The sequence below is a fragment of the Phoca vitulina genome, unplaced genomic scaffold (genome assembly GCF_004348235.1).
Source record: "Phoca vitulina isolate PV1807 unplaced genomic scaffold, GSC_HSeal_1.0 scaffold9, whole genome shotgun sequence".
NCBI classification, from domain to species: domain Eukaryota; kingdom Metazoa; phylum Chordata; class Mammalia; order Carnivora; family Phocidae; genus Phoca; species Phoca vitulina.
Genome location: NW_022589712.1, coordinates 26332739 through 26621096, shown reverse-complemented (window position 1 = coordinate 26621096; position 288358 = coordinate 26332739). Strand labels below are relative to the sequence as shown.

At 41.3% G+C, this 288358-nt stretch overlaps 2 protein-coding genes and 1 pseudogene across 2 annotated transcripts; 1 reads left to right on the top strand and 2 right to left on the bottom strand.

Moving 5' to 3' along the window:
* Positions 1-45806: 45806 nt before the first annotated feature.
* On the bottom strand, positions 45807-59680 carry PERP (p53 apoptosis effector related to PMP22). The gene is made up of 3 exons (XM_032408300.1): positions 59336-59680; positions 48862-49002; positions 45807-47277 (listed from the first exon to the last, which is right to left on the bottom strand). The coding sequence occupies exons 1-3, from the start codon at positions 59547-59549 to the stop codon at positions 47051-47053; spliced, it is 582 nt and encodes a 193-aa protein (XP_032264191.1). The 5' UTR covers positions 59550-59680; the 3' UTR covers positions 45807-47050.
* Positions 59681-101286: 41606 nt separating this feature from the next.
* On the top strand, positions 101287-266848 carry ARFGEF3 (ARFGEF family member 3). Its single transcript, XM_032407797.1, has 34 exons — positions 101287-101512; positions 109456-109507; positions 145816-145897; positions 148878-149009; positions 166405-166473; positions 175632-175754; positions 179161-179203; positions 181451-181529; positions 190014-190118; positions 191005-191338; positions 200824-200936; positions 201710-202620; positions 215305-215471; positions 216482-216647; positions 218366-218473; positions 218821-219036; positions 219174-219284; positions 220801-220951; positions 222292-222612; positions 224943-225076; positions 227128-227273; positions 228851-229030; positions 235191-235335; positions 236871-236993; positions 241355-241458; positions 243167-243311; positions 247635-247763; positions 249971-250147; positions 251479-251593; positions 252385-252487; positions 252716-252847; positions 254990-255111; positions 259164-260382; positions 265205-266848. Exons 1-34 carry the CDS (start codon positions 101428-101430, stop codon positions 265394-265396), a joined length of 6534 nt encoding a protein of 2177 aa, XP_032263688.1. The 5' UTR covers positions 101287-101427; the 3' UTR covers positions 265397-266848.
* On the bottom strand, positions 197933-198553 carry LOC116634469 (annotated as a pseudogene).
* Positions 266849-288358: the final 21510 nt, after the last annotated feature.

Genomic DNA, 288358 nt, shown 5'->3' with positions numbered 1-288358 from the left:
TCGAATTGGGAAGTACAGAGAGAACCAAACGTAGCTAAAGCCAAGAGGTAAGGCTGTGGTCATGATACATCATGAGAAAGCGGACACTATGAGTGGGCAGACTCAATGATGTAAGGAAAAATGTATGCAGAGTAAAGGTGAAAAGTGAGTTGTAGTGAGAGGTGAACAAAGCAAACCCCCCAAAAATAACCAACCCACATAAACAGAAAGGATTCCAAGTGAAGGGTCTGACACCCCAGCTGTTGAAGTTCATAAACATTGTTGCCTTAACAGATGCTCGCTCATCTACTGCTGCTTATTTTTTTATTTTGGTTCATCTCCCTACGTTCCATGGGTTTCCTTATAATAATAAACCTGCTGCCCCACCTTCCTTTGTACTTTATTTGACTTATGTTGTGAAGGTTTCTGTTTCTTGAAATCAGAAGGGCTAAACTTGAATTGTGGTGCTCCATTTACTTATTTATTGAATTATTTCTTCACTTATAAATTCTTTCATATATTCCACATAATCTATTAAAATAGTGCCAGTACTCTATGCACTAGGGACAAGAAGATAAGCAATACAATACTTGCCTTTAATGATTATTCAGTATTCGCCCTCACAACGATAATAGAACCTAAACATGAGAGGTAAGTAGAAGGATGGAATAGATACGGTTGAATATGGGATGTGGGTAAGAGAAGACCTAAGGAAAATGAAGGAGGAGAAATTTTAAATTACGTTTCAAGCTTCTGCCTGGGTCATTGAGAGGGTGACAGTACCATTCACCAAAATAAGGAATTCTGGAATAAGGAATGTTGAATTTAAAGACATCCAGGTCTGAAAAAATTAAAAATGAAAATAAAAATAAAGACATCCAGGTCTGGGTATCCAGTAAGCAGCTGTGGAAAGCAATCATAACTTAAGATTGGGATAGATTAGCATTGATTTAGGAAAAAATAAATATTACCAATATTTGGATCTATGGCTTTTACAATGAGAGGAAAGCTAAAAACAGAATTCTAGGCAATAGTCAAGGGGAGGCCAGAGAAAGAGGTTTCCTGGAAGACAAAAGTAGGAATCATCCAAGTAATAGAACAGGAGAGAAATCTATTGTGGATACCAAGGAGCAGATTACTTCAAACAAGAGGATGTAATCAACAGTGCAAACACCTCAGAGATGGTGAGAAAGACATAAATAGAAAAATGCTCACTATATTTGTAATACAGAAGTTACCGGTGCCCTAAATGAGAGGACTTATGAGAGAAAATCATTAAGATGGTATCACTAAGATGGCAATGAGCTGAGGATCAAGCAATAAGTGTGAGTTTATTCATTCGGTAAGGTAGACCCTAACAGGTAGGAGAGAGACAGACTCTACCCAAGGGTGTAGAGTCAGGAGTTATTGGAACCCGTATGGGGGAAAGTTTAACTCAGATTCCAACTGAGTGCCCACACAGAATTGCTCCTCTGTCTTCTGGACTCTTCCCCCTTTCTCCCAAGTCCATTGTGAGGCCCTGCATGAGCTCCTGGATGCAGTCTCTCTGCCTCTGCTCTTTCTGCAACACTAGAAGAGAACCAACCACTCTTCCAACATACACCCTATCTCTTAGGTCTTCCCAGCCATTCCACACCTGACTATGGGGACATGTATGACCTTCTCTTCTAAAGGACTAGAGAAATAAAGTGGGAGTTATATAAGAAGAAATTAAAAGCTGTGCTCAAAAGTATGGTTTGGAAGAGGAGAGCAGGTCTGGCCAAGATCAGGTATGGGCCTTTCAAGTCAGAACCCCTCTGGGGTTCCCCACATCTGTTGGCCCATATCCGCACACCTCTCATGACAAACATTCTCAAAGGACCAACTTACACAGGAGAATGAAATATATTGTTAACTCATAATTTTTAAGATTCCTCTCTGCATCAACAAGACACAAAATCACAATCCCTCCCTTATATTAGAGAAATTTTGAGATAAGATATTTCAAAATAATTCAAACTTTGGTGAGAGTCTTCTTACTTTCCATATAGGGGGAGGGAAGGGAGTGCTTAAGGCCTACCTTGGCTGCCCTGCCATGAGCGTCAGAAATGGATGATTATCTGAACCAAGTTCCTGAGTAAATAGAAGGGGTGGGGCTCCAGGGCACAGGAGGGAAGAGCTCACCTTATGGAGGAGAATGAAAGGATTGAGAGCAGGTGCAGACACATTTGTAGATGTGGGGCAGGGTAAGACAGAATTCTAGTTGATGGTTTTGATTTCTCGGTGTATTATAAGCAAAAGCTTCTAGCAAGAAGAGTTGAGGAAATGGGTACTACCACTACTACTAATAACAGATCCATTTATTGGGTATTAAAGGTGGGCCAGGTCCTTTTTTATACACTGTCATATTGAGCCCCCATCTCCACCTTCTAAAGTATGACTAATCCTTAAATATAAGTTTGCTAAAAGAGGGCTTGTTCGGTATTTTATTTCTCAGCATTGCTAGGAAAATGGAAAATGCTATATTGCAGTTTTCCACTGAATACCTATGCAAGTTACATGAAAAGCTATACAAATAGATATGCTACTCTACATTTGAAATAATCTATCCATAGGCAAAATTTACTACTCTGTCATTTCCCAGCATTCCGCAGAGACCCTGGCTTCTTGAATTACGTTAATATCTGAGAAGCAATTATAAAAATAATCTTTAAATGATATAACTTAAAAGGATCTTAATAGTTTGGTCTTCTTGATCCTGATCATGAGACCAGCTGGGGAAGAACTTTTGAAAGGACTTCAGGATTACTGAATTATTAGGATTTATCAGATGTTTGGGAGAGGGAGAAACATAAAGCCCCACCTAATTAGGGTCATATCTCCGGACTACCACATCAGAAGACCTGGAATTCTGTTCAACTTAACACATACTAATGAGTACCAGCAACGTATGAGCATTGTGCCAGGCTCCAGGGCTTTCATACAAAGATGATTCAAACATACTCAGTGCCCATAAGGAGCTTGCAGCCAGTCAGAAAAACAAGAAAAACACACACAGAGATAATGTTGCATAGACTTTATGATGAAGGCAGCCTGGGGATGGGCCTTGAAGGATGAGTAGGATTTCACAAGGTAAAGAGAGAAGGAAAGCACTTCAGACCAAGTGACCAACAAGGCACAGATGTCAAAGACTCAGGGTGTTTGAGGGAAGACTTAGTAGTCCAGTTCGGGTAGAGCAGTGGTTTTCAAAATGTGATTCCTGGACCATCAACCTCAGCATCACCTAGGAACTTGTTAGAAATGCAAATTCTCAGAGTCTCGCATCTCAATTATTGAGTCACCATATGACCCCACAATTCCACACCCAGGTATATATTCCAGAATAATTAAAAACACAAAACTTGTGCATGAATATTTATAGCAGCATTACTCATAATAGGCAAAAAAGTGGAAAGAACCCAAATGTCCATCAGTCAGATGTGGATAAATAGAATGTGTTTCCATGCAGCAAAATGTTATTCTGCCATAAAAAAGAATGAAATACTGAAACATATTACAACATGGACAAATCTTGAAAATATTGTGTTAAGTGAAAGAAGCCATTCAGAAAGGACCACATATGATTCCATTTCTATGAAATGTCCAGAAGAGGCAAATTCATAGAGACAGAAATTAGATTAGTGATTTCTAGAGACTGAGGTGAAGGGGGAATGAGAAGTGGCTGCTAATTGGTTTCTTTTAAGGTAGTGAAAATGTTCTAGAAGTAGTAGTAATGGTTGTGAAACCTTGTGAATACACTGAAAACCACTGAATTGTGTACTTTAAAAGGATTTCTATTGTATGTGGATTATATTTCAAAGGTAAAAAAAAAGAAAAAGAAAAAATTCTCAGGTCTCACTCCAGTCCTGCTGAATCTGAAACCCTTGGGCTGGGACCCAGTAACCTGTGTTTTAACCAGCCTTCTGGGTGATTCTGATGTACACCCATGTTTGAGAACCACCTTAGGGCAGTGGATCTTAGTCTGGACAGGACGTTATTATCACCTGGAGAGCTTTAAAAGGTATCTATTTCCTGGACCCCACCCCTAGAGATTCTGGTTCATGGGCTAGGGAATCCGTGTTTTTTGACAGCTACTCATGTGACTCCTGTGCATCACAGTTGAGAGACATTGGCCTGGAACCTAACGCAGGTGAAGGTGGATTAATGAGGGATGTGTGGGAGGACACTAGAGAGGCCGGGACCTCACTGTAGAGGGCCTTGGAAAACAACCTTGAGGAAAGGAGATTGTTAGATAGGCATGTGAAGATTATTCTGGCAACAGTGGGTGGAAGAATGGGTGCACATAGGCACTGAAGGCCATGAGAGCACTTAGGAAATTTGGATAGGCATGAGGAGTCAAGGGCAGAAAGCAGAAATATTATGGTAGGAACGAAAAGGAAGGAGTAAGGAAGAGACACATGGGGATAGATCTACCGACTATGAAAACTAAAAAGATGGAGGGTGGGGAAGGAGAGAAAAGAGTCAAAGCTGTCTTCAGAGTTTGAAATGTAGATGATTGGATAAAGGTAATGCCACTAAAACAAATAAGGAGATCAAGCATTTTCACTGGTGTTTTTTGGTGCAGAGGAACAGACAGGGCAGGATGAGGGGGAAAGGTTGAAGAGCAAAGTTGAAGATAGAGAAAAGGAGCAGAGATAATCCATGATGCACTGATGTTTAAAAAAAAAAATACAATAATTCCAGGAGCAAATTGGTTTCTGCCATATTTTTGAAAATTAGCATTGCAAATGTATTCAATCATTTGGATTTATATTAGTTTCATATTGCTGCCCTAACAAATTACCTAAAATTTAGCTATTTAGAAACAACACAACTGTATTGTCGTACAGTTCTGTAGGTCAGATGTCTGCCATGGGTCTCACTGGGCTAAAATGAAGGTGTTGGCAAGACTGCATTCCTATCTGGAGAGTCTAGGGGAGAATCCATTTCCTTGCCTTTTCCTGCTGCTAGAGGCCACCTATATTTCTTGGCTGGTGGGTCCTTCCTCCATTTTCAAAGCCAGCAGTGGTGAGTTGAGTTTCTTCACACTGCATCACTTTGATTCCTCCTTTGCCTCCCTCTTTCACTTTCAAGGGCCCTTGTGATTACATTGGACCTACCCAGATAATCTAGGATAATCTCCCTGGTTAAGGTCAGCTGGTTAGCAACCTAATTCTATACTTAATGCCTAATTCTGTACCTAGCAACCTAATTCTATACCTAATACAATACATTCTCATTTGCCATGTAATGTGATATATTCACAGGTTCTGGGGATGAGGATATGGACATCTTTGGAGGACATTATTACTATATTATATATTATTACTATACAGCCATTTGATACTTCTAGACTCCTCATGATACAAATTCAATTTAGGACTTCCAAGTATGTTCTAGTATTTGATAATATACATAAGATTTTGTTCCTTTTTACAGAGTCCTTACTCTATAATACTGGAACCAACAACCACAAACCAGATAAGAGTGGGGGGCATCAATAGCTCATAGTTCAACATACAGGAATAATATTAACTTAAGAGTGTGAGTATTAGCAAATTGCTAAGAGTCCTTTCTATTGTCATGAAAGTCAAGAAGTTTCTTAATCACTCCCACCATATCACTTCTATTTTGTTCTATTTATGAGACTGGTATTAGTTTGCAAGGACCGCAGTAACAAAGTGACACAGACGGGGTGTCTTAAACAACAGAATTGTATTTTCTCACAGTTCTGGAGGCTGGAAGTCTGAGATCAAGGTGTCTGTGGAGTTGGTTTCTTAGGAGATCATCAGGGAAGGCTCTGTGCCAGGCTTCGCTCCTTTGCTGGAAGATATCGGTCTTATCTCTGTGTTTTCACATCATCTTCCCTCTGTACAATTTTGTATCCAAATTTCATGTTGGATTAGGGCACACCCCAATAGCCTCATTTTAATTTAATTACCTCTTTAAAGAATCTCTCTCCAAATACAGTTATATTCTGAGGTATGGGGGGTTAGGACTTCAACATATGAATTTTTGAGGGAAACAGAATTCAACCCCTAATGTAATAAGATACTTCTGTTATCCCCTTATAAGATAGGCATATTAGCAAATGAATCTCATGTGCCTCCTCTGATTGTTGGTGGCTGCCTCAGGGCATCTTTTGGGAAGGATGCTGAGGGCATATCTGGGCTCAGTTGGAAAGAGAAGTAGGATCAAGTAGCAAACTAGCAATGACTGCCACGGACACTGGCAAGTAGCATGCCAGGGATGTGCAAACCTTGTTATTGATTCAATTACCACATAGGATAAGAGATTCTTCTGCTAAGTACAGAGTAGACTACCATCCAGGAAGAATAATTAACGTTGGATACTGATGGACTGAGCCAGCAGTTACCTTATAACTTGGAATTGGTTGTCCCGCCTCCTCTAGAAGTTTTGAATATTGGGGCACCTGGGTGGCTCAGTCGTTCGTTAAGCATTTGCCTTCGGCTCAGGTCATGATCCCCGGGTCCTGGGATCGAGCCCCACATCGGGCTCCCGCTCAGCGGGGAGTCTGCTTCTCCCTCTCCCACTCCCCCTGTTTGTGTTCCCTCTCTCGCTATCTCTCTGTGTTTGTCAAATAAATAAATTTTAAAAAAATCTTTAGAAGTTTTGAATATCATTATTCACACTCTATGGTCCCAGACTGACCAGTGTCTAAGTATGTGAGTAATAATTAGAGAAACTGCCTGAGGAATCCAAGTCATTGACAAGCCATAAATATGAATTACCCATTCGTAAAGTATGCCTTTTGTAGGAAAATGAGTCCTTAGAGAAGGTAGCCATTACATTATTTTGACTCTACTACATGTAGCATGAATTCATTTAACAATAATACATTTAGATGTTGTTCACAAAAAAAGAGTTGGTTAGAAAACTATGGGAACCTGAGTTGTTACCCCAGTATGCCATACAAATATTATTTTCCATGCTCATATTTGGAAGTGATAAAGGTTGAGAATTGCTACCCTAAGGTAATGACTTTTTTAAGTCCCTTGAGAATGTGCCGCTCATTCTTGATCAACTATCTCAGGGATTTAAGAAATATTAGCAATATTTTGCTCCCCATTGCTGCTCACAGTTCCTTATTCCTAGCCCATCATATTTTTCCCAACTCCTTTGATTAAGAAAAATTTCAAACATACAGAAAGATTGAAAGCTTGGGGTAGGGGGATGGGTGACATAGGTGATGGAGATTAAGGAGGGCACTTGTGATGAGCGCCGGGTGATGTATAGAAGTGTTAAATCACTATACTGTACATCTGAAACTAATATAACACTATATGTTAACTAACTGGAATTAAAATAAAAACTTAAAAAAAGAAAACTATGGGAACCTGATATTGTTTTCATTGAAAGTGACAAAACATCATTATTCAAGGATTAATATGACTTTTATAAGATTAGCCCTGTGAAAAAAATTTGTTGGTTAGAGGTCCTTAGAATGTTTTAACTTGCTTCTAGATTATCAAAACTCTGCCGTAAACCAAGGTTTGGGGCAGCCATTGACAAGGCACACTGCCTGGAACTAGCATTTCTTGAGGCGAGTCTATAACTGAATTTAAGAAAATTTGCATTAGAGCCTTATCCAAATGATCCCAGTCATGTGTCTTTATTCTTATGCAACCAGTCAGCCTGAAAATGTGGTGCAGGTAGATAAAACTGTTCCAAAAAGGACAACCAAGGGCAAGTGGCTGAGACTTGGCATTATTCAATAACAGGGGTCACTTCTGTCGGGATTACTGATGTTTCGAGACTTGCGTCAATAGACACCCAGAGATTTTACAAGATAAACCAGGATGTATGCTGAATGTACTGTACACCTTGTTTATTTTTACCACAAAAGTTAGTCTTTGCTGAGAAGGATGGAGTGACACCGAGCTGGCTTCTTGCCACTCTACTTAAGATCACGGGCACAGTGTCATGTGAGAGGCTGGGGCACAAGAGAATCAGTGTGACATTGCCAGGTTGACAGACATCAAAGCCTCCCTCTCAGGCTGACCTGACAACAGTGGACCAGGACTTACTGGAGTTACTGAGAAACAACACAAGTCATCACTCCTCTCTGCGTGCGAGCAATGAGAAGTCAGCTGCTAGTTCTCTTTGCCATTTTAAGCTTGCAATTAATATATGAACAAGAATAATTATAAAAAATATATAAATCATTTAAACAATATAAGTACAGTACACAAACTGAAAAATATGCAAATATTAAAAATAGCCTCTTGTTCAACTTTACTAATCCTTTGCTCCTTCACATGTTTAACCATTATTTTCAATGGCGTGAGTATTCTTCCAAACCTGTATTTCTATACATTTATAGCCACTCTATGTACACAGATATCTGTAGATAATAGAGATGCAGATACAGATGTCTATATAGACATATATCTCAAACATTTTACCTATTATTCAGCAACTTACTTACTTTTCACTTAACATTTTATCTTGGAGATTTGCCATCTTCATCCATAATTGTACCTCTTCCTTTAAATTATGATAGTGTATGATAATGTCATATTTAATCATTAATTCTATTGCTTGCCATGTAGACAGTTCCCAATTCTCTGGTACTGAAAGTGTGGTTCTATATAAACTTCCTTTTCTATGTCTTATTCTGATAAGTGGTAGAGTCAAAAAAGCAAATGTTGGAGAAAGTGTATTTTATTTTGATTTTGATAAATACAGACAAATTAGCCCTCCCAAATCATGTTTCTATTATATTACTACTAGCAGTATGAGGGAGCCTTTTCCCCACATGCTTTCCCAACATTTCATATTGCCAATCTGTTCAATATTTTTCATGCATGGCCCCCCAAATGATATGTCACTGTGGTTTTAATTTGTATTTCTTTCATCTAGTGTTTACACACCTGCTAATATAGAACAGAAACATCTGTGTGTGTGTGTGTGTGTGCGTGTGAGAGAGAGAGAGAGAGGGAGGGTGGGGGGAAGAAAGAAGGGAAGGGAGCATGTGAGGTTTAGAGGCTAGATTTGAAAGTAGCAACTCACATTTGTTCATCTACATTTCTTTTTTTTAAGATTTTATTTATTTATTTGAGAGAGAGAGCTCAAGCAGGGTGAGGGGCAGAGGAAGAAGCAGACTCCCTGCTGAGCAGGGAGCCTGATGCGGGGCTCAATCCCAGGTCTCTGTGATCATGACCTGAGTCAAGATCATGACCCAAGCCGAAGGCAGACGCTCAACCGACTGAGCCACCCAGGCGCCCTGTTCATCTACATTTCTTGGCCAGAAGTCAGTTGCAAAGCCCATTAACTAGATGGGGGCTGGGAAAGATAGTCTTTCAGGGTATCCAGAAACACAAATAATGGTGAGCAACAACTTTCTATGGCAAGATCACTGTCAAGACATGAAAAACTCCTCAAGCTTTCCTGGAATGCTTAGCAGTGCTAAATCCACAGAGAAAAGATGCACAGAGGTGCAATTTAGTTTACTACCACCACCCTACAATTTTAGATATGAAAGAAAGGAAGAGAGAGAGAAAGAAAGAGAAGGAAAGAAAGACAAACAGACAAAAAGACATCAAGGCAAGGATATTGAGATAAAAGGTTGGTTAGTGATCGAGTTGCAGCAGGAACCCAAGTCTCTTGATTGTTAGTTCGGTGTTCTTTCCATCACACCAAGTCTTCACAAAAGTTACAATATTGACAGGTGGTATAGAGATGATATCTATGATATCTATGATCTATAACATAAAGTTGGTCCAAGAGGGAAATGGCCTGCCTAGTGAAATAATGAATTTACCATTAATGGAGTATTAAGTGGAAGCTCCATGGTGAGTTCTTGGGATGTTGCTGAAGCAAAGGTTTATATCAGGCAAACTCAACAGTTCTTTTCAACTGCAAAAACTGTAACAAAACATGTCTATTCTCATTTTTTTGTGAGGTCAGAAATGTAAAAATTTTATGGTGGTCTCCATAGGAAAATTGTTCAACCTAACTGATAAAATATAATGCTTCCAAAAGACAAAAATATCCTGAAATGTTTAAATGCAGTAAAAGAATGTTAAGGAGCGAGCAGTATCTCAACTTTTTAAAGCATGTTTCATCAAAAAAAGGGGGAAACGGTATTGTCTTCCACACAAGGTTGTAAGAAAGGAAAAGCTGTAAGAAAGGTTGCAAGAAATGATAAAGTATTTAATCAAGTATTTAATCAAGTGTTTAATAAAATAAAATTATCTATTATGTTGTAACTTTTGAGTTATTGCAGTTTTATACATTTTTTACTGAGAACACAATGAAACAAAATCAATTTTTATTCCAGTAGACAACTATAATCTGTTATTGTCTTCTTATTAATATACAAACAAATAGCAAAGCTAGCTGTGATATGATAGCTTGACCTTTGAGAGTGACTAGAAGAAATTTTTATTAGAAAACATGATTGAGCCTTATGCTTGGAAATAATAAAACAGAAAAAAGTTATCTAGCAACTACTCACATTAGTTATGAAAACCTAGAAAATGGAGTTTCAGGAATATGACCCTTTAGACCCTTTAGTGGGCTAAAGAGCATAGCAGTGTACTGGGCATCTCCATTGGGTCAATCAGTGTACTTGGTGTTAGGGGCATAAAGATAGGAGAAACAGTCCTGAAACAGGAGAAAGATACACAATCCTAAAATAATATGCTTTGTCCCAGACTGTGTGCAGATATACCAATACCATTCCTATTCCTTCTAGGTTCTCCCTATATCCCAGGATCTGGAAGCCTGAAGACTAACTTTGCAGTCTCTCTCTTTGGCAAGGTTCTGCCTTAGGTTCTGCCATTGAGAGGCACCGCCATTGAGAGGCACCACATAAGATCAGGAGATAAAGAGGCCATTATCGCTCCAGAAGCAGTGGTGAAGCATGTTTTTGACAGATGGCAGATAGGAAGTTTCGCAGCTTCTCCAAGAATCCTCCTGCAAATCACCCACTCTGGTGCTGCAGGTGCCTGAGATGATCCATGGTGATCGCCCAGAGCTCCTGGAATGCCTGGTTTCCTAAAAGATAGCTGTAGTTGGGCTCCTCCAACCCTTCACAATCTTTTCTTGGAATTGAATTTCCTGTATTGTATCCCTTTGTACTTGAAATAACCTTGAGTGACTTTCGTTTTCTTGAATGATACATGTTGTAGATGGCAAGACAGAAATATATAGTTGCTATGAGATTATAGATTTTGGTTATCAAAAGTGGCTTTAAGTAAGCATAAGCTTGAACTCGTGGATAGTGGGGAAATAGCTGGACTTGGAAGGTGTCTGGAGCTCAGTTGCTAGGAGAAAGAGCTGAGCTGCCAGGTATGGGAGTAACCAAGTAAAGCAACAAGCCACAGAGAGTCAAGAGAAGCATGAAATATTTAAGCCTTTAATCACTTATTTTAATAGTAAAGGAAAAGTCTAAAACTGAAGAAAGTGCCAATTCCCCCATCCCATTTTTCCCCCATGGATTGGTGGGCTGGTCAAGAATCAGATGGATCAGCACAGATGTGGGGGTCCACTCTCTATTGAGGGAGACCTGCTGGGTAAAGGCTTTGTAACTGCCTGTGGTTGGGCCTGAAAAGATTGGAAGTTTGGTCCATCTTTATGTGTACCTTTTTGCCAATGTGAATGGGTACAGATCACAAGGATCTTTGCATCTCACATTAGTGCCCAACAGGGAGTATCCACCGAACAGTGGCATTTAACCACCAAGCAGAGAAGATGACTTGTCATCTTCTTTCTCCATTGTGGTTGCAAAACAGGCCCATGAATGGAGACTCAGCATTACCCAATACTTGTGCTCCTTCTCACAGAGCTTGATCTAGCTACTGCTATGGATGAATGCCTAACCTGGCAGCAGTGATGGATGCTGAGCCCTCAATATGGACCCATTCCTTAAGGAGGCCATAAAGCTACTTGGTGGCAATTTGATCACACTGGTCCCCTCTGCCTTGAAGGAAGCATCTATTTGTCCCTGTTAGGGCAGGACATGTTCCATAGACCCTGAGCATTTCTGCGCATTCTATCTGGGTATGCCAAAAATCCAAGGCCCTCATAGCTCTTACCCAGGTCATTTCTCAGGGTTGTGTTTGCAGCAATCAACCTTGAGGGACAAGGTGATGTCTCCCTCCAGGACAAACAGAAGGCTTGTTTATTGCTTCCTTTAAAATAACAGGTTCCCAAGCTGAGTATTCCTAAATTGTGATGCAAATCTACTGCATCTATCTGGGCTTTCCCTCACACCCCTGTGAGCCTTGGAGTCCAGAGGAACTGACCTACATCATGCTACTTGTTGTGCTGCGAGTAAAAAGTCTTTGTCTCTAATCTCAGAGTCTTCTGTTCTGCTAGCATCCATAAAATAGTAACAGGTTAACTTATTAACTTAAAAGTAGGGTAAAATCACGGGGCACCTGGGTGGCTCAGTTGGTTAAGCATCTACCTTTGGCTCAGGTCATGATCCTAGGGTTCTGGGATCAAGCCCCGTATCAGGCTCCCTGAGCAAAGAATCTACTTCTCCCTCTCCCTCTGCTGCTCCCCCTGCTCGTGCTCTCTCTCCTTCTCTCTGTCAAATAAGTAAATAAGATATTTTTTTAAAAGTAGGGTAAAATCAACTCCCATACCTGACAATTTTTATCAGAATTGATACCAATTCCAGGTATGTATTTGCCTTCTCTGTTTTTAGTACCCCAACCAACATCATAAACCAAGAGCTTAGAGAATATTGAATTGTCCACTTGGAACCCTGTATAATATTGCCTTAGATCAAAGAACCTTTAACAGTAAGGGAAATACAAAGATACAGGCACATGAACACAGTATCCCCTATTCTTATCATGTGTCCCATTCATCATTCTGAGGCATTTGACTTAACAAAATGGTAATCTGCTAAAGATTCAGGTAAGGGACAAGCTTAGGGTCAAAACCCTATGGTTTTAGGATACCTATCTCTAGAATATCATAGACACACTCAACCAAAAATTGATATAGACTGCTATATCTCCAATAGCCAAAATACATGAGTCCTGAAATCTGGTAGTACAAGTAGAATTGGGCCTTCTCACCATTTCTCCCAGTATCCCACTTGTTGAATCTAGGCTTCCCTTCCTACAGCCTTTGGCTCTGCTAGGTTAGAAGCCTTAGTTCTTTGGGAGAAACCATCAGCCAGAGGATATAATACAACTTGGAGTGATAACTATCACCAGATCATCTAGCAGTGGACTACCAGACATATAAAGGAGTTATATTACCATGGAAACAATTAACCATGATTAAGATAAAGTTCTAGGGTTTTTTCTACACAGTGGGTCAGGGAAGAGTATGTTTAGGATCCAAGAGATATGTGGGGCAGCTCTTGGTGATTCCATGCCCAGTGAGAATGACAAACGGACAATTGCAGGCTTCATAATCCAGATAAAAGCCAGGCAACCTAAGGCTCACATCTCTTGAGGATAAGGATCTGGGTCAACCATCAGGCAGATCATCCAGGTCAATTCAGTAATGGCCGAGTAAAGGGGAACTCAAGAATGGATGGTGAAGCAAGAAGATGATGAAAATCAGTTAGGGCCATAGGACCAGCTACAGCTTTAGGGATTGTAGTCTGTTTCCCTAAGCCTCTTGCTTTTGGTCTTCTCAGAGCTGTAACTGGCTTCCACCTTGAAAAAGACCCTCTGACTGATTGAACTTAGACTTCCTCTTGAGGAATAAATGAGAAAATCCTGTTCCCACAAAAATGGAGGCTTCAAGTCTTAATTACAGGTGTGGGAGAGCACAGCTGAGTCCAAGCAGCACAAGACATGGACTGTATCAGACACTTCGTAGGCATCATGTCGGATCCTTTTGTCCCCACTCATGTCTCAGGTCTTTGGCCACATTTTCCATGTCTCTGCTTGTGCCCCAAACAACTACAAGCAGCCACTACCCAAAAACATTTGTCTCATGCCAGTGCTAATTTTTGGTCCCCTGCCCTGGCTTACCTGTTGATGAGGCATGAAGCACCAAGAGAACTTCTCAGGGGACTCACAAAAGCACAATCCAAAAATTCAGGAGAGTTCATATACCTTGGGGCCAATATGTAACTGATGGGAAAGGGAACTGAGTGAATGAATTCTTCATCTGTCTCCATTCCCACCACTCCAGCAAGTGATACTGACAATGCTGCTCACCTGAGGGGAAATCCTAGATCACCTCCCCACCACCACCACCACCACTACCACCATCACCACCCTACACAGCCTCAGTGGTTTGTCTCAGTCTCTGAGACCCAGATAATTATAGCAGTTACAGCAGAACACAATGGTACTTAACATCCACTGATATTCTCCACCCACCAAAGCCCCCCAGGCAAGGCAGGATCAAGCAAAAGAATTTAGTGTTCAAGGCCTTTCCAGTGGCAGAAAGTGTTTCAATAGACTCTCCCCACAAAAGTCAATCTAAATCTTCCCTGAGACTCCTACACTACGGGTAGCAAATCAGTATCCTTTTTCTTCCAGCTGTGGCTTTGCTTGATCTTATTTTGGGTTTTCTCATGGTAGACTTGGTGCTGATAGACGCAGAGCCTCAGCGAGTGCCCCAGGCTCCCTGAGCCACCAGACAGGTAAAGCCTGTGTAGCCCAGCTACAGGTGCTTCCCAGCACTGGGGCAGGTGGCCCAATCCCGCCAGTGGGTCCCACCCATCAAATGACGCTGCTGCAGGTCCCACTCCCTAGGGGCCACTCCTTGTTCCATCTGGAATGAGTGCCAGGCACTTTTACTCCTCATGATTTATTTCACATGCACCATATGAGTGCAATTCTGGACTCCACACTGCTGGAATGGTGACTTGGTCTCCACATTTCTCATCAGCTTAACTTCCTTCATGAGCCCTGGGGGGGCCCTATCCTCCTCTTCCCATCCTCTCCCCCCACCTCTTTGTTTCCAAGAATGAAAAACACTGCAAAATGCAGTTATGTGAAAATAATGTTTTAGGGGAAGGTGAGACATGAAATTACCTTTTTTTTTTTTTTTTAAACAACAGGAAGCATCAGAAGAGCTTGCGAAGGTGTCAGTTACCGGCTAGGCCCAGGGGCCAATAGAATGGTGAACTTTAAGACTTGCTCCTCAAAAGTCTGGTTGGCAACTGCCTCTATGGTAGTGATTCCCATGCTAGTGAAGTTTCAAAGCCAAAACAAAACTTTAGGGAATAACAGGGTTTTATTTTATCAATTTTGGTAATTAATTAATTATTAATTTGTAATAAAAATTATATATAATAATTAAACAAATACACAGAAGACCCTGCCATTTATTCTCATCATTGCTTCTTAAATGAAAAGACATTTTAACACATACAGATGAAGAGAGCAGAATTGGAATAAAGGAGACCCTTTAAACTAACAAAATGAATTCCAAGAAAAAAAAGTCACTGTTTTATCTTTTTCCTCATTTTACTCCAACTGTAGTTGTTGGATCAGATCTGCAGGAGTCCCCCGGTGGGCCTTGGGAAGCACTCCCCTACAGCATAACTCAACAGAGAACTTGCCGAGAGCTTCTCGTGTAGCTAGGAACCACCATGGTGGATATCAGGATACCCTCTACTAGCTTCTCCAAGGACTTTACTAGAGGCCTGCTCCAACCCGCTGATGAGGGGCAGCGAGAAGTCATCCATCACTCAGGATGGAGACTGCATCCATGTGCAATCCAAACACTGTTGTGCTGTGTAATCGAAGCCATCAGCTGGGGAAAGAGCGAAATTTCTGTTGCTAGTCCAGGTAAAATGGATCCTTTTTTATTCTCCCTTAAGCAATCCGTATTTTAAATATATTGTTTAAAATCCTGAAGACAGTGTTGTAAGAAGAAAAACAAATATAATGGAAGTATTACCTTATGGGAATGTGTTTTTAATAACATCAACTACGGAAAGTGCCGCACCAGGGGAGCCTATCAGAATTGGAAGCATCCAGTTCTAAAAGCCATCATGCCCAACTCTCTAGTCAGATCAGGGGTCCCTGCTACACTGGATTCTATGTATTCCGTAAAGGATCTCCAGTAGCTACCTCCATGGGAAAATTAATTTCAAAGTATGAAATAAATAGAAAAAAAGCAATGAAGACCCAAGTTAGGGGGTTCTGGGAGCAAAACTTGTAGACGTTGCAATAGGAAATTTACGGCGACTGACCGGTCTTGCCCTCATGCAGAGTTATTTGGAAACCTGACACCTTTCTAAAATGCCTGCAATCATTAGCCAGTAGTATACTTATTCCAGAGGACAATTCTGAGACCATTTGTCTGTTTTTTTCCGTAATATCATGAAGCAGTGTTTCTCTTAGAAAGAACTGTTCATTTCCTCCTGAATGTAGTGGGTCCTTTTTATACCTGGTGGTTCTGCCATGTATTCACTCACCAATGCCTAACCCAGAAGTCCGAACAAATGGATTTTTAAAATAGTCCTTACTGTGAATTTCATATAAAGGGAGGGAAATCAAGCTGGAAAGTACCTCCTAAAACCCAACTCTGTATTTGGTCTGATATTTGTGAAACTATTAGAATGTAAGCCTTGCTCACAGTGCACTAATTTTGAATTCCTGAGTGATGCAGACAGATACTGCAGAGCAAGATCGGGCAGGTTCATACACACCACTTACCAGGAGGAACAGAAAGTTCCCAGGAGAAGGAAGACACTATTGTGAAAGCAGCGCTAAGAACAGTGCTATTTAAGAAAGGAGAGAAAACATTTTCTGAACAACTGTCTAAATTTTCACAGTCCCTAAGCCATTTAGGCTTTGGGCTGTGCTAACACCAGAGAACACATGAGGTAACCAGCACATTCTATAAGAATGGGAAAAAAAAATCTGCTTGATCCTCTGTCAGGTGTACCAAGGGCTAGAGAAAGGACTTCGCAAAGCTGTCGTAGGACTTGAGACCACATTCAGGTGACTTGAAGAGGGACAATTTCCAGGATAGAAACTTCTCATGTATTTTGAGACACTGATTTGGGTAACCTTCAACAAACCACATCCTCAGTGTTTCTTCACGTTTCTACTAACCGAGCTGTATGAGTTGGAGTGAACTAAAACGAGAAATGACTGAATGAAATTTTCAAGAGGAAACGAGTTTCCGTCTACTGTTCCTCTGAGGCTTATCTGGCTCTGAGGAAGTCAGGTGAGACGGCCAGCACCACGCAGCAGGCCACACCCTGGCTTCCCAGCAGGCCCTGGCTTCCACACCCACATCATTTCAAAAATTCTCCACGGTCTCTCTTCTTCACTGTGTCTTTTCAATATGGCTTCCTCTGCTTCACTCACCCTTTTCCTGCCATAATGTTGGAACCGTTTATTTAGAAAGAGCCTACAATAATGCTTTTATCATGGATCCCTCTAAAGAGGCTGAGCTCGTTAAAGACCAGAAGCATCAGGAACAGGGTCAAGAATCCTGATAGCAAGGCCAGCACTAGAGCAAGATACAGCTGAGGTGGAAAATCATTTTATAAACTTGCAAAAAGGACAAACTACAAAGAAATAAGACTTGATTTTAAAAAAAGAATAGGACAGGTAAGCCCTCAAAATCAACATCTTAAATACCAGATCCAATCTCTGACTCTAACATGATTCAGTCATGTGGCAGTCACATCAGGAGAGTAGACACCATTCCAGAAATGCACACGGAGCTAGGCACTTGTATAAGGCACCAGCAACTATTGTTGGGGCTGTGCTGCTGAACGCAGGGCACCCAGAGCCTTCCAGTTTGTCTCAGAGCCAGCGGCTGTCATTGATGAGCCATGCCTTGGGGGTGAGTCCTCTCTGCAAATGTTTTTAGGAACTTCAAAACTGACTATAAAGTCCCTCAGAAAACACCCAGGTAAATTGAGGCCAGCTTAGGCAATATTATAATGTGGAGGAGAAAGAACATAAAGAAAAAAAAAATGTGTCACCAATCAGAACTATCTCTTTGCCCAAGTGTGATGAACTCAGGATCTATGTGGGAAGGAGCTAGATGCTACTCTTGTGAGGCCTGCCCTCTGTAAATACGGTCTGAGACCCATAAAGACACAAAGGGATGAAGAGCTTCCTTTCCCTCATTCTATCCTTCCATCCACAAACCCGCCCTCATGTCATGAGTGAACCAGGGTCAGAGGGTTACTGGGGTTGCCCATTTGTGTGATAAGGTTGTAGAAACCACAAACAGACAACACAGGAGAGGCGCTCAGACTCTGGGTGCCAGAGGAATTCTGCCGATGACAGACTCGAACAGAGTGGTCACTGAGGCTGCGTGAAGACTTGTCAACTGCAGAATTGGTCAGCAGGGGCTCTCAACCAGGGATGGTTTCACCTCCAGAGGGCATTTGGCAATGTCTGGAGACATTTTTGGTTGTCACAACTGAGAGGATGGTCCTGGCATCCGGTGCGTAGAGGCCAGGAATGATGTTAAACATCCCGCAAACACAGGCCAGCCCCCCTCAACAAAGAAATGTCGATGATGCTAAGGTGGAGAAACCCTGCTCGGGAGCATGTCACCAGCCCTACCCTGAGTAGAAAGTAGGGAGAGAAGATTCACAGAGTTATCACTGGTTCTCAAGTAAGCAGAGCACTGTCCTGGGTTTGCAGTCAGCTCCAGGGAGGTCTGTCAGGGGTATCAGTGCCTCCCCAAAGCAGGGAACTAGTCATGATGTGAGTAGGTCTGTCCTGATTGAGGTCTTTGGTTTAGACGTAGTATTTGCTACTCCAGTCCCTGTCAACGTTATACAGGAAAAAACGATGAAGTGGAATTCTTGCAGCTCCCTTAGAGAACTGTTCTAAAAATCCCACTTTTTGTTTTAGTCAACAGGAAAAGATGCTGCCGAAGAGCAGGGGTTTTTGTCTGTCTTGTCAGCTGATACACCCCAAATTCCTCACACAAAACCTGGCACGTGGTAGGCACTCAAAATATATTCACTGAGGCCTCAGGTCCACCCAGAAGCTTCCTCAGGCCTCCTCCTCACTGGAAAAATAATAGTTAATAGCTGACATTTCTTGATTATTAAGTGCCAAGAACTGTGCTAAATGCTTATCATATCTAAATTAATTGAATCAATCCTCAGAACCTCTTTATGAAGTGGGCACAATTATGACCCCCATTTTACAGAGGAGGACAATGAGGCAAAGAAAAAGCCACATAACTTGTCCAAAATCACACAATCACTAAGTGGTAGAGCCAGGATGCAAACCTAAGCAGTCTGGCTCCAGAGCCTGGGCGCTGACATGTAGGCAGCGCCATTTTCCCCAGGGAAGACCAGATGCAAGGGTGGAACGCTGCCGTGTCTGACTCAGCAACAGTGAGAAATATCCATAAAGGCAGAAAATAAGAAAGTACTTCTTAGCCTAGAATAAAGCCCTGAAATTATGATGAAGGTGTAAGTTCAGAAAAGGAAAGAGTTGAAACACCCCAAGTTCTGAAAGAACCAGAGGGGTCTTTGACGCTGAGAAGTGACAGATGGGTGTCTGGCCCTCTCCCCAGGTTCCTACACCTTCATCCTTCACCGTGGGCCAAAATCTCCATCCCATGGCGCCCACCCCCCCACCCCTGTCTTAGTTGTGCCTCAACTTCATCAGGCAAAACTGGAGGCCCTGCTCAAGCGACTCTGCTTCACTTAGATATTAAGCTTAAGGTCCGAATAACCCCGACCCGCATCCCAGTTCCTCCTGTAAGCCAATAACCTCAGCTTCTGCCAGTCCTTTCTCTCCTTCCCAAGACAAGAGCTTTACACTTGAAACCCCATTTTTGGTTTTATTCTCTTAGCTTCTGCAAGATCATCTGCTTGACCAAATCTTAAACAAATTCCCTTCGCTCAGCTGCTCTATGCCCACATGCTGCTGCCCTGCCAGTACTCTAACCTGCCTGGTTAGACCTCCCTGATGCTGTCATCTGCCTGGACTGCCACCTGGCAGTAGTCCCCACCTTTTCATAAACCATGTCCCACCTTCCCAGACCTCCCACTCACTGCTTACAGTTGTGTTCGCCCGGAGCCTCCGCCCTGTTCGCCCGGAGCCTCTGCCCTGCCCCGCCCCACCAGCACGGGTGTGCCCGGTCTCCACATTCTCTCTTCTGGTCTGTCTGGGGAACTACCTCCTGGGAGTTGACACTTCGGCTCTGACGCTCCTTGGAATGAAAGCTGGACCAAAGCTTGAGGTCAGCAGAACTGCACGTCTGCCCTCCGCCCCACATAGAGCTGTATCACCGCCTCATAGCTGTGAAGGTTTTCCTAAATCCCCCGGGACAAGTCGACCATTCATCCTTGGTGAACCCAAGCACAGTGGGTAGATCTCTAGGAGGATACCAATCACTGTAATGACATTTATTTTTAATATATGTAATCGGGTAGACGAATATTCTCTCCCTTAGTAGCAGTCATTAGATTTCTCTTAGGGCAAGAACCACTTTTGTTGGGAAATATTTTCTTAACATCACTTGGATTTTGTGAATTTCTGGCAAGAAATATCATCTGGTGTTAAGGCCTCAGAGAAAAGGTCAAAATTACATCAGACAAGGAGAGGAATTCATTTGATCCTCAGAGCAAATGGGAAGAATAAAGGAAGGAGAAATACGGACAGGGAGAGAAAGAGTACAGCCAACAAGATACAAAAGGCCACACACTTCATGATGAGATCCTTTCCCCTGCAAAAGCCAACCAACTTTATAATAAGTAGATTGTTGTTAGCAGCAATGAGTTTAGGTTTGGCATCTAGGTGTATCTGAAAGCAATCAAAAGTGGAGCACCTGGGTGGTCCAGTCGGTTGAGCATTGGACTTGGTTTCAGCTCAGGTCATGATCTCATGGGTTGGGGATGGAGTCCTGCATCAGGCTCTGTGCTCAGCCGGGCGTCTACTTAAAGATTCTCTCTCTCTGCCTCTCCCTGCCCCATCTCTCTCTCTCAAATAAATAAATCTTAAACAACAAAAAGGGATTTAGAAGTAACATGTGTAGACATGGACCCAGAGACAGGAATAATGAGATTGCAATGAAACTTTTGGAATTAGTTGTGTATATATATTTATCTTCTTATATCTATAGGTCGGTAGATAGATAGATAGATAGGAAAATATCTTGGGGAGACTTAAGGTTTCCCAGCCATGAATTGGAGGTCAAGGCACTCCCACCAGACGTCAGAGATGTATGGAAAGTAGGCGGCTGACATCTGAGTAGCATGTGCCTCCTCTGTGAAGCATAGAACTCTTTGGCAGCGAAGACTGCATCTTAGTCATCTTTGTTCAGCCTTTATTTACCACAGTGCTGGTCTTACACACAGAACGTGCTCAGCAAATATGTTGTGAATTGGTAAATTACTACCTCTATTCTGAAAGTAGGCCCACCTTGCAAAGTTTCTGCAAGATGCCCTTGTATTTTTTCCTACCCCAAAGGGACTGCAAAATGCCACCTGAATAATGTCCATCACAGCTTGTGAGAAATCACTTCAAGAGAGTTACCAAGCCAGTGAGTTATGTTTTGCTGCCTTGCTTGTTGGGGCAGAGGGCACAGAGCCCTGGGCAGAGGGGCCGCCATCCTCCCTAGCCTCCAGAGAGTGCTGAAGCCAGCTTTCCTGAGTCACTCCAAGGGTGTGACCCATGTGGAGGGCCCCAGGTGAAGGGTGGGAATACTGTCAAAACCTGGGTGGGGAAGGGCGAGGTAGGGCGGGGAGGACCCTTGCAGCTTCAGTATGTGCCTGTTCACTCAGTTCTCACAAGTACTGTCCTACACTGGAGGCAGCTGTGGGAGCTAGGCACTGTATGAGAAACAGAGGGGACTCCAGAGGGGGCCACAGAGCTAGAGTGCTTCAGGATTACCAACCCAACCTAAAAACTTGCGCCTGGCCCTCTCTTATGTATCCCATTCCTTTACCTGACATCTGAGGCCCTCCTCAGTTGGGCCCAATTTACTTAGCCAACTGATTTCCCAACTTCAAAGAGAGGCCTTCAGAAGTTTACCTCGCTTGCTAATTTGGAGGCTATGTAGGTAGGTTGCAGGTAATAAAATCCCCACAGAAATCCTAAGAGCAGGGACTCTGAGAGATAAAAACCTTGATCTTATAAATGAATGGGCCACCCATTTATTGCTGGGGTTGTTAGTCACTCACTCTGTGTTCTAACCAAAAGATGAGGTAGCTTCTATTTAAAGAACCAGTTCATCTGATTTCTCATCGGCTAATTTCTGTGTGCAGTTCACACAAATGAGTATTCATATACTTTCTGGATTATATCACTGCCACGTAAGAAACTGAAGCAATGCTTATGTGTTAAGTCCCAAAACAGATTATTTTCTTGGAAACAATTACAATAAATGCTACTTACTCCCTCTAATGAAAACATGCCAGCCTATGTATCATTCAAGAAGGATGACAAGGAGGTCTTAAAATGCCCTGAAGGAGGCTCTAGGACTCTGGCCACATTGCCTCTTCATAGTTAACTGAGTTTTAAGGAAGAGTAAATAGTCACTCACTTTGGGTTTTGCCTTAAAGGCTGATGTCATGGCTGCTCAGGCTGCAGAGAGTAATATTCAAGTAATAATAACTAGAGTCATATAAGGAATATTTATACTCTATAGTCTGAGGAAAATACTTATGTTAATGAAGCACTTAGGTGTCTCACAGTTCTGCTGTAGGTCTCTCAAGATTGAGCACTGCCTTGCCACCCAGCACCCCCTACCACCACTAGTTATGAATAACTTAGATCTTTTGAGCATTTGCTCTTTATAGGTGCTGCCTTTAGGGGCCCCCAGCTAATGACTCAGTTAATCCTCTCAACCTAATGATATAGGTATCCTTACAACTTTTGCCAAACAAGGAAACTGAGGCTTGTACAAATTAAGTACTTTGTCCAAGAGTATAGTTGATACATTATAGAACCTGGATTTGAACTTGGGAAGCCTGACTCCAAGATCTACGGGCCTAAATGATATGCTACTCCAAAATCAGAGAACAAGGAAACGGAAGGGGAAGGATGGTATGTAAATGGAATATAGAACCAACATGAGTAAAACCATCTGAACTGGAAAAACAGAACTAAAAAAAAGGCAGAGAAGAAAATTTGTCCTTTCATTAGCTCTGTACTTCTGTCTATATTGGTCTGACTGCACTACCATAGAGATGTGGAGGCCAAGTTAAAATATAAGGGGAAACCAAAGTTTGCTTTTTGGATAGTGTTAAGAATTTTCATGAATAATTAGATTATCCAGTGTTTTTCCTTACCTATTGAGTTGAGACCCCCAACTCCCTAAAAAATCTGACTCCACTTAGTTGATGTGACTGATTTTGAGCAAATCTTGAAACATTTCTCTCATCACTGAATCATAGTCAAGAAGCATCATGAGAAACGCCAACTTTGTGCTAGGCTGGCATTCAGAGCCACACCTTCTTTCTGTAAGGCTAGCAAGGGTCCTCCTCGTACACAAATCACTGGGCCAAGTAGGCACTAATATTAGAGCTCACAAAATAATAGCAACTAAATAAAAACACAGATCTGCAGTCATACATTGGTCAAAACTCCACTGAGCATTTCTCCATCATACATAAATCACCCATTAATAAGATCTGCTTCATATGGAGCCTATTAGTATTTTCATTCAACTACACAACAAAACATCTGCCCACAAGTACCCAATACTAATTGCTCTTCCACGTTGAAAGCTATTTCACTAGGCAATGTCCCTAGTGTCATTTGATGAAGGCATTTTGCCAAAAGTATGTTGGGTCCTCTTTCTGAGCATAATATTAGTCATTATCTTTGCCTCTGGTTTTAGAAGCTTCTCATAAGTAGTATAACTCAAACTGGCTTTGCTCTAAAAAGTTCATTTGGTATCAGTCTTCAGATAGAGAGCCCCAGAGGGGAAACTGAAACTAAGAACACCATGTTCAGAAGCCAAGGAAGAAGGGTCAGTCTTTTGGTTTAGGCCAATAGTTAATTACCATACTTCAGAATTACCTGAAGAACTAAATAATAATAATAGGAGGAGGAGGAGGAGGAGGAGTAGTAGTAGTAATAATAATAATTCCTGAACCCCACTCTTAAAGTTCTGATTCTCTAAGTCAGGGACATAGATACCTGGGAACATTTAAAAAGTTTTACAGGTAATTCTGATAATCGGCAGAGACCAAAGCTCTATTGAAAAAAATTATATGTTCCAGAAAGCACTTTATACTACAGTTCCTTTCTATTAGTTTTAGAATTATCATCAAAATGTAATTCTTTTAAGGTCTAATGCTTATAAAAGATGAACAACTATTATTTAGCATCTATTCATGAGAATTTGAGGTTATAAAATTAGCTTTTTAACACATCTGTGTTCTCTTTCAAAATCAAAAGAAGAGTACAATTGGAGAAATTCTACATATTGATCATACCCTTGTGGCAATCACCTTCCTGGTTATCCCTAGCAAGAAAGGGACTAATAAAATGTTCCATAAATAAGAAAGGAAGATGAAGGCACCTTAAGTGCTCTCACTGGCTTAATAATACTGCTCCCCTCATTCACTGCTTTCCTTCGGAAGGTCAGTAGTTATCTGGAGAATGGCAAAGTAGAATACACTACAAACAAGCAAATGTCAAATGTAGAAGTTGTTCTTCTATTTTCTTTATCTTATTATTTTCTCAGTGGTGGTGACTATAAACATGCTGGTTTCACATCAGATGCAGGAGACATGGGACAGTGCCTAATATGTTCAGAAAACATTTGACGAAATTGTGAATTCCCTTACTCTATGGGGAGACATTAAATCAATAAATGTATTTCATTAGTTGATTTGACTGTTGAATTTTAGTAATAGTTTGGGTTTCATTAATCCAGTTACTGGTATCCACTTAAAAATTTGGTTCTGGTTAGTTTAATTATGAAAAAGGGGTTTCTAGAACAATGTTTCTTCGTTATCCCTCCAACCCACACCAGGAAGCTAATCTTGTTGTGGACAAGCTCGTAACTGAATCTAAATATCAAGGACTGAATTCCTGAGAGATTGGATAGCAAAATGGCGTCTGCCATATGCACTCAAATTAGGAGCTGGAAAGCAAAGCCACGATCCAGGATCTGTCTTTCCTCCTCATTCCACAAAAAAGGGCATATTTTCAAACCTGAGATAGGTTTATTTTATAACCAGCTTATTTTGGCCCATAGATTCATCTGTGTTTATTTCCCACATGTCACCCCTTAGTATTAGTAAAACCTTACTTGAATGTTCTGCTTGCCTCAGCAATGCTTCAGGAACTCTAGGGGAGAGTCATATGTCCACATTAACCTGATGGGTCAGAGAGGAAGTACTGCTTTAAAGGCAAGGGCTGTGGTAAGTTGAAACCTGGGGGGTGGGGGCTGGGGAGAAAGTAAATCTCAGGATACATAACAGAGTTATGTATACATACATAACAGAGTTACCTCCCCATCGGGAAATTCTTCTTTTCAAGGAAACCAGCCAATGTAGAGGTTTATTTTTTTTTCCTTATTAGGTAAAGTTGTATATTGTAGGGAAATAATATCCCCATCTTACGGAAGAAATAACTGAGGCCAAAGTCTGTTAAGTTTCTTTCCCCAAAACAACACAGCTGCAAATGGTGGTATAAGAAGTGAGAATTGTACCACTTAGCGTTTCACATCACTGGTTTGCAAACTTCAGAAGATTATAGCACACTTCTATAAGTCTTTTTTGAAAATGTAGAGAAATACATAAGTATACATAAATATACAGTTCAGTATAGTGTTAAGTATATTCACATTGTTGTGCAAGGGACCTCCAGAACTTTATCATCCTGTAAAAGTAAAACTCTATACCCATGAAATAACTCCCTATTTCCCGCATCCCCTCATCCCTTGGCAACCACCATTCTATTTCTGTTTCTATACATTTGCCTACGTTAGATACCTCACGTAAGTGGAATTATACAGTATATGTGTTTATTTCACTTAGCATAATATCCTTAAGGCTCATTCATGTTGTAGCATGTGACAGGATTTTCTTTCTTTTTAAGGTATAGGTCCAATTTCATTCTTTTGCATGTGGATATCCATTTTTTTCCAAATCATTTGTTGAAGAGACTGTCTTTTCCCCAGTGAGTGGTCTTGGCACCCTTGCTGAAAGCACTCACTGTCCCAATTGAGCTACCTTAAAAGCATGATTAAAGCTCATGCATGTTTTAGTAAATTTGAGCTCTTTCTCTAACATTTGACTGGTTTGTTTCTCTTAGCATAATGTTATTAAGGTTCATTCATGTTGTAGCATGTCATAGGATTTCCTTTCTTTTTAAGGCTGGATAATATTCCAGAGTTTGTTATTCCTTTACCTCTTGGGTGTGCATTTCAACATCATTAATTAGGGCAAAAACAATAACAACTAGTACACTGATCAAAATTTGGTTGCAAGCCAACGATAAGATTGTGATTGACCAGTGTGTCTCAGTGTGCCTACACCACCGTGCTGTAGTCTTGTCTTTCATGGAAGATATTGCTTGGAACCCAGGGGCACCTGGGTGGCTCAGTTGGTTAAGCCACTGCCTTCAGCTGAGGTCATGATCCCGGAGTCCTGGGATCAAGTCCCATGTCAGGCTCCCCACTCAGCAGGGAGTCTGCTTCTCCCTCTGACCCTCTCCCCTCTCATGCTCTCTCTCACTCTCTCTCTCTCTCTCAAATCCTCAAATGGGTAAATAAAATCTTTTTTAAAAAAGAAGGTATTTCTTGAAACCCTAAGAATATTTTGCCCATCCTTACGAAGCTGAATAATTACATGAATTTAATAGAAAAGATAAAATTTTCCGACTTCTGAGGAAGACATTACCATTTTAAAGCAAAGTACATAAATAAAACCAAACAATGGCTACCATTTGATTCATGATGGAGTAGGAAGAATGTTGCACAGATTATCTTAACAGATTTAGCTGTAGCCTGGGCCACTTCATCTTGGGTCCTGTGCTCCTCAGGAGAATTAATTGTGTCATAAGTAATTGAGAATTAAGAAGCTTGGTGTCATGATATTCTGGTCCAGGATGTATTACAGATAAAAGAGAATCATCAGCAGTATCTCCAAGTCTTCTCCTATAGTACACTCTGCTGCTGTTTTTGTGCCTGTCCAAAGGCAGCCCGAAGGATAATAGCAACTCTCCATTTATCTGCCAATCATTAGCTCATACACATAAGCCGCAGAGTATATTTTCTTCAGTTTTGCAGAGAAGTAAATTTTATGTCCAAGAGATGAAATACCTGGCCAGAGGATGCAGAATAAATGATAAATCATGGCATTCAAATTCAGATTCCTAGACTAGTGACTCGCTTTCACTACTTTGTTGTTTCCTTGATTTTAAAAGTTATCGAAAAATTCTGCATTAGCATTTGCTACATAGCCTTTAAACATATTAAGTGCAAACATTATTTAGGTACTTTTTTTCACATATTCATTTAAAAAAATCACCTATCAGGAGCCGCTCACCTAATTTTTCTCCTTCCTCACTGGTTGCCCCTTCTCAACCTCCTTTACACCTCTAGGTGTTGGTAGGCTTCAGAGTCTTGTCCTTGCCCTTCCTTTTTCTATGGAATCTAATCCAGACCCATGGCTTTCAATAAAATCTTGTGCTGATGAGATCTGTCTTCTCTTTTGAACTTCAGGTAGATATACCCAATTGCGTACTCAACTTCTTTACTTGGATGTCTAGTGGACTTCAAATGGAATATGTCCAAAGAGAATTTTTGGTTTTCTTCCCCAAATCTGCTTCTGTCTTAGGCTTTCCACCTCACCTATGTCCAACTGCTCAGACCAAGAATGGAGGCATCATCTTTTATTATCTAGTTTCCCTCCTTACTCACCACCCCCACCAATCATAACCATACCCAAGCAAGTACTGTCAATTCCACTTCTGAAATATATCTGGATTCCAGCCACTGCTCTTCACCTCCACCACTACTGCCTCAGTCCACACCTCCATCTTCTCTGTCCTGGACTACTGAAACAGTCTCTTAACTGGTCCCTCTGCTTCCAATTTATCCCTAGCACACTCCTCTGGTCACAGTCCATTCTCCAGGTAGCAGACAGATGATAATCTAAAAGTATAAATTAGATAATGTCATTCCCCAGCCTCCTCCGATGCTCCCCAATGCAAGTAGAATAAAATCTAAAATCTACATGATCTGGTTTTTGGTTATCTTGTTAAACTCATATCCTACCACTTTCTCCTTATTCATTATATCCTAGCTATACTGGCATTCTTTCTATTCCTTGTACATGCCAAGTTCATTCCCATCTTGCTGTTCCCTCTGCCAGGAACACCTTGCCCTGAAATTTTTTCTTGGCTTCCTACTCCTCAACATTTTTTTCTCACCTTTTCAGAGAAGCCTTCCCAGGCCCGCTAGAAGAAATCACCACAGTCCCACCACCCTCTCTCCCATTACTCAAATTGGTTTTAATATCATTTATCCTTATCTAAAATCATCATGTTTGATTTGTTTGCTGACTGTCTCCACCCATCAGAATGCCAGTCTTTTTTTTTTCCTTTTTTTCATGGAAGACACAGCTTTTTAATGAAAGTGAATCAGTGTACATGCCCCTATGGGCCAGAATGCAATCTTATGAGGGTAGGAACTTGACCTATCTTGTTTACCTCTGAATCTCCAGTACCTGGAATAGTATCCATCACAAAGTATGTGTGCAATAAATGAGAGAGTGAATGGCAAAATGAACAAATATGGAAAACTTATAAAACATGGAAGATCATTAAAAAATATTTTTAAGCTCATTATCCAGAAGTAGCCACTCTTCATACATTGTCAGGATTGTTCTTTTAACCTCTCTCCGTTCTCTTTCTCACCCTCTCCTCTCTCCTTCTCTAGTTGTGTGTGTGTATGTATATAATAAAATATATATATGTATTGTACCTACTATTTTACAGCCTGCTTTTATCACCTGGAAATAACTATTAAACCTATATCCATAACAATAATAATTATTATAACATTTAAATGTGCCTGTTTAAAAAATAAAGGATTACACCTCACACCAGTCAGAATGGCTAAAATTAAGAAGTCAGGAAACGACAGATGTTGGTGAGGATGTGGAGAAAGGGGAACCCTCCTACACTGTTGGTGGGAATGCAAGCTGGTGCAGCCACTTTGGAAAACAGTATGGAGGTTCCTCAAAAAGTTGAAAATAGAGCTACCCTATGACCCAGCAATTGCACTACTGGGTATTTACCCCAAAGATACAAATGTAGTGATCCAAAGGGGCACGTACACCCCAATGTTTATAGCAGCAATGTCCACAATAGCCAAACGATGGAAAGAGCCTAGATGTCCAACAGATGAATGGATAAAGAAGATGTGGTGTGTATACACACACACACACACACACACACACACACACACACACAATGGAATATTATGCAGCCATCAAAAAATGAAATCTCAGCCATTTGTAATGGCGTGGATGGAACTAGAGGGTATTATGCTAAGCGAAATAAGTCAATCAGAGCAAGACAATTATCATATGATCTCACTGATATGTGGAATTTGAGAAACAAGGCAGAGGATCATAGGGGAAGGGTGGGAAAAATGAAATAAGACGAAACCAGAGATGGAGACAAACCATAAGAGACTCTTAATCTCAGGAAACAAACTGAGGGTTGCTGGAGGGGAGAGGGGTGGGAGGGATGGGGTGGCTGGGTAATGGACACTGGGGAGGGTATGTGCTATGGTGAGCACTGTAAATTGTATAAGACTGATGAACCACAGACCTGTACCCCTGAAACAAATAATACATTATATGTTAATAAAAAATAAATAAAATAAAAGATTAAAAAATAAATAATGAAAGTCATACCCCACTCAATCCAGTTCTCAGAATTAACAACTGTTAAGATTGGTATGTATTGGGATGCCTGGGTGGCTCTGTCAGTTAAGCATCTGCCTTCAGCTCAGGTCATGATCCTGGTGTCCTGGGATTGAGTCCGGCATCAGGCTCCTTGCTCAGCAGGGAGCCTGCTTCTCCCTCTGCTACTCCCTCTGCTTGTGCTCTCTCTCTCGCTCTCTCTCTCTCTCACACACACACACACACACAAATAAATAAGTAAAATCTTTTTAAGAAAAGGATTGGTATGTATTATTCCATGGTTCTTTCTTTGTCTATTAAACATACATACAAATACACACATTATACATATATGTTATATAACATATCATATATATGTATATATGAATGTGCAACTATATATGTATATATATTTATATATGGAGAAATAAGATCACAAAAATCAAATTTGCCTTTTGTATTTCAAAATATATTGAGATCTTCCCTTGTCAGCACATGTTGAAATTTTTAAGGGCTTTTTGATCTTTAAAATGGCTGCAGGGTAGGCAGAGAGGTAAGCCAACAAGAGGCAAGCTGATTCCTGCTTCAGAGAGATTCAGGAATGAAAGACAAACCCTATCTCTGAAGGCAAGGACTCAGCATGTGGTTGAACACAGGAGGATAGATTCAATGTTTTACAAGAAGCATATTGAAGCCCAGTTTCCCTTCTCGACTACACAGCTAAAATCCTCAGCCTTGGCAGGAGACTAGAAATGTACCCAGAGAGTATTGAGAACAAAGCACAGCTGAGAGCAAAGTAAGGCACATGCTGAAAATAGGTGGATTAAAGTCTACATATTCAGTGGTGAAAGTTCCAGCTCATCCTCCCACTGACTCCTCAAATAATACCAACCAGGCTCTGTCTTCCAGGCAAGAGATAGGAAAATTCTGCTCTAGGAAAACTGACCTGCCCAAGAAATAAGACTTACATATATTGGCAATTAGGAGTCTTTCAAACCAGATTCACGCCTTTAACCAATGGTGAGTCCCAGCAGTTGAGCCCAATCAACATACAAGGAGCTTTCAAACTAAAATGTTTTGTGTCTTACTCTGAAATATAAATGAATAACCAAGGATCATCAAACATCCAAGAAAACCCTCAAAATTGAAAAATAGAGACCAAAACATATGCATAAGCAATCAAAAAGTGGAATTCAAAGGAAAAAGAGACACGGATGGGACCAGAAAAAAACTTTAAAAACTTATTAATATGGGAAATGAGAGATTTTGCTTCCACAAAATAAGTCAGAATAATTATTTTTAAAATAAGAGAAATAATTAAAGAATAAGAAAAAGCTCTTGGAAGTTAGATATACGTTAGAAGAAAATTTTTTAGATTTCAGGAAGATTGAAAGATTAATATTGAGAAAATCCCTGCAAAAGAAGCATAAAAAAAAGATTGGAAGAGAAAGCAAAGTGAAAAGAAAAGAGATGGAACAATGAAAAGAAAATGAGAGAAAATTAGAAGATGTAACAAAGAGGTCCAACAAATGACTAATAGGAGTTACAGAAAGTGAGAACAGAGACATGAAGCATGACAAGTGGATACAAACCAACACTAAGGGACATCATAGATTTCAGAACATGGAAATAAAAAGAAAATGCTAAAATCTGCCAGAGATGAAAAAATGAGTTACAAGCAAAGGAAATCAGAATGGCATCTGACTTCTCAAGAACAATATGGAATCTAGAAGGAACGCCTTCAAATCCTGAGAGAAATTATTTCCAACTTAAAATTCGTAGCAAATGAAAAATGAGTCAAGAATTCATTACAAGAAAAACAAAAAGTTGTAGGAGGAAATGAAATCATTTACTATGAGACTTGGCTGAGAACTACACTTACATAACCATAGTAATATAAAATATGAACATTGATATAACCAAAAATAGTGACATAACATCACCAGGAACTTGGGAAGAAAAAGGTCTGTATGTGTGCATACATGCCTCTGTGTGTGTGTGTGTGTGTGTGTGTGTGTGTGTGTGTGTGCGTGCACGTGTAGGGGTGAGTGAGATGGATATAAAATATGGTTGGATATATCCTTATCTTCCATGGTAAGATGTCAATATAAAATTAAAAACTCAAGGAAAAAGGCACATTATTTGAAAGATGGAGGGAAATATCAGAAGAAACAACTAAAACAGTTTTCTGTGGTTATTGCTTTAGGAGTCTGGACATGAAGGGCAAGGAGAGAATGGGTAGGGACCGCTGTTTTTAGAAGTTTTTTGAGTTGTATGACTTTTAGACTCAGCATAGGTGTCATTTTGACTTGTCTTTTTAAAGGGCACAAAAACTTGGGAAAATATTTGCAGTGTTTCTGGATAGGATAAATGTTTCTTAATAGGCGTTAAGTTTCAAAAATAAATGATACTGATATGTTTGCCCTTACAACGCTGTCATGGAAAGGCTTTCACAATTTTTGAAAAGTGAGAATGTTTGCAAACTGTAACAAAATTTCAATTTTGTCTATTATAAAACCCATTTTTGTTTTTGTTTGGGTTTTTTTTTAGCTTTTTTAAGATTTTATTTGTTTGAGAGAGAGAGAAAGAGAGCGAGCACGAGTGGGGGGAGGGGCTGTGAGGGAGGGGGAGGGAGAGAATCTTCAGCAGACTCTGTGCCTTTTGTATTTCAGAAGGGGCAAGGCTCCATCTCACAATCCTGAGATCAGGATCTGAGCTGAAACCAAGAATCAGACATTTAACCAACTGAGCCACCCAGGTGCCCCTGTGACTGCCTTTTCTACATAAAACTCCTTAAATTTGTCTATGTTGATACACACAGATTTAGGTCACTAGTTTTAACTGCTAGATAGTATTCCATTGCTCAAGATTCATTTATCTAAAATGTACTTATCCATTCCCCTATTTACAGACATTTAGGTTGTTTTCAGTCTTTCAATATCACAAAGATTTTTTCAGTGAGTTTCTAGATGTGTCTGGTATGCACAGCTGAGAGTTTTTCTGGGGTTAAACCCAGAAGTTGATTTTCTGGCTACAGAATATTCACATCTTCAGCTTTTCTCAATATTACAAAATTGTGCTTCCAAATCACTGAGGCCATGTGCACTTGTACCAGCAGTTTACGAGCAGTCTAAGTAACACCAGGGAGTTATTTAAGCATTGCCAAGGTTTCTGATCTTGCCAGTCCAGTGGGGGTGAAATAGTATATCATTGATTTGATTGTCATTTATCTGAAAATGAGGGAAGTTAACCATCTTATGTTTCTTGGCCATCCAGTTTCTCAATTTCTGAATTACCTATTCATTCTTTGCCGTTTTTCCCTTGGGTTATTTTCTTATTCTAATTCATTTGTAGACATTTTTTAAAGTATATTCTGGATAATACTAATAATATTTATGTACATTCATATAATACCTTGGTTTTTTAATGACTGTATGACAAAGAGGAAATTTGAATAATACCTAGAACTGGTAGTACCAGAAGGCCTTGGAAAGCAATATGGCAGTATATTTCAGAAATGATAAGCACTTACTGAGTATTTATTACATGGTAGGTACTGGAATATCTTAATCATTTTAGCAAACCTATGACATGGGCATATCTTTCCATCTTGCACGTACACAAACTAAAGGTCAGTAAGTCAAACCAGTTGCTTGGGCCATGCCAATAACTAGTGGAAGAGGTAGGATTCTATTTGATAACAAAGTCTGTATGTTTTCACAGCACTACCCTAGCTCTCATTAAAACACAATCCACTCCTAACAGCCTATTCCCAAAGAAATAAATCTAGCAGATAAAAGCAAATACACAAAAACGTTTATTGCAGCGTTTATTGATAGTGACAAAATATTATAAAAACCTAGGCTCCAATATAAGGGAATAATTTCCTAAGCCCTTCCCCATAACGCAAGCGACTCTGAAAAATGAACAACTATGTCCTCTCAAGGAGATTCCCCGGTAAAGCTGTTGCCGAGTAACAAGAAACTAGTTCTTTAGTGAATGAAGACAATCTACGGTAATGGTGGATGACTAAGAAGTTGCTTAGAGTAAACTTTTTGTGGATGGAAGAGGCAAATGCTGTAAGGGATTCATTTGTTAATTCATCTGTTCATTCATTCATTTGTTCAAGAGGCACGAGTGAGGCCCTTTGTGCACCAGACATTATGTTCTGTGTCAGTAATGAAACCAAGGCATGCTCTCTGCATTTAGGGGGCTGGGAGTTTAGCAATGATGAAATGGAAGCATAGAGACAGAGGAGTCAACGTTTACACGCTGCAAGCGACACAGGTGTGCCACACAAATAAAACTTAGCTCTTGTGCTTTCCGTAACTGATCTCGCTTTGCCCCTTGGTGATGGGAGGAGATGGGAGGAGGGAGAAGTGGACTTAAAGTTGCCCGGGAAAGGTAACTTCCCTTATTCTGGTTTAAAGTCTGTCTTAGGTGACCTTCATTCCTTTAGAGTAAACACTTAGTTATCCAAAGTTCACACTTCTTTGTTTCAGCCTATCCTCGAACATCTTTCATCCATCCATCTCCCCTTTCATAGGAAGACAACAGGGAGCATTTACCTCTTTGTGGGGAGGTGTGGACTTCACAATGAATTAATCCTAATCTTCCCCACTGAGTCCAACTTGCCTCCATCTCCCCTGGCAAAGGCTCATCCCTGGAGTGATGAACTGTCTGTTTCTTTGGTTCTAGCAAGGCACAGAGGTAATTTCTCAGGGACAGCAGCCATCAGCTGCTGCTGACAGGGTCCCTTCTTGGCTTCAGCAGGTGTTGTGGATACCTGGAGCCCTTACATGGCCATGTGACAGACAGCCTAAAAGCATAGGCTCTCTTGCCAGATGGCCTGAGGTTGAGTCCCAGTCCGGCCAATTACTAGCTTTGTGATTTTAGGCAAGCTACTTCACTTCACTATGCCTTGGTTTCTTCATCTGTAACATGGGGCTAAGAAAAAAGATCATCTATCTTGTTAGGTGGTCAGGAAGATGAAATGAAGTAATGCATTTAGAGGCACCTAGAACAGTGTCTGGGGTTCTGGGACTGTTCCAGCCCTACTGTCTGTTGGCAGGATCGTGCATCAGCTCTCCTCAGCAGTCAGAGCCTGGAAACTCTGGATCTGGGCCAGAATATCTTGGGGCGGAGTGAAATGATGATGTTCTCTGAGGCTTTAAAACAAAATAATGACTCCTTAAAGACATTCGGGTTGAAGACAGATAAATCTAGTGTGGAAATCCAGAAGCTGTTAAAGGATGTGAAAGACGGCAATCCAAAACTGACAGCTGAATGCAAAGATGCGGGAAGAGCTAGATCCTCATGTTGTCACTTCCGTTTCCCGGACATGCTGAGCTCATTTTCTAGTAATTACAAGTCTCGAAGAGGGTGCCCTGATATCTCTAAGACACCTCATTAATGAAGACCAGATGGTCAAATGTTAATTACTGGTCAAAATGTAGAATTTAGACCTGGCTTTCACTCTCTGGTTTCTAGTAAATTCTGTACAAGTCACATGCCCACTTTATGTCAAAATGTTCGTTATCTCTCACAAGGATACGAGGATAATAAAAGGCAAGCACTTTGTTTGAAAAACAAATGTTCAATAAATGTGAGCCATTTTTCTAGACTCTGACCTCACCAGATCATCAGATGGCCCTTTTATCCCCCCCCACCTTGGCACTGCCCAGTACAGGGTGGGAATGGGGGGGGGGGAGGATTTGGATGACTTCCATACCTGGCAAGTTGAGAGAGAGGGCTTCCTTCTAAAGTTTTCCTTGGGAAGCTGGGCACGTGATCCTACACACACACACACCCATGTGTGTTAGCTTTCCTCTCTACTTCTCTGTGACTTCTATTCCTCTTTGATTCCTCTTTTCAACCCAGAGTTTTATCCTAAGAGGAGAAGTAGGATGTTTAAGCTACTCTCTTCTTCTACCCATCATTCCTCTTTTGTAGCAAGAGGCTCTCTTGTTCTTTCTGTTTAGTGGGAACATGACATGAATCACATCCTGAGTTCTCTCTACCTAAGGCTTAGAGTAAGACTTTGTAATCAGGCCTCCGCACTTTGCTCCTCATATGTAGGGGAACTTTTAGTATAGAGAAATTCCTTTTCTCTTTCAAGTAGGCTGATTTCACAACTAGGGGAGACTCAAGAAACTCAGCCTGGAGATTCAAAGCTGGCCAACTACTTCCATATTTTGTGTTTCTTATCCTCTCTCTAAAGGGGTGAATACCGCATCCACCCCTACACATTATTAGCTTCCCTATTTTTCTCTGATTTCTACCCCTCCTTGATTCCTATTCTCAACCCAAGGAAGAGCCCCCATAAAACAAGGTGGATGGGGGGAAAGCAATGTTAGAAAGTGTTCCCCAAAATCATCCCCAATATATATATATACAAATAACAGTAGCTCCAATCTCTTAAATACTTAGTATGTGTCAAGCATTGTGCTGGGCTCTTTTCATATAGTCTTTCAATTCATTCTCACAGCAACTATAATTAGCCCCCTTTTAACAGATAAATAAACAGAATCTTAAAGATATTAACTATTTGCTGAATGTCACACAGCTAGTAATGAGCAAAGACGTCTGACGCCAGAGTCTACTCACAATCACTGTGCTCTTTTGCTCCATAAATATGCAATGATGTGGCATAAGAATGATTTGGTGAGCCTAGAGGCGCCAGAGCCTGGTGGCTAGTTAGTGTCAGGGCTTCAGAGAAAGGGAGAAACAATTCTAGATAATATGAAAGAAGAATTCAGATCTTTGGGGAGAATCCAAAAGGGAGAGGATGAGGAAAGATAAAGACAGTGGTTAACAGAGGAATTTCTTTCAAGATAGAAAAGCAGACAGAGCCAGAGTATGGAGGGTTTTGTAAACCATGATACTTAGTTGCAACGTAATCTTATGGGCTATGAGAAGCAATGGAAGTGATTGGGGTAAATAATCCAGAGATGTATTTCCCAGCCAGACTTCTGCTAAATGATGATAGGGCTGTGTAGCAGATGCTGTTGATGCCCACCTTGAAAGCCCGTTGACCCGCTGCTGAGTTCACCCCGCAGCTGTGGTGGACCGTTCCCAGGCACATCGCAAGCAACGGTGTCTCTCTCCCTCTTTGCCTGAGGGATTTGACCAGCTTGTTAGCTCCAGCAGAGGACTCCTCTGAAGTGCTGAGGACTTAATCCTCTACCATTCAGGGACAGAGGTCAGTTGATAAAAACTCCAGCTTCTGCATCTGTCAGGGGACCGTCCTGTGTGGTTGCTCAGAGGGTCTGTAGCAGGATCAAGCCCCAGCTGCCTACAGCAATAACCAGGAGTAGTAACACTAACACACACTTTATAGGCTTTTCTCCCTTCTCTATATTACTTTCCTCACTTCCTCGCTTGAGATTCCTGGGATCACCTCCCAAATACTACGTATATACCTCAATTCTTGTCTCATGTTCTACTTTGGGGAAAAACCAGTCTAAGACAAGTGGTTCTGGGAGTGGCCTCAAGATGGAGCCTGCCATTGGCTCGCTCCAGTCAGTGGGCTGACAGCATGGCCGGGCTGGTGGTATGTGCCTCTGCAGTGACTCCTGACAGCCTGGAGCGTCACAATTACTAAGACACTGTCTGTGATGGTTGGGTGGAAGAGCATGTGCTGCCTTCTATGCTCTCTGAAGCCCTTGAAAGAGATGGGGGCAATAGTAATGACAAGGATGGTGGGATTGTTAACTGGAGAGAGGGAATAAAAGGCTCAGGTCAACCAAGCATCAACTCACTGTGGCACCATGTGAAAGCCAGAGATCCTCCTGGAAAACATTTAAAGAGGTCCTGTGGAAAGAGCCGAGATGCCCTTCAACAGACGAATGGATAAAGAAGATGTGGTCCATATATACAATGAATATTACTCAGCCATCAGAAAGGATGAATACCCAACTTTTGCATCAACATGGGTGGGACTGGAGGAGATTATGCTAAGTGAAGTAAGTCAAGCAGAGAAAGTCAATTATATGGTTTCACTTATTTGTGGAACATAAGGAATAGCATGGAGGACAATAGGAGAAGGAAGGGAAAAATGAAGGGAGGGAAATCTGAGGGAGAGATGAACCATGAGAGACTATGGATTCTGAGAAACAAACAGGGTTTTAGAGGGGAGGGGGTGGGGGGATGGGTTAGACCAGTGATGGGTATTAAGGAGGGCACGTACTGCATGGAGCACTGGGTGTTACACGAAAACAATGGATCGTGGATCACCACTTCAAAAACTAATGATGTATTGTATGGTGACTAACATAGCATAATAAAATAAAATTAAAAAAATAAAAATAAAATAAATCTTTGGTAGAATTCCCCTATGAGGGGAAAAAAAATAAAAAAGAGGTCTTTATCTCCTATATCTGTAGGGCAAGCTGTGTTGAAAATCCAGCCTAGGATTTGATATAAGGATGACAGACATACAAAGAAGACTGAAAGCACAGTCCTAGGTCTTCCGTGTTAAAAATCGGGCTCTGATAGGGAATGAGTTCGACTCTTAAGACCTGGGGTGGGGGCATTGGATGGAAAGCTCCACACTAACAGAAAAGCTACCTCCCGCTGCCTGGAACCACACAAAGTTCCTACCTAACGCAGATGCCTCACGAGGTAATAGTGTCCTTATCGTGTTCCTTCCCTCATTGCTTCTAGACCAAGAGCTAGGACGAGGTCTTAGGATATCCTCAATGGGAGAGTAAAGTTCATGCCACAGAAAGAGATGGCCTATCCCACCAAAAGAACTGCAAGACCTGATTGATCTATCCAGTCAGTACTGAGGGAATGCACATGGGAATGGATGTTAGATTGAGAGACAGGTTGGTGGAATGAACCACCCCTCAAAAAAATCAACCACCCACTTAGAGACTCAGACCTTTCCAACCTGGAGGGGGCAGTAATTCATCCTACCAGCGTTGATGTCTACTTCTGTTTCCCTTCCTTGCCTACCAGCCCCATTATCCAAGGACTTATGGAGTTGTTGAGTTATTGACATGAGATCCTGTATCACATTTCCTTAAACTGAGGGAGCCAAAGGGACCAAGAGGTCCACTGGTCTTTCCATACACTATCTCTCCCAGAAGCTGCCAGACTGATAAAATATTAAAACAGCCTTTTACAGTCTCAGCTAAGATACCAGCTCACAGACCTTTCAGGGCTGGGATCAGCCCCTTGAACTTTTACTCCCAGTGTCTTATTTGGGGGAATTTGTGACCCCCTCTAATAGAAAATTTGGGCTCTGCAGAATTAGAGGACTAGGTCTCTAAGAGGGGATGAGTCTCAACCAGGGGACATAATAAGGATTCCACTGAACCTAAAGCTACTGCCACTGGTCACTTGGGGTTCCTCATGCAGGTAGACCAAGAGGGCAATAAGCCAAGTTAATATACTGGTGTTAATTGAACTTCATCATCACAAGGGGAAATAGTTGCTGTTATGAAATATGAGTGAAAGCCTCAGCCAGAGTTGCAATTATGGGGACTATAATTGATTTTACTAATCCTCCCATTTTAAATTCTGCTTAGAGCCCATGGCCCACAACTACCCTGAAGCGTTAATACCAGAGTCTACCCAATGCAGGGCAGGGATGATCTAAACAAAGCCAGGAGTGAGGGACTATAGCAGACAAAGCAGACGTCCACCTGCATCTCCTTGACTCCTCTCCTCTCTGATTTAGCCTTACACAGTTACCTTACACACTGACATCTTCCCACCCACCCCAGCGTCCGTCTTTCTGTCTGTTGGCCCGAGCACTTTACCTGGCACCTTGAGAGCTTGCTCAGCCTGCACATAGGGCCAGCCCAGACATGCCAGGATGTAAATCCCAGGAGCGAATCTCAACAATGAAAGACAGAGTCATGAGATAAATAGCCTGGGCGGCTTGACCTTCAGTACAACTATTTTGAGGGGCATTCTACAGGCTCCTCGGCAATATTGAGCCCTAGTTGCAGTGATCTGATTACACACACACTTGTCTTTTTTCCTAAGCTGTTTCTCCTCATCCCTTCATTTGTGCTTCCTGGGATCACTTCCTAAATAAACTCTGTATCCCCAAGACCTTGTCTCAGGAATCCAAATTGAGGCCATGTGCCATGAAAAAAAAGGAAGTGTTCTGATTTCAAAACCTCTTGATGACTTATAATTCATTTTAGCACATTAATAGTTCCGAAATTTACATGATAATAAAAAACAAAAAGCAAAAAAAAATTACTTTTTTAATTTTTTAATTTTTTTAAAGATTTTATTTATTTATTTGACAGAGAAAGAAAGAGCACAAGTAGGCAGAGCGGCAGGGAGAGGGAGAGGGAGAAGCAGGCTCCCTGCCAAGCAAGGAGCCCGATATGGGGCGCAATGTGGGGCTCGATCCCAGGACCTGAGCCGAAGGCAGACGCTTAACTAACTGAGACACCCAGGCGCCCCTAAAACATAATTCTTTAAACCTTATTTACCTCTGTATTTCCCAAATATATTTGTGTATGGTTAAGAGAATGGGCTTTGGAATCAAATGCACCTGGCTTGAATGATGGCTCCATTATTTCCTTTAGAAGGCACTAACCTCCCTAAATCTCAGTATCCCAAACTCTGACATGGATGTGATCACGTGTCTACCTAATGGGATTGCTGCTATGGTCAAATAAGAGCCTGGCACACAGTAAGGAAGTGATACAAGGTAGATATTGTTGCAATTACTTGACTGTAGAATCCTTTTTAGTAACATCTGCTAATATCCAGAACAGGAATAGTTTTTGGAACTTTCTATATGCATTTCTCTTGTGAAAATCTGATCTCTCATCTTATGCAGAGAATATTAGGTCAATTCTATATGGGGACTTCTCTTTCATATAGAATTGACCTAATATTCTCTGCATAAGATGAGAGTCTTAAATGCATTTGTAAAACTCAAAAGAAAAAAAGCATTCTTACTAGTTAATTCCTGCAATTGAGAAACCTGTGTTTAACATGCCAGCTTGGCACAGAATATAAGCCCGCCAATGCTGCTTTGAGGATTCTCATTTTGCCTGTTTTTTTTTTTTCCAAACTTCTTTGTTCAGTGGAAAAGGTGTTTCAAGAGAAAGCTATGTTTTATTTTTTTTTTTAAGATTTTATTTATTTATTTGACAGAGAGAGACACAGCGAGAGAGGGGACACAAGCAGGGGCAGAGGGAGAGGGAGAACCGGACTCCCCGCGGAGCAGGGAACCAGATGCGGGGCTCGATCCCAGGACCCTGGGATCATGACCTGAGCCGAAGGCAGACGCTTAACGACTGAGCCACCCAGGCGCCCTGAAAGCTATGTTTTAGAATGTAGAAGTTGTCTACACTTTCCCACCAGTCCTAACTCATGCTGTGATGACTTGAGGGACAGGTTGAGGGACAGATTGGGCTGCTCTGTTACCAGAACAAACATAGGTCCCCAAACGGTGCCTTCCTCATCAAGGACCGGCTAAGAGAAAGACCACAGCAACAGGCTGCTTCATGGTTAATAGTCTGCCACTCATCGTGTAGTTCCCATAGTGGCCTTAGGATTGCACAGCCATCAGTTCTGAACACTTTTCTTACCTCTTCTTAGAACAAAAATCTGTTGTGTAAAAGCATGTGAACAGCTAGGCATGTTTTATACAGAAGCCGCTGAGGACCAGACCAGCTACACTGAGGTGACTCAGGTGGAAGGTTAGCAGCAGACTCTGTTTGAAATGGCTTTTCCTTCAACAAGTCGGCTCTCCCAAGGTCCCAGGACAGCACCCCTTTATGCATGCGTGACAGACAGCTCATGCAGGGGTTCCCAGAGAGCCCCACTACGACAATTAGGCTAAAAATCAGCCAGTTGTCGCTGGAAGCTTCTTGTTAGCCTGCTCAATCAGGAAGTGTACAGGTGGGGTTCTGAGCTGAGGAACTTCACTGGGGTATTTCTTACTTTTTAACATAGAGTTCAACGTGTAGTTTCCCTTAAGGTCTGTGTATTTGCAGCAAGTGTGAATACAAAATGACAAACATCACTTGACTCAGCTTCGACTTTAATTGGTGATGTTTCTGAATGTTACATTTACCCTTTGAAGACATAAATTGGAGGACGGGGAGTGTGTTCACGCTGGTAGTAAGTCCTTGATGTCGATGGTGAGAGCAGTCTCTGTTTCTGAGCCTCCCAGAAGAAAATCTGGGGAGGTAAGTGGGGTTGGGGTGTGCAGGGAGAGATGGAAGAAGGCTTGACTAACTTCTCAAAACAATCCTGGTAGCAATTTTCATTCCTACTGGGTCTTTCAGTCCTCCTCCTTGAAGTGAGGACTGTTCCACTGTGGTATCTGGATGCCCTGATCCCACAGCCAGGGCTGCCCAGGGGGACTCCTCCTAAGGGGTGGCGCGCCCCCCACCCAGAGAACCACCCCAGAGGGCAGGCTGGGAGGCGTCCTATGTGGTCAATATCCTGCTCTGAGCCAAAGGCACTTGTATTTGTTTGGAGCCTGCCGAAAATTCATTTTTTTCATGGTGATGTCTCTAGTCTTGCATCCAACTTCTGACCACCTAGACATCTTCAGAAGAGGTGATTATTGTAATGGTAAATTCTATCAACATGAAAGTCATCATGGCCAATGCCAGCCTCCTATATGTACTTCAGTTTTTCAATCTTCTCTGTCTGGACTGAAATCAGTTTTTCTTTTTGTTGTGTTTGGTTTTTTTGTTTTTTTTTTTTTCCAAGGAAAAAACATTTAGGCATTGTGGTGTTACTTAACTAGAAATTGGGTGGGGTGGCATTTGGAAATATGCCTTGTCAATGAAGCATTTCGACTGAAGAAGATCCACTGAGTCACCTGAACAGAAAGCACAGAACAAACAGAGGATTCACCTATGGAACTTGCTTTCAAAGTCTCACTAAATTGACTTGCACTGATTTAGTTCAGTTTCTGTTTCAAATCTAAGTGTTCCCTCTTAAAAGTAACTAATCCAAAAACAGTTGACAGTCACAGGCTAATTACCTTGAATCTTTGTACTGGAAAAACTGGCTGAGCAAACCATTATACAACTATCATGATTATTTGGTGACTCATTATCACTAAGACAGCCTTATTCCAGTTAAATCAACCAGGATCCTTTCTTCGCCAGAGAGCTATGTTTACACACCACACACACAGACACACACAACTTTGGAGTTTTCCTTTATCTCCACAGCTAAGGAGACTACATTCCTAGATCAACAGTGAAGTGCAGAGGAATACAAGTGGAACATCTTTAATATGGCAGGGTCTGAACCTCTTCTAACTTTCCTTTTCGGCTGTCTTTGCCCACACCTGAGGTTTGTTATCCTCCCGCTGCCACACCCAGAAAATACACCCAGCCACTTAGCAGACTTGTGGAATCCAGGAACAATGAGCTGTGCGAGCAACAAGGCAAGCCCAGCTCCCGAAGAATGATCTCAAACAACAAAAGACTCTGAACATCGACTGACGGGTCCCAATCTCAGTCTGTCCTCAGGAGTTTTAAAACCTGAAACCATATCCACAGGGGTGAGATAAAGCAATCTTTTGACCTCAGTAGATCTGTTGTTAACACTCCGTTGCAAAACAAAACAAAACAAACAAACAAACAAACTAAAACAGTTGTAAAAGGAGTGAAGAAATGGGGGAATTCAAAAGAAGGAGCAGGTCAGTCTCTTTATCCCAAGTTCCCTGAGCAATGTGTTCTTGCCCCTGGCGGAGGCGTGGGCATCCTTACTGCATGAGTGTATGAAATATTCTTGTTCAGAGTCATCCCTCTTTCACGGCAATTTAGATTTCAAAGTTGCTCGAATTTCTGTTACAGTTTTCCTGGTAATATTGTGAATTTCTTTCTATAGAAATCCATTTGTTATGGATTTAATCCCTCTAGTAGTTGTTTATTTTTCTACATTTTCTACATTTTTTCCCATATTGGTCAGAAATGTGGATTTAACGGAGTCCGCTCCACCATCTTGCATCAGAAGCTCCCTGGAATACACATAAAGCTTTTCTTCTAAGCTTTAGGGTTACTTAAGCTCATGATAGAGTTCACATTTACTTATTTAGTGGTTCTTTCAACTATAGGAATCTTCTTTCATTTTCAAATAAAGAAAAAATTCCATCACGGTATTAAGATTTTGGTCATTGTCTCTAGCTGTGAAAGTCAGTTTGAAAAAAGCCACATTAAAAAAAATAGCATCACTTTACCCTATTTCCTTTTTCCCAAGAATATTTAAGTAAATTAACAAATGAGCAGATACACATACAAACACACCGAATCAAAGAATTTTGAAGGAAAAAAAGGATCATTTGCAATCATTTTATGAATGAGGTTATAAGGCGGGGGGGGGAGGGGGGTAGGGGGGGGGGTGGAATAAACTGCCCCAAGCGTGCACAGCCTGCAAGAGCTGAAGTTGGATGAGATTCAAGTATGGCTTTTTCGGGTATGCCTAGAAACACAAGCTGATTCAGCACTCGTGTTTATTATATGAATAGGACTGTCTTTCATCAGGAGTTTGTAGCAAAAATGAAGATATTAGGACTATATTCTCCCACTGTTTTCATTTCCTTAGAAAAGGAAAGCCTATCAAACTTTATTGTCAGTCCTACAGTATATGCTTTTGAAGCTAAAAGTAATTACAATCCATAGTTACCTTGTATGACAACTGAAAGACCTTGACATATTACTTCTTTGTTACATTCAACAGTAAACGGCACCGAGCATATCTGACTACTTATAGTGTGAGCGTGAGGTAATTGTTCGGGAACCTACAACTGCTTATTTAAAGGGTGGGGACTCTTAATATAATTACAGAGCCAAAAGCCACCCAGCTTTACTAGGGGAAATATCACGCAATGGCCATTGTCAGTCTGCAGATGGTTTCTTAGTCAAATTCTTCATTACTTTCCAGAATGCTCGGGAATTCTCCAGCTCCGTTTATGACATAAAGGTATCTGTCCTGGTGAATATGAATCAACAAGGAATGGAGGATCTCTATGCCTAAACAAGGCTGAAAGAAGTAGAACATTTTAGCCAAAGTAACAATGCTCAGTGTGTCTTTGTCACAAACATTTCAAATTGAAATGCTTCTGTTAATATAGACCATTGGCCCCAGGAAGCCATATTTTTTCTAAATGTGCATCATTAGAATATAGTGTGTAACTTATTAAGGAGGGGAAGAAGAAAGTCGGACAGGGAAAAATCCGAAGACAGGAGTCCTTGCTTTAGAGAAACTTATATCTGAGAATTGTTTTCAGGTATGATGGGAGCTCTAGTTTTTTAATGTCTAGCTACTCATTACCTTTGTGAGTTACCTGTGCTATTATTTTCGAAGGTGACATTTTTAGCATGGTTAATTATCACTTTGAGTCCTCTACCTGTCACAAAATTTTAAAAAATTTTTGGTGTAATCACCCAGGTTACATTCTTCTAAATTTATGATGAAAAACATTCACCTCATATTTTGAAAAACACAGAAAAAAAATTGACTGCCAAGAGCCAACTGGTCAAAAGAAGCACTAAGAAGTATCTCCAATCTCCCACCATGCCACTCGACAACCCGTCTTCACATTTCCACACATACCAGGGGAGAATTAACCTACAACCCATGCTGGAAAACCATGATCAGACGGGAATGTGGACAAGGGGAAAAGAAGAAACCTGAGTGGAAGAAGATCCCATCTCAGGCAGGAAGATGAGAGAAGAATGAACCTTCAGCTAAACCACACAAATATTCCCTGGCATCTGGACCTATGAGAAGCCTCTTAGTCCATTTCCCTCTGGATAGAGGCTGAATGGGATCTGTGTGCCGGGTAGTGGTCATTGAGGAAGAAGTCCAGGGAGCAGACTACTAGAATCCATGAAAGTCCCTTCAAACATTGTTATTAGCAATGTAAAATAAGCAAGACCCTTCAAACTAAGAAAAAGCTACTTTTCATTTTATCCGATGTTCTTATTATTTTGCCCGACTCAAAACATCCTTTAAAAATTCCCTTCCCCAGAGTTGAAAAAGGAAAAAAAGCAAGACCAAAAACTACAAACTAGAAACAAGATTAGAACACCTGGTTTATTGGGGAAAATTCATAATGAAAACTGCAATTGCTTATTCTGCAACTTACAAAATAATAATTTGATATATAAAATGAATTGGTTTTCATTATGTAAGTACAAATGGTAAAAAAAATAATAATCATAGTCAATGCAATATATCCTCTATTTGCTATTCAGAGAAATCTCACATCCCTGAATTCTCCTGTTGTATGTCTTATATCAGATATTTTATATCTCTTTTTCCAAGGAAGACCAGGTTTGTAACTACATTTAAGGTGTTGTTTACAATTGCAATGTACCAGAAGCTGTGTCTATATGATTAGAGCCCAGTCAAACCCGAGATGAACAATTCAAGCCAATTCCTCTCCTTCGGCTGTTTTAGTGTCACTTTCTGAGAGGAATGGAGCTTCTGACGCTTTACTCAACCACTGATTCATGCCTATCGGTCGGGACGAATTAGACCCAGCCCATCTTTCAATCCATCTACTGTGTTCCTGATCATATAGACACAAAAGAGTACAGATTTATTAATATAGCATTTTCCCACACCCCAACCCTGTAAACCACTTTAAAAGAAAAAAAGTTCATCTTAACCTTTCACTACATAAGGAGGCATTATACCTGTAGCAGGCTTTGGCTATGAAAGAATACTTTCCTAGATGCCATATCAAGTAGACGTGAAGCCTCGCAAAAGAAAATCAGGATATTAGTGAGAAATTCTCACAAACGATATGCATTTAGGACACTATTTCACTTCTTTAAATAGGTGAAGGCTTGGAAAATATTTATTTTTTGCATTTCTTTTAGGATATTGGGTCACGGACAATTTTTACTAATATCTCTCTCTTCTTGTCGGCTCTTAATAGACCCAGTCCATTCCATCTGGGAAAACCAGAAACTTGACCAGGTCAGTCCAATCTTTGAAGCCTTCTCATTTTTGCCTTATACAGTGGTTAAGCTTCATATTCATATTCTTTTACAAATATCATATAAATGGTATGAATGGATATAAGGGGTATTGGCATATTAGAGGTCATTAGTTAAAAGAAGTAAGTTTTGTTTACAAAACATATATAAAAGATGAATATGAAACTGTAACACCATTTAAGAAATATTTTCTCCCAAATTATTTTAGCATTGACTAGTGTAATGACAGGAACACTGCCCACAAAATGGGTTCAACGGATGCTGGAGAAGACAGTTTCTTGCTCTGGGATCCATCTTGGCAGCAGCGATCTTCTGCTCACTCCCCACCTTAGGCAGATGTGTAGAAGTACCTGGGCTTGGCATTGCCCAAAAGGTCATCTTCATAGTTGGGAAGGCAACAGAAGAAGAAGGCACAGCCGATCAGGATAATCGTGGCCGCCCACCCGAAACCATAGGCCCAGTTATAGATGTAAGTGACAGCGGGGTTGGCATGAAGGTTGAAGGTCTGCGTGTACTTCACAGGGTAAATTACCAGGGAGATGATCTGGAATACAGCTAAAGGGAAGAAAAACATCCCAAAGTGAATATAGGACACATGAATGAATGCACGGGGACAACAGATTAACTCCCTCTTCCACAGCTGGTTTTTGCCGTTAAATAAGTGTTAAATCTACTTCCTGCTAATGAAAGAGACTGGCGGGGGATCTATTCATCATGAGCCAAAACAAGTTATTGACTCCTGAATGTCAGAGAGACCTGGCACTGAGAAGAATGCTGAATATACGAAACACGGACAGAAAGCAATTAGAGAACCCCTCTTTAGGACCTGGGTGAGCATTGTATTTACTTAAGTACAGAGTGCAAAACGGTGGTGTACAGCCAAAAGCACGGTGGTACAAAAGAGTATCTTTTCATCTTGGTATTTCCTGTGCCAAACACAGTTAATATTTTCGGGGCTAGCAAAAATAATATATACACCTACACATGTGTGCATGCACACATGTACATATATTTGGCAATATTGATATTTAACAGCACACCACTGGAATATTCATTTAATAAATGAGTAACTAAATGAAACAACAAGCCAGTGATGTGAATGATCAACGTAGAGAAACACCAGAAAAGCCTGAAGAGGAGGTGGGAATCTGAGGAATAAATAGAAATGGAGAGATGGAGGTCAGAGGGAACAGCATTCCAGGCTGGGGGAACAGAAACAGGAGGGGAATAGTCCTACTGCCATGGGGAAGTGTAAGGCGGAGATGAGAAAGAAAACACAGGTCGAGAAGACTTCTAAACTCTTTGGCGTAAGAGTCATCTTCTTACAATTACTATTAATCATATTAACATTTTAAGCAACTTAAAAAAATAAGAACTTGATTAAATCGACTTCTATATTCTTTTTCAATGAACATGCGTAACTCCATGAAGCTATAATGAGCATACACATGCTGTGTTATGTTCCGCATTCTTTTGCCATGTCATAGGGTAGGAACACATTTTCACTCTGTAACATTAAGACACTAGTCTACACCAAGCGGTGCCTTGCCGGCTGTGCTCCTAGATCCCTAGTTCTTGCATTCCATTAATAAATGTTCACTCTGACCACACCCACCTGCATCACTAAATCCCCTGTCCCGCAGAATCAGCTCTATGATACAAAAAGGCAGTTCCGGACCTGGCCCCTCCTAGGGTCTCCTGTCGCACTGCAGAAAACCTTTCTATGACCCGCCACATCATAAGACTGTAACACTCCTTCCATAAGTAAAATGGCTCAGGGACATTGCAGCCCCCTCAGCAAGGGGGCTCTCAGGAGGCCAGCACTGGGGCCACTATGGAAACAGTGCACTGAGTCAGCCCTGTCTCAGCCCTGGTCCCTCAAAGTAGGGGTGTCGCTGGATGTGGGGTCACCTATAAGAGACAGCAGCATGCAGCATGGATGGGAAACATGAGGTACCATCTGAGACACAGGAGGGAAGGGACCTAGACCTCAAAGCACATGTCTCTGTTACTTCTGCCCATGGTGACGCATTTTCTGACAACAGATCCGGAAGTGTAATTATCAAGGATTGTAGGTTGGACAGTGCTATTGTGATGTCTACTGAAGGTACAAATGAAGAACCGCTGACTTAGTCTTACCAGCCAGGGCCAGGAGGCCTCCAATCACTCTCAGAAAGACGAGCATCTGGGGTCCGCAGAGGGCAAAGAAGGACAGGATGAAACAGATCACCAGGATGATAAAGCCACAGAAGAGCATGGCGGCCGCTGCCCTTCCCCACGCTGTAAGAGAAAAGAAATTAATAAGACACACAGGCCAAATTTTAAAATCACCTATCAAAGTATCAATAGGAGGTTTTTTTTTATTGTCTACTACTTTATTTGGGTGGAAGGACAGTCTTTTTGACAGTACTTCAGCATCTCCATATCTCAAGGAATAGGCAATTCATATGGAGGGCACGATATATTCCTTGCAGTAATGCCCTCTCCCCTCAGACTTGGGGCAAATGTTTCTATCTCTGAAATGAAAGTTAAAATTCATTCAACTGTTCCTCATGTAATAAAGAAGCCATACAAACAGGTATATTTAAAAGGTTCTCTCCCTCTGCCCCTCCCCCTGCTCATGCTCTCTCTTGCTCTCGCACGCGCTCTCTCAAATAAATAAATAAAATCTTTTAAAAAATAAACAAAATAAAATAGAAGGTTCACTCAAGTTCTGACATAACACAACCATGACAAACAACACTTTTGGTATTGAACAATTAAGTTATAATCCCTTTAGGAAATGGTTCAAATACCTTTAAAAAGAGCTTTGTTTCGTATTAATGTTTGGTTCTGTGCCAAAATAATCTTTGAAAATGTACTTATGACTAAGCAGAGAGGTGCACTAAAACGATTTAATTATAAAGAAACTGTGATTTTTATAACAAGTTTAGGTACAAACATATCCCATTGTTTGTCTAAATTTTCACTTCTGAAGTATTCAGAATTGACAGCACAAGACTTCTTAATAATGGGTATGGGCCTTAAAAGCAATCAGGATGAAGTGAAAACTGAGTTCTGGGCTTGAAAATCCGCATGGGCGCCTCCAGCCCTGTGTTGTTCTACCTTGAGCCTGTGGACATAGGGAGAGCCAGGATACCCAGGCTAACAATTCTAGTCAGTAATTCCCGATGTGCAACCTGCACTGATTTCAAAAATCTCTTCCAATATAACCTGCTTTCTAGAGGGCGTAACTAACATTGATGATGGAATTGCTCGTCAGGCACTGCGCTAAGCACTTGACATGCATCAGTTCATTAAATCTTCACAATAACTTTTAATGTTCTCTTCTTTTTTTTTTTTTTAAGAGAGGGAGGTGGGGGAGGAGCAGATGGAGGAGGGGAGAGAGACTCTTAAGCAGGTTCCAGGCCCACTGCGGAGCCTGAAGCAGGGCTCCATCTCACAACCCTGAGATCATGACCTGAGCCTAAATCAGGGTCAGATGCTTAACCAGCTGAGTCAGCCAGATGCCCCACAATACATTTTAAAGGTTCATACTATCATCATTTCTTTAGTTGGGCACCCGGCTGGTTCAGTCGGTGGAGCGTGGGACTTTTGATCTCAGGGTTGTAAGTTCGAGCCCCACGTTGGGTGTAGAGATAACTTAAAAATAAAAAACTTTATCATCATTTCTTTAGAAATAAGGATATACTAAGGCTTTGAAAGTTCAGATGACCTGCCCATAGCCACACAGTTGGCAGGTGGTTCAGGCAGAGTTTGATTTCCAGCCTGGCTAAACCCAAAACAGGATTCTTTTCAGATATATAATTTACATAAAATTCACTCTTTCAAAGTGTACAATTCAGGGGTCTCTACTATATCCACAGGGTGGTGCAACCATCACCACTTACAATTCCAAAATTTTCATCACCCCCAGAAGAAGCCCCACGTCCATTAGCGGTCACTTGCCATTCTCCCTTTCCTCCAGCTTCCGGCAACCATTAATCTAGTTTCTGTCTCTACCCATTTGCTTATTCTGGACATTTCCAATAAATGGGATCCATACTGTGTGGCCTTTTGTGACTGTCTCCTCTCACCTAGCATAATGGCTTCGAGGCTCACCCATATGTGCAGGTACCAGTACTCCATCCCTTTTTATAACCAAAAAATATTCTGTTGTACAGATCTTCCACATTTTATTTATCCATTCATTCATTCATCGATGGACGAACACACGCTCTTGACCTATTCCTCTGTATTGCACTCGAAAAAAGTAAAAGGAAACCGCCCTGGTTTTACTCCTTCTCAAACACAGCTTGGCTGACACCCGCACCCTCCTTCCGGATGGGTCATTTGGCTGGTCCAAGTAAAAGGTGTCAGAGAGCAGAGGAAGCCCGGGCTCTGAAGCCAGCCGGACCTCATTTCTACCCTGCCACTGTCATCTGCACAGCTGCTAACTGGGGCAAAAAATGCCTTCTTTCAAGACAAGTGTGAGGATGACAGCCCTTGTGTGAAAAGTCAGGGAGCTAGGAATTCTCCAGCCTTCACCGTTCAAGAAGTTACTTGTGTATGCCTATGAACTTTTCTCTGGGATCTCGAGGTTTTCCGTTTTCTTCCTATATTTGCAAAGTTCTGCACTATCGCATCCTTGTTCCTCAGTTACCCACCACATGTTTACATCATCTGTTATAGACAAACCTGAACTAAGTTCCCCTGTTGCTTTCTCCAATCCCCAAGCTCCTCCCAGATCTTCCTCTAGGTTAATGAATGACTAGGGCATGATAGGTTATTAAGGAGAAGACACATTTTTTATATGCCTCAGAAATACCATGTTTCCCCACAAATTATGCCTTAGTATCCCTGCAGGACAAGGCTGAGAGTGCATGAGTGGGTCTGATTTGATATTTATAATTTTCATTACTTCCCTCCAGATCTTTTTGTGCTTTCTGGAGATCAATAAGAGACCTTAGGGGCAAGATAAAATAGAAATGTTTTATTTTAAAATAGAAATGAATAAAGCCAGAATGTGAAACATTCTCACTTTTGCCTTGTCCTTCAAGTAAGGGAACTTGCAAGAGAAGCAGGACCATGCTTTGGAAAGAACATTAATCAGATCATCTCAAAGCCTAGCCCAAAGACCATGGTGTCAAAATCATCAGTGGTGCTTATCAAAAATATAGATTCCTGTGGTTCCCTCCTGACCCACTGAATCAGAACTCAAGAGGTAGTACCCAGGAATCTGCACCTTACTGACATTTCTTACGTCCATGCTAAGGTTTGAGAACTAAGAGAGATGATTAATCTCCTTATAAAAACAGATGCAGCACTGCCAAAAACAAGAGCATATAATTTTCTGGATGTGACCCACTGTCAATTACAGTCACATTTCTATAGATGTTTATGGTTACTGCCAATGATTATATTCAATTAAATCCAATTATTAATTCAAAGAAGCAGATACTGATTTTTCCTTTTGAGTTCATAGGTTCAAAACTGCATGCAGAGGAATGCAAACGTAGGGGAAAACTGCATGGCCGAATGTGAATTTTCGATAATAAAACTTCCTAACAAAGAACATATTTTGATAACCAAATTTTGACAGTCACAGATTAAGGTTTTATAAGTAGAGCTAAATAAGTCATGTATGATGTAGCTATGAAGAGTAACATTATTCCTATTTATCTGGGGAAGATGAATACAGATTATTGCTATTACTACTTCCTCTAACATAATAGCTGAGGTGTAATTTACACTGAGTTTCAAGTACTTGAAAGGAATTAAGAAAACGGCAACCCGGTTCACCTAACCTGAAACCAACCGGTGAGCACAAATATAAACACAGCCCATTTTAAGCACTTGGCCTATGCTATGTGAAATAATTCACTCACGGTTTGTTTACTTAAAATGCTGAGTCTAAAGAAAATCAAAATGGCAAATTAAGTGTCATCTTTTCCAGAGAAAAGCTTCTCTGGAAGTAGAACATGTGTAACCTGCTCCTACAGCATGGAAACGCCCACACTGAATCACTTAACTACCACTGAAGACCCAAATCTTGGCACGGTTTTGAAGATCTGGCTGATGAATAACGAGTAAGACAACCTGCCTTCTCATATCAATGACTATGTTGCTATAAAATGATGAGAGGGACTCTCCCGGGTCTTAGCAGGGTCAGCCCAGCCCTATATTCTGTCCGAGAAGGGGACTGAAAGCCGTGTAGACTTATAAGATGGCAAATCTCCATGACATACATTTTGAAAAGTTAAGGTAAATCTGTAGCCCAAGTACCTTTGGTCTCACCTAATTACCCAGAATGAGCCTAATACCTACAAATTTACCCAACCCTTTGGGGAACTATTTATATTTTTATACTATACCATGGTCTAAATTATACCATATCTACCAACCCCAACGGAAAAACACCAATTTTTTTTTTTTTTTTAAGATTTTATTTATTTATTTGAGAGAGAGAATGAGAGACAGAGAGCATGAGAGGGGGGAGGGTCAGAGGGAGAAGCAGACTCCCTGCTGAGCAGGGAGCCCGATGCGGGACTCGATCCCGGGACTCCAGGATCATGACCTGAGCCGAAGGCAGTCGCTTAACCAACTGAGCCACCCAGGCGCCCGGAAAAACACCAATTTTTAAAAAACTTATCCTACTACTTCTTCCATGATTGAACAGATAGATGGTCCTTGGCACTTCACATGTCTGTCCTCCATTGTTATTTTATACGCAAAATTGTATTGCCTTTTCTAATTGTGGTTTGTGATAGCAGGGAGGATTCTCGCGCTGTCAGTTAGCACTCTCTGAACCGAGAACACAAATCATGCACTACTCCAGGTAAACAGACGCCGTGTTTCTGAGCAGGAATGGTTTCTGTTTGTTCTGTCTCCTTAAGGGAAGATGAATTTGGTGTTATATATGATCTATTATGTCCTAAATTTATTTTCTAAGTGCCACTTGGAGAAGTTCCTATTATCAAAGAAACCAGCAGCCTTATAAATCCACTTGTAAATAAGATTCATTAAAGATCCATTTGGATGAAGAATAGCTTACCTAATTTTGCCATCACTTGCAAAGATGCAACATTAAATCAACACGAATGGTCACTAATGAAATTCTGAGTTTTTCCTAGGAAACGCTTTTAAGTTTTTTTGTATGAGAAAAATGCTGTATCTTTTTTCCAGTGACGACATGTGAAAATAGAATGTTACAAGGCAAATACAGCTAGGAAAAGACCAGTGAGGTCAACTGATAAGAAAGGAGCAAAATAGATAGATGATAGATAGATAGATAGATAGATAGATAGATAGATAGATAGATAGCAGAAATAAATAAATACCTTGAATGCCAAGAGAGAAACCATAAAGCAAACTGAAGCTTGTGGGGAAAAAAAAAAAACATCTTTGTAAGACGAGAGCACTACTAATATTTTTAGTATTGTGGGTAATGTTTTGCAGACTGTCACTAACTATTCCTCTAAAGTTAGTTTTTCTTTTACTGGATATGCTGCATTCTTCAGTAGTTTTACATGTGGGCCCCAAATACTGACCAAAACAGGCTGGCCTACCCCCTTACTCAGCACCCTGCAGACACCAACCTGCCACCCAATTCGAGTAGGGTCCCTTTCCAGAACAACAGATTCATCTATTAATAGTACGAAGGCCTTAGCTAGTAAATCTGAGATTTTGTCAGATCTCATACTGTTTGTATAGTGTTCTTTATGTCAGACAGACTCTTTATGTAATAGAACTGAAATCTGGATAAAATCATGGCTGAAAAAATTTAAAAAATCGTATCTACAAATAAAGATACACATGGGTGGAATATATATTCGAAAAGACTGGGGCGTGTCCAATGAGGAGGTGATCTGCAGGAACGTAGGCCAACGCCTCTGAAACCAGAAAGTGCTTACAAATCACCTGGCGATCTCGTGAAAATGCAGATTCTGCTTCAGCAGGTGGGGCCTGAGACACCGAGTGTCCAATAACCTCCCAGACAATGCGGATGCCGCTGGTCTGGACACGTTGAGTAGCAAAAATGTAGAGGACAACTCGTCACAGGCCTCCAAAAAACTCTACGTTGGAAGAAGCGATTTTGCAGAAGCTTTAGAAGGCAGTAAAGCAAGGTCAGTGTCACATGGGATGGCATCCAGTCGGTGTGAGATTCTTTACATACTCCACATTTTCTCCTGAAACTGAGCCTGATGGTAACTACTCACCGCTGGGTTTTTATAGAACCCTGATATGTTACCTCTTTCCAGTCTTGTTTTAAAGTCTCAGTGGGGAAACCATCCCACCCAGGAAGATGTGGACATGGGTATTTGTACCCTGAACTTAGATAACTAGCAGGGAATCGGGGAGCTATCCTCACAGACTTGAAAGTCTGTCAGATGAAAAAGGCAGGGAAGTCAAATTTACATGGAAGCATACTTGCTCTCCATCAGTATAAGACAAGTACTTTTAGACAAATAGCAGCATCCAGGGAACCGAATTAAGATGCAGAACAAAGGGAAGAGGCTTAGCTCGTCACGGGGGGTGTTGATGAGCACAGGCTTTGGTGAAAGCCCTTCTATTATAGCCTGGGAGTCTGTGTCCGCTAGCAGGGAGAAAACAAGTTAGGTCACTTAAAAGGGAGTGAGGCTCCCGGGCAGTTCCTGCTAAGTCCAGCAAGTGGGCCAATCACTGGTTCTCACGCATCTGGATTTTAAAAATCAATACACACATATATATATTTTTAGCTATGACCAATTGAGTGGCCAACTTTTTATTTTGCTGTGTAAAACCATGAACACCCACCCACAAAGAATAATCTATCCATGAATGCCTAATTCCATAAAACAATGACATTGCAATACCTCCCCCCGCCTCCCCCCTCAAGAGCCTCAAGAGCCAATCTCAACATGAAGTCCTTTGAGTTGAATTTAGCCTGATGTAAACCTATTCACTTGGTACTTATCTTTCTCATTTCTTGTACAGTTAAGAACCATAGGGCTATCGGAGGGATAGACGAACCATGAGAGAGGATGGACTCTGAAAAACAAACTGAGGGTTCTAGAGGGGAGGGGGGTGGAAGGATGGGTTAGCCTGGTGATGGGTATTGAGGAGGGCACGTTCTGCATGGAGCACTGGGTGTTATGCACAAACAATGAATCATGGAACACTACATCTAAAACTAATGATCTAATGTATGGGGATTAACATAACAATAAAAAAATTAAAAAAAAAACCCATAGGGCTAAATGATCTAAAAATATTTCATATAATACTCTGATTCCTGGACTTACCCGAGACTGATTTCATGTAAAAACAAAACAAAACAAAAAAACAAAAAAACCCCAAAACAACACATTCAATGCACTGTGCAGTATTCAAAGGCATCTGGTAAAAAGGAAGCTCTGTACTTCTGAGTTCAGAGCTGAAGCAGGCACTCTGATTTGGCTGCACTGGGTCCCCACTGCCATTCACTCATCACAATTAGTTTCCACCCTGACAAGTAGGCACCTGCTTGGGATTTGAAATCTCTATCATTGATATTTAAAATATCCTTCTGATGTACTTTTTTCCTAAAACTGGGGAAGAAAGGGTGCCGGCAGAACAAACAGTATACGTGAACATGCATGCAAATGCAATTTTGCGTTTTATTTGTAGGTGAAATTTGACCGATCATTTCAATGTTCTCTTCCTGCTTGGACAAATATAAATGTGAGATTCTCTCCATGCTCTACATGCTCATGATTTTGTTTAAAAATTAAATGAGTATTTGTGAAGCTGGGTATTTCTTTAGTTGTTAATATCATGTAAAAGCAAATATTCAGTGTATAATTTAGTTCATTTATGAGGAAAAATGAGGTGATGTAGCAATCTGAAGTTCTTTAAAAAACCATCAATAACCATGGGGAATATAATATTCTGCATTTTACATAGTTCTAATGGGTAGTATAATCTGCATTTTACATAGTTCTAAGGAAATATTTCCCTTTATAAAAACGTCTCTCTTATTAGCATTATTGCCAAGACTTGCCAGGAATAATCTGTTTTTAATATCAAAACGAACATACTAATGTTATGAGTACTAATTAATAGAAAGAGATGGTCAAGCACTTTGTAATAAGAAGGTATACTTTCTTAATAGTTACAATGTAAATCACAACGTTTACACTCTAGAACATAGCAAGAAGTTTTTTAAGAGGGATATACACTCTCAATCCCCTATATTAAGATATCATTTTAATTAGAGTCATCCACCTTACCCCTTGTTGGGTTTATACATATGTGGGAGTGTGTGTAAACTGTAAACCCTTTAGAGAGACCTCCTGTAAACATATTGTTTTCCACAAAGCCTTACTGAGGTTATCTGAAAATCTCCAGAGTTAGAGATGCCTAGAAAATCACCCTACATTGTAGGAATCCACAATTTTGATATTTGTGAAGCAAAACTAGCCAACAGTCCATGGCACAAAATGAAGTGAAAGTATAATAAACACTCCAACTCATCTCTGACCACAGGAGCCTGAGATGGACCTCTCTTCGGGGAGCTCACATCTATATTCTTCTTCCCATGGACACCTAATGACAGTGGATCCTGGATTCATGATTTGATTCTAGGTCTTGCGCAAAAGCTGCGTCTAACACATTTTTGGCGCTTACTTATCTTTGCAAAGGTCATAGGAATAACTTAACTGGGATGTTAAAGCCACCACCCACTTATGAAAATCAGTCTTGCTGCATCATAAAGGTAGTAATAGATTTTTTTTTTTTACTTGGAAAACTGAACTTTGCCAAAGACCAATTTCTACATCAACTTGAAACATAGTTTATACACCGGATCAGTGGTGTCTTTACAATTAAAAGAGTTTATGCTTTAGACTTCTAATTAAAAAATTAAACCAACAAAACCTGCTTATTCCCTTCCATATACAAAGCACTGTATCATTGTGAGGCTGGAGGCACCACACCCTACGAAGGTGAGCTCACCTTGCAAGTCAAGAAAAATAAAAACTGCATTGTGTGAGTTTCCCCAGAGGGTTGTAGTCACAGCCAGAGTCTTGCAGGCCAGATCACGTCCCAGGGATAGTGCTGCTGCTGGGGGTTCACCAGCACCTCTCCTCCCGTGCTGCACTAACCTGACTGCACATGAGGGGGACTGCAGACTGCTCTTTGGGTCTGTACTAGCCTTTGTTCTGAGTATGATTATCAAGTCGGTTTAAAGACACACCTGTTTAAGTAGTCCTATTAAGTTCCCCTACAAGAGACTGAGCTCCAGTACATTTTAACTAAAAGATACAGATACATTATTTCAAAGAAATTAATTCCCTTTTAAAACCTAAAAGATCTGAGATAATTGAAATGCTGGCAGGCGCTCTGTTTGTTTTAAGAAAGGAAAAACACAGACTTTAAGGAAAGCAGGAATTCCATGCAGTCTTTACATTTTATTAGCTGCTAATGAGGACCATGCCTCCCTTTGCGGGGAAAGCTCATGGTGGGAATTTCCAAACAGTTCCATAGTAGATAAGATACAGCACCAAGCTCCGGATAGGGGCCCCCAGAACCACAAATAAACAGTGTGCTCGGAAGCCGTGGGCCACTTCGGTGCACTTCAGTGTAAAGAATCAAGCCAATGGTCCTAGCAGGGAATGAAAAAAAGGCAGGATAGCCTTCTTTCTGAGTTTAAAACTATTAAACTCAGTTGCTAAAGCCTCATTCAGCAGCATTTAGCTTTAAGTTTCGGATTATGCTCATACTTAACCCCTCCTCTCCCGCACCCCAGGCACACACTGCTAATCACAATAGATCCCCGCTATTCTTCAGGACTACCCTAAGCAGGAGTGGCCCCCGACAGGACGGGGCTCCTCTCCAGTCCCGCGTATTAAGTAAAACACCCACCCGGGCTGCCTCCATGCTGGAAAAAATAAAATATTCCATCTGCAATATATTAAATTTGTCAACTCTGCTTCATTTTGCTGGCGTAGAAGATGAGTTTGCCGCGTAGATTTCAAATCAGATTAGAATAAGTAAGTTTTCTAAACAATGCCGGGTTTAAGTCAAAAAGACAGCCCCTAAAACAAAAGCTAACAAAACTAGCCTGCTGCTTAAAAAATACTGCCGTCCCTATTGAAATCATAACTGCTAAAACTTTGACGGAAAGGGCTTTTTCAATGGAAGAAGAGTTGCTTTCACTTAGTCCCAGTTAAACGAATACACCGACCTTGGGGAAGGCACATATTTTAATATTTATATTTTAATCTTACCAAGAATCACAGGAGGAGGGGCAATTATAAGAGATTTCAGTAGGTCTCCAAGAAAATACACTTTGTTCATTATATTTCCTCATCTAAACCTTTTCAGTGGCTGAAAATCGCCTTTTGCATGTAATCGACAAACGCTACACGAAACATAGTTTAAACTAGGTCCGTTTTCGTCCAGCGTTGGGCCTGGTTCTGGCCACTCAAAGCCGCTACTGCTTTCTTTTGTTCAGGTCGGATGCCTAAACCTAAGCTCTAAACAGACCCCCCCCACCCCCACCCCATCACTCACTACCTCTGCCCCAGTTCAGTCCCTTCACTTAGGGCGGTTTCCGAAGGCCGCGCACACCCAGCCACAGCCCGGAGGTCTTCCCGGAGGCGGCGGCACTCACCATACTCCATGAGGCTCTGGCAGCCCTCCTCGTGGGACCCGCTGCCGCCGCCCTCACTGAAGCATCGCCACCACAGCGAGGACGTCTGGATGTGGTCGTTCGACTGCAGCCAGCCGCGGCCGGCCAGCGCGATAATGTCGAAGGCGATGGCGCTGAGCAGCAGCAGGGGCAGGATCCACCTGCAGCGCTCGCAGGCCAGGCCGCAGCGCAGCATCTCGACGGTGGCGGCGCGGAGGAGAGGAGCGCGCGGGGCTCGGACGCCGCGGAGAGTGGCCCGCGAGCGCGGGCAGCGCGACAAAAGGGAAGAGGCCGCGGGGAGGCGGCTCCCGGGAGGACGTGGCTCGGGGCGCCCGGGCCCCACCTAGATTCCGGTGACTCATGGCGCGCCGCCCCGACCTGCCCGGCCGGCCCCGGGGTGCGCGCGGGGAGAGGCGGGGCCGGGCTCGGGTTACACGGGGCGTGGGCGAGCCTAACCCGCCTGGCCCGGGCCTGGAGCCGCGGGGGGCCGGCGCCCGGCCTGGGAAGAGGGCCTGGGGGCCCGGGGGCCCGGCTGCAGCCACGCGCGCCTCCTCGCCTCGCCACTGCCTCATTTCCCGCGTCCTGGAGCCTCTCACGCTGCGTGTGGTTCTCAGTGCCTCACCGGGTGCACGTTTTAATCCGCGCAGACCTGCTAAATATTTAATCCCTGCTGTCCGATAATGGTCTGACTTTCAACAATCCCATATTTGAGTTTCAAGCAGTTTGGGGTAGGTGTTCATGTTGTACCTGTGGGTCAATGTTGCACTGCGTTTGAACGTGTGTGCGCAACCCAGGAGCCCGTCCCTGACCCTCCTAGGCAGAGGTGGCCACTTCCTGGGCTCCATCTTTGTACCTTGTACGGTGGCTTACTTCATACTCTTATCTGCTTAAGTACCCGCCTATCCTGCTGGGTCTGGAGCTCTTTGCCGGCAGAGGCCATGTTTTATTTATCTGTGTATCCCTAGTGTCTAGCACTGTGTCTGGGTCTTGGGGGGAGCTCAATACACATTTAATGCATGAACACACTGAATTTAGCAGATGCTCACTTCGGTCTTGGGAGAGCTTCATCTGGCTTCCCGGATACCTTCAGGTCCCGTGTGCGGCAGTCCACTCCCTGTCACAAATCTGTCCCAATTTAAGCCCAGTAATCTACTCTTTTCATTTACTATTTTGAGGTTTCTCCAAATAAAAACCGTATGTCAACATGCAACCAGCACCTAAAATCCCACCTCCAGTGTCCTGGCCCTGCTTCTGTCACCACCATGACTCAAGTGAGGGGGTGGGGTGGCAGCTGGGAGTGGCACTGAGGAGAAACAAATTCTCAGCATCAGGCTCCAGGGTGGCCTTGGGCAAATCATGAAAAACAGTCAATGAGGGTCACATCCTTTTTTTTTTTTTTTTAATGGGGGAGTCACATCTTACCTTGTACCTTCACAGATCTCCTTTGAATCCCTTGCTTTTCCCACCAATTTAATATAAAAGAAGGGGGGAATATTTAGCAATGTTTAAAATTTAGTTCTCTGTAATTCCGTTTGGTACTCTCAATAGAAAAAGAATACTATTTTGTGTTATGCAATTCTCTGGCAATTTTGGGGAACTAATACAATAAAAGTGCTGAGAAAGTTAATGTTTGAAGCCACATGAAAAAATATCTCCAGCCTTAATTTTGCATAAACCATGTTCACATATTTTCCTTAGAGGCAAATATTTTCACTTTGAAAGAATAGAATGGGGGGGGGGGGCTTCTGCCAAGAGTTAACTGCATACGGTGTAGAGTGTGTAAAGAAAATATGCGCTCAGGGTTTTCAAAAGTAATGTAAATACTTGTTTAATTAGCTGTGTCCATAATATATTTGTGAGAGAAAAAAATCACATTCTTACAGATAAATAGAGTACTGATCAGGAGCAAAGTGGTTTCAGACAAAAATCAGAGTTTCATGGGTCTTAATATCTCTAAAGGATTTTGGACTAGATATACCTTCTTTTTCTTGTTCCAATAGATTTGAGGAAAAGAGCTCATTCATATTGAGGTGAAAGCAAGGAAAGTAGCTCTTCAGAATTTCTGGAAGAGACTAAACCCACCCTGGTTGGGTTCTAACGAGAATGTGCCTAATACATATCTCACAGACTGTAGAACCAGATAGCTCAGGTTCAGATCCTTTCTCATACCAGCTGTGTAACATTGGGACGCTTAGCTTCTTTGTGCCTCGGTTTCCTTATCTCTAAAATGGGTAGTGCTCACCCTTTAGTGTTGTAATGAGTATTAAAAGAGCTAATATACGTAAAGCATGCAGAATAGCGCTGGCACATAGTAAACCACAATAAAAGGGGTGATAGTGACAATTTTCACACGAGTTTCCCACTTTACTAAGATTAGAAAGGGGGATTTGCATGTTTATAACGAACAGATTCTTTCAAGAATACCAACTGTAGATCATTAAGTTTTCTCAAACAATGCAATCATTCCTCCTCGCCCTATTAGTGAAGTGATGGATTAGAGTGGCGAGTAGGCAACTCAGTAGTTCCTCCTGCTGGATAATCTAGGGATCACAAGAGTGCCTGACAATATAAAGTGTATCGGAAAAAGGTTTTTATTTTTATAAATTTGGATTTTTATGGTTATAAAAGCAATAAATATCACAAATGAGGTATATACTATTATCATCTTCATATAGATGAGAAGACTGGGGCATAAAGTTCAGTAACTTGCTCAAAACCACACGGTCCCTGAGTGGCAAACCCACACACATCACACAAAAGCCTGGGCCGTTTGTCTCCAGAGCCGGTGCTAGTCATCGTAGTAACCATTTGTAAGACTTTGGAAAATATTCCTCCAAAAGTTTCCTTCTTTCTCCCCTTTTCTCTGCCTTTGTAAACATCCAACCCACTACCAATTCTCTCCAGAGCTGTAATGAAATGGTCCCATTTAGGCTGCCATGCTCTCACTAGTAAACCAAAGCAATCACTGTGCAGGTAGAATGAGCACGGGACAGGAAATCAGGCAGTCAGAAGTCGACTTCTCACCGACCCTGTGTTTCACCGCTAATTCTTATGGCATCTCTCTCCTCCCCTGTCCCTGCAAACTTCTAATTGCCTCTACTCTCTCCCCTCCTATTCCTTCCTGTCTGGTCTACCCAGCGGTGTAATGGTAAATGTTTACCAACTTTCTGACCCTCCAAAATCCTTGATTTGTAGCATTTGCCAATTTCTATTGTGTAAAACTCTCCCAAGGCTGATTTCCAGCTACCACCTGACGTCACTGAACGCGGAATTGGAAAGAAATATACATAATTATCTCTCTCAAGCTAGTAAAAGCACACCCCTGCATCTACCCCCAGTATCCTACCAAAGCTATTCTCACAAAAGTCTAAGCTCATATTTGCCAAATTCAATGGACATCATTGGCCTCTTCATTCCACTAGATACTGTGATGTCTTCCTCCATAAAACTTTCTACTCTTTTGGCTTCTATAAAGTTGTTAAAGCCCAGTGCTCAAAAATCACCAGAAACACACCTATACTGGGGCAACTGGGTAGCTCAGTCAGTTAAGAGGCTGCCTTCGGCTCAAGTCATGATCTCAGGGTCCTGGGATCGAGCCCCGTGTGGGGCTCCCTGCTCTGCAGGGGGCCTGCTTCTCCCTTTCCCTCTGTCTGCAGCTCCCCCTGCTTGTGCTCTCTCTCTGTCAAATAAATAAATAAAATGTTTTTTTAAAAAAGAAACACACCTATAGTCAAATAAAGTTAGACTTATTCACTCTGCAGCATAGCACACGGCACACCCCGGGGAACTCTGGGGATTTCCTAGAGAGAGGATGTTAGGAGAGCCTAGTCACAAGATTAGGGTTATGTCAGGTGATTTTAGAAAGGGTTCAGGGATGTGGGTGTTTTGTTCTGAGTTATGTCAGGAAGAGTGATATCTTATTTTGTAGTTACATGGTGGTTTTTTTTTTTTCTTTCTGTGTTCAGATATGATTATGGAGTGGTCTTGTTTTTGTTCTGTTCTATCACAATGACACAGTAACCTTGTCTGATGTTAATATTCTGTGAAGTTACTCATGCTCAGCATTGGATTATCACGGCCTAGCTATTGGCTGCCAAAACAGTAACCAACTGCAAGGGACTGGCTTTTTCTTTCTCTTTCACTGGGTCTCCATGAACCTCTGCACCCATCCCTTCCCGCTCTCCATAACATGCTCGCCCTCCTCTGACCCCCGCCCTCACCCAGTGGTGGATTCTCTGGGATTCTTTCCCATATCACTCTTCTGTTCATTTTTTTGTTGTTGTTGCATCATCCACTTTGATGATTTCAACCCCTATCCATATATTCATGACTTACAAATATACACACTTTTCCTCTGTGCTTCAGAATGTTGTATCCAACTGCCAAAGGTGGCCCCGCCTGGATTCTCCCCCAACCACTTTAGCATCAACCCGGACAGAGTTCCAACTGCTCTCTCTTCTACACCATTATCTTCTTCCCGTAGCCCCCATACCACCTCCATCATCTTGGTCACCAAAATTAAAACTTCAAGATCATCCTTCTTATCCAATTTAAATCCAGCAATTTAAAGTTTTGCCAGCTACCTTAGCTCCCAGGTATTTCTGCTGTGCACACTCTGCCCCTCCTCTGCCTGCCCCAGGTCATTGGCCTTCACTGCCACAGCTGCCCCTCACTGCTCTCCCCCCTCCAGTCTGAACACTCCCCTCTCCCTAATCCATCTTCCACAAGACCACTAAAATGATCCAGCTAGATGCGGATCTGAATCTGACACTCTCCATGATGCACCCTTACTGATTCTTCATTGCCTCTACTGTCAAGAATGAGATTTCTAAAAGTGACACACAAATTCTTCTGTGGCCTGGCCCATTTGCCTCTCCAACCTCATCTATCCCCTCTGCTTTCCTTCTCATCTTTTAGGTTCTCCCCAACCTATCACAGTCTGATTCTGCTCCTGCCACTACATTAAAACAGCTCTTAATAAAAATATCAGAGTACTCAACATTGCTGATGACTTCCTCCTGGAAACCCACACCTCCCTCTGCCATGGTGCTCGCTCTTCTTACCTTTGTGACTGTCCTTCTCATTCTCTTCTACTGTTCACATTCTCCCTGGATGATTTAGTCCAGTCTTTTTCTTTCTCACATTCATGATACCATATTTGCCTTTATTCCTGATGTTATTTCTGGAATATCTTTCTTCCTAGCCCCCTCCCCATTCCCCTAGTTATTTCCTACTGATCTTTAAAGATCTGCTTCAGACCCCATGGCCTCCCTGAATCTTGGCATATTCCCTCTAGCCCCACCTCCAATCTAAGGTAACTATGTGCTCTTTCTCTGCTCCCAGAACACGGGAACCATGTGTAGTAATCACTTCATTTTATAGTAATCTTTTTTGTGCTTCCATTAGACAGTAAGATCCTTGAAGAAAGTAACCATGCCTTATCTGTCTTTGTATCCCCAGCACCTTTTCTAATGCAGGTGTTAATTAATTGACAAATATATGAATGGATGAATGGATGGATGGAGGGAGGGATGGTTTTGTCAGTAGCTATGAGACTCGGCTCCTCTGAACTTTAGTATATTCATTTATTTGTTAAAGTGGCTAAAAAATAAACTTCAAGGAAACCTGTAGCTCTAAAATATTATGAAAGTATAGATCAATGAAAAAACTCGAAGACTCAAAATTGAAAAATATATACTTATTTGGAACAGTAGATGGCAGTAAAATACTGTTTTTCGCATAAGCATGTGCAAAACTTAAAATTGATCAAATATCCATAGAAAAACTAATAGCCATATAGTATGATTTTTTAAAATGTTTCTATACTTTAGACATAATAACATAATAACAACGTGTCCATATCGGTTTCCTAACTACAGAAATGTACTCTACTAGTGTAAGATGTCAATAATAGGCAACACTAGGTACAGGGGTTTAAGGGAACTCTGTACTATCACAAGTTTTCCATAAATCTGAAACCTTTCTAAAAAATAATTTTTAAATGCCTCTATATTGTTTAGTATATCATTTTTCTCATACAAAAAAATAAATATGAAACCCCAATATCAGTCGATTCCTCATATAAAATTAAATGCAAAAACCCCATAATCAATCATTAATCTTTAAGTTTTAAAAATAAGTGTTTGATATTCAGAAATAAAGCCAATTTATTTATTTAAAATGTTATTGTTCTGTTGTGATTATAAATGTATTATTTTAGAAAATCTGAGGGAGACAGAAAGTATAAAGAGTACATCACCCATAGACAATTGCTTCTTTCTTTTCAACCAGAGTCAATTGCTGCTAACATTTTGACCTTTTGTTTTAGACTTTTTCCCTGTGTGCTCCAATAGCTGAGATCCTCCCTTGGCTCCTAGCAGTGTATATTCTTCTGGTTTCTTCCCACCCTGTCACAGGCTTCTTCCCTAGCACCTGTGGTTGAACCAATGGGGTTCATCAGGATTTGGTCCCGGCCACCTTCTTCTCCCTCTGCATTCTCTCTTTAGATGACCTCAGCTACTTCTAGCTTAGATACTATGCTGGAAACTTCCAAGTTTATTTCTGGGCCAGACTTCTCTTCTGAACTTCAAGTTGAATGTCTCACAGATAATATCAAACATAAAACAGCCCAAACTGAGCTCTTTCATCCCCAGTGTCTTCTACCTCCTTCTTTGTCTTACCCATATTAATAAATGGTACCAGCATCTTCTAGCTTCTTAGAAGCCATCCTCTACCCACTTGCTCCACATCCAACCCATCAGAAAATCTTCAGCTGCCACCTGCAAAAATGTACCTCAAATCCATGCGGCTTTTGCAAGTTCATTATCACTACCCTACTCCAAGCCACCACCTTTTCTCACCTGGACTACTGTAATAGCTTCCTCATTGATTTTCTGATGTCCATTCTTATCCTCTTAGAGCAGCCAGAGAGATGTTGAAAGATACAGATCACTTTCCTCCGTAAGGTTTTAACAAAACAGCGATGCCCATGGCACTTGGAATGAAACGTGCCCTGCTTGCTGGGGCCTTCAGCAGCTGGTTGGCCCCTGCCTACACCTGTTAGAAGAATTGGAGTGCCTCCCTCTTCTGATCAAACTCTGATACAATTTTTAATTATTGAAAATGAAAGAAAGAAAATGTTAAATCCTCCTAGCGCTGTCACCTACTCAGAGAGAAACACAGTTAATATTTTTATACATTTCTTTCTACTTCTACTCTTTTTTTCTACATGGACACACCCCTACATATACATGCATATACAGTATATTATATATACATATGTTTTTAGAAGATTAGGATTCCACACTATAACTTTCTATCCTGGCTTTTTTTTTTTTTTTTTTTTCCACTCGATAGGTAAAATATGAGTATTCTGCTAACACACATTGCCATTTACACTGGCCACTAACAAGCACTTAATACCTGACCTGTCTTCCCTTTGCTACTTTTGATTATTTCCCCATTTGGATTTTTATATTCCTGCGTTGCACTGCTTATCACATTCGTTTCTCCAGGAAGCATTTATTGAGTTTCTCTCATGCACAAAGCACCGTGCCGGGAAATAGTGTAGGAATACGGAGGACAGGCCCCATAGCTCAGTGCTCAGTGCTCAGGGTTTGGGGAAGATGCCACCAGCAAGTGATGCTGATGCCCGCGCAGACTGCCCGGCTAATGGAGGGCTGTGCCCAGGGCTGTGGGAGCAGAGAGGGGAGGCAGCACTCTCGGCCCTGGAGCGGTTGCCGCATTTATTAAGAGTGGGAGACAGGGGGCGCCTGGGTGGCTCGGTTGGTTAAGCGGCTGCCTTCGGCTCAGGTCATGATCCTGGAGTCCGCGGATCGAGTCCTGCATCGGGCTCCCTGCTCGGCAGGGAGTCTGCTTCTCCCTCTGACCCTCCCCCCTCTCATGTGCTCTCTCTCTCCTCTCATCCTCTCTCTCAAATAAATAAATAAAATCTTTAAAAAAAAAAAAAAAAGAAGAGTGGGAGACAGGGCTGGTTTCAGGCCCAGGTGCTCTCTGTCACCTAATTCTACCTAAATTCCAATGCCACACCACTCCCTAGGGCCAATGTGGCAACTTCCCAAAAGGGACTCATTGATAGCCTTCCAGTGGGTAGGAGCAACTAACATTTGTTCAAAATTGCTGTGACCCAAGGATTCGCCTAAGTTACATGTGATATCTCTTTGAATTCTCCTATCTGCAAGTTAAATACTGTTATGCCCATTGCAGAGGTGAAAAAAACTAAAACTGAGCTAGTAAGTAAATCGTCTTAGCCACTATTCTCATGGCTTAGATACTACGCTGGAAATTTCCAAATTTGTTTCTGGTCCAGACTTCTTTAGTAAATAAGGAGACTCAAGCCCCAGTCTACTTGCACCACGTCTGTGCTATGTCCCTTCCAGCAATCAGTGGTTTCTTAGGTAAGCACAGCATTTGGAACAAACAAGGAAATAGAGTTAATGAAGGGTTAGCCTAAACATACACTCTTTATAGAAAGTGGTTACATCTCAACATCACTTCCAAGCTTTGAACGTCATTGAATAAGTAGAGAATGAAATACTGAGCTCAAATCATGTCATCTGGAGCCCAAGACTCAATTAGAGATAATAAACCCTAACATTTATTGAGTACTCCAAGGTGTGTGGCGCTGTTCTTTGTACATGATACATATGAATTACTTTATTCTCAGAACAATCCTATGAGGTGGATACAATGATTACATCTACGTAGCAAATACAGATATTGAAACAGAGAGTTTGAATTGTTTAAGATCACCCAGCAAGTTGGGTTAGCTGGGATCAAAGCCCAGGCCAACTCTCTTGACCTAAGGTCTCAGCACCTAACCACCGTGCAAATAATAATAATGGCAACTAACCGTGCGAGTAATAATAACAGCAAGCAAACCTTACCATGTACCAGTGCCCGCCTCAAGCCCCCATGAATTTCTCATATCCTCACAGTCCCGTGAGCAATGGAGAACTATAGCTGCTGTATCACAGATGAAGAAACTGAGGCACAGAGGAGTTAAATGACTTTTCCTGGACAACTCAGCTGGGAAGAACCGGCCTCAAACCCGGACACTGGGCTGCAGAGTCTGCCCAATTAACACCTAAAACTCACATTTAGTGTGCACATTCTTTAATCTATTGGGGTACATTTGAAATTTGTAGAGCATATCCCATCGCTGGTCTATATTTGAAGACTACTTATCTTTCCAAACCAACCGCAGAGTAGGCTCCGTCTCTCCCTCTCCCCGCCCGCGCTCCAGTACAAAGACGCTTATTGTGCCCCTGGGACGATCACTAAAATGCACATTGTATATTCTAGGGTTATTTCAGCCTGGAAAATTTCCAATAAATCTTCAGCAAAGACCTCAATGTGTCAGATGTGCTCTTAAAATACACTTTTTAAAAATACACTCGCAAGATAGGAAAAGGGATAAAAAGCCTGAACCCGGGCTGCACAGAATTGTATTAAAAATCACACAGACTTCTTTCTTTAACAAATTGAAGGAACCATCAATGTTTGGGAGAGATTTTTTTAGTATTTAAAATTCACACATTTCAATCTGTTGCTGATGTGGACATTTTGTCTTATTTGGAGATTTCTGTGAGTTCTTTCCTTTTTATGACTGAGCCACTGTGTGAGACCACCTCAGCCCAGCCCCTACTAGCTTCTCAGAGACCACTTGGTCTTGTCTCTGGCCTCCATACAGGTCCCTGTGTTATCTCTCCAACTGACCTGCAAAACCTCCAGGGGAAGGATTGTACTTCTCTTTATTCCTACAGCATCCACTTAACCTGCTAGACTCCGTAGCTCTTGATTTCTGGAAATATAACTGCCAAATAATAAATTGGATTGCCATAAGGATAGAGATTAGAAAGAAAAATATATTCTTAAATATATAAATATTAGGTAATATTTAGTATCTCTATTGAGGACGAAACAGTCATTCTTCAGCTCAGGGAATCAGCACCTGACTCAGCTCTCTCTGTGGTGCAGAGAGAGACGGCGTGGAGCAGCAGTCCAAGGTTATTCATTTACTCATTGATTATTTAATTATTAATTAATTATTATTTATTATTAATTTATTAGCATTGAATTAGAGAGTGTTGAGAGAAGCCTGTTGGCTCTTAGAACTCACATAGAATATTAAATAGAATACAAGGGTAACTTCAAATTGTTCTGACAAATTTGCAGATTGATTTTTCTGGGGATGAGCTTAGCAAAATGACTTTTCTTGTCCATTATTATATTGTTGTCGCTGTTTCCATTCACTGGACTCATGTGAAGATGTCTCTTCTCTCATTCTTTCTCTCATCCTGTTGCCCTGATTTCACCTTGGGAGACCCTAAGTAGAGAAAAGTCTGAATATTAATGTGAGCCCTCCAGGACTTCAGAACTTCGGATTTGTTGTTTAAAATCACTAAGTTTGTGGTAATTTGTTATACAGCAATAGAAAACTCATATACCTGCTTACCCATAATTCTCTTTCCAGCTCTTCTCTGAATGCCTACTCAATAGATCTCCACTGAGCTATACGAAATAGAAATGCTTTGTTTTAGTAAGCCAGTGACAGATTTCTGGTTTGAGAAATTTAATAAATTAGTGATTATGTCATTTGCAAAACTTATAGAAATATATCACATATCCTATATGATCTTGGCATATAGCTGGAGAATCCTAGGGGACTTAAAAAATCATTGAGATCTCAAATGGTAAAAATTAATTATGGGTTCTTCTGGATTTGTTTGGTGTTTCCAAACTACTTTATGAGTTACAAAATAGTTTACAAATGATGCAGCAATTTGCAGTTCAATCTCTTTTAAGAGGGTTGCTTTTTTACTTTTCCAAAGATGTAAAGCAGTGTTTCTTTTAAAATAGCTATGAGTTGGTCAAGCACTTTATCAGTTGGATTTGTGGCAACTAGAAAGAAATATAGACCCCCACCTCTGTTTCCTTTGAGTTTACAATTTAATTTGGAGGACAGCGCATACTGGAATATACGTGAAAACAAGTAGCATTAAAAAGTATTTATGACTAAGTGCTCAGTGGAGAGAAGAGCTGGAAAGAGAATTAAGGAGATGATTTCTGAGATTCTTCTAGATAATTACATAAATTTACCTCCTTATCTTACATGTTTATATACAGTCAACATACAGTAAAATTTTTGTTGATGGAAAAAATAAACGTGACACGCAACAGACCTATACCTGAATATTTGGGGAGCCTGTGATGAAACTACGCATGGAGGCCAAATAACACATTCTAAATATATAAAAGTTATAAATCAAGGCAACAAACTGAAATAATATCTTTTCTATCCTATCTCGACAAATATAGCTTCCTAACAATCTGGAAGGACAGGTTTGAATTTAGAAACCGTGGAATGTTGATTCCCAACCCACCCCCATTCTTTCCCACCTCTGGCTCCTTCCTGTGTTGCCAACACCTTGGGCGACCCCGTGTGCACACCCCATCCCACACACCAAGCTCTGGCCTGAGCCCCGGCAAACAGCTGGCCCTGACTACCACGTAGGCCTAAGGGTACACACTGGGATCTTGGAAGGATGTACCCAAGCTCAGGCTGATTGGACAGGGAATTTATGGGACATGGTGGTCCAGAGAAGGCGCAATGGGTAGTCATGTGCCCTTGGCCTTGTGGATTCTTTACCCCAGGTGGAAGGCACAGTCAGGCCCTTGAAAGCCAGGCCAGGGCAGGTACCTCAGGTGCCCTACGTCAAGGCTTTGCAACAGACCCGACACATCTGTCTTAAAGACTGACATCTAAGCACCTCTTTCTCCTGTGGACCTGGTGAGAGCTTCCGGCCACACTCTATAAAGCCCCACTGCACTCAAGAGGAACATCATCTGAGAGGCTGATGACCCCTGAGGCTTGCATGCATCTCTCCATCTTCTCTGACCAAGACTGGGGAGGGGTGGCGTTACCCACCTGTCCCTTCCCTGCTTCAGGAAGTCTGTTCTGCCACCATTACCTAATTGTAGCTTTTTTTTTTTAAGATTTATTTATTTATTTCAGAGAGAGAGAGAGTGCAAGCGACAGGGAGGGGCAGAGGGAGAGGGAGAGAGAGTATCTCAAGCAGACTCCCCTCTAAGCGCAGAGCCTGACATGGGGCTCAATCTCATGACACTGAGATCATGACCTTAGCCGAATTCAAGAGTCCGACACCCAACCAACTGAGCCACCCACGGACCCTCTATTGTATCTTTTAATTGAGTCTGGTGAAGTTTTCTGAATTTTGTTTTAAAATTTATTTTTTTAAAAGATTTATTCATTTATTTTAGAGAGGTGGAGGGGAGGGGCAGAGGTAGATGGAGAGAGAGAGAATCCCAAGCAGACTTCACGCTGAGCTTGGAGCCCAACCCCAGGCTCAATCCCAGGACCCTGAGATCATGACCTGAACCAAAAATCAAGAGTTAGATGCTCAACCAACTAAGCCACCCAGGCACACCTTGTTTTAAGATTTAAAGCAGTATCTTTATATGCCTGAGAAAGGACTGGAAGGATATAAGATATATGTTAACAATGGTTATTTATGAGTGGTAAATTATAGGTATCAAGAAATTTCTTAATTTTTAAAATGGTTTTTATTTTCCACTTTTAAATTTATCTCTATTTTCTGCAGTGAAAGAAGAAGAGAAAGAAGTACAAGTTATATGATTCCTTCTGCAGATCATTTAGGCACATAGAAGTATATGACACACAAATGGTGTGATATGGTACATAAGGCTCAGCTTTTGTGACTTAATTTTTTTTGATACTTGTAGACATAGTTCTCATTCTCTTTTCATTGTGCACCAGAATTCCATGATATAAAATAGCCATAATTAAGGCAACCATTCTTCTATTGATGGATATTTAGGTTGTTAGCAGCTGCTTGCTTATTATAGGCCACAAGAAACGTCCTCTTGTGTATTTCTGCAAGTATTCCCTTGGGATGAATCTCTAGCAATGGAAAAAACAGATTAAAGATGATATGCCAACTGATTGATATTAACAAATTGCCCTTCAAAAGGTGGCACCCATTTCCATTTCTACTAAGACGTATGAAAGTTCTGACAAGTGTATTTTATAATGCATATAAACATTTTATAAATGTTAATCATTTTTGCAAGTCCGGTAAGTAAAAAAAATATATGGCGTCTCCTTGATTTGATTTTCAGCTCATTTTGAGTAAGGTGGAATGTAGGTATGGGGCATTTGTATTTCTTAATAATTTAAAATTGAGATTCTGCCCAGCACTGAGCTTAGGGTAACCACTACTCAGAGTAGAAAATATGGGGAAAGAATAATGTCTGCCTTCTCTGAATGCATATTCAGTGCCCAAGGACTCACTTTATTTGGTGATTATTTCTTGTAAGATTTGCATGCCTCTGCAACAGGACTGTGAGGCCCTTGGTAAAAATGACTTCACGTATCTGAAGTTTATGTGTAGTAAAATGTAGCAGAAACAGAACTGGGTGTAACCTCACCAGGCAAGATTCATTTGCTTATAATAAAACCTAAACTCTTTTCTGAGACCTAAAAGCCTCTTCTGACCTGGCCCTTGCTAATCCTGCCAACCCCATCCTGTGCCACATTTCTTCCCCTCAGCAGGCTCCTTCCTGGCCTCCTACTGTCCCTCCAACCCACCGACTACTTCGCTGTCCCCAAGTCTTCGTAGTTACTATTCCCTCCGCCTGGAACACACCTCCCTATGCTCTTCACATGCTCAGCACACTCATCCCTCAGGCTCCAATCCATTCCCCATCTTAACGAGGCACCTTCCCTCAGTTAGTCTAACACATCACCCTGTTTATTTCAGCAAATATGGTCACGGTCAGACCCAGCGATTTGCTGGAAGGAATCATGGGGCTCAAGGAGTTGTTTTATTCATGGTTGTAGTTTATTACAGTGAAAGGATACAGATCAAAATCGGCAAAGGGAGAAGGTGGATGGACAAAGTCAAAGAGAAACCAGGGGCATGCTTGCAGGTGCGTGTCCCAGTGGAGACGCATGGAAATGCCCTTAATTCTCCCAGCAACAGTGTATGCCAGCCAACATGTGTGGGTATTGCCAACCAGGGAAGTGCACTGAGCCCTGCTGTCCAGGGTTTTTACTACAGATCAGTGATGTAGGCTTGTAGTACCCATGTGACTGACCTTATTACTCAGTCTTCCAGTCGCACAGAGATCAAACGGACATAGCATGGCCCAACTAAAAACACTGTTATCAGGCAGGATATTCTAAGGGCTCAGGGGTTATCTCCCAGGAGCCTGTCAAGGGTCAGTCTCCCTGAAGACAGGCGTTTTTTTATGGGGGAGGGGGGTGCGGGGAATGTGCAGGGTTTGAACAACCTGGGCCTGCTGAGCTGGGCCTTTACTGCCCAGCCTGAAATGTCTTGTTTATTCATTCATTGTTTGAGGATTGAGCATTTCCCTCCCTAGAAGATGGTTCCCTGAGGGCAGAAAGACCATGTCAATATGCTCCAATGCTGCTCACCTGGAAATTAGCCCAGTGCCAGACACTCAGATATTTGGTGAAGGAATAAATGAATGAGTAAATGAAACACTTAAGTATTTACAATAAGTTCCTCTTATCTCTGCTTCTTAGAAGAATTTTGTCACACTTGTACACCTTGAGAGCTTAGAAGAAATTTATAAAACATAACATTTTCACAGAAAAAAAAAACTCTCCTCTAAAGCAAAGTCTTTATTATTTATTTATTATATTTATATTTAATATAAAATTCCAAGCATTCCTTCAAGCAATTTTTAATTTCATAATTATTTGACTTGGCATGAGATTCTATCTAAATATTTAGCTTTGTAATGAATCTCACTTTATTACAGAGCCTGCCCTCTCTCAAATGATAGTAATAATTCTACTATAATGTTTTCTGAAACATTTATGAATTCCTTTAACTTACACTTCAGTACCATCTTAATCTTTTGAACTTCCTGATGTGGAAATATCTTTTTATCTAATGTCATAACTTCTTGCAATGTATTCCAGTGGAATAAAAAAAATCCTTCAATAAGTGAAATAAGTTTTCAATATAGAACACTTCTACTTTTTTGAGGGCTGGGGAGAGTGTTTTATGATGACATTACCTGATGCTTAGTTCTTGCCATCTGCTCTGCCCACAAATTATAAATGACGGGAGAATAACTCACAAACATATAAGAGATAAAAATGATTTAAAATCCCTGTATCTGTTTCTTTCATTAAAAAATGCTGCTAAGAAGACATTATTATTCATGATTATTCATGATTCAGGCACAAATTATAAAGTGAACTGGTCATACACGACAGACCAATTTATTTCCTGGACTAAAGATTTCTCCATGCTCACGGGATGCTGGAGAATGACTGCACTGAACATTCATAGCATCTTCTGCATTAAGGCACAACAGAAAGTGAATTATTTAAGAGCTGTTGCTTATGGCAGAGTTGATGACACAGAGACAGTTTCGGCTGCATTCACTTTTGGGAATCTGTGTTTTGAGATGAAAGAGAGTATTTAAAAAAAAAAAAGGAGAATGGGAAGTGAGGATGTATATAAGGAGATTTGCATAATCAGAATAATAATAAATCCTGCTGTAGTAAAATAAATCCTCCGGTGGCAATGACTTTAAGCCCTAACTAATAAAGCCAAGTCTCATGATATCCACACTGCTCTTGTTTAGGCAGGTGTAGGCTTTTGGAAAAATCATTGCTCTACCCTGGTAGGTCAAATATGGATAGAATAGGCTCTATGCTAACACTATACTTTGGTAATAACAAGAATCACCTGGGTGCTTATTAAAATTGTGACTTCCTAGGCTCCATGCCTATAGAATATATTTCTGTAGTAAGGGAGGAGTGTGTAAAATTTATCTTCCAAATGGTATGCTGAGCCAACAGGAAATATCTGGACAAACCAGGCCATATGGTCATTAACAGTAGGTCTAGGTGTATATTTACCAAGAACTCCATGTGATTCATGTGAAGAGGGAATGGGAATCCTCCTGAGGGAATAAATCTCCCTCTGTCTCTCAGGACCCATAGCACTTCTAGGAAGCCCTTCTGCCTGGAGGGAACCATCTGCTATGTAACAAGGAAGGGCTTTTTGGATAGAGTCACCAAATGTCCCACTTTGCCTGGGACCAAAAGGATTCCTGGGACACAGGACTTTTAGTGCTAAAACCACGTCCTGGGCAAACGGGGATGTGTTGGTCACCCTATCACAGGGAACCAGGCAAAGTAGCAAAGGAGCTTTTCCAGAGCCTAGGAACAAGAGACATCAATGAGAGAAAAAGTCAGAGAACTGAGAACACTCACAGGAGTGGACTATCATTTCTCTCCAAAGGGAGAAAGGTACACGAGGATCCCTTCCTTCCTGACTGTTTATATTAATTTCCTGGGGCTATCATAACAAAGTACCACAAAACTGGGTGGCTTAAAATAACAGAAATCCCCTTGCAGTTCTGGAAGCTGAAAATCTGAAATCAAGGCGTTGGCAGGGCCATCAAAAGTCTCCAGGGAAGCACTGGGTGTTACACAAAAACAATGAATTGTGGATCACTACTTCAAAAACTAATGATGTATTGTATGGTGACTAACATAACATAATAAAATTTAAAAAAATAAATAAATAAAGGCTTCAGTGGGGAAAAAACATTCTTCTTTGCCTCTTCCCAGCTTCTGGTGGCCACAAAATGTCTAGGATTGCAGATAGCCATGAGAAGCTAGGAACTCTGCACTCATTATCACATGACCATCTCCCTTGTGGAGTGTGTGCGTGTCTCCAAATCTCCCTCTCTTTTCTCTTATAAAGGCACCAATCCTTAGATTTAGGACCCGCTGGAATCCAGTATGACCTCACCTTAACTGCAAAGACCCTATTTTCAACTAAGCTCATTCTGGTTTCTAGTGAATGTGAATGGTGGGGCAGGGGGTGGGGAAACGATTTAACTCAGTCTAGCATGTAAGCTACATTAATGAGAAAAGAACTAATGATTTTCAAAGATGGTTCCTGCAGTCCTTTTTGTTTGGAGACCCCACTACATAGGGTTCCTACTTGAAGAGATTTCCGTACCTACCCAGAGGTCCACACTTAACATCCCCGTTGCACAAGCTCAAAACCCTGAAAAGACAAACACCAGTCCCAACACACAAAGAATGGAGGCAACTTGGTAGCAGTGTCACCATCTGAAACACTGAATTATGTTTCTCGGCAACACTGCCCTTACAGAGTTTTGCCGCTGGGTCCTCAAACATGAACTAAGAAGTGCATACTGAACAAGAAGGCAACTGGGTTTTTTCACATATACTTTTGGAGTTTGAGAGGGAAAAATAGAATGGAACTAACATTTATTACGCATTCAACTCTGCTAAGTACTTCTCATCTCTTATTTCATTTATCTTCACAGTAACTGTGTGACAGGCATTATTAGATCTGTGTTCTTTCCTCAAGGTTGTTTAACAGTTCTTATGAACTCATTTATTCCCAAGACCTCTTCGGAGGTCAGCAGGGATTGGTTACTACCTGCTCAGAAGCTTAGAGAACAAAGCTTAGTAAAACACAGAAGTTCAGGTATTTGTTAGACTTGCTTTCCTAAGTAGTAACAAAGCTGTCGTCCCTTCATTATTCAAAACACTATACTCCTACTGCAAGCCTCAGTGAGTCTGTTAGCTCTCCTCTCGCTTTGGGCCATCAGTTGTCTGTGAACAAATCTGTCCCCAGAGAGGGGCGAAAGCGGGGTGTAGAGACTAAGGAGGGGAGGGGTCAGCGGAGAGAGAATTGGGAGGGAAAGCAGAAGTAGACCTGCGCAAGCTTAACGAGTCCTGCGGGGCGGGCGGCAGGCCTGTGCGCATGCGCCTGAGAAAAGCGCTGTGGACTTGCCGGACTCGGAGGAAGGAGCCGCCCGGCTGTGGTTAGAGCCCCTTCGCCCGGGGCTCCAGGTGCGGTGGCCTCGCTCAGCCGCTGCGGACTGCAGAAGCTGGGCTTTCAGCTCCCGCCTGCCTCCCAGGTGGCAAGAGCAGTCGCCATCGGCGTTCGCAATGGTGGTACGTGAGTGATGGCAACAGCGGGGCGTCTTCACAGAATGTGGCACTTCACAAAGCTTACTGAACGAAGTAGTGCATACTTTCTTTTAAACTTTCAAACAGTTTTTCTGTATTTTTTCCAAGATTTCAAAAGATACTTTCTTTAATGTATGGAATGAGAATGTTCACTAAATCACAGCCGATTTAACTTCTTCCAAGGCCATCGTAATACCTCATTCTGACATATCTTTATGTGACCGACAGGAAAAATAGATCAAGTCTGAGGAAATTGTAATCATTTTTTAATATATATGTGAACCAAGTCATGGTTTTTTTCAGGATTCAGTTTAAGATAGTTTAAGTTGAAGGTAAGAGAGTTTCAAATATACCTAAGAAATAGGCATGTAATGTCATAAGGAATTTTCTGTTTTCTTATATGTGGCAATAACTTCCCTCCGAAAATATTTTTTTGGAGGAAGGACAAGTGCACACCGGTGAATGTTATGAACTTTGGCTCCCATGTACAGTGTGTTAACTATTTGAGAAATGACAGGTCAAGAGCACTGGTTCAAAAAGTCAAGATTTCTGGGTTCTCACTCAAAGTCTCTTGGAACTAACCATGTAAACTCAAACTTCTCTAATATCTTTATGCCTTACAAATCTTTTCTGTAAAATAAATATATTCAGCGAAGCTAGTCATTTTCAAAGTGTGCCTCCCTGGCCCCACACCCCAGCTAAGCTTTCGTTCTGACCTCTCACTCATTCTCACTAGGAATTGCAAGAGGTTAATAAACAACCCTACCTTCATCCCTTTCTGTGTTTGTGAACAACTGAGTGATCAATGCAGGAACCAGACAGACGGAGGGCAAAATCAGGTTTTGATTACTGATAGGAGCTGGACCAGTAGAAGGGAGCTCACGTGTGCTATAGAGGGCCGCCTTGTATACTTATCAACACGGGCCACTGAGCCACCTCAAGCCTTATCAGATGGAGGGACAGAGAATGTATGTGTCCTGCAGAAGGGCTGGTTCCAAAAGGAACAGAAGCCCAGACGAGGCTGAGCCGAAATACTCAGTCCCTTTTTCTAAGTCTACCAACCACTTAGGTCATCCTCTTGCTGTGGGATGGGGAAATAAGTAGACAGAAGCTGGGCAGTTGCCACCCATAATTTTCCCTCATGGGAGTTTGTAGTAATGATGGTATAACCCTGTGAACATCTGAAAAATCAGTAAATTTTACAGGTTAAATGGGTAAATTGTGTGGTAAATGAGTTGAATCTCAATAAAGCTATTATTTTTTTAAAAAAGATTTGTTTATTTATTTTAGAGAGAGAGAGCACAAGCAGGAGGGGCAGAGGGAGAGGGAGAGAGAATCTCAAGCCGACTCTGCACTGAGCTCAGAGCCCGACACCGGGCTCCACCTCATGCCCCTGAGATCATGACCTGAGCTGAAACCAAGAGTCTGACGCTTAACTCAACGAGCCACCCAGGTGCCACAGTTCTTAACATTTTATGTGTTCAGTTTTGAACATGTAGCTTAAACACCTTTTCAAAGGTTTGTTGGTTATTTGTATTTCTTCTTATGTGATCACCTTTTTCTCCTTTCTCGTTCAATTTTCTCTGGTGTTACTCTTTTTCTTATCTATATAACACCCCATTATTAGAGATATTAAGCCTTTGTTGTATATATTGTAAATGTTTTTCTCAATTTGTCATTCATTTTTGGTCATTTTGTTTTTATATTTATTATTTTCTATAGAAGGAAACATTTTTATGAAGTCTAAATGTTATAAATTCTTGTCTGAACTTCAAAATTTGGAAATGAAGCCATAGACATCACAGAAGATTTCATTGTAGTTACCAATCAGAATCTTTATCCCAGGAATTCATATTTTTAAAATCTTCTCTGCATAGGTAGAAAAAAAAAGAGCTCACTTCCATGAAGGTGTGGATAACCTTGTATACAAGAAGGGGAAGAAGTTGAATTTTCGTGGGAAATGTCAACTTTTGTCATTTTTTCACATGGTATTTAATATATATGGGTAATAACTTTCCAATAAACAAGTTAGAACTCTCCCATTCCTCCAAATTGGATACTTACCAAAGTCCTCAGAGTCAAATTATCTGCTCTACAATACCTGTCAAATGCTGATTTTCGAGAGAAGTGGTATACATCACCCCGGTAGAGGGGGTGGGGGGATGGGTAAAATAAGTGAAGGAGATTAAGAGGTACAGATGTCCAGGTATAAAGTCAGTAAGTCACAGAAATGAAAAGTACAGCTTACAGACTATAGCGAATAATATTGTAGTAATTTTGTATGGTGATAGACATTTTAAAAAGAATGAAATATTTAAAAACTACTATATGTACAGACATCTTCTGTCTTGCAATAATACTTACAAATGAATGACCACTACCACGTGCCCACAAGTCCTCTCCTGTGACTGATATCCTCTTCTCCAGGAATCTTCCTCAACCATTGACACCCTCATCCAGGAGTCCTTCCCCACCATTGCTGGGGAGACCACCAGGCACGACTATCTGGGGCCTCTCCAGCCCCTGGCACCTCCCCCCATTCTTCCCTATGGACAAACTCATCAGGGATCTAGAGGTCTCAGGACTCACGAGTCTTAGGGCTTAGGATTCAGAGTATGAGGTGGTCGTCAGGTCTCTCTTTCTGGGACTACTAAGCTACACTTAGGAATATTTCATCTTCATGATGGATTAAATAAGATTTTGTGAGTTTGAGAATGTAGCCATATTTATAATATTTCCAAGCACAGACCTAACAAAATATTTTGGGGTTTTATTAGCCATTCATAAGTTGGGGTTACCTGTACAGTGAAGATTAATAGTTATAATAATTTGATTTTTATTTTCACTTGATAAAGTATTAAATCAAGTGTACATATTATCTTTAGTATTAAACCCCAGTCCAATTGTAAAGATAAAAAGGAAAGTGCTCCTTTTTGGGCTTGCCTGCAGCTAACTCGAGGGCCCTCCCAGCAGAAGGGCAGGCAGAATTCCTTTCCCCTTCAAACATTGCTTGTTCCTTCCCTTCTACATTTGTTTGTGTAGTAAACCCATAAGCTTCTGAGGGACATGACCTATGCTTAAAAAACATGTTCCCCCTTAATCAAAAAAATTAGTCACAGGGGCGCCTGGGTGGCTCAGTTTGTTAAGCGACTGCCTTCGGCTCAGGTCATGATCCTGGAGTCCCTGGATCGAGTCCCACATCAGGGTCCCTGCTCAGCAGGGAGTCTGCTTCTCCCTCTGACCCTCCCGACCCTCCCCCCTCTCATGCTCTCTCTCTCTCAGTCTTTCTCTCTCAAATAAATAAATAAAATCTTTAAAAAAAAAAAAAAAATTAGTCACAGAGGAGAAATATTCAGCCTCCTCTCCTCTGAATTTCTTTAAAAATCTCTTCAAAGTTTGTGAAAACAGAACATTTCTGCAGCATAAATTTCTTTTTTTTTTTTTTTTTTTAAGATTTTACTTATTTGACAGAGAGAGAGAGAGCACAAGCAGGGGGGAGCAGCAGGCAGAGGGAGAGGGAGGAGCAGACTCCCCGCTCAGCAGGGAGCCTGATGTGGGGCTCTATCCCAGGACCCCCGGGATCATGACCTGAGCCGAAGGCAGACGCTTAACCCACTGAGCCACCCAGGCGCCCCATCTACAGCATAAATTTCTAAGTGTGACAGAGGCAGGTCAGAGGATTGCTCTAGAGGACATCCCTGCATAGTTTCTGGGCCTAACACGCAATTTTCATTTCCTCCTACTCCTAGGACCAAAAGTGTCTTCTTTAAAAAGCAGGCCCTGTGGGGTGCCTGGATGACTCAGTCGGTTGACCTCCCGACTCTTGATTTCAGTTCAGGTCGTGATCTCAGGGTCGTGTTCTCAGGGTCATGGGATCAAGCCCTGAGTCAGGCTCTGCACTCAGCTCGGAGTCTGGGAGATTCTCTCTCTCTCTCCCTCTGCCCCTCCCCCGCTGGCGCTAGCTCTCGCTAAAATAAATAAATAAATAAATAAATAAATAAATAAAAATTCAAAAAAAAAAAAAAAAAAGCAGGCCCAGGATTCAGACTTTGTTTTCAGAACCTGTCCTACCCCTGAGCCAGTCAGCTCTGACAGCCACTTAGAGTGCACACCATGTTTCACCATTTTGCTCTTTCACACCATGTTTCACCCCCCAGAGCCTACGCCGCACCCAGCAGAGCTGTCCTCTGGAGTAGCACATTGCTGCCCAAGTTCCTACCAGTCAAGTATGCCTGGTTGATTCTAGTTCTCTTTCCCAGCCTCCCTGAGGGACCCCTCCATGTTAGAACCATTGGAGATTGGAGAAGTGAGGTCCATTTTGCTTGGTTCTTTTTTTATTATTTAGTTTTTTATTTTAATTCCAGTGTAGTTAACATGTAGTGTTAAATTAGTGTCAGGTGTACAACATAGTGATTCAGCAATTCTCTACATTACTCAGTGCTCATCACGATAAGGGTACTCTTAATCCCCATCACTTATTTCGCCCATCCCCCCACCAACCTCCCCTCTGATAACCATCAGGTTTTTTCTCTATAATTAGGAGTCCATGTCTATTTCTTGGTTTGTTGCTCTCTTTTTTTGTCTTTGCTCATTTGTTTTGTGTCTTAAATTCCACATATGAGTGAAATTATATGGTGTTTGTCTTTCTCTGACTGACTTATTTCACCTAGCATTATATTCTCTAGCTTCATCCATGTTGTTGCAAATGGCAAGATTTCATTCTTTTTTATGGCTGAATAATATTTCATTGTATATATGTACCACACCTTCTTTATTCATTCATCTGTCGATGGACACTTGGGCTGCATCCATAATTTGGCTATTGTAAATAATACTGCAATAAACATAGAGGTTGAGGTATCCCTTTGAATTAGTGTTTTCATTTTCTTTGCATAAATACCCAGTAGCTGTGGAATTACTGGGTACTATGGTAGTTCTATCTTTAACTTTTTGAGCAACCTCCATCCTGTTTTCCACAGTGGCTACACCAGTTTGCGTTCCCACCAACAGTGCACAAGCTTTCTTTTTTCTCCACACTCTCACCAACACTTGTTGTTTCTTTTGTTTTCAATTTTAGTCATTCTGACTGGTGTGACGTGACATCTCATTGTAGTTTTGATTTGCATTTCCCCGACATGGAGTGATGTTGAGCATCTTTTCATGTGTCTGTTGGCCATCTATATGTCTTCTTTGGAGAAATTCCTGTTCATGTGTTCTGCCCATTTTTTAATTGGATTATTTGTTTTTTAGGTGTTGAGTTGTATCAGTTCTTTATATATCTTGGATACTAACCCTTTATCAGATATGTCATTTGCAAATAATCTTCTCCCATTCAAGAGGTTGCCTTTTAGTTTAATTGATTATTTCCCTCACTATGCAGAAGTTTTTATTTTGTTGTAGTCCCAATAGTTTATTTTTGCTTTTATTTCCCTTGCTTCAGGAGACTTATTTAGAAAAATATTGCTACAGCCGATGTCAGAGAAATTACTGCCGGTGTTGTCTTCTAGGATTTTTAGGTCTCAGGTCTCAGATTTATGTCTTTAATTCATTTAGAGTTTATTTTTGTGTATGGTGTAAGAAAGTGGTCCAGTTTCATTCTTTTGCATGTTGCTATCTAGTTAAATCCATTTGGTCCAGTGTGTCATTGGAAGCCACTGTTGCCTTATTCATTTTCTGTTTGGATGATCTGTCCATTGATGTAAGTGGGGTGTTAAAGTCCCATACTATTATTGTACTACTATTGATTATTTCCTTTATGTTTGTTATTAACTGTTTTATGTATTTGAATGTGCCCATGTTGGGTACATAAATATTTACAATTGTTATATCTTCTTGTTGGAGTGTCCCCTTTCTTATTATATAGTGTCCTTCTTTGTCTCTTGTTACAGTCTTTGCTTTAAAGTCTATTTTGTCTGATGTAAGTATTGCTACCCCAGCTTTCTTTTGATAACGATTTGCTTGATAAATGTTTCTCCATCCCCTCACTTTCAAGTTGTAGGTGACTTCAGGTCTAAAATGAATCTCTTGTACGCAGCATATAGGTGGGTCTTATATTTTATCCACTCTGTCACCTATGTCTTTTGATTGGAGCATTTAGTCCATTTACTTTCAAAGTAATTATTGATAGATACATATTTATTGTGAATTTGTTACTTATTTTGTGCTTGTTTCTGTAGTTTTTCTCTGATCCTTTCTTTTTTTGCTCTTTCATGGTTTGTTCACTTTCTTTAGTGATAAACTTGGATTCCTTTTTCTTTATTCTTCGCATATCTATTACTGGTTTTTAATTTGTGGCTACCTTAGATTTGTATACAACATCTTCTGCATATAACAGTCTATATGAAGTGACGGTCACTTAAGTTTGAATTCATTCTTTACTCCTCTCCCCTCCATGTTTTAGCTATATGGGTGGAGGGTGCAGTTTTTTAAAAAAGATTTTTTTATTTATTTGAGAGAGAGAGAAAGAGAGAATAGGAGGAGGGGCAGAGGGAGAGAGAATCCTTAAGCAGACTCCCTGCTGAGCATGGAGCCCAACATTGGGGACTGATCCCAGGACCCCAAGATCATGACCTGAGCTGAAATCAAGAGTTGCCACTTAACTGACTGAGCCACTCAGGTGCCCCATCAGAGGGTAGTTTTAACAAGGTGCTCGTGTCCTCTGCAGGAGGTTGGGAGATGCAGTTCTGGCAAGGTTTACACCAGTCTTCCTGGGGAGGGGACCTGCAGCACCAGGACTGAGGCAGGTCCAGCTGGAGAGGGCAGGGCACAGTGTAAGCAAGTTAGATAGTGAATGCCTGTGCAGGGCTGGTTCCTGCAGGAGGCTGTAAGATTATGCTGGGGGAAGCAGGAGGGAAGTGATGCCCACCAGCTCCTTTGTTTCTAGAGAGGTCCCTTAGTGAAGTCTGAGATGAGTAACTAACTCTCCTTCCCATATGCTCCAGGAGTTTTGAAACTACTGCTTCTAAGCTGTATCTCTGAGGGCTGTTTGTTGCACTGTCTTTTTAAGGGCAGGGACTCAGCTTCCTATCGCCCTCTGGGCTCTCCCAGAGCCAAGCCTGTTGATTTTCAAAGTTACAGACTTTACATCCCACTGGTTATAAGTACTCATGAAATTTGGCCCTCTGATTTTCAAAGTCAAATGCTATGGGGATTTGTATTCCCTGTGCAGCCTCCTGGTGTGAAAGTCTGATTCTCATCACTCTCCACACCCATGGCTCCCTCTGTCTAGTGGCCAGATCCATGGGGTTTAGCTCCCTACCCCATCTCTGCCCTTCCTACGCTCTTCAGTGTGGCCTCTTATCTACATTTAGTTGTGGAGTTTGTTCTGCCAGTCTTCATTTTTTCTGGGTAATTTGCACGGATGTGAGTGTTATAGAGTTGTTATCTGTGGGACAAGGTGAGCTTAGGGTCCTCCTACTCTGCCATCTTCCCTGAAAGTTCATTTTGTTTGCTTTTGTATTCACTCCTTAGTTCCAAGAGAAAATTGCTTTTCTTCCAACTACTGATTATTGACTCAGTGAGTCTCTCAGAGTTTGCTAACCAAATGCAATCCTTTATCTAAAAGATGTCCTTCAACAGATGAATAGATGAAGAAGATGTGGTATATATATACAATGGAATATTACTCAGCCATCAGAAAGGATGAAATCTTACCATTTACATTGATGTGGATGGAACTGGAGGGAATTATGCCAAGTGAAATAAGTCAATCAGAGAAAGACAATTATATAGTTTCACTCATATGTGGAATATAAGAAATAGTGCAGAGGATCATAAGGGAAGGGAGAGAAAACTGAATGGGAAGTCATCAGAGAGGGAGACAAACCATGAGAGACTCTTCACTATAGGAAACAAACTGAGGGTTGCTGGAGGGGAGGTGGGTGGGGGGATGGGGTAACTGGGTGATGGGCTTTAAAGAGGGCACATGATGTGATGAGCACTGGGTGTTATATGAAACTGATGAATTATTGGACGTTACATCAAAAACTAATGATGTGCTATATGTTGGCCAATTGATTTTAAATTTTAAAAAAAAAGAATGTTCAGCCATTCAAAAAAAATTTTAAAATAAAAGTATACCTACCTCTAAAAAGATTTGCTATAGTTTATTTGTTCCCATAGTAAATGGACAGTTAAAGTTTCAATATAAGCCATAACATCTAATAGAAACATAAAGATAGATGTTTCCAGACACCTGGAGTAATGTAAGTATAATGATTCACTCAAACATTCATATATATTTGAATTGAACAACCATCATGGGCCAGGCACCATGTTAGGTATTGGGCATTTAACAGTGAGCAAAACAGACATGGTTACCTCCTCCTTGACTCTTAATAAACTTCTTGCACCCAGAAGAGATACCTGAGCTGGAAGTGATCAGCACAGTGACAGCTTTAAAAGCTCTGAGAAGAGGGGCACCTGGGTGGCTCAGTTGGTTAAGCAACCAACTCTTGATTTCAGCTCAGGTCATGATCTCAGGGTCCTGGGATTGAGCCCTGAGTTGGGCTCTGTGCCATCATGGAGTCTGCTTGTCCCTCTCCCTCTGCTGCTCCTCTCTCTCTCTCTCTCTCTCAAATAAATACATAAAATCTTTTTTTTAAAAAAAGAGAAGAGATGTGATAGCCTATGGGGGGGTGGGAGGGGGAGATAAAAAAGAGAAGGGGCAGAAAAGAGGGAAAGAAAGAGAGAGAGAAGCGGAGAAAACCATGAGAAAAAGAAAGCTAGGATTGAGGTGTGAGGTTGCTCTCATGAGAGTCAGTAAAGAAGATAATTAGAAGTACACTTAGAAACTACAGTTAGAAAACTTGCAAGAAAACAAGGGAAATGTGGTTTCACGGAATGCAATAGAGGAGTGTGTTTCAAGAAAAGAGGGGTCATGATATCAAACGCTACCGGGAGATACCATAAAATGGAGGGCTTATCTAAGGTATCTAAAGAAAAGAGACCTACCAGGAGGGGAGGAGCAAGGCAGGGATGGCCCAAGCAAACCACATGGCAAGGGAGGCATTGGAAGAGGCTTAACTTGAGGAGCCTGGAACCCTTGTCTTCCACTCCAGTCACCTTGTTCTCTTCTACCAATCCTTCAGGTCAGGCTCCCAACCCCATCTTGGCAAAGTGCCCCCCCGGATCCTCAGGTAAGCACTGTTTACTTCCTTTCATGGCCATGACCATATTTCTTTACTGATTAAACAGCAGCAACCAACTCTGATAAAGGAGTTTCTCTAGTTAAGGAGAAAGACAATTTTTTGGAAGGATATCTGGTAGTTCACAGAATTTTAATGGAAAGGCAGAAGAACTTAGGCTTAGAAAACAGGCCAAATCCAAAGGAGACCAAGTGAAGAGGTTTCCAGATCAAGTCTCCAGGTAGGGGGTGGGTTAACCAGCTGTGCCACACCTAGCTCCATCTGGCTATTGCCACCAGATGCTGTGGGAATCATTGCATATCAGTGCGGAAATGAATTCCAAACTGTCCCTTGCTCCTTCACTTTGTTAAGTTGTAGGGGAAAATCATAACCCCCCAAAAGAGGGGATATAACATTTTTGAACAGTTTAAAGAATAATAAAGTAAACGATTTTGTAGCTACTGCTAAATCATGATTTTGAAGCTCCTTGAGTACTTTTCTAATAACTTCCCTTATCTTGGAGGTAACTGAAATCCTGGATTTTTTATATAGTTTTATTACATGTTTGTGTCCCCAAACTCTATACAGCTTGTTAGTGCTACCTTTTTTTTTTTTTACCTTATATAAATGAAATCACACTTATATGTTCCTCTGTGACATGTTGTGAGATTGTAATTTATAAAAAGAAATATATATATATATATATATATGGTCCTCCTCCCATTTCTGGCATAGAGCTCTTAAAACTCTTAGAATTTCCTAAGTGGTGAGAGCCCTAAAGGTGTCTTTTGTTACATTAATGCATTAATGCATGACTTCTTGCCCCTATCTCAGGATGAGGGCTGGTTGCCAGGAGACCTAACCATGTGACTGGAGGATGGGAATTTGCAGTCTTCCCACCCTCACCTAAGCAAATGAGTCAGGAAATCCTCCCCCCACCTCTGGTCATCTGGTCATCTAGAATTGGAATCAATTGCCAATGGCCAATGATTTAATCAACTGTGCCTATATAATGAAGCCTTCATAAAACCCCAAAAGGACAGGGTTCAGAGGACATCCAGGCTGGTGAACACGTGGAGATTTGGAAAAACCGGCTTGCCTAGAGATGGCATGGGAGCTCAGCACCCCTTCCCACCTACTTTGTCCTATGCAGCTCTCCATCTGGATGCTCCAGAGCTATATCTTTTTACAATAAACTGGTGATCTGGTGAGAAAGATGTTTCTCTGAGTTCTGTGAGCCACTGTAGCAAATTAATTGAACCTGAGGAGGGCCTCATGGGAACCTCTGATTTATAGCCAGGCAGTCAGAAGTACAAGTAACAACCTAGACTCATGATTGCCATCCTGAGTTGGAGAGAGTCATTGGAACCTCCGTCTGTAGCTGGTCAGAAACATAGATAACGACCTGAGCTTGGGACTGACATCTGAAGTGGGGTGGATCGGGGAGGGCAGTCATGCAGGACTGAACCTTTGTTCGGATGGAACCTGATGTCTCCAGGTAGATGGTGTCAGAATTGAGTTGAATTCTCAGACACCACCTGGGTGTCTGAGAATTGCTTGTTGTATGTGTGAGAATCATCAAAAGTGTTGTGGGTTTTAAGACCTTTGGTTTTTACAGCAACATGCATAGCTAATTAAATTTGAGAAAATATTTTCCTTTAATTTGATCACACAATCTCACAAATTGTTTTTACTTAAAAATTTTTTTTTTTATTTTTAAGTTTTTTTTACCCATTTCTCCCACCTCCAACCACCTGTCTCTGGCAATCACCAATCTGTTCTCTGTATCTATGAGTTTGGGTTTGTTTGTTTGAGATTCACTTGTAAGGGAGATCATACGGTATTCATCTTTCTCTGATTTATTTCACTTAACATAATGCATTCATGATCCATCCATGTTGTAAGTAGCAAGATTTCATTCTTTTTTATGGCTGAATAATATTCCATTGCATGTATATACCACAATTCTTTATTTATTCAACCATTGATGGGCACTTGGGTTGTTCTCTTATCTTGGCTATTGTAGATAAAGTTGCAATGAACATGGGGTGTATATTACCTTTTTTTGAGTTAGTGTTTTCATTTTCTTTGGGTAAATGCCCAAAAGTGGAATTGCTGAGTCATATGGTAGCTTTGGTTTTAATTTTTTACAGAAACTCCAAACTATTTTCTGTAGTGGCTGCCCTGATTCACATTCCCACCAACAGTGTACAAGAGTTCCCTTTTCTCCACATCCTCATCAACATTTGTTATGTCTTTTTTATAATAACCCTTCAAACAGGCATGAGGTGATTTCTCCTTGTGGTTTTGACTTGCATCTCCCTGATGGTTAATGATGTCCAGCATCTTTTTATGTATCTGTCAGCCATCTCTATGTCTTCTTTGGAAAAATGTCTATTTAGATCTTCTGCCTTTTTTTTAAAGTAGGCTCCATGCCCAGCGTGGAGCCCAATATAGGATTTGAACTCATGACTCTGAGACCAAAACCTGAGCTGAGATCAAGAGTCAGACGTTCAATTGACCGAGCCACCCAGATGCCCCATCTTCTGCCCATTTTTAAATCAGATTCCTTGTTTTTGCTATTGAGTTGTATGAGGTATTTATACATTTTGGATATTAACCCCTTATCAAATATATTATTTGCAAATATTTTCTTCCATTTAGTAGGTTGCCTTTTCATTTTGGTGGTGCTTTCTTTGTTACGCAGAAGCTTTTTAGTTTGATGTGGTCCCATGTGTTTATTTTTGCTTTTGTTGCTGTGCTTTCAGTGTCAGACTCAAAAAATTATTGTTAAGACCTATGTCAAGGAGCTTACCACCTATGTTTTCTTCTAGGAGCTTATGGTTTCAAGTCTTTAATGCATTTTGAGTTAATTTTTGTGTAGAGTGTAATATAGTGGTCAAGTTTCATTCTTTTGCATGTGGATGTCCAGTTTTCCCAGCATCATTTATTGAAGAGACCCCATTGTATATTCTTGGCTATCCTACATTGGCTATATAACAAAACTAAGGTAGTTAAAACAGTGTGATATGGCATAAAAACAGACACATGGATCAATGGAACGTAATAGAACGACCAGAAATAAACCCATGCGTATATGGTCAATTAATTTACACAAAAGAGCCAAATGAATTTTAAATTAAGCCTTTTGTGCTCCATGAGAATACCCGTTGGGAATTTCACTAGAATTGTTCGTTGTCAAATATTTTGTCTTTATAGAAGCAAGATATGTCTCTCCATTTACTTGAATCTTCTTAAAATGTTTCAGTAAAGACTTATAATATTCTGTACAAAGGACCTGAGCATATTTTCTTATATTTATTCCTAGATGCTTTATGTTATTTTATGCTACTAAAACTCTGTTTTTGCTAATGAGTAGAAATGGAATTGTCTTTTTATATTGATACTGCATCTAGAAATCTTGCTAAACTCTTATTAATTCTGACAATTTTTCTGTACATTCTTTTGAATTTTCCATGTAGATAATTATATCATCCATAAATAATGGCTGTTTTATTTATTCCTTTCTTAACTCATGTACTTTCTTTCTTGTTTCATTGTATTGCCTATAATCTTTAGTCAGTCCACCACTTGAATAGAAGTGGTGACAGGGACATTCTTGTCATGGACCTATGTCTTTTCCTTCTTTTTGGTGTTTGTTTCAGAATCAGAATCTCAAATGGACGCATTGATGAGGGAAAAATAGATGCCATACATTAGCATCCACAGGATGACAGGGTTCTTTCTCTAAACTTCTGAGGAAATGCTCCCAAATTGGAAGAATATTCAGATGTCAAACAATGCAAAGTAACCTGTAAGTGTCTGGATGCTTGTCTTTATCACAATGTTTCCACCTATCAATTTAATCAGCATGCATAAGAATATGCCTGTAGGAGAATATATTCTTTATTTCAAATTGAAACTCTGAGAGCACATCTCCCTTTGCTGCACACATGATATCAGAATTAGGGATTCTTCCCCTTCTAAATCATTAATGGAAGCTGCTGTGGCCTACTACAGGGTCTATTTTAAGAAGCTAAGACTTGGAATGGATGAGGGTAAAGTATGGAGCATTCTAAAGAACTCGAATTTCCTATTAGTATAAAGCCTCAGAGGAGACTTTACAAAGTCACATCTTCAGTAATTCCCTTTCTCTTCTCCCAAGGATTTATCTACTTCTGTCATCACCACATTGCGTATAGTAGCTCCCATGTTTTCTTCTGCCTGGGTTACTGATGAATACAACACACTCTCCTTTGCTTTCACATCTGTGAAGAAGTTCATGTTTCTTTATGGTTTTCTGGAAGATTACTACTGGCAACAATGAGAAAGAGACTTAATAAAGAGGATTCTGCTACCAAGTTCTCTCTCTCTCTCTCTCTCTCTCACACACACCCACACACACACACACACACACACACACTAACGATTTAAAATGTCTATGTAGTGAATCATAAACAAAGTGAAAAAACAAATTACAAGTTTAAGAAATACATTTGCATTCTATGTGACAAAATTACTATCCCTGATATAAAATCAGCTCTTACAAATTAATAAAGAGAGGTAATATCCTAACTTTTTAAATGGGCAAAAGACATGAACAGGCAGAGATGAAACAATAAAAATAAGATGTTCAACTTCATCTTTTAGGTTTAGTTATAAACTAAAACAAAAATTAGATACGACTTTTTTCACTACTTCAGTTGGCAAAAGGGGAAAATATTTTCAATATGTTGTGATGCTGAAGAGTAGAAATACAGGTTCTCCTGTGCACTGTTGGTGGAAGCAAACATCTGTGTTCTTTGAATCTCGTTTGCCAATATGTTGTCAAACACTTTAACTGTGTGTTCCTTTTGACTCAGTATTTCTACTTCTAGAGATTTACTCTAGGAAGATATTCTAATAGGGAAGTAATATAATAACCACAGAAATGTTCACTGAAGACTTCTTTATAATAGTAAAAAGTGGAACCAACAAATGGATTGATTAAGGTTTGCTAAAATAAACAGCCATTTAAAAAGAAAACTTGTCTGTCACATACCACTGAGTGAAAAGAAGCAGAATGTATAAGAGCATATATAATATTACTTCACTTACATAGAAGTATATGAACATGTGCATATACATATACATATCCACACACATATCACAACTATGAGAAAGGCTATTCATTAAATTTTTTTTAATGAGCAGGTGTCAAACCTTTGAATCATTTACTTTATTGTTTATAATGTTATCTATAACCTTATATAGCCTTAACTCTGTGTGCTTCCCTTTTCCCTAGCACCTTGGTTCCTCAAGTTCTAATTACCTTAATAACTCAGAACTCCAAGTTTTGTTTTCCCAGACTTTGGGAACTCTGACCTCTCCAGGCCACCATTTTTGACTTGGCTTCTATGCACTGTGATGTACTGGTGAGTGCTCCAAGGGAAAAAAGAGAACATCTGGCCCACTTCTATGCATTCCCCTTCTCTCTAGGAACTTGGCCCTTAAGTCCTGGCTGCCTTGGTTGTTTCCGATGCCTTCAAACAACCAATCTTAATTTTTTAAATTCAGTTTTATAATTTCTTTCAACAGAAGTTTGTTCTGATACAAGGTACTGAATCATAGCCAGAAGCAAAAGTTCAATTGTATATTTAAGTACACAGATACATTAATTTTTACTAAAATAGAAACTTCTTTGCAAATAAAGGAATCATTTTTCAATGTTAATAATTGTTAATGTTATCTATTTGGGGGTATTTAAAATTTTTCGCTAAATAAAAGTACACTATATTTTATACAAATTACTTAAAATGTATTACAAATAATCATTTGCTTTTTTAAATGTTTAAGATCACAAATGATTTTATAAGCCATCTTCAAATTAAATACTATTTTCCTAGGCTGAAAACAAAACTGAATTTAATCCAAAATCATGCTTATTTTACTTTCAGATTATACTGGTGCATATTTGGGTTAAACAATATTGCCAACAAGTTTCTTCAGTATACTGTGAGTTAGGTACCAGAATAAGTGAAAAGATCAATGATTTGCATATTAGGCAAAATAAACTTGAAAGGGAAATTTGAGCTGGAAATTTGGATTTAGCATCATCAATGTGGGTGGTCAGCATCTGAAGCAATAATAGCACATGCACTAGATATCACCAGACTTGGAAATTTTGCTGAATTGGGGCTGCTCCATAAACATTCATAAACAGGGTATTTCCAAGGCCCTCATCACTTGAAGGAAGCTTCCTATGCATCCTTGGTCACCTCTCTTTCCCACTTCCATACTTTTGGTCCTCTATTTACATCTCCTACATTCACCAAATGTCTTCCTGTTTCACAAGGAAAACAAGCTATCAGGTGTAAGTCCCACAAATCCCTAAACACACCAAAACCCAGTCTTCAGTCTTTCCCTCCTTATTCAGAGATAGGCCTTCAGACCCTCACTAGACCGATGACTATCTGTACACTAAATGTTATCTTTCCCATCTTCTTATGATGCCTATTTCACCTGTTAGGCTGGCTGTCCCCTACCTATTCAACTTCTACCTTTAAGTCTCTTTTCTTTCACTGTATAAATATACTTCCCACCAATAGACTTTTTAAATCTCCCACTGGTCTAACGTTTTCCAAACTTCAGGTCTACCCATTAATGGGTTGTGAAATCAATTAGTCTGTTTCACCAGAATGTGTTCTTTTTAGAAATGAAGTAGTATGGAATCTTCAATACTGGAATGTGACCTTATATTCTAAGTCATGCTGTCCACATTGTAGCAAATACTGGGGTCAACTGAGTTGAGTGACAGCTGATGGAGGGGATATAATGACTATGTGCGTTGGCTGGGAGCCAGCCAGCCATTTGCTCTTCTGTTCACTGGTGTTTCATTTGATTTTCTGGATTTGATCATAATTGTATCAGGAGAGTTAATGTTTTATAGATTAATTTGTGTCAATGTAATTTGCAGTTAATTATGAAGTGAGGTTTAGAAGAATTTATCCACTGTTGGCAAGGGCAGCAAGAGTTCCTATTAACTTTTGGTTGTGAGTTAATAATTTTCGGTGTGAATTTTTGGAATAGGCATAATCATTAGGGATTTTTTGACTTTGCAAATAATTGTACATTTTAATCAAACCTGCATAAATTCTTCGTAAGATAGTTTATTTTATTATTAGAAGAAATAAGAATGATGATGTGAAAAAACACAGAAGCATGTTTTGGTTAAACTGCCAGATTTGGACTTATGAAGAGTGACAACATTAGGAAAAATATTTCTTCTCTTCAATACATTTTTTTTATTTGAGCTTAGTCCAAAAAAAAAAGTAAGCCTTTTAAAAAAGGTTTAAGTATAGCTTTTCAAATGCTCAAAACCACTAAAAATGTATTATTTACAGTGATATTCTTTTTTAAGAGATCATTAGTTTATGTAAACTTTACCAGATAGTTGAAGGTATTAAAAATATTAATAACCAGATATTAGCTGATTAAAATATATACTAATATATTAAGTAGTATTTTTAGAATTTATTTTTATTGAAGTATAATTGACAACACCATATTAGTTTCAGGTGCAACATCATGATTTGATGTTTGTACACATTGCAAAATGATCACCACAATAAGTCTAGTTACCATCCATCACCATACAAAGTTTGTGATGGGAACATTTAAGATATACTTTCTTAGCATCTTTAGCATCTTTCATATTTGTAATACAATATTATTGACTATAGTCACCATGTTGTACATTACATCTCATGACATTTATTTTGTAACTGGAAGTTTGTACTTCTTGATCCCCTTCACCCATTTTGTCCACCTCTCAACTCCCCTCCCCTCTGTCAATCACTAATCTGTTTTCTGTATCTATGAGTACTGTTTTATTTGTTCAAATATTTGTTTTGTTTTTTAGATTCCACTTAGAAGGGAAATCATATGGCACTTGTCTTTTTCTGTCTGACTTATTTCACTTAGCATAATACTCTCAGTGTCCTTCCATGCTGTCACAAATGGCAAGATTTCATTCTGTTGTATGGCTGAGTAGTATTCCATTGTGTAAATGTAAATACCACATCTTCTTTATCCATTCATCAGCTGATGGACACTTAGGTTGCTTCCATATCTTGGCTATTGTAGATAATGCTGCAGTGAACATGGGGTGCCTATATCTTTTCCAATTAGTGTTTTCATTTTCTTCAGCTAAATACCCGGAAGTGGAATTGTTGGATCATATGGTAGTTCTATTTTTAATTTTTTGAGGAAACTCCATACTATTTTCCATAGTGGCTGCACCAATTTACATTTCCACCAATAATGCATTAAGATTTCCTTTTCCCCATATCTTCACCAACACTTGTTATTTCTTGTTCTTTTGATAATAGCAATTCTAACAGGTATAAGTTGACATTTCATTATGGTTTTGATTTGCATTTCCTTGATGATTAATAATGTTACGCATGTTTTTATGTGTCTGTTGGCCATCTGTATGTGTTTAGAAAAATGTCTATTCAGATCTTCTGTCCATTTTTAATTGGATTGTTTAGTTTTTGTTTGTTATTGAGTTGTATGAGTTCTTTTTTTTTTTTTTTTTAAAGATTTTATTTATTTATTTGAGAGAGAGAGAATGAGAGACAGAGAGCTGAGAGGGAGGAGGGTCAGAGGGAGAAGCAGACTCACTGCCGAGCAGGGAGCCCGATGCGGGACTCGATCCCGGGACTCCAGGATCATGACCTGAGCCGAAGGCAGTTGCTTAACCAACTGAGCCACCCAGGCGCCCTGAGTTGTATGAGTTCTTTATATATTTTGAATATTAACCCATAATTGGATATATGATTTGCAAATATATATCTTCCTTCTCCCATTCAATAGTGGCTTTTTTATTTTATTGATGGTTTCTTTTGCTGTGCGGAAGCCTTTCAGTCTGATGTAGTCTCATTTGTTTATTTTTGCTCTTGCTGCCATTGCCATGGGAGTCAGGCCCCCCAAAATATTCCCAAGACCAGGGTCAAGGAGCTTAATGCCTATGTTTTCTTCTAGGAGTTTTATAATTTCTGGTCTTACATCAAAGTCTTCAATTGGTTTTGAGTTTATTTTTGTGTATGGTGTAAGCTAGTGGTCCAGTTTCATTCTTTGGCTTGTGCCTGTCCAGTTTTTCCAGCACCATCTATTGAAGAAACTGTCCTTTCCACATTGTACATTCTTGCCTCCTTTGCCGAAAATGAATTGACTATATACGCAAGGATTTATTCTGGGCTCTCTATTCTGTTCCATTGATCTATGTGTCTGTTTTCATGCCAATACCATCCTGTTTTAATTACTATAGCTTTGTGATATAGTTTGAAATCGGGAAGTGTGATGCCTCCAGCTTTGTTCTTCTTTCCCAAGATGCAATGATATTATTGCAAATGAAAATTTAAAATCTTACAAAAAGGAAAAAACAAACTTGGAAATACAGCAAGTCAAACTTGTTGATAAGGATCTCAAATATTTTCAAAAAAGGACAAATTTGTCAACACATTTCACCATTTACATTGGTTAATGAGAAAGTGTTACTATCATATTTGGTTGTATATGTGTGGCCAAAGAGAAAATTACTCACATAATTGCAGAGAAAATTTTTTTCTTGGCATGCATGGTCATGGTGAATATGATTCTTGATGATAAATCAGCTGAGAAATTTAAAACTGTACTGTTGAGTGATAATACAGTCCATATGTAGTTCCATAGAATATACAGAATAGAATTAATACTTATTAGCCAGGTATGAGCAGACATAGGTTGTATGATTCTACCTAATGAGAGCACTAATACTTCAAGTTATTATACATTCAGTTTATGTCAAAATATATGATAATTTTTATGAAGGATTTATTGTGTTGTTTAAATTTAAGCTAACATATAACTGGTTTGAGTAATTTGATAGAATTGGGAAAATACTGTTTGAAAAATATAAATTAAACTGGTAAATTGTAATAGAATTGCAAGTGATTCAGAAGTAAATATGACCAGGAAACATAGCAGAGTAATTTAAAATATTATTAGGAATTACCTTCTACATTGCCACTTGAAATCACTGTTCACCATGTTCATACATTTGGCACCCTCACAATTCTGCTGAATCTCTGGAAAACAATTATAGCAATGGTTGTTTAATTTCATTAAGAGAACTGTTACTTTTTGATACATTTTGTTCAAATTGGAGCTGTCACTGATATTGGTGGTCATCTACCAAATCCTTTTCCACTGCCACAGGAAGAGATCTGTGGTGGGGGCCCCGAGGTCCCAGATAAACTATATTGTATCCAAATGTGTCTCTGCAACTGTCCTCACCAATGGAATATAGGAAATTTGGGATCTCCTATATGGAAGAAAGGGAATGGAAGAAGATGGAAGAAATGGAATAAAGGGATTTGCATGACTTCTACATCTGAGGCCTGGGCTCATATACTCTCTCTTCCTCTCCCTATCAGCTAGAATGCAACCTGCCTAGGACCCATCTTGGGAGAACAACTCCTTCCAGGATAGTGGAGCAGTAAGATGTGAGGTACATGGTCTTTGAATGATTTCCTGGAACTGCTATACTAACCCGCACCCCTGGCTCAGGACTTAAACGATAAATAAAAGTCTATGTTCTGTAAACCACTGTATCGTTGGGTCATTGTTGAAGCAGCTTAGCCTTTCCATTAGCTGATATTTGCATATGTTATGTCATACTGGAGTTACTGGTTGTTAGAAAATATTAAGTAATATGAACTCAGAATTGGGATTCATGTTTTTCTGTTTAAAAGCAATCTCATTTGGCTAACATTTTTGGAGATGGCATTTTAGCAACAAAATTGGCACATATACTTATATTTTTAACATTTTTTAATACCTGGATTTGGAACCTTAGGAAAAAAGTAACACTATATTTCAAGATGCTGAATATATACAACAGTTACAAAATACATTTTAAGTAATCACTATGGTTACTCTATGTCCTCAACATTTTGCGACACAGAAAGAGAACATTATTAGTAAAGACACTCTGGAATAAAATTAAAGATATTAGTGATATTGCAAGTCTCTGTTTCAAACTTCAAACATTTCCAATAAAGAAATTTGAAATATCAAGAAAAAACATTTGGATAAAAGAATCCATTTGTTTTTCAAAATCCTGAATCCATATTTGCATTAAAGTTGATGCCCAAAGAAGAAAACTACTTACTAATGCTTTGTTATTCAAATACATTGAAGAATGATTGTAAGTTTATCACCATTTTGGATTAAGTTAAAGAATCTGCTGAAATTTGTAATTTCAGTTGCTAATTAGTGTATATTGTTATTAATAGAATACACAGCAAAGTGTTTGTGTGAACCAGAATTTTTAACCAAAATAACTGAGAGTAGTGGGAAGGAATAGATATCAAGCACAAAGCACCTGGGTTGTGCATGTAGCATTATCCTCATGTCTCTAGCCTGGAACGAATTTTAACAACAGGCAAGCATGCCTGCAACAATGAATCAAATCCTATTTAATAGTAACTCTATTCTATTTAACAGTAAGTATTGTTTTATAAATAAAAAATTTTGTTTCAGGGGCCCCTGCTGGCTCAGTCCATAGAGCATGCAACTCTTGACATCGGGGTTCCGGGTACCAGCCCCACGTTGGACGTGTAGATTACTCATAAAAATCTTTTGTTTCAGTTTCTAAATCTACCTATATATGTATTTCTAGGTACTCTGGGTGGTGATGCAAAGGGCATTTTCTACTGAGTTGATGTTTAAAAAAAAAAAAGTGTTTTGACTATTTTACTCTTTTTTTTTTTTTTTAAGATTTTATTTATTTGACAGAGACACAGCAAGAGAGGGAACACCAGCAGGGGGAGTGAGAGAGGGAGAAGCAGGCTCCCCGCTGAGCAGGGAGCCTGATGCGGGGCTCGATCCCAGGACCCTGAGATCATGACCTAAGCCGAAAGCAGACACTTAACGACTGAGCCACCCAGGTGCCCCATAGACTATTTTACTCTTAATTTCCTTCATAGCCAACAGTTTGAGTGGGTTCTTTACACATGTAGTTCTACCGGCTCTTCATCTACTGCAACCAGGCTCTGCCTTCATTATTCTTCTTGGGCAGGCTACCTAGCTAAACTCTTGCATCCATTTGATCCATTTCTGTATTTATCTTTGTCCTCTCTGTAGCCATTGTCTGTACACTACTTTTATTTCTTTTTTCTACCACTTAAACAAAATAACACTTTGCAATTATAAAAAGAAAAATGTTTATTTTCCTGTGTATGCATGTGTATTTTTTAAAAAACTTGTATGTACATCCACATCAAATATTTAAATAATAAAATTGGGATCATTTAGTGCATGGATGTATGTAGTAGCATTTTACAAACTTCTTACTTCATTTAACTATGTAGTAGCAACCTCTTTTCATGTTATTCAGTATTCCTCTCCTACATTATTCTTAAAGGCTATATAATATGCTGCTTTATGGATACATCATGGATTTTTTTGTCCATTTCTCTACTGTTGGACATGTGGATAGTTTTCAATTTTTTAAAAATGATTGAACAGCACATTGAAATCCTTGTAGAAAAATCTTTATCCACTTCTTTTTTTTAATGTGAATATCCACTTCTATAATCACTTGCTTAGGATGAATTCCTAAAAGTAGGATTGCTAAATCGTAGCCATATCTATGCTGTCTACACATCCAGAATCCTCCAGGATTATCCTTCCACCAGTACCCATAACACGGGAGGATCCAGTAGGCCAGCTCTTAGCCAATTTGATTGATTTTTTAAAAATCATATTTTATTGGGGTGCCTGGGTGGCTCAGTTGGTTAAGCGTCTGCCTTCGGCTCAGGTCATAATCCCAGGGTCCTGAGATTGAGCCCCGCATCAGGCTCCCTGCTGAGCACGGAGCCTGCTTCTCCCTCTCCCTCTACCTGCCACTCCCCCTGCTTGTGCTCTCTCTCTCTGTCAAATAAATAAAATCTTTTTAAAAACCACATTTTATTTAAATGCTTGTGCTCTTTTGGTAAGTAGGTGCTTGAACATTTCTCATAGGTTGTATAAGTTATTTGTATTTCTTTGTGGACTGACTTCATAATCATTGCCCATTTTTTTTAGACTGTGCAAATGTACCTGTTTTTTAAATACTCTGTAAAAGTTTTATTACAAAGCTATTTAAACTTTATATCTGTAAAATTACTATTTTTTTAGTTTGTAGCATAAGTAAATTTGTTTTTAATCATAAAGTAATAATAAATACTCTTAAAAAGAATAAGGGGACCCCAACTTCCTTCCTGGTATCTTGCTCTGCCCATTCCATCCACTGCCTCCTACAATCTTTGCCAAACCCCAGGCATCAATAACTCAATACCTGAAGGCTTTCAGATCCTCATTTCTATCACACAGCACTGCCCTGGGTTCCTGCCCATAAGTGAAACATGCTGTGGTTATCTCATTATCATTTTCCACCTGAATATGTTCAGAACTGAACTCGTATACTCCCCAGATTCCAAACCCTCTCCTTCTCTTCTTTAGCTTGGAAGATGGGGCCCACCACCCTCCCCTTTCCCAATGGAGAAACACGGAAGTCACCCCAGATGCTAACCACCCCAATCGTCAGTAAATCCTACGGCTTCGACTCCTAAAATATCTCTTGCTGTATTTTCCTCTATTCCTTTCCACCTACTATTGGCTTAACTTATTTCTAGATGACTGCGGAATCTCCTTACTGTTCTCCCAGCTGCCAGTTACTCTTTTGCAATTTTTTTTCACTACCACTACAGTGACATTTCTAAAGAAAAACGAATGTGCTTAAAATCCCTTCTTAGCTCCTAGTCACGGTTTTCACAACAGGGAAACAATGAGATGCCAAATGAGATGCCTGCTTTCCTCTCCCTCCTTCCTTCAACAACCATCTCGGGGTCTCCATCAGCGAAGGCCCTTAAGTTGCCGAAGCACAGCGCACGCTCTCTCAGGACCTGAGGCCCTGGCTAACGCTGCCTTCCTTCCGCATCACCCACAGTCTGTTTCCCAAGTTCAGCCTAAGGGTGCGAGAGAGGAAGGAAAAAGGGGTTTGGATTCAGGAATGTGTTTTGAGGCTAACTCTGGTAGGTGTGGGAAGCAACTTAGCCTCTCCGGCCTGGTTTCCTCGTGTGTATAATGGGGCTATGAAGCCTCTCCCCCGGACCCCTTCCACGAGATCGTGTTGGTACACGGTGGAGCAGAGTCAGTCTATTCACAGGTAGCTCCCGACCCCGTCACAGAAGAGTGGCCCAGAAGGGCTGTTAACTGAATAGTGAGCGGCGGACAACGGGATGCAAGGGCGCGCCGCCACACCGCGCCCGGGGCTCCGCGAACCCGGCGGGGCCGCCCCCTCCCCGCCCGGCGCGGCGCAGGGGGGTCGCGGGTCGGGGATCGGCGTGGGGGTGGGGGGGCAGCGGCTAGGCCCCTCCCCGCCGGCTGCCCGCCGCCGACCAGAAGCTTCCTCGGGCCGCGCCCGGCCAACCTCCGGCCGGCGAGCCAGCTCCGGACATCCGCTTCCACCTTCCAGCGAAGCCCCGTGGCCCCGGGGCCTGCCTCGGCGGCGGGTCCCGGCCGCGGCCTCCGGCCTCCGAGCTCCAAGCGGCCGCCGCCGCGCGCCGAGCGCACCTGACCCTGGCGGGCGGGGCGGCGGACGGGGCGGGGCGGCGGGGCTGACGTGGCCCGCGGCATGGAGCGGGCGTGATTCATCAGCCGCCGCGCGGGGCCGAAGGGGGGCGAGCGCAGCGACCGCCTAGGCGCCCGGGGCCCGGCAGTGGCGATAGCGACGGCGACGGCGGCGGCGGCGGCGTCCCCGGCCCGGCCTCGCGCGCGCTCGTCTCGCTGTCGGTGGCCGAGCCCCTGCGAAGGTCAAGATGGAAGAGATCCTGAGGAAGCTGCAGAAGGAAGCGTCCGGGAGCAAGTACAAAGCCATCAAGGAGAGCTGCACCTGGGCCCTGGGTAAGCGCGGGGCGCGGGGCGCCGAGCACCTGCCGGCCGGTCGGGCTCCCGCGCCGCTGCTCGCCGCCGCCGGAGGGCCGCGCGGGCTGGGGCTGAGCCGACCCTGATGCGTGGGGGCTCCCGCTGAGCTGCTGTTATTTCGCGCGATTGCGAGAGTTGCCTCGGTGAATTGATGTGGGATATGAGAATTTTGGTTCGGGCGTTAACATCCATCCGCCTCTCTGGTCTCGGTCTTCTCCCAAACCTTAATGGGGAACCGCCGTCCTCCCCGCCAGGAGGCCCCCTTTTCCACATTCCCAGCAAGGTGGACGATGGTCACCCATCTCTGAGTTAGGACCACCAGCCGGTGCGAATCCAGGGGTCCGATTCCAAGCGCCTGTGGGAAAAAAGGAAGTGGAACCATCAACCCCGAACTCGAAACATTGGCGAATGTGACCAGGAAGGAATGGCTTCTTTAATTCGATTTTTCGGATAGAGGCCAGCTTGTTAAGTATTAGCTTCCATGGTTATTGTACCTGAAACATTACATACGGGTGGGATTGCGTTACCTCTACAATTCTGCTGTGGTGTGCCCGTCAGACAGGTGGGATTTTAAATTTGTGAGCTGTGCAAGTATTGAAATAAGTTCCAGGTGGCACATTTGTGTTTCCCATCAGACTCGGGTTTGCAGAACTCCACCTCAAAGAAGACTCTTTTGAAAGACATTCATTCCAATTCGGCACGAATTTGGGCAATCAGAATTGTCTGGATGGGAATGCAGAGGGATCAGGAGCATACTTTGGGTGATAGTGATAGAAATTAGGCGGAGGAGAAACCAAGGCAGCCTTGGGGGCCCCTGGCCGGGCCCAAGCCTGCATGCGATTCCTCAGTTACCATTCAATTACAAAATACAATTGAATCTCTTTCTCTCTTAATCAGAAAGCAATCAGTGCTTGTTATGACACCCTGTGGTACAACCTGAAAAGAGTTAAGTGCCATTAGCAGGTTTTCCGCTAAATGTGGAATCCGGTGGTGTTTTAGGTGACGCTGTTAATATTTAGAAGATCGGAATTCACATATATTGGGTGTATGTGTACAGACAATCCTAGCAACATCATTTTTCTTTGACATCTGCGTATGTCAAGGAAGTTTATCTTGTAGGCAGAACTTGACCATTGTTTACTGTTACAGGAATACTGGACCAGATATAAATGAGCAGCTAGGCTCTTAAAGCCACAGTACTATTTTTGCATTGCCATTGTCATTCAGCAGAGTGATTCAGAGCTAGATTCCCAAATGCTTCTAACGAAGGGTCACAGATGGCTGAGTAACATAATAAAGCGGGGCCTGACTGCGCTTTAAACATGCCTTCCTGTGTTCATTATTATTTTGCTGTAAGTTAAGCAGATTGAGATAACAGGGAGGAGAAGAGTAATGGAGTATTTTTAATGTTTAAATTTTGATACTCAACATCTTGTTAGGTTAAACAGCCGTGTTGCTGAGTTTAGATCCTTGAAGCTACCTGGGAAGTCCAGAGGTGAGGCAGGTACCTGAGCCGAGCCTGGAGTCGGACCTGATCGCACGAGTGGCTGTGATTCCTTTCCCAGTGACTGTTCTGTCGTTACCAAGGGGAGACAAAGTGCATGAAATAGTTAAGTAACAGTGCCTGACATTGAGTGTGCAGTTTGGAATGAGTAAATCAGGAAAACAGATCTAAGAAGAGGGCATAGAGTATGGGGTCAAGGGTGGGGTGGGGAGGAAATTGGTGTGAGCTGGTGGGACTTTTAAAGTAGATTTGCCTTGAAGAATGGGTACACTGTGGATTTATGAAGGCCTCCCCTGTTCTGAGCATGGGGTATGAGGATGAGTACAATGCTTCCTCCCTATAAGGAGTGTGTTAGGAGGGCATGCAGAGGGAGAAGGCAGCATGAACAAAGGCTATGTGGTTTCCTGCTCTTTTCCACTCCAGTCCATTTTCCACCATTCCATCAATTTTTTTTTTTTTTACTATAAAACACTTCCCCCCCAACCCCCATAATTTCTTTCTAGATTAAAGTGTAAATTCCTTAGAACACTCTTCAGAATCTACCCCCCCAGCCCTTGTTGCTTAGTGCACCCCAGGGGTTCCATAAGCTGCAGCTGTCCGGGAAGCACACCGGGCACACACACACTGCTCTGCCTTTACTCACGCTGGGAATTCCCTTTCCAGACTCCTAGGGCCTAACTCACACAGGAAGTGTTCCCTAAGCTCTTCAGTCAAATTCGTTCCTCCTCTGCATTCAGAGCCCTGCCCTCATGACTGTCTTAGAGCACCTGAGACTTTGGATTATTTGGCTGTAGCTATTCTTCTAGGGGCAGGATAATTGAGAAATATTGTATTCAGGAGACCAAACCCTCCCGCCCCCAAAGCGACAGCAACAACAAAAAACCCTAATTCAAGCTGACTTCAGCAAAACAGAATTTACTCACTGTATTCACTGAATATCCCCTGTAAGGCTGGCTGTGGGTTGAATTTGACTCAGGAATTATACACTGTTCAAGGACCTTGCTCTACTCTCTTTGGGGGAGATGAACACGCTCGGCATGAGTCTCCACAGCTTTGGGCTTGTGAATCATCACACTGAGACCATCTCATGAGAAAGAAGCATCAGCACACTTAGACCATCTGAGGGGAGAGGGATCATCTCACTAAAACCATCATGGGAGGGAAGAGTCATTTCCACACTTAGTCCATCTGAAGAGAAAGGGGTTATCTCCCACTTGGCCCATTATAGGGGAGAGGGGTTACCATGACATCACAGGAGAGAGGAGTCATTTCCCACTGAAACCATCACAGGAGATGGGGGTGGTCATTGCCACACATAGGCCATCACCGGAGAAAGGGGTCATCTCCTACTTGGCCCATCATCAGATCATCTCAAGAGAGTGGAGCTCTTCCAGTCCACTCCTGCCCAGGCTTTGGTTTCACTTGTTCTCTCTTGGTCCTGATAGGTCATGTGTGTACCTGAACCAATCTTCTAGCTAAGGAGTAAAATGGGCTAACTGGCTTAGATCTAGGCCACAAGGCTTACTGAAATCCCTGATTCAGAAAGGGATGGTTTCCTCAAAACAAATTTAGGATTCTCTTTCCGAAGCCTGGTCAGTCAAAACAGCAAATGTTGACAGTGTAGACATGTGCTTCTTGAACGTAGGGACTGTCCCTTATGCTTCTTTGTGGTTTCTGCAACTACCATAAGAGAAACAGATATGTATAAACGGATCAGCCCATTAATGACTTGCTTGGGTTTTAAGTGATACCACCTTTTTTCTATTTATAAAAGTTATATACGCTCATTTTAGAATATTGAAAAATATTTGGACAGTATAAAGAAAAAAATGAACATCACCTGTAATCTCAACACCCAGAAAGAACACTAATCACTTTTGGAGTATTTCTCTTCTGCAAAGGGTTATACTATCTATGGCAGACTGTCATTTGTTTTTTGTTTGTTTGTTTGTTTTTAGCTTTAGCATCTTCTATGTTATTGATACTTCTCTGAAAATCAGTATTCTTAATGGCTACATGATAACTGGCAAGGGATATATATGTATCTTCCTTCTATTTTGTGCGATCTAGGTTGTTAGATATTTTTCTTGTCAGTGAGGAAATGGTCTGACAAGGGGATAGAAAGAATAAGGGAAGGGGTCAGCTTGTGGAGAGCGGAGACCATAGCATTTTCCTTCGAGAACCTGTGATCTTGGAGGCATGTGAGCTCTTCGGCTGGATGACATAGAATGTCGGAACGTTAGAACGGTGAGGGACCATGTCTTCATTTTAGAAACTTGTGGTGTTTTACATATATCAGGGGACTTGTGTAAAATGGAGGAGAGGAGAAAAACAACTAGAGGCTGGAACGCCAGGTAGGGGAAGAAGAATAGTCTACCCCCCACCCTCCTTCCCTCTACCTTCCCGCCTACTTTTCCTTGCAGCCAGTTTCTGTTCTGTTTACAGCTAGACCTCTCAAAAAGTCTGTAGTGCTTGTGGCCACAACCTCACTTTCCAGTCCCCCTTCCACTTACCGCTGTCTATCTGCCTCCTCCATCTTGCCACCAGCTTGCAGTGAAGAATGAGGTACACAGACCTCCGTCCAGCAAGGCATCCTCGGCCGCATGGAACAGCCCCAGCGCCTGTCTTCCCCTGGCCTCCGGGACCACGCCTTGCCCATTGTTATCATGCCTTCGAAGCAGTTCCTTTTCCTCTGCCAGCTTCAGCACTTCTCCCTCGCCCGAATGCTTGAGTTCCTCAAGAGTCAGCCCTGAGCCCTCTTCTCTCACTCCCAGCCCCTCTGGAGTCGACCACATCCATCCCCCCAGCTTCAGTTCAGTTTCTGAGAATGTGATGCACCCGTTCACATCACTAGGCTGATCCTAGTTACATCCGCCATGCAGACCCCGGGGCAGATACCTATTCAGCGTCTCTACTTGAGCAGGATGGGCTCAGTATGGCTGCTCTGCGATTTTCCTTTGTCCTTTTTCTTTCTTCAGGTTCTTGGTTAGCAGTTGTAGGGTTGGGCGCTATTGAACATCCTGAGTTGAATATAAACACGCCTCTGTCTGATGAGGAAAACTGCAATGATTTGGTTGCTTCGTGTCAGCACCTCCCCTTGGAGAACAGCAGCTTATTGTCCTGGGCGCTGGCTCCTGCCCTGCAAACGGCTAGGCCACGCTGGCCCGAGTGGCCTTGGATCTGCTCCCTGCCCCTGCATCTCAGGGCTTTACTTTAGGGTTATCCTGTCTCCTCTTAACGACTGACCTCAGTTCTTCCACTTCGGCCACAGCATCACTGACCCTACTGATCCCATCTTTCTGTTTTGCAGATTGTCTTTTTTTTTTTTTTTTTTAAAGATTTTATATGTTTATTTGACAGAGAGAGAGAGAGAGCACAAGCAGGGGGAGCGGCAGGCAGAGGGAGAGGGAGAAGCAGGCTCCCTACTGAGCAAGGAGCCTGACGCGGGGCTCGATCCCAGGACCCTGGGATCATGACCTGAGCCGAAGGCAGACGCCCAACTGACTGAGCCACTCAGGCGCCCCAGCGGATTGTCTTGCTTACACCCACTATTTGCCCCATTGGCCACAACATGCCCAGATCCTGTCATCATGTTTTGGACTGTTCTTACTCCGGACTCTCAGAGATACATCTGGTGTCCCTTTTCCCTTCTGATCTTTTAGCAGACAGGGAGAAATATTTCTCCTTCTCCAATGAAAATGGTTCACATTGACAGGGCTTATGGATTCTAAGCAATGAAGAAAGGAGTCAACACAGTTTGAGCTGAAAAACTGGGAACAAATCGGAGCTTGTGATATTGGGATTTCTAATAAGAAATATATATTTGGTCTTTGTCCTTGTTTCTGGCACAGAGCCCCTAAAATCCTTGAATTTCCTAGGTGAAGAGGACTAGAAAGTGTTTTTGTCATGTTAATGAAGCAACCTAAGGATGAGGGCCATTGCTAAGAGGACCAATCCTGTGTTTAGAGAGTTGGAATTTTCAATCCCACCCCAGACCTCCAGGGAAGGAAGAGGGGCTAGAGATTGAGTTCAGTCTCGAATGGCTGATGATTTAATTAATCATTCCTATGTAGTGAAGCCTCCATAAAAAAACCAAAAGGATAGGGTTCGGAGAGCTTCTGGCTTGGTAAACCCATGGAAACTTGGGGAAAATGGCACCCTCAGGGACATGGAAGCTCCTCGCCATTTCCCCATACCTTGGCATATGCATCACTTCCATCTGGCCCTTCCTGTGTTTTGTCCTTTTATAATAAACCAGTAATGTAGTAAGTGAAATGTTTCTCTTCTAGCAAATTAACTGAACCCAAGGAGAGGGTTCATTAGAACCTTCAACCTATAGCTGGTCGGTCAGAAGCCCAGGCGACACCTTGGATTTGGGATTGGGGTCTGAAGACGGGGTGCAGTCCTGTAGGACTGAGCTGTTAACCTGTGGGATCTGATGCTATCTCCTAGTCGATGGTGTCAGAATTGAATTAAATGGTAGGATAGCCAGCTGGTGTCAGAGAATTGCTTCATGTGGGGAAGGCTTCCCCAACCACACATGTTGGAATTGGGTACAGAATTGTTAGCGCTATTGAAATAGAACAGCTCTTCAGTGGGGGGCGGGGGGAGAGACTAATGTTTCATTATCTTTACAATTGGAGGCAGCAGTAGTGTGAATAATCCACAAAAATGGTAAAGTATTGAACATCCAGGTTGGGTTAATGAGATTTGAGGGTGAGCCTCCTTTCAGTATCCCTAACTATAGGATGATTAAAAAAAAAAGTTTAATCTACCGTGCCATAAATGTATGTGAGCATAATGAGATGTTGCATAAAGTGCTTTGTGAACATCAAGTCTCTCACAATTATAAATTATTATTTAAGGGTATTGAAACAGTATTTCAAGGAAATAGCTTTCCCTTCTATATTTATTATTTTTTAAATTGAAGTTTAGTTGACATACAATACTATATTAATTTCAGGTGCACAACTTTTGACCATTATATACATTACAAAATGCTCACAGTAAGTGTAGTTACCATCTGTCACCAAGCAAAGTTGTTAAAATATTATTGACAATATTCCCTATGGTGTACTTTTCATCCCTGGGACTTATTTATTTTGTAACTGGAAGTTTGTACCTCTTAATCCCCTTCACCTATTTAACCCATCCCCCAGACACCCCCCTCTGGTAATCATCAGTTTGTTCTCTGTACATATTCATGAGTCTATTTTTGGTTTTTCTTTATCTGTTTTTGTTTTTTAAGTTCCACATATAAGTGAAATCATATGGTATTTGCCTTTCTCTGTCTGACTTATTTCACTTAGTGTAATACACTCGAGGTCCATCTACCCTCTCACAAATGATGAGATTTCATTCTTCTTCTTATTGCTTTGTAATATTCCCTTATATATATTATACCCCATCTTCTTTATCCATTCATTTATTAAGGGACACTTAGGTTGCTTTCATATCTTGGCTATTATAAATAATGCTGCAATAAAGATAAGGGTGCATATATCTTTTTGAATTACTGGGTTGTTTTTTTTTTCTGCAGGTAAATACCCAGCAATAGTGGAATTATTGGATGCTATGGTAGTTCTATTTTTAATTTTTTGAGGAACCCCTATACTGTTTTCCACAGTGGCTGTACCAATTTACATTTCCACCAATAGTGCATGAGGCTTCTCTTTTCTCACATCCTTGCCAACACTTATTTCTTATCTTTTTGATTTTAGCCATTCTGACAGGTGTCAGGTAATATCTCATAGTGGTTTTGATTTGCATTTTCCTGATGAGGAGTGATGTCGAGCATCTTTTCATGTGTCTGTTGACCATCTGTATGTCTTCTCTGGAAAAATGCCTATTCAGGTCCTCTGCCCATTTTTTAATTGGATTATTTGGGGTGGGTTTTTTTTTTTTTTTTTTTGGTGATGAGTTGTATAAGTTCTTCATATATTTTAGATATTAATCCCTATTAGATATATGATCTGCAAATATTTGTCCCATTCAGTAGGTTGCCTTTTGTTTTTGTTGATTGTTTTCTTTGCTCTGCAAAAGCTTTTTAGTTTGATGTAGTCCCAAGAGTTTATTTTTGCTTTTGTTTCCCTTGTCCTTTGTCTGTTTTTATTGCAAGAATACAGCATTTTAGCCAGTTGTAACTAGATTAAATTGGCATTCTGGTTCAGGTTAAAAAATTAGCTACTCATTCTGTGTTTCTGTAGGGAAATGTATCCTAATTTTATCTCCTCCAAGGAAGTCTTTTGAGCTATCAAGGGAGGATTTTTAAGTATGAGTGACTTGCATGCAGATAAATGAGAACTGACTAATTTATAATTATAGGAATTTCCAGGGAAAAAAGAAACTAACGGAAATTTATCTGCAGATTCTCAGTCTATACATATTTATTTTTAACTTTGGAATTTTCCTTCTGCAGAAACCCTGGGTGGTGTGGATACCATTGTCAAGATCCCTCCACACTTGCTAAGGTAAGGAGACTGGAGTTGTAAAATATAGTGGGAGTAAAAATCACCCACTGTGTTTTCCTGAAGGCCCAGATAACCTCATTGGCATATAGCATTTTACTTGTTGACCGAACGAACGCTCTTTTTAAATCTATGAACTGGGATAGTTCATGAGGTTAGCATGATGGGAACCTGACTGCAATGATTTCTAGGCATCCGTGGAATGAGTGAAGTCAGTTATCCAAAGAAAGCAGCTGAAGAATAAGGTGAAAGTATAAAATTGGTCAAGGAGAGAAATGACCAAAACCTAAGAGAGTGTAGACAGATGACAAGATCTTCTACTGCAGACTAGGAAATGGCGCCCCTGCTGGGAAGAAGCAGTCCTACACCCTGTGGGGTGGATTTAAACTCCCACTGGTCCCTTGGCTAGACACCATCTCTCACAAACTCTATAGCCACATACAACAGCCTGGAGATAGTGAGCCTGTTTCCCCACCTTCTTCACCAATCCCCATCCCCCTTTATCATGAGAGAAATGCCCTGTGTGGGACATTTGGAAAGAACAAATAAGAAAGTTGTCCATAATTACACCACCTAAGGATAACCACTGAAAACCGTTTAACAGATTTTCTTAACAGACTTTTTCCTACATATACACATTTTTACAAATTAATGTGAATTTTATTTATGTTTGTTTCCTGCTTATTGTTTCAGGCCACATCATATGAAGAACATTTTCTAATGTCAATATATGTTCTTCAAATTAAAATATTATATATTCTTCCATTATATGGCTGCTGTAATGTTTATTTAGTAACTTTTATTATTAAACACTTGGATGATTTCCACATTTTTTTGACATTATTAAAAATGTTGAACTTACAGTCTTTTGTTGAAGAAAGTTCTATACTGTCAGGATATTATGATTTATTAGGTGTTTTTCATCTCTACAAGTAGAATGAACAAGAATTATGATCCTGTGTTTTTAAAAAATGTATTGCCTCTCCTATAGTATCTGCTGCAAGCTGATATACTGTAAGGAAATTCATGTATTAATCAAACCGAATGCACTTTTATGTGTATAAAGCTAAATGGACAGAATGCCTGGCAATGACACTCTTGCCTGGGGGGAGGGCGGTATCCCAGCTAGGGTATCCATGCTCACAGGAGAACATGAAGACTCTCCAAGACATATGAAGGTATAGATGGTTTAAGGGAGATGATTTCATGGTCCCCATTGTCTATAGGTACTCTTTCTGAAAACTGATTTTGCTACATCTCTTTTTCTCTTACCTATTATAGTCCCTCTTCTTCTTAAACAAGGAAAGCACCGCTATTACCCATCCCATTCTGAATCTTACTGTGGTATGTTGTCCTGGGGTGCAAAAGTCTTGTCCCACCAACAAAGGACTATGAAAATGCTAGTGTCTGTGTTGGTAAAGAGGACGAATATAATGATCAGACCACACATCTTTTTGTAAGTTAGTTTTTACTTCTTGGCTTTCAACAAAATTGAAGGAGGACCTAATCTAATTATAAGATAATAGACAAAAAGATGTTTTGATGATAAGTCTCCTTCATTCTCTTGTTTATATAAATAAGGGTTCTTACTGCTTACATCTAGGAAAGTGAAAAGGTATGGAAATGATGTTAAATTCCCACCTTATTATAACAATAAGGAATACTTCATCCATGGGTATATGAAGTAATTGAGGAGAAAAATAAACAAGGCTTATTTGTTTCTTTAGAAATGCATTTCTAAAGAAACATAAAAATAAAATAAGAAAATAAAATTATACTTTCCATGTTAACTACATTAACATTGTTATAAATATTCATTAATGCTGTTTGGATCAGTTGGGTCCATTAGTAGTCACACTTCAAACCAGAAGAAAATTGAACACTTTTAAGCCTTATGGCCACATGAAATTTTTTAAAAATCACTTTATACACCTTTTGTTACACAGAAATAGAGTAGGGAGATTAATGAAAGCCTCTCAAGAGTTAAAACATATTATATTGAGAGAAAATTAATTTGGGGAAGTAGAATGGAAATGTAAGTTCGAGGAGAAAAGAGAACAATGTAGCATTTTTTACTGTTAAAGAAGAGTTTGCTCATACATTTTTTTGTTGGGTGAAGGTGATTTTCAAATTGGTGTGGAATTTAGATTTCATTAGATACATTTAAATAACTGATATGTTTTAATTAAAAATTGTAGTATTTCCAATATGCCAGAATCATAACCTTTTCCATTAATTAAAATCATGATGAAGAAATGTAAATGTCAATTCAAAATACGTGAAAAACAGAACTTTAACGTTTTCTTAGTGGCTGTTTGAACAAAAAAACGTTTGGTAACGGTGCCTTAAAGGCTAGTTCCTAATCCAGAAGGTTGTTGAACCTGACGGCTGGGCTTCTTGTCGTTCTGGGTCTGTGATGAAAGTTCTGCCTATAGTGTTAGGGGTGAGAAGCTGGCAATGATACTGGAGGAAACTCCTGGTTAAGAACGTTCATCAAAAGACAACTGGCATTTTCCAACTCTTGGTGTGTGTGTTGAGGGGGGTGGACAGATGAGTTAGAGAATGCAGTGTTAATGGGACCTAAACATGGCTGGTCCCCATTTAGCCATGCCATGTAGCTTTCCTTTCACCCATGGCCTTGTGATTTCCCCAGAGCCAGCTTGCCATCTTGTACCACCTATAGAAGGGGGGTCACCCAACTGGTGGGAAGGATGCTGGATCAGGAGCTGTGGATGGATATATATCGGTGTCATTTCATGTCTTCACCCCTGTTAGCAGATAATTTGGAGTGTTTATCCTAATGAGAAAGAGCTGGTGAGGTCATCTTGTATATGTGTATTGTGTTCTTGGTGTGCAGTGAGGTCTATGAAACATCTTTGTAGAGAGAATTAAACCGTATGAATGAGGTAAAAAAGATGGGAGCATTGCTCTCAAAGGTTTTATATTCAGAGGGAGGAGAATAAAGACATGCATAGCTGGAAAACAGTGTTTTGTGGTAGCCACTGTAAATTTATGGTAGAATTTTATACATTTAAGGAGGTTTCAGTTTGACCATGATTCACAATAGTTGGGAGGCTTTTCACGCCTCTTTTAGGGAATGGGAATAAGCCATAATTAGAACAGAAAGAGCTCTTGAATCAATATTTATCTGATTTATTTTTTCTCTTTATTGTAAAAGAAGTGATATAATGAGTTATACTGTAATGGGCTTTTCTCTCTGTTTTGAAGTCAGTCTTCCTCTAATTCTTTGATTCTGCTGCTAGGAACTTTTAAACCCAGAGAGTACTTAACTCTGTCCAGTCACTGTGTTTACCAGGGCATCTTTCTATTGTTTGAGTACCTGCTCAAAAAAAAAAAAAAAATCTAGTCACTGTAAATATCTGTACCCAAGAAAGAGTTTGGATATGTTAATTATTTTTCTTCAATTATATTTTAATTATTTTTCTTCAATTACACTTCTATGTAGTACATGAGACAGAAACCAGATTCATTAACTATGTCTTGCATTCTCCTGATTTTGTACTCAGATTCAGTTTCCATTTCTGATAATCGCTTAGAAGTGATTATTTACAGATTTTTTGTTGTTTCAGAAAGGGCAATAGGGAATAATTCAAATCTCAAATACTTTTGCTGTGCTATTTTTCTTAATTTTTCTTTTGCCCCTGACTGATTGCCTTTTACGTTAAATATATTAACATTCTGATAAATACATTGTTTTGCTCAATTGTGCACACTAATAATGATAGATCAGAAAAAAACTGAAATCTTGAGAGACCTGTGGTTGCATTATCTTCTGCTTTTCTTTTACCATTGATTGCTCCGTGGACTTCTTGTACGAACTGAAGTAGACCAGATATCACATGAAAGATTTTCGTCACTCTAGTGACTGGGCTGAGTCATGCGTGGGCATTGCAGGGGAGAACCCCACGGTAAAACATTTGAGGTGAAGATAAGGAGTGGTCGGAGGCATTGCCTATTCTACCCCAGGCTTTCAGCAAGCAAAGGTCCACTCTTATGGTTGGTAAGTGAGCCGTTGTAGCACCAGGGTAGGGATTCATGCAGAATGCCGGTGAGATTCCATGTCAGCGATGGAGGAAGGTCCAGGGATCCTGTCCTGTGGAATATTTCTGAATTTGTTAGTAGAGAGTTACATGAAAGTCATTCTACCTTCTTGCCCTAAGTCTTGCTCTTGAGCTTAAGAGTCCTTACTTTCCACCATGAGGAGCCTGTCCCCTCACAGCCTTTGCTCCTCTTTTCCTTCTTCTTCTTAAACTTCAGGCCTTCCATGTCTTCCCAGGGTTGAAAACCTGTGAATGAGTGGGCCGTCGCAGTATCCCTAGACTCAAGAAGGAGGTCATCGATAGCTCAGGCTCTTCCTTTGATTGGGGTTATCATTTCCATATCCTACTTGTTTCACAAGCAGAAGGCAACTGAGGGTGCTCCCTAATTGTGACAGACTTGGTGCAACATCTCTGACCAAGTCAAGTGAGCACGAATAGTCATTGACTTCATTTGTTGTTAGCCACGGGTTTTTCAACCAAGTGATAAATAAGACCGGGAAGCTACTGGTCAAGAAGTATTAGTAGTTAATGACCTGAAATGTTTTCTGTTCTTGGACATTTTTCTACTTTATCATCTCACCCCCTCTACCTCCCTGCTTTTTCCCTGTGGTTTGGGAATCAAATGATAGAACCAAAATAACCTGGTCATTTCTGGAATCTTCAGGGCTGTGATCGTTTTTGTTATGAATACTCAGGGCTGATGTCTGTGTTTTGTGAAGCTGTCGCCAGCCTTGCTTGGCAAGGAGCAGCTGGCTTAAGCCCACCTGGACTTAACCACAACTTCTGGAATATTTAGCTTCTTGCAAATTGATTCATCGGCCATCGCCCTCCATGCCCCGCTGTCCTTGTGATGGCTTGGTTATGATGATACCTGGTTCTGTCTGATCATCTTTCTCTCAGAAATGTTGCAGGGTTTATATTATATCCAACCCTAATTGTGAAAAAGACAAGGGCTCTTCTGTGGACCCTTGTTGTATGCAGTCACTGCCTCTTCCAGATCATTCTTGATCTGCTGGCACGTTCCCCAAAAATGTTCTTCCCTGTCTAATGGAGTTTTGCAGTGTTCTTCTGCTTCTGAGTCTCGGTTGGGTGTGGTCAGTCTCTCTGCTGGCATCTGGGCCAGAACGGCTTGCCTGCTGCCTTCTCCAGTGGATTGGAAACTACAAATTTTGGTGACTGTGGATCTGGATACTGGGTATCCTCACATAGCTCTACATAAATCTGTAAGAAGGATGCTTTTCACCCCGTGCAAAGGCCCAGAGACCTTAGGCCACTACCAGTTTGCTGTCATAGTTGAGCTGCCTGGCTCTCTGTCATGCTACTCTGTCTTTCCTGTCAGATTTCCAAGAGGTTCACTCCCCTTCGACTGGGACCAGTGGGATGAGTGAGGCGAAGTCAGGCAAGTACAGGGTCAGATCTTGTCTTTATTTAAAGTTTGGTATTTGCTTCATCATGGAATTTTGGCATTCATTTTGAGTTTTTAAAATGTGGCATTAAAACACCTCACACCCGTCAGAATGGCTAAAATCAAAAACATGAGAGACGAGTGTTGGTGAGGACGTGGAGAAAAAGGAACCCTTGTGCCCTATTGGCAGGAATGCAAACTGGGGCAGCCGCTGTGGAAAATAGTATAGAGTCTCCTCAAAAAATTAAGTAGAATTACTCCATATGATCCAGTAATTCCACTACTGGGTATTTACCCAAAGAATATGAAATCACTAATTCAAAAAGATCTATGTACCCCTATGTTTATCACAGCATTATTTATGATAGTCAAATTATGGAAACAACACACGTGTCCATCAATAGATGAATGGATAGAGAAGATATGGTATATATGTATACAATGGGATATCACTCAGCCATAAAAAAGAATGAAATCTTGCCATTTGCAACAACATGGATGGATCTAGATGATATAATGCTAAGCAAAATCAGAGAAAGACAAATACCATATGATTTCACTCATGTGGAATTTAAGAAACAAAATAAATGAACAAAAAGAGACAAACAAAAAACCTGACTCTTAACTACAGAGAACAAACTGATGGTTACGAGAGGGGAGGTGGGGGGGATGGGTGACATAGGTGATGGGGATTAAGAGAGGCACTTATGACAAGCATTGAATCACTGCATTGTACACCTGAAACTGATATAATCCTGTTAATTATACTGGAATTCAAACAAGAAAAAAATGTGGTATTAAAATATTATTCATCTTGCTGACTTTTTTAATACTCCCTAAAATTTTGTGCCCAAGACCAGTGCCTCAGTCACCTCACCTGAGTTCCAGCCTTGTACTCCCTGTGCTCTCAGAAAGTTCTCATGGCTGCTGGGGTCATTCACATTCAAGTCAAGCTTTATTCTGCCCCCTCCAGTTTCCACAGACTGTTTTTTACTAAGGACCTTGGTTTCTGTCCTGCCTTGAGCGGAACCTCAGTGGCATGCACCATCAGGGAAACAAGCTCTTTCTCATGATGAAGGCTGTGATTAGTAAGACCCCACTTCTGGGATACCCTGTCCCACGTGTACTAGTGTTTTACCGAAGGCATTTCCCAGCCCCCATTCCTCCTCCCTCCTGGGCCCATCTCAGAAGTTGAAATAAAGCATGCTGTTAGAAATCTTCTTCCTTCCTCATGCCAAAGCTTAGACCCAAATGGCACATCTGCGGTGTTTGGTTACCAGTCCCAAACTCCCCTAAATGGGGCATTAAAACACGAGGGGGGTATTTTCTGAGCTGCTCTTTTCATCAAGATTGTCCACGGAGTGTCTCATAACATGCAGCCTTTTCCACTTCGTCATCCTGCTTATCCTTGAAAACTGAGCTGTGTTTGCTAAAAGAGATTCTTCTCTCCTCTGTGCCCTCACTATACTCTGCATAAATCTCTCATGGTGCTTATCCATCAGGTTGGCAGTTGTCTAGGGGTTCTGTTCTGAGACCCTCTCCTCAAGGAAGTTCATATATATAAATTATTCATCTTTTTAAGATTTTATTTATTTGAGAGTAAGAGTGAGAGAGAGATCATGAGCAGGGGGGAAGGGTAGAGGGAGAAGCAGACCCCCGCTGAGCAGGGAGTCTAAGGAGGGACTTGATCCCAGAGCCCTGGGATCATGACCTGAGCCGAAGGCAGATGTTTAACCGAGCCACCCAGGTGCCCAAATTATTCATCTTTTCATCCTCTTTGGTGCTCTGTAAATGTTTGCAGGATGAAACTCCTTCTCCAAACTGCACTGCCTATCCCAGGGAACCTGTGCCTCATCTCCTAGATTCTTAGAAAACATAGTGTTTGGAAGAATCCATGCCAGAATGGAATCTCAGCTTTGGCAATAGGACTTCTCACGTCTCACTGACTGAAAGGGGAGGTCCCAAAGAGTAGGACCAGAAGCCCAGTGCCCAATCCATTGACCTCACCTAGTATAGTCTTAGATTTCTCACTCTCTCCTCAACCAAAGCCCTGAGTAGCCTAATGTGTATTAGATCATGGGTTAGGAGTTGGTGTAGTTATTGGGACCCTGATTAATGTTCTGTGCCAAAGGACATTGACTATGCAAGGGTTCCAGCTCTCATTGGCCCACCTGGAAGAGGCAAGCTGCCTCCCCTCCCACACTCCTAACATGAATTCCACTTGGAGTATTTCTGTTCTAAAGAACTAAAGAACCTTCGCCCCCATCCTGCTCCAACCCAGGAATTGCCCCTTCACTTAGCCCAGGTTATTTACAACAGGAGTGGTATGGATGAGATAAAAATGTCAAGGGAATCCTCGAGCTGTCTTGTTAAAAGGCAGCCATTGGCAATGAACCTCTTGTTGGCATTTCTCAGTGCCCCTTTGGGAACAATCCCAGACATGGCTCCAGCCACGGCCCAGCTGCCTTTTGCTTACTTTCTCTGTAGTTGTTCAGAGCCAGCCTCAGCCTAATTGCTTTTCTCCTGCCAGTTGTTCCCAGAAAGATGCTAACAGCACTTCTTCCCATTTCCTTGTCTGTGTCCCCCACACCACTCCTCCCCCTGCTCTCCCCCCCAAGCCTCTGCCCAGCCTTCTGCATGGTCCACATTCTTTTTTCAGCTCAGATGCTGGCACGTTCATCCCTATCTTGATTGGGGGACCTACTGATCTTTCATGCAGGCTGGGAGCACATTCGTCAGCATTTATGCTTTGAGATAACCTTCCACAGTAGCTTCCCACTCTTTGTATGGTGTTTTTTGTTTTGTTTTTGTTTTTCTTTTGTGTAGTATAACCCTATTTTATTTTTTTATAATTTTTTTATGTTATGTTAGTCACCATACATTACATCATTAGTTTTGATGTAGTGTTCCATGATTCATTATTTGCATATAACACCCAGTGCTCCATGCAGTACGTGCCCTCCTTAATACCCATCACCGGACTAACCCATCCCCCCACCCCCCTCCCCTCTAAAACCCTCAGTTTGTTTCTCAGAGTCCATAGTCTCTCATGGTTCTTCTCCCCCTCTGATTTCCCCCCCTTCATTTTCCCCTTCCCTCCTTCTCCTAATGTCCTCCATGCTATTCCTTATGTTCCACAAATAAGTGAAACCATATAATTGTCTTTCTCTATTTGACTTATTTCACTTAGCATAATCTCCTCCAGTTCCATCCATCTTTATATGGTTGTATTTTAATTGCTTTTCTGCTGCTTTTATCTGTTTTAGTGTTTCAGTTCAATGCTTTGAACCCTGGAGCAACATCTACAAGATGTGCAAAATTTTTATTTTTTCATTGAAATAAACATATTCACATAAACTGGGAAAGACTGTGATTTAAAATGGATGAGAGCAGCAAATACCTCAATAGTGGTTTTTGGCAGACAGTTTCAATCTCAGCGTTGTTGTTTCTGCCTTTCTTGTATCATGGAGAAGTGTTGGGCTCCCCTTGCTAGCTCCTGCGGTCAAGAGGAGGAAGGAAAGGATGCTTCTGTAGAATTCCCAGGTCCTGTCTTCAGCTGTGCTAACTGAATGGCGGCTGTTAGCATAAGCGCCAGACAGGTGCATCTAATGAGGCTTCCACATTATTCCAGGTGAATTGCAAGCATCTGTGCTTCTCATGAATTTAAGCTCATCTTGAGGTCTTATTTCTTTCTGGTTTCTGCCTTTCTTCCTGAGTACAGCTGACCTCCCTTTGCAGAGGTAGGCAAATGTAAGTCAATTTTGGCTCTGTAGATCTTTTGCTGGTTCTGCAGTAGGAAAATAATAATAATAAAAAGAATAAGATGTTTAAGACCCTTTGGTTAATCTAAGCCTGGCTCATTTTCAATTATAGAGAATTCTTTATCTCAGTGAGTCATGAAAGAAAGGAGGGAGACTCTGTCAACCTTGCTGGAGGTAGATAGGGACCATTTAAGTGAACAAGGACTTGCCCTGGAGTTGACCTGATGTTCCATCTTCCTGAGATCAGGCTTGCCCTAAAGAGGTGAGCAGAATGACATTTCCGTTTTGGCCACAAAAACCCACTGGCAAGAGGAACGAAGCCTTTAGCAGTGGGGATGCTGAAATCCATGTTCCAAATCAAGGTGCCTCAAAGACCTAATTTCTCTTTTTCCTTTTCCTGCTGCTAGGGAAGACAAAGGGTATTCCTGTCACCTTGTAACATAGCATAAGTAACAATACCATACTATTTTGCAGCTTACAAACAGCTGCTTCTATGTGTTATCTGCCAGCCTGTGGGCCAGTACTAATGGTTTTCTTGTTCTAGTCCCTTTGATAAGGAAGACCTACAAGTAGCTCTCAATTATAAAGCTTCTCCTTGTTAATAGCCCCTGACCTAAAAGCACTTTTAAATGATCAGTCAATTAAAGAAGAGCATAACCCACCCAAACTAGGATGCAGGGAATATTGGGCTTGATTGATATTTTGGGATGTGAGCAAGATATTAATGTTCAAGAATAGCCATGGCCACTCATCATTCCTTTATGACAAGTGGTTGATGTCTTTATTTTATAGCCCTTAGTTCTAAAGGGAAATGTTGGAAGGAAACATAAAACTCCATTTTGAAAAAAATATAACAATCCAATCATGAATTTTCTTTCTTAAGCCTCTTTATTCTTTTTGAATGGAATGAAGGTAGGCTTTTTATTCTGTGTTTAGTTTCTATAATTAAACTGTGACTTACAGGCAATTTAGGTCCAAATTTCCTACTTTATTTCAAATATGCCTCTGAGAAATTGTTTCTATTGATGGGTTATAACCGTGGATTCCAAGAGATGGGTAGGGACTGCAGCTTATCGATTCTGTGATATAAATGGTTCAGTGAGTTGTTTGTATCTCTCTTGTTCACACTGTAAGGCTTTTTTTTTTTTTTCCTCCTGGGGAAGGCATGGTGCAAAGACTAAAATCATATTTAGTTGCTTTGGACATCTTCACTTATTAAACAGTTTATATTTTTTCTGTTTTCATTTTACTGCATATTTATGTGTAGTTGAACTGTATAAATCAGTACAATTATATAATTATGCAATAATACCCTGGTGTGTCTTTTTCAAGTGAAGTTCAGTAACTTTGACACAGGAGATCTCCTTTACTTGCTCATAGTCCAGTACCCTGTTAATATGATGCCTCATAGCGTGCTTGATAACCTTCTGATTCATATTTTCTCAACTAATTGTGGGACACTTAAGAAGACAAGTTAACATTTTGAAAACCTTTCTTAGGTGACAGGGCCTCTCCTATGCATCCTGGTCTCCATCCTGACAGCCCTTCCGTGAGGCAGGGGAACCACTGAGGTTTGGAGAGCCCATGTAGCCGGCCACACTCCTCAAGCCAGCCTGGGGCAATGTCAGGACTGCTGGTCTCTAGACTTTACTATCTTAACCCACTATGGGGTATTCCCCCCACCAGTATTGATTCATCACAGAGGTTTATTATTTCTTCTTTGTGACTTCTGTGAAAAGCTGAGATATAGAATACTAAATTTCATGCAGTTAGATTATTTGATGAAGCACCAGCATTGAAAAGAGCTCTTGCGAAATCTGTATTTAGCCACTGCTCATTCATGAGAGCAACTTACAAACGTAGGAGTAGGGTTAAGATCACCTGGTACTGAAACAACTTTAAACACAATTTCCAAGGAGCTAGAGCTTTTAAAAGAGAGGGTGTCATATATTCAGGCTGAGGGAAGAGCGGTGAATTATTAGAACTGTTGAGATTAGTGTGTATACAGAACTTTGCCAGGAAGTGACCTAAATTGACTTTTCCTCTTTGTAAGGCAGAAGGAGACCTTAAGATAAAAGACTCTGGTCTGGAATTGATGTTGAGTACCCACTAGGGAGGCCTGAGTAATTATGGAATCAATTAACCCTTACCTCTCTGAGCTTCTGCTCACCTGAGTGAGGAAGAAGCTAAGCAGCAGCTAAGGTGGTCTTTTTTTTTTTTAGGGAGGGTTACGATGAGCGAGCTGGCAGAATTCCTGAGAGGAGATTTAGCATAGGCCTGATTTTTACCGAGTTAGGCCTAAACCAAACAAACGCATCCAGTATAGATCACATTCTGAGTGGGAGCAGACCTGGGCTAACTTTTAATTTAATGAAGTCCGGAGAGAACTGTTGTATTTAAAGATTTTTTTTTTTTCTCTCTGAAACTGTAACTTCCCCATCGCTTGCTTTATTTTGTAAGCCTCATTTTGTTTTTCTGTATTTACCAGCTGGGAGAAAAATCTTTCAAAGACAAAAGGGGTTTTGTGTGTTTATTTCAGAGTCTGTTGGTAGAGAAGAAGCCAGGAAACTGTGTCCAGCTGGGGTTGGCAGGGAGGGGCTGAACACAGAGGCCCCCTGGGTTGACCTGGGGAGGGTGACTGTATTTACCCTATGAGATTTTAACTCCTATTCTGAAATAAGGCTGGATGTGGAAGACAGGGCCCGTTACATGACATTTGCTGAAAGCGAGGAGGAAAGCGCTCATGTGTCTCAGACATAGTAAAAATATAGCTGTAATTTTAAAGTCAAATTTGATTAGGAAAGTGATTGTTAGTTTAAAGTGTGTGCACCCAAGCACCCTGTACCGTGGACGCCTTCATGAGTATTTGCTTGTGATGATGCCTTGCGGCTCTGTCTTGAATGCCAGCATCTCTGTTGGAGGCGTCTGGAGCTGTGATCCGTAGTAGGAAGTCAGTGTGCGGGGCTCTGGGCTGTGGTGGGAAAGGCAGTAGCAGGTGGGGGCAGGCATCCTGGGTTCGGAGTCAGCCAAGCAAGCCACATTCTGTGGGCTGGGAGTAAAACACAGACCATCTCCCCTCCGAGAGCACACCACTTGAGGGGAAAGGAAACAGGCAATGGTGTAATACAGTAAGTCCTGGGTCCAAGTCCTGGTTCTTCCATGTATGACCGTTGGGACCCTGGGCTGGTCATTTTGCCCGTCAGCTTCTATAACTGAAGATGGACACTGAAAGGTGGTATGGTGCCTCTGTTTCCTGACTGTGATCATTGCCCAACCAGTAGATGCAGAGACCCTGTTACAGACCACAGAGACAGACTCAGTCTCCCCGAAGAAGGGCTCAGCGTGCTTGCATGCCCCCTCCCGTTCAGGTGAAGAGACGATTTACCTCCTCCTCTTTTCTCTCTTCTCAGCATCTGAGCAGGAAAACAGGTTCTAGCCCATTGGGCTTGTCGCAGGTCCCTCCATGTTACAGGCATATATTGTTTCCAGCTTTATTGAGATATAATTGACATAACATTGTGTAAGTTTAAGGTGTACAACAGGATGATTTGATTTATGTTTACATTATAAAGTGACTACCACATAAGGGTACTTAATATCCATCCTCTCACATAGCTACCATTTTGTGTGTGTCTATGATGAGAACTTTTAAGGACGATCATACAGTATTTGTCTTTCTCTGACTTATTTCACTTAGTATAATGTTCTCAAGGCTCATCCGTGTTGCTGTCAATGGCAGGATTTCCTTCTTTTTCATGGCTGAGTAATATCCCATCATGTGCGCATGCACCACATTTTCCCAGTCCATTCATCTGTCACATCAATGCAGCAGTTCTCAAACTTTTGGTCTTAAAATGCTTTACACTTTTCAAAGTTATTGAGGACCCCAAAGGGCTTTTCAGGAAAAATATTGAATTGTATCTGTCAATATTTACCACATTAAAAGTTAAAACGGAAAGTTAAAAAAAATTATTAATTCATTAAAAGTAACAAGAAACCTATTACATGTTAATATGAATGACATTTTTTATGAAAAGTACTTTAATAAAATTTAGCGAGGAGAATTTTATATTTTTTGCAAATCTTTAATATGTGGTGGTGTAGAAGGAAAACAGCTGGAATCTCAGCTCTGCTTCTGCATTCAATCTGTTCCAGTATGTTTCTTTGGTTGAAGGAGATAAAGAAAATCCTGCCTCATACAGATAAGTGGTTTAAAATGGGAAAGGAATCTTAATCGCCTTTTCAGATAATGGTGGATATTCTTTTTTGAAAGAGTCCACCATATACTCCTGAGAGATTGAGAATGAAAATACTTTTGAGCTTGTGGGCCCTCTGAAAGGGTTTTGGGCGTCTAGGTTACCCTTTGAGAACCACTTCTTCCCCATTTTATTTATATATATTTTTTTTATATTTTTAAAGATTATTTATTTGAGAAAGCAAGAAAGAGGGAGAGAGTGCGTGCCGAGGTGGGGGAGGGGCAGAGGGAGAGAGAATCTTCAAGCCGACTCCCTGCTGAGTGCAGAGCCTGACATGGGGCTTGATCTCATGACGCTGAGATCATGATCTGAGCCAAAACCAAGAGTCAGATGTTTAACAGACTGAGCCACTCAGGCGCCCCTCTCCCCCATTTTAGATGTCAGAATCTTGAATCCTTCATTCTTAAGATTCACCAACCCGGTGCAGTTGGGGTCACCCACGCCCAGCATCAGGCTCTATGCTGGGTGGGGAGTCTGCTTGAGATTCTCTGCCTCTCCCTCTGTCCCTCCCCCTGCTTACATGCTCGCTCTCTCTCTCAGATTAATTAATTAAAACAAAAAGCCACCAACGCTTCCTCTTACCTGGGATTAGGCGCTTCTCCCAACCCTGCCCTTTCCAGGCCTGTCCTTGGACTCCAAGCTTTAGGTCTGCACAGCAATCAGGTTATAATGCTTTGTAGGGAGGTGGGCCTGTGTTGTGCCGCCCAGGCGTGTGGAACTGTCACCTGGGTCACGTTGTTACACTTCTGTTATCCCCTGGAGCTGTGGAAATTGCCCTGGAATAGCACTGCAAATAATACTCCTTACTGGGGTCTAATGAAGATTACTTAAGATTTTAAATAAGATGGTACTTTGCAGAATGTACATGAAATCATAAGTGAAACCTCACCTGATAAAATAGGCTGCTGGTGTTTTGGCAGTTTGCAGCATGATTCAAGTTTCTGGGTTTGATTTTCCCCCACCTTCAGTGCTGAGTTTCAAAGTGTGATTTCAAATAGAAGAACAGATTTCAGGTACAAAGGAGCAGATAGGAATCTGAACTGAAGTAGTGTTATTCTGATTCCTCCAAATCCGCAGAGGCCTAACTGGTCCTTGGGGACTAGAGACAAAGGAGCCCGAGCAGGCACGATCAGCAAAACTTCACCATGGCAGATTCAAGTGTTGTTTCATAAATTCTAGCATCTGAAATAAGGAAGCTGAAATCTAATACCTCCTTGTCTTCCTCTTCCATTTTTGCTTCTAGACTCAAGCAATGTCTTTTAGCTGTCCTCTTTTCTGGCAGTCCATGATGAGGGTGGCTGTTCATGGAATTATGGGAGCAGGGGTGGATCCAAATTTCCAGTAGTACTGCACCTCATACCTGCCTAAAGGTAATGGTTTGGTTTGGTTTTGAACCAGAAGACATGCAGCAGGAGTTTTCCTAGGTTAGGAGGTAATTGTCCGCATGTGTAAATTCTCTGCGCCTTCCAACATTTTCCCCCAGAACAGAGACCTCTGGTGGCTTACCCAATATCCATTCACCCCCTACCTTAACCGATAGGACCTGACTGGGTGTCAGGATCTGCTTTTATTGTCAGCCCTGTGCTTCAGAGGAGCCTGCCCATCGCAGGTGCGACTTTCTCGCCTGGCCATGGGCGTGCCCTGTGGCAGGTGTATCAGAATGGAATGTGAGAGGGATGCTATCTCAGACTCGTGAAGGGGGAGTTCTTTCTTCCCTGAAAGTTCTCATCTTCAAATGATGCGTCCAACCGCCACAGCTTGCTTTGCAGCTGCGAGGGGAACCAGTGGAGGGTGGAAGGGGGTCAGGGGGGGGGTGGGGTGTGTGGGGAGGATGACACTTAAAGGGTAGATCACCAGAAAAATGGAAAGAACCTGGGTTCTTGGCTGTGTCATCGGAGCACTGAATCACCTAAAATTGGGGCCAACCTGCCTCCATGTTTAAGCCAGTAAGGGAGTTGATTTCCTGTCACTTGCAGCTGAAAGTGTTCTCCCTGATACACCCACTTTAATGTCATCCACATGACCCCCAGGGACCCAGGGGGAGGGAGCCCAGGCCAATGCGGCAGCCTGGAACATCTCTAGGTGGAGTCCCTTTCCTGTTGTCTGGCTGCATTTTGACCATTTTGCTGACCTTTTAATTTCTTCTACAGGATAAGGGTAAGGAAATTCTAAATTAAGTATTTGGTAACTCCCGTGCAATAAAAAGGGCATTTACATCTGTGGCATTTACAAAGTCTGGGGGCCTGGAGTTGGGGCTTTGGCACCCTCTCCCACACCCTGGGCATGCTGGTGCATAATAAAGCCTTGTTCTTCTGCCACAAATAACTGATTTACTCATATGCTTCCCTGCAGCTAGACTCTAAACTCTGTCATCCTTATTCCCAGACCCGTGGTGTACTGTGCCTCCCCACAGTATTGAAAGTGACCAAGTATGAAGCATTGACCTATGCCAGGCATTGTGCTAATGACTTTATACATTATCTTACTAAATTTTACAGTAAGTACAATAAGTGCAAATATAATTTATATTTGAATAAGAAAACTGAGGCTGGAGTGATCAAATCATTTGCCTGAAGTCACACAGCTAATATGGGATAGATAGAGGTTCAAATACAGGTTTGACTTAAAAGTTGTTCTTTTAACTCATATAATCTATGTCTTCAATGGATATTTGCTGAATACCCATCACTTAGATATGTTACTGTTTTCCCTTTCTATTCCTTCATTTCCCCTTTCACCTTTGGGAAATGTATTGGGGCAGAAGGCACACGTGATTACTTGAATATTGGCTTTTCTCTAAAAATTGGTTTTAGGGGGTGTCTGTAATCAGTTGGTTAAGTGTCTGCCTTCTGCTCAGGTCATGATCCTGGTGTCCTGGAATCAAGCCCTGCATTGGGCTCCCTGCTCAGTGGGGAGCCTGCTTCTCCCTTTCCCCACCCCTGCTTGTGCTCCCTCTCGTTATCTCTCTTTCAAATAAATAAAATCTTAAAAAAAAAGAAATCGGCTTTAGTAGTATATAAGTTACGAATGCATTCAGCTGTAAGTAATGGAAAGCCTAACTATGGTTTAAATAAGATGGGGCTTATTTTTCTCCTGTAATAGGCAATCTGGTATGTCTAGGATACTGCTGACCTTCCATTGTATTTGGCTTTTTGAACCGCAAAATGGCCCTTGCAGCTGTAGTCAGCACGCCCCCACCCAACACGGAAGGCAGAAGGGCAGTGCCAACTAAACCGGTCCTGCCCTTTTCATCAGGAAAGCCAAAGTACTTCAAGAGCCACAAGGGAGGCGGAAAAAGTAGGAAACAGGATGGTCGGGAACAACTTAGACCAATCTTGATTTACCCCTTGAGGCTGACCACGCTGTCAGCCAAAAGCAAAGTTGCAGTCAAGTTGCTAAGAAGAAGGCCACTAAACCTGCAAGCCACACATCTCAAAGAAGCAGAGGCTACGAGAATTTGAAAAGGTGATAGAGCTACCCCATCTTGCTGATAAGATGACTGAGACGTACAGAGACCAAGAACTGGTTTCCTTAGGCTCTGCTGTTCTTCTCACTGTGCTTCCCTCCTATTTCCCATAAAATGTTTGCTTTCAAAGCTCTTTCGTATCCCTACTCAGATGATCCTTCCCATCCTTTCAAAGGAGTCTAGAAAGCTTCTGTGCTTGTCTTGTGAACAGAAATTGCACACCCGAGAGACCAAAGTAATATACTTAGGATTATCCCTGACATTTGTTGGCCAAAACGAAATCACCGATTTCCAAGTTGGGCCAACGATGTTTTTTTAACAGACTCCATTGCCTTCCCTGACACTGTGATCTTCCCTGATAGCTTTATACTTAATCCAGAGCAGGGGGCCTTCCTGCCCAGATACCCTGGGCTTTCCACTGGGCAGGCCCAGCTACCCTGGCTCCCCAGCATGGATGGCTTTGACTTTTCAGGGACAACTGGGTGGAGCCCAGCCTGCATAGAGATCTCGGGTCCCTCGGACTCTCCAGGGAGAAAGGACAGCCAGCTAGTGCCCACAAATTGGAGTATGAACGTTTTTCTAAGGTTGATTTAACCCTGCCTTTCAACAGCGGGGTTCTTGGTCATTTTGAGCCTGGTCCACTCGTTCTTGCCTCCCCAGGCTGGAACTGAGAGTGTCCTGGTGCCTTCTGACACTCAGGGAAGAACAAACACTGTGATGCAAACGCTGTGTTGAGTCCCCCTAGTGACAAGGTGTCTGAGTAGCTGGAAAGGTGTTTCGGGGATAGAGTGTTAATCTCAGCTTTCCATAGTGGGGACCTCTCCCATCAATATTAGGCTAGAAAATGAATGGGGGTCCTTTTTTTACCTTCTAGAAGGAGAGACCCCTTTCCTTAGCCAGGGGTTTCTACGTAGGGAGATTTTGCCAATACAAATAACAATTATAGCAGAATTTTAATTATAGTGTTTAAAATACTTGAATACTCTGTGGGTTTATCTACAAATTTCCCTTTCTTCCATGTGAACATCTTTATGAGCCTGCAGGATCTCAGCTTGTTTTCCCGGATTTTGTGGGTACCCGTATATGTACTTTTGCAAACTAGGTCTCTATTTAGCTGTAGGCCATTTAGAGCCAAACCTGTAGCCGCTGGCCCTGTGCCGTTCGCGCTCCGTGATCTCTGGTGGCTGTGGCTGGCGACAGAAACACCAGGCCGACTCCTGTTTACACCCATGGGGCAGAGGAGCGCCACCATGGCCCTCCTGGTTTGGCCAAGCTTTCAGTCCCTTGATGTCCCATGTTCATGCCCTGGGCTGGGATTGTTGTCAGGCAGCGTGTGCTGTCTTGATCTTCAATCATCTCACTAAGAGAGCAGTCCGCTGCTGCTTTTTCTCTTCAGTACATAAAAAAAAAAAAAAAATAGGGGGCATATTTGTTTTTCGTCCAGTACGTGTTTCATTTAGGAAGGTCATGTGGGTGTGTCATAGATTCAACACCACCCAGAGTGGAGTAGAGCAGCCCCTTGCTGATGTATTGTTACAAACACAGCCGCTTTCAGGATGACTGGGCGCTAAGGCCGTTTAGCAGGCTGAAGGGTAACTAAGTTAGCATGCAGACCCAGTGCCAGCCTTTAAAATTAAATACATCCCGAGAAACAGTCTTGTCTGCATATCAGATCGTGCCAGACCTGAGGCTGCTGAGTAGCCGATTAATGTGGATTTTATCCAGCTGAGTCTACAGGTGGGGCAAGGGGAGGTATAAAATCTATAACATGTTTAAAGCAGACGGCTAATAAGGAACCAAACCGATCTTTTTGGCTCTCACCCAAGGCCTGTTTTTAGAGAGTGCTTACAGAGCAGGATCTTGTGGGATATTCAGTGGTTGAAACACCACACACACACACACACACACACACGCACGCACGACTGTTGGGAGAAGTTGCTATTTGTGGGAATGTAAAATTTTACGTCATTGTTCTCTGTCTGATGGTTATTGCCAAAACGTATTGCTTAAGGGGTGTGATCTTTGTACGCAGATGGCCGAACGTGATTTTTGATGCCTATGGGGAACGAGGGGGAGACGAACCATGAGAGACTATGGACTCTGAAAAACAAGCTGAGGGTTCTAGAGGGGAGGAGGGTGGGGGGATGGGTTAGCCTGGTGATGGGTATTAAAGAGGGCACGTATTGAATGGAGCACTGGGTGTTATACGCAAGCAATGAATCATGGATCACTACATCAAAAACTAATGATGTAATGTATGGTGATTAACATAACATAATAAAAAAATAAAATCCTTACTGATGCCTATGGGGAAAGAACTGTGGGGCGTTTAATAAGACACAGGCTATAACTTCAAAATATAAAAAGGCATTCAGTTTCTTTTCCCAGCTTTATTGACAAACAAATTTGTATCTATTTAAGGTGTATAGCGTGATGATTTGAGATATGTATACATTGTGAAATGATGACCACAATCAAGTTAATGGACATATCCATCACCTCCATAGTTACAATTTTTGTGTGTTATGAGAACACTTAAGATCTACTGTCTTAGCAAATTTCAAGTATATAATAAAATATTACTGACTATTGTTACCATGTTGTACATTACATCCCCAGAATTTATTCATCTTATAATTGAAAGTTTGTACCCTTTGACCAACATCTCCCTATTCCTCCACCTTTTAGCCCCTGGCGACCACCATTCTACTGTCTTTGAGTTTGACTTTTTTAGATTCCACATATAAGTGAGATCATGCAGTGTTTGTCTTTCTGACTCTGGCTTATTTCACTTAGCATAATGTCCTCAGGTTCATCCATGTTGCACAATTGGCAGGATTTCCTTCTTTCTACAGCTGAGTAATATTCCGTTGTGTGTTTGTGTATTTATGCTAAGTATCTGAAGTACAGGTATCTAGGTATATCTGATATATATGTAGATATCTATATAAATATAGATATCTAGGTAGATACATATCACATTTGCTTTATCCATTCATCTGTTGATGGACACTTAGGTCGTTTCCATACCTTGGCTATTATGAATAATGCTGCAGCACACGTAGGAATACGGATACTTCTTTGAGATACTGGTTTCATTTCCTTTGGTTATATGCCCAGGGATTGTTGGGCCATATAGTAGTTCCATATTTAATTTTTTGAGGAAGCTCCATACTGTTTTTCATAATGGCTGTGCCAATTTACATTCTCACCGGCAGTGCACAGGGCTCCCTTTACTCCAGATCCTCGCCAATCCTTGTTATCTCTTGTCTTTTTGAAAATAGCCATCCTAACAGGTGTGAGGTGATGTCTCATTGTAGTTTTGAATTTGCATTTCCCTGATGATTAATGATTTTGCACAACCTTTTAATGTACCTGTTGAAAATTCATATGTCTTCTTTGGAAAAATGTCTTTTCCATTTCTTTGCCCATTTTTAATGGGATTATTTATTATTATTAATATTATATTATTGCTATTGAGTTATGTGCATTTCTTACATATTTTAGATATTAACCTCTATCAGGTAGATGGTTTGCAAATATCTTCTCCCATTCTGTAGGTTGCATTTTCATTTTGTTGATTGTTTCCTTTGCTGTGAAAAACCTTTTTAGTTTGATGCCCCAATTGTTTGTTTTTGCTTTTGTTGTCTGTGCCTTTGGTTGTTATCCAATAAATTGTTGCTAAGGCCAATGTCAAGGAGCTTTTTTTCTATATTCTAGGAGTTTTGTGGTTTCAGGTCTTACATTTAAGTCTTTAATCCATTTTGAGTTGATTTTTGTGAGTGGCATAAGAGAGGGTGTCTAAAAGGAATCCTTTGTGTCCTACAGTATGAAATATACATGTTTTAAATTATCTAGAAAGTAAGAGAATACACAAATAACACACTTGTGGGGGGAAAAAATGAATGTTTTTAGGTTGTGAAGTATGTTCATACTGTAGAAAATTCAAAAGCCTAGAAAATGTAATTCTTGACATACAATGCCATGTTACTTGAACTATTCATAGGTTTCATTACATCCATACTTTATAGATGAGGACACTGAGGCATGGAGCAGCTAGGACTTGCCTAGGGTTAATCAGTAATAACTTGTAAAGTCTGGACTCCCACCCTTGACAGCTGGATGCAAAAGCCAGATCATCTAGAGATAATAAATCTTAACATTGGTTTATTTTCTTTTGAATGTATGTCGTGAAAATTAGGTCACAAGGTATGTAATGTTTTGCAACTTGCTACTTTCACTTAGTATTGAAAACAATATTCAAGTGCCACTAGGCGTTCTTTAAAAACATTTTGAAGGCTATTAAAATTCCATCCAATTGATGTACCATAGGAAAAATCACTTTAATATTTCCCTCATTGTTCTAACAATTGATCAAAAATTGGCATAAAATGCTGGGGAGCTCCTCTTCTTTGAAGGTATAGTCCAGTTTTAAAATTTAGTATGCCATTGTAATATTAGTAAGGCAGTTCACTTGCTTAGTAGCTTTCACCACCTTCATTACCAGTTGATCGTGAGCCAAGAAAGGTGAATACATTTCCCCCCACAGTTATTTAACAATATCCCTAACCACCTGTGTCACCAGCTACACTATCCTATAGGGTGGAGGAGGCCCTAACCCTGCCAGGAGGGGCTCTAGAAATGCGAGTAGGGTCTAGCAGAAGCATGGAGGAAAGTAGCATTTGTAAAGATGGATGGATGTGTAAATAGAGAGGACATGAGGTTTAAAAGCACTGAGCGTGACTTTGATGAACGATTGTTAGACTTGAATGGTACAGTCTATCTTGACACTGGAGATTAAGCTTTAATGTATTGTTCTTGGCCTTTCCCTGTATTCAAACTAGCCAGATGCTTAGCTTTTACATCTTGCACTAAATTTGACAATTTAATGCTGAAAATTTTATTGGTGTAGATAAAAAGTCAATAAAAGAATAGAGGATACAGATTTTTCTATTTTCTGTGACCTATAGGCCTATACATTTTATATCTGAGTGTGCCACTCAGATGGAACCAGTTCTCAGATGTACCTGGCCTGAGAAAAGTGGAGATTATTGCACTGGCTTTCCATGTGCTGGGTTGTTTTGGGGGAGAACATAGGTCAGCTGGAAAATAAAAAAATTTTCATTACTTTGGTTAATTTGCAGGGATGCCTGTGCTTGTCTCCATATTGTAGATGCCTTTCTCCTCTGCTTTTAGCTTTTGCTTCCTCATGATGGAGAGGTAGCACGCTGCTAGGAAAGAGAGAAGACTTTTGTGTCACGTAGTCCTTATATTTGAATCTGGACTCATCCATTTACCAGTTCTGTGAATGGGTACATGACTTTGGGAGCCTCCATGACTTGAACTGAAAAATGAACTCAATAATGCCCACCATCCAAGTTCTCATGAGGATTAAATGAGTTCTAACATAATGGGAAAGTTCCCAGCTCATAGCCTCCTCTGATGGATGGGCTTACCACTTCTTCTTTCCACATCTCCTCCTCTAGAGCCATGATCAAAGTGTTCCTTGTTTTTCCTGTTTTAACAGTAGGGTTAAGCTTCTAATGGGACCTAATGCTGTATAGTAGCTGGGTGACATGGGACAAAGTACTTACCATCTCTGAGTCTGTTAGCTCATTGATCATGAGGAAATAATCAGTTTTGTAAGTACTCAATTAAATGAGATCATATATGTATGACCAGTCCTTATGCCTGGTACAGAGCGGGCACTCAGTGACTGGTAGGTCCTAGTACTGATGGACATGTCTCTGAAAGACAGCTTTCCTTCTGCCATCTTTCTATGCATCACAGCTTCTGTGACTTCTTTGCTAGCATCCTTTCTTCTCCTCATTCACTGGCTGGAGGGATTTTTCTGAGCTCTGTCCTTCTGCTGTCCTTCTTCTTGTACTTTGCCTTGGAAGTTTCAAGCACTTCCAAGACTTCAGCTACCACTTGAAGATGGATAGCTTCTAATTCCTGAGCTCCAAACCAGTACATCCAGTTTTCTACTTACCAACACTTAGATGCCCAAAGGAACCTGAAACTCAAAATATATAAAATACAGTTATTATTCTTCCCATTTCCATCCTCAAAACTGTTCTTTCAGTAGGTCCTCTCTACTCCACTTCTGTGCTATCTCTAGGTTCCGTTTCTTCCTTTCCATTCCTGAATATGGCCTAACTGCATTGTACTTTTAGCACTGGGGCCTTATAACAGTGTAGTCCCTTCCTCCAGGCTTTGCTGCCTCCAGTAAAAAATGATGACAACAACAAAACTATAGTAACAAGACAGTGGTGACAGTGAGAAAAAGTACCATGAAAATAATAATTTGTTGAGTATGTGCAACATGCTAAACACTATCATACCACCCTAAGTCCTGGGAGAAGTGGTACCCTTCTCTGGGCTCATGTTGTAGAGGCCCCATTCTTGTCCTCTCCAAGGTAGAGGGAACATTCCCACCCAGAGCCCACCCCATCCCCTCAGCTCTTGCTCTGGGCACTTGAGACCTCAGAATTCCCTACTTAGACTATGCTGAGCCTCCTTCCAAAAACTGCATATGGACCTCTTTCCTGGCTTTATCTTGTCCAGAAAGCAGATAAATGGTGCCATAGGTGTCTACATATCTAGGCCCAAGGGCTGACTAAACAGCAGCTATTTGCATAGTTTGTAGTCTGAGACCCATGCCATGAGACCCTTGTGGGGTAGGACTGAGCCAGGGGTAGGAAGAGAAGGGGGTTGGGCCAGGAATCTTCAGGAGTGCTGTAAATGTTAGAATGGGAAATCAAGAACTTTTCTAATGTAGCTTTTTATCGAATAATTGTAATACTTCTCCAGGTAGGTAATATTAGATCCATATATAAAGTGAGAGTTGCAGAGGTTAAATACTTAGTGTACAGATTATAATTGGCAGAGTCTGAATTTGATGCAGATTAGTTGGACTCCAGAATTTTATTCCATGATTGTCTGTCCATTCCCTACATTGTAGCCAGAGTTCCATTTTGTAGAAAACGTCTGGGGTCACATTGTTCCCTGGATTAAAAATCTTCCATTAGCTCCTCATTTTCAACTGGCTTAAGGCCAGTTTCTCTGGGATACCATGCAAAGACCCTTCAAAAGCTGCCTCAAATCTACCCTGCCAAACTCCTTTCTCATCAGTCTTCCCACTATGACTTATCTGGTCATAATGAACCCACTCTGTCCCTTTGTACCTACAGCCTCAGTTGGGTATGTCTTTCCCACTTCTTTCCCTGGCTTACCAAGTCCAATACTACACTCCCAATTTCAAGGCCAAATGAATATCACCTTGTCCATGAAGACACTTGAATTTTTCTAGAGATAGGATCTCTCCTATTCCTGTTATACATTCATGGTTGATTGTTTATACCTTAATAAAGTGTGCATTGCTTTATTACCTATGTTTTTATATTGTCCTGTGTCTGTTACTTCCCTGAGGCTGTGGCTTCCACATGGACATGAACTGGCTATCTTATCATTATAGGCCTATGTTTTCATACAAATTCTGGACATATATAGTAGGCTAGATATTTATTTTTTTAAGAAAGACCCTTTTATTACTAAGAATCTTATGTACTTTTCACAAGTGCATTATTAACAATTGAGGAATACAAATTTTAGTTCTGACAGTTGTGCTGATCTGCTAATGGACTAGTTTTTTAAGGCATTTTGACATCACAGCTGGCAATTTCTATTTAACAGGAAAATGCTACTTTACTTTTAGCCCTATAATTTCACTATCATGGCATTTAAGTGGTGAGAAGTCATTATTAAAAAATGTGTATATCTATATTACTTGTGAACTTTAACAGGCCAGTGAGTTCTGAATAAAGCCTAAATCACAGTTTTGTCTCAATGTGACTAGTTTAGTTTTGCCTTTTTAAGTTACCTGTGTTTAATTACATAGACTTTTCTGAAAGATATTTATACCATTAATTGTTATTTTTCAAGAGGTAGCTACCTGTTTGCATAAAGTTGTCAGCACATAAAAAAGATTATGTTGTGGTATTGTCCAGATACCTTTTCTTCTTCCCTAAGATTTGAATATTTGAGTTAGAAATCCTTTCTGTTTTGGTGGTTTATTGCTTTTTGCCTCTTCATGACAGAGATTCTGGGCAGAGTCCTACCTCTTCATTGCCAGCTGGAACACTTCCATCGTAAAAAATCATTAAGTAACAAAATGCATGTGGTTCCATGTTATGGCACAGGGCAGAACCATTCCCGTAGGCAGGTTTCATGCTATTGGTATATTTACATGCTAAGCCTGAAAGTTTAATTTTAAACTTTAAGTTTAACCTGCCCTAGAAAGAAGCAAAATGAAACTAAGCATACTTATTTTAGATTACATGACTAAGGTAATTATATTTGAGGGTCATAAGCAAGCCTATTTTCAGTCAAAAAGACGTTAGGGCGAAGAAAGAATTCAGGAAGTGTTTGAAGGATAGTAAAGGAATGTCTTAGAGGAAAGAGAAGAGAAGCTATTGCAGGAATATGGCCTAGTTTTTGATAAAGAGGGAAGGGTGGTGACTTGACAGAGTATGAGAAGTTGGCACAGCAGAAGCTCAGGAAGGATTAGATGAAAGCTGTTACGGGAAACATGGCCATTCAGGGTCCCGGACCAAAAGCTTTGAAGGAAAATAAGAGGGTGTTTTTCCCTGGGCTAGTTTCCCTTTTATTTCTAAAGGTAATATATTCTTGAAAATTTTTTAAATGTAGAAACATATAGTAATAAAACCAAGATCATCTATATTCCCAAAAGGCAGTGAGAGATTCTGGATATGTTCTGAGGAATTTCTTACCAGCCTCTCTCTCTCCTCCACCCATTCTATAATTGTATGTAATGGTTTATTTAAGAGGGGGGCCATGACATGGTATATATATTCTCCATTGCATTTTCATTTTTAAATTTTTTGGCATAAGATTTCAAAGCACTTTCCTGTGTCAATGAAAACTTTCCAGAATACTTTTAATTATTGTCTATTATTCCCTTCTATAAATGTGCCATGATTTCTTTAACCTTATTTACATTATAAATAAATAAAATGACAGTAAAAAGTCTTTGCATCTAAATCTTTGCTACGTGTATAATGATTTCTTTAGAAAGGTTTCATGGAGTAGAAAATCCTTGGCGAAACATATTCACATTTGTAAGCTCTTGATAGCTATTGACAAATTATTTTTTATGGAAGTCTTAAAGAATAAACCTTTACGTGGTGCCACAAGAAAGGTTATATGAGGAATTGCTAAGCGTGTTGATGGAGGTGAGAAAGAGTTTACAGTGTTTCACAGTGGAAAAATATACAAGTCAGTGGGTAAATGGTTGATGTGGGAGATAATGTGAGCAAATGTAAGGTTGGATTGGCAATGGACAGGAAGAAAGGAGGCTGGGCTGTTTGTTTGTTTGTTTGTTTTTCACAAAAGGTCCTTCACAGGCTTACTGGGTGTAAAATGCTTAACCCAGTCTTGGAACAGGGTTTGAGAGCGACAAATGGTAGCGGTTAAGGTCATCTGCTGTGGAGAAGCTTGGGTTCACGGCTCCCGTTGCTGTTCAACCTCTTTTCCAGGACTGAGTTTTCCTCTCTTATCCTCTTGCCCCTCATCGATAAATGCCCGTACTTTTTGTCCCTCTTAATTGGGCTGGCATGAAGCTTAAAGTGTAGATCATGTGTCTAAGCTCTTAAAGTGGTGCCTGGCACACTGAAGGCTTTAATAAATGGCATTTCTATACTTGCGTGGCTCCTCTCCCGTGTATCAATTAGGGATCATCTGGTTGACAGTGACAGAACACTCAAGCCAAAGAAACAAGCCACTATGTTGTGTCCAGTACAGCGTTTGTGTCCGGTGGAAGGAGAAGGCCACTTGCTTTGATCTTTTCATTGGACTCGCTCATCGTTATAGGCTCAGCTGACCTTAATAGCCCTGATGCTAACACTTCTCAGGTATTTTCCTTCTTTTTGATGATCAGAAGGTGAATTGACATTTGCCCCTATCTTGGACAGGAATGATGGCTGCTTTTCCCTCTGTAATGCCCTGAACATAATAAATGCTCAATAGTTATAGAAAAAATGAATTCCAGAGCAGCCTCCCTTATGATTAGTGTGGACTTCATGTCTCTTTTTCTCAGAAATTAAAAAAAAAAAAAACTTCAGTGTTTTTCTACTTAATTACACAGAATGTATATCTTATGGCAGAAGTATTAATATTGATAAACCCAGATTATAGGGAAAATATCAAGCCATGATGTGTCTTTAATTTTTTTCCAAAGATAAATAAGGTCTGAGATGTCATGTACAGCATGGTGACTACAGTTAACAACACTGTTGTATATTTGAAAGTTGCTAAGAGAGTCCTCTTCAAAGTTCTCATCACAAGACAAAAAATGTAACTATGTGAGGTGTTAGATGTTAACTAAACTTATTGTGGCAATCATTTTGCAGTATACACATATATCAAATCATTATGTTGTACACCTAAAACTAATATGTTATAGGTCATTAAGTCTCAGTAAAACTGGAAAAAGGTATTTTCAGAATGAATAAAAATGCACTCACCTTTATGAACTGTTTTCTTGATATTTAATGTTCTGTAGTTTTTAAATACTGTAAGAATATTAGATGAAAACTTTGAAATGAAAAAGGTAAATGGGTTTACCATTGTCCCATCACAAGAATGTAACAGGATATTTTTTGTGTTTATGTTACTTTCTTCTTTTTTATTTTATTTTATTATGTTATGTTAATCACCATATATTCCATCATTAGTTGTTGATGTAGTGTTCCATGATTCATTGTTTGCGTGTAACACCCAGTGCTCCCTTCAATACATGTCATCTTTTTTTTTTTTTTTAAATGTTTTATTTATTTATTCATGAGAGTCAGAGAGAGAGAGAGAGGCAAAGGCAGAGGGAGAAGCAGGCTCCCCGCCCAGCAGGGAGCCCGATGCGGGACTCGATCCCAGGACCCCGGGATCATGACCTGAGCCGAAGGCAGACGCTTAACCATCTGAGCCACCCAGGCACCCTCAATACATGCCATCTTTAATACCCATCACCAGGCTAACCCATCCCCCCACCCCCCTCCCCTCTAGAACCTTCAGTTTGTTTCTCAGAGTCCATAGTCTCTCATTTTTCACCTCCCCCTCCGATTCCCCCCTTCATTTTTCCCTTCTTACTATCTTCTTTTTTTTTTTTTTTTTTTTTTACATATAATGTATTATTTGTTTCAGAGGTACAGGTCTGTGATTCATCAGTCTTACACAATTCACAGCGCTCACCACAGCACATACCCTCCCCAGTGTCTATCACCCAGCCACCCATCCCTCTCACCCCTGCCACTCCAGCAACCCTTAATTTGTTTCCTGAGATTAAGAATTCCTCATATCAGTGAGATCATGTGATACATGTCTTTCTCTGACTTATTTCGCTTAGCATAATACCCTCTAGTTCCATCCACGTCATTGCAAATGGCAAGATTCCGGGGTTTTTTTGATGGCTGCATAATATTCCATTGTGTGTATGTGTGTGTGTGTGTGTGTGTGTGTGTGTGTGTGTATATATATATATATATATATATATATATATATATATATACCACATCTTCTTTATCCATTCATCTGTTGATGGACATCTAGGTTCTTTCCATTGTTTGGCTATTGTGGACATTGCTGCTATAAACATTGGGGTACACGTACTCCTTCGGATCACTACATTTGTATCTTTGGGGTAAATGCCCAGTAGTGCAATTGCTGGGTCATAGGGTAGCTCTATTTTCAACTTTTTGAGGAACCTCCATAGTGTTTTCCAGAGTTGAATTGCCTTCTTTTATTAAAAAAAAAAAGAAATGTGAAGAAAATAAACTTGTCTCTTATATGTTAGAAAAATATGGTTTTCAAGGTAAATTCTAGAGTTTGAACAAATTTAACCTACCTCCATACATATACCCATCTACTATAGAGTAGGCGCCATTAGACCTATCAGATAACAAAGGTAAAATCCAGATAGTAATATAGCTTGAAGTCAGGCATCATGATGCCCCCAGCTTTGGTTTTCTTTTTCAACATTCCCCTGGCGATTTGAGGTCTTTTCTGGTTCCATACAAATTTTAGGATTGTTTGTTCCAGCTCTGTGAAAGATGCCAATGGTATTTTGATAGGGAAGGCATTGAAAGTGTAGATTGCTCTGGGCAGCATAGACATTTTAACAAAGTTTATTCTTCCGATCCATGAGCTTGGAATGTTTTTCCATCTCTTTGTGTCTTCCTCAATTTCTTTCATAAGTGTTCTGTAGTTTGTAGAGTATAGATCCTTTACCTCTTTGGTTAGGTTCATTCCTAGGTATCTTACGGTTTTTGGTGCTATTGTAAATGGAATACGACCCAGCAATTGCCCTGCTAGGTATTTACCCCAAAGATACAGATGTAGTGAAAAGAAGGGGCATATGCACCCCAGTGTTCGTAGCAGGAATGGAATATTACTCAGCCATCAGAGAAGATGAATACCTAACCATTTGCATCAACATGGATGGAACTGGAGGGGATTATGCTAAGTGAAATAAGTCAAGCAGAGAAAGACAGTTATCATATGATTTCACTCATATGTGGAACATAAGGAGTAGCACGGAGGACCATAGGGGAAGGGAGGGAAAACTAAATGGGAAGAAATCAGAGAGGGAGATGAACCATGAGAAACTCTGGACTCCAAACTGAGGGTTACAGAAGGGAGGGAGGTGAGGGGATGGGGTAGCTGGGTGATGGGTATTAAGGAGGGCACGTGTTGTGATGAGCACTGGGTGTTATATGCAACTAATGGATCATTGAACACTACATCAAAAACTAATGATGTACTCTATGTTGCCTAACTGAACATAATAAAAAAATTTTAAAAAAATAAAACTAAATTTAAAAAAATCCAGATTGTATTTACAAGTTTTCAGATGATTGATAAGCCTACTTAATTGCCTGTAGCTGTCCTTTCATTACAAAAACAAATCAATTAACATAGTGTGGCCCATCATGTAAATGGAGGCTTTCTTTATGGACAAGAGGACAGCAGGTATAATTGCTATAAAGATAAAGAATACATGGACTATAATGGGGCACCTGGGTGGCTTAGTCAGTTAAACGTGCAACTCTTGAATTTGGCTCAGGTCATGATCTCAGGGTCATGAGATCAAGCCCTGCATTGGGCTCCATGCTGGGCGTGGAGCCTGCTGAAGATTCTCTCTCCCCCTCTCCCTCTGCCAACCTCCCTTCTCCCCCCCCCCCCCCGCCCACAGCCAGCCACCCCTGTGTGTGTGTGTGTGTGTGTGCTCTCTCTCAAAAAAATAAAATAAGAATACATGGACTGTCAATGTGAGTACCAGTAAGAAATGGGAGGAAATTAGTTCCATATTTAATATTTTGCCTGTATACAAGCAAAGGCACTCACCTTTTGGGGCTGAACAGAAGGAAACAAAATGATGGTTATTTTGATAAGGAGCCAGTGGCTTTATGGCTTTAAAAAATATTTTGTTCAGACTATGCAAGTATATTCTGGAGTTATTATATAAAAATTGATACAAATAGAAAGTATAAAAAACAAGATTCCCCCATGCCACTGTCTGAAAACACCCATCGTCAACGTTCAGCTCACTCTCTCGGAGAGTACCCTACTTGACTTTCATTGCTACCTATCCCTCTGTACTATTTGAATGTTTTTAGGTACATGTAAATCTTTTATAATAAAATGATAGTGAAAATATATATTTTGAGAGAAAATATGAACATAACCATATTATTTGGGATTTTAAAAATAGATTCAATCATATAATATTGGGCGCCTGGGTGGCTCAGATGGTTAAGCATCTGCCTTCGGCTCAGGTCATGATCTCAGGGTCCTGGGATCGAGTCCCGCATCAGGCTCCCTGCTCCTTGGGAGCCTGCTTCTCCCTCTGCCTCTCTCTCTCTCTCTCTCTCTGTCTCTCATGAATAAATAAATAAAATCTTTAAAAAAAAAAAGAAAAAAGAAATAAATCATATAAAATTGCTGATATTCAACCCCTTCCAACCTGCAAAAATGGCAATTTCATGTGCTCAACTTAACAATTGCAGTAGGCTTGCTAGGAAATCTTGAAAGCCTGCAGGAGAGAAGGAATTTTCTGTTGTTCATAGTTGCATTCGTAGAGCCTAAAAAAGTTCCTGGAAGGTGAATCTTATCTTTGTTATGAAATATAAAAGGATTGATACTGATAAAAATAATTTTGTGAAAGTAGAAATAAAAATCATAATACAGTGGAAACCTTTTTAACACCACAGAGAAGGTCAATTAAGGAACCATTTCAATTCCAGTTGGTTCAATAGAATTGGCTCTGGCGAAGCTTAGTCAATGAAAATTCATCAGTGTTGATACAAACTGTTTACAGCCTGTCTTCATAAACACAAATAATAAAGTCCCAAGTGTCACACAAGGGGGGAGGGGAAGCGGTGAAAAACCTCCTGAACTCAAATTAGGAAGGTCTGTGGCTACTAGGAAAAGTAGATGGCTGTAGCCTAAACTCAGCAACTGGTTTTAAAGCCACATTTTCCCATTCATCCAAACTGTGTATACCTTTTCATAACTACATACCCACTGTCAGTATAATGCATTGCTTCATCAGTGGTCACTCAAAATAAGATGATTTACATTACTTGTTTGATGCCTGTCCCTAGTCTTTTAACCTTGGAGACCTTTGAACTGCTGTTTTTTAAAGCCACGTGTCTGCCACAGTTGGTGGGGAGCTGTCTGCTGGTGAAGGCATTGTGGAGGCCTAGGCTATGGGTTTTGAAGATGGTCCAAGTTTAAATCACAGCTGTTTCATTTACAAACATGGGACCTTGGACAAGTAATCTAATATTTCTTTGTCTTGTCGACAATTCAATCTCTACTTTAAAAAGTTGTAATTAAATAAAATAGGAGAGCTGAACATGTGATCAGGGACATTTGCACATAGGTGCCTCTGATTTTCAGCCAGAGCCATGGTTATCATATGAAGCATTTCAGACCGTTATTGAATAAATGGCTCAGATCCTAGAATCCTAGAATTGGAGAGTGTCGGCAGACCTTACAGATCTAGAGTCTCTGTGTGCTTTCCCATGTGGTTCATCAAAGAGTAATCAGCCCAACATTCAGGAATTGATTTGGTTTTACTTGAAGTTCATATTGAAGTTGGTATTGAAAGCTAGTTTTTGGTAAATCCTAACTTTCCCCCATTCACCTATTTTCATTTCCCTGTGTTCATTGCTATCTTCCAGCTCAGTAAAGTTGGTCTTGCAACACAGTAAAGGAAACAGATTTAGTCTCCTTGACACAACCAGACACAGTGTCACGGGATGATGTCCTCCTCATGCATATTCAACACTGCCGATTCTTCTTCTTTAAGAAATAATCGCATGTCAGGACATGAAACCTGAGGCCACTGCCCTTATTTAATTAAGCAAGAGGGAACTTGCACATGCATGTGCATAAAAAATAATCACTTAATGTAACTGAAAATTGATATCTGGTATGCCCTTTTCCCAATGAGGCAGCATCTAGAAAGATCAAAAGATGATTTATTCTAATATGTTATGTGCAAAGGGGACTGGTGTGTGTCACCTTGCAACTTCATTATAAATGTCATCCTGAGACCCAATTAACAGGCCTGTTATTCTCTTTCATTAAAATCTCTTAAAAAGAAAAAAAAGTAAGGCAGCAGAGTTGTTATGATACCACAGAGCAAGCGATGAAATCAGTTGTGCCTATGAGCTTCTTTCATTTCCCATGTGTTCATTTCCTGTTGAAGTCAGGAGCTGGGGCTTGTGATGCTAATCTAGGGCACTGCTGGGTCTGAGGGGAGAAGAGACCTTGGATCCTGAAGAGTCATCACACACACACACACACACACACACACACACACACACACAGCTCCCTCTCTGCCCCAGGGCTCAGCATAACATCACTTCAAAGTCTATCCTTCTGGAACTTAAGCCCAGTCAGGGAACATGTCCCTCTTCTCTGACCCATCAAAATTTCCACCATGTTGGGCAAGGTCCTTTCCCTTGAGGTCAGGGGCTTTTAACTTGGGATCCATATGAAGTTGGCATTTGGGGGGTCATGAGTCCCCTGAAATGATTTCTGCACTTCCCTAGGAAGAGGGTCGTGTGCCAGATATTTTATGTTCATGATCCAGAAAAGGTTAAGAAACAGATCTATCCTAATTTTGCTTTGATATTTTGAGACCAAAGGGTGTTGGAAGGAACTTGGTCTTGGGGGTCAGATGGATTTCCATTTGGATTGTCTTCAGTAGATTTTAGCTGTGTAGCCTTGGGTGGGCTACAGAACCTCTCTGAACCTCCAGTTTCTCAAATGTAAAACAGGGTAAAAATGCCTATTTTAAGGTTGAAGTGACAGGTACACTAAACAAAGAAATAAGTGCTAATTTTATTTTTTTCTTTCTTTCCTTGAATGAAATGAAAGCAAGTGTCTGTTCAGTTGTGTTTTTGGCCAGATTTTTCTGAGCATCCGTGATGGTGTCTTGCTGGTGCTCAAATGTTGGTTGAATAGATGGTTGGAATGATGGAGTGCCTTGGCTTAGATGAAATTTCTGTCAGCTTTCTCAAAACACTTATTTTTCTAAGAGAGATCTTGGTTCTGTAAGATCACCCTCTAGGAGAGAGCCTGGTTTTGTCAAAACCCTCCCAGGACAATTAGCTCCATGTCCTGTACAAAATCTTTCTACATACTATGTGACAAGATTAGATCTTATTATCCTGTGCAGGAAATCATGATCTGTGCTGCCCTTGTCAATATCAGGACTGGGCACACTATAGCCTGTAGGCCAAATCTGGCTTATTGCCTGTTTTTGTAAATAAAGTTTTATTGGGACATAGCCATGCTTATTGATTTATGTATTGTCTATAACTGCTCTTGAGCTATGGCAGAGTTGAGTGCTTAGGACAGAGACAACGTGGACAGAAAACCTAAAATATTTATTACCTGCCTCTCTATGGAAAAAGTTTGCCAACCCCTGATATATTATTTTACTCCTTCCTGCAACCCTGCCAGTTTGGTCATCAGATGCCCTTTTTATGGATTGGGAAGTAAGACCCAACAAAGTTAAGTATCTTGACTGAGATCATGCAATTTATAGTAAGGGTTTGAATCCAGGTCTATGTGGTTCCATAGCCCATGTTCTTTCCACTGATCACTGAAACCTTTCAATTCAGCCCACATTTAGGTGAACCACTTACATGTTTCAGTCCTGTCCGGTGACCATGACTAGCACAGGGAGCAGGCCGTTCAGTGATGTCCCCTAGAATCCTGGTGCAACCTGGTGGCCCTGGCATTTGTCCACAACCTGGCTGAGGTCTGCAGTACAAATTGTGTGAATGTGGAAGTAGATGAGAAAATGGAATGAGGATTTCAAGGACTGTTTCTGAAGACAGCAGGGCGATATGAGTCTGCAGTTGTTTATATGCAAACATAATACTGCTTCCCAAGGGTCGGGAGGTTCAGCATTTCCAGAGTATCCTTGTGGCTGCTGAATGTGGCCTCCGCTCTTGTTTGGTGCCCTTGGTGGGTAATGTGTGCTACCTGTGCATTTTCAGCCCAGGGCCGTTTAGCAGAGACTTTCCTTCCTTCAGGCTGTAAGACCGCGAGGGTTTGGGGCCTCCATACTTGCTCATTGGTATTGCGCCTTCACTGGCCCATCTGACTCCAAATGTGAGCTGAAAGTTCTTTCCCAATGAATGAATCCTGTTGGAAATTTGATGGCTTCAAGGGTTTACAGATGAGCTTCTATGGTTCTTCTGTTAATACTCCATCTGCCTGTTATTTCTACTGCTCAACATTCACCCTTCCAGTTAATTTTTCCGGCTTATAAACTGGTTCTGATTAAAACAAAAGAAAAAAACAACAACAACTTGGCAACAATCAGCTACTCCTGCTTTAATTGACTGCATAGCCGTGTTTGCCTTGTAATGGTAGTTAAACTGCCAATAAGGATATGGTGACAAAATTTCAGCCCCCCAGCTGGAAGAGCACAGTTGCGTGATTTATCCATCTGTCGCAGGATGTGTCTAATGAAAAATGGCTGCAGTGTTAATCGATTGTCACGTAAAAATGGCCACTGTAGCATTGGGTTGGTGAGGGGAGGGGTGAGAAGGCCTGGGAAGGCTAATGTTCTCTCTGATGGAGTCTGTCTTTGTTCTGTCTTTGTGGCCAGCATGAGGGAGGGTCTGTGACTCTTGCTTCATCTGTCATGGAGCTGCTATGGAGGATCCAAAGAAAAGCAGCAGAGCTGCAGGGTGGATAGGAAGGAATCAGAGCTATAATTAACTTTCTGTTTCATTGTGTTCTACAACAGTGACCCTTATTTCTCCAAAGACGAAGTCCTGTAGTCTCACCCTGTAGCTTTCATACTCCATGAATCTTTCAGTTTATGCTGAAAATATAAAACAGATAAAAATGAGGTTGCTGTGGTTTAAAGGGGGAGGCGGGAACCTGGTAGAATTAAGTAACATTCCATTTGTTGTGCCAGTGTAGCTCCATGGGGAAATAATAGGTTGATTAAAATTCTTGGATATTGTTTAATTATTTAGAGTGAATGTTCTAACAGAAAGATGATTTTTTTATAGCTCTTTTGGTTTATTCCTAACATATTTTAGTGCCCAGTTATTTTTTTAAGCTTTACAATATCCAGGTACCTCCCCACATATTTCTTTTTCACCTCTCCCATGGTACCACGTACTTCCCATTCGTCAAAGCTGCTGATATTTATATTTCTGTCTTGGAAACATGTTTATTAGGAACCCATCACAATACTCAGCTCTACCTGATGGAGACTAAAAAACAAATTTAAAAATTATAAATGATTGTTGAACATTTTGAATTGGAGAGAAACTGACAAGTTAATAGAATTTCAATTTATATTGACGAGGCAGAGTAGTGGTGGTGATGCATTCCCTTTGTACGTGAGAGAGAGGTATGAACAAGGCATTGAAATCTATATAAATGGTGCTTTCTCGAGTAGCTCACCCCAGATACTGGGTACAGCAATTATATTTAGGAAAGAGCAAGGCACGTGCGTGCATGGACTGGTGAGAGTCCCGCCACATGTAATAATTTGTGCATCAAAACAATTGGTTGAGGGTCCTTGTGTTGGCTCTTCCTGGGGCCAAGGCAAGTGCTGATATGCTATCATTTCAGCACAGATTTTTTTTGCTGTGTTTTTTTTAAGTCCATGTGCATTTTTATTACCGGTTATAGTTTTTATGTATGTGTGTCACACCATTTGGGAGTGGGTGTGCATAAGGCTTGTATCACTTGACTGTCAGCTTTGCTGAGCTCATATGTTGTCCTTATTTATGTGTTTGCCAGGGAGAAATGCTTGCTTCCTCTCCAGTTGGCTCTGGAATCCAAGAATGTGAAACTGGCCCAACATGCCTTGGCAGGAATACAGGTATGGCTCTCACTGGGCACAACCAGGTGGCAGAAATTGACGGGCTACTTTGGCATTGAAAGAGCAAATACTTAACATTTTTAAATACTAGCTGTTTAAAGACCTGGACCACAATTTGATTGAACTAGGTGATAACCATAGAGGACAACAGAATTTTCTTATATTTACCAGCATTTCTCTGGGCATAGCATTAGCTTGTTGAGTGTTTGTCATCTGACACTGATTCCCAGCTAAGCTCACACAGAAATTAAGTATTTGGAGGAATGTCCAAGTTTAGGAGGGCAAAAGATCCCTAGAGAGACACCTCAAGTTCTGTACCAATCAAAATCTTGTATACATCCAACATCTTTGTTCTGTGTAGGAGAATTAATAGTAAACCGGAAAGATTTTGTCTTGTTTTCTATTTTACAGCTAGGCGGGTGAATGAATTCATGTGTTTTGTTTCCAGAGCAGGAATGGGAGGGAAAAAAAAATGGCCCAATCAGAAAAGTGAGATTGCTTGAACACTTTCTTCTCTGAGCATTTGTTCATTTGTATTTTACACCATATAGAATAGGTCTAATTCCAACAGTGCAAAGGTGATGACTATATAATATATTGACTTTTAAGTGGCTTAGTTTCTAAGTGACAACCCTGTGGGGTTTATTCAGGATGGCCATGGATTGGTGGCATTTGTAAGATGTCTTTTCACATTAGCGTGTACTACTTCATCCTTTAAGTGTCTTTCTCATACATATGAAAGAGTGAGAAGACTATGGCTCTTCTTTCTCCAGTGGATCTAAATTAGATAATGTATGTTTTAATATGCATTAGCATTAGACCTTTTTAAACATTGTCAGTGTTATTAAAAACTCTTTGCTTTCTCCAAGGTGATTGGGCTAACCGTGACTGTGAATGGGAGTTTTTTTGACCTGCTATGTATGTTCCCTTTTCTCTAGTATTGTACAGATTTCCCATTTATTTTTTTTAAGATTTATTTATTTATTTTAGAGAGGGAGAGAGAGTGCACAAGAGTGGGGGGAGAGGGAGAAAGAGAATCTTGAGCAGACTCCCCGCTGAGCATGGAGCCCAATGCAGGACTTAATCCCAGGGCCCTGAGATCATGACCTGAGCCGAAATCAAGAGTCAGCCGTTTAACTGACTGAGCCACCCAGGCGCCCCCCATTTACATTTTTAACTCCCAAACGCTCTAAGCTTACAGAACCATGCTTTCAATGGCTTGCTTTATCGTGTTAAGTCCAGTGACTTGGTGGACCGTGAGTCTTCCTCTGACCACCCTGTTACTTCCTCTGAACTTTCGCATTATTGTAGGGCTTTCCGGTCCTAACCACTTCAAGTCAAAACAAGTTTGTATATAAACTTAACTCTAGGGTGCCCAGCACGCACTGCGTGATTGTGAAAAAAAATCTCTTTTGAGAGAATGTGGACAAAATGTCAGGGAGTCCTAAGAAGGTTTGAAATACTTCTTTTCTGGATCTGCAGTGACATTCCACTAAGAGAGGGAGTCCTTACACTCTCTTTGTAGAGAGTTCAGAATTCCAAAATTTCTTCACGGCTGCAACTCTATGCTGAAGGGGACGAGGACAGATTTAACAGGGATAAATATAAAATCTTACATGAAGGTCTCAAAAATGGACAGGATGGGAAGAATAGCTTAATTGCAGCCCTTGTGAATGAGAATTAGGGATTTCAGGGTGAGTCAGCGTAGAATGTACTGTGACTTACAACTAAGCTCATTTGATCTGAGAATATAATTAAAGTTATGCATTGCTGTTTTTTGGCTTTTGGTTTTAGGCAATAAACACATTTAATTATCTCACATAACTAGAATTCTAGAGGCAGGCAGTTCTAGGTTTGGTGTGACAGCTCAGTGGTACCACCAAAGACCCCATTTCTTTTTGTCTTTCCCTTCTGCCATCTTAAACATTTTTAAGACTTTTTTTTTTAAGAGCAGTTTTAGATTTACAATAAAATTGAGAAGAAGGTACGGAAATTTCCCGTATGCCCCCTACACCCACCCATGCCTAGCCTCCCCCATTAGCACTCACCAGAATGGTACATTTTTTACCAAGGATCAACCTACAATGACCTATCTTAATCACCCAAAGTTCAGAGTGTACCTTAGGGAGCGCTCTTGGTTGCATTATTCTTTAATGTCAGACCACCCCTTAAAGTGTGACATTCACTCTGGAGGCCACATTTTAAGCAGGAGAGGATCTGTGAAGCCATCTCACACCAGGAACATTTGAAGATGCCCAAGGAGAAGAAAAGACTTAGGTGGACTTCACAGCTGACTTCTGATATTTTAGCTTAGTCCTTGTGGCTCCAGGAAAAGATGAAGGAGTAGGAGTTCTAGGGAGGGTTTTGGTACAATCTAAGACAGAACTTTATGAAAAATGAGAGTTGTCTCCTCACAGAAAAGAACTGTGAGGTGTAATATCTCCTGAGAGACCTCATGAAAGTGAACATCTTCTCATTCTGGTTTTTGTGGGGTTCATTTTCTAATGAAAAGTGCATTAAGACTTATGAGTTCATGAATACTTCTTGGGTAAATGACAGTTCATGTTAGGAAGTAAAAAGGTAAATATCTGAAAAATGAACTTGTTGTCTACAAGACCTTCTCCTTTCCTGTGACAAAGCTACGTTCGGAGAGGGCATGTGGGAATGTGGCTTTGGTAATGTGCTAGATTCCCCTGAGCACAGTCATCCCCCATCCCCCGCCACCACACAACCTGTATGGTCGCCATGTTATTTAGAATGAATTATCTAATAGCAGCAAAAAGTCTTTGCCCACACTGTTTGCAAAAGGTTTGATGCATTTTTCCTTGTTTGTTGCCACATAACATGAGTTCTTTCCGAATGGCCTCCACCTCCATGGCTCCTGAGTATGAAAAATTATCATCAGTACGTACTAAGGTACAACAGACTAAGGCAGCAGGGGAAAGCCTATCTGTGATCATTGCCTTGTGCCTTTTTACAGAAGCTTCTGTCAGAAGAGAGGTTTGTATCCATGGAAACAGACTCTGATGAGAAGCAGCTGCTCAATCAGATCCTGAACGCTGTGAAAGTGACGCCTTCCCTCAATGAAGACCTGCAGGTGGAAGTGATGAAGGTTGGTTTGACGTGGCTGCCAGTTTGCGTCACTGAGACAGGAGCAGACTGACCCCCACCCCCACCCCCACTCCCAGCCCCTCCTTGTTATCTTGGAAGTGCCTCTGCATCGTGGTCCTGCTAGCTCCCCCTTCATTTGGAATGCATGGTTATTCTTGCGTATGGTCTCCCAGGATTACCTGGATTGTTGAATAGAAATGACAACTAAGTAAAAAGAGAATTTCAGTAAATCTGTATGATTTTTGGCCTGATCCTGCATATCCAATGTTGTTAGGTAATGTATTTATCACACTTTGAGAGAATGTACATGAGTAGGTCCAGCTTAGGGTAGATATGGTCATTCTGCTGCCTGTTTATGTTAAAACAAAGCAATGACCTAATGTTTTCACATATACTAAGGCTTTAGAAATAGTCAGTTTAGGGTCAGGAAGACCATCCTTGGGAACCACATCAGAATCACATCTTTCTTGTCTATCCTCAAATTATGGGAACCTTATCTCCCACATTTCAGTTACCACTTTGGGGGATGGCATCTCTCCCTCCCCTTTCCCTTTGTTCTCCCTTTGAGGATCACCATGATTGGGAGCCCTTTATGCCGACTCTGGAATGTGTCCTATCCTGTGAATGAACAGTGAGTTGAGCCAAGAGGATGGAAATCTCTGCCCCAGAACAGCAGAGCAACCCAGCTGGAACCACTGGGCTGGCTTTTAATAATGCCATCTAGTCATTTTCTTCCTGGAGGAATAAGTATAGAGAACTATTTAAGAACAGTTGGTGTCCTATAATGGTTGATTTCTTCCTGGAAATGCACCGAAGGATTTTTGTCTTGGATAAGGGACTTCATTCCTCTGGGTTTCGGTTTCTCCATTCAGAAAAGCTGATTTCAGTCATGACGTTTTCTTAATGCCCTGGGCCTCACCATAGCCCATAGTTGGTGGGTAATTTCAGTGCAGTGACGACGACGAGCTGAGACTCTGAAGCCAGCTGATTCACTTTCTAGTTGGATGGCCTCAGGCAGATTCCTTAACCACTCTGTGCCTTGGTCTCCTCATCTGTAAAATGGGGAAATAGTAGCACCTACCCAACAGGATTGTTGCAAGGATTAAATAAGTGGTATTTGTAAAGAATTTAGCATGGTATCTGGCATAAGGCAAGTGCTTTGGAAGTGTTAACATATGCCTACTACTTCTTACCTGCTGCTGCTGAGTCATACTCTCAGTGGGTGCATCTAGGAATATTCTGTATTTTTTTGAAAGATTCTTTATTTGAGAAAGTGAGAAAGAGCATGAGTGGGGGGAAGGGCAGAGGCAGAGGGAGAAGCAGACTCCCCGCTGAGGAGGGAGCCCAACTCGGGGCTCGATCCCAGAACCCCAGGATCATGACCTGAGCCGAAAGCACATGCTTAACCGTCTGAGCCACCCAGGCGCCCCTAGCAATATTCTTAAAGTAAACATTGAGAGTCCCCGAGCCAGCTGATCTTGAAGATCTCATTCGTCTTTAACTCTCTTCAATTCTGTAATGCACAGTTTTGCCTTGTCCTCTGACATACATTTGGCAGCTGTGCATTCAGAGGAACCTAAAAGTAATCCCTTCTAGAGCTTATTTTACTTCTCCACTTCCTCCGTGCCACCGTTGAGAGAGAGAGACAAGGCCAGCTGCCACGTAACCACTTCTGTGGCTTCCAAAACCAGTTTGTTGAGTCGTTCTGGTATTACTACGTCTCCATATCCTGGAGGGTGAGCTGTTGTGTCACACAGAGACTCACACCTCACAGACTCACATTATTTGGAAATTCTCCCAGGAATATACCTTTTTGTGGAATACAGGAATTTGTATTAAAAATCAAAAGGGGATGACAGTAATAGAGCTTGAAGTCCGGAATTGTGATGCCGCCAGCTTTGCTTTTCTTTTTCAACATTCCTCTGGCTATTTGGGGTCTTTTCTGGTTCCATACAAATTTTAGGATTATTTGTTCCATTTCTTTGAAAAAAGTTGGTGGTATTTTGATGGGGATTGAAAAAAAAAATAATTTGTTGAGTGAATTGCTACTTAACAGTAAAAAAAAAAACAAATTACAACAGTAAAACCTATATAGTTGAACTTTCAAAAAAAAAAATTAAAAGGAGAAAGTACCTATTCTTCTAAAAGTCCCGGAGAAGCAGGATGTTTAATGGTTATGTCAACAGTTAACACCTGTTTTGAAGACTTAAGCGGGCTTCCTAGTTCGAGCCCAGCGGTGCCTTCTGCCAGCCTTGCGCAGGACAGGGGTCGACACATGTTAACTCTACTGGAAATCCTGGAAAGCCTATCTTAATGGACTTTCTGATGACCCTGTGATAGGCCATTGGTATTCGTCATTAATGTCTGGGAAGAAATCAGGCATTGTCAGAAAAAAAGAAAACAGTAATTTGGCCTGCCATTCTTTAAAATTAGATTTCCAAAATGCTTAAAAAGAGAAGGGCCTTTGCCCTATGCTGTTATTTTTAACCATTTAAACATTGGGATTGGGAAAAAATATTTCAGTTCACAACAAACCTAGCCTTCAACTAATTTCTTTTATAGTATACTTTTATTTTAGACAAACATTTTTAGCCAAGCAGCTAAAAGATGAATGACGGGATAACTAACTATACCTTAGAGTGATATTATTATTATTAGCATCAAGGGAACTTCAGAGCTGGTGGTCCAACTGTGAGAGCCCACAGGGGAGGGCTCCATGATCATTTCTTATTTCTGACATTTAGATTATTTGGGTATAAAGACATATCCAAATTAGAGAATTTCTGGCTTGGAAATAATAATAATGTTTATACCATTTCTCTATGCAGGAAGAATTTCTGTGGTAACTTTAGTCACCTTCAGAAGCGTGTGCCCTTTTCTCTTGGATGCTGTAATACTTATAATGGGCCAACTAAAAACTCCCAAATACATCCTTGTTTTGCTGATATCATTACCATACTAAGATGTTTTTGCCACTTGTTCTCCCAAAATGATATTTAACAAAAAGAGAATTGGATGAGCCCTCAAGGAAAGGCTAGATTCCCATTACGAATGAAGGGTATATTTATTCTCGATGCTTCTATGTAACTCATCCTCATGATAAATGATCTAAACTAGGCATGTCCTGTAAAAATCCATTTTATATAAATATTTTGTAGGTACTAGAAAATCTTTTAAAGTGAGATATGGTAAGCATTTTCAAATATCTGTACGGTATTCAGGAGCGATAAAGCCTCACCATGCAATATAAGACCTTTAGTTTTTATTTATGTCTGTTCAACCACAGCATAGCACATTTTTATGACAAACCCCAGGTGCTATTTTTTAAGAAGCTATGCCATGCATCTTACTCACATATTGCTATCTGGTAGTGATTATAAACACGAGAAATTGAACACTGTCACACTCTTAAGAGTATGTAGTGGTTGTATTAAATTCCTGGAGAGAAAATAATATGGTTTCCTCTTTTAGAGCTTTCTGTAAGATTAAACAAACTAACTAATAATGAAACTCAAGATTCCGAAGGTAGTGTTCTCATTTCGAAAGAAGGCCCTGGACTTTCAACTGGAGGGTTAAAGAAAAAAAAAAAAAAAATCAATGATGCTCGCTCCTGACAAATTAAATAGGAATGAGGTTAGATCACTTAGTCTAAGATCTGTTCTACATGATTTTACTATTTCACAGGAGGGGGAGAAAAAGTAATTTTGATTTATGGGAATGGCCATGGAATCCAAATAAAAATTTTATAGCTTGAGCGAATCAAGTATCAGGACTGTAGAATCAGAAAGAAGCTTCCTCTAAAGATAGATTATCTTAGTAATGGATTAGTAGACAGCAGGGAGCTACTTAATATTTAGGTTAAACACTTGTCTGCTTTGGTAACATTTTCCCATGGTGGATGCCATTTCTGTAAATGCCATGCAGACTCCATAGGAGCCGGGTACATAACTAATGACATCTCTGACTAGAGCAATTAGGACTTTTTTTTTCTCCTCCTTCCTGATAGATGACCTTTAGAGAGGTTATTAGCTGATACAGCTGGCTGAGTCTTTAAAACTGAAGGGAATTGTGGCTGGCCTTCTGCCTCCATAAGTGTGTCGGAGATGTGAGCATCCTATCTGAGGAGGGCAGCAGGCTTTGTGGATAAGGAAGGATGTGATACTGGATACCGAGAAAGCATTTGATGAATGTTCTGTTATTGGATGTTTTACTTTGTGGGCATTTTTTGGTAATAGAAATTATATTGGTGGGATACTTTACAATTTTTAAAGGAGAAATGACAGGGGCTAATAATTTAATATTTATCATGCACCAGATGCTCTAGTAAGTACTTTACATTCATACTCAGATCATACATCTAGTAAAACGGCAGGGCCAATATTTGAATTGTAATTCAGCTGGAGGCCAAACATATGCTCTTAAACAGCGGTTAGACTGCTTGCCTTCTGAGTCTCTTCTAAAAGGCACGTGGGTGGTAGTCATTACTATCGCTATTCAAAAGATAATTGAATAGAAAAGTTAAGTCACAGGCTGATAAGGGGCAAAGCTAAAAGTGGCTCAGAATCCTGTGTGTTTTTGGCATCTTCCGTGACCGTGCGTTTTCTCACTAGTTTCAAGACCTAGATTCAAATTTGAAGGAAGAATCAATGTCTCTTTCCCACCAAATTAGCTAATGGCTCTGTGTGTGTGTGTGTGTGTGTGAGAGAGAGAGACAGTGAGAGAGAGAGAGAGAAGGATCGAGATTGAGATCAGGTTGGGGGAAGGGAAAGAGAATGTCATTTAATGTTGAGGTATTTTTATATTTTACAACAAAAGCCAAGCAAACACCTACAGAAAATACAAAGATGAGTGACCTATGGAAAAAGAGCTGATGGCTATAGAGCTGATAGACCAAAGCTTTGGGGTGGCCAGTTAGAACTCTGGTCTTACAGTGAAAAGGAGAGAGTGCTTTTAAATTATGTACGAACAATGCAGTCAGTGCCTTGGTCTGGGAGAAAGAAACAGGCCAGATGTAAGGACTGTTTCTAAATCCCCCCCAGTCATGTCTTAATGGAGGAGTCTCATATTGGCTATTTATCCAGATGGTTAGTTTTGATGCTCATAACTCTGGGCATTTGGTCTTCCAGAGTGCCTCATGCAAGGAATGATCATTAGTGAAGCTTCAGAATGAAATGGTTAAATTGCCTTGCCGTCTCATAACAAGGAGAAATCCCTTCTTAGTCTAAAGCTACTGAGACACTTTAGAAGATCTGCAGCAGTCTCTAGTATTAAGGAAAAATCCAGTGTTTGATGAAAAATATTTAATTTTAATGTATCCTTGTTAGAGATTGATCTGACTTGTTTGCAAACATTATTTCTGTAATTAATGAAGAGAAGTGCCTAAAATGTGTGGATCTGCTAAGTAAATGGTTCTTAAACCACCCATTTTCCTGCTGCTAAGACTGAATGATGATCATCTTTTCCTACTTTGTATACACATTGATAAAATTCTTACTAAGTTTTTCTCCCATGTTTCTTAACCCTTTGCTATGACTGCCTTAGAGAGACAATAAAAATATATGAAGAAGTAAGGAGCAAATATCAAAAACCTAGAAATGCAATTTTCCTTTAAATAGTATGCATTATTTTTGAGATGAAGATATTTTCACATTATCTATTTTTTTAAACGTCACGATTTCCAAGTGCCGTGCCATTTGAATACATTTGAGAACAATTCTGCTAAGTGTTTTACAAATTTTCCTCATAATTTTTATTAAGCAAGTATAAATGGAGAGGTCTTCACTGTTTACTTTGGATGTTCTAAATAACATCTAAGGTGATGTGATGAGCATTGGGTGGTATAAGCAACTAATAAATTATTGAACACTACATCTAAAACTAATGATGTACTACATGTTGGCTAATTGAATTTAAATTAAGATAAATAAATAATATCTAAAGCATAAGAATCAGACAAGAGGATAAGGCTGGAGAAAGGGAAGAAAAGATTTTTATATTAGAATTCATTTCAGTTGAAACAAGACAGAAGTTAATTTTCATTTTTCATAGACTTAGGTCAGTATTGGCTGGACTATGGGATCTGAAATCCTTGTTTCTGGAATTTTGTTTCTCCACCTTGTGGTCCATGATGGTGCCATATTCCAGCCACCTGGTGAGGGGACACTTCTGCTTACATCCCATTGGCCAGAATTCAGCTGTATGGCAACTTTCCATTGTAAGGAAGGCTGGGAAGTATAGTCTTTATTTGGGCAGCCATGTGCCCAGAGTTCCGTTCTTGAAAACAAAGGGTATAATGTTGAACAATAACTGGCAGTCTTCCACAATCACTTGTCACATGGGCATCACAGTCTGGTGTATTTTCCCCCAGCAAGAGGCAGCTGACCATCATCCCCTCCACTACCTTTCTTCTGTCGGGGGCAGAGGGTGGCCTTCGGTTCAGAGAGTTGGGACTTTAGCTAAGGCCCAGGGGACTACCTGCAGTGGACCCTTTCGGGGAAGTGCACATTATAATCTCTCCAAATGGTTAATCCTTAACTATTGGTCCAGGCATGACTGGAAAATTTCACTAGTTAGTGAAAACTAATTACATGTTTTAGTATTGTTTTTTTCCCTTTAGTGCCAACCAGAGCATTTGGCACATGGCTTACTAATTGCTTGTTGATTTAGTTATTGACTGATGGAGAGAAGAAGTTTCAGTGGACCACCAGGGTAAGCAACAAGCAAAAGGAACTAAAGTTGTGATGATACATAATAATCTATGTGAGTTCACAGATGAGAAGAATTAACGCAGATTTACACTTTAGAATGGAAATAACCTCATATATTATTAGATCCTTCTTTTTATAAGTAAATTAAAGCTGTAATGGTCCAGTTACTGGGCTGGGCTTACACAGTGGTTGGTAGCAGGGTTACTTTTTCAACCATTTATATTTTTCTGGAAAGGCTTTGTAACAAGGCTAGGAATTGATCTGGTCTCTGGATGTGTGATATTAGATAGGTGGAGAAGAAAACTTTTCAGACTTGTGTTTAAGTTAACTGCAAGGTCAATGTGAATTATATGGCTTCTGAAAAATAATGAAACCTAATGAGAGAAGAGCAATCTCTTGCAGTAGATAGAACTCACTGAGGAACCTTTAAGTGGCCAAGTATGTCTATGGGAGTAGGAGATGGCATAGGGTAACTGTTCTGTGAAGCAATCATTAGACTCTATTGTTTTTAAACTTCTTGTTACTTTTTCTTCTTTTTAAAATATCTGGTAGCAGAGTGGTAAGGGCACAGCTTCTGGAGCTAGAATGCCTGGTGACCTTGGGAGAGTTATTTAACTTACCTGTGTCTCAATTTTCTGATCTGTAAAATGTGAATAATGATGATGCATACCTCCTAGAGTTGTTGTGCCTTAAATGAGTTAATATGAAAGAAGTGCTTACAACAATACAGAGCATGGGGTTGGTGTAAGCTTTCATTTTTGTTACAGTTATTAGAAAAGAATATGTGTAGCATAATAATAAAATGAATACCTCTAAACTTGTTCAAATTATGAACCAGAACATAAGAAATAGCTTTGCTTTAAGAGTTTCTTCTTCCTGTCTCTTTTCTTGCTCTGTAGTCCTGCCCTCTTTACAGCCTATAATGGTAATTTTCTTCTGTAGTAATGGAAGGATGTGTACTTCATCATATATTTCTGATTCCTAAAAAAGGGCTTCATCATATTTACTATTGAATTGTAGCTTAAAAGAAGAATTCTGTAAATTCTGATTTATCAGTTGTCCACCTAGATAAATTTAGGGTCCTAACCATTAGCCATGATTCCATGGTCTACAGAAAACATTCCACCATTTATGCCAACAAATTTCCGTTCCATCCTACTAGGCAGAATTCATATGATTTGGATATTCTAGAAGAACTTTATAATTATTAAATGTTTAACATATGAAGAATCAAGTTGGCTTTAGCCCTTTAAATACTATCTTGAGGAATTTGGTTGGTCATGTGTATAAGCATTGATTATAAAATTATCAAAAGCCTCATGTATATATGAGCAGAGACTCTCTGAGATGAGGTGCCCGTTCTGAGGAGAGTCTGAGAGGGAAAGGGAGAAGGAAGGAGTAAAGGTATTATCTGGGACATACTGATGAAATTTACTTCTTAAAATGTCAGCTGTGAGATTAGGTCAAATAAATTTGTTACAGACTAACGTAGAAGAAGACAATTCATTGAACTTTTTTATTTGTTTTCTTTTAGACTTATTCTCATTGGTTTGTTCAGTGAATGTATTTTTGTTACCAGCAATATATAAAACTTTGTAGGATTAAAAGCAATACATCCAAAGGCAAGTGTTCGTAATCTAATAGGAAAGAGATAACGATGTACCCATTTACCATAATTCAAGGTAGTTGTCTATGTTGTCGCAGAAGTGGAGTTGGATAAATTCAGAAGGAGAAACCACAGTGAGCTGGGAAATCAGCATTTCGAGGATACTGTTTGAGTTGGAGTTTGAAAGGTGTATGGAATTCAGACAATTATATTGGGAGGGTGGGCATTCTTGGTAGAGAAGAAAAGCCCCGCGGATGGGAAAGCATGGGCTTACACTGGGATTACTGAAGGCGGGTGAGCCATGAGGCTGGAGGGGAGGTTGAGGGAGATTCTCTAGGGCCTGGTCAGAGGAAGCAGGAAAGGGACACTTCCAGAGCTGGGGGTTAGATGTCAAAGGGGGGGGGGAAGAAGGAAGTGCTTTGCAGGATGGTCTGCAGTCAGCAGGACCGAGTCAGAGGCACCGGTGAACTGGCTAATTGTTAGAGCCTAAGCGAGAAGTCCTGAGGGCGTGAATCATATTGGTGGTAATAGGAAGGGTCCTGTGCAACGCTGTGCAGACAGGTGCACCCCCCTGCACCGAGCTGATCTGCAGGGAGAGAAGCGGGGGCAACGGTGACTGGCAGTGGAGTAGGTGGTAAGTAGGCAGGGAAGGAAAAATCCAAGATGATTATGGGACGAGGAGCCAGAGTTTCTGACTGAATGGTGGATTTTAAGGGGCCAATTTAAGAGAAAGATAGTGAGTTCACATTGTCAGATATGAAAGAATTATAATATTTTTAAAGGATAATTTAAAGAAACACAAGTAGTTTAGCACTAGAGGCTTTCCAAAATGGAAGAAAGTTCACTGTAAATCCCATAAGCATGACTGATTTTTGTATATTTGTTTCTAATCATATCTATTTATATGTTCACAGTTATATTCATTGTGTATATAGGATTTTATTTATTTTCACTTTAGATTATAAATATTTCCCACATGGCTATATTTATTCCTTCAAGTATCATTTTAATGGTTGTATAATTAGGAATTTGAGAGGTGGGGGAAGTGTTGGTTGTTTACCATATTAGAGACTTGATGCGGTTGACATGATTTCCATGGAATTGCATATATTCATTGGTGATGTTGAGAAGCTGAAATTAGGGATGGAAACTTGGAGGAAATGTTGGCTCCAATGATAAATTTGTGAGGCTCTAGTTAGAGGGAAGAGTTACGAGAACTTGCCAAGGGAGAGAGTTTGGAGTGAAGAATAAGAATGGTTTATTTATTTGTTCAAGTGAATTAGCCAAGTTCATTATAATCTAATATTCACAAAAAGAAATTTTTTACAGCTATCACTGGTACAGTATTTCCTAGACTTAGGTGCTAAGGGCATATTGGTAAATATGAATGACTATCAGACTTACTACTAGTGGTAACAAATCAAGGCCAGAAAAGACATGACCATATGCCAGTGAATAATTAGAAATGTTTTCCAAACTGGGTACTCAGGAACACTAGCAAAATATTCTATGGACTGAAAAAATATCTCAGAATAGCCATTTGCCAGAATGTGGGCAAGTTGAACCAAAAAGTGATTTCTCAAATTTTCTGTCACCTCAGCCTAAGATAAGTCAATTTAAGTCCTAAGGGGTAGGGGCTTCATGCGATACAATAATTTCGCTTATTTTCTTTGAATCAAAATAAAGATTGGGGTTGTAGCTCAACTACCTCTTGTTACCTTCAGTCCGGGATCTCTGAAGCATAGTGAAGGATCAGTGGGTCATCCCAGATGCCTTCTGAAAGTCTTGGATTCTAGCTCTGAGACTTTTGGAAGCAGAGTAATGTTGTAGGGGTTCTCCGCTATATTCACAGGGTGGGTGGGGTATAAGTCATCTAAAACCGTGGTTCTCAACTGGGGACTAGTTTGTCCCCCAGAGAACATTTGGCAATGTCTGGAGACATTTTTGCTTGTCACAACTGGGACTGCCACCGTTATCTGGAGGGGAGAGGCCAGGGATGCTGCTAAACATCTTACAATGCACAGGACAATCCCTACCCACCCCCCAAAAAAGAATGATTTGATCCAAAATGTCCATAGTATTGAGGTTGAGAAACTTTGATCAAAATAAGGAAAAAAAATGTTTATTTTGGTCATCCACATTTTAAATTTAGATAAGAAAATGTGCCCTGACGTTCTGTATGTACTTTGTGACTGCCCCCATCCCCACTCTGAAGATCCACATTCCACCATTCTGCCTGTCTCCAGAAGATGGAGTCTGCTTTGTTGCTCATGTGTGGACCCTGAGGGAGTCCGTTTCTAGTTCATGGCCAAGGTGTACTGTCAGCAGTGCACACCCCGTGAGGCTGCATGGGCAGAGGTGGGGCACGCCCTGCACTGAATGGAAAGGCATTCTGTGGCTCAGAATTCCCATGCTCAACACTGAAGTTTCCATCCTTGCTTTTGCCATATTTGACAGAGTAAAAAAAGAATTGGAATGTTTCTAAAGAGAAGGAATTATGCAATCATTTTTAATTTGATGAAGTTTCATGCCAAGATATAGGAAAGGCCAGAAGGAAATGTGCATTAAGGAACAAAGTTAGATTTTCAGCCAGAACCAGAGCCGGGGTTGAAAATGTGCTTGGCATTAAGAATTTGAAGAGAGTCTGCTCCTCTTCATGCACCAGGAAAGGTAAGGCCTTCTGTGGGGTGTACTCAAGGTTTTAGTTACTTTTTTGAGCTCTGGTGGATTTTGTTTGGTTTGATTTATAAATAACATCTGGTATTTGGAAAAATGAAACTACAGTCACTTCAAGATGCACTCATATGAAAATTAAGATAATTTTATAGTTGAAGAAAAAGGAAAAGAAGAATTCCTTATTCATTCAATATGCCCCTGTGTCCTCAATGTGCCTTGACTCCCCCAAATCAGCTCACTTCTTGATGGAACCCGTGTCTTCTTCCCTAGGATTAATTTATTAATGGTATGTGTTACAACGTGTTAAATTTAAAGATCCATGAAAAGATGAAAGCAGCATTACAGCTAGTATGCTCTGAGTTAGACCCTGAGAGCCTTGCCCAGAGTACAGTGTATTTTCCCAGTCACGGTACCCATCACAATTTATTGCAACCTGTTATTTTATGATGGTCTTCAACATCAGGTGTTAACCCCGCAAGATCCCAGATCAGGCTGTCTTTTTGATTCAGTACTATATGCCCAACACCAACATTAGATCAGATCCCTAGTGACACACCCATAAATATTTGTTGAATACATGACCGGGAGCCTGAGGAACAAAGCACATGGTTAGACATAAAGCAGACATGCAGTTGCTATCTATGAAGGTCAGGAATCACTTCTTCATTCCAGTAATTGCAGACATGGTCCTGGGGAGGACTCATTTGGAACCTTGGCAGAAATGAGATCTTTGAATCCTAAATCTGAGGCAAGTTACCATTTACTATGTTGAGTGCAAAAGGTAGGTTCTCAGCAGAGCGGAGCGGGAGATCTCAGGAAGGAGAACTGTTCTGTAAGTCTCATGGGAGGTGCCCTCTGGTTAGTAGCAATGATTTTCTCCCTGTCCAGAGTGAGGTCCTGGCAGGTGGCTGGACATCCCGAAAGGAGGCTTACAAAATTCTGGTCACCCTAACCAAGTCATCAGAAACTCTAGGATTCTTACCTTATGTGGTTGCAAAATCTGCCTTTAGCCAATCATACCAACCTGATTCTGGCGCTCAGATTCCCAGGATAATTTTCTTCTGTATGACTGGGCTGTCTTAACACGTTGTCTACACATTTTACAATAATGACCAGGCACGAAGGTGCACAGTCTCATTGAAACTCTGTGAGGGTCATCACTCATGTGGACAGTGCATCGGAGGGGGTGAGCATGGGCCAGGATGCCACACCTCCTGGGGCCTGGCAAGGTGCCTTAAACATGGTGGGCATCAAAAAGTCAGACTTTACTCCTAAGAAGCTTATAAATCTAATGAGGCATAGAGAGGGCACACAGGTTTAAGTGATATGTCTAAACTGCTCCAAAGAAATGCTATAGAATAAGCTGTTTGCACTTCCTGCCCATTCTGATGGTCACATCTGTAATAGTAATATATTATGCATTTTGAACAAAGTATATCACTGTTCTCTGAAATATGTTCCTATATTAATATCTAAATATAAAGCTTTGTAAAAAAAAAATATGGGAATGGGGGAGATAGGAGAGACATCAGTGCGATCCACTAGAGTGGTAGCAAGTAGGTGGGGAGAACAGCGGTGGGATGATACAAGGTTTCCCATATGGGTGACTGTTGCCTAGTGTGGGAATTCCCTGCATCCCTTCGCCAAATGCACCCCAGTCAATTCATTGTCACTGGAATGACTAGGATCTGTCTTTAACTTCCTCTACATCTGAAGTGTCTGCTTTTATCAATCTGATTTACAGTTTGCCCTGGCACCTCTTTAGCTGTGATTTATTGGCCTAACCAGCCTAAAGCAATGCGTGCAAAACACTTAACATTGGGCAGTTCAACTGATGTGCGGCAAGGTTCCAGTCTACCTCTCTAGCACCATCTCCAGCCTCTACCTTCGCGTGTGACATTTCCTGTGCTTAGTACGCCTTTCCCTCCCTGTCCTCTCCTGCATCAGCACTTTGCCCATATGTCATCTCATCTGCGAAGTCTCTCTTCTCCAAGTTACAATGTCTTCTAGCCTTCAGAATTGTTCTGTCCCCCGCAACTGCAATGGCATTTACTGCCGTAGCCCTCAAATGCAGTACGCCCAGTTTCTCCAGGAGATGAGCTTTCTCGATGTCCGAGATTGTGCTTGCTTCTTCTATCTGTGACTCCACAGCCATTAGACTCTGAGTGAGTCATGCCTTGAACTGATGTGAAGCTTGAAAGGGAGACCGTCAAGGAGGGAGAAAGTAGAGACGCATTGGAATGATGAGGACTTTGAGCAGTAGGAATCCGGGGCAGTGATAAGTAGTAGACTACAGATCCCAACAGATTTATGCTTTTGAACGTGGGTAATCTGATTGATTTTTTTTTTTAACTTAAAATGTACCTAATTATTTATGTTAGAATGGCCACATGGGTTACATCAAATGGAGACTTGTTTAGCCTTTGTGAGAAGACAGCCCTGGATATGCACCAATGTACACTATTGTTTTAAGCCGTCATTTAGGGTACTCATTCCTCTAAATATCCTTGCGAGGTGGGATGGGAATTCTACAGATAAGGGGATAGAGGATGATGTCACACAGCAATTAGGCGCTGAATCACATGCCACGGTCATGTGACTGAAACAGTAGGGTTTTAGCTCTGACATCACAGCACCTGCTCTGTCATGATATGGTCCCAGGGCCGGGTCTGCCTGATGGAGAAACCCCAGTCACGGCCATGAGAAGCTCTTGGGAGAGGGCCAATCCAGAAGAGCACACCTGTGACCTTATGCTCCTCATCATTATCTGTCCACATCTGTCCCCCTCTGTTCCTGATGTGACCATGTTTTCCAGACTCTTATCACTTGTGCCCAGTTCTTACAGTAAATCAGCTTCACTTTCTCCTTTCTGGTACCATCTTTTTTTTATCCAAGGTTTCTATACCTATTTTATTTTACTTTTTAGGGATTTTATTTATTTATTTCAGAGAGAGTGGCACGCAAGTTGGGGGTGGGGTAGAGAGGGAGGGAGAAACAGATTCCCCACTGAGGGCAGAGCCCAACATGGGCTTGATCCCAGGACCCTGAGAATATGACCTGAGTCGAAGTCAGACGCCATTAACAACTGAGCCACCCAGGTGCCCCAAAGTTTCCATACATATTTTAAATTGAGGGGTTGCTTCTTGTAACAGTACCTATTTGATTGTTTTTTTTAATGATTGGGATTTTTCTTAGTCTTTGGAATGATTTTTCCCATTTCATGGAAGACTTTGTGCCTGTTTTCCCTATCTTCGTAGCTCATTGATGGAGGCCGGTCCAGCAAGCTGGATTGCGAAATGCTGCAGATCACTCAAGTTTCTGCTGTTCAGTGATGATGTAGTCAGTAAGCTTTAATGACTCTGTGAGGGATCTATTTTTAATGGAGTCGCCCTCAGGGTTTAGTTGCTCCTGTTTTCCTTGAGGTCAATGTGCTCAGAATATGAACCTGAACTTTCTGCCCTCTCATGATGCAATGGAAGTCAGATAAATTTCCTACACCCAATCTTTGTTTTAATCCAGTGAATTAATGCTTGCTAGGCATTGGGCACATCAACCATTTCTCAACTGCTTGTTTTCGGTAAGTCATTTCTGTCTACTGAATCATCCTTGCTGGACACTGTGCTCTTTATAGAGACCGTGTGAGTCATAGGGGCCCATGAGCACTGTCCTCACTATATTTAAAACCTGCTGTGTTTCCAACACAAGAAACTCTACCTCAGCTTAAGGAGCTAGCTTCCCCTTCATTATTTTTTGTTGTTCTTAGTTTTTGCAAATAGCTCAGTGAGTCTTTGGATATTGGTGGCCAGACATTAGGTGTGGAGAGTCTTTTGTCAAAGATCTTTTGAACTCTATCAGAATTGTCTGAGTGCAGAGATCCTCACCTTCCTTCAGACTGTTGCTGGGAGGCCTCATTCTGTATTCACTGGCTTCCCTGTGGCAGAGGGAGTCGATCCTCTGTTCCCCAGAGAACCTTGATTACCAACTACCACCAACTCAATGCCCTTCATGAAGACGTCCCCATTGGTATTGGTCCCACTGCCCCAGCCCTTTCTGCCCGAAAGCATCTCTTGCTCACAGAAAACTGGTTTGGTTTTTGGAAGCATCTTTCCAGATCCACTCTTGTGCACCTTATATGAACGTACGGAGTAATGGAAGGCAGAAAGCCGACCACCAGTCTTATAAGTAACATTAATAATTAACCAGTTTAGACAGATATTTGCCATTATTTTCATATTGTAAAGTATTGCCAGTTGTCAGTCTTTATTGTAAATACTTAAAAACCCAGGAGCCCAGATGGACAAGCCGTCTTCCATCTCTGCAGACCACCATCTCCACCAGTCTCTCATAACCTCCCACCCACCAGCCAGAAATCATGGTGGGGGAAAAAAATTCAAGAAAGGGTAGCTGTGTGAGGTAGCAAAAACTCAAAGTAAGAAAGCACCATATGAGAAAGCCTTGGGGGTCTTTCGGGTGTCTAATGAATGTTATAGTCTAACAGGAAGATTATAAATAAGTAAATAAGTTCATTGTTTATGAGACTGGCACATGCTCTGAAGTCATGAAACAAAGGGATGTGACAAGCCATTCAGAGAGGGTTGTTGTCAGAGGAGGCCATGTGCCTCTCTGAGAGGGTTACATTTAAGACCTAAAAGAAGCCAATCAATTGAGCCACATGAGGAACAAATGACCAAGTACAGGGGCATTAGAAGACATGGCCTCCCCCCAAGTCCAGTTAGGTCCTGGTGACACTGCTGTCTCTCCTCAACTTTCATCACTTCTTGTCCGCCAAGCCCCAACCCCCAAAGATAGTCATTAAACATGAGGACATAGGGCAGCTCTTTCCACAATCTCTCTGTGAGGCTGCTTGGCATGGGACAATCTTTATCTGGAGTTGACTCTTGGGTGTCAGGCACCTTAAGGATCAAAAGACTGAGGAACAGACCCACAATGAACTTATCTAAGCTCGTGACTAAAATTGGCCCAAATCCCCTTTTCCTTCTCTAATCACATGCATATTTGCTGTCCCTGAAGGAGCAGCTGTTCCTAGGGTGGCCTGGCCAGTAACTAAGATTGAGGGCTTAGGACAGATTCCTCGGCCCATCTGGCAATTGCACTTTTTGCTCTGCTGATTAGGTGCATATCCTGAATTAGGTACATTTGCGAGGCTTCAACGTTCTTTCATGAATTGGGCAGAACCAGATGAGAAGCATCCGCAGGCAACCCCCACTGACAGGCCAAGCTGCTGGTGGGACACAGGTGTTGGGTTTGAGATCAAGGAGCAGACACCAGCATTGTTCTATCTTGGACTAGCAGGGAGAAAAGTCACACGGCCAGAAGTCAAAGCACGGGACAGGGAGAGTGTCGCCTCTTATCTACAAAATTAGAAACAATTTTTAAAATGCCACAGGCTTTTGTTAGTCTGTTCTGTAATAGCTCTGCAAGTACAAAGTGAAATTTTTAGTGGTCGTTAAAGATCTTGCAAATGTCACCAACTCATTATCTAGTAGAATAAGGGTCACCTGAGACGAATAAATAAGTAAATGCTGGGCAGCATCTGGGGGGATGTTATAGGAGGGAAGGGGAAAGTGCCTATTAAAGACTTTCTCATCCCATGGGGATCTGGGAAGGGGACAGGAGCAGAAAGTACAATGACGCCTGGGTCTAGGAAGAGGATGGGACAGATCGCACGGTGGTTCAGGGCATGGAGTCAGATTACTTGGGTTCAAATCTCAGCTGTACAGCTTGTTACTTGTGTGGTCTTAGTGGCTTTTTAATCTTTCTGAGCATCAGTTTCTTTATCAGGGAAATAAGGACAATAATACCACATTTATTAGAAGTATCAACCTAGATAATTCACACACCATGTGTAACACTGAGCCTGTTATTACTGGATGGACCTCCTAGAGTTGCTGAGGAATGCTCTTTCTGGACCCAGTCTTGCAGTGGCCCTTCCCTGGAGGGAGAGGGTAGCTCCCTTAGTTATTACAGTAGTAGCCTCTGTTTTATTGGGCAATGTGTGGCCGCTCATTAGAGAGCAGTGAGTAGCATGAGAAGAAACATTAGATAAAGCAAAGAGCAGGGTCGCCTGTGTGGCTCAGTCGGTTAAGCATCTGCCTTTGGCTCAGGTCATGATCTCAGGGTCCTGGGATTGAGCACCACATCAGGCTCCCTGCTCAGCGGGGAGTGTGCTTCTCCCTTTCCCTCTGCCTGCCACTCCTCCTGCTTGTGCTTTCTCTTTCTCTTTCTCTCTCTGTCAAATGAATAAATAAAATCTTTAAAAAAATAAAGCAAAGAGCAAAGGAGTCATAAAAACAGGGCTACTCAAATGATATGTGAAACCGTATTTCTGTTTATTTCTAAATTTTTAACCCTTTCTCCCTTCCTCCCTCACCTCCTGGTTGCTAAAGGTTTTACTCTGCATCACCTACACCCCGACATTTGACCTGAACGGGAGCGCTGTGCTGAAGATTGCAGAGGTGAGTGCCCAGTCCTCCCCAGCATGCACGTGCTCTGCTCCTTTCCTGCCTGCTCACAGCTGCCTCCCCACAGGCTGGGAGAAGTCCCGGGGGGAGCTGAGGCCCAGCAGTGAGGTGAGCCCTTCTCTGATCATTACCTTGGGGAGTTTCCACTAAGGAATTGATCTGTAGGAAGCAGGCTGTGGGCTCTGCCATCCTTGGTCATAATGCTCTGCATGCTTTGGTTTGCTTCATTTGAGGTTTTAAAATGGAAATAACAGTACTGGTTCTCCCAATGCTACTACACCTGGGTGCTGTGCCTCGTTTCGCTTTCTGAGTCTATTTTTATTAAGAATAATTGAAAAACATTTGATTTTAAAAAATGGTTTTTAAGAAACCAGGTATGAGAATGAGAGAGACATTTACTGATGAAATTCCAGGCCTGTCTCCTAAATCCCGATGAACACATTTTGTAACTATCATTGGAAAGCCTTCTCTTTCCCATCTGTGTTGCAGGCTAGGGAACTGTGCACCTTCCAGCACTCCCAAGAGTGTGTCCAACAGAATTCTTGGCTTCTCCAATGCCTGGCAGATGCCTCCGGCTTTTGGAAACATTAGCATTCCAAAGCTATACTTTAATACGCTTAGAATAATTTTCCTTCCACTTCTTGAAAAGAGTATCTTCAGAATTCATGTGTTTTGACAGGAGTACATGTGCAGACCTCGAAGAGGCAATGATATTCTAAATTCCGAAATTAGGAAGAAAAAGAAAGCTTAACCGTCAGCACTCATGGGTATTATTTTTTACAGTAATGATCATTTCTTGAGTATACCAGGTAGATACTTAGCATCTTGCACATATTTTCTTTTTTTTTTCTTTTTCTCATTGTTGAGATATAATAGACAAACAAAAATTCTATATATTTTAAGTCTACAACTCGATATTTTGATATACATACACATTGTGAAATAACTACCACAATGAAACTAAAATATCCATCAACTCACATAGTTAACCTTATCATGAGTAGTATTTATATTGGCCTCTACATGTGCCTTCTATGGTATTGTGTGGCATTGAAGAGTGAAGATTAAGAGAAAATCATTTAGCTGACCTCTAACTACAATATAAATTCCCAAATGTGTATTTATATAGGTGGAAAGAACACTTTTCTTTAACCTATTTATATGTTTTACTCCATATAAGTAAAGAAGTAGGATAGCTATCAGTAATTTTTTTCAATTGATTTTTAAGGGACACCTATGTGTGTTCTTATTATTCGCAGGTTCCCTTTTTTGTTGTGTGTGTGGTGAGAACACTTAACCTGAAATCTACCTTAACACATTTCTAAGTGTACAGTGCGGTAACGTTACCCACAGGCACCATGTTGCTCAGCAGGTGTCTAGAACTTATTCATTTCGTGTAACTGAAACTTTAGACCCACTGAAGAGTGACTCCCTACTCCGCCCTCCCCTCAGCCCCTGGCGATTACCAGCCTACTCTCTGGATGCATTGGACTATTTTAGGTATCCCATGTCAGTTCGCTTTTAAAATGACAAATGTGGTTTCTGATTAGAGCAAGAAAACAGGTTGGCATCTACGTAGCCTGTTAGCCCTTTGCCATGTGAAGGGCAAGAAGGGAAGTGCAGCTGTTCCTGTCTAGCCAGCCCCACACCCCCACTGCTGATGGAGCTTGGGGGGTGGGCGGGCACAGGTTGTTTCAGGACCTTCAAGAGGGGAGGAGAGCTACCAGGAGTTCCCAAGCTGCTTTCCGGAGGAAGAGGACAAGGTTGCCTTTACCATCCTCCCAGGAACCAGTTTTTGAATGAGAATCTGATCAAGATGTCATTCCTGAGCAGTGGACACACTACCCTGACCTGCCCAAGTTCAGGCTGTTTACGGAGGGTAGCTAGAAACCAGAGTAGAGACTCAGCAGGCCTTTCCAGATAGAATAAAATATCAAAACACAGTGGTCTCTACCAAAACCTATAAAGGAAAAACAAAGCTTTTTTTTCGTTTTTTGGAAAAAAAAAAAAAAAAAATCTCAGCCCCAAAGCAATATAGAGTTTAGCGGCAAGAAGGGCTCGGAGCTCCGGAGCTCCGGGCTCTGGGGGAGCACTGTTTGGATGTAAATCCCAGCTCTACCACCTCCCACCCGCCTGCGGTGTTGCCGTGGCTACCTCCCTGGGCCTGCGTTTGTTCTCTGTGAAAGCAGTGTGAGCAGTGTGCTTGTGCCATTTGGACAAGGGAGATAGAATCCATGGAAGAAGCTGTTAGTGTAGACCCATCCTCACAGTAAGTTCATGCCACTGCCATTAGGAGCTGCAGGTTGATGATGATGTCCACATTGCGCTGGACAGTGCCGATCTGGCCAGGACCCTGAAAGGGTCACCATTATGTAATCTGGCACAGAATGAGCAGATCTATTTATATGAAAAGCATAGCAACAATTTATAACTATAAGCATATGGATCCGTAGTTACAAATACTAGATTATTAGATGAATCATATATAGATAATTTAAGAAAGAATAGTAGTAGAACCATCTGAAATCATTATTTACATTAGCTCCACAAGAGAGGAATAAACGTTTTTCTCACTGGCCCTAGTTCCTCAAATTTGCAAAACAGCTCAGAGCCTTTCAGTTCTCACCATAGAAATCACTTAAGAAGTGATTTTGCATCAACAAAAAGAATTAACTATGTAAGAAAGTTACACTGCCACAAAAAATAATAGCGTTCCGTAGACTTAAGCGCAGTAATTTTGCAGGTTCTCAAGTGCTTCTCTCCTGCTCATTTAGCCTTTGAAGGTCTACATCTCGGTTTTGAAAGCAGGACCTCTCAGCCTAAAACCACCACTTAGCTCCTGGGAGCCTTCTTAGTTGTATCTGAACTTTTCATAAAAATAAGTCTTTAACTTAATGAAAAAAGAATGTTCTGTTGTCACTTTTGCTATAGCTTGGGAAACAATTTATAAAAACACCTTAAAATCAGCCATTTGAATCCTGTGGAAATATTGAGAAAGAATCCAGACATTCTCTTCTTTTTTACCCTGATGCACAGTGACTATTACTCAAGAACAGTGTTTACCCTGAAACCTGTTGATCAGGAAATGGGGATGTGTACTTAACTATGAAAAATGAGGCCATTTCCCCAAGGCACTGTTGAAACTATTAAAGGATCATTAAGCACTCAAAAGGTAAATAAAGCCTTCATTTGTATGTCTAACTTTAACTTGCTTAAGTAAACTGTAATAATGAAAGTTTTTCAGATCACAGTTTTTCATGATACAGGAGGAATAAGACATATCATCAAATTTGGAAGTGGGTAATTATGAAATATGCAATATGTGTTTTCTGTTCAATTTCATGAATAATCAGAAATAAAAACTCCCTATGGATACATAATCTTTCTCGTCATTGGTTGAAAGCTAGACAAGATTTCTCTTAGTATGATGCCCAAATTAGCAGATCTGCTGTTGAGTTTTCCAAGGGTAGTTACCTTAATATTGGAAAAAGCTGTGGGAGTAAAAATTGCCAAAGTCTTTGGGTAAAGGAAGAAGAGAAGCCATAGCCAGAAGCTCTGTGGAGTGAATTTGAAAATGGTTAATGTTCCATTGGAAAGATTCCGGGTGTATTCTCATGGCTGCTCAAGGCTCCTCTGTGGGATTTTTCAAAGTGAGAAAGCCTTGTTTATAAATATATATTTGCTGGTTTGATCTAATTGACTCATAGGAAACTTCGAGTCTTTGATCCTTGTCAAGTTCCAAGCAAAGTCTGTCTCAAAGACCATTCTTTTTCTTTAAGATTCTTAGTTTCAGGGTCCTCCCTCTTTCACTCCATCTATCCATCCATCCCTCAATTGCAAAACACTGGTTAATAATAGTAACCAGCTAATAATGGTAGTTACTAGCCTTTGAGTCCCTAGGGTATGTCAATAAGTTGTGTTTTTTGTACATTCTCCTCTCATCTTTACCCCAACCAAGACAGATAAAGAATCCCAAGAAAAATGAGGGTAATTTGCTTGTCCAAGTTTCTACTGTGAGACATTCAACTTCAGACTTTTTATATTTCAAATATGGACTGTTAACCACCATGGTATATTGCTTCCTCACTCCTATCAGTCTTAGAAAATGTTAGTAGGATCTTGCCATAATAATATTGGCAACCAGCTGAAATTCTTAGGAGTCTCATCCACCTTGGATCTTTACCATGGTGCTTAGTTAAAAAATGGCTGTATGGTGTTTTCACATGTGAAGCAGAAGTATTGATAAATTTTACTTTTTTGTGACCATAGATTCAAGTGACTGTCAGGCAGGTGCCACTTTCTTGGGTATCTTCATGTATTGATACTCAGTTTATCTTTTCTGAGCATTATGCTAGCATCAGATGATCTGATGTTTATGTGTTTATAGTTTTGTTTAGTGTCACTTGTTACCCCGGAGAGTTTAAAACCATTAAGGCTGAAGACCTGCTACCAATTCAATGATTCTAGTTGTCACTAAAGTATTTTTTTTTTTAATTGGGCTGACTTCTACCTCCTGAATGTTCAATGATACTTTTTTTTTTAGTTTAATGTAGTAGCATTATTCCTGAGACATACAGCAAATAAAATATTCTACAGTTAAGGAGCAGATTAGTCTGCAGATAAAATCCAGAAAAAAAGTACACAGGTGACCCAGTCAGTTTTTCTTGGAAGCATCTTGTTTGTTATGTTCTCTCTAAAAATGGGAGGAGTAACCCCACCTCCTGGCAAGAAAACTGGTCAAGGGAGCCCAGCCCGGACTGTTATCTCAAATTGGCTGAGGCCACTGAAGTAAGGCAATCCCGTTCTAAGGAACGTCTCCACTTTCCCTTCTGGAAACCATTTCTTTTCTTCCTTCTGGGCCTGTTTCTTTACTGACTCTGATTTGACTCCTCTGAAGTGTCTGTTCTTCGGTTGTTTGCTGCTGGACAGGCTTTGAGCAAACGAGTCCTTTTGCAAAGACTTTCCACACTTCCCTGTAATGTCTGACTTACACAGCTCTTAAAAGAACTTATATGGAGTTAGAAGACACACAGAACAGTGCAGAGATCCTCTCTACTTCATTTTGAGGTAATTCATAGGGCAGAGGCTAGAGTTCAATAGACCTTCTGTAGACCAAGGTGCAGGAATTAAAGGGTTGAGGTGTCTTAAGCCATTTTAATATGCCAGCTTAAGCCAAGAAGAATATGGAGGAGGAAGGGGGAAGTCACAATCAGAGGTGTCCATGTATGCTTGGGCACTTTAAAATTTTTCCAAAAGGAAAACCAGCAAATTTCCCCACCCAGCATTGTGGTCCAACTTACTTACACACATATTTCTTAGGAATAATAAAATAACTTCAGTTCACTCTGTGTGTGTGGGGGGGGAGGGGTGTGCGCACACACCCATGTGCATCAGCATGAGGTGCCTTCTGTCACATACCCACCTGTTACAGCTGTTCACCTGGAAACGGCCTGGCCACCGAGTTGTCATCGTGATTCAATGTAGAGTTTAGACTTGTAGTAATAACGAAAATTGTCTATGGTTCTAATGTGAGCAGCAAGCTTTCATAATCTTCCCTATATAAAAAGACATTTCTTCTGCTTTCTTGTAGCTTAATCTTTGATCTTTCTATGTTTTATCACCAGAAATTATTTTTCATCTCCATAAAAATTTTCCCATTGAAAACATACTAGCTCTTCTGTTTATGGAACTTGTTACTCAGTATCATGCACGGTTTTAACAAAGATTTGCCAGGATCCCCGTTCAGATAGGAAAGAGAAGGCAAATGCACAGTTGAACAAAGTGAAGGTCATATGTATTTTGCAAAGCTAAACAGATTTCTCTTGTGGCGGCTACTTTAAAATTTGTTATCACTTTGGCCAGTGTTGAGTATCGACTACATCCTATTATGCTGCTTCATATGAAATAACAATGATTCTGCCCTGGGTTTAACCTCGTACTGTTATTTATCAGTCTTCTTCCTTGAAGATACTGCTTACTTTTGTTGCCTGTGTATGGCTTGCAGACTTGTGTTTTCTTGTTCTTTTTCCTTCTTCTTTCGGCATTTGTTTTGCCTTATTAACTCTGTGGTTTTGCCCTCAGCTGTGTGTCGCATGCCATAAAGCTGGACGTCCACAAATGCATGAAATGGTTAAAAGGTCCATTACGAAACTCCTCACTGCCCTGTGTCTTCGTGCGCTCCCTGGCCACCAGGGTCCTGTGGCTTTTCACAAGGTATTTGACTTGGCCCTTTGAGCCTCTGGCAGAGAAACAGGACTGGGGCTCTTAAGTGTCAACTCTGCACTACGAAAGCAAAGGGCACGGGGAGGTAGAAGTGCCACCGGAAATACTACACGAGGAAATTGATGAGCCTTCTCCCAGAAACTCAGCCTGCCTTTGGACTTGCTATTCTCTCAACTTCTCTGATTCAGTGCGCTCATTTTAGCACTACTCCAAGGTAGAGGCAGAAAAACATTTACAAAGTGAAAAAGCATTGGCTTTGAATATAGTGATCAGGTTTATCATGAAAACCCTCATTCTAGGACCCTTCCTGGTTTACCAGTTTATTGTGATTATAGAAAGTATGAGAACCTTTTTTTTCTTTTTAGAAGATGTCAAGATAGCTGATAGAGCATTTCTTTCTGTGGACTTAAAGATAGTGATATTATCAGGTACATGGTCATTTTTATATTTAAAAGGATACCCTTTTATCATAGTAAGTACTTCACACATCCAACTTTAGCAGGATGAGCTTCTTAGATTAACCCTTTTTTTTTTTTTTAATTTATTTAAGTAGCCTCCACACCCAGCACGGAGCCCACCACGGGGCTTGAACTCACAACCCTGAGATCAAGACCTGAGCTGAGATCAACAGTCGATGTTTAACCAACTGAGTCACCCAGGTGCCCCAGATCAATACCTTTTTTTTTTTTTTTTTAAAGCAGCGTAAACATGCAATGAGTCATTCCCAGTATTGTACCCCTGGGATTAGCAACTAGCCACTAGAAGTGGTAGTGACGTTAAAACTCAAAGAAATGCATTTGGTATTTAGGAAGTTCTTGCCCGGTTACTGTACCGTATGCATTACATAAACTCCAGTTCCTCAGCTGTGCTTTCTTTCATGGGTCTAAAGTGACCGATAAAAGTTTTGAAGGGAGGTTGTAGAGCTGATATTGCTGTCCAAATTTAAAAGAATCATGCTTAGATTATGAGTTCAACTCTCGAAATAGCTACTCTTTCATCTTTAATGCTTCTGCAGCTTCAAGATCCCCCCTCAATTTATGTCAGAGCTCAGAGATCTTAAAGATCGACAGCTATAAAGATTTCTGGGGAGAATGTAGGCTTTAAAGAAAACTGTTAAATTTTGAGGCACGAGTAGTCCTGCTGTGCCTAATGACACTATTGAGAATTTGTTGCATCAAAGGGAAGCACCGCACTCATTTGGGTGTATTTCCCGGGTTTGTGCATCATTTCATGACGTGCCAAGTAAACGCCTTCAGGGATTAAGACACCTTTTTTTCTACGTATGTGTAGTTTGTGCCTTCACTTACATTATAATCCATGATCATTGGAGAAAATGAATTTAAAACTGACGTGCCCTTCAATGGTAATTTGAAAAATAAATTATTTTGGAAATTACTTCTCTTTTTTAGCTAAAAATGAATTAATCTAAGCCAACTTCCAATTAAATGTATGAGTTTTAAATGCTCACTTGGACTATTAAGCATTCAATAGATAAATTTAACTGTTGGAAAATATTCACTTTTACATCATTATTTTACCAAAAAGGTTATGACAGTGAGGCCTGACAGAAAGTTCCAGCATAAGCAGTAGTAGCCACAAAGGTTAACACTTAGTATCTCTTCCATGTGACTTCTCATCCATCAAATTAAGTTTGTCATTGAGGTGAGAACACTTTGTTTTTGTTGTAGATAATCTCAGAGTTATTCCTAGAAAAATAATTTTGGTACATTAAATCTCTTTCTTTTTGTGGGTCTAAATATACTTAGTAAACAGGAAAGGATGACCTAACTGATGGACAGAAGATAGCAGGTATATTTAAAGTGCACATTTATTGTTATGCCCATCCCTATAGCTTCCAGAAGACTTAGAGGCAATAAAATCTGAAAAGTCATAACATTAAACATCATCATCATCCAATAAGGGATTTTTTTTTTTCCCAAATTGGGATTTCTTCATGCTTGCAGCCCTCAGGGGGTCTTCCCAGGTCCAAGCAGACATTCAGATTTGCAAGACCCAAATAGGCCACAATTGGCATTATTATTTGCTTCATAGATACATACCAGGGAAGAGAAGCAGGGCCCTGGCAGGCATTTCTCTCTCCCAGGAAGGAGTCCTTGCAGCAGTCCAGCGGCTAGTCTGTGGCTCTCAAATGTCAGCCTCGGAGCAAGAAGACGTGAGCCACCTTGGTGGGTGCAGTCATCTTGGCTTAGGAGCCCCCATGTTTCCACCATGGAGGAACCCGAATTCCATACCAACTCCAAGAGCAGAGCTGGCCGACATCCCTCAGAGGACGTGAGCAACGACAAGATTCACCCAGGGAACCCAAACCTGTGCCTTCTCACCAAGTTTTTAAAGTCCATCCACAGTTTTCCCAATTCAGATGCAGCTTAGTAATTGAGAGACACTTTCACCCTAAGCCATGCTGCTTAGTAACCCAGCCAATGGTCCACCTTTATCGGGTGTCCAGAAGAACACAGCTAGGGAGTTAATCCAAGATCAAACTTGTTTATAGTGCAGGAGAAAGGGATTCACTAGCCCTTTCCCCATACTTGATAACTCAGGAGTGAGTAAATTCTGTTCCTGGCTGGCCATGGAAGGAGCCTTTCCTGACTAATTTCCAACCATCTGAGTTTGCGCTCAGTAGAATTATTTGGCATATCTAAAAAATCACTAATTTGCATTCTCCTATGATGCTCAGAATAGTAAGTTCTGAGAGTGATAATCTTTAGGAAAATGTTACTTGCCTATAGGCTTAAAAACAAATTTTCAGGGATTTTAAATATTTATAGTGCTCATCGATAATTAGTCCTAAATCAGGCTGACTTTCTATTCAAGAGGGATTTAATATCCTCTCTGGTTAATTCCAAAGCATGTTGGTAATGAACTGATATCTACAGAGCGTATATGTTGCTATCTTATCTCTTTACCAGGTGTGCATTGAGACATACATATGTAGCTGTCACCAGCGTAGTATAAACACTGCTGTGCGGGCAACTCTCAGTCAAATGCTGAGTGACTTGACTTTACAGTTACGACAAAGGCAGGAAAACACGGTGAGCGGGCCTGCCGGCGTCCCTGTGTAACTAACTGCATGCTGTGTGTCCCACATCGTAGATGCTCCGTCCCCCACCTGCTGCCAGGGAGGCTTCCTCCTGAAACAGTAGGAGGGGCTTGCTTGGTTTAGAAGAACGTTTATTTATATAAATTAAGCTCTTTATATTTTTGCCTGTTTAAAGTCTTGAGAGTTGTTTTTCCTTATGGTTCCTATCATTTTTTAGTCATTATTTTATAATTAACTTCTGTTTTTTTAATCATTTTTTAAACTCAGATTGAAAACTTTTTTATAAAAACATTGTATTAATTTGCTAACAGATACCAGAAGTAAGTTCAAAATTAGGAAAAATTAATAGCAATTAATTACCTGCTTTGAGGTTTGGTGTCGGTTTCTCTTTGTTAACTAAAATATTGTTCCAGGAGATCTTCCTTCACCTGCTGGGGCCATCAGGGTAAAGCTCAATTTGCCTTCTCTCTGTCACCAAAGCCCGTTGGAGCTTATTGATCTAAACTTGAACAGATTGTCTAAAATTGAGCGTTCCCGGGAAAAATGTAAATGTAATTGGCTTCTCATATATTTTATCCTTGGGGAATGTTAATGAAGAATGATTCTTCTTTAAAATAAGTATGTGGGTTTTTTTTATCTGCTTCTGAATAATTCAGATTAAAATTCTTTAAAAATCTGCAAGAAGTATTCTGAAATGAACACTTTAGTCTCTAGAATAGGAAATCTCAGTGGCAGTCTGAAATATCTCAGAAATTAACTTTACAGAAATGAAGATCTCATGTTTAACTTAAATCATTCTAATTTTTACCTTCAATTATTTTCTAATTTTTAGAGTTGAGTGGAACCTTAGGGTTTGTCTAGTCAAATTCTTTTATCCCTCATTTTACAGATGAGGAAGATGAAGCCCAGAGGGGTGAAATTAAATTCATTTTAGAATGAATGAGCTTATCAGTGAAAGAGCCAGAACTAAGCCCCTTGGCTCCTAACTGCTGCCGTGGCAGCCAGGTCTGAGAAAGCAATACTAGTCTGAAAAAGCAAATACTGATTTTTTTTTTTATGTTTGCTATGTCCACAGCCCAAGTTTCTATTAAAAAATTGTTTTATCTCAAGATACTATTACCTTAGGTTACCCTTTGTTAAAAACTACTTCATTTAAACTAGGATTTTGCATCTGATAGCATGGGACTAGTAGTTAAAAAGAAATTCATATTATAAATAGAAAACATGCTAAGGAAAAAACACTTAAGAAAAAGTGTTAAAAACACATTTTAATAGAAGTAAACCTGAGACGTAGAAAATCTTACATTAATCATACACTCATAGTTCATCCTTGCTAAATGGCAACGTGATGAAATAATTTAATACTAATGGTGTCTTAATGTTTTAAGATGAAACATTTAAATGAAACTTTGTAGTTTCAAATTGATTTCAATTGTATCCCTTCACTTAATCTTATTTTTAAATTTTAAGGAGGAGAATATTAGGTTTCAAGTAAAATGACTCAGCCTTTTAGTTCACATTGCTCTTCTGTAAGAAGGGTGACAGGTAGACTATAGAGGTCTGGATAAAACCCAGAGTGTGTGACTCTTGATCACGGGGTTATGAGTTTGAGCCCCATGTTGTGTGTAGAGATTGCTTAAAAATAAAATCTTAAAAAAAAAAAACAAAAAACCCAAAACTTAGAGGGTTATCTGCCTCTGCTTGTGGTATTATATGTCTAATCAGCCCTTTGGTCCTGCTCATCACTGACCATCTGGACTTACCCAACCTGAGGCAAGATCCCAAATTAGGTGGAAAATTAGTGTTTCCTGTCATTTCCTTTCTATTACTCATGCAGTCCCCAGAGATGTTTCCATGTCCCAGAAAAGTAATTCTCAGGATGCTAATATTTAAAGCACATGGGATATCTACTAGAGGGAGACCTAAGTTTTGTCAGCTAAGAATGGTGATTTTTAAAAAGCTAATAAAGGGAAGTGGTCTATAGGAGTGGCAAGGTTCATTCAAAGGAGACATGTCTTCTCCCATGGCATACCTAGCCTTACCTCGGGAAGATGTGTAGTGTGTAGCACGACCCGTCACAGGAAGGAATCCTGGGCCACCTCAGAATTAGGAAGATTTAAATACAATGGAAAGAAAATAAATCTAGCATGAAATGTACATTTGATCCTTGAACAACATGGGTTTGAACTGTGCAAGTCCACTAATATACAGATTTTCTTCATAAATATAGTACTGTACTTTTTCTTATGATATTCTTACTAACACTTTCTTTTTTCTATCTTACTTTATTAGAAGAATACAGACTATATTACATATAGCATACAAAGTATGTGTTAATTGACTTGTTTATGTTATTGGTAAGGTTTCTACTCAACACAAGGCTCTTAGTAGTCATGTTTTAGGGGAATCCAAAATGACACACAGATTTTTGACTCTACGGTGTGATCAGTTCCCCCAACCCCCGCATTGTTCATGGGTCAACTGCATCTTCAACCTCATGTCCATCCCTACTCCCAGGACAGATTATGCAATTTGATTTTGTACCATCAGGATCTTAGAGTTATTATCAAGCTTTATTGTTGAATTATTTAGATGATGAAAGCCTTTGTTAAATTATAAGTTACTAATTTCAAAAAGCAAAATGCCACATGTAAATACTTAGGGAGTAGGTGGTAGTGTTTCTCCTGTCCTTTAAAAATGAATCGAATGTATTTCCTCCAGAAAATGTTGTTCTACACTCAGTATTTAGCCACTGCTGAGCTGTAGACATTGACGTAGCCTTTCATGATGAATGCTATGGAAGCAGCTGAGCTTGCAAACTGATGAACAAAGAATAGTAAAAATATATGCCCGTAACAAGTTTAAAAGACAAAGCGGTGCCCTGGGATGATTTTTATGTCTGGCAGTTGATCAGCCTGAAAATGCCCTCTTCTCTCCCAGTGCTGAGGTAGGGAGACTGAAGAACCTTTCTATAGACCTGTATTTTAAATTCAGGAACCTGATCCTTCTTATTACTAAGAGTCCTTCAGTAGGTGCCAATCAAAGTGTAGTCTGTGACCTTGGAGCCAACTCTGGCTGTTTACACAGGGCTAGCTCCAAGCCCTAGCTCAGCAGCCTGGAATCATATAGTGCGTAAAGGGCTTAAAGCTTGTTGAAGATTGTGGAGTCTGGAATGAATTATTTTAGGAACTGATGAGCTCAGCTCCAGACATCAGAGTCTTCTCCTAAATACTATGAGTAATGAAATGCTATCAAGACCTGGAGGGTGCACTTAGGAAAGTTAGTTGAGCCCAGAGCACTCAGAATGACATTTGTTCCCTAGAATTTTCCATTGTCTAAGAGTCAGTAATTTTTGTGCCTGAATCTCCTAATTGTCCTGTGTGTGTCTCCCTTCCTAGATAATTGAAAACCCGGATGTCCCACAGGAATTCAGGAATCCAGGTATTGGATTTGATTTTTCTAGTTCAGTTTAAAAAAGCGAGTCTAAGAATGCCCACTGTGTGCTTGGCGCTGGGAATGTAGAGGTGAGTGGGGCTGTCTCAGGGAGCTCTCGGGAGCTTCTGCTTAGCTTTGCCTCACCAGCCAGTACTTCGTCAGCCTTTCCTTAACCTTCCTTCTGGCCCTGCACCCTGCCCCCTGTGCCTGTTTCTGTCCCAACCCTGGGAGAGTCACTCTTCATATACCTTCCTGTTGGACCCTGGGGGTTTTTTGTGGCTTTGGTTTTTTTGTTGTTTTTTTTTTTCTTTGTCATTGTTTTGTTTTTGTTTTGTCTCATTCTCCATGAAGTCACGTTTATAATTGTTAAAATGAGAATTGGCTAGAGGGCTGTGGAAACCTGATCGGCGTAGAGCTATTGTACCGAAGTAAGTTTGTACTTACGAAGTAAGTTTGTTTCATATGAAAAAAATGAATCTCACAGGGAATCTGACAGTAGGACAAACAGCTCAGTGTAAGTGGCAGATGAAATCAAGGTAAGGAATTTCATTCTGACCTAGAGGAAAAGGAAAAACAAAGATCTACCTCTAACTGACAAGCAGTTTGGTTTTTGTTTTTTTCGGTCTTTTGTGTTTCAGTTTGGTAGTATTGTTTTCTGAAAGAGAAATGAAAAATTCAAACCATCTAATTAAAAAAAATGGAAATAGGTTTTATCTCAGATTTTATTCAGTAATTTAAAAAGTACTGGAAAATCTGCTTTTCTTTGATATTTTTGCATGTTCATAATAAGAAAAGGCAGGGGTGAGGGGGAAGGTGGTTACAGAGAGGATGAAAAGGGGAATGAAAGGGGAAGAGAAAAACAGCCAGTCACAATTAGGAGACACAGAGTGAAGGAAAGAAATGAGAAAGGCATTAAGTCATCTCTGAAGGCATTGCTGGAGCATATGGTTTTAATTGCCTCTTGCTCCCCTCTTGGGCTGCAGACCGGAATGGGCTTCAGCACCTTGCCACCTGTGGAAGCTCCCAATGTCGCACTCCACCTGTCGTTTCCTCTCTTGGGCCACCACGGTTCCGTAAAACCTTCACTTTGGTTTTATAAACCAAAGAGGAGGTCCAAGTCCTCTTGGCCAAAGGTTTATCTTTAAAAATATAATATTAGTAAAAACTGGATGGGCTTACTGACATTTATCTAAAACGGAGTTTAAGGACTACTTAATGGGTTTTATTTATTTTTAGTGGTGTCTTATTGTACCTTGTCATTTCTCAGGTTTGTTTCTGCATGGAAGGTCATAAATTCTCAGGATTAGCCATTTCTCCTTCCCGCCCTCCTCTGACTTTACTGTCATTTTCTGTCTTTCACTCTTGCCATTTTTTCTCCATCTACCTTGACCTCATGGTCATTTTTTTTTTTATGTCTACATTCATCAAATACTCAGCCACAGTTGTATAGATCTTTAAAGGTGTTTTAAATGCTTCCACTTTTTACTTCACTGGGCCCAGCAATTCTGTGAGATTGAGATTATTTGTCCCCATTCCACCAAAGGGAGAACTGAAGCTTACCCAAGCTCACGCGGTCAGCAAGTTGTGGACCAGTACCTGAACTAAATTTTACCCTTTCTCCAATACGTTCAGTGCTTCTCTGGGAGTTTTGTTGCTAGCTTCTGGACATGAACATGTTTGGAGGGAAAATTCTTTCTTCTGGCATTGGTCCCTGCTCTGTTAGCAACTGTGTGCCCTGAGGATGCTGGGCAAATAGGTAAAGTAGTACAGGTGGGGACTAAGTTATTTTGCCCTCTTTCCCTATTTCCGTAGTTTGAGAAGCCCATCTTTCGTCCACGCTGCCATGTTTTATCTCTTTGATATAACTCAAATCTGCTCAAGAGATCCAGAAATTCCAAAGGTCAGAATAAGGGATACATTTGTAGTCTACCGGCCTAGATATTGAGAAAATTGTTGTCAGTTGTGTTGTTTCTTAAATTAATCAAGTCTCCATTTGTTAAGTGTGAATGAGTTTTATTTATAATAGTCAACAATGTATCATTTTCTTTCTGAAATGTGTTTTTGAAGTGTTTTACTTCAGAAACAAATAATTATGTTTTCTATGATCATTTTAATGACCTAAGGAAGGCTCAGCATCTGAAAACCTTCTTTTCAGTTCTGAAAACATCAAAAGCAGAGGATGGGAAAGACTGTTGAGGAAGCTTCTAGTGCCCTCTGCCAATGTCTAATGCTTGTAACCTCTTCTGTTTGAAGGGTCGACAGTTGAGTCCCTCTGTGATGACCTTGTCTCTGTGCTCACTGTTCTGTGTGAGAAGCTGCAAGCCGCCATCAAGTAAGTGCCTTCGACATTGGTGTTCTTATTCACCAATGGTGTATTTCTGAGATAACTTTTGCCTACAGCATCACTTACAATTGTAGATTATAGGGACAGTGGTTATCCCCATTGGTATTCACCTGTCATTCCTGAGAAATCGATTCAATGACTTTGGGCAAATCCACATTACCAAATACCATGACTGAAGGATATAATTTTCTCATGAGACATGGGAAAACAATAGCCTAAAAGAAGACTTAATCCCTCTAGCATGGAGCTGAGTGAGAAGAATGTTGGGTAAGAGGTAGTTGACAAAGCTAGTTGATGTATCCTGGGCACGTCCCAGCTGTGTGACTCTAAATGAGTCTTCTCATTGACCTCCGTTAATGGCAAGGATGGGCTCTGTGGTCTTTCTATATTCCTTGTAACATTTCCCAAGCCTGTGAGTTCACATGCATATTTTTGAAAAGAACACATTGCTCTGACTTTTATATACTCATTTTTTTGCATGCCAGTTTAATCCTTGATATTAGATCATATAGATGATATCCAATGCTCCAATTCCCCATGCAGTAAGTTAACTTATTAATTTATGCATCTATGTCATAAAAGGACTAGACTTTCCAAGATGAGATGAAAAGTCTTTACGAGCTACATATATAGTTAATTGCAAAATCTACAACACAATAAGATTCTGAAATGCCCTTTGAGTTACAAAAGACACTATCATTTGCTAGTAACTAGAATATTTGGTAATTCAGAAAACTTTACTCATAGAATTTCCTATATAGTAATAAGCTGGGAGACATAGTCTCGTTGAAACATTAGTGAGGCCTTTCACTTTGCTGGAAAAGTTGCAGAAACTTGTAGGGTTTTTGTTTTTGTTTTCGTTTCTTTTTTAGTAAACTTAGGATTTTTGAAAGCTAAGCTTAGAATGACTTTTCAGAGTTTTTGCCCAACGGTTTCTATATCAGTGTATCCATCATTCCTCTAGATTACCTGCACATTTTGACCAAATTAAGCTCCCTTCACATTAGGCACTTAAACAATGAAGAGACCCATTTAATCCATAGGTAGTACAAGCGAAAAAGAAAAGCGCTTCTTCCACAGTGTTTCTTCCACTGCAAGTTTCTCTCACCCCAGGACCCTAGGCAGAACGTTATTTTGCCTCAGAGGGGATATGTCTAAAAGCAGATGCCGGGTCTAGTTGGCTTCTCCTGTACTCTGCTCAAGTCCCCATCTCCCCTGACCATGGAGAGTTAGGGCCGTAAGCCTGAGACTCAGACTGTGATCCTAACCTCAAGACTCTAACACCAACTACGGTGACCCCATCTGGAGAGTCTTCATGTGACCTGATTACCTTGGGACAGACATTCCAGGTTATGCCTGTTCTGTATGACTGTCATCACCCTCCTTCACTCTTAACAGTGTCCTGCCTGGGACAGGTTACATGTTCACTGTACCCATCCATGACCAGGGTTTAGATTTCTTCTAGTGCTCACTCCTCCCCACCCCCGCCTCGTTCCTCTCCCTTCTAGCAGAGCCAGCTGTTACATCAGAGCTGGGGGATGTTTCTCATTGGCTTGTTTTCTCCTAAGATATAAACATATATGGTGTTTAATCACTATTGGCTCAACTGCATTATCTTTGTTGCACTAGCTGGGTAAGACCCCTGTTCGGCCCCTTACTTCCTCTTGACTTTGGGCAGAGCTCCTAACCACTGTAAGCTTATGTATCCCATAAAATAATTAATATATTATTTATTATTGTTTGTATGTAATATAATATTAGTGATATAAAATATATTAGGGTTTTGGTAAGAATCAAATGAGAAAGTTTACTTAAAAGATAGTTGATTCCCAATAGCCAAAGATTACCTGAGGCTAAGAGAATTTGGTTTATCAACTTGTAATAGTGAGGGAGTCTGTACGCTCTGGGGAGCCTAGGGTATCCAGGCAAAGGATGTTAGGAGGGATTGTTATAGATTTGAACCAGAGCTAGGTGATTTGGAGCGGGTGAAAGGAACTGAAGGTCTGTTCAAAGATTGGGTGCTGTCCGAAAGCAGGGGCATCCCTGGATGGGACGTCTTCCGTTTTTGTTTAGGTGATGGGAGGAACAGATGAGGAGATGTCATCGGAGAAGAAACAGGAGTCATTCACAGGGGAGGATGATACTTGGTCATTTTTGTAGTTGTACAGGATTCCTTTCTTAAACTTCTGTTCAGGCCAGTTTGTAGATTGGCTTTCATCTTGTTCTGTCGCCGTTGTGGAGGGTCCTCACCTGATATTAACATCCTGTGAAGTTGTTTGTGTTCACCAAGGGGGACGCCCCAGCTCGCTGGTAGCACCTAGGCAGTCACCAGCTGTCCAAGAGGCTTCTTCTCCATCCCCCACCCCCTCAGGTCTTAGCATCATCAGGGAATAAAACAAAGACCGTCAAAACTTTGAAAAATATAAAGGCTTTGTCCATTACCTTGCAGGCAAGGAAAAAAAAAAAACTACACATTTTTTTCCCCCTGAATAGTGTGCTAAGAGAAAACTAAGGTTTTCAGTACTAGAAAAGCTCAAGGTAGTTATGCCATTAATAATTGAAAACTAGCCACCAAGATAAGTCAGAACAAATCTGTAGGTCTATGAATGATAGATTTAAAACATAATGTTATTTATTGGTCAAGAAAGTCTTCAGCTAGGTCCAGTAAGGGCTTCAAGTTCATGGCTCTTTAAAACCTGGATGTCTCTAACATCAGCTGTAGGGGCTGCCATCTGTAGAGTGACCACATGACCCAATGTACCTGGGACAGTCCAGGGTTATGCCTGTTTTAATTATTATAGACATTCAGTATTGGTATCTTCTAGGAAGTTTTGGGATAAATGGGATTTTTTAACTGCATAGTGCCTAACATGTAATAAATATTTTATATATATTCTGAAATTGTTTACTTTTAGAATTGTCAGTGCTAATTCTGGTTTATGATGCAGTTTGGGACATGAAACTTCTTACATCAGACATTTGTAGATAATTAAGAAAATACATTGCACAAACAGACATTGCAAATGCATACATGCACATATTACAAGCTAAAGGGCATAGATAGTCGGTCACTGAAAAAAAAAAAAAATGAGGGGCTTCTGGGTGGCTCAGTTGTTAAGTGTCTGCCTTCAGCTCAGGTCATGATCCCAGGGTCCTGGGATCGAGCCCCGCATCGGGCTCCCTCCTCGGCGAGGAGTCTGCTTCTCCCTCTACCCCTCCCTGCTTGTGTTCCTGTTCTCGCTCTCTCTCTGTGTCAAATAAATAAATAAAATCTTTTTTTAAAAAATGAAAATATTTCTGAACCATATGCCTTGGGAATAGGTTTTAAATGGGAAAAATAATTCACGTGACACATACATGTTGTTCTAGGATTTCTCATTGGACATTAGCTCAAAGATGGCTTTGGGCATGTTGTTATAAAGCTTAATGGTTTTTATAGGATTCCCATGGTCTTGCTTGGTTTTTCAATGCAATTCCCCGGTCATCATTCTGCCTCTGGAGACCACTCACTGGGTTTGAATATGGTCTTTCCCATCATGACTCCATTACCCTAAGAGGAGAGTTCTGTTGCTAAGGAAGCTGGGGTGCAGCATGCTTAAGCATTAGCTTAAACAGGAAACCTGTAAGGGCCACCTGGTCAGATGGTACCATGCTCTTGGCTGCTTTCAATCTGGTGGTTCTCTTTATTCTTCTTGTTAAGTTTTCACACCTTTTATAATTTCTTCTGAATTTGCTACCCGAACTCCTTTTATTTCTATTAGCTAAACTTGACACTTCTCCCACCTTCTAAATACCATCTTCCTCTGAAATCACACTATGGTCTATACTTCCCCTCAACAGCCATTTCCAAAAATCAGTGCCCACATACCTCATAGAGCTTTCACTCTGTAAGGGTATGTAGTCACGATATGCTCAGTCTCCGGGGAGGATTCACAGAATGCATCCAGGTAGGCAGAACAACGCCCACGCCTTGGAGGTGTGTTATTAATAGAACTCTATATTAGGCATGTTGAGTTACATGATGCTTTTTAAATCTGAGTTTTTGGAAGGATAACTGGCTTAGAAAGATATTCATTCTCTGCCCGTTGGTCTCCTGTCAGCCTCTCCCCACTTCCCTCTCGTCCCAGTGCTGAATGTCAGAGAGGAGTGGACACCAAAGCATTCTCAGAAGCAATGAGGCAAGGCCAGGTGTTCCTGTCACGTGTTAAATTTCATTCCACTTCTTACAGTTACTTAAGTCCCTCTCTCCCTTTCTACCTAAATTTGAATGGTCTCAAAGGGAGGTAGGATCCAAGTGATTCATCGTCAAACAAAATTCTGAGAACTCCAGAGATCCAGAACGTGCTGCCAGCTTACCCTTGCAGTCACCTTGTCAGGATGGGGGCTCCTCAGCTTTCACGGCCCACTGGTCCCCTCATGAGAGTCGTTCTCCATGGATCTTGAGCCTGGGGAGAAATTCAGAGATGGGCAGAGAATGAGACCAGCAGCTACACAACCTGCCAGCCATGAAATGCTCAAACAGAAGACCAGGCCAAGGGACTCGCAACCCTCCACGTCGGCAGATTTTTCCTCATGTGTTTTGGAAGAGTTGGCTGGTTTCTTGGCTTCTCGCTGCCCTGTGCTTTTCACATATGTGTCTGTCTACAGTCAGACAAATAAGAACCGCACACACATGGTGCACATGCACATGTGTATCTCGTGAGGGGCATGTGTGGAAGTTGCTTACATTTCAGACAGCTCTTTTAGTGCCATGACTCATGCAAGGCCACGAGCACCCGTTTTTTGCAGACTGCTGCAGCCCACAGGAAAGCTGCCGTGTTTGGTCTCCAAGGAGACTCCCAGGCCAGTTACCTTGGCAATGCATCCTCTCCCTCATCAGGTCTGACGACCTGAGGTTGCAGTATCGCTGTGGTGTATTCTGCAGATATTCAGAGGAACCTTGACTACGCGTAGCTTTTCTGTGGCTTTAGTTCCAGTTTCAGAAACTGAAAATCTTTATCGTCTATAGTTTTTTAGTTTTGTGATGCAAGTCTGACCGTTTGAAAGACACACTTTTTTTTTTTGAGAGAAAAACACACATAAACTTTTATTTATATTTAATTTTATCTCATACATGTTAATTTCTTTGTGGATGTGGATGTATAATGTGAAATATTAGTGAACTAGAATAAATGTGAAATTTATTAATACATAAATATGGGAGGTTTTTTTTATTAACATATAATGTATTATTTGTTTCAGGGGTACAGGTCTGTGATTCATCAGTCTTGCACAATTCACAGCGCTCACCATAGCACATACCCTCCCCAATGTCCATCACCCAGCCACCCCATCCCTCCCACCCCTCTCCCCTCCAGCAACCCTCAGTTTGTTTCCTGAGATTAAGAGTTTCTTATGGTTTGTCTCCATCTCTGGTTTCGTCTTGTTTCATCTTTCCCTCCCTTCCCCTATGATCCTCTGTCTTGTTTCTCAAATTCCTCATATGATCTCACTTATATGAGGAAGATAGACATTTTTGAATTGGGGCATTTAATAATTATTTTTCTTAATGAGTCCGGTGATTGGTCAGAAAGATTAGCCTGAGACTATAGCAGAGATGGTCCTTTCAGAACTTTTTCAAAATGTGGCTTATTGGTTTATGACTCTTCTGTTTTGCCTTCTCCAATCCGTTCATTTCTACAGCATCCAGAATGATTGTTCTAAAATGTAAATTTGGTCTTGTCACTCTCCTACCTGCAGAATAAAGTCCAGACAAGTCCTCCCAAACCCTTCCTGATCTGGCCCCTGCCACCTCCCCAGTCCCACCTCTTGCCGATGGTATCCTCACACTCTGTTCCAACCACAGACCACCACCACCCTCTCCCCCACACCGCCATGCAAGACTCCTACTTGAACTTTAGGTTTCCATGAAGATGCTTTTTCCTTTAGAAATTCTTTCTGGATCTTCCTAAGGATTAGACGCCACTCCCTTATACTGTCATAGAACCTTGCACTAAATTATTCATTTGTAGCCATTCTTACCCAGTGCTTTACCTACTTGCTTCCTTGTTTCTCTAGTCCCTTAAGGATGAAGAATACGCTGTTTCTGGTCAGGAATGATGTCTTGCGCAAAAGCGTAGGGAAGCTTGTGGGTGTAGGAGTATAGAAACATAAAGTCCTTACCTGGCCCCCAAAATGGCTAAGTATGTCTTACCTTTCTTATTCTTCCTCCAACCATCACCTTCCTCTTGGCAAATCGTAATAATTTTTGTGGAAGCTCAGCCTTTACCCACCTCTTTTTCCCCCATCAGCAGGTGTGGTAGAGTACATCCAAATATAAGCAGAATTCCCCTTTTCTTTTTTTTATAGATTGTATTTATTTATTTGCCAGAGAGAGCGCACAGCAGGGGGAGTGGCATGCAGAGGGAGAAGCAGGCTCCCCATTGAGCAGGGAGCCCCACCCAGGCTGGATCTCAGGACCCCGGGATCATGACCTGAGCTGAAGGCAGACGCTTAACCAACGGAGCCACCCAGACGCACCGCGGAATTCCCTTTTTCAGAATAATGGCATTATTTTACTCATTAGACAGTTCTCTTTGGACAAGGGAGATCATCGCAGAGTATGAGCATACTTTTTCTGTGAAGGGCCACATACTGCCTGTTCTTGTTCTACAACCCCTTAAAAAGGTAAAAATCATTTTTAGTTCATGGGGCCATGGGCAGGATTTTGCCCTTGGGCTATAGCTTGCCAACCAGTTTTAGAGCTTGAGGTCAATTTTACAGAGCGCTATTGCCAAGGAATCTAACACAGCACTTAAACGAGGGACCTGCAGCCCCCCTTTCTTGTGATCCTTCATCTTGCATCCGTGCAGCCTTTCTCAGTGAGGCCGAGGTATGTGTACAACCTTCTGGGCTTTGTGATGGTCTGCTGTTAACTTTCCTCTTCTTCCATCCTGTCTCCTTAAGTTTCTAGTCTCCGTCACTGGTCTTGCCTGTCCCATTCACCCTCTTCTCCTGGGAGTTATTTGAGCTGTTAAGGGCATTAAACTTCCTTTTGGCATTTATTTAAGTTAGGAGAAAAGAGACACAATCAAAAATGATTTTTTCAAAGCAAGTTCCTCCTTTTTTGGAGCATACAGGACTCCTGAATGAATTCTCTTAGAAGTATTTATTATATATTTGTCATAAATGTGCACTCTAACATTAAATTCTTCCTTATTCCTGTTGGTCACTTACCACCCACCTGGAGTTTAATACTTTCTGGTGGGTTCGGCAGAAAACAGCCTGGGTATAAGAACATGCATTCCGGGCGCCTGGGTGGCTCAGTTGGTTAAGCGACTGCCTTCGGCTCAGGTCATGATCCTGGAGTCCCTGGATCGAGTCCCGCATCGGGCTCCCTGCTCGGCAGGGAGTCTGCTTCTCCCTCTGACCCTCCCCACTCTCATGTGCTCTCTCTCTCTCTCTCAAATAAATAAATAAATAAAATCTAAAAAAAAAAAAAAAAACATGCATTCCATGAAATTGTATGTTTTTTTTTTAATCTGGCTCTATGGATTAATCTCATAATAATAACTACAAGAAAAATAATTTGTCCATTGAAAAACCATGTTGCCTTCAAAAAAGAAATTCAAACACAAGCTAGTAAAGTGTTGACCATTTAAAAGATAATGTGATCAGTGGTCTTTTGAAAAGTTTAGACAATTGAACACATTAAGAGTTTGAACGTTTCTGGAATAAACTGTGGAATTTAATTGGTAATGATATATCAGTACTGGTCCTTTAACTGTAGCAAATGTGCTATCCTAATGTAAGCTGTTAATAACAGGATAAACCACATGCCGGGCCAGGTAGAACACAGTAACTCCATCCCATGCTCAGTTTTTCTATACATCTGAAACTGTTCTAAAAAAAAAGTCTGTTAATTAAAAAAAAAAAAAAAAGTCCCTGAAACTGTATTAGTTTGCTTGGGCTGCCATAACCAAGTACCATAGACTGGGTGGCTTACAGAACAGACATGTATTGCCTCCCAGTTCTGGATGCTGGGAGTCCAAGATCAGGATGTGAGCAGAGCTGGTTCCTTCCCAGGGCTTCAGGGAAGGATCCGTTCCACACCGCTCTCCTTGGTTTGCAGATGGCCGTCTTCTCCTTAGGTCTTTTCCATTGTCCTCCATCTGTGTGTGTCTCTGTTGCCAGTGTTCCCCATTTTATGTGGACACCGGTCATATTGGGTTAGGACCCCTCGCACATGACCTCACTTTAACTTGATTACCTGTGTCAGAGACCCAAGCTCCCATCAGGGCACATTCTGAGGTACCAGGGGTTCAGTCTTCAACAGAAATTTCCGGGGGTGCAATTCAATCCACCATGCTAACCACCCCCCTCAAATGAACGCTTCTCTCACGCCTAGCCTTTTTCCAATGTGTTTCCCATGCATCCCCTCTTTTAATTTTGCCCTCACTTTGCACGCGTCCGTGTGTTGGTTTTGTTCCGCAGTGACCAGCAGCAGCTGCAGCTCCTGTACTTGGAATGCATCCTGTCCGTGCTCAGCAGCTCCTCCTCCTCCATGCACCTGCACAGAGGCTTCACAGACCTGATCTGGTGAGCGCCCCCCCACAGCGACCCGATGCTTCCCCCCTTCCAGCTCGGGGCCCGGGTCCCTGCCCATGGCATCCATGCCCGACCGGTCACCTCATCTGTGTGCGAATGCTTTAGCGAGAAAGTCGGGAAATTGCTTCGCTCACATGCACTGGATCAAAATACAGAGAGAAGCTTGTGACGATCTTAACAAAATAGGACTCCAAGGGCCTCTGGTGTTTTGTTGACACCATAGGCTCATGGGACTCGGGAACGAGGAGAGTATTTTCCAGGTTTCTAGTTTATCCTAAAAGCATACAAAGGCACAGAAAGTTGCACAGGGGGGCAAGAGCTGTTGAATGTTATTCTTAGCCCTTCCCTGGTACATTCTCCATCTCAACCTGAAGACTCGTCTCTTAATTATAGCCAGGGAGTCCCACAGGTGACAGGGCCCGCAAGCAGCCAGCTAGCTGCTCTGGGTTCCTGGGCTTTTCCACAGGGACGAAGTCAAATGGTATGTGACAGTATACATGTCAGAATTTTAAATGAACTTCTCACATTAGAAGTAGAAAGAATTTTGTTATTTATCATAAAATGAAACTTTCTAACTAAGCCATTTAGCATTTTGAGTCAGTTCCTTTACATAAGATGGTTTCTTAATACTTCTCTTAGTATTTTTATTTAGCTAATTCTGCCTTGAGCTATGAGAAAAAGCATTCTGTTCATATACCTAGAAGTGATGGAGAGACATGGAAAATGGGGGCAGGATGTCGCCAAAAAGAGGAGCAGGAAAGAACCCAACTCTTATTAGTCATTTCTGTGGCATCTGGTATTTACCCGCAGGATTGTATTCACATTTTATCCTTTTGCCTTGTTAGCCAAACATAGTTTTCCTCCTATGTCTTCCCAGGAAAAACCTGTGCCCTGCCCTCATCGTGATCCTGGGGAATCCAATTCATGATAAAAGCATCACCTCTGCTCACAGTAGCAGCGCTGCTTCTGGCATCGAGTCAGACTCTGCATCTCCAGGAGTTTCTGACCACGGCCGGGGGTCGGGCTGCTCATCCACCGCACCAGCCCTGAGCGGGCCGGTGGCTCGGACCATTTATTACATCGCAGCTGAGCTGGTCCGGCTGGTAGGGTCGGTGGACTCCATGAAGCCCGTGCTCCAGTCCCTCTACCACCGTGTGCTGCTTTATCCCCCACCCCAGCACCGGGTGGAAGCCATCAAAATAATGAAAGAGGTAGGGAGGCATGAAGAATGCCACGTGCTTGCCAGGAGGTGGGGGGCAGTATCTGAACACAGTGTCTTGCCTACAGGAAGCACTCGGAAAATGTTTGCCAACCACCTGCTAACACTTACTTGTTACCACTTGGTATCCAGTAATCGGCAGTATCTTTAGGGCATGTGTTGGGAGCCTGGGTGAGGACGGGTTCATTGGTGCTCACTGATGCAAAGTCATTGATAATGTAAGCGGCAGGCATCTGACTGAGCCCCAGGCTGACTTCATTCTGCTCCCTTAGGTACTGTTTGTGCAGATATATGTGTTTATTCCCCTTTGCCAAAGTTGGATTTCAAAATAATTTTGTACTCAGGTTGTACGGTATCCCAAAAAAAAAAAAAAATCATTACTAATCTCTGACTAGTAAAAGGAATCCCTTTGCCCCATTCCTACTTAGGCCTCATATCCCAAACATCCTGACTCCTGCGAGAAGGTAAAGTTGTCCAGCTTATAACAGCCATTCCAATGTGCTCTTTCATGGTTTTGAGGAGGTACTCCAAATAAGAATTTCTCTGCTTTCTTTCAAATAACCAGAAAGAAAAGTGATCAACATTTTTGTATTTGTGAACTTGTTGCCTTTGTTTTTGGTGCCTATGCCCAAACAACAACAAACCCAGTGTAACAAAATTCCTTTGTTGCTATTCATCAGTTTCTTAAACGCTTAATTTGAAATGCCTCTTGGTGTTGTTCTAAAAAGATTTGACTATAATAAACAATGGAAAATTCTGACTCAACATTTCTAGAAATGAAGGAATGATCCAGATTCAATTGCTAGTTAAGAAAATCTATGAGCACACAATAATAATCTTTTTTTTTTCTTACCTTCTATATGCCCAGCACTTCACATATATTATCTTTAATATTCTTAATATCTCTTTGATGTTGTATATCAACTTTTACTAGTGAAGAATGTTATTTCTTTTCTCCATCACAGATTCAGGCAATGAGAACAAAGGGTCAGTTTTAATAACTGGTCACTCCTAGGCTGGTGAACCCAATATAGCTTTGGAGGCAAGTGAGACTAGACTAGTTTGTCACCACTCAGACAGCAGTGGCCCTCCCTTGGGGACCTGGCCCTACCCTTGTTAAGTGTATAACCAGGGACTCAGGATGGGCTTTCTCTGAACAGGCAGATCTTCAAGGGGAAGAAAGAGGAAGAGACTGGCTACACATGCTCAGCTCCTTCTGAATCCACCGGTCAGATCAGACTCCCCCTCCATCAGAAGGAAGGCAGAGAAAGAGAGGAGAGAGGTCCAGAATTTTATTCCACTGGATGTTCCTCCCCATAGAGATATGATGCCAGGAAAAAGGAATTTTCCCTCCCACAAAGAAACTAAGGTTCCAAAGGGTCAAATGATTTGCCTAAGGTCACAGAGAAAGAGAAAGGGTGTACAGCCTGGTCCATCTGACCCAAAACCCATCACCTTTCCTACAACACACTTGTTACCATACTTGACTTTGATATTGCAATGCAGATGAATCTAGGAGCCCCTTTCCATGCTGGCTCATCTGCCCCTTCATGAGCCTGAGTTGAAGAGTCAGGGTTTGGATCCTCTCTCTGCCAGTCCCCAACAAGCCTGTAGTAGCTAACTCATTTAACTCTGAACTTAGAATTTTTTTTTTATCTCTAAATGGTAGTAATATTCCAAAGGTTCAAAATGCAATAAGGTTTGTATAAATACCCTCTAAGTATAAAGGGCTAGACAAATACTTGGCATGCTTACTGCTATCCTAAGGAAAAGAAGAACTATGTGCAGGCTGAAAAGAGCTGGTCCTCATGACCTCCTGCCTCGAGTAGGACACACCAGTTCTCACTCAGCAGCTTGTCTGCCACCTGCCTGTTTTCTTCTTTTCGTCTTTCTGAATTTAGGCTCAGAAATCACCACTGTTAACAGTTTTTTTCAGGCTCTAATGGCTCCTGTTGCATCTCTCATCAAGTCTGAATTACTCTGCCCAGTTTCTAGATCCTTCTGTCATCATTCTTATTTCCCATCATTTCCCAGGATCCCTCATTCCATCTGACTGGCCCTGCTCTGCTCGGCTCCCCCTTGCCTGCCTCTATCCACGGGCCATTCCCCTTAGCAGAGTCGAGCAGTGATTCCAATATGCCAGGCGCAGCTGGCTCTTCATGTTAGTTTATTTACCAGCTCTCTTAGGAAGAGAATACCATGCCCAGTTTCCAGATGGGGAAGCTGAGGCCCCACGGGAAGTTACTTGCCCGAAGTCCTTGTGGGTAGCAGGGCTACCGCGTGAGCCCAGACGTTGTAAGGACAGCTGCCTCTGCTGTCAAAAGCCTCCTCCTTTACAGTTCGGCTTCCTTAAAACCATGAAATTCTCTAAATTCCATCATTTAGCAATTAATTATATGTCCCATCCCACTGATGGTTTCACAGACCGACTTGGTACAGACTTCCTGTCCCCTCAAGTCTGTGTCTTTATACATTGCTCTTGTGTGGCCCCCCCCCATCCCCGGTATCTAACCCTGCAGTGCTTGCATCAGAATAAGTGCTCAGTGAATTCTGACTGAATGACAGGTGGACCTGAAGACAGAATATCTGCGAAGAGGGTGTTTTGTGAGCAGTGGCCACCTTTCTTTCCCACCCACTCAGACTTGACCGGCCCTGGGCTTGTGGCCGCCCATGGCAGATCCACTTGCCACCGAATGCTAAGTAAATACCTCGCATACGGGGCACATAGGCATCTAAATGTATTTTCAATAAGAATTTCATTTACCACCGCGCAGGAAATTTGGTATGTTTTCCCCCTTTTCATAGATTGGTCCAGCTTCCCTAGACGATTTCACAGGGCAAGGCTGGAGGTAGACATCAGCACGTGAGTAGCAGGTCCAGGCAGTGCTGCCCCGTGGAGCGCAGGCGACGGATGGGGGCCAGGTTACTCCAGTCACTATGACAACCGATCATTTGGGAAGGTTGGTAACCTGGAGACCAACATGCGCCATCTATGCGCACAAGGAAAACCACTGGGCACCCAGGATGTTTGTTTAGCCTTTCGGAGTTTGAACGCTTGGTGTGTTATGTCCCTGTTCTCTTTGTGATTTGTCACTGCCCCATAGGCACTGTGTGCCTGTTCATCAAAGACAGGACATTTTGTTTTTCAAACGACAATTCTCTTTTCTGTTTCCGCTTTCCCAGAAAATGAACAGTAATCAAAAGTTCACATTGCTTCTTTTCCTCTCTCCCATGGTTTGGCTTCAGAAGGAGTTCCCTAATCTTTTTTTTCTTTTTTTTTTAAGATTTTATTTATTTATATGAGAGGGAGAGAGAGAGAGCATGCACAAGAGCAGGGGGAGGGAGAAGCAGACTCCCTGCTGAGCAGGGACTGGGATCATGACCTGGGCTGAAGGCAGACGCTTAACTGACTGAGCCACCCAGGCTCCCAGGAGTTCCCTAATCCTTATCAGACTATGACACCCCAGCCCCTGACAGCACATCCCTCACTCCCACTGAAAGAAGCTGAGATTCAGCATGCCTTGCCTTTCTTCAAGTAGTTGTTAAGGGTTCTTCAGAAGCCTTAACTTCCAGATTTGGAAACAACTGAGAAATAAACCCAAGATCAATGGGGAATTCAGATATGTCATCTAATTTATTACTGGTAAAGTTAGATTGTAGATTGTAATGAGATCCCAAGAGAAAGTGAGATTCCCCACAGCCGACCCTCTGAAATGCACCTACCCTTCTAGCAAGAGATGGGGCAGCTGGAGGCACTTAGGCTCAGCCACTTCACTTGGATTCAGGGCAGGCTGGTGGCAAGAGAGAGGGTGGGGGGAGGAGAGGGATGAGGAGGGGGGGAGAGAGAGGAAAAGAGGGGGAGGGGAAGGGGAAGGCAGAGAGAGGAGAGAGGGAGACTTGACTCTTTCAATGTCAAAAAAATACAATGTGGAGAGAAAAGTAGAAGCTTCATCGCTGTACCTCCAAGAGAGAAGTTCCCAATTTCTGGGGTATGAAAGAAATGTGGAAGGAGGGAGGGAAAGAAGAGTGCCCCTTAAGATACAACTTTTTCTAGTTAATATACCTTTTCCTGTGAGTATAAATTACTTTGAAAATAATGGACATAGTGATAGGAAGTCTGTTCCAATACACTTAACCCAGTCTTTTCCTGAATTCATTAGCCTCAAATTGAAATTTTCTTTAAAGATTTCTACCACGTGGAAATAAAAATTAATTAGGACTGAGCAGTTATGAAAATTCTATACCTGAAAACTTGTGGGATGTAGCCAAAGCAGTACATAGAAGGGTATTTATAGCTTAAAATGATTATATTTAAAAAATTGGAAGCCTAAAATTAATATTCTAATTTTCCAAGTTAGGTAGCTAGGAAAAGAAGAGCAAATTAAATTCAAAGATAGTAAAAAAGAGGAAAAATAAGGATGAAAGCAGAAAGTAATGTGATAAAAAGCAAATATAGTAAATCAATAAAGTAAAAAGTACCAGGGCTCTGAAAAGACTAAGAAAGTTGAAAAACTCTTGGTAAAAACAATTTAAAAATTCCAGAATAGGTAAAAACAAGTAAGTAGAAATAAGAATGAAAACACGCATGTAACTATAGATATTAGAAACATTAAAGAAATTAAAGAAGGTATTAAGGCCGCTGAGGCCAGTAAATTTGAAAACTTAGATAAAATAGATAAATCCCTGGGAAATAATACAGCCTTTAACAAGCTGGCTCAGGAAAAAATTGAGAACCTACATAGTTCTAGAATCTTTAAAGAAATTGAATCAATAGTTAAAAATCTTTCCATTAAAAAAAAAAAAAAACAACCCCACTGGCCCCATACAACATTAAAAACAAGTTATACCAACATTTAATGAATGGATAATTCTAATAATATATGAACTTTTCCAGAGTATAGAAAGAGGTAATACTTCTCAACACATGTTTTTTCAATTTTTAAAAATTATTTTAACTTTTGACCCCCTTCATTTTTTTTTTACCATCCTCCCATCCCTCACCTCTGGCAACCACCAATCCATTTTCTCTAACTATGAGCTTGTTTTTTTGTTTGTTTCTTGTCTGTTTTTTTAAGATTCTACCTATAGGAGAGATCATATAGTATTTGTCTTTCTCTGTCTGACTTATTTCACTTAGCATAATACCCTCTAGGTTCATCCATGTTGTCACAAATGGCAAGATTTCATTCTTTTTTATAGATGAGTAATATTCCCTTCTGTGTGTGTGTGTGTGTGTGTGTGTGTGTGTGTGTGTGTGTACACACCACACCTTCTTTATCTATTTATCCATTTATCCGTTGAGAGGCACTTAGGTTGTTTCCATATTTTAGGTATTGTAAATAATGCTGCAATGAACATGGGGGTGCATGTATCTTTTTGACTTAGTGTTTTTTTTCTTCAGATAAATATCCAGAAGTGGAATTGATGGATCATATGGCAATCTATTTTTAATTTTTTGAGGAACCTCCATACTGTTTTCCATAGTGGCTGCGCCAATTTCCCATCAACTGTGCAAGATGGTCCTTTTTACTCCACACATCCTTGCCAACACTTGTTTTTTCTAGTCTTTTGATAATAGCTCTTCTAACAGGTGTGAGGTATATCTCATGTGGTTTTGATTTGCATTTCCTGGATGATTATTAATGAACATCTTTTCATGTGTCTGTTGGCCATCTATAAGTCTTCTTTGGAAAAATGTCTATTCAGGTCCTCTGCCCATTTTTAAAATTGGATTATTTGGTTTTTGGCGTTTTTATTGAGTTGTATGAGTTCTTTATGTATTTTGGATATTAATCCCTTACCAGTTACATGACACGCAAATACTTTCAGTAGGTGACCTTTTCATTTTGTCATCGGTTCCTTTGCTGTGCAGAATCTTTTTAGTTTGATGTAGCCCCACGTGATTATTTTTGCTCTTGGTGTCAGATTAAAAAAATCCTTCCAAGACTCATGTCAAGGAGCCTACTGCCTGTGTTTTCTTCTAGGAGTTTTATGGTCTCAGGTCTTGCATTCAAGTCTTCAATCCATCTTGAGTTCATTTTTGTGTATGGTATAGGGGTCCGTTTCCATTCTTTTGCTTGTGGCTGTCCAGTTTTTCAAGCACCATTTGTTGAAGAGACTGTCCTTTCCCTAATGTATATTCTTGCCTCCTTTGTTGTAAATTAATTGACGTATACGTATAGGCTTATTTCTAGGATCTCTATTCTGTACTTTTTGATCTGTATGTCTGTTTTTAGGTTAGTACCATGCTGTTTTAATTACTGTAGCTTTGTAATATAATTTTAAATCAGGGAGTGTGATGCCTCCTGCTTTGTTCTTCTTTCTCAAGATTGAGTTGGCTACTCCAGGTCTTTTGAGGTTCCATACAAATTTCAGGTTTATTTGTGCTATTTCTGTGAAAAATACATTGAAAATTTGATAGAGACTGTGTTAAATCTGTAGATTGCTTTGGGTAGTATGGGCATTTTAACAATATTAATTCTCCCAGTCCATGATCCCAGAGTATCTTTCCACTTATTTGTGTCATCTTCAATTTCTTTTATTAATGTCTTGTAATTTTCAGTATTCCAGTCTTTCACCTCCTTGATTAAATTTATTCTTAGGCATTTTATTATTCTTTTTAAATGGTAGTTCATGTCTTTTATTAACCCGTATATAATTACTTATCTTCCGGTTTGTTGAAGCAATAGGTCAGACATTTGCCACAGTAATGTCTGTCGAAGTGGCTAGCCATGAAAACTCCAGCACCACATTCATCTAAAGGGCACTCCTGAAGAAGGAGACTGATTTGCCATTCTAATCCACCTTATAGTATTTCAGAACGGCCAGTTTAACTGGCCTTTTCTCTTATGCTTATTCTTCTTGGGAGTAGTGTAAGACTTATTCTTCCTTCCTTCTTCTTAGCACCACCACCAAGTCTCAACACAAGATGAAGAGTGGACTCCTTTTGAATGTTGTAGATGGACAAAGTACGTTCATCTCCCAGTTGCTTGCCAGCAAAGATCAGTCTCTGCTGATCACGAGGAATTTCTTCCTTATCCTGAATCTTGACCTTTACATTTTCTGTTGTAGCCGAGGGTTCAACCTCAAGAGTGATAGTCTTCCCGGTAAGGGTTTTCACGAAAATCTGCATTTTGATGGTGGTTCCATGACAGATGGAGGACTGGAAAGGCATTTTATTATTTTTGATGGTTTGTAAATAGGATTATTTTCTTGATTTCTTTTTCTGATAGTTTATTTGTGTATAGAAATGCAACAGATTTTTGTATGTTGATTTTGTATCCTGCAACTTCACTGAATTCAGTTGTTCGTTCTAACAGTTTTTTTATAAAGTCTGTAGGGTTTTCTATATATAATATCATGCCATCTGAGAATAGTGACAGTTTTACATCTTCCTTTCCAACTTGGATACCTTTTATTTCTTTTCTTGCCTGATCGCTGTAACTAGGACTGACAATACTATATTGAATAAAAGCGGCAAGATTGACATCCTTGTCTTATTCCTGATCTTAAAGGAAAAGCTTTTAGCTTTTTCCTGTTGAATATGATGCTAGCTGTGGGTTTGTAATATGTGGCCTTTATTATGTTGAGGTATGTTCTCTCTATGCCCACCTTTTTGAGAATTTTTATCATAAGTGGTTGTGGAATTTCGTCAAAATACTTTTTCTGCGAGGTGCCTGGGTGGCTCAGTCGTTAAGAGTCTGCCTTCAACTCAGGTCATGATCCCAGGGTCCTGGGATCGAGCCCCACATCGGGCTCCTGGCTTGGCAGGAAGCCTGCTTCTCCCTCTCCCTCTGCCCCTGCTTGTGTTCCCTCTCTCACTATTTGTGTCTCTCTCTCTCTCAATTAAATAAATAAAATCTTTTAAAAAAATATTTTTCTGCATCTATTGAAATGATCTTTCCATTTTTTTCCTTCATTTTGTTATGTTGTGTATCACTTCACTAATTTGTGGACATTGAGCCATCTTTGAATCCCTGGAATAAATCCCAGTTGTTTATGGTGTATGATCCTTTTAATACGTCGTTAAATTTAGTTTGATCACATTTTGTTGAAGATTTTTGCATCTGTGTTCATCAGGGATATTGGCTTATAATTTTCTTTTCTTGTATCCTTGTCAGGTTTTGGTATCAGGGTAATGCTAGCCTTATGAGTTTGGAGAGTTCCCTCCTCTTCTGTTTTTTGGAAGAGTTTGAGAAGGATTGATATTAATTCTTTGAATGTTTGATAGAATTCACTGGTGAAGCCATCTGGTCCTGGACTTTTGTTGTTGGGAGGTTTTTGATTACTGATTCAATCTCTTTACTAGTTATCGGTCAGTTTGGATATTCTTTTTCTTCATGATTCTGTCTTTGTAGGTCGAATATATCTAGAAATGTATTCATTTCTTCTAGGTTGTCCAATTTGTTGCCATATAATTGTTTATAGGATTCTCTTATGATCTTTTGTATTTCTGTGGTATCAGTTGTAACATCTCTTTCATTTCTGATTTTATTTATTTAAATCTTCTGGGTTATTCTCTTGGTAAGTCTAGCCAAAGGTGTGTCAATTTTATCTTTCCCAAGAAACAACTCTTAGTTTCATTGATCTTTTCTATTATTTTTTAGTCTGTTTCATTTATTTCTGCTGTAATCTTTCTTATTTACTTCTGCTAACTTTGGGCTTCACTTGTTCTTCTTTTTCTAGTTCCTTAAAGTGTAATGTTAGATTATTTATTTGAGACTTTTCTTATTTTTTGAGGTAGGCATTTGCTGCTTTGAACTTTTCTCTTAAAACTGCTTTTGCTGCATCCCATAAATTTTGGGATGTTATACTTCCTTTTTTTTTTTTTTGGTCTTAGGGTGTTTTTTCATTTCTCTTTTGATTTCTTTTTTGACCCATTAGTTGTTTGGTAACATGTTGTTTAATCTCCACATATTTTTGAATTTTCCAGTTTTCTTCATGTAATTAATTTCTAGTTTCATGTCAATGTGGTTAGAAAAGATGTTTGATATGATTTCAGTTATCTTAAATTTAAGATTTGTTTTGTGCCCTAACATATGATCTATCCTGGAGAATGTTCCATGTACACTTGATCAGTCCAGTTTTTGAAGCTAACCAGTTGTGATAGCAAAATGAGACAGAGTACAGGGAAGTTAAATTATAGGCCATTCTCAGTAAAGAACATAGATGTAAGTGTTTTATAGTTCTGTGCTATAAAATTTTTTGAAATAATACCTCAAAGAATTTGCCTTGTCTAAGCCAGTCCTGAATTGGGGAGCTGGGAACCCAACTGGGGAGCTGGGAACCCCTCTATGACAAGAGGAATACTAGATCGGTTTTATTAAGATTTGTAGTTCCAAATAGTTGTGTTTTTTCCTTAGATTTTATCACTCACTTTCTCTAAAGTTCATGTTTATTTGAGCCCATAATTTTAAAACCTTGTGCTTTTTTATGACATTTCACTATACTGTTATTTTTTCCCTCTTTTTCTTAAAGCTACTTGGGAGCCCACAGCGTCTCTGTGATTTGGCAGGACCCAGCTCCACTGAACCAGAATCTAGAAAAAGATCAATTTCAAAAAGAAAGTCTCATCTGGATCTTCTCAAACTGTATGCTGCATTCCCCTTTTCCATCTATTATTGCTTGGCAAAGACTGTTTCTCTGAATACATTTGACCTTGTTTTTAAATCCCTGAAATTTTTTATGAATCTGCATTATGTGGAATTTTATTGTTTAATAATGTTCCCACAAGCCATATGAGAAATCTTATTTCAATGTATTATGATCATGTACTCCATTATTTTCATATTGGCTTAAAGTGAACCTAGTTTGCAAAATGAAATGTACAATTATTCATTGGAGTTATTTTAGGGAAAAACTTTTTGAATCACAGTACTATGAGGTTCCTTTACATGTAGCCCCCCCCTTGAAAACTGAATATCATCTGATTTGTAATAGTTGTATTCGCATGCATGTGTTCAGGAACATGATTGTTTTATAGAGGATGTCCTCATTATCATATAGCCATTGTAACTACTTTCTTTTTGAAAAACTGAACATAATACAAAAGTGAGCTTATTCAATGCCTGTCCTCTGTCCTTGTGGAGATTATAAATGCCCATCTGGAATTTTTGTGCGTACCCAAATAAACCAGCCAACCAAGAGAGAATGTGATTCAAGGTGGGCCACTTTTCCTGGATGTTTTCCTCTACCAGCCTGAGCATGTTGGCTGCATTTACTCCTTGGCCCAGACCACTGAATTCCGTGCAGATCAGAGGATCTGTTTTGAATACTGTGCTGTTCACCAGGCGAACACGTCTTGTTCATCTTGGAGCATTCTCCCATGTTTCTTACACTGTTGTTTTCTCCTTTGGGCCCTTAGCATCATGGACGGCATGACGGAAGCGTGCATCAAGGGCGGCATCGAAGCGTGCTACGCCGCCGTGTCCTGCGTCTGCACCTTGCTCGGGGCCTTGGACGAGCTCAGCCAGGGCAAGGGCTTGAGCGAAGGCCAGGTCCAGCTGCTGCTGCAGCGCCTGGAGGAGCTGAAGGACGGCGCTGAGTGGAGCCGGGACTCCATGGAGATCAACGAGGCCGACTTCCGCTGGCAGCGGCGCGTCCTGTCCTCGGAGCACACGTCGTGGGAGTTGGGGAACGAGAGGAGCCCCGACATCAGCATCAGCGTGACCACCGACACGGGCCAGACCACGCTGGAGGGCGAGCTGGGCCAGACGACGCCCGAGGAGCACTCGGACCACCACAAGAGCAGCCTCAAGTCGCCAGCCGCGCCCGAGAGCAAGGAGACTCTGAGCAAGGTGCCCGAGCTCGAAGCCGTCGACCAACCAGACGTGGTGCAGAGAAGCCACACGGTTGCTTTCCCCGACATAACTAACTTCCTGTCGGTGGACTGCAGGATGAGGTCGTACGGCTCCAGGTACAGCGAGAGCAATTTCAGCGTGGATGACCAAGACCTTTCGCGGACCGAATTTGATTCCTGTGATCAGTACTCCATGGCGGCCGAGAAGGACTCGGGGAGGTCAGACGTGTCGGACATCGGGTCGGACAACGGCTCGCTGGCGGACGAAGAGCAGACCCCTCGGGACTGCCTGGGCCACCGGTCCCTGCGGACTGCCGCCCTGTCCCTGAAGCTGTTGAAGAACCAGGAGGCGGACCAGCACAGCGCCAGGCTGTTCCTGCAGTCCCTGGAGAGCCTCCTTCCCCGCCTGCTGGCTCTGCCCAGCGTGGAGGAGGTGGACTCGACCCTCCAGAACTTCGCCTCTACCTTCTGCTCAGGTGTGTACACGGCCTCGGCTATACGGGCGGTGAGGGTGTTCGAGGCATTTTGCTGAAATGGGAAATTACCGTCGTGCCTGTAGTTTGAAGTGCTCCAAACATCTTAGTCGCGCCTGGGATTCCTTATGTTTGAAGAGAACAAAGGAATGTAAGACTTACTGGTGGTGGCTGGAATTGCAGGCAGTTGGTGGCTGGGATATTCTGAGGTTGATAGATGGATGAGGTGCAGAGTAAAGAGTAAGAGCTTACTGCCTTCTAGAAAGCTGCTGCTGACTGAAACAAAATGACAGTCTCTGACTGACTCTCAAAACATTGAGTTCTCAGTATGCTTCTACACCTCCGTGTCTAAAAATCACAAAGCGGTGCACTTTCGGTATATCAGTATGTAAACTATTTTAAATGAGGTCTTGAATCAGATGCAGCTGTGTGAATTCCCCTGAACTTCCAGTGTGGGGTATTCCAGCGTCTGATCATCCCGGGGGCTTTCTGGTGGCCAGTCCCCAGCAAGAGCCCACCCAGAGTCGCTTCCTTAGAACAAAAGGTGTTCCTAGAGCTCTTCACTTAGGCATTTACAAGGGTTTTAGGAGTCAGGATGAGGTCAAAGACAGATACTAGAACAAGAGATCCTTCTAGTGTTCATATCACTTAGGACATTGTAAGGATTTTAGGAGCTCTGTGCCAGGAAAGGGGCAGAGACCAATATAAATATTTTCTATTATCTCACAGTACTACAGAAAGAAAGCAATTAATGGGTACAAAACATTTATGGCAGGAATAACTGAGTGCCTGACTCCTAGGAAGTCAGTCAGCTGTGCCTTCCCCTGACATTCAAGGGTCTCTTGACCACTGACTACTGAGGCAGATGGACCTTGCTGGGCTTGTGCTCACATAAAAATGACTAACCCTGAGAATGAACACGGAACTGTTAAAAGTCAAGATCACCATTTGCTCTTCCCACCTCTGAGTCTTGAGCATGTGTTTGTCGTTGCACTTACCACATTTATTATAGTGATTTGTGAATGCCTCCACCTTCCCCCCTCTGTAGTTTCAGCTCTGGTGTGGTCCAACCATGTCTAACACATATTCGATCTTCAAACAAAGAACACATCACACACACATACAAAAAAAAAATTGTAGCCCAGTTATTGAAACTTGGTAGAAGCTAACTGCTGTACTGTTAAGAGGCAGCTTAATAAGTATGTTTAAGAAACTGACCAGATTGTCCTTTGTGAAAAGGACACAAAAAAGACACTTAAATTGAGGTATATTTAAGGAAGGACATTTTTTAATATGAGAATGATCCAAAGTTGTAAGCACCAGGAGAGATAAAGAACTTTCAGTCCTGGACTAATACTCCTGGATTTCTCAACCTATCTAGAAATTGGAAAGAGATGCATATAATTTCCCAGCTTTCCTAACTGCACTGTGATTCTTTTCAAGACATAAAAATGCCTATTTTTAAGGCTACCCAACATTTTTTTTCTCAGTACTTTACCTTTTGGAATTAAATACAAAAATAAAGTTGGGATATTTGATTTGTGTGAAGGAACACACACATGCGCAAAATTCATGTTTCATTGAAAGACTAAGGTAATGTATAAATACTCTTCTTAAAAATTCTATTTCTCCTTAATATCTTTTATGCTACCATCATTAAATTTATTATTTTATTAAACATTGCTAGTATATGCTTTTTGTATGTATTTCTTCCTTTCTCTCTCTCTCTCTTTCTCACACACACACACACACACACACACACACCCCCAGTGACGCTTCATCAGTCAACATTTATAGAGAAGCTTCAGTGTGCTCTGAACTAGGGGCCTCAAGATATGCATGCCTTATTCGCAATAAATGTGTATTGACTGTAGATTCATGAGCTTGCTCTTTGGTCCCTTAACACGTGACATAGGTCATGGGCTGAAGAAGTAAGTCATGGGTAAAGCCTGAGTTGAAAGGAATGTTCACTCCCCTTCGGAGGGGGTTTGGTAGAGCCTCTGAGCCTGTGTTTATTCTCGCTGGTCATATTCACGGGGAGAGGAGCTCAGCAGCCTGCTCTGACCAGCTTGCCTGGTGCCAAGGCAGACAGGCTGGCAGACATCAGTGATGCCAAGGAACAGCCGTGTGTCCGACTGCAGCACTGCCACGGGTTGGCATCATCATCAGGGATGAGTCAGTGGTGGCCTTGACTCACCAAGAAATGGGAAAATTATATTTAGGACCTTCTATTTAAAATAAAAATAATCTTGGGGCACCTGGGTGGCTCAGTCGGTTAAGTGTCCAACTCTTGATTTCAGCTCAGGTCGTGATCTCAGGGTCGTGAGATCGAGCCCCACGTCGGACTCCACACCCGGCGTGGAGTCTGCTTAAGATTCTTTCTCTCCCTCTCCCTCTGCCCCCCCCAATACATACATACATAAAATTATAATAATCCACACAAAACAACTCAGCTGCAGAAATTTCAGCATTTAAATATGTAAGATCTGACATTCAGATTACTTCATATTTATCAACAACATCCCCAAGTAATTCCATATAAATGAGTTGTTATAGTGGTAAAGACCAACTCTCAAAGGCCCTGCCTCATTTCCTATGAGAATTAGGAAATATAATCCTAGCAAAGTCTTTTTTAAAATTTGAAGCTAAAGTAAATCTTAACAGTTGTGTTTTTGTACCTTTCAAATCAATACTTATTTACAGTACATGCTGAACAGAGCTTGAGTGAATTTTTTCACTCAGTTTTTTCCAGAATGTGGCCCCATGGATGTTACAAACTGCTCAAATTTCAGAGGTCAGTAAAATGTCCCATCAGACCCAATATGTTATGACATTAATTTTTACGTGTATGAATCAATACATTGAAAAGAGACTCCAAATCTTTTGGTTGTTTCCAAATATAATTTTTAGTAAATGTCTGTAACTGGATTAGTCATTTGTCTTTTTAGTTCTAGTGACCTCCACAGTATTTTTACCAATTAGGAGTTGGTCTGTCTTTACAAATTACAGACCCATCACGCTGTGGTCCTGCTACCAATAGATATAGGACTGTACCTCAGTCACAGCTGTGGTTTAATGGATCACATTGACCATTGCTGTGGGTCAGCCAAAGCTGCTAGATGCTGGCCTAGGTCCACTTCTGCACTGAGCCAGTGTGCTCTCTCCCCCTGCAAGCATCACCTCCAAGATGAAAGACTAGTAAAAGAGAAACATCTGTACCCTACAGGGGCAAGAGAGAAGGCAGATGGCCTTTGTTCATCCAAGACAACGTTTAAAAGGAAACAATAGGAAATGAGGAGAAGAGTCTCCCTGAGTGATAACCCAGATATTTTACTCACTATTTACTTCGATGTCAAAAGCTTTAAACCTTATTTTGTCAAAAACTACCATTGAGCATTTGCCCCTGACTTATTATCAGGGTCTGCTCTGCTGGCTGAGACCAGATTCGCTCAGCGTTTCTCAGGGACCCCTGTCCTCAGACAACTAACATCCAGTTGAAATGAGCCCCCTTAATTCCACATGATTCAAGGGAGCCTTTCCTTTGAAAACAATGAAAGTTTTTTACAGTGGGGGAGTTTGAAAACATCCGAACAAAATGGGTTTTATAAATAAATTTTTTTAATGATTTATTTGAGAGAGAGAGAGAGAAAAAACATGAGTGGGGTGAAGGGCAGAGGGAAAAGTAGACTCCCTGCTGAGCAGGGAGCCTGATACAGGGCTTGATCCCAGGAGTCTGGGATCATGACCTGAGCCGAAGGCAGACGCTTAACCAACTGAGCCACCCCAAAATGGGTTTTATAAAGATGGGAGTGGACATGAACTGTGACAACTGCAGAAATTCCTTCCTCATCCTGCACTGAACAGAGTGGCATCCATGTGAAGTGGCTCCTTGGGGATGAAAAAGCAAGAGCCAGCCTCACACAGCAATGAACAGAGGGGCACGGGCACATACTTGGCTTTAGGATCACTGTTCCTTAGATTAGTGGTGTTCAGTTACAATCTTGAGATTCACTGTGACCACATATAAGGCTTATTACAAGCATTTTGATGTTTATAAAGTACCAAATTTCATAAAAGATAACACAGCAAGTATGAATCTCAGTTATGCAAGAAATATCTATTTCTTTGAATTAAAACAAACCTGACTCTAGACCCCCAGCCAGCCTGGCCGGCCACACATTTGATGCTTGCCCTCAGGTCCCCATTCCAGGGGAAAACCAGAAGCTGGAGCTTATGTGGGATCTGGACAGGGAGGCCTCTCACCTCTCCCATGGCCAGGGAACTCCCACTGTGCACTTCACAGCCTCCCTGATGTCCTGTGATTTTGCTACCCCTCTGTCAACATGGCACCTGGACTGCTCTGGCAAGGCTGGGAGCCCCTAGCCACCACCATATGTTCTCCTCTGAGACCTCACCAACGCCCCCCACACTGCCAGGCAGCAGGAAGCCACAGACCTCAACCCCCGCCCATTCAGGACTCTCCCTTCTCTGCCTCGCTGCTTCCTCTCTCCTCTCATTGCCTTCTGGGAATGGGCCACAGTCTCTGGAAGGGGCTCTGGCTTTGTGGATACAAAACCAGGAAGGCAAGTATGCGCTTGCCAGCTTCAGTTTTTCGCCCTGGGATTTAAACATTCCAGAAGATGGTAATACAAATTTAACTGGATATCTTTGTGGAATACAAAAGGCTAAATACAAAAAGAAAATCTCAAATAAATAAGTCAGTGTGTTACCCTGCCTCTACCAATTAGGATAAGGTTTGTTTGCCTTTGGTGGAAAACTCAAGTGTTTAAGATTCAGTTTCTTTCCCCTAAATTACATCTGAGGTAGGCTGTCCAGCGCTCTGTGATGACTTTCCTGTCTTCCTGCCCTACCGTTGTTAACGTGGGATTTTCATCCTCAGGTTTCCTCATTTACCAAGATGACTGCTGCTGGTGGAGTTGTTCGTTTGCTTTAATAAAGGGAGGAAGAGGAGTATTGAAGCAGGGTTAGGGAATAAGTAGTCTCACAAAACCCTCCTCCAATACCCTGGCATTTGTGGAATATGAAATTTGGAGAATATAATAATATAAAGACAAAAAAAAAACCCATAATTATACACCACCCAGAGATTGCCTCTGAAATATCTTGGTGTCTTTCCTTGGAGTCATTTTTCAGCATTTATATGTATCTGCAAGGATAATAATAACTAACACAAACATAGCACTTCCTAAGTGCCCTGCATTGACTAAGGGTTTTACCTATATTAATTCATTTAATACTCATAATAACCCCATAGCGTAGGTAGTGTTATTATTCTCATTTTATAGGTGAGAAAACTGAGGCACAGAGAGGTCAAGTAAGTCAAACAAGGTGCACAGCTACAAAGTGGCGATGCCAGGGTACAAACCTACACAGTCTGGCTCCAGAGACCTGTTCCTAGTACCACCCTGTGCCTGCTGGGTGGGAGGCGGGCGGATGGAGGGGTGATGAATGGATGGGCAAATCGGGGGCTCTGTTCAAGAACACAAAATCCTCTGGATTGGCCGTGATTAAAAAAACAGTCACAGACTGTAGCCCAGCAAAGGTGGGACAGTTTTCCAAGTCCTGACAGATACACACCCGTGGAAGCCCGTCATCCCATTGGTTCCTGAGAGAACCTCAGGAATTTATACAAAGGGAGCAGAAACTCAGAGATTTCTATATCAAAATGTATATGAAAGCAGAAATATGAGAAATAACCTAAATGCCCCCAAATAAGGGGAAAGTTAAATGAGTTATACTAAATCCATTTATGACACTATGTAGCTATTTAAAATTATGTTTTCAAGTGATATTTAATGATACGGTTAATGGTCATAATGTAATTTTTAAAAGGATTCAAAATTAACTTCAAATGTTAATACTTACCTCAGGATGATATAATTACAGATTATTTTCATATTCTTCTTTGTACCTTTTTCCAAACCCCTTAGAAATTTTTTCTTATGACTTCTATCATCAGAAAATAGAACAGTAATGTTATTTAAAAATTAGAACCATAGACTTAATTAAAGAAATATATTACCAAGTAAAATAGTGTAATCTTTTTGTTTTAGTTGAAGTATAGTTGACACACAATGTTACAGCAATTTCAGGTGTACAGCATAGTGATGGGACAGGTCTATACATTATCCTGTGCTCCTCACCGGTGTGGCTGCCCTCTGTCTCCACACAACACTACTACAATACCATTGACCATATTCCCTGTGCTGTACCTTTTATTCCCATGACTTATTCATTCCATAACTGGAAGCCTGTTATCTCCCATTCCCCTTCACCCATTTTTCTTACCCCCTACCCCTCCCCTGTGGCAACCGTCAGTTTGTTCTCTGTACTTACAAGTCTGTTTCTGCTTTTTGTTTATTTGTTTTGCATTTTAGATTCCACACGTAAGTGAAATCATATGGTGTTTGTCTTTCTCCGTCTGACGTATTTCACTTAGCATAATACCCCCGAGGTCCATCCATATTGTTGCAAATGACAGGATCTCATTTTTCTAATGGCTGAATCATATACATACACACACACACACCCCACATCTTCTTTACCCATTCATCTATGGATGGACACTTGGGTTGCTTCCATACTTGGTTATTATAAATAATGCTATGATAAACATAGAGGTGCATATTTTTCACCTGTCATTTTTCTTTGAGTAAATACTCAGTAGTGGAATTACTAGATCGTAGGATATTTCTATTTTTTATTTTGTAAGGGACCTCCATACTGTTTCCCACAGCAGCTGTACCAATTTACATTCCCACCAACAGTGCATGAGGGTTCCTTTTTCTCCACATCCTCACCAACACTTGTTACTTCTTGTCTTTTTGATTCTAGCCACTCTGACAGGCGTAAGATGATATATCATAGTGGTTTTAGTTTGCACTTCCCTGATGACTAACGATGTGGAGCATCTTTTTGTGTGTCTGTTTGCCATCTGTACGTGTTCTGTGGGAAAATGTGTATTCAGGTCCTCTGCCCGTTTTTTAATCAGATTATTTGGTTTTTTGGTGTCGAGTTGTATAAGGTCTTCATATATTTTGGATTTCCACCCCTTATTGGATATGTCATTCACAAATATCTTCTCCTATTCAGTAGGTTGCCTTTTTGTTTTGTTGATGGTTTCCGTTGCTGTGTAAAAAGCTTTTTATTTTGTTGTAGTCCCAATAGTTTATTTTCGCTTTTGTTTCCCTTGCCTGAGGAGACATATTTAAAAAAATGTTGCTAAGACCAATGTCAAAGAAATTACTGCCTATTTTTCTTCTGGGAGTTTTATGGTTTCATGTCTCACATTTAGGTCCTTAATCCAGTTGGAGTTAGTGTAAGAAAGTGATCCAGTTTTATTCTGAATGTAGCTGTCTAGTTTTCCCAGCATCATTTACTGAAGAAACTATCTTTTCCCCATTGTATATTCTTAGAGCCTCTTCTCTTATATATTAATAGACTATGTAAGCATGGGTCTATTTCTGGGATCTCTGTTCTGTGCTATTGATCTATATGTCTATTTATGTGCCAGTACCATACTGTTTTGGTTACTACAGCTTTGTAGTAAATTCTTGAAATCTGGGATTGTGATGCCTTTCTGAAGATTGCTTTGGCCATTTGAGGTTCTTTTGCGGTTCCATGCAAATTATAGGATTCTTCTAGTTCTGTGAAAAATGCTATTGTATTTTGATAGAGATTGCATTGAATCTGTAGAGTGCTTTGGTAGCGTGGACATTTTATCAATATGAATGCTTCCAATCCATCCAGGGTATCTTTCCATTTATTCGTGTCATCTTTAGTTTCTTTTATCCATGTTGCATAGTTTTCAGAGTATAGGTCTTTTACTTCCTTGGTTAAGTTTATTGCAGGGTATTTCATTCTTTTGTGGGCAATTATAAATGGGAATTGTTTTCTTAATTTCTGTTTCTGCGACTTTGTTATTAGTATATAGAAATGCAACCAAAAATCATATACTATTATTACAAAGGTTTAGAAAGTCAATAATGCCCAGTATTGCTGAGTGGGTACAACAGTGTTCTTATGCACCATTGGTAGGAAGAAAAATTGGTATAAAACTGTTTGGAAGATAGATCTGGGCTGTATCTGTCAAACTTTATATATGTCTTTAGTCTGCTTTAAGGAATTTATCCCACAGATACACTTGCATAAGTGCTAAAAGTCATTTCATCATTTCAGCTTTTTATCATAATTGAGACTACATAAATGTCTACCAAGAGAGCAGTAGTTAAATAAATCACACTCCAACCATGCAGTGGTATATGCATAGTTATTTGAAAAGAATGATATATAGATCTGTAAGTGCTAATATCAATAGATATCTAAGGGCACCTGGGTGGGTCAGTTGGTTAAGCATCTGACTTTTGATTTCAGCTCAGGTCATGATCTCAGGATCATGAGATCAAGACCTGCATCAGGTGCCACACAGAGCATGGAGCCTGCTTAAGATTCTCTCTCTCTCACCCTCTCCCCCCCCACCACTTGCACACACACTCTCTCTAAAAAAATAAAAAGAGATATCTAACATATATTGCTAAGAAAACACCAAGTCATAGTACAATGTATGTAGTATGATCTCATTTGTGATTATATTTCCACACAATATGTACAAGGAAGTAAGTCTGCTGGGATGGTTATCATTGGGGCTTGGGAGAAGCAGGGACTAATTACCCTTATTTTTTATATTTTTTAGTACTGTTAAATGACATAAGTATTTAATGTTTACTTTAAAAGACACATTAAATTAATACATGGAGGAGATGTTTCAAGGTCACTTATGCTAATCTTGTATCCAGGCTTTCAGTGGTAGCCAATCAAGCAAATGACCCATCCGTCTGTTCCTGACAGTAAAGAACATCTTAATTATAGAGGGAGAGAATGAACTTTAGTCACAGAACACTGGAAAAAATAGAATATGTTAAAGGTCAGAGCTCCTGTAGTTTGTCACTCCAAATTTATAACACTTCAATGAACCCAATCAGAGGATGAATTTAAAATAGAGTATCTGTTTGAGAGGGACATGATAGAGTACAATCTTTTCACGACATTAGAAACAAGTACAGCATGGCATTGTTCAAAAAGCCTGGGGTTTGGGCCCAAAAAACCTTTGCCAATTTCTAGCTATATAACTTTAGGCAAATTACTTTAATATTTCTGAGGCACTTTCCTTACTGGTAAAATAAAGGAAGGCAATCGATATAGACTTTATATGTCAAATGAAATAAAGTATGAGAAGAGATTGGTTCTAAAAATTAGAAAGCACTTAATTATAGCTATTGTATTTTTCCATTATTAACATCACCAGTGAACTCTATCTGGTATGGCAAGAAAATGAGTGTCTTCCTTAAGTTGATAGATTATACATTCTTTTGTGTTTTGTTTTGTTTTAATTTTCTCTTCCTTATGATTTTCTTGTTTTCTTTTTTTATTATTATTATGTTATGTTAATCACCATACATTACATCATTGGTTTTTGATGTAGTGTTCCATGATTCATTGTTCATCCTTTTGTTTAATTCTCAAATTTGCCAGCTCCTTGTAATGTAAGAAATTAGCCTGCCTTGGGGCAGGGGGGCGGGGGGGCAGTACCAGATTGTTCCTAACAAGTCTGACAAATCATTTCAGAACTCCACATATCCACTGGTCCTTCTGGGACATTGTCACACCTCTGCTAGTCTCTGTGTGAGCAGACACATCAGGGCTTCTTCCTTTGCAGCATCTGAGTATGTACTCAGTTTTCCAAAACATATTCCAAGGTAAATAGTAGTTGGTTTTAAAATTTAGAAGAAATTATTGCTGATTCCTGAGATCAAAGCCATTTGCAAGTACTGTTTTCTTGGTTCATAGACTCAAATATTCTTTTCATCTCTGATCCTGGGTAGTTAAATACCTAATGTGCTGAATCCTGCTTTCTATTTACCGTGGAAGGAGACCCATCATGTATCCTTTATCTCCTCCAGAGACTGGAACCAACCCCACCAGGACCTTAAGAGTGTGGAGTGTTCCTCTGGACCATCACGGCAGAAACACACTGCCCATGTCCTGACCAAGGATGTCATCTTTTTAAAGATTTATTTATTTATTTTAGAGAAAGAGCTTGTGTGTAGGGGGTAGAGGCAAAGGGAGAGGGAGAGAGAGAATCCTCAAACAGACTCCCTGTTGAGCATGGAGCCCGACACAGGCGCAATCCCAGGACCCCAAGATTATGATCTGAGCAGAAACCAAGAGCCAGCTGCCTAACCAACTGAGCCACCCAGGTGCCCCAAGGATGTCATTTTTAAATACCACTCTTGACCTTCCTTTTATAAATGCACCTCTGCCTATGATCACAAAGTGCCTTCAGTAAAAAATCTCTCATAACAGCAGCAAAGTTCTTAAAGGAAGGCAGGGGAAATGCCTAACATTTGACTGAGTAAAGTGGTTTTCTTGGAATAACATATATACTTAACTCCCACTAAAGAATGTTTATACCATTCTCAAATATAGCAAAAGTCTTGAAGATTTTTCAGCTTCAAAAGCTTCTTCTGGCCCATATCCTCTTGCTAGCATATTCATTAAGAAATCCACAGGAATATAAGTAATCATTCCAGTTACAAATTTGTATTTCCAATGTATTTGTTAGTTTTGAAAACTCTTGCATTTCATAGAAGAGGTACATTTTTGATCAAAGGATAATTTTAAGCATATGAAGATTATATGGACATGTGTCGTTTGCGTGCGTCTCCTTCGGATGGTGTGTTTCAGCCACACTTCTAAATCTAGCATCAGAGTATGTGTAGGACCAAGCGGAGCACTGAGGCTGACGTAGGACCAGATGAAGAGATGCCAACCTGAGAAATGTTTGCCTCCCCACATTGTCTGTGAAAAGTTTGAACAAGGCACTAATCCTCTCTGGCTGAACGAGCCCATCTTTAAAGCCCATCAATGAGATATAGTTGTTTGTTTGTTTTCCTTCAGTTAATTTATATAAAGCACATGGAGCCCTTCAAAATGAAAACTTTATTAAGCTTAAAATTATGTTTAGAAAAAATAATGAGGGAAGAACCAGTAGCTATTCCTTTATATATATTTTTGAAACTCTGTTTCCTCATTTAAGAGATTTATTGAAATAAAATTTATTGAGATAAAATTCACATACCATACAATTCACCCATTTAGAGTGTGCAATTCAGTGGTTTTGATATATTACATTATTAGTTGTTTTAATTGGGATAAAAAAATATATAACTTGAAAATTGCCACTTTTACCATTTTTATGTGTACAATTCGGTGGCACTCCCTACATCCACAATGTTGTACAACCGTCACCACTACTTCAGAAATTTTATTCATCATCCCCAAGAGAAAGCCTTCTCCGCCAGCCCCTGGTAACTTCTCATCTACTTCCTGTCTCTGTACATTTGCCTGTTCTTGCCTGTACCTCATCTACGTGGATCATACAATATTTGTCATTTTATGCCTGGCTTATTTCACTCCGCATGTTCGCAGGGTTCATCCATGGTGTAACACGGATCAGAACTCCGTGGTATGTGTGTACCGTACTCTGTCGATACACTCGTGTCTGATGGACACTTCAGGTGTCTCCATGTTTGGCAATTGTGAATAACGCTGCAGTGAAATTGGCATACAAGGATCTGCTTAAATCCCTGCTTTTAATTCTTTGGGGCATACTGTATACCTAAGAGCGTAATTACTGGGTCATATGGGAATTCTGCTTTGCTTTTTGAGGAACATTATTACTTTTTTGAAAGTATGTACTTATGGGTTACTGCACTAAGCATCTTACATGCGTTATCACATCTAGTTCTCACAACAAACGTGTTCATTCATTCTTAGCAACTGTTTTTTAAGGGTCTCCTGTATGCCAAGCACTGTTGTAGGCACTGGGGATTCTGTAGGGAACAAAACTAAGAAAGTCTCGCCCTCTCATAGATCTTACATAATAGTAGATAATAGCAGTGACAGCAGACAATAAATAGATGTTAATACAATGCTGGGTAGAATAAATGATATTGAGGCAATGAAGACAATGCAGGGTGAGCAGGAGGAATATTGCAGGGGTGGTGGTGGTGGGATGCTGTCTGAGATGGAGTTGAAAGGGAAGGCCTCTGTAAAGCTGATGCTTGAGCAGAAACCTGAAAGAAGGGAGCACCTCCTCCAGAGATCTTGAGAGATCATTCTGGGGACTGGTAAGGAAAAATGCAAAGGCCCTGAGGCAAGCTCAGTCTTGGTGTGGTCTAAGGAGCACACAGATCCAGGTGGCTGTGGGGAGTGAGAAAGAGAGAGGAGGGGAAGTCCAGGTTTTATTATATTGTGATGGGAAGTCGTCGGAGACTTTGAGCAGGAGATGGACACAGTTGGTTATTCTGCCTATGTAGCGGTGAAGAAGCTGAGACTTAGGGCGTCTGAGTGATTTTAGCAAAGTAGCTGGTGAGTAGCTCATCCAGATTTGCCCAGGGAGATTCACTCCAGAGTGCCTGCTCCTCCCCACCAGGCTAGGGCATGTGTGGGACCCTCATAATACTCCTTGCTGGCTGTAGGTGCTTTACGGGAGTGTCCTACAAGATGCATGTTCCCGTCACGAGGATCGGGTCAGGGCTCTCCGTAAGCCAGTCTTGCTGGGCGCCTTGTGTGCAACCGCAGAGGAGTCTTGACTCTCTCCCGCAGGCATGATGCACTCCCCCGGATTCGATGGGAGCGGCAGCCTCAGCTTGCAGATGCTGATGAACGCGGACAGCCTGTACACGGCAGCGCACTGCGCCCTGCTGCTCAACCTGAAGCTCTCCCACGGCGACTACTACCGCAAGCGGCCCGCCCTGGCCCCAGGCGTGATGGTGAGCCTGTGGTCCCGTTCGACCCTCCAAGGACAGGTGGCTGGAGAGCCGCACACCAGTGTCCTGGGACGGACAGCTCAGCATGCTCTGTTCCCCACTAGTGTGGAGTGGGTGACGTCGGCGGGGCCGTGGAGGGTGGACGGGGACGCGAGGCAGTTTACCTAGTGCAATGGGCCACACAGCTAGCTGCCCACCTTGCTGCAGAGAGGTCAGGACCCAGTGCCTGCCAGTGGCCTAGTATTGTCACCCAGTGGCATCGTTAAACACACGTGTGTGAGCCACAGTACAAAATAGGTGATCAGAATGTTCAAACATCAGAAGATGGGCAGGGAGTGGTCCCCTTTACTGAAAATCAAGGCCTGCTTTACACTCTTCATTGTCTTCCAGAATGTACTCCGATCTACTTGTAACCCACAGCCAAGCTTACCAGTTAGTTGTCAGTAACAGGGCACTTCGTATAAGCTGCAGAATGAGGATGATGGTGATTATGCTGTGGTCGCTCCACGCTCTCCCCTAGTATCAGCTCGTGAGCCTCAGTCCGTGGAGCTGCATGAGGGCATCAGCAATCGTTTGTTTGCCTGATAAATTATAAATTCCCAAGGGCAATTGGGAATCAAGTAGCTCTCGAGCCACGTAGGCTTTTTCAGGGAACACATTCTATCTCTGCTGCTCTTGGGGCAGCGAGAGGGAGCTCTTCTGTTCATATTTCTGCACCGTTTCTATCCCGCCCACACACATCAGAGAGGGAAGTATTCCTAATCCTTCTACAGAGATTCTTAAAAAGATAGCAAAAGTAAAAGGAACTTCATAAAGTTTAGGACTTCTCCGTCTTGGTTCCCCCTTCCCTTAACCACCCCCCCCCCCCCGCCGCGCCCCCGATCAATAAGGTTTTATTTTTCCTGGAAGCCTTGACTCAGGTAGGGGATCCATGAAGGGAAGGGGCAGCAGAGGAACGTGTTCATTTGCAGGGGATCCTATCTGGTCACCTTCTCATGTGATCCTCTCCGTAGAAAGAGTTCATGAAGCAGGTCCAGACCAGTGGGGTGCTGATGGTGTTCTCCCAGGCCTGGATTGAGGAGCTCTACCATCAGGTGCTCGACAGAAACATGCTCGGAGAAGCTGGCTACTGGGGCAGCCCGGAGGATAACAGCCTGCCCCTCATCACCATGCTGACCGGTCAGTGGCTTGTCACACAGCTCCGTGGCACTCGGGGCAGCGTGGCGGGGGGGACACTCCAAAGCCCCTTTCAGAGAAGCCAGCCTTGAGACAACACCCGGAGAGCCTCCCTTGCAATTGGTAACAGTTCCAGGGAAGTGTCATGAATCCACCTCATAGGAATGTTCTGTCTGTTTTTCACGTGGGACCCTGGAGGGCTCACTGTGCCCCATTAGATAAGGACTACTTAGCACCTGTGTCTGTCAGGGTAAAACTACGGGCCTCTCCTAGGAATATGAAGTACTTTCTGGGCATAGAGCCCAGAATTATTCCTGGAAACTCTCACATGCTAATAGATAACCCTATATCATTTAGTGCTCCTGAATTTGCCAGAAATGTAAAATGCTTGATTTTAAACTTGGCTTCCTTCCCATCTCCTATCCTCATCAGAGGTCCTCTCTTCCCTTCCCGGCTATACAAGAATTTGAAATAATGCCAAGAGGTTGCCCAGCATCTTTGTCTTCAGTGTCCAGAGTTTTTAAAATCCTGTTTATTAGAAATTTTACATGAGAGCATAGAGAGCTCTATGGGGTATGGTCATGAAGCAGGGTTTTTTTGTTCTTGTTCTTGTTTTTGGTGTGTGTATGAGAGAGAGAGAGAGAGAAAGCAGTCATTCATGGCTTCTCATGGCTTAACTACAGTGTCAGGTAGACCAGGGAGTGCTCAAGACCTTGGCCATCAGTAGGCTTCATGTATTAGATCCAGGCTCGTCTTGTGTTTGATCTGAGTTCCCAGACTGGTTTCTAATCCAAGTTGTGGTCTCATGGCCCCAGCTGACAGGATATGTATGGAATAGCCCTTGGCCAGATACCTCCCCTGCCCTCACTGTCCTTCCATGTGTCCACATCCAGCTCAGCACGGCTCTGCACCAAGCAGGGCACGTGGGCAGGAGCACAACCGGGCCAGGGCAAGCCAGGACAGTCCAGGGAAGAGGCAGAATCTGTTGTCCAAAGGCTGTGTTATGTTACCTACGGCCAGTACTGGGGAGCTCTTACAAAGGTGGCAGAGTAGACTACTGGCAGGTAGAACCCAACAATGAGGGACTTGGGCTGAGGTGCTCTTTAGGAATCAGGCAGGGAGTCAAGACACATAGTGAGTTCTGTTCACAGCATTGGTCATTGGCTGGCATTTGTAGTCTTGGTTCTAGAACTAGGATGCAACTGGGAGAAACAAGGCCAAGGTCCCTAACTATAGGGATCAGGATCACTGGACAGGTGACCAATTTTTATTTGATTAATCATGACAACTTTCACATCCATTTGAAATCTAACAGAAGAATGTTCTAGCAATGAAAGAAAACTGGACTATAAGAATAAAACAAGGGGCTCCTGGGTGGCTCAGACAGTTAAACATCTGCCTTCGGCTCAGGTCATGATCCCAGGGTCCTGGGATCGAGCCCCGCATTGGGCTCCCTGCTGGGTGGGGAGCCTGCTTCTCCCTCTCCCTCTGCCTGCTGCTCCCCCTGCTTGTACTCTCTCTCTCTCTCTCTGTCAAATAAAAAATCCTTTAAAAAAAAAAGAATAAAACAAAAATTTAGCATTCTGATAAAAGATTGTTATGTTCTTGCTACGTAATAGGTCCAGTGGCTGTTTGTACGGGAAAAAATGAGTATCGTGGTGGCCATTTGTTTTTGACTGGAGTGTTCTAATCAGGGAAAACCTTGTCTTTTTCCTTGACAGACATTGATGGCTTAGAGAGCAGTGCGATTGGGGGCCAGCTGATGGCCTCAGCTTCTACCGAGTCTCCTTTCACCCAGGGCAGGAGAATTGATGACTCCACAGTGGCAGGTAATGACTTGGGTCTTGAGTTTATGAATATACATATATCACATATGTTACCAGCAATTAAGTCATTAAGTGACAGCTTTCTGTGCTGACGTAAATGAATTACCATCTTGTCCTGTCAGAAAAAGAGTGCCTGATGGAAGTCACTTCGCAACATCCAGCTGATGATGCAACATTCATCATTTATACACACAAAGTAAAATGCAATCCAACATCCATTAAATTACATTTCTGGTAGTAGAATTGCTTACAACTCCGTGTTGCTACTTGGATGGTCAGAAGATCGCATGCCATTCTCTGCCGGGTTGTTTCTGCCTCCGGAAAGTGATGCATGCCCCTTCATGTTCTAGGTGTGGCATTTGCTCGCTATATTCTGGTAGGCTGCTGGAAGAACCTGATCGATACTTTATCAACCCCGCTGACTGGCCGAATGGCGGGAAGCTCCAAAGGGTTGGCCTTCATTCTGGGAGCTGAAGGCATCAAAGAGCAGAACCAAAAGGAACGTGACGCCATCTGCATGAGCCTCGATGGGCTGCGGAAAGCGGCGAGGCTGAGCTGTGCTCTAGGTACTGGGGAAGTGACGTCCCTTGACCCGTGGCCTGAGGGGAGTCCCTAGTGGGAAACAAGTCTTCTGGAAGGGCCCTGCTTGGTAAATGGTTAGAGAATAGAGTCAGTGAGGAGTGATTGTTTGTTGTCTCTAAAGGAGTTGCGGCTAACTGCGCCTCAGCCCTTGCCCAGATGGCGGCGGCCTCCTGTGTCCAGGAAGAAAAAGAGGAGAAGGAAGTCCAAGAGCCCAGTGATGCCATAGCCCAAGGTAACAGCTGAAGGGCCAGAATCCACCTGGCGCCCTATGTGCCGTCTGCACACACCCGCACACGTGAGCAGACACCCATCCCCGGTCCCTGTGTGAGGCACAACATAGATTTACCACTGATCGCACAGTCCCAGGCTGGATCACAGTCTGGATCCCAGGCATGGCTCTCTTTTACACGGCTGGCCCTGCAGAGCGCCTCCCGTACATCCCTCTGGAGACGAGAGACATCCTGGCCCCCGGTGACTAAAGGAAAGTGCTCTCGGCTGCTAACAGGAGTCCTGCGGGACCCCAGAGGCCCACCTGGCTGAGCTATTCATACTTCTGTCTTCATCCGGCCACTTGCTTTGGCACTTCACAGAGCACACATCTGAAGACCCCTCAGGTGATAGTGGGAAAAGGCCAGAATAGCCAGTTTTCTGAAGAGGGAAATCAAATGGAGGAAATCCCTGAGAGAAGCTTCAGAAAAACTTTGTTCTTGTAAGAGAAAAACCTGAGCTTTGTGAACTCTGGAAAGAGGTGGTTTTTAACTTGTGAAAATCAGTTAGCCAATGAAGGGGATGATTATCTAGTATATATACTTAATATGCACAACCATAAATTACATAAAAATCCCTACATTTAAAGTTCTTAAGAAATTATAAAACCAGAATTGGTGTTCAAGTAAAAAATAAAATCAGTATCACATCCATGAGACAAATGATGCTTTGCTAAAACTCAGTTTGCCTCTTACAACAGGAATATGGTTTGGCTTCCTCTGAAGTGAGCGTGCTGTGTTTCTAGGTTCTGGACCATCATTCACTTATCCCACCAGACCCATCTTCCAATGACTTGACACCTTTATTCATGGAGGATGTTGTCATTTGGCCTTCCCTTGGCATTTTGCATAATTGACATATTAAGTTACCCTCTGCATCCTTTCTCATTAGTCATCTATAATTTAAAAAGTATTATTTGAAGATCACAAATCTAAACGTAAACTCGGGGAGTGAAACGATCTGATGATTTCCAGTTATAAAGCAGTCATCATGTGCTCAGGGAATACATACATATGTTTTAGATGATCATCATCATGAACATATGACATTAAATAAACCTCAGAGAACTCACAGATTGCCAGGAATTCTGTCTTATCAGTGTGAGCACACAGGTGGGGGAAGGGCTCGGGCACAAACAGCTTTAGCTGGGGTTGGCACACGAAGCCCATCCTCACTGCTGTCACTGACTTAGAACCCACAGGTGGGTCTGGAAGAACTGCACCCACCAGCCGAGGATCCACCCAACTTGTGAAGCTGCCGAGCTGGGCTCACCAGTGTCCATGGGGCCCGAGGGCTGGGTAGCTTACACGCTGAACCCCAGGGACCTGCTATTGAGGAGCTTGCTGCCAGTGACATCGAGTGACATCTGCTGTTTCCTTTTTGCTCTTGCACAGCAGCCCATTCTCTCCTTTTCATCCTTTCTGTCTCCCTTTCTGGCTCCTTCTTGGACCATTACGTTAATGAATGTCTTTCTGGCACAGTGAAACTGAAAGTGGAGCAGAAACTGGAGCAGATCGGGAAGCTGCAGGGGGTCTGGCTGCACACCGCCCACGTCTTGTGCATGGATGCCATCCTCAGCGTAGGCCTGGAGATGGGAAGCCACAACCCAGACTGCTGGCCGCACGTGTTCAGGTGTGTGACAAGAGCCCCCAACCCCGATCAGTTACCGAGTTCACAGCACCTGTAGGACAGAAGCAGGGATAGCTCCCCAGTCCTCACACGACTGAGACAAAAAGCATGTCTTCTGGGCATTGGCTTTGGGCGGACCTGGGACAGAGAAGCAGCGCCCACAGTGCAGGCATGGGGCAGGGGCCAGGCTATTTCCTCGCCACCTCCTCAGCACCTGCCCGATGCCTTGCACCAAGCTCAGTTCTGGAAGAGCAGAGTGGGGCGGTCAGGGGCAGGGCTCAGGCACCTGGATCTCACCCAGAGCACCAGGCAGATCTGGGTTTAGTTTGATGCCCTCGAAGCAAATACAGCTCTAAGTGTCTGTTGGGTTTCAAAGAAAGAGGCATGCAGATCATTCAAAGATTGAAAAACCTATCTTGGGAGGAGTAGGCGAGAGAGCCAGTATGAATCAGCCTGGAGCAAAGTGGGTTTTAACGTGGAGGCTGGTGTGCTGTTGGTCCTCATTGTTCTCACAGGCAAAACAGGAAAAAGAAAATGACTTAAATTGCACCAGAGCATTTTATAGGGAATCAAAAAATTGCCTGCTTATAGAACACAAGAGCAGGTTATCTGGAACGGTCTTTACTGGACCAGCTGGACTTCTTCGGGGACACTGGGCCTCTTACGAACCATCTTAGTCCCAGGGTCTGTTGGGCACAAACAGTTTGGAAGTTGGCAGTTGTACCCTACCTTGTGATACTTCTCTGTGTTTGCTGTGGTCAGGGCACCCCCGCCCCCAGCACTAGTTGTAGGAGCTGTCGAGGCCAGTCAGCACACGGCTGGGCAGAGCCCTTGTGACAGGGCCCACTGTGGCCAGAGGGCCTGCCGGCCACATGCACACTCAGGCTGGGATCATAAAGAAGCGCTTCCTGAGTCCTCATCAGGACATAATGTTCATCGCTGTTCTTTTACTAGGAATGAGAGAGAAGAAATGGTTAGAGAGAGGGGGAGAGGGCCCCTTGGGAAAACTCCCTCAGGCAGCCAAAGTCTAAATAAGCCAATAAGCTGGACAGGATGGAACTGGGTGAACAGAGCTTTTGTTACCCACCTTTCTCCCAGCACAGGGGAAGACAATCTGAGGAATACTTATCCCACTTCCAGGTCATCTAGTCCAAATCAAAAAATAATAATAATACTATGGATAGTGAAGGGGGAGAGGGAAAGGTGGCCCTGACAAAAAAGGAAATGGGGGGGGCAGGGGGTTCTGCAAAGCAGGCTGGGTTATCTTTCCCTTACTGTGGGACTTACAGAGCTGGCCTGCTGAGCTACGGGCCTAACAGCTGCTTCTCTGTGCCTGTGTCTAGGGTCTGTGAATACGTGGGCACGCTGGAGCACACCCATTTCAGCGACGGCGCCTCTCAGCCCCCTCTGACCATCAGCCAGCCCCAGAAGGCGTCAGGGGGCTCCGGACTCCTTGGGGACCCAGAGTGTGAGGGCTCGGCGCCAGAGCAGAGCCTAGAGCCAGAGAGCTCCCTGAGCGCGGCCCCCGTCATCCAGCCGCTCTCCATCCAAGAGCTGGTCAGGGAGGGCAGCAGAGGCCGGGCCTCGGACTTCCGCGGGGGCAGCCTCATGACCGGGAGCAGCGCTGCCAAGGCCGTGCTCACACTGTCCACCCAGGCCGACAGGTAGGCGCGCACCGTGATCCCCACACCTCGGGGGTACTGCTCCCGCAGAGCACCAGTGTCTCTCGTCTCAGATCACTCCCAGCACCACTAGATGGGTTGGCCAGTCATTTAAGCCTCTTTTTTATTTTCTCAAACATACCTCTGTCTCCCGTCATGCCCCACACTTAGAATGAACTGCTGTCTGTTGGCTAAGACCGGAGGCTCTGGAGGCAGGCTCCCTGGGGCTGGCGCTCTGCACTTACCCTGTGACCCCAGGGAGGCAGGTTCACCTCCCTGGGCCCTGATTGCCTCACGTCAGGTAAGGCCATAAAGTCAGCCTCTCACAGGGTGGCTGTGAGGTTAAATTAATTACTACACTTGAAGCACTTAGGACAGAGCTTGGTAAGTGATAAAAATCCATTATTTTTTTTTTAAAGATTTTATTTATTTGACAGAGAAAGCACAAGCAGGGGGAGTGGCAGGCAGAGGGAGAGGGAGAAGCAGGCTCCCCGGTGAGCAGGGACCCCCCCGATGAGGGACTCGATCCCAGGACCCTGGGATCATGACCTGAACCGAAGGCAGACGCTTAACCATCCGAGCTCCCCAGGCGCCACCAAAAATCCATTATTTTTATGATAGTTACTATCTGTATTCCCACACCCAAGAGTGTGATATATTCTTTAATCATTGTTAAGGTTAAACTCAACAGTAACCCCAACCCCAAGTGGTGACACTTTCTGATGTTGAAACTGCCGTTGGTCACCAGTCACATGTAGTCTCACCTCACTGCGCTGTCCACACTGGGTCATTGTGCCCTCAGCCCCGGTTCAGTGAAGTTTATACAGGGAGCCGACAGCCAGGGCGTGGGAAAGCGGAACGCCACTCACGGGGGCTCAGAATACCTGAGTTCTTTCCTGGCTTTGACACTAACCAACTGCAAGGTCATGTCTATATAAATAGTTATGCTGAGACTCAGTTTCTCCATCTACTAACTTAGTACAGTAATCTCTTTTCCTGGTGTGTCCAACAAGGTGGCTGGGAGAGTGTTTGGCATCTGGAAAGTAGTATACAGGCATCAGGTGGGGCATAATGTTCATCGCTGTTCTTTTACTAGGAACAAGAGAGAAGAAATAGTTAAAAGGACCCAGACACTAAGTGATATTAAAATTGGAACAAGAAAGGGCGCCTGGGTGGCTCAGTTGGTTAAGCAACTGCCTTCAGCTCAGGTCATGATCCTGGAGTCCCTGGATCGAGTCCCGCATCGGGCTCCCTGCTCGGCGGGGAGTCTGCTTCTCCCTCTGACCCTCCCCCCTCTCATGTGCTCTCTCTCATTCTCTCTCTCTCAAATAAATAAATAAAATCTTTAAAAAAAAATTGGAACAAGAAAAAAGTCTTTGTTTCAATCATTTGTGAATGCTTAATTCACTAATTCCCATCTTAAAACCTGTACATCTCATATAACCTCGTCAAAAGGGACTCTGTATTCAATTTCTGTTGGAGACCCTCTCCTTGCCCAGCATGTGACAGCCCATGGGGCTGCTTGCCCTTCTGGTGTGAGCACAGGTTTGGAGAGCAGGCAACAGATGACCCAAGAGTGGCGGAAGGCTGGCCATAGAAACCCACGTCGGATGCCAACCTTCTGAATTCCAGTGAGCCTCGGATCCTTCTCTAAGCCCTGCTGCCTGTGCTCCCCTCTTCCTTCCCAGCTGCTTCTGCTAGAAATGTCTGTGCCCAATGGAGTTAGGAAACAAAAGGAACCTGTGAGGTCCATTATGTTAGGGAGTATTTGTTCTTTTAGCAGATATTTGAGCTCCCACCATGTCCAGGGCGCTGGGTGTATGAGTCAGAGGCAGTAATAAAGCTAGCCCCACCCCCAGGGGGCTTACAGGTTTGGGTGTACTTTGGTTTTGTATCCTTCTCAAGACCAAGCCCAGCATTAGACTCATCAATCGTAGCCCAGCAAAAGCCTTGATTCACTTAGTGGGTTTTTCTATCATAGAGCTTATGAAACTAAAGCTAATTCTGAGGATTTCATTCCCAGTGACTCAGTTTCAGGAGGTGATGCTTTGCCAGTTTTCAACTTCTTGCCAAACATTTCATGAGTGCTGAGCATGGCTGAGCTAAGCCATGGGGAAACCAAGGATTTTTTTTTTAATGATCTGTGCCATTTAGATTAAAATCTCCTAGTTAGAGCAGACTTATACACAGTAATAATAGAGAAGTATAACGTGCATTTCTTTACAGTGTTTACACATTTATATTACTCACAGTTAACGAAATTACCATCATCATTCTACCACAAAGACTTCACGGAATTGTTCCCAAGTAACCAATCTATTTGTTTCATGCAGGCTCTTTGAAGATGCTATGGACAAGTTGAACCTGATGGCTTTAGGAGGGTTCCTTTACCAGCTGAAGAAAGCGTCGCAGTCCCAGCTCTTCCATTCTGTCACGGATACAGTGGATTACTCCCTGGCAATGCCAGGTAATTCTTTCCCTGAAGAGACCGCGCCGCCAGATCAGCAGGAGGTGGCCCAGATCTCTGAAAGCAGCGGCCTACCTGAGGACTTGAATCCACATCCCCATCCCACACGGTCACCCTGGCTAAGGTCTAGCGCAGATTTGTCACCAGTTTTCAGGCGTGCCGGGGACTGTGTGAGCGGAAACGCTGCGGCCACTGCTGCCCCTGTCCCCACCGGAGCTGTGCCGGCTGGTTCTGCCAAGCTCCGGCCTTGAGACAGAGAAAATCATGTGGCTGCTCAGGGTGCAGGTAGCTTCCCGTGAGGGTGGGACCCCATCTCCGTGTCACGAGCCACGTCTCTTGCTTCTTTCAGTTCAGCGGCTTGCAGAAGCGGCTCCTGATTCCACCCGGGGCTGGTGGGAGAGAAGAGTGGAATGGGGAGAAGCCTCCTGCTACTCTTAGAAAAACTGCTATCGAGGCATATCCCCAGTGATAGGTCAATGTCACCATCTCCACTGATGAGGGCCTTGAAGGGAGCCGCATCGTAAGGAGCTGCCCAAGGGTCCCAGACGGGTGGCAGGCTGCTCACAGCGGTCCATCCGCAGCCAAGGTTGTCGTGCCAAAACAGTGAGCCTCTGTCCCGATGGGTCTGGGCAGAGCCACGGAGCTACGTGCTGGGGACGCACAGTGCTGGCAGGTTGGATCGTACAGCCTCTTGTGGTCCCATCTTTAGGGACCTGAAGTTCTAAGTGTATGTATTTGGCCTTTGGATCCTTACTGCAGATTCTGATTTGAGAAGCACCGTCCTTTCCCCGCTGGTTTTTAATAGACTTTAAAACCTTAGCTATATAAAGCCAACCTCCCAGACCCATCAGACTTCTAGAGCATCCCTGGACCTAGGGGCCACCTTCAAAGTGTTTGGGGTTGGAGAAATCAGCAAGCTCTCAGCTTACAAAAAAGCGAGAAGCAGGGTCAGGAAGAGGCAGCAGACCTAGGAGGAGGCGGAGGAGGCATTTGCTTTTGGAATGAGTCAGATAGGAGTTAAAATGCTGCCTCCACCATTTACCAGCTACACTGTCTTAGGTGAGTCAGTTTACCTTTCTGGCATTTAGTTTTCTAATCTGTGAAATGGCAATAATCACATTTGTTTAAGGTTTAATTTAAAAAATAAAGTAATTAAAGACACACCAACACAGCATTTGATGCAGAATAAACATCCAGTAAATGTCAGTGATTATTATTACTGTCATTTTGAAGTTTATTTGATATGGCAAGACTAATTAGAAAGGAGCATTCTGACTGGAAGAGCATGATAATGTCCAGCATTTTGTAGACAGTATAGGAGAAACAGGACATGAGCAAGGAGAAAGTGATGAAAAGGGAGAAGACCAAGGGGACAGGGCAAAGAAGGAGCAAAAGATCCGAGGAGGCAAGGATTACACTGAAGCAAGACAGAGCAGTTTCAAAAAGCATGTTATTGAGCAGAAAGGGGCCTGACCTGCTTGGCAAGCTCTTCAGAAGTGCCATTAAGGATTGGCAAAGTGGATGGCGAGTGACAACAGTAACATTCATGGCTAACAGTGGGGGGCGTTTAGTATGTGCCAAGCCCTGTGATAGGCCACTTTGTATCTCCATATTTCATCCTTAAAGTAACTTTAAGAGGTAAGGGCCATTATCCCTACTTTGACGACAAGAAACGTAGCTTAGAGAGAGAAATCTCTGGTCCAGCATAACCAGCTACTGAACGGTGCAGCCAGGAGTTGAACCCAGGCAGTCTGACTCCCCACCCCTCCTACTTAACCACCATGCCGTTCCCCCTTATCCACGAGCAGTGCTCACGCTTGTCGCGGCAGTCCCTGGGGATATGGTGGCCGATAGGAGAGGTGTTGAGTGAACCGCCTAGTCTCTCTTGAATCCAGGGTCCTCTCCTCCCTCAGTTGGCCCGCATTGACTAATCCTACCACCCTGAGTATTTTTCATCCCCTTTGATTTTCATCCTCTCTCTCTCTGCTTGAACAGGTCAAACTGTTCCTGTGTTTGGGCTTTATGGCTTTTGTGGTCTTGCCTTCTTACAGGAGAGGTGAAATCCACCCAAGACCGAAAAAGCGCCCTCCACCTATTCCGCCTCGGGGATGCCATGCTGAGGATCGTGCGGAGCAAGTCGCGGCCACTGCTCCATGTGATGCGCTGCTGGAGCCTTGTGGCCCCACACCTGGTGGAGGTGAGCCCCTGAAAGCAGGAAGCGAAGCTCAGGGAGCTCCTGCAGCAGAGCCAGCACGGGGCTTTCCGGGCGGCGTGTGGGCGAAGAGCAAGGCTAAGGTTTCCATCACCTGGGCACAAACATCATAGGTCACTGATGGCACATCGTGGCATCTAGAGAATCACCCCAGAAGGGCAGTCCCACCCTGGTGTCCCCCTGACCCTCTTTCTTTACAATTGCATGACTTGGCTGGCTACCTCCTGCAGCCTGCTTTCTGTTTATGCCTTACTTTCAGCCGGAGGCTGGAGCTTCACTTTTATATGTGATTATAACAATGCCTTTTGTTCCTGCCAGTCCTTCTTTTCTGATAGCTAAATGTACTCTGGGAAGTACCCTATAATTAGGCAAACCATACGCCCTAGTTTTTCCAACAAAATTAATGCAGGACCCCTTTCACTCTCATACAAAGTGGTATATGTGATAAATTATATCCTATGAACTAAGCACTTCAGTGCATGACGACTGGCTACTTCTCAATTGATGGGAAAATTGTTGCCTTGTTTTTCAGTGATAATGATTCTTACTAATTCTTTAGCGTTAATCTGGTAGAGCTACTTCATCAAATAAAGACTTGTGGAACTAGTTCACTAAACAGAACATTCTAGTAAAGAAAAGGGGTAGAAAATAACAAACTTGGTCATGGAAAAACTGTGTATCAGTTATCTGTTATGCTATAATCAACCACCCCCAAAATCTGGCAACATCAAACAACAACCATTTATTTAGCTCCTGACTCTGTGGGTCAGAGATCTGAGCTGGGTTGAGCCAGGCTTGGCTGAGCTCAGCTTGCTTCACTTGTGCACCTCACTTGTCAGCTGGTTCGTGACAGCCTTGATTAGGAGGGCTGGACACAGGGGCCTCTCCCCATGGTCTCTCCCCCTTCAGCAGACTAGCCCTGGCTCATTCACATGGCATTCTTAGGATTTCCAAGGAAAGCAAGAGGGCAAACCCCAAATCAGAGCTACTTTCCAGTTTTCTACTGATACAATGTTTGGTATTATTCCATTGTCCAAAGCAGATCACATATCCAAGCCCGCCGTCCGTGTGAGAGAGGGCTCCTCAAGGGCGTGCATACAAAGATGTGAGCCAATTAGATCATCACTGGGGCAACTGGCCCACTTCCTTGAGGGACAGGTGACACATCTGATCATATTCAACATGGCTAAAATGAGACCATAGGCAGGTCCCAGACTAGGTTCTGGTGTCTTTATAGTCCATGTGTTCTTTACCACCCAAGAAAACTGTCATGTTACAAGAAAGAAAAAAAAAAATTACTAGAAACTCTTATTTTTCCAGAAATATTAAAGTGAAACTAGAGTTGTATGTGATCTTTGGTTAAATTATTAAAAATTCAACTTTAGTGTACTCTTCATCTATACTTATCCCTTGGAGTTTTTTTTTAATTTAAAATTTTTTTTTTTACTTCAACAGAATTGCTGCTTCTACCTCCCCACATGAAATGGGTTAGGAACTTAAGAGACCATTTTCTTACTTGTGTAAAGTCCTGATGGTGTTCTACTCTCCCCTGAATTTTGCAGGCTGCCTGCCATAAGGAAAGGCATGTGTCTCAGAAGGCCGTTTCCTTCATCCATGATATACTGACAGAGGTTCTCACTGACTGGAATGAGCCGCCTCATTTTCACTTTAATGAAGCACTTTTCCGACCTTTTGAGCGTATCATGCAGCTGGAGTTGTGTGATGAGGATGTCCAAGACCAGGTCAGTGTGCCGTGGGGGTCAGCATCACCAGCATCTCAGGCAGCCCTTCCTGAGGGCCCTGGCCAGTGCTGCCCTATGGCCTTTGCATATTTCGTCTTTCCAGTCATCCTTTCTGGAATCTGTGACCGGAGGGTTAAGCAATTTAGCTGATACATGGTTAATGATTAGTGGAAATGGGGTTTGAACCTAGGCAATCTAGCTATACCAGTCTATACTTTGATGTACCTAGCCTAGACTCTTAATCACTACGTTACCCTCTGCCAGGAGACAGATGGTAAGGAAACCAACTGTTCACTTCATCTCCAGCATGATGGTGGGCTAGGAACACAGATAGATCCTCTCTCTCTCTCTCTGAAATCTACCAAAAAGGTTGAATAAAGGTTTAAAAATTCCTGGCGAAAAAGGTAATACTAAGATGTCCAAAACTAAGTAACAATGGGAAGCCAGAGCACTCAGTAGAGTCCTAAGCCTGGTTTTGCCGTGAGGGTATTTGCCATCAGGTGAAGCAGAGTCCTGCTTATCACATTCTTGAGGCCACAGGAACAGGAGATAAATCTCAAGGCAGACCGTATAAGACTGGTGTTCACTCAGGCCAAAGTTGAATTAGAAATGAACCCAATACCACCTTCCTGAGGATAGTAGCAGCCTCTCTCTAACATCGGCTCTTGGTAGAGGTAAACAAACAAACAAGCAAAACTCTACAGGATTTAAAATTATAAGCTAGCCCTTCTAGCAGGTCAGCTTATGAAATTACACCACCTTGGTAGTCTAAGAAGCTTTGTACAGGCACGGTACAAAAAGCCAACAGAAATTCCCCCAGAGGAACTCATTTCAACTCGGGCCATAAAAGAATCCTACTAATAAAGTTCCCAGATATGTGAGTTCACAGTATTTCCAAAATATTACAAAACACACAGGGAAACAAGGCAATAGAGTAAGCTGCAGAAACAACAGATGGCAGTCAGGACTGAAGAGAATTGAAGTGTTGGTATCCTTCCCGCAAAATATTAAATAGGAATGTCAGATAAGTTTAATGAAACAAAAGAAAGCAATGAAAATATGAGTTAATGCCTAACGACTAAGTTGGAGGATTTCAATCATAGTGAACTAAGTAGTTCAGATCAACTTTCCACAGGGAACAACCAGGAAAAGTTGGATTAAAAAAATTTTTTTAATCACTGGAAGGTATGGGAACACAGCAAGGCAGTGAATAACTATGAGGCCAATGTCTAGGAGAAAGACAACAGCCGGAGTCTGTGCCTGGGTTTGGAGGCTACTTTTCCTAAGAATGGAATCCACTAATTTCAGAAAAGGAAGTTGGAAGATTGAGAAACTAACCAAAATTGGAATCTGGGGCCCACCAAGTCTGGTAACTTCCTGACATCTTGGTACAGAACCATGAAGAGAAAGGGACATATTAGGAGGAAGAGTGAAACTTAAATAAACTAGTCATAACAGGAAATAATCCCCAACTTCAAATAATCCCAATCCCTACCATGAGATTAGAGGACTTGCGGGTTCTAGTGCCCGCCATAGCACCAAATGCCCCTCTGGCAGAAGATGACATCATCCCAAGGATTCAGATTATTTCCTGATTTACGTGTGTAGTGTCTACATTCAATCAAAAGTAATTAGACTCATTAGGAAATAACATGTCACTGACAACAAAAAGAAAAACAAACAATAAAAATAGGCACACAAACATATATATATGCAAATGCTCAGTGAGGGATCCAGAGTTATCAGAGATAGACTGTAAAGTAACTGTGCTTAAATGTGTTCAGAAAGATTTAGAACAGGAGGGATTTGGGCTATGGTGGCATGAAAAAATTAATGAAGCTTCCTCACAAAAATCAAGTATAAAAGAGGACAAATTTGTCAAAAGCAACAGTTTCAGGTTTCTGGAAATTGACCAAGGACAGACAACAAATTGAGTAGCATTCATGCTTAGAAATACTCCTTGCTAGAACTTTGGTTAAGAACAGTGGAGGTCTGTGACCTCTTGCCCAAGACTGTCCCATCACCTTTACTCTCAAGCTATTGGCAAGAATAGTGTGGAGCTAAGTTGGAAAATCAGCAGCTTTTGTACTATAAGGGATAGATTTGACTTAAAGAAGACTTAGAGGGGCACCTGGGTGGCTCAGTCGGTCAAGCGTCTGCCTTCGGCTCAGGTCATGATCTTGGGGTCCTGGGATCCAGCCCCACATCAGGTTCTGTGCTCAGCAGGGAGTCTGCTTTTCCCTCTCTCACTACCGCTCCCCTTGCTTGTGCTCTTTCACTCTCTCAAATAAATGAATAAAATCTTTCAAAAATAAAATAAAGAAGACTTAGAAAAGAGACCACTGGTTTGGCAACTAAAAGCAGTGAATTCATTAAAAGTGAACAGGGGAAGCCTGCAATTTTGCTAGCCTAAGGTAACAGTGAGCTGTGAACCAGTAAGAAATGTAACATGAGTCTCTGGAAACCAGAGACTTACAGAAAGACTAGATAAATTCCTCTCACATCTCTGGCTGACTGAAACATGGGCATATGCAGGATAGACCATACAAATTCCATCAGAAAATAAAAAAAAAAACAAGGGAAACTTGAGAACTGGCTAAACTGAGAGTATTTTCCCCAACCTACACACATGGATTGGTTGAGGAGGATGGAAGCCTTAAAGGCTCAAGTTATCTGAGCACAATTTCTGCCCACATCATCAGCTGACCACTAACCTATGCAGACATGGGGATGAATGTTAAATACTAAAGCTAAGACCTAAAGACAAAGAAACTGAGCCAGAGACATTGGCTCCTCACACATGGGAAGAGAGAGATTGCACAGTATAAGCCTAACCCCTTATTTAAAAAAAAAGAAAAATGTCAAAAATTAATGAGAATTCAACATTACCATAATATATAAAATGTCGACTTTTCAGCAAAGAAAAAGGAAGGAAGGGAGGGAGGGAGGAAGGAAAGGAAAGGGAAGAAAAGAAAAGGAAAGATACAAAGAGACAAGAAAGAATGATACCTATTGGGAGGGAAGGCAGAAAATAGAAAGTGACTTAGAATGAGCCCAAGTGTTGGAGTTGAGAGACAGGCTTTAGAGCAGCTATTATAAGTATTTTCAAAGAATTAAAGGAAAATATGATGAGAATGACTCAAAAATAGTCTAATTAGAGAAATGGAACTATGAAAAAATGCAAATTCTAGAGCTGAAAATGGCAATAACTGAAATGAAAAATCTACTAGATGGTCTTACCAGCAAGATTTGAGATGGCAAAAGAAGAATCTGTGAACTTGAAGGTAGATTAATAGAAATTATCCATTCTAAAGATTGGAGAGGATTGGGCCCCTGGGTGGCTCAGTCGTTAAGTGTCTGCCTTCGGCTCAGGTCATGATCCCAGGGTCCTGGGATCGAGCCCCACATCTGGCTCCCTGCTCTGTGGGAAGCCTGCTTCTCCGTCTCCTGCTCCCCCTTCTTGTGTTCCCTCTCTCACTGTCTCTCTCTCTCTCTAATAAAATCTTAAAAAAAAAAAAAGATTGGAGAGGATTGTTTGACCAGAAATAAAGCCTTAGAGACCCGTGATAAAATGTCAAGCTTACGTGTAATGGGAGTTTAGACAAAGATGAGAAACAGAAAGGATCAGAAAATATATTCAGAAAAATAATGGAACCCCAATTAGCATCAATACAAAGATAGCCACAGTAGATGCATTGTAGTCAAACTGCTCGAAGACAAAAACAAAACCTCCAGAGCATCAAGAGAGAAACAGTTCATTACTACAATAGGATTAATTGCCACTTTTCCAGATAGAATGAAGGCCAGAAGACAATGCAATGACATATTGAAAGTGAATAATTTAGAATAATTTAATTACCCTTCAAAAATGAAGATGAAGTAAAAGCATTCTCAGATAAACAAAAATCAATAGAATTTCTTGCCCAACAGACCTATCCTATAAGAAGTACTAAAGGAATTCCTTCAGACTAAAAGGAGATAAAACAACAGAGTAAGTCAGTTTCACAAGAAGAAATGGTGTCTGGGTAAATATAAAAAGATTGTGTATTTTTTTCTCTTTTTATTTTAAAAACAATGTTTAAAGCACTAACTCTAACACTGTATTTTTGGATTTATTAAATATAAAGATATAAATAACCATAGCAGAAAGAAGGGGGAGAAAATGAAACTATTTAGAAACAAAGTTGCCATATTTTGCTAGAATTAAGTCATTATTAACTTGAATATTGTGATAAGTCAAAGATGCATATTATAATCCCTAGGGCAATATCCATGAGAATAACACAAAAAATAAATTAAAAAAAGAGACAAAGGAATTAAAATGATACACTAAAAATATGTTTAACACAAAAGAAGGCAGTAAAGGAGGAACAGAGAAACAAAAAAACACATTATATGTGGAAAACAAATAGTAAAATGACAGATGTAAATAAGACCATATTAATAGTATTAAATATGTATTTGTGAAAAGATGCTCCACATCTTTAGTCATTGAGGAAATGCAAATCAAAACCACAATGAGATATCGCTTCAGACCAACTAGGGATGACTTCAATAAAAAAAGATAATAAGTTTTGATGAGGATGTGGAGAAGTTGGAATTTGCTTATGCTACTGACAGGAGGGTTAAATCACTGCCATGGAAAATAGTCTGGCAGTTCCTCAAAATGTACATACCCAAGAAAAATGAAAACATATATCCATACAAATCCAGACACAAACACTCAGAGCAGCGTTATTCATAACAGCGAGAATGTTGGAAACAACCTAAATTCCATCTGCTGATAAATGGATAAATGTGGTATTTCCACACAGTAAAATATTATTCAGCAATAAAACAAAAATCAGTACTGATTTGTGCTACAATATGAATGAACCTTGGAACCATTGCACTAAATGAAAAAAGCCAGTCACAAAAGACCACATTTTATAGGATTTCATTTATGTAAAATGTCCATAAGAAGCAAATCTATAGAGAGAAAAAATAAGTTAGTGATTGCCTAGGACGTGGAGGGAATGCCTGCTAGCACATCTTGGCTTTGGGGACACAGGCAGTTCATGAAACTGTTCTAAAATTAGATTAGTGATGGTTGCACAACTCTCTGAATATGCTAAAAAACAACAAATTGTACAGTATAAATGGGTAAATCTTATTGTATGGGATTTATATCTCAATAAAGATGTTAAACATGAATTGACTGAACTATCAGAAAGCAGAATTGTAAGGTGGATGTAACAATAAGATATTACAATATGCAGTCTACAAGAGACAGATTTTACATTCAAAGGCACAAAGAGATTGAAAGTAAAAGTACTGAGAATGATATGCTGTGCAAACAGTAACCACAAAAGAGCTGGGGAGGCCATATTAACATCGGGCAAAATGGACACCAATATGGTAAATATTACTAGAAACGATCTTTGAGCCCTTGGGTTAGGCACAGATTTCTTAGGAATGACACAAACATGATCCATAAAAAGAGAAATTGAGTTAGGTTTCATCAGAATTAAAAACTTGTTCTTCAAAAGACACCATTAAAAAATAAAAAGACAAAGTCAAAGTTGTAAAAAAAAAAAAATGTAAATCATGTATCTGAGGAAAGACTTGAACGTAGAATATGTAAAGAACTCTAACAATGCATTAATAAAAAGACAATAATGAGGGGCTCCTGGGTGGCACAGTCAGTTAAGCATCCAAGTCTTGGTTTTGGCTCAGGTCATGATCTTGGGGTCGTGAGATTGAGCCCCATGTTGGACTCCGCACTCAGCGTGGAGTCTGCTTGAGATTCTCTCCCTCTCCTTCTGCCCCTCCCCACCTACGCTCATGTTCTCTCTCTCTAAAATAGATAAATCTTTCTTTTAAAAAAGACAATAATGAGAAGACAAAAACCAAATTTTTAAAAAACAGCAAAACATTTGCAGATGGCAAATCACGTGAAAAGTTGCTCAACAACATTAGTCATTAGCAAAATGCAAATTAATGTGATATGGCTGCTTATTTAGAAGATTTTTGAGTGGGTTTGGCTGAATTCTGGTTTGGTTTTTTTTTTCACTGAAATTAACCCAGAAATAGGAAGCAGAGAAGTATATCACCCTTCCCAGAAATTTTCCTGCTTCTTTTAGGAAAAGGTTTTAAGTGCCACCTCCTTTGCCTCCGCCAGGTTGTCACATCCATTGGCGAGCTAGTTGAAGTTTGTTCCACACAAATCCAGTCAGGATGGAGGCCCTTGTTCAGTGCCCTGGAAACTGTGCACAGTGGGAACAAGTCTGAGGTGAAGGAGTATCTGGTTGGTGATTATTCCATGGGTAAGAACGTGTGTTGATTTTGTATCCTGAAACTTTACTGAATGCATTTATTTGTTATAAAGTTTTGGGTGATGTCTTTAGGATTTTCTAAATAAAATAGATCATGTGATCTACAAAGAGGCAATTTTACTCCTTCTTTTCTGATTTGGATGTGTTTCTTTTTTTTTTTTTTTTCCTGCCTAGTTGCTCTGGGGAGTATTTCCAGTACTATGTTAAATATGGGTGGTGAGAGGGAAGAATGTGTAGATGATTTTTGTCATAAAGTATGAATTCTTGATGCCAATTTTCATGCTATCAAAAAAAACTGAACAACAGGGAAGGCTATCATTCAGCCATGTTTTCTTGGCAGGAAATGATCTGGTGTAGCAGAGACACACATTCTGAGTTCTCCTGGCAGACCAAGAACCCTGAGCGTTATCAGGCCCTGCTCTTACTGACAGATTAGACAAAATGCTGACACTTCTGTTGTTTCAGTTATACATATCTGTGTTGAGTCAATACCTAAAGCCACAAAAGAAAACATTATTGGCTTACGTGTAAGAAGCAGAAAAGCATCATAACACAGTTGAATCCCAGTTAGGAAAATTGGGTTTAGCTGGAAATGAATGGGGACCCATAAAGCATGTCAAGAGACCCACCAGGGAACTCACAGGACTCAGCATACAGGTATGCTAAGTCTTATTGCATGGCTCAGATTTATTACATGGCTCACCACTAGGATTATCATGGCAACATAGTAAGGACAAGCCAGATTGTAAGGGCAGAAGACACAGAATCAGGGCAAATCCCTGTGCAGGCTTCCATGTGCTCTCAGCCTCCCCCGAGGGTCCCACAGAGCATACTCTGATCCAGGAGTGAAAGTGCAGCAACATGAGTATGATGTTTCTCCCCCAGCAAAGCCCACTGGAGACCCATCTATGAGCCGGCCACGTAGGTATCCTCTGCCTAGCACCTACCAAAATCCCAGACTCCCCAAAGGAAAGCACGTGTTCAGAATAAACCATGTTGTTTGCATAACCTAGGCACAGTGAATCACTCTTCATCAGTTAACTGTTGCCTGGGAATATTCTGAGAGTCAAGTTCCCAGATGTCGGCCAAGGGCTGATCTCGTAAGCAGGCCTTTCTAAGGCAATCTCGAGCCTGTTAACTCTCTTCTGCACAGTTATGAAGCAATTAGTGTATGCCATCGGGGCTTATCTAAACCTTCCCTTCCCTATAATTATGTGTTAGAATCCCAGAGGCCTGCATGTTTCACTACCCCGGAGACCCATCCATTACCGCAGCGCTGCATTGAGCTAGCTGGCTTTGCCCTCATCTCTCTACCGAGCTCGCCTCGCATTTGTAACCTTCCTGCAGCTCCCCCTGCAGGCAAAGCTGAGCACAGCATTGCAGCCCCGCCCCCGTCCCGTCAAAAGGCCAGGGATTTCCTCCAGTACTAGGTCTTTCCCAAAACTCCATGGAAGATGCTGGGAGTATGGGCAACCTGAAGGGTAGAGACTTGATGTTCTTAAAATTCTACAACCTTCCTCCCTTAGGAAAAGGCCAGGCTCCAGTGTTTGATGTATTTGAAGCGTTTCTCAATACCGACAACATCCAAGTCTTTGCTAATGCAGCCACAAGTTACATCATGTGCCTTATGAAGTTTGTCAAAGGACTGGGTGAGTGGAGTCTTCTTTTCGTCCCTTGTGACAGCTGGGGGCCCTTTCCTGGATGACTTTGTGTGGAAAGCCCTGGAGACAGGCCCCCTGCCTGAATGGAGCAAGCAAGCCAGTCGCCCGGGCTTTAAACAGATGGTGGTGTGTGTTGTGTATTCAGAAGCAGAAAGCTTACTGTAAAAGAGGCTTGGATTCTGTCCCTGGTTGCTATTTTTCATCATGTTCCTGGAATACTCTTGTAATGTAGCATATTTTCAATCTATATGTTACTTTACTCCAACTTCATTTTGAATCTTAAAATATTCAGTATTATATTCTATAATCGCCCTTATGCGGGAGCTGCTGTGGTCGATGTCACATAATTAGCAGCCTGAGCTGGAGTTTCCCGCTCCTCCTAAACAAAAATTAAGGATGCCTCCCCCTGGGCCTTATTAGTCGTAACATTTCTTTGGAGGGTAAAAGTCCCCCTTCTTCGAGGCCTTGTGTGTTTCACAGACTACCAAGCTGATTTTCCGCTTAATTTAGCAATGCTTGAATAAAGTAGAGTCTTGCTATAGAACACGACCTGCTGTAGCAGATTTGTTTTAGAGCACAAGTTTATCTGGGGTGAAATGGAAGGGAGGGCAGTTAGTGAAACCAAAAATTTTAGAAGGCACTTAAGTCTTAAAGTTTTGAGAACCTCACCGTGGAGTGCTCTTAGACCCTGAGGCTAAGAACAATTGGAAGAAGGACAATATACAGTTCATAATATTTTTTTTAATTTTTGCTCAATAATCTACAGTTCATTTGCAGAAAAAGACTGGACACAAAGAAACTAGGTGATTTCATTCACGTTCCCCTTTTGGGGGAGCAGGAACAAAATGCGAGTTTCAGGATAGAGGCAACAAGTGTGATCTGTAGGCCATGGTTGTTCTAGTCTGTTATTTATTACACGTGCCCCATTCTGTTGTCACGTACACCCCGGGAGACGGAGGACTGAGCAGAAGGACAACCGTGGCCACTTGCTAATCAATTTTACAAACTAGGTTTCGGAGGAAGTTTCTTGTGAACAACAGCATCGGATTTTATTTATTTTTTATTAACTCTGCTCTACATTAAATAGAAACCAAAAAATTTAGTATCTCCATCATAAGAAGACCTTAAAGTATGATCTTTGTATCAGGTAGTAGAAAATTCAGTTCTTGTATAGGAAAAGCTCACTCCTGGGTGTCTCCTTTCTTCTCCCCCAGCCGCCACACTTATAGTCCTCTGACACTGGACGTGGAGGGGGCGGGTCTTACACCAGCTGGGTGTCCCATAACTCAATTCAATTCTGACACTCCCTGGAGTTAGCTCAGACTCCGCAGGTTAGGGGCTCAGTCCCACAAGACTGCCCCCTCCACTTCATGTGCCAAAACAAAGGTAGGTCCCCAGGTTACCCACAACTCTGACATGGCTACTCATCAGAGGTTCCATGACCCCCACCCATTGGATTTGGTTAGTTGTTGGAACAACTCACAGAACTCGGGAACATGTTTACCAGTTTCTTATATAATGAAGGATATAATAAGGGATACAAATGAACAGCCAGATAAAGAGATACATTGGGCGAGGTCCATAAGGGTCCCAAACACAGGAGCTTTTGTCCCCATGGAGTGGGGGTGTGCCACCCTCCCAGCATGGAGATGTGTTCACCAACCCAGAAGCTCTCCGCACCCCCTACTTTTGGAATTTGTATGGAGGCTTCATCATGTAGGCAGGATAGATCTTTAACTCTTTTTCCAGGCCCTTTCCCATAGGACACGGAAAGGGGCTGAACATTTCAAGCTTCTAGTCGTGGCTTGGTCTTTATGGTGACCAGTCCACATCCAAGAGCCCACCACGTGTTGCCTTGATTAGAAGACCCTCCTATCATCCAGGAAATCCCAAGGATTTAGGAGCTCTGTGTCAGGAATTTGGAGTCAAAGACCAAACATTAGAACACAAGATGCTTCTAGTACTCTTACTGCTTGGGAAATTACAAGGGTTTTAGGAGCTCTGTGCCAGGAACTGGGAGCAGAGACCAATATATGCATTTGCTATTATGTCACCGTCTTATATTTCATTTAAGAATCGTTACTGGTATTCTCTTACTCAGGGAACTGTAGAGTGCCTGCCATGTGGGCACAGCAGCCTGGATGTACTGTGAAGGTATAAAGATGAATAAAACACGCTTCCTGCCTCTGAGAGGCTCGCAGCCTCTTCTCGGAAACACATAAATCAATACTTACAATTCAGTAAGACGAATACTTTCGTGGAGGCTAGCAAAAAGAGAAAAGAAAAAAGGCATTTAAGCAGAAATAAAGAAGCAGCTGAGAGAGGTGTTTGGTAGTGGGGGCCAGTGCAGGCTTCAAAGAGGAGGTGACATTTGAACTCTGTGGAGTAAGCTATAGGTTTGCTTTTCTAAAAACAGGGTACATTGCAGGTACCCACAAAGTGAGTGATGAGTTGGAAAGAAAGGAAGAGGGCAGTTGGGAAGGGTTCTGTGTGCCACATCAAGGATCCAGAATGTGTGGGGAAGGTTTCTAAGTAAAGAGTGGTACAATCACATGCGGTGTTAGAAACTGAACTCTGGCAGGCTCATGTCCCCATACATGGGGATGGGAGGCTGCAGGCAGAGAGAGAGTAGAGAGGGTGGGATTGGCTCCAGCTCATGGTAGAGGTGGGATCTGTGGGGCTTGGCACTGCTCCAGTGGGGGCTTGGAGAGGAGGAACTGAGCATGGCTCCCTGCTCCCCTTACAAGGACTGGTGTTACCCAGAAATAAGGTGTTCAAAAGGAGAGCAGATTAGGTGTGGAGAAGAAAAAGTAATGAATTCCATCTTTGGACATTTGGATAGGTTGAGCTTCTGTGAAATTCCATTCAAGTGGAGATGCCTAGCAGCAAGTTACAAATTTGAGATTTTATCTTAGGGAGGGAGTTAGAGGCAGCAAACAGAGATGCAGAATAATCGGTATGCACTTGGAGGATGGTTTTTTCTGTGAATTATAAGGTGGAGTTACTTGTATGGGGCGTGGAGTCTGTGGGAACCGTTGAGCCCCCAGTAGTCATGCTGGCTGTGTCCCACCCCGGACTCCAGGGGGCGCCATTTGTATAGACTTTGATGTGTAACGCTGCAGCCTTGGTTTAAAAAAAAAAAAAAACTGGAATGCTCACTTTGACCAACAGGCTAAGAAATGAATTTATTTTTAATTCCCACCTGGTTATTTCAACATGAATTTGAACTAGTCTGTGTTTTTATATTGTAAAGTATGTTAATCCAAACCAGGGGCTGGCGAACAATGGCCTGCAGGCCAGATCCAACCCATTGATAGTTTTTATAAATAAAGTTTATTGGAACACAGCCATGGTCATTTGTCTATAACTAGTTTCGGGTTACAACGGTAGATTTGGGAAGCTGTAACAGAAACAGGGTGACCCGCAAAGCCTAAAGTATTTACTGTCTGGCCCTGTACACAAGAAGTTTGCCAGTCCCTGATCTAAAATACAAATGTTTATCTTTTCTTTTTTAAGGAGAAACATGCCTCTTCATCTGAATTTTAACTAATGCCTAGTAATTAGGTCTGTTTACCCACAGGGGAGAGTGCCTAGTGGCTACGATTTTAGACAATTAGAAACAATTACAGTTCCGTGGAATGATTTTATTAAAAGTATGGGAATAGATTCATTACATGAGAAGAAAAATGGTAATCCTCAACTACTATTTACCTATAGAAAATCGAGATGCCCTCTACAGAACTGCGAAATCTCTAGATACGTACCACAAAAAAATGGAAATCATTTCAATGCAATTCAGTAGTCTCCATCCCCAAGCCCCAGATGTTTAGCCTCTACCCAGGGGCTTTATTTATCATCACCATTTAGCACAGAGCACTGGCAGCAAAAAGGTCCTTTTCCAAACAGAGAGAAGCCTAGTGCTTCACTCCGGCCCAGGGCGTGGCTTGTCACCAGGATTGTCCTTCATCATCAAGCTTCAAAGTCACACCGTCCGCAGCAGGGGCGCGGTGAAGGGAGTTACAGTGTGCCCAGGTCCAAAAGAACACCAGCCAGCCACTGAAGGAATTGTGGTAGAATACAGGAAAAGCGTGGTTTAGTGAAAAGGGGAGTTACAAAATGGGATAATCCCAACAAAATAAGATGCACGGTATGATTCCCAACTGTATTTAACATGTACACATGCAGAGGGGGAAGAATGACTGAAAGGATTCTTCTCAGGGTTGCAGAGTTTGGGGTCATTTTTTTTTTCTATTTTAGTCAACATTTAATGAACGAATGCTGTGTGAATAAATAGGTCTTCCGTTGAAGGGGAACGCAAGAGTAATTTTGTCTGTCTGTCTGTCTTCCAGGGGAGGTGGACTGTAAGGAAATAGGAGACTGCGTCCCGGGACCCGGAGCCACGGCCCCAGACCTGTGCCTCCCGGCCCTGGATTACCTCAGGCGCTGCTCTCAGGTACCCTGAGCTCCAGGCCCTGAAACCCGCCTCGGACAATGCTCGCAAAACGGGCATGGATGTCTTTTGTCGAAGCCCAAGAGAAACACTTCCTGCTGACTCTGAGGAGACTGGGGACTTAGATCTTGAGTAGGAATTTTTGTCCCCCCCTTCCATGAAGGAAAGAAAGAAAGGAACAAACATGTGCTACAGCACGCAATTCAATTGAAATCTCTGAAACTTGTCACGTATACTCAGACACGGGAACTGCCATGATCTCTCTATTTGTGTCAGGCTGTAGGGAGAGGGGTCATGAGGCCCTGGGAAGTCTTCATGATAGGACGTGGATGGTGGGGGTGCCACCATCGAAGAGAGACAAAAACAAAAGAGGGGCACATTCAGTCAAGATCCAGTGAAGAAATGCCATGAAAAACCGCACTTATCAAAGGGAACAGCAACCTTCATTGTGCTAAATCCAGTAATTGCCATTATCCCAAGAGGATGCTCCCTCCTGAAGCCCGTTCTCCCCCAGGCTTCAGTAATGCTCTCAGTAGTTGCCCTCCTATCCTTGCAGGTCGTGTCCCCAGGCCTCTTCCTGTCTGTGGAACCCCCCCCCCCCCACGGTGATAGCAGTGCTCATGTGAAGTCCCAGGGCTTTAGAAAGGATACCCAGCCCCAGCTTCTTCCCCCCAGCTGCCTCCACAAGGCCCCATGTGACAGGACCCCAGCTCCCTTGCCACCCTCAGATCCTTCCCTCTCGCTCTGTGTTCCAACCACACTGACTTTCTTCCCCTCAGATACATGGCGCCTTACTGCTCAGGGCCATTGCTGTTCCCTCTGCCCGGAATGTCCTCTCCCCGCATTTCCTTGAGACACTCTTTTATCTTCCTGGATCTCATCTGAAACATCACCTCCTCAGAGAGACCAGAGCTTAAGTATCTACCAGCTCACAGCCAACGCTCCCACATTCCCTGGTCACTCTAGTATCACCTAATTTTTTCTATAGCCTTTATGTCCAAAATCGTATTTATTCTTTGTGAAAGGATCATCGTAAAACCCCCCGGGACAGGACTTTTGTCTGCCTCACCCACAGGTCCTTCCCTAGCACAGCAAGCACAATTCTAAGCCGTGAAGATCCTGGGGAATTTGGCCCACTAATGAGGATTCCTGGGGGACTGGGCTCTTGCAGTGAGGGGAATAAAGAACCCAGGGCAGTCTGTCAGGTCTGCTGCCGATACCTTCATCTGTCCCCACGCTGGCCCACAGATGCCTCCCTTTACCCACTTACTGTTGGCCTCATTGCACTGAAGCAAGGGAAGGGGAACTCAGTCTGGTACCCCATTTACCTATAGACCCTCTTCTCAGTAATCCCCATAGAACAGTTTCCCATAGGCAAAAACTCTTGACATGTTTTGTGGTTCCCTGGGTCGGTTTACAAAAGGCTATAAAACTCATAGGTAATTGAGATGCTGAAAAAGTATCCCTAGAGCCTTTTTCCTCTACCTTTTTGTTTCCACTAAATGCTGTTTCATCTGCTCCCTGGGATAGATGCCTCTCATGAGCTACCATATGAATCCAAATCACAAACAACCTCAAAACTTGCATACGCTGGGAGCTTTTCTGCTTTTCCCTAACCCCAGTATTGCTGGAATATAATTTTATTCTTCTTTAACTCCCTGAGTGCAGCTTTTTCCGATATATAATTGCAATTTGGTATTTTGTTATTTAGTTACTGGCCAAAATCTACAAAATGCCCTTGAAGCCAATATTCCTTAGTGGGAGACTTGCTAGCTTGCCTCGGAGACTTCAGGAGCAGTCGGCGAGCAGTGAGGATGGAATGGAGTCAGTCCTGTCTGATTTTGATGACGACACTGGTGAGTTAATTGACTGAACTTGGGTTATTTGCTATGTTCATATTCCCAGACACTTAAGCCATGAGTTCAGTAGCTTATAGGTCATAAGAACGATCATCCATTTATGTTGCTACTGTTTTTAATTTTAATAGCACAGGCCTACCTAAAGTTGCCATGGACTGCTTAGAAACATCATTTGATGTCTTGTCTCCAAACCCATCCTTTTTAGATGGGTGCCTCCATCCAAGCTCAGTGCAGATCTGCAGACTCCACTAAATGTAGTTTCTAACTCTGAATTCTCCATAATTTAGCAAATTGGAATGCGGTTGCATTGGTACTTAAATTGGCTGGTAATTGTCTTTAATACCTTCTAGGAAACACAATCATTATGTAATTACTTCCTGCAGGACTATTTGGTTAGAGACTGGGGAAATTAAGCCACTACTGAAGAGAGAATCTATTTGTGACTGGTGGAACTGAAGGCTCATTAAAAGAATAATTTTAAAGAATGTGTTTCAAATTAGTTCCCATGTAATTTCCTGTGGATTGGAGTTCAGGCTAGTAACTTTGGGAAATTTTCAGATGGGTTAACTCACGCTCATGCTTGTCTTCTGATTCAGTCGACCCTGCCCTGTTCTAGATTTAGAAGTGGAAATTATATCCTTAAAGGGGACTAATAACTGGCATAGGTTGATTCAAACCCTTGCAAAAGGAGTTTTGGGGAGGGTTTTTTTTTTAATTTGCTTTTTTATTCGTTTTTAATTTTTTTATTTTTCTGTTATAAATTCACTTAGAGTAGTGAGAGGATTTACAATTTTCTATAGGGATTTATAAACAGTAAAGCCTCACTAGTTGAGACTAATTTTAAGGAAGAACCATAGGAAAGAACAGCTAATGTAGAGAACAATTAAAATGGAAATTGGCTAGATGTTGCCTAATAGAGGTTTCATTTAATGATTAGTTAAGAATAATTTTTACTTAGTCTCTTAAACCTCCAACCCAAACAACTATAAACAGAAGCTAATGTTGTTTATCTATATTACAGTCTTTAAAACAGTTATAAATAGTTTGTGTGCATAGCAGTCAGCAATCCTCTTTCCATTGTGCAAATCATTAATCCATTGTTTTTTTCTAGGCAGCCCATCTTCTTATGGATAAAGTTCAGCCAAGACCTATGTCAAGTTTTCCACATTATCAATTCATTGAGACCTTTCAATTATAATTGAAATTATAATCTTCATAATTATATATGAAGCGTAGCTAGCTCAGAGAAAAGAATTGAAAGCAAAGGCTTCAACTTAGTATTAAAAATTGATATGCTCTTAGATGTTATTCCTCTGGTTTCCAAAAGCAAGTAATTTTTTTTTTCCCTATTGAAATTTCAAACATGGATAAACCTAGACAGAATGGTATAATGAACCTTCATGTACCCATCACCCAGCTTTATGTCCACCCATATTAACTTATGGCCAATCTATTATGTATATTTACACGCACACCCTCACTATCTCCTCCCTCCACTCACATCCTCTATTTTAAATCAGATCCCAGACATTATAGCATTTCATCTGTAAATGTTTCAGTATGTGTTCTTTAAACATAACAAACATGACCATAATTCCATTATCACACCTAAAAATTAACAGTAATTATTGAATATCAAATATCCATTCAGTGTTAACATTTCCCATTTTCTTATGTCAGTGAATTTTCAGGGATTCACATAAGATCTGCACTCTACGTTTGCCTGATAGGTCTCTGAAGCACTTTTCAATCTCTAGATTTTCCTCTTCAACTCTTTCTCACTCCTTTTCACTTCATTTGTTGAAGAAGTGAGGTCCCGGGGCCCGTGGAGTTTTCCTCGTGGACTTTATTGGTTGTACCCCCTAGAGTGGTGCATAACATGTGATCCTGGCTTCTGCATTTCCTATAAATTAGCTTGTTCACACCTGCTTATATTTTGAGTTTCATGAGCCTTTGTCCCCTAATTTTATTATATTTGTGGGTTCATGTGGGTTTAGCTTCCTATGAATGGGGATGTTCAAAATTGTGGAAGTAGGTTTTTTAATGGGAATATTCATTTTTTTTAAAAGATTTTATTTATTTATTTGAGAGAACATGAGCAGAGGGGAGGGACAGGGAGAGGGAGAAGCAGGCTCCCCGCGGAGCAGGGAGCCCAACGCAGGGCTCCATCCCAGGACCCCGGGATCATGACCTGAGCCGAAGGTGGACGCTTCACCAGCTGAGCTACCCGGGCTTCCCAGTGATTAATGGGAATACTTAAAAGCTGCCATCTTTTGACAGTTATCTTTCACAGGAAAATGAGAAGTATTAGAATTAAAATGTAGGGTGGGCTATTTTTTTATACTCTATCCTAGGCACTTTAGGATGAAGCTAGAGAAGTCGAGTCCTTTCTGTGCGGCACTTATCTGAGCAGCAGGTTCACAGATTTCCAAAGGCAGGGGTGAGCAGGAATGTTGCTCAGACAGGGCTTCTGTAAATGGCAAAACTAAAATTGTTCGGATCTAATAAAAAGCATCTCATGCTTTTTCCCTTCCCTAATAATGAGCAATACTAAAAGTGAGTATGTTATTTTATTTTTATTTTATTTTATTTATTTATTTGACAGAGACACAGCAAGAGAGGGAACACAAGCAGGGGGAGTGGGAGAGGGAGAAGCAGGCTTCCCGCAGAGCAGGGAGCCCAATGAGTATGTTATTTTAAAAATGAAACTCTGAAGGGGAGGAGGAGGACGGAGGTGCGTACTGAGAGGTGAGCCGCCCTGGGCGTGCGATTCTGTCGATGCGCGAGCACAGCTCCCCATCCGTGCACAGAACACGAAGTGACTCGCAGGTACCCGGGCGGAGAGAGCGCCAGCAGCGCCGACGGCAGGGCGGCAGCTAAATTCAAAATAGTGCGTAGATTGCAAAAAAAAAAAAAAGAGAGAGAGAGAGACATGGACCTTTGAAAAAAGTGGGGCACGAAGAAGAGCAAAGAAAATAGACTAGCACACATGAGCAACAAAAGAAAAACTGGATGACTCGGATTTCATCAAAATTAAAGACTTTTATGCATCAAAGGACATTACCAAGAAAGTGAAAGGACAATCGAAAGGAGAACATGTTTGTAAATCCTATTTCTCATAAGGTCTTAATATCCAGAATATATAAAGAATCCCTAAAACTCAACAAGACAACACAATTTAAAAATGGGCAAGGGACATGAATAGATATTTCTCAAAAGATCGACAAATAGCCGATGAGCACGTGAAAAGATGCTCCACATCATTAGTCATCAGGGAACTGTAAACCAAAACCACAGTGCAATGCCACTTCACACCTACTAGGATGGCTATGGTTAAACAAACAAAAAATAAGTGTTGGCAAGGACGTGGAGAAATTGGCACGCTCACAGGAATACAAAACGGTGCAGCCTCTGTAGAAAACAATTTGGTATTTCTTTAAAAAGCTAAACAGAACTACTAGATGACCCAGAAATCCCTCTCCTGGGTCTATACCCTAAGGAATTGAGAGACTGAAACAGATACTTACACTCCTATGTTCATTGCAGCCTTATTCACCACAGCCAAAGGTAGAAACAACGCAAGTGCCCATCAACAGGTGGATGAACAAACAGAACATGGTACAACATACAAGGGAATATTACTCATCCGATACACAGTACAACACGGATGGACCTGGAAAACATTATGCTAAATGATATAAGTCAGATGCGGAAACACAAATACTGTGTGATTCCACTTATATGAAATATCCAGAATGGGCAACTTCATAAAGACAGAAAGTAGATGAGAGGTTCCCAGGGGCTGGGGTGAGGGGAGAATCAAAAGTTACTGGTTGCAGGGCTTCTGTTTGAGATGATTAAAAAAAATTTTTTGGAATTAGGGAGTGGTGATGGTTGCACAAAACCGTGCATGTAATGAATACCACTGAATTGTATATGTGAAAAGGGTTAAAGTGGCAAATTTGTGTTATATATTTAAAATAAAATAATTTTTTAAAAAAAAGATATACTAAGATGATACAAAAGGATATTTCATTATTTTGGTATTGTCAGCTCCCAAGAAATCTGACAGTTATTTCAATATAGTAGAATTTACCACATCATCTTCTTCCTGTAGGAGGATAAGAAGAAATTTTGGGGGTTTTTTTCCCCCTTTGACTTTGTTAGAGCATGTAAATCATAATCTGCCCATGCTTGTAGACCCTCAGGGCTACCACACCATATGGCACACTTCTACACTAACAGTGTTCGGTTTGAGCTTATGATGACTCTGTATCGTGTTTGACTGGATTTCACCGAGATCTGCTTCTTGACTTCCAGGGCTGATAGAAGTCTGGATCATCCTCCTGGAGCAGCTGACAGCAGCTGTGTCCAACTGTCCACGTCAGCACCAACCGCCAACCTTGGATTTACTCTTCGAGCTGTTGAGAGATGTGACCAAAACACCTGGTAAGAATTTCTATGTCTGTCTTTTGTGGGGAGTTGTGATACATACAACTTTTTTCAGGAAGGTATTTCCATGTGTCTGCCCGTTTCACAGCTCTTACCCTAGACTTGGTACAGAGCTTCATGCATAGTAGATGCTCAGTAAATACTTGTTGAATGGCAATGATGCAGTGGTGGTTAAGAGATGTCCTGTTATTGCTGACATGTCTTCCCACCAGTCCATTTACAGATAATGTATGCTATCCAGTTAGTTGGGTGTGTTGGATCCCTACAATAATCAGGCCAAGGTTATTGGCTTTGTTCCATGATTACAGCCTTCCTCTTTAGCTGGATCTTACATGCTCTTGGCCCTAGGGCTGTCAATAGGGCTTGCTAAGTCTCCAATGACATAAACAAATCACTCAAAAGTATATACTATATTAAGACAGCAAAATCCTGAATGTATAAAGGTCATGGATCATTAGATTGAGAAAGAGACATGTAGGGGCGCCTGGGTGGCTCAGTCAGTGGAGCATCTGACTCTTGATTTCAGCTCAGGTCATGATCTCAGGGTGGAGCCTGCTTAAGATTGTCTCTCTCTCTCCCTCTCCCGCTGCCCCTCCCTCCGCTGGTGCTCGCTCTCTCACTCTCTCTCTCTCTTAAAAAAAGAAAAAGACATGTAATGATCACCTAGTACCTTGATAGTACAGGAAAAGAATGGCCCTGAGGAATTTATTTCTTCTTTTGAATTAATCAAATTTAGCATGTACACTTAACACATGCAAATTTTCCCAAGATCCAAGCAACTATAGAAATTTTAGTTTTCACAGTCAGAACCACAAATGAACCCACTAGTTAATTCCATAGTAATGAGTTTTGTATTTATCACAAACTGATGAAGACTTGATAATTGATACTGTTTTAAGATCCATTGCAAAGTTTATAGCAGAATTTTTTTCAGAAAAGCCAACATAGCTACTCCCATATGTCAAAAAGTTGTAAGTCTTTTATCCAAAAATAAGCAGGTATTTTATAGAATTAATTATATGCCTCTCTTTCACTAGTCAGTACCGTTTTCTGTTTTCACATTGCCATTAAATGTGTGTGCGGAGCACCTAACCTAATTAATTTTACTAGAAATCTATCATCAAAGGAACTTAGTAGTGATGAAGACAAAATGGGTATATAATGATTGCTGAAATATATTGAATACCAAAAAAATTATGAACACCCTAAATAGTAAGAGCATATAAATATTCCACAGATGTTAAAATGAGTATTTGTGAATAACATTTAAAGTATATATACTATGGAGTACAATCACAACATTATGAAATTTTATCCATCTGTAAATACACATGTACGTTCAAAAAGACTAGAAGTCAAACATGAAAAGGTGATTATCTCTGTGGGTAAGGTTTCTTCTTTGTATTCTCATGTTGTTTTCCATGTTTATTAGAAAAAGGATGCTTACTTTTGTAATCAGAACTTTAAAAGTCCATCACTTTCACAAGGATTTTCATTATAGCATTGTCCATAAAGCAAAAAAATTAGAACACCTTAAATGTCTATCAGTAAGGGAACAGATAAGTGACTGTTGTGTATACATACAATGGAATTATGGTATGTGGCAGTAAAAATTAGGAATATCTAAATCCGCTGACACAATGATCTCTAACACATGTTAACGTGTTTCTTGAGGTTTCATATAGATATTTGTACGTAAACTTTAGGGGATATTTTCTTATATGTGTATATGCATCTGTATGTTTCCATCTGGGGACTGGAGTTAATCAGATGATACTTTAGCTTTATTGGTATTATTTGAATTTTTTATGATTTCATGTATCATTTGCATAACTAAATTCATACAGAAACAAAAAAGAGGGAGATTGAACCCCACGTCCGGCTCTGCGCTCAGCAGGGAGTCTGCTTGAGATTCTCTCTCCTTCTCCCTCTGCTCCTCCCCCAACTCACGTGCTCTCTAAAATACATCTTAAAAAAAAAGAAAGAAAAAGAAAAATGCCACTGAAGACCATGTATTCCCCAATCAGTAGTAAATTCTTTTTCCTTGCAGCTTCTCGGCGGGGGGTGGGGGGGGGGGGGGGGGGGGGGGGGGTTGGGGCCCTCCTGTGAAAGAGCTGGACCATGCCAAGCCATGACGGTAACTTCTGTTTCCCTACAGGAGAGCTGCTGTGATCACAGTTCTGATGCTGACTTTTCTTTTTCAGGACCAGGATTTGGTATCTATGCGGTTGTTCACCTTCTCCTCCCTGTGATGTCCGTTTGGCTCCGCCGTAGCCACAAAGACCATTCATACTGGGATGCGGCTTCTGCTAATTTCAAGCATGCCATTGGCCTGTCTTGTGAGCTGGTGGTGGAGCACATTCAAAGCTTTATACACTCAGGTACCTATGCTCCCACAGCAGTCCTTGCTGAGTAATTTTTTCATGGGAAGCATCACTGTCTGAAAGTGCTTATAAATACCAGTGTGTGATTTTTGTCCAGAAATTAGTAAAAGAGAATTATGTGGTCACTGCCAACCTTCTCCTGGATTATCAAAATGAAAATTGATACTTAAAATACATATGTGACTAAAAATATAATGCCATCTAGTAGATCTGTGCATGAGAAGAGGGGAGGCAAGTTCAAGTATATAATCAATTAAAGAATTAGCCCTGTAGTCTGGAAGTGAGAGGCGGTGTAGATCCTCCTGCTTCCTCTGGGAGGCTAAATGGAGGAGATAAGATTTTAGCAAAGGCTTCAATTATAGGCAAGAAGTTGCTTAAGAGGTTAGGGGTGAAGTGTCTTAGTATCTGTGGCATTTTGAAAAAGATCTGAAAGTATGTGGTGGATAGTATACTGAAGTCAGAAAAAAAAATCACTGTTAACCTTAGATGTTATAATTCTATATGCCTTTGGCTTTTCTTTATAAAGAGGTAAGGGACTCCCTTGTTGGAGAGGTTAGAAAAACTCGTGAGATGTCCACCCCAAGGGAGAGTCAAAAAGCAAAGATAAGAAATGGGTAGCTCTACTAAATTTAATAAGGACAACTTGCCTCCACAAAAAAGAACATTAATTGAGAAGGAAAACAAGTGGGTGTTTCTACATGTAAGCAATAACTGTCCTTAGGGATAGATGTTCTCAACTGGATCATTGCTTTGCCCAACACAGTACCATTGAGGATTCCACTGAAAATTGGATCTGTGTCATCACAAGGACTTCAAGGAAAAGAATACAGATGTATTCCTTGAATTGGGAAAATAGAATGTTATTTGGGGAAGTCTCATTTTCTTTGGGGATAGTGTACAGACTGAAGCCAGACTAAGAAGTTGAAGACAGTAAGATGAGAGAGGATTTGTTTGCCAAGAGCATTCAATTAGTCTATCAGCCATAAGGAAAGTATACGTTTCATTTTTCTCTTTTTAAGAATTTCAGTTTTTTTTTACTAGCTACTATTCAGGCTGTATGTGTTCTATTCTGTGTAAGTAGATGAATTATATGCATAACTTCGAAAAATGTACCATCAACACATCAAAGTAAAACACATATTTCATCATGAAATGGTTAATACAGGCTAAAATTGAGTTTTTAAAAAATCCAAGAAAATTACTTTTTCCACCCAGATATTTATATGTCCTTTTATCACTCAGACTTTCTCCTGTTGCTATAGATGCCATTTCAACCCCCTCCTTTACAACAGAGTTGAGTGAAATCTTGGTTTTACTTTTCCATGTAGACATCAGGTATGAGAGCATGATCAACACGATGCTGAAGGACCTGTTTGAGTTACTGGTAGCATGTGTGGCCAAGCCCACAGAAACCATCTCCAGAGTGGGCTGCTCCTGTATTAGGTAAGGAAAAAAATTCCCTAGCTCTCCACAAGAGTTTTTTTATTATGAAATCCAAGGGAATTAAATTCTTTTATTGTAGCAATCCACTTTTTGGGTCGCTTTCTAGAAGTAAAAGTATCTGTATGTATATGCCAATAATTCCTCATTTCAGTGTTTAATCAACAAGTATTTATTGTGTAAGGCATTATACGAGAGGTACTCGGCTGCATGGAAAGTCAGCCAAGGTCCCTGCCCTCAAGACGCTAATAGCCTTTTCTAAAGGACGTAACAGAGAGAGACACATAGAAAATGATAATAGGAAGGAGTTACTATACATGCCAAGGAGGGCAGGGGAGTAGATGGTCAGGAAGATCTTTTTCTATTAATGACACTTGGCCAGATCCCCCAAGGTGGGCAAGATTTTGCTAGGTGGGGACTTGTAAGCAAAACATCACAGACCTAATTATGGAGATCAGAGTCACAAGTAACGAGGGTTTTGGTTATTTTGGTTATTTGTCTAGGAGTAGTAGAAAATGGGGCTAGAATGGAAAAAGTAGTACAGACTACATACAGTCTTGCATTCGAGCCTCAGTTGAAACATTGCCGTATTTGTCATGGGGATCCATTGATGTTTCTGTAGTGAAATGCCTTAGGAAATAGTGTTGGGACAATGGAACACCAGTTGGATTGAAGACAAGAGTGATAAGAGGCAGCAAGGCTTGTGTGGAAGCTTTGGAATAAATCTGTGCATGCTTCTGTAAGGGCAACAACATGTACAGATTCAAGACTCCTTTCCTTGTCTCTTTGAGCAGGTACGTCCTTGTCACCGCGGGCCCCGTGTTCACTGAAGAAATGTGGAGGCTTGCCTGCTGTGCCCTGCAGGACGCCTTCTCCGCCACCCTCAAGCCTGTGAAGGTAAATTGCTTGCAGAAAGAGCCAGAGCGGGTTCCCATCTTCATGCCTCTCAAGTGGGGCATCTGGATGCTGCCTTCCTCCTCTTAGCAGGCAGTCTCACTTGAACTCCTACAGAGGGGGGAGAAAGAAGCGGTCAGATCAGTGCTTTTGTCCCAGACACAGGGATGATGGCAGCTCCAGGACGGGGCCCAGAGGCACCCAGGGAACCTCTGCTGTGTTTCTCCCCAGGATCTGCTGGGCTGCTTCCACAGCGGCACCGAGAGCTTCAGTGGGGAAGGCTGCCAGGTGAGGGTGGCGGCCCCCTCCTCCTCCCCCAGTGCCGAGGCCGAGTACTGGCGCATTCGAGCCATGGCTCAGCAGGTAAGGACTGGGGACTTCTAGAAGCTTCTTACTGTCAGTCTTGTATCACCAGACTGCCTTTCATTCCCTTAGGGAGATACCCCTCCTGGCTCTGACATCTTGTTAGTACTGTTCTTGATGAGGAATGACTAACCCAGTCAACAGCATTATAATCCTCTCCACCATCTCTTTCTCAGTGCATCCTCCAGTGCCCAGATCAGTTAAAGTCCTTTCTCTGCCTGGCCACTACACTTCATACACCACCTGACTTGCTTGGACTCCTTATATTATCCATATTTGCTTGAATATTGATGTTACTTACAGTCTACAGATGTCTAAGGACGGCAAATCTATTTGGGTTTTTTTCTTGTATCTCCCATACAGAGCTTAACATTTATAAGCTGCTTAATTTCAGTGGAATGTAACTCATAAGTAAAATTAAAATATACATACCCATGCAGGGATCACCATGTACCAATGACTTTTTTTCTTCTGGCAGATGTCAGAAGTCAGAAAAGTTGGTTGTAATCTCCTGAGTAGCAGAGAACATATTCTTACCTTGGTGTTCCTAGAGGAAGGCATACAGAAGACACTTAGTAAATGTCTGTTGAGTCAAGAGAGTTACTAAATCACGAAAGGCCTTCCAGCATTACCACTAGCTGCAGACATGCCCCCAAATACTTAAGTGACATGTCAATCTGTCTCTAAGACTGCATGGGGCTTCCAGCAGCAGGATTAAGCACTATCCCTAAATTTACACATATTCATAATCGTGAGTGGTTGTTGAGAATTCAGTCTATCATGTATTGGCAACAGACGTATTTGAAGTATGTCTTCATATGCAGAAGATACTTTGCAAATGTGTGTGGTATGTTTAAAACATGAAGCAATTTTTATAAATGTATATGCAGTGTTGGATTGAATTATTGGATAAGTATTCTAATTCTTTAAAGTGAATTGGGGATTATATTCAAAGGTGCCCTTTCTCTAGAAGATCTGTTTAAATCCTTGATAAAATCTCTCCTTAGTACAAAAATAATCCAGAATACTCTGATTATCAGTTGAGAAGTTTCCTGGCTAGGTCCAGTTTCTAAAGGACTTTCCCTAACACCCCTCACATAGCGGATCAAGAACCTTCCACCTTCAGCTTCTCCCATCATCTACTGTCCACATTCATGACACCCCAGGACATGATGGCTCTACTGATCGGAAGGGAGAGAGCACATACCACTGACGCATCCATGGCCAGTCCACAGAGGTTGGAAGGGAAGGAATGTCATAAAGCTGCAGTGAAGACCCACTTCCGTCCACATGGCTGTGGGGGACAGCTGTAGCAGAAGGGCACTGGAACGAGAGGTGGTCCTCTGACAGGATAGCTTCCCTAATGGGAATCCATTACACGCTAAAGATTTTCCGCATGAGCTTACAGTGGGCTTCCAAACTCATCCCACCGCACAGCAAGAACATGGAACCTTCTTCTGAAACAACAGATCATTAATGGAGCAGAAAGGCAGAGGCCATTTAGTGAAGATTTTACTTTGTAATATTTTCTCTTCCTCAGTCCCCAACCTTTCTATTCTATCCACCTTTCAGATAACCCAGATAATTTGATAATTCTTACAAAATTTGGAAAGAAAACATTTTAAGAAGACTTCTGTTTTCAAAGGGAAGAATCAAGAAGTGTTTACTGTTTTCTTAGTCACTTCTCCCACAGGCCCGTAGAGTAGCATGGCCACATCTGTAATCCCAACAGGAGGTCCTAATTAATGTCTTATTCCTGTGTTGGATGGAATATAATACCGGAGAGACATCAAAATCAAAGATTTTTTACAAACACAACCCCTCTTTATTTACTCTCAATATTAAATTCAGTGCTTGCTAGTTGGAGTGTAATGAGTTGTCACATGATAAAATTAGTCGTGTTCTTAGTATTAGTGTCAGCTGCTAACTTCTGAATATTTATTCTTCTGTTCTAATGCTATGCGTACGTAATACACACATATTAACTCTCTCAACAAACACACCAGGTAGGAAACCATTATCAACCTCACTTTATAGGTGAGGAAATGAGTAGGAAGAGTAAGCAACTTACCCAAGGCCAATCAGCTAATCCCTGGTGGAGTCAGGTTGAGGATGATGGAGCTCTGAACTGTACCTTTGCAGGTGTTTATGTTGGACACCCAGTGCTCACCAAAGACCCCAAACAACTTCGATCATGCTCAGTCCTGTCAGCTCATTATTGAGCTGCCTCCTGATGAGAAGCCAAATGGACACACCAAGAAAAGGTAAGCAGCTAATAAGCTTAAACATGTGGGCAACTTAGAACAAGGGAAGTCCATTTATTTTCGGTTGTGGCTCCTTGTAATCCAAGCTTTGGCTAAGAATACTGAAAACATTTATAGAGTCATTTAGCAAAGGTTTTTACAGAAAATTGTTCACTTTTTAACCAGAGCTTCCACGTTTCACATGTACTAGTTTGCCATGACAGAGTACTATCCACTGGGTGGCTCAAACAACAGAAATGTATTTGCTCACAGTTCTGGAGCCTAGAAGTCCAAGATCCAGGGGGCGGCAGGGTTGGTTTCTTCTGAGGCCTCTCTCCTTGGCTTCTGGATGGATGCTTTCTCCCTGTGTCTTCACATGGTCTTTCTCCTGTACATGTCTGTGTCCTAATCTCTTCTTATAAGGACACCAGTCACAGTGGATTAGGGCCCCACCCTAATTATTTTTCAAGACCTTATCTCCAGATGCACAGTCACACTGTGGTACTGTGGGTTTGGACTTCAACATATGAATCTGGAGGGGGACACAACTGAGTGTGTCTATAGTATTATCCATATTATGCTTTTTAAAAAAATTTGTAGTGTGAGGCTTGATTCATGTTGTTTTGGGGGAGAAATACATCAACTTCTCCTGAGCAATCCAGCTGTCAGGAGACAAAAAGATCTGTGCCCTTCCACATGAATCTTGCCCTTTTTAGATTGATTTATTTATTATTTTAGAGAGAGTAGGGGGGAGAGGCAGAGGGAGAGAGACAGAACCTCAAGGAGACTCCCCACTGAATGCGGAGCCCAATGCAGCCTGATCCCAGACCCTGAGATCGTGACCTGAGCCGAAATCAAGAGTCGACGCTTAACCGACTAAGCCACCCAGGTGCCCCTAATCTTGCCATTTTTAAATACTACCATTTTGCCTAAAAAAACGATTCTTCCTAGACTTGACGATAATCGCCATGACTGAAATTTCCCATTTTTAAACTTCCAGCACACAAATAGTAATGATAAGTATTTGAGCACTATACATGAGATTCAGTGGCTACATATTTCCCCTCCCGTTTTATCCATGGGGAAACATTCAGAGAGGCTGGGCCACCTATCCAGAGACACACAAGCACAAAGGCATGGAGCCACTTGGCATTATTGGATTTGACTCTTATTACAGAACAGTTCTTAACTTAGCACAGGATGTAGCGCAAGATGAGTTAGACCTAAGGAAGGTTCATGTATATACCGTCAGGTGCATCCTCAAAGGTCCATGCTGAAGTCACCCATGGAAAAAAAGACCTAAATCAAATTGATTATAATATTAATAAAGAGAAACCTGGGTGTGATTTTAAATCGCCGTGGCATTGATAGCCCCGAGCTTTACACAAACCACTGAGTATGAGAGCTTTAAGATGTAGTACTTGAAATTCTGAGTGTTTCTCTCTGAAACTGGCATTAGCATGTCTTGTCAGCCACCTGTTGGGCAATTAACTCTCCAGGAGGAGAGCTTTCCTTTGCACTTGGCCTCAGAAGCACGCACAGTCCCCTTCGTAATGGGTGTGCGGAGAAAAAGGTTGAAACACTTGGGTACAACAAATTGAAAAATTATCTGTTGATTTTTGTTTGCTCCAGGTCTTTTTTTTTTAATCTCCTATCAGCATAGGTGACTAAGAGTTGCACATCTGTAACCAGTTATTTCACTTTCTCGGTACCTTTCTGAAATTTTTATCTCACTATTGCTCCGGCTGCTTCCCTTTGTTTTCTTACTGTGCAGCATGTAGCTTGAACCTAAAGAAAAAGCTGCTAACTTCTGAATATTTTCTGTCCTTTTCACATGCACACTTAGCAATTTCATCTCCTAAAGCATCAATGGGGCTATCTCGGGTTGATAAAGATACTCCATAATTCACACATGGCCTTGCATCCACCATCCTTTTAAATGTTTTCTGGGAAAGGACTTTCCAGCTCTCAGGGAAGATGATAGATCATGTCCTGTGGGCTAGGGTGTTTATACCTTCCGAAGGTAGATCAGACTCACCTCTCTGGCTGTGGTTCCTGCTTCAGGAGTCCAGGCTGCCAGGGGCACAGGGTTGAGGTGTCTGAGCCATTTCTCAAGGAGAACATTTCCTCCTGGCGGCAATCTGTTCAGGCGCCTGCGCTTAGAACCAACCTGTTCGTGTTACTCCATTTGTCTTAGACACTTACTTACATCTTCCCAGGCCCTGGGGACAAAGATGAGTAAGATACTGCCCTGGCCCTTGAGGACTTTATAGTGTAATGGGGCAGACAAGGGAACAGATTTGAGTGATGGGCGACAGGATTTCCCTTTGGTTAGCATCCTATGGCTGTAGACATGAAGCGCTAGACCAACTTGGTGGCTTTTAGAGCCTCGTCTTCAGAAGAATGCATATTCAGGGTTCCTAGTACCTTAAATAACTTAGCAGAAGGAGGGGAGAATGGGGAGTTATTGTTCAAGGGGTATTGAGTTTGGGATGAAAAGGCTCTAGAAAGAGTGGTGACAGTTACCCAAAATTGTGCAGGTACTTAATGCCACTGAATTGTACTTTTAAAAATGGCTCAAATAGCAACTTTATATCATGTATATTTTACCACCAAAAAAAAAAAAAAAAATCACTTCAGTGATTTGTTAGAAAGAGTTAGAGTCTGTAAACGACAGATCTGTGCTGAGCCTTCTGGGTCCCCTCAGTGCAGGGGGCAAGGCCAGCCTTTAAATGTACAGAAGCATCTGTGTTCTCTTCTGTTAAAAGGTCATTTTTAAATGCAAGGTCACAGCTAGACATATTAACATAATTGGATCTTTGAAATAAACAATTAATAAGAGTTGTCATACTTTTATAATTACCCTGTTAAGGGAATTAGTTTGCAACATAATGGCATAAGCTATTTTCATGCAATTCCAAGAGCAGTGAACGCAAAGTGAAACCATAAACCACAAACCACAAGGGTGAATTAAAATATTCAGTAAAGGTAGTACCTAGAATTGAAATTGTTTTCTTAGAAGAGGCCAAATCACCAAGGGGCACATGTAAGGCTTCCTATGTGGGCTGTGCCCACTTCTCAACCATGAGTCCTGGCCAGGTGTCTATTTGCCCCACCCCACGCCCCATGCCACATAGCTGACCTGAGGGGCATCTCAGTGGATCCAAAAGAGCATTCGGGGCCCACAGAGGAGTCCTGTGACCATGATGGCAGGAAAGGATGCAGAAGAGAATTGCAGGTGTTGAGTGAACACAGCTTTCTCTCTCCTAGGTTTGGTTTAGAAAGCTTGAGTTATCTATTTCTTAATTTTGCGAATGTTTGGCCCTCATCCATCTCACGTGCTGGAAGCCCTGAAGTTTTTACGTCTATACACCTAAAGCATTAACAGTTAATCCTGGTAAACTGGTTTGGTCCCTAGAAAGATAGATTTCAGTGAGACTGCTCACAACTTTGGGTTTGAAAAAAAAGTCCAAAGGGTAGAGAAGAGAGCCAATTCAAATTCACAGAACTGACCAGACATTGTTACTTTCTGATTTTAGTTCCTTCATAGTTGCAAGTAATAAAATGTCAAATGTTGTATCCCTTTACTGTGTCTATACTGAAAAGTTTTTATAAAACAGTAATATTACATAGCGCCTAGGTTTGAGAAAGTATTGGCAATTCCATTAATCATAATTAAAATGGTGATCATGTAATGCCCCCAGAAGTTGGCCTTTTATTTTTTTTTTTAAGGATTTTATTTATCTACTTGAGAGAGACAGAGAGCACGCCTAAGGCGGGGGCAGGGGGAGGGGGGCAGTGGGTGGCAGGGAAAGGGAGAAGCAGACTCCCCACTGAGCAGGGAGCCCGACGTGGGACTCGATCCCAGGACCCTGAGCCAAAGGCAGACGCTTCACTGACCGAGCCACCCAGGCACCCCGAAGTTTGCCCTTTTTGAAGGAAAGCATTGAAATAAAGCAGTTTAGTGTATAATTTTGCCTATGTCATTCTACAGTGCGTAACATCAGAATCACTTTAAAGTAACCCGCATGGGGCAGAAGGCTACTAATCAATCCCCTTCTTTTCATTTGAAGCGTGTCGTTCAGGGAAATTGTGGTGAGCTTGCTGTCTCATCAGGTGTTACTCCAGAACCTGTACGACATCTTGCTGGAAGAGTTCGTCAAGGGCCCCTCCCCGGGAGAGGAGAAGACGGTGCAGGTCCCGGAGGCCAAGCTGGCCGGCTTCCTCAGGTACATCTCCATGCAGAACCTGGCGGTCATATTCGACCTGCTGCTGGACTCGTACAGGACGGCGAGGGAGTTCGACACGAGCCCTGGGCTGAAGTGCCTGCTGAAGAAGGTGTCTGGCATTGGAGGCGCGGCCAATCTCTACCGCCAGTCGGCCATGAGCTTTAACATTTATTTCCACGCGCTGGTGTGCGCCGTCCTCACCAACCAGGAAACCATCACCGCCGAGCAAGTGAAGAAAGTGCTTTTTGAGGACGAGGAGAGAAGCACAGACTCGTCCCAGCAGTGCTCGTCCGAAGACGAAGACATTTTTGAGGAGACGGCCCAGGTGAGCCCCCCGCGGGGCAAGGAGAAGCGGCAGTGGAGGGCCCGGCTGCCCTCCCTGAGCGTGCAGCCCATCAGCAACGCCGACTGGGTGTGGCTGGTCAAGCGGCTGCACAAGCTGTGCATGGAGCTGTGCAACCACTACATCCAGATGCACCTGGACCTGGAGAGCGGCATGGAGGAAGCGCCCGTCTTCAAGAGTGACCCGTTCTTCATCCTCCCCTCCTTCCAGTCGGAGTCCTCCACCCCGTCAACTGGCGGGTTCTCGGGGAAAGACACCCCTTCTGAGGACGACCGGAGCCAGACCCGGGATCACACCAGCGAGCCCAGCAGCCTGAGGGCGGGCGGCGCGGACCTGCTGCTGCTGCCCCCGAGCCCCAAGGTGGAGAAGAAGGACCCCGGCCGGAAGAAGGAATGGTGGGAGAACGCGGGCAACAAAATCTACACCATGGCGGCCGACAAAACCATTGCCAAGTTGATGACGGAGTACAAAAAGAGGAAGCAGCAGCATAACCTGCCCACCTTCCCCAAAGAGGTCAAAGTGGAGAAGAAGGGCGAGCCACTGGGTCCGAGGGGCCAGGACTCCCCGCTGCTTCAGCGTCCCCAGCACTTGATAGACCAGGGGCAGATGCGCCATTCGTTCAGCGCGGGCCCCGAGCTGCTGCGACAGAAGAGGCCCCGCTCCGGCTCCACCGGGAGCTCCCTGAGTGTGTCCGTGAGGGACGCCGAAGCACAGATCCAGGTGGGTTCCCGCCAGCCCGGGGATGCTGGGAGGCGCACCTGGCAGTGGGGCGGGGGGCTTCCAGGGACACACGTGTCCCCCTTAGGGAACACTCACACATTCTACGAGTTGATAGACACCAGTAGGAGACAGAACCCAGTTCCCCTCCAAAGTCAGAGGGTCGCCTGAGCCTAACACATAGCATCTGCCTGGGTCAATATATCTGTGTGAAACTGACATTTTACTCTTACATAACTTCAGGAATTATTTTTATGGGTTATAAGAGATACTGAGAACTCGGAACTCACCCGAATAAATAAGATGGAGCTGAAGCTTCTAAAGTGGATGTGCTTTCACTGGCATTGAGTCCTGAGTTTATCACTGGAAGATGCACTGAAGAAATGTGTAAAGGGAAAAAAAAAAGCAAAGTGCCTATTATTAGATGGTTATACCAGTGAATATCAATGTTTTCATCTCGAGTTTTTCTAATCCATTAGGAGCACATAACAATTTTCATCTTTAGAGGGCTTTGAGTGCTCCTGTTCCTTCATATATTTAAAATGAGTAATTCCATGGTACATCAAAAACTCAGCTTGAGAAGAAAACAATGTTGGCACAGTTTGTTCAATTTAAAAATAGATGAGATGGTAAAAGAGGAATAGAGGGATCTAGAGTCATAGGGAGCCCTTTAAAAATAATCCAGGGGTTTAAATTGTGGGCCTAGGATCTTAGATCCTAGGATTCTGTGAACCTACACAAGAACATAGTCTCAGAATAAACATAAATTTGGACTTAACATGAATCTTGCAAGATGCCTTATTTTCCTCTAAAATACTGGAACATAGAACCAAATTTCAAAATCCACAAAAGTCAGATGAGATTTGCAAAAGTCCAGTCAAAGGGAGATGTATGGTTATTCTATAATAGATGACCTTCTTGATAAATGTCTTAATTTTTTTTATGTCTTGGAGATTTGCTTATGACTTTAAAAGTTATCCTGAGTGAAGGTAGTCCTATTCCAGTTTGCTAGGCATTATAGAGACTGATCATTTAAAATGTCCTATGTCCTATGGAAATTTCATTATGAGAAGGCAGGAGAGTTTTTAAAAACCTGAGGAATAAGTAAGATTTTTGTACAGGCATACCTTGGAGATATTGCAGGTTTGGCTCCAGACCACTGCAATAAAGCAAATATCAAAGTGAGTCAAATGAATTTTTTGGTTTCCCAGTGCATGTAAAAGTTATATTTACACTGTAGTCTATGAAGTGTGCAATAGCATATCTAGAAATATATATACATACCTTAATTTTAAAAATACTTTATTGCTAAAAAATGCTAACCATCCTTTGAAGTTTTCAGCGAGTCAGTCTTTCTGCCAATGGAGGGTCTTGCCTCACTGTTGATGGCTGCTGACTGATCAGGGTGGTGGTTGCTGAAGGTTGGGACAGCTGTGGCAATTTCTTAAAATAAGGCAACAATAAAGTTTGCTGTGTTGACTCACTAACGATTTCTCTGTAGCACGCAATGCTGTTTGGTAACATTTACCCACAGAACTTTGTTCAAAATGCGAGTCAGTCCTCTCAACCCTGCCGCTGCTTTATCATCTAAGTTTATATAATATTCTAAATCCTTACTTGTCACTTCAACAGTCTTCATGGTATCTTCACCAGGAGTAGATTCCATCTCAAGAAACCACTTTCTTTGCTCATACATAAGCAGCAGCTCCTCGTGTGTTCAAGTTTGATCAGGAGATCACAGCAATTCAGTCCCATCTTCAGGCTCCACTGCTAATTCTAGTTCTCCTAGAACTAGCTTCTTCCAAACTCCTGTTCATGTTGATGTTTTGATCTCTTCCCATGAATCACAAATGTTCTTTTTTATTATTATTATTATGTTAGTCACCATACAGTACTTCATTAGTTTTTGATGTAGTGTTCCATGATTCATTGTTTGCATATAACACCCAGTGCTCAAAGCAGTATGTGCCCTCCTTAATACCCATCACCAGGCTAACCCATCCCCCCACCCCCCTCCCCTCTAGAACCCTCGGTCTGTTTCTCAGAGTCCATAGTCTCTCATGGTTCGTCTCCCTCTCCGATTTCCCCCCCTTCATTTTTCCCTTCCTTCTTCTAATGTCTTCTGTGCTATTCCTTATGTTCCACAAATAAGTGAAACCATATGATAATTGACTTTCTCTGCTTGACTTATTTCACTTAGCATAATCTCCTCCAGTCCCATCCATGTTGGTGTAAAAATTGGGTATTCATCCTTTCTGATGGCTGAGTAATATTCCATTGTGTATATGGACCACATCTTCTTTATCCATTTGTCTATTGAAGGGCATTTCAGCTCTTTCCACAGTGGCTATTGTGGACATTGCTGCTATGAACGAATGTTCTCAATGGCATCTAGAATAGTGAATACTTTTCCAGGTTTTCAATATGCTTTGCTCAGATCCATCAGAAGAATCACTATCTATGGCAGCTATAGCTTTACAAAATGGATTTCTTATATAATGACTTGAAAGTAGAAATGACTCCTTGATCCATAGGCTGCAGAATAGCTGTTGTGTTAGCAGTCATGAAGATAGCAGTAATCTCATTGTATATCGCCATCAGAGCTCTTGGGTAACCAGGACATTGTCAATAAGCATATTATTATTTATTTTTTAAAATTTCAATTAGCCAACATATAGTACATCATTAGTTTTTGATTCAGTGTTCAATGATCCATTAGTTGCCTATAACACGCAGTGCTCATCAGATCATGTGCCCTCCTCAATACCCATCACCCTGTTAGCCCATCCCCCCACCCCCCTCTCTTCTGCAGCCTTCAGTTTGTTTTCCTGAGTCAAGAGTCTCTCATGGTTTTTCTCCCTCTGATTTCTTCCCATTCAATTTTCCCTCCCTTCCCCTATGGTCCTCTGCGCTATTCTTTATATTCCACGTATAAGTGAAACCATATGACAATTGTCTTTCTCTGATTGACTTATTTTACTTAGGATAATACCCTCCAGTTCCATCCATGTCAATGCAAATGGTAAGTATTCATCCTTTCTGTTGGCTGAATAGTATTCCATCGTATATATGTACCATATCTTCTTTATCCATTCATCTGCTGAAGGACATCTTGGCTCCTTCCACAGTTTGGCTTGTGTGGACATTGTTGCTATGAACATCGGGGTGCATGTGCCCCTTTTTTTCACTACATGTCTATCTTTGGTGTAAATATCCAGTAGTGCGATTGCTGGGTCGTAGGGTAGCTCTATTTTTAACTTCTTGAGGAACCTCTATACTGTTTTCAATAAGCAGTATTTTAAAAGGACTCTTCTGAGTAGTAGTTCTCAACAGTGGGCTTAAAATACTCAGTTAACCATGTTGTAAACAGATGTGCTGTCATCCAGGCTTTGTTATTCCATTTATAGAACACAGGCAGAGTAGATTTAGTGTAATTCTTAAGGGTTCTAGAATTTTCAGAATGGTAAATGAGCACTGGCTTCAACTGAAAGTCCCCAGCTGCATTAGCCCCTAACTAGAGAGTCAGCCTGTTCTTTGAAGCCGGGCATTGACTTCTCTCTAGCTATGAAGTCCTGGATGGCATCTTCCCACAGAAGGCTATTCATCTACACTGAAAATCTGCTGTCTAGTGTAGCCAGCTTCATGAATGATCTGAGCCAGACCTTCTGCAGAACTTGCTTCAGCTTCTACATCAACACTTGCTGCTTTACCTTGCAACTTTCCGTTATGGAAATGGCTTCTTCCCTTAAGCCTCATGAACCCACTTCTGCGAGTTTCAGACTTTTCTTCTACAGCTTCCTTACCTCTCCAGCCTTCACAGAATTGAAGAGAGTTAGGGCCTTGCTTGGGATTAGGCTTTGGCTGAAGGGAATGTTACGGCTGCCCTTGATCTTCTATCCAGACCACTCAGACTTTCTCCATATTAGCACTTAGGTTGTTTCTCTTTCTTAATCATTTGTGTCCTCACTGGAGTAGCACTTTTAATTTCCTTCAGGAACTTTCCCTTCACATTCACAACTTGACTAACCTAGGTTAGAAGCTAAGTTCTTGTGCCAATCTCGGCTTTCAACATGCCTTCCTCACTAAGCGTAATCATTTCTAGCTTTTGATTTAAAGGGAGAGACCTAGGACTGTTCCTTTCGTTTGAACACTTAGAGGCCATTGTAAGGTTATTAATTGGCCTAGCTTCAGTGTTGGTGTGTCTCAGGGAGTAGGGAGACCTGAGGAGCAGGAGAGAGATGGGGGAACTGGTGAGTGGAGCAGTCAGAACACACACATTTATCGATTAGGTTTACCATTTTATATGGGCACGATTCATGGCATCCCAAAACAAGCAGTAGTAACATCAAAGATCACTGATCACAGATCACCATAACAAATATAATAATAATGCAAAAGTGTGAAGTATTGTGGGAATTACCAAAACGTGACACAGAGATACCAAGTGAGCAAATGCTATTGGAAAAATGGTGCCGGCGATGGACTTGCTCCACACAGGGCTGTGCAGATGTTCAGTTTGAAAAAAAAAAGACAAAGCAGTATTTGGGAAGCAGAGTAAAGCAAAGCACAATAAAACAAGATACTCCTGTAGTCCATGAAACCTAAAAAGAAGGTATTCCTAATGGTAGAGGAAACTCCACTACTCCTTGTATGTATGAACTTAAAATGACAACTTCTAGCCCCATTAAATTAGTAAAGACTGATTTTTTGCGACCTAAAGCCCAGAAAACTCACTTGCCAATTGGCAGGGCTTAGCCACACCTGAGAGTTCAAATGCACCCAGAGTCAAAAGCTGCTAATCATTCTCCTCAATCCTTTCTCTTAGGCATGGACCAACATGGTGCTAACAGTTCTCAATCAGATTCAGATCCTTCCAGACCAGACCTTCACGGCCCTGCAGCCAGCCGTGTTCCCATGCATCAGCCAGCTGACCTGCCACGTGACGGACATCAGAGTGCGCCAGGCTGTGAGGGAATGGCTGGGCAGAGTGGGCCGGGTCTATGACATCATCGTGTAGAAGACTCACATTGACGAAATACAATAGTGGAGGTTAGAGAATGCCTGCTGGTCCAACAGATAGCATTTTCCCCACCACCAGCCCCACTGAAACCAGAGTCTCAGAGAACAGTCTGCCCTTCCCTCGCTAATCAGCACAGGGGCCATTCTGGACACTCAACCTTGTATCTAGAGGACACAAACGATACTTTGATTTTGCACATTATTTCAGAAAAGTCTCCATTCTTTGACACATTTCTAAATTTTGATGTTTATTTCCCAGTGCTTTTGCCTGCAATGTTATTCCCAAAAGGGTCCCTTTCAAGGACTACTCCTTTGAAAACACTACACTGATCCATCTGATTTTCTTTTTCTTTTAAATGCAATTGTTAAGGAAATATCTGCTGGTAAGTCAAGCTGATGTGTAAGCACTCCGGCATCTGGTAGCAGACATTCTTCATCAGAGGAAGATTTTCATTATGATTATGGGCTTAGCAGGGAAGAAAACAGTTGGAAAAACATATTCTTGGGTGTCATAGTCAAGAAAGGGATGACTTCCTCTGTAAAATGTTCCAGAACGTTTCAAAGTTGTCCTAAATTGTCAAGATTTTCTGGTTGGTATTCACCAACTTCTTTTAAGGTACTGTTGTGCCTTTATTTCCCTATTTCTAAAGGAAGAAAATGCTTTCCTGGCAGGGTTTTAAGTCTATGTCCTGGCAGCTTTTGGCACACAGCTCCCAGTGATAGTGGCTGATAGAGATCTTGCCAAAAGACGTAAGACTGACCTGCCACCCTGGCTTCCCATTAGCCTTTGCTTTTGCTCCCAAGGCAAAACAGGAAAGGGAAAGAAAAAATGGTGCCTTAGTTTCTTGTTGCACAGACATTTCTATGCTCCAGCTATCTGAACATAAGGCAGAACATCGGATTTTTAAGAAAACAAAATGTTAAAATGCAACTCATTTTGTATCAGCATCCTTGGAGGAAAGGACTCAGTTCTCCATCCAGTGAGCAGACTTCTCAGGGAACGGGGCAGACAGTGTGGGGTGGTAGGAAGACAACTGGAAGGGGTAAGAAAGGAGATTGGGATGAAGTCATTTTCAACCTTAAAATATTATGCAACCGTCACATGAGATTATAGTGTCAGACGTACAAGCTCTTGTCTCAGAAGAAAATAAAACTAAGAAGGGGGCACAGTGAAATTTAGGAAATGAAGTTTTTCAATGTAAAATATTTGTCCTCTCTGGCAAGTAAATTTACCCTATGTCTGAGGTCCTTCTAAATGGCTATTTTACATGGATATTTCTTTTAGATAGATCTAGAAAATTAATTTGGAACCTTTGTCTACTTTACAATATACTTAGTAGTTCTTAAATTATAATGACTGAAACTCCTCAATGAGGCCCACTCGTATACATTCTAGAAAATAGAGTTAGTTGCTAAGACCTACATTATCATTTTCCCAGCCCCTAAAAATGTGTTCATAATTGAGTGTCATTCTTTAAAAATAAAATATCAACTCTTCAGTATAGAAGTAAGGATTTAAAACTAACAACTTTACTCAGTGCTGGTATTGGTAAGCTTTGTCTTCCTTGAGAAATAGGTAACTATCTACAAGGTTAAGATGAAGACAGGGTTCCCTGATTTATTTAGGCAATCTAAAAGAACCCCATCATTCCGTATACCATCTAGAGATCACCACAGAGTCCAGAAGACGCATTTCCAGTTCCACAACACCCTCTCTTTGCCTTCTTCAGCTTTTACTCATTAGACAAAAAAGTTTAGAAACAGACCAACTATTTGATCTTGACAAGCAATGAATTTTGGGGATAGCAGCTAGCTGTAGTCTATACTTTTAAATTTTTATATTTTGAAAGTAGACTTGAGAGTCAGATACTGTTTTAACAAAAGCTACAAAAAGAAACAGAACCACCATGATGTACTGCTAATATGAGGTTTAGTTCCCCTTTCTGAGCCCATGAGGACCCCAAAATTCACTTTGGGGGTGGGGAAGGAGCTTCAGTAGAGCAGAGTATCAAATCAGAGTGATTATAAAATGTTTATATGTAGCAACTTTTTATAAAGTGTAAAAATTCGAGGGAAGCCAGTCTCAATGTAGAATGTCACGTCCCAGAGTATGTTAGTTAACTGTTTAGAAATCAGAATCCATTCTCCCATAGATGCTCTCTTATGAGATCCAAGGCTAGTTTATGAAAATAAACTGATTGTAGGTTCCAAGAATTAAAAAGTGAGAAAATGTACATCGTTCTTTACCTACAGTTTTTAAAAGGGTTTTGGCCCCTTCCTATCATCTATTCTACAGCCTACCCCAAAGCCCACATTGGTCTCCAGCCGCCTCCATTCCCAGCATACCCTGTGCTCCACATCCACATCAGATTTCAACCAGAAAGTTAGCTAAAGGACCATACTGCTTCCCAGAGGTATCTGTGCTTGTCAAAAAGGATATTGCCTGAGGCAAATAATCTCCAATGAATAGGACGTCAGGTCACAGTGAAGTGACCATGCCCTGGTCAGCCCCTCACACTCTCCTGGTGTCTTGGTTTCTGCCTTTCCCCCATCTCTTCCTTCACTCCCTCTCTCCCAAGGTCTCTGAAAGACCAAGGTCAAGACAGCCTTGGTGGTTAAAACAGTTATTACCATATATTTACTGATCTAAGCAGAATAAGATTTTTCACGTTGCATTCAGTTGCCTGTATTTACTGCCAAAAGTGTGTTACCCTAAGGTTGAGATTTACTCTTTTTAATATTTTGGTAAAGTATGCATTATGAAAGCACCTAGAAAATTGAAGAGTGTTTAGGAATTCCTGACAGCCAAGTAGACCACACTTGTCATCAGATTTCTCCTTGCCATAAGGGCAGAGGTTTGATGGAGGGCTAGGATCTCTCCTAGCTCTTGCCTCTCCTGATTAGCTTTTAAAGATTTTTTTTTTTAATTTATTTGGCAGAGAGAGACACAGCGAGAGAGGGAACACAAGCAGGGGGAGTGGGAGAGGGAGAAGCAGGCTTCCCGCTGAGCAAGGAGCCCGATGTGGGTCTCAATCCCAGGACCCTGGGATCATGACCTGAGCTGAAGGCAGGCGCTTAACAACTGAGCCACCCAGGCGCCCCTCTCCTGATTAGCTTTTTTTTTTTTTTTTTTTAAGATTTTATTTATTTGGCAGAGACAGACAGCGAGAGAGGGAACACAAGCAGGGGGAGCGGGAGAGGAAGAAGCAGGCTTCCCGCAGAGCAGGGAGCCCGATGTGGGGCTCGATCCCAGGACCCTGGGATCATTGTCTGAGCCGAAGGCAGACGCTTAACGACTGAGCCACCCAGGCGCTCCTCCTGATTAGCTTTTAAAAACGCTTGGGCTGCCTCTTTACACGATCTTATTATCTCTCCCCTTTGATTATATTCTAGCCTTCTCCATCAATACAAAACGAGGACATTTTCTACCATCTTTATGCTATTTGGTGACTGACCAAGGCAGATGATAACATACATAACAGCTCAGATTAAAATATTTGCAATCAAATGTGACAAAATATTAACATAATTCAAAAGTACCTTTAAATGGAAACTTCCTGGTACAATATCACCAGCTTTTAGTAAATCTTGCTCTTTTAAGAAGAAGGCTTATACAGAGTCAATGGAGAAAGCCAAGTGGTCTTAACCATAAGAAGGTAATGCGATTGTATAATAAATATCCCAGACTTTCTCCAAATACATCACAAGACTGCTTAGGTAGGAAAGTTTTTTTCTCAGAAAAGAAAATCCATTTGTATTCCACGCATCAAACTAAGCAGAATAAAGACCTTTGTTTGGAGCTGATTTCCACAGCAAGAGTTTGCAAACAAGCAGGGAGGAGGTGACATTTGTCAAGGGCCACTGTGAATGTAGACCTTACCTACATTAGCATTTTATTCTCACAATAACCTTGTCAAACGGGCATAGATTTCCTCATTTTTTTTTTTTTTCAAATGAGGATACAGACCCAGAGAGGTTAAGAAACTGGCCTGAGATAGCCAGTAAATGACGAAGCTGGTTGCAAAAGAGGAGTTCCTGAATTCAAAGGCCATGCTCTCTCTACAACACTTTGCTCTAAGTACACGGAGTAAACACTTTAGTGTTTCCAGGAATTAAACAGTTAAAATGAGTTGAAAATATCTGATTAATGTCCCAGATCTGCTATGTTATAGGGATTTTTCAAATAGGGTTAAAAAAAAAAAAGAAACAGATAGTGTTTACACATAGAAAGATCATATATAACATAATATTTTGAGTGAAAATAAAATAAGGTCTGAACTTCAATCTTAAAGCAGGCCTTCAGTGCTAATTTAGAAAACTTGCCAAATTAGTTGGAAATGATGGAATAATATTATTCTTGGCCAGTTGCTATGCGGAAAAGAGTGGCAGTCTGTGCCCAGTATGACATGCACGATTGGTAAACTTTTTTCAATTGCCATTTAACCACTCAGAATAAAGTGCCCTGTAGCCAACAGTGCCTCTCTACTTGCTTCCCTGGGAAGTATCCAGTAGTAAATACGTAAGTCATCATCAAAGTTTGGGAATATGCAAAATAAATTATAACCAGTTTTCAAATGCAGTCTCTCCAAAGAGGAAGCGACGGGTAAGACAAGATAATTTAAAGATCCAGGTACTGGGGGCGTCAGGTCAATATCCATAGTAACCATGTGCCATATGCCTAAATATTTCTACATACTCTTCAGACAAGGAAACAGAAGGAAAATCCAACATACTGCATTAAGCGGATGACAGAACTTGGATACACATGGGTACCACTTAGGTGATCCTAGTGACATTTAGTGTGGCCTTAAGCAAGAGACTCTTTTTAAGCACTTTTTATTGGAAATGTGAACTTGCTGTTGAGCAAGATTTAGGAAACTAGTAAAGAACTCATAATTATGCTTCATCAAAAAAATTGTGTTCTCTTCCCTCGTAGTGGAACAATCTAGAAAATTGTTTGTCTCTCCTTTCGTGAGGTCCTCTTCCTCTGCTTGTAATGTTTGTATTTGATGTGGAAGTAAGAAATAGTTTAATACAAAGTTTTGGACTAGAACACCACTTAGATTTCCAAAACACACTTATTGCTTCAGGGAAAACAGACCAAAAAAAAAAAAAAAAAATTATCCCTGGGGATAATTGATGAGAAATTCAGTTGAGAACAATGCTCAATTTCCTTATAAACAATGGCACCACTTACTAATTGAAGAAAACTCGGTACCACACCACTAGCACCATACAAAACCTTTCCCCTCACACACACCCTATCATTGTGTGATAATGCATGAGTGCTCCATGGAGGAGAGACTGGCTGACCATCTTAGTGACAAAACTGTAGTCAGCTGCTGGTTAATCCCATCCGGTTCTGGTCCTCCCAGCCTTTCAACTTGAACATCGAGAATTGTTGGTACTATTAGTTCCTATCCTGAAGGTTAAGTAGTGGTTGCGTAGTATCTTCTGACTTTGTTCTCAAGTGGTTCTCAAACGTTAGCGCACATCAGGATCACCTGGAGGGCTTGCTCAAACACAGGTGGTTGGGCCCACACCCAGGGTTTCGGATTCAGTAGGTCTGGAAACTTGCATTTCTAACAAGGACCCAGGTGAGGCCAATGCTGCTGGTCTGGGGATCACACTCTGAGAACTGCCTTGAAAAAATTTCCAACTACTAACTTTAAGATCAGCCTGACTTATCAAGCTCTAGAGAAACACCAAACTGAACCTTGGGCAGACAACTTGGGATTGAATTCTCTACAGCATTCCTGTTCCGTCTTCCCAGTTTCTAGGTTTATTATTCCAACAATTTGGTTTTTTACAAGCGAAAAGACAATGAATGTATCCGTTCAATGGAACAGTGAGATTTGTGTAAGCTTCTCGTCTTTGTATTTAGAAACACTGGTTCTGTGGATGATCAGTTGCATCATGTTGACCCTTCGACTTGTACTGATGTGATTTTAAATTTAAATATGTAGTGTTTGAGTTTCTTCTGTCATTATGGTTTTACTATTCCCATCTCAACTCTGTTACAACCTTGGCTCCTGGCTTCCAGAGGTTTTTGAGTAGTTGCTTGCTTGCCAATAGGTTTCTCTCTCTCATTAGCCACCCAAACAGCAACACTTCAAAATGATATTACACTACTTGATGTACCTTCATCTTTCACTTAACTGTCTGGTGTAAATATTTTCATTTCCTGTGTACCTGTAAAGAGTCTACCAAGTGGTTTCATGGAAATTTGCAAACTGAACAACTCCCTTTTGAGCAGTATATGTGCCTGTTTTAAGGACTTTTCAGTAAATGTGTTTGTTTTCGTATCTGCACAGTGGAGACCGTATTCTCTCTTCCAGTGATGGGAGAAATGTACACGTGCATCCATATGCTTTGGGAATACAGTGAAATGATGTTAAATATCAGGGGGGGCCTTAGTTTATCTCCTAACACTTTGATTAATTAGCTTTGGAAATTCTTTTTGCATTAAAAAAAATAAGGATCATCGAGTAATTCAAGAGAAAAAATCAAGTACCTTAAAATTATCATCTACATGTAAACTATATTAGTTACATATCATTCTTATTGATTTAATTTTCTCTAAAGCCTTCTGCTTGAATACCCTGACATCATTTAAATTACTTTGGATTGTTGTATGAATAGAAAATAATGGACAATATTTACTAGAATTAGTGAGATCAGAAAGCATATCAAAGTGTTAATGGTACTAAAGAGTCAAGTTCTTGCCTCTGTGGATGGAAATAATTGTTTTATTTCACTTTTATTTTCCATAATCTATTTTGGAAATTAGGTGTGCTTTTAGTTCTTCTAATAGTAATTGATTTTGAAATTAAAATATTAATCTCTAGGAATAATTTATTTCCAACTTATGTTACCAACTGGTGCCAAAAAAGGGAGGGGGGGTTATCTAAAAGCCAATCTTTCGAGCTACCACATAAAATATGTTCTCAAGTTAGGGAATCTCGGGCCCTGCCACCAGTGGTCACCCATGGCTACCTCATGATCACGTGCGGGCTACTCTGTATTCCTCCCTTGGCAGTTCTTCTGTCTGTATTTTGTTGGAAGTGGTTCTCTGTAATAAAAACCAGTGTCCTGCTAAATAGGCAAAACTGGACAAAGATTAATGCTGTTGATATTTTGGGTTTCACTTCAGTGGAAACCATGTGGTAGGATATCCAGGTATGGCATGACAGGGGCAGGAGCAGGTGCCTAGAGGGAAAGAATAATCTCACTTATTTTTGTTTGTTGATTTTATTTCAGTGGATGGGTGGGGGTGGGAGGAAGGGAGCTAAGAATAAGACATTTATTGCCCTAATCATGCCAAAAGACTATTATTCAAGATTATTTTCCTGCTTTTCTAAGATAAATAAATTACATTATAAACAGTTCCCCAACTACCATTTCCCACTCTAAAGTCAGTGGGTGGTAAGGGTTCTTTTATCCCTTCTTGTATTATGCCAAAGAATTGATTTGTTTCCATTAAAAATTATAAATAAATGAAGCCTGATATAGCCATAATGATTTGAGTCAGTATACCATTTTATCTATAAAATGCAGAATTCATCCTTGCAATCCCATTCACCAGGAGCCTTGGAGCATTTTGTTTACTCCAAAGGATTTGTCAAGGAAGTACAATTTTTATTTTGCCTTCTTATTTAGTCAGTTTGCTCACATTTATTAATAAAAAAAAAAGGGAAACAACCCTCCTTTATATGTAGATAAACTGTTTGATTTGATAGAATCTGTTCATTGTTTAACAGGTCCCTGTAAGCAAGCTTGCAAGTGTATTTTGTGTACATTTTATCTGAGGTGAAAATGAAAATTCTAAAGAGAAGATATTTTAAAAGACACTGTATTTATGTTGCCTGTGTTGTAGAATAAAAATTCAAATGCATTTAAAAAGCTATGTGAAACAATTTTCTTTACCTAATAAATATATCAAAATAATTTATGTAAATATCTTATGTTTATAGAATTCGGCCAAAAGAATCCGGTTCCTTTTTCCATGGCATTTCACAACTGAATGAAGAGGCCCCTTCCAGTTCCATAACACAGAGATGGTCACTGTTAACAATTGGGTACATGCCTAGAAAGTACATTTGAAGAAATATATATATATATTACATATATATAATTTCTTTAATATTTTATTTATTTATTTAAAGCAGGCCCCACACCCAATATGAGGTTTGAACTCAGGGCAACAGCATAATTAAATCCCTGAGATCAAGAGTCCCATGCTCCACTGACTGAGCCAGCCAGGCACCCCTATAATTTTTTCTTTTTTAAAATAAATTCATATTTTCAGTAGATAGTGATAGAATTTATTCATTACAAAAATTGTTACCTTTTCTTCATAAACAAATCCCTCAAAAATAATATTATTAGAAGGTAATATTGAAAAGAAAATATAGCCACTTTTAACATCATGGTCTTATTAGATTGCAGCTTTAAAACTGTTTCAAAAGCTTACAATAGTATAAACCTCGGAATCATCATGCCCAAATCATGGGAAACTGGCCATTAGAAGGATAAAAGAAGTACAAGATGCCATAGAGATGCAATCTGTGTACATGACCTTAAATCATGATTTTCATTCTATCATATACTGGTAATCTCACAGTTGTACTACAAAGACACAGTCACTTCCTTCTTATGGATGAAATAAAACTAAAATAGATACTAACACACTTTGCATACAGACATCACAAACATAAGTGACAACCATGTTCATGGATGGAGAAGAGCAGAGCCAAGATGGCCCTGGACTTTAGCCAGAAAAGCAGAGTTCGCATCCCCAAGCTTTGCCCCTTCCTGGGAGTGGGAAAACCATACAACATTTGAGTACAGAGCTCAAGGTTCCCACGCCATAAAATGAATATAAACTCTGGGGTGCCTGGGTGGCTCAGTCGTTAAGCGTCTGCCTTCGGCTCGGGTCATGATCCCAGGGTCCTGGGATCGAGCCCCGCATCGGGCTCCCTGCTCCTCAGGAAGCCTGCTTCTCCCTCTCCCACTCCCCCTGCTTGTGATCCTGCTCTCGCTGTGTCTCTCTCTGTCAAATAAATAAATAAAATCTTAAAAAAAAAAAAAATGAATATAAACTCTAACCTCAGGGCTGCTTCAAGATACCATGAAAGCCCCAACGTTGCAGTGCTTTGTAAAAGCTAATGACTACTAAATGTAGTACTGCTATGTGCGGGAGGATAACCCATCTCGTAAATAGCACCACTATTTTGCAAGATGATTTATACTTGAGACCTCATGTGTACATATCCTTGACATTCATACCCATGAATGCACTCCCAATACAGAAAGCTTAACATTTTGTGCCAATCTCATACGAGGAGGTTGGCAGCTCAGATGCAGATCTCTTTAATCAAACATTTTGGAAAGAAATTCCAGGTCAATAGCCAGTTCTTCTATTATTAATATCCAGCAATGAATATAATACATACATAAATCTATATGTATTTCTTTAAAGTAAGACTTGATATGCTTCGACTATTTGGCTTATGATCAAAACTTGTATAATTTAGCTTTGATAAATATTTCATCTCACTCATTAGAAAATTCACTTTCCCATCTGGCTTAAAGGTAGGTTCAATAAAGCAAGTGAAAATAAAATTGAAGCATAATGAAATATTGTGGCTTTCACATATTAACCAACATTTCTGTTATCTCAAGCCTTTGAAAGAATACTCTAAGCATGCTTTTTATCTCTTCCTTGTTTGTTTTTATTTATAGATTCCTAGTTACAACATCAAGTCATGGGTGTCCTGAATCTGCCCCGCTAACTTAATCTGCTTGCTCAAAATGTTTTGTTGTCAGAGAAACAAACTATCCAGCTTAATGATCTTATGCAAACTGAGAGAGGGCAACAGCGTAATTAAATCCCAGAGAAGTTTATAAGCAGTTTCTAAATCCAAAAAAAAAAGGATTATCTCAACCTGAAGGGATCAAATTCACAACAGTTTAGAGCTGGGAACTCAAACATTGAACTTCAGTTGACTTTGACATGGTTTCCCAGTCTCTTGCAGAGAATAACCTTCAAGAAGATAAATTAGATGATAAATGTTGTGATGCAGAAGGCTCCATTATAACTCAACTTGAAAAAATAAGTATCGAAGTTAATTTACCAATTATAAAAGAGAAGATACTGATGGCTATATTATAGTTTAAAATTTAATATTCCATCGAATCAGTAAATATTCAATGGGTTTTCTAAGATGACAATAGGTTATAAAAGTAACATTATTCTAAAAGCCTAGAATAGATTTTTCTCTCAAGTGGGAGGAATATGTATTATTACAGACCTGTCAGGTCAAACTGTTTGGAAATAGGCTTCTTGGAAAACTGAGCATAGTTCTAAGCCTTATCGACTAAAGACACTGGCAGTGTTTACATTAGCACAAATTTAGGGAGTTAAATTTTACATTATTAAATTGGTAAATTTAATTTAACTTGCTCTATTCCAATGGGAGGGAGAAAGCCTGTAAAACCCTTGGGGATTAGAGCATGGCCTAGGGATAAATATTATATCGCCTCTCAGCAGGTCTCTCTGAGCCCCCTGCTAGGTTTGACTGGTGGTGTTGGAGGGGGTGAGGGATGGGGAGATGCTCTGCCCCACCCCACACACACAGCTGAGCATGCCTGTGCACTGCCTCCTTCCCTTTCATGCCACTCCAAAGAATCAAATGGCAAGAAGTTAACATAATGATAGGATGCACAGGATTCATTATTTATCCGAATACCTAGGATTGTGTCTTTCGTAAAATTGTTGACTGGCCAATACTCAGGAATGGGCGTAGATATGGATTTACAGGACCAGATCTTTGCTCCAAAGATCATAGATGAATCTACCAGGCCACCTTTCTTCAATATAAGTTTTTCCTCAAAAGCATTAAGTAGAATCCTGTGAATGAAAAGTATTTGAGATATTAATCTATGTTCTTTTTTCTCCCAGTATTCAAATAGGTAATTGGCTCAGGGGTTCATTATTTCAGGGGAGGGATATAATGGGGCAGAATGAAAACAAATTGCCTGGGACATTCTCTGGCTCTTATATTCCAAAAGCCTAAGCCATACACATACATATACATATACATGTGTGTATACACACATGGTTTGGGTTTTTTTAATATGGGTTTTGAGGGAAGAGTGCCACAGAAAGGGAGATTGTAGACAAACTCTCTAGGGTAGAAACATAAGGAGAATTTCTTTGTCCTTGACTAGAAGTGAATTCCCAGGGCTGTAAGGAAGAGGGAGAAGAGGTTCAGTAGCAGAAAGGCTGCAGGTCAGGGAGGACCCTTGCAATGACAGGACTGTAAGAGCCCAGAGAAGGCTGGCCTGCATGGAGCTCCTGCTGCAGTTTGGCCAGCACGCCTGGGAAAAAGTCCCAATCCCTGACGGTGGCACGGGGTAGCAGAAAGATCTCCACACCTCATGGTGTAGAAGCAGCAGAGCGAGCAGCCACCTTGACAGAATGGAAGCTCATAATCCTTCTTTTCATTGAGTCGAGAAAAATAAAAGAAGATCAAAATGTGATACATGAAGTTGTGGGCTGAGATTTATACCTGATTTTGTAATGAATAATCTAAAAATCACAGTATGTCTGGTTTTGTAAGGCGATTGGAATGGGGGTAGGTGGGGGAGGCAATTGCCCCTACAAATGCAAAGTTATTTCCAAGGAAGGGCCAACTGAGTTGGCAACTGACAAGATCCCCCAAGTTCAATGTCAGTGGCCCTCAATGTCAAAAAGTTGTCTGCCCCCTTTGGGAGTAAGTCTGTCTCATCAGATCATCTTCCATCAGGCTCCCAAACTGTCTCCTTGGGTATGAGCTGTTTTGACAGTGCAGTTTCGTTCCTCCCAATGGGCAGGGTTCCACTGCTGCAGATAAACCCAATCAATGTCTGCCACCTGATTCCATAGCCTTCCTCCTACTCGCTTCTGGGTGAACTTAAGCAGCTCACGGCCTCTTCTGCCAGCAGCTGCAATAATCCCACTTCAGGTTTTACCTAACCAGTAAAAGACACCACCCACTCCATGTGCAATATAGACAAATGCAGACTTAGAACTAGTTTCTTTATGTAATCATCGTAAGAAATATAACAGGACAACAGCTTACAGAGGGACTTCAACCTCTACCAAAAACACACCTCCCCCACCTACAAGCCATCCTTCCACCTAGCTCACTTATGCCCATTACTAGCTCAGCTACCCTAGACAGTCCCAAGTGGGGATGTATATAACAACCACTTGACTGATTGTTGAACTTGCAGGTGTCCAGGCCTTGCCCCAGAAATTCTGACCCAGGAAAAATGATGCAGGGCTTAGGAATCTGCAATGCAACAAGCTTTCAAAAGTACTCTGATACAGAAAACCTATGGATCACTCTTCAAAAATTATTCTAAGAAGCTTAGTCTTACTCCAAGATTCTTACTCTAAGAATCTGGTTCTAAGAATCTGATGTATGATCTGACCTAAAATGAAAAGCTGTAAGTTTGGTCCTTAAATACAAGAGTTTAGGTGGAGGCCCAGAAATATTGTAGTTGTTCAAGCCTTTACCTGCCCAGATAGCTTCACTTCAGAGCAGAGGTTTGTAACTTGGGATTCACAAGAAATTAGGGGGTCTATGAACAAGAAAAGGAAAAAGTATAGCTTTATTTTCCCTGACTTCTTTTTTTAAGTAATCTGTACACCCAATATGTGGCTCAAACTTACAACCCCAAGATCAAGAGTCACATAATCCACTGACTGAGCCAGCCAGTCACCCCTTTTTCCCTGACTTCTAACTGAAATTTAAAATATCCCTCAGTTTTGATTATAGGCAACAAACCACCATGATGATGGCAGGCCTATGACTGGTTGCCCACAAAGGCCACAGAGCTTTCCCTATTGCAGATCCCTCAAAATTCCCGTCCTTGGGAAGCACTGAAGTTGCTGTTAGAACCACTGCTAGATCTTGTTATCTAACATGTTAATGAGGAAGAATACATGTATAATACTCTTTCAAAGTTGAATATTTTGATAACTACATTGGTTTCGTTCCCTTTTTTAATAAAATATATTTTACCACATGCATTTAAAGGTATTTAAAATACTTTAAATTATTCTGAAAAAGGATTCATAGACTTCCCCAAACTGCAAGAATCTATGGCACAATAGTTAAAGAAATTCTTTCCAGGATTATCATAAGGAAGGATGGCTGTAAATCTGGGGTAAATGCATCAAATTACGTTTGGGACAAGAGCATTTTCTCTCTCATGTCACCTTATATTCTAGTATGATCACCTGGAAATGAGGAGCTGGCACGAGCCAAGCTACTCATGCTGTTTGACAAAGTCCAAGTATGGGGGACGATCCTGAAAACAGGAGACTCCACAGCTCACTCCTGCTATTCTCTCTCATTTTGTTTATGGCAATCTTTATAATTGTGGGAATATTTCTGGGGTTTCATGATAAAGTGACTACTCATCTTAGTTACGCCTATCTAAGCAATCATAATGAAACTAATTCCACGAAGAATTAGTTTCTATAGAACAAAAGAACAAGACGGTCACGCTCTGTCTAGCACCTTTCTCTTTGCGTACTGTTTTTTAGTTTTAGCGAAAGCCAATAAGCAGAAATCAATAAAGGTCATGTTAATCATTACAAAGGAAAAATGAAAGAAGGCTATGGCTGTAATCCAGAAAATGATCTAAGATTTGGAAAAACAAAAATATCCTAACATATAAATAAAGTTCCTCCGAGCCTGTCAGCAGGAGATGCTTGCAACCTGATCCTCTGTCTGTGTCTCCTCATTCGCCGACGCCGTCCTTTCCTACGAGAGACCCACCCTGGCTGGAGCAGGACTCCGGCAAGGAGCCCTAATTCCAGTCCTAGATTAGCACTATTTGTCAGCAAATTACCTCTGAGTCTCATTCCCTCACCTGCCATGTGACAGGGCTGGTCACACAATGGCCCTTAAAACATAAACCATTCCGTTTTCCTGACCAAAATTCTGATAGCAAGACAGTTCCTGTAAATCCTCACAAAGGCTCCTGCTTTGGAGGCATTCAAAGGAGGACAGTGCACAGATTTTTTCCAACTAAGAAGAAATGTCTCCCTGCTATAGAGTAAAGCTTACTAAAAATATAATTCTGTATGTATTCATGAATTTTATACACTTTTTAAAATTCCAGTTGGTTTGAATTTTTAAAGCACTGTAGGAAAAAAATAGAATGGCCTAAAATTCCCCCTCTGCTCACATTTTGAAAAATGGAAAAATTCAATGTTTTTATGTCAGATTGGCCCTTTAAATTAAAAAAAAAAGACAAATTTCATGTAAATTTTAAAAATTGCTTTGAATTAGAAATATTTCAAAAATAAAAACAGAGCTAGCAATGTTTAAAGATGAAATGGGTGACGTATCAAATCAAAAGAATTAATTTTAAATTCTTATTTAGATTCAGCTTCCTATTAATGAATATACCAACCCTTTAGATGTCTGGAATCAATTTGACTACTAAGCACTAAGCTAATATTTATTCTAAAATATTCAATAACTAATATTGGCAATGATTTTACTGAGGAAATCTGATGCATTAGTGGTCAAACCCATTTATTATCACAATCTCACATTATCAGCCAGTAGACTATGAAATAAATTGAGGGGAATTTTACTTACAGCACTAACAATGTAGCAAGAGCAACCAGCCTATTTAATCATATCTTCATTATCTTCATTTTAAAAATGAATTCATAGATGACTGAAGTAGCCATTTTTAAAAAATTTATTTATTTTAGAGAGAGTGCACACACAAGCTGGGTAGGGGCGAGAGGGAAAGAGAGAAGCCCAAGTAGACTCCACACTGAGCATAGAGCACAACATGGGGCTCGATCTCACCACTCTGAGATCATGACCTGAGCCAAAATCAAGAGTCGGACATTTAACCAACTGAGCCACTCAGATGCCCCAGAAGTAGCCATTTTTTAAAGAAAGGCAAGACTGAGAGGATGGACTTTTCAAAGGAACAGGAGTCTCTGATAATCCATGCTTAATCCATCATGGAAAAACTATTTCCTGTCTGAATGGAGCATTAGATTGTTGAGAACCTAAATAAACCCCAAGTCCAACCCTCACTATCTCAAGACTCAGACCTGTGCAGGGCAATTTATGTACAATTGTTCTTAGGAACACTCGCCAGGATGAGTTTCTCAGATACATTTTACAGATGAGGAAAGCAGAGTCTCTAAGAAATGAAAGGGGAAATAAATTCCTGAAGGTCACATGACTAGCAATTGGCAGAGCCAGGATTCAAACCCCAATCAGTCTGACCCCAAAGCCATGCTCTCTCCATTAGAACATGATACACCTTGAGGTAAAAATTTAAATGAAATTAACAGCCTGGAGGAAGCCTTGCCCCATGTAGTACCTCCAACCTCAATCAGATAAAATCACCCACAAACTTAAATTCAAACATTTTTAAATCAGTATTCTCAAAATAATTGTGTTACATTATTAATCCTCACAATGAGAGACAGTCCAGTGTTATGACCATGGAAAATACAGAATAAATTCATCTGCTATAGGAATAAGAAGCATGAAATTCAACTGATGGTTGTATTCAACCCAACAATCCAGCATTTTGCCAAAGGATAACTTGAGAGAGCTAATATTCATGACAAACTTAAAGGTCATTTTATAAACACACAATTTTTAGAATTTCTAATTTTATTCTTGCATTAGATTATGCTGTTGAGAAGCTGTGAATTCAAACCAAATTATCTCAGCTTCCTTTAGAAATGCCTTCATGAACTAAGATTTAATGTTATGTCCTTGGCTTTTAAAGAAGGTCGATACAAAAATTGCCAAATTTGTCTTTTATAAATCTATATTAATAGTAGGTGCCCATTACATTACTCATTTGTTTTCTTATATAAGAAACCATGAGGAGTTCTTCCTGAATTCAAAGCCAAGGTCTTTAATAACAATTATTTGATCTTATACTAGCTATTGACTTCTTCGTTTTTGCTTTAGTTTCCAGGAAACTCAGAGCTAAATTCAGGCTGAAGAAAAGTGTTGAGGAATAAGAGATGAGCAAACCACAAGCACCATGCTACTTACTACATCTCCTGACTCTCCTTACTCACTCATTGCAACACTTAAACAACGTAGATTCAATCATGTCATCTTATGGAAGGAAAGTGCACAGAGATCACCTTCCTAAGGAGGTCCAGCTAGAAAACATCAGCATTCAAGCCCAGGTCTGAGTCAGAGTTCAAGTCTTCCACCAGGTGAAAAGAATTGTTTCACTTTCATTCCCTAGTAGCACCCAGCCCCTTGCTTTTTAGTTTTGTATTGTTTTTATTTATGAACAGCCTAAATCCTTTTTCTGAGTTAAAAATCAGTCACATGTAAATAAAATATTCCCTCAGGAAATATGTGACCTAGCTAACACTATGAAATAACTAGCATAAATGTTTACAAGTTCTCTTAACCACACCAGACACCCAGAATTTCAGGTCCATACTAGCCAGACATGGATCAGTGGCAAAACTCAGTGGTGTAACCCACAGAATCTGAAGCAGGTGACCCTCAATCCCACTTGGGTCCCTCAACATCCATGGGGACAGGGAGGGACTATGGTTTACCAGTCTCTTTTTAGATCACATTCTTGTCTAAAGAGTTGAGATCAAGAAGTGGGACAGAAAGATGGCAGAATAGTAGGATCCTGAGCTCACCTCATCCCATGAACACACTGAGATGTCAGCTACACATATGCAACGAACTCTGAAAATGACCTGAAGACCAGCAAAACAGACCTTCCGCAGTTAATTGCAAAGAGAAGGCCACATTGAGAAGGCTGGGAGGGGTGAAGACATGGCCAGGAACCAAACCCACAGTGAGACTAACCACAAACGGAAGTACCACCAGCACAGAGAAGTGAGGAGATGAGACAGTACAGCAGAGACCCCTGGCGCGGGAGATCCTCACTGGGAACATGAGTCCCCGTAACACCTGGCTTTGAAGATCAGTGGGCTTACTCTGGGACAGCCAGCAGGCAATAGGAAACCGAGTGTCCATCCTTAAAAGCCAACATACTAAATCATGTGGTCAGAGACACAACACAGAAGCAGCAGTTTTGTAAAGTGCCAGGGGGTATACCCGAAGGAGATTTATTGACTAATCTTAAAACTTGGGCCAGAGGAGCAATGACCTTCAGGAGATTTCACTGGCAACAAAAGTGCTGTCAGGAGCCATTTCTCTTCCCCTCTCCCAGCCTAGATAGCCAGAGGCTTGTGGGAGCCAGTGCTAACACTCCCCCCATCTCACTATTACCTCATGCCCCATTCCCACATTCCCCTGCCCACTCCTTCCAACCTGCTGACCTTGGCAGGCATCCCCTTCAAAGCAACTCCTGCTCTGCCACACCCTAGAAGCAGCCCTGGCCAGACCCAGCACCAGTCCAAAGTAACTTCTGGCCTGGGGAGAGGGGGAGAGAACTCAACACACCGGTGACGCCCACAGTTCCAACAGCCCAGGTTCTTAGCTGGCTGCTCAGGGAGTAAGCCCTGACACTCAGTGCACCCACAACTGTGGCAGAGAAGCTAATTGCCAACATCTAGGCTGACTGCTGGTCCCCCTCACCAGTGAGCCCCTGGTGGCCTCAAACAGGCCTCTCCACAGCAGGGCAACCAAATCCTACCCACTGTGCTCATAGCAGGCAAAGTGGGTCATTGTACCCAGATGGGCAGAAAACAGTTGGGGCTCAGCCACAGCAGTAGGGCCAAGCAGCCCATAAAGAGGACACCCCTGAAGCACATAGTCTGGTGACCAGGGGGTACTGCACTACAGGGCGCCACAGGATCTCTTCTATATGAGGCCACTACTTTCAAGACCAGAAGATATGGATGACCTACCCAACACATAGAAACAAACACAGAGAGTTAGACAAAATGAGAAGACAGAAGAATATGTCCCAAATGAAAGAACAAGATAAAAATCACAAAGAACTAAATGAAACAGAGATAAACAATATGCCTGATAAAGAATTCAAAGTAATGGTCATAAAGATACTCACTGGATTTAACAAAAGAGTGGAGGAACTCAGTGAGAACTCCAACAAAGAAATAGAAAACCTGAAAAAGAACTGAAAAATTCAATATCTGAAATTCAAAAATAGACTAAAGGGAATCAATAGCACATTAGAGGTTGTGGAAGAACAAATCAGTGATCTGGAAGACAGAGTAATGGAAAACAACCAAACTAAAGAGAAAAATAAAATAAAAATGAGAATTAAAAAAAAAAAATGAAACCATAAAATTCCTAAAAGAAAACATAGGCAGTAATCTCTTGGACATCATCCTTAGCAACATATTTATGGATATGTATCCTCAGCTAGGGAAACAAAAGCAAAAATAAACTATTAGGATTACACTGAAGTAAAAACTTTTTGCACAGCAAAGGAAACCATCCACAAAACTAAAAGGCAACCTAGTAAATGAGAGAAGATATCTGCAACTGGCATTTCCAATAAGAAGGTTAATATCCAAAATATACAGACATCTACAACTCAACACCAAAAAACAGTCCAATTAAAAAACAGGCAGAGGACCTGAATTTTTCCAAAGAAGACATGCAGATGGCAAACAGACATACAAAAAGATACTCAGCATCACTAATCATCAGGGAAATGCAAATCAAAACCACAACAAGATATTACCTCACTCCAGACAGAATGGTAAGTATCAAAAAGACAAAAAATAAGTTTGGCAAGGATGTGGAGAAAAGGGAACATTCATACACTGTTGATGGGAATGTAAACTGGTACAGCCACTGTGGAAAACAGTATGGGGTTTCCTCAAAAACTTAAAAATAGAACTACCATATCATCCAGTAATTTTCACCACTGGGTATTTACCCAGAGAAAACAAAAACACTAATTTGAAAAGATACATGCACCCCTAGATTTATTGCAACATTATTTACAGTATCCAAGATGGAGGCAGCCCATGTCCATAAATAGATGAATGGATAAAGAAGGTTTGGTATAAATATACCATGGGATAGTACCCAGCCATAAAAAAAGAATGAGATCTTGTGATTTGCAACAACATAGATGGACCTAAAGGGCATTATGCTAAGTGAAATAAGTCAGAGAAAGACAAATACCATGTCATTTCATTTATACATGGAATCTAAAAAACAAAAATGAACAACAACAACAAAAACAAACTCTTAAATACAGAGAACATACTGGTGGTTACCGAAGGTAGATGGGTGGGGGGATGGGTGAAGTAGACAAAGGGGATTAAGAGGTACAAACTTCCAGTTGTAAAATAAATGTCAGAGAGATGAAAAGTACAGTGTAGGAAATATAGTCCATAACATAGTAATAATGTTGTATGGTGACTACACTTATTGTGGTGAACACTGAGTAATGTATGTATAGAATTGTTAAATCAATACATTGTATACCTGAAACATAACATTGTATGTTATTATACTTCAATTAAAAAAAGACTTAAGAGGATTTTGACCAAAAAGCTCTCAGAGTTAAATTTCTGTTAAGTTTATAATTCTCTTTTAATAATAGAAATAGTATTTCCTATCCTCACAGTAGCAAACACTGAGAACTTATTAAGTACAAAGGATTTGACATGGATTATCTCATACAATCCTCAGGACAGTTTTGAGCAAGGCATTATCCATGTTTTACAGAAGAACCTGAAGCTTACAGAAATTACCTAATTCACTCAAAGTTATTTCTGTTTAAACAGTAGAAGTAGAATTCAAACCAATCAGGCCCCAGAACTTACGCCTTTTACTACTGACCTATAGGCCCATTCATAAACTCATCAGAGCAAAATAACCTAAAAAGTTATAAAGCTTATCAAATAACTGCACCCAAGTAGCATTTTTTGTACATTTTTAAAATTTATATTAATCTAGAATAGGTACAATTTGATGGGATATATAGTGATTGAATATTTAATTCTCAGAATAGCACTAGATAGTCTAAATATTTTTCAAAACAGCAAGAAATTGAAGTTTTCTATTAGTCTCTTTTATGCTTAGACCCAAAATCTACATTTAAAAAAGTGAGTTACCACTATACACTGTTTCCCCCCAAAATTCATATGTTGAAACCTAATCCCCAATCTAATGGTATTAGGAGGTGGGGGTCTTTCAGAGGTGATTCGGTTAGAGGGTGGAGCCCTCATGAATAGGATTAGTACCCTTCTGAGAGAGACCCCAAGAGCTCTCTTGCCCCCTTCCCCATGTGAGGACACAAGAAGACATCCATCTGTGAACCAGGAAGTGGCTTCTCACCAGACACTGAATCTACCAGGTTCCTGATCTTGGACTTCCTAGCCTCCAGAACTGTGAGAAATAAATTTCTATTGTTTATAAGCCACCCAGCTGATGGTGTTCTGTGATAGCAGCCCAAACAGACTGAAGCAGCCATTCTCTAGAATTTCACTTATATTGTTTTGATCCAGTTACAGTGGTGATCTTATAACTGCTCTATTATCAATAAACTCCCCTTCCTCACCAATTTTTTTCTAGACAGCTCCCTCCACCTCCTTACCTTAAATAAAAATTTATTTTTTTCTTGATAATTCCACATTCCTTAAAACTTTCTAGGAATCAGGTTGGAAGAAGTATAGAACACCTCCAGCCCCCCCCCCACCCTGTTTCAGACCATTGTTGTGACTCTTATATCAACTGTCTCCTTTGAAACATTGACCCACTTTGTTCTCCAGGCTATAGCCATCTTTTTCTCCTCTCATTTAATATTTATTCCATTTTCGTCCTAGGATGATTGGACAGGTGAACAGCAACTAGACTGTGATCTAATCCTCATGATCCAGTCCATGGCAATGTAAGAAATCCAGAGAACATTCCCCAAGGCCTTATTCAGTCCAGGTCACACTGTCTGATAGGCAGTCCAGTCATTGTCTACCAGTCTCTCCACCTGAAAGCAATTACTTGACAAATGCCCTGGCCTATGCCCAAATATGGACCCTAAGTCACATTCAGGCATAAGGAGCTGAAGTTTCCAAGTGTATGTAGAAAATACCTTCAAGTGTAAAGGGTAAATCACGTTACCACCAATTATCAATATTTTACTAAATAGAACACAACTCAGGCTGAAGTTTCTACACTGGGGTCAATTCCCTGGCAATTTGGGACTTCTGCTAGAATGAAGGATATCTCCCAGCACAAAGAGAGTGTCTATCCTAGAAAACAGAAACTACTTAAAATCCCCTAAGCTGCAGTTTTCCAACTTAAGATTTTTTAATCCAACCTTCATATTTGTTTAAAAAATACACAATCACAAACACACAAATCAGAAGTATACATACTAAAATTTTTAAGTTGATAAAAATTAAGACATGTTAATTTTCTTCGATGTTTAATTTTCTAATCTTTGTGCCACTGATTACTCTGAATAATCAGAAAAATTGTTTTTAAGAGGAAAAGACTTTCTAGGCACAAATCAAAAGTCCACAAAAAGGAAAGGATAAAGTATCTTCAAGACCTTCTTTATGCTCATTTCTACTGCATTTGAACTTTCCTTTGACCCACATGTCCCAACAGCCTCTCAAATGCTCTCCTCCTTAACTCCAGACTTTCTCCTATCCATTAGTCTTCTATCCACACTGTTACTAGAGGAATTCATGGTTCTTTTTCCCTCCTTTAAAATTTAAAATAATTTTTTTATCTGTTTGGTTTTGACAGAACATAGCTCTAATATTACTATCATTAGAGTACAGTTAATACATACAATTGTGGCACTGAGGGCTCCACATAATTGGCTTATTCTACTTTCCTGTCCTCTCCTTGCCAATCTCTGGAAATTCACACAGCTCCCTCTTGGTCCCAATCTTCATTCTTTGACACTTGGAAAGACTATCATTCTTCATTCAATCAGTAGGTTTCTACTGAGCATATACCATGTACTGAGCACAAGGACAGACCCTGGATACACAGTGGTGCACAAGACAGACACCCTCTTGCCTTCATGGAGCTCCCAGTCAGCTTCTGCTTTTCCAAAAATTCCTTCAAGCCTGCCAACCTATCCACACGACTCCAGGTACACCTCATGTACTGTGCATTCTTACAGCATTCTAAACAAAATAGTTTTATAGATGTTTAAGTTACATATAGTGAAATAGAGCAGTTTTAAGTGTACAATTTGGTAAGTGTGACAAATATAAAACTGTGTAGCCAACACATCAATCATGATATAGAGCACTTTCATCCCCAAACTATATCCCCTTACCAGCCAGTCATCCCCTTCCAACCTGGCCTTTGGCAACCGCTATTTTGTTTTCTGTCTTTATAGATTTTTTCCTACAATTTCATATAAATAGCATAATACGGTGTATACTCCTTTGTGTTTGGCTTTTTATACTAAGTGTAATGCTTCAGAGATTCATCCGTGTTGATGTATGTGTCAGTAATTCATTTCTTTAAATTGCCAAGTGTTCCACTGTATGGATTCTTACAATGTGTTGGCATTCTTCACTTGACATGCACTGTCTTGATTCCAATTAGGGACTTTTATGAATAAAATCACCATAAACAATCATATGTGTCTGTGTGAAGATATATTTTCATATCTCCTGGGTACATACCTAGTGGTGGCATTGCAGGTTTTAATTTTTTTAACTGAAACATTTTTCCAAAGTGGTACTATTTTTCATATCCACAGACAGTATACAAGTTCTAGTTACTCCATATCCTTGCTAAAATCTGTATTATCAGGGAGATTAAAATCTCTTTAATCTCATTCATTCTAGAAAGATATGTGGTGACATCTCATTGTAGTTTTAATTTGCATTTCCCTAATGACTAATGATGTTGAGAATCTTTTTGTGTTCTTGTTTTCTTTTTTTGATGGGGGGAATGAAATACTGTTCAAATTCTTTATACATTTTTAAATCACATTGTCTTTTATTATTATAAAA

Bases quoted from the DNA above. Each gene is read 5' to 3' on its own strand.
- ARFGEF3 (XM_032407797.1), top strand. From the start codon at position 101,428: ATGGAAGAGATCCTGAGGAAGCTGCAGAAGGAAGCGTCCGGGAGCAAG. The intron at 175,755-179,160 runs GTGAGCGGGCCT...CTCCCTTCCTAG, and splicing joins GACAAAGGCAGGAAAACACG to ATAATTGAAAACCCGGATGT. The intron at 216,648-218,365 runs GTCAGTGGCTTG...TTTCCTTGACAG, and splicing joins CCTCATCACCATGCTGACCG to ACATTGATGGCTTAGAGAGC.
- PERP (XM_032408300.1), bottom strand. From the start codon at position 59,549: ATGCTGCGCTGCGGCCTGGCCTGCGAGCGCTGCAGGTGGATCCTGCCC. The intron at 49,003-59,335 runs GTGAGTGCCGCC...TTTCTCTTACAG, and splicing joins CCAGAGCCTCATGGAGTATG to CGTGGGGAAGGGCAGCGGCC. The intron at 47,278-48,861 runs GTAAGACTAAGT...TCTTCCCTTTAG, and splicing joins AGGCCTCCTGGCCCTGGCTG to CTGTATTCCAGATCATCTCC.